Below are 242,088 nucleotides of genomic sequence, written 5' to 3' on the forward strand. Positions count from 1 at the left end.
TCCTTCTAACAACACTCATTAAGCATTTGGGAACTGAGGACACTAACTGTTGAAGCTTTGTAGGTGGAATTCTTTCCCATTCTTGCTTGATGTACAACTTCAGTTGTTCAACAGTCCGGGGTTTCCGTTGTCGTATTTTGTGCTTCATAATGCTCCACACATTTTCAATGGACAACAGGTCTGGACTGCAGGCAGGTCAGTCTAGTACCCGCACTCTTTTACTACGAAGCCACGCTGTTGTAACACAAGTAGAATGTGGCTTGGCGTTGTCTTGCTGAAATAAGCAGGGACGTCGCTGAAAACGACGTTGCTTGGATGGCAGCATGTGTTGTTCCAAAACCTGCATGTACCTTTCATCATTGATGGTGACATCACAGATGTGTAAGTTGCCCGTGCCATGGGCACTAACACACCCCCATACCATCACAGATGCTGGCTTTTGAACTTTGCACTGGTAACACCTGGATGGATTTTTCTTCTTTTGTCCAGAGGACACGACGTCTATGATTTCCTAAAACTATTTGAAATGTGGTCTCATCAGACCACAGCACACTTTTCCACTTTATGTCTGTCCATTTCAAATGAGCTCAGGCCCAGAGAAGGTGGCAGCATTTCTGGATGTTGTTGATGTATGGCTTTCGCTTTGCATGGTAGAGTTTTAACTTGCACTTGTAGATGTAGCGAAGAATTGTGTTAACTGACAATGGCCGAAGTGTTCCTGAGCCCACGCGGTAAGATCCTTTACACAATGATGATGGTTTTAATGCAGTGCCGCCTGAGGAATCGAAGGTGATGGCCATTCAGTGTTGGTTTTTGACCTTGCCACTTACGTGTAGAAAGTTCTCCAGATTCTCTGAATCTTCTGATTATATTGTGGACTGTAGATGATGGAATCCCTAAATTCCTTGCATTTGAACATTGAGAAACATTGTTCTTAAACTGGTGGACTATTTTTTCACGCAGTTGTTCACAAAGTGGTGATCCTCGCCCCATCTTTGCTTGTGAACAGCAGAGCCTTTAGGGGATGCTCATTTTATACCCAATCGTGACACTCACCTGTTTCCAATTAACCTGTTCACCTGTGGAATGTTCCAAAAAAGGTGTCCTTTGAACATTGCTGCCCCTGTCCCAGCTTTTTTGAAATGTGTTGCAGGCATCCATTTCAAAATGAGCAAATATTTGCACAAAACAACAAAGTTTATCAGTTTGAACATTAAATATCTTGTCTTTGTGGTGTATTCAATTGAATATAGGTTGAAGAGGATTTGCAAATCATTGTATTCTGCTTTTATTTACATTTCACACAATGTCTCAACTTCATTGTAATTGGGGGTTGTACAAATGGGAAATTTCAATTTATTTTAATTTATATTGCACCAAATCACAACAAGCTTGCCTCAAGGCACTTCACACAAGTATGGTCTAACCTTACCAACCCCCAGATCAACAGTGGTAAAGAAAAACTCCCTCTGAGGAAGAAACCTCGAGCAGACCAGACTCAAAGGGGTGACCCTCTGCTTAGGCCATGCTAGAGACACAAATTACAAAACAATTCACAAAACAAACATACAGGAAATGTTGCCAGTGTACAGGAAGGTTTCTGGAACAGATACCACACCCATCTCTGGATGGAGCCCCACCTCAAACAGAGAGAAAAGAAAAAAAAAATAATTAAAAAAGAGTAAAAAGCATAGAAACATACTATGCCAGAATGCTTGCCATACGAAAGGGAAAATAAGTGTGTCTTAAGTTTGGACTTGAAAGTCTCTACAGAATCTGACTGTTTTCTTGACGCAGGGAGATCATTCCACAGAACAGGGGCATGATAACAGAGAGCTCTGTGACCCACAGACTTTTTATTCACCCTAGGGACTCTAAGTAGACCTGCACCCTGAGAACGCAAAGCCCGGGCCGGTACGTAGGGTTTAATTAGGTCAGCTAGGTAGGGAGGTGCCAGTCCGTTAACAATTTTATAGGCTAGTAGCAGACCCTTAAAATCTGATCTCACTGGGACAGGAAGCCAGTGAAGGGATGCCAAAATGGGTGTAATGTGGTCAAACTTTCTGCTTCGTGTCAAAACTATGGCAGCAGCATTTTGAACCAATTAGAGACCCCTAATGCTGGACTGCGGTAAACCAGAAAACAGAATATTGCAGTAGCCCAATCTACGTAGAAGAGACAAACTCATAAATCAGGGTCTCAGCATCAGCCATGTACAGGATGAGACGAATCTTCACTATATTTCGCAGGTGGCAGAAAGCAGTCCTCATCTCTAATGTGGAGGTCAAAGGACAACGTAAGATCAAAAATTACCCCAAGGTTCCTCACTTTGTCAGTGTGATGTATGACACACGAGCCTAAGCTAAGTGTTAACTGGTCAAATTGATGCCGATGTCTCACTGGAAATGTCGGGAAGAACTTGTCATCAAAACTATGTAACCAGTCCAAAGATCAGTGTTCTGGGGCAATGATGCACTGTGCTGTGTACTGCAGCAAATATGTTCCTGGTCTCAGCCCACACTTTTCCTCAAGTCAACAACTTTCAGCATTCATTAGTATAAATATATGTTTTAAGGCCCATACTTTTAATCACATTTTCTGAAAATCTTCTCATTCATTTTTGTTAGCTCCTGCTAACTTCTAACATGCTAATCAGCTGTAATGGGAAAACTAACCTCATTGCTAGCATTAATAAAAGTTATTTATGCTTCTTTGCTTCTTCCTCATGCTACATTTCTCATTAACACTCCAAAACATGACAGTTTATGTCTAAGAACAGCGAACACATTAATGGCTACATGCTGCTAACAGCCGCGTGTAGTACTGCTGCAGTACACAGTTTAACATCAGGTGTCTGTTAGTAGGAATCAATGAAGAGGAGTTTAACACAACACCTTCCTTAAGTTTCAAGTAAAGTGAAAATTCAGACACCAACACAATCACCACTTTGTGGACAGACCTCCTGGGTTCTGTTAGCATGCATGTTAACGCGCCGCTAATACTGCTGGCACAATTTCAATGTCGGTTTGTTGAAGAAGCACAAACACATCGTTGTTTAGGGCTGCAAAGCACACATAATGGAATTATTTAACTGAAGGTGGGAGTGACTTCATTCATGCAGAGCCATAAATAGCAACCAAAGATGCCTAGTTGATCAACTGCCATATTACAATGTGAAATAAAGTAGACTTTATTAAAGGCTGGAACAAATGTCAAGATTTATTTTTCATTAACAATGAAGTGAGTGAATGTTATTTTACCGGGAAGCGGAACAGTTCCAGGAAGCCTATTTTGTTGTTTTTCCTCTGTGTGCCAAGTTAATTACCAGGAAAGATAAACCGTTACAGCTTCGAGGGAAGAATCGTTTATTTCCGGTAGTTGGTGTAAGGAGGGTTTATCTATGGCATTACTCAAAAGGTTTTTTCCCTGTTTTCATCAACCTTGGTATAGAAGTGTCATACAGGCCGTGAAAGAACCCCGATACAGATTCTTTTTATGAATGTTAATGTGAATTCAGTGTTGGGATGAATGACGAAACATTGCAACTGTGCGTACTAACCCAACTACTGGTAACGGAAGGTTGAATCTGCACAGGAAATGTTGGAAAGTAAAATAGACTCTGTTGGGAGTAGGGGAAACCAGGTCACGGTGAATCACAGGGCACAGTGAATCAGTAGCTATATCTGCAAAGCTACATATATATTTGCAGCAGTTATGCCATATTTTTATGCATAAAGACATTCCCCTTATAAATTAGTGTTGTTTTTTTTGTTGTTGTTGTTTTGGATACATTAAGGGTAAAACTAAGTGGCAAGTGAAGTCAGTTTTTTTTTCCTATCAAAAGTAAATTTTGTGGATGTCAGTGTCTTTGTATTTATTTCTCACAACAGAGGAAAGGTGGCCCAAAAAAATGTTATTAGTTAGAAGACTACCCCGTCCAACTGATGGGCATGTGTTATGTCTTCTCCAGACTATCAGCTATTTGATAACATGACTCATGTGTGTCACATGCACCCGGGGCACAGTGAATCGGGGCAGAGTGAATCAGTCTAGAAAGTGATTTACTAAGCCCCAGTATCAAGTGGATGACAAATAATACTTGTTGAAGCTTATACATTTATTTTTCCATGAATTATTTCTACAATTTGTGTATATAAACAACTGTTTTCACGTTTGAACAGAAATTATGACAGTTGTATTTATAATAGTTTCTAAAGGACTTATATCACTATATAAGACACTCATACATTACATAGCCGGTTTGCTGGATTATAGTTTGTATATGCATCATCATATATTTAATAATTTTGAAAAAATCTTAATAATCATGTGTTTTTTTATTATATTCTAAGTTGATTCACTGTGCCCCAGACACTGATTCACTGTGCCCCATGAATTAGTGTCCAGGGCACAGTGAATCAAAAATTTTCAAATTGATTTTAAACACCTGTAAATTACACTTGGGGAGACATAAATAGCACAGCCTTATAAACAATAACTTGCTGTATTAAGTCCACAATAGAATGACCTAAACCTATACATAATGTGTTTATGTTACCACAAAACAACATTTCTGATCCACTGTGCCCGGGTTTCCCCTACATAAGGTCCCACTGCAAATAGTGTTAAGTCAACTCCATTCATTTTCTATATTCTGATTCCAATTAACGGTCAAAGGGTGAATGAGGGCACTGGGGCCCATCCCACCAGTCACTGGGTGAGAGGTGGGGTACACCCTGGACAGGCCCAGTCTCTCAGGGCTGACACACATGCACGCACACACCTATGCCCAATTTAAAGTTTCCAGTTCATCTAACCTGCATGTCCTTGGAAGTGGGGAGGAAGGTGGAGCACCTGGAGGCAACCCATGCAAGCATGAAGAGAACGTGTAAATTCCACACAGAAAAGACCAGGTGAGAAGCGAACATGGGACCTTCCCACTGTGTGGTAACAGCGCTAACCACGAAGCCACCGTGCTGCCCGATAAGTCAACTCCGTCTTACTATAAATGAAGCAGAAATTGAAAAAAAAAATATTACAGACTTGAAATGTATTTCACTTGTGTCTTGTCTTTCTGTACTTCCGCTGACGTATTTCACAAGAACCACTTGTCAGTTGACAGTCTGTTTTTGTTTTAATCAATCTACTTGCAGGATATAAGTTTCTATCAGTTCTGGGCTTTTAAACAGACAAGTTCGCAAACAATAAAATATCTCAACTAATTTACATAACATTTGCCATTTTCCTATATATTAGCATTGACTCAAAGTCTACCTTGGCCTCTGACCTTGATCATTGACCAATCCTAACCCAAATCAAATCACATCTTCCCATTCCATAGGCCCAGTGGACTTGACAACTTAGATCTTGAACATTGCTATTCAAGCTATTGAAGTTAATGCAATTGATGATCACCCTATGTCACCTTGGCAGAGGTACGTGCGCTCTCCTGAGTGACCCTCTAATGACACTTTGGCATTCTGAGTTGAGCTTAGGTTATGAAGCCTGAACTACTTTGACGGGTTTGTTTGTTTGTCAAGTATAGCAACAGGAGTGCCAGTGAAAACACCAGGTCGAGGGTGGAACTGTCAGGTAGGTCTGTTGCCAGGTGTAACAGAGAGTCACATGCACGATACTAGACTGAGACTGATACCACTCAGTCGATGAGTCAGAGTGTTTTTTCCAAAACAACGCGTCACTAATTGTCGGCTCTCCTGCAGCACATATTTTTGGGCAATCCTACCAAATCCAGGCGCCACTCTGCTGATGCAGGTTCATGCCACTTACATAACACAGGGTGTATGAATTGTTTTCGTTACTCTGTTTTCTTTGGTATGCTAACATCACATCCCGCGCAAAAAAGGCAAGACGTTTTCAATCCCGACTGTGTTGTTTGTTGTTAAATGCATAGTTGGTAACACTGGCGGAGGTGTACACTCTTGAGGCCACCTTGGTGTTGATATGTATGTTAGCAAGATATCTTAAGAACGACTAATCTGATTTTGATCAAACATGGCAGGTACTTTCGGCCTATGGATGGGAAGACCTGATGTCTGTCTGCATGTTTGCAATCCAGGTCCCAAGGTGGTTTTGGGGTGTTGTGGATGTGGGAAAGCATGCTCCCAGACTTGACGCGATGGGAAGAAGTGGTTTGATTTTGGTTGGGATGAGTCAGTGATCAAAGTTACAAATTAAAGTCAGATTTCCCATGCTAATATATAACAAAATGGCTAATTTTATGCAAATTACCTCTGTTATTAACTTGACTCTACATTTCTGATACCTGGAAATGAGGATGTAGCATATTTAGAGCTAGTGTTACGATTGTTCTACTTGTAAGTTTTCCCAAATGTTCCTCATTTGTATTTGTATCCTGTCAGAGATTGGCTGAGAATTTTTTTCAACAGCTATAGTTAATTCCAGCTGTAGCTTATTGTATGTGTGAACTAACAACATGTATGCAGTTGGCACTGAAAATTTCCTTTAAAATTCATATTTGAAAATTTCCTACAAATTAAGTTGCTCCAGTACTAAATAATCAATCCACCAAGGAAAAAAAAAAAACACTAGAGCCGCCACTGTGTGTCACATGCTTATTCTATTGGGGAAACTGCAGTTTTTAAGTTTTCATGAAACAATAACTCTGGCGTCGTTCTTTCCTCGGTTCTCCCATTTGTACTCATCGGCGTTGACCGGAACAGGGGCTGTTTTACGGTAAAACGGGGGCCTGCTGCTGCTTTGACAGAGGTAGTAAATTGATAGCAGGTCCAGTGGAGCTGAGTCAACAAGCAGCGTGGAGGAGGGGAGATGTGGTGCTGCTCCTCCGGGCTGCTGGGAAACTCAGAGGAAATCTGAGCGGCTATAATCCTTACTGGAAGATTGTTGTCGTGATCTCACATCTGTCGGGTCAAAGCGAGAGGAACCAGATGAAATGTAGCTCCCAGATGGCATGATGATGTTTGGTGTATGTTGGGGGGGGGGTTCAGAGCAGAGGCCTCCTGTACTGATGTCATATACATGACAGTGAATGTTTAGGAAGGAAGCAGGCGGACGTAAGGATGGAAAACAAGAACGTGAGTCACTCCAGATTGTGTGCACAAGCACAATGAAGTTTGACTTCACTATCTCTTTCTCCTTTTGCCCCCCCATGCACTTCCACCACCGTCTTCCTCTCCACCTTCCAAAACTATTCGTCTTCCCCCTCCCCTTCCTTGCTCTTGTGTTCTCTCTTATATGTCAGTGTGTTGCCTGATAAAACCGGTTTGCTCGGTCCTACAAAAGGACGCTGGCTGGCAGACACACAAAGGAAGAGATTTTTTTTTTAAAAACAAGGGGCCATAGAGAAACTAAAGGAGGTTATTGTTGGGACGTGGCAAGCTTCTGCATGACATCATGTGCACTTAAAAATGCATGAGACACGTCCATAACTGTTGCGTGGATTGTTGTCGCACACAAACTCATACGGGCTCACAGAGACGGTGAGGGTCTGATTTTGAAGGATATTCCTCCCTTCTCGTAAGGTTGGAAGTTTTTTTTCCTCTGCATCACTTCCTGCAAAGATTTTTGGGCATATTTTCTGGTGTGCTCTCCAGCTGACAAAACTGCCAAGTCTTGATCAGTTTGAGTGTCAATAAATGACTCAAATTGACTTGGGACTTGACTCTTACTTAGAAGTCACTTTGAAATTGTGAAAACTCTAAAGCCCGAAATCATCTCATACCAATTATCAGCTAGGCTGATCAAGGGGCCATTAATCGGCCGATCAAAGGCCCGATAATCGGCCGATCAAAGGCCCGATAATCGGCCGATCAAAGGCCCGATAATCGGCCGATCAAGGGGCCAATCAAGGGGCCGATAATCGGCCGATCAAGGGGCCGATCAAGGGGCCGATAATCGGTCAATCAAGGGGCTGATCTGCCAATGGGATAGACCAATTATTGGCCCAGCTGATTATTAGTTAGATATATTACATATAGGTATATTAGATTATCCCTTCGTACAATCATACATGACTTGGGACTTGTAGTGCAAATCAATAGCAAGTCTTGAAATTGCAACTCAGAAGTACCAAGTCTAACTTTGGTTGTACAGTGCGAGGCACTCTCAAGGGCTAATAATCCAAGTCACAAGTCATCACCCAATACACGACTCCACCTAACCTTGGACTTAATTTGGAATTTGCATTTCAAGTCACTCAAGTTTTGACAATACTGGAAACAAGTTAGAATCAGCCTGACTTTGGAATTGCAGTGCAAATCGCTCTCAACTGTTGGTACTTCAAGTCGCAAGTCACCTAGTACATGATAATCCAGCTAAATTCGAACTTGATTTGGGGCTTGCAAAGCAAGTCATTCTCAAGTCTTGAGATTGCAGGTCACAAGTACCAAGTCTTCTCTTAATACACAACAGTCGAGTTGACTGTAGACTTGCAGTGCAAGTCGATCTCAACTCCAAAACCACCTTCTCATGCAAAGAGTCACTCTGATTTTGGATGTACACTGCAGGTCATTCTCTACGTCTGATAATCCAAGTCACAAATCATCACTCAATACATGAATCCACCTAACCTTGGACTTGATTTGGGATTTGCATGACGAGTCACGCTCATGTTTTAATAATGCATGTAACAGGTTCTCTCCTAAGAGTTTGGAATTACAGTGCAAGTCATTCTCAACTGTTGATACCACAAGTCATCTCCCAGTACATGATAATCCAACTCATTTTGGACTAGATATAGGGCTTGTAAGTCACTCTCAGGTCTTAAAACTGCAGGTCACAAGTACCAATTCTTCTCTTAATACAGTCAAGTCTTGACTGACTTGCACTACAAGTCTACAGTCAAGATGACTGTAGACTTGTAGTGCAAGTCACTCTCAAGTCTCAAACCACCTTCTCATACAAACAGTCACCCTGACTTTGACTGTCGAATGAATGCCATTCTCTCAGACTGATCATCCAAGTCACAAGTCATCACCCACTACATGACTCCACCTAAACTTGGACTTGATTTGGGATTTGCAGTGAAATTCACTCTCAGTGTATCACTGCTTCCTCCCGGGATAAAGTTCACTGATATGCCTCTTTTCTTTGAGATGACAATGCAAGACATGCTGGAGCCGTGTTCTGTGCACTACTGCAGGTTTTTTTTATTTTATTTTATTTTTAAACCTCTGCCAAGGAGGTGATGTTTTCAGTGCTGTTTGTTTGTTAGCAGGATTATGCACAAACAACTGAACTGGATTTTATGAAACATACTTGAAGGATGGGGTATGAGCCAAGGAGGAAACAATTAACTTTTGGAGCAGATCCGATTAAGAAGTGTAATTTAAACATTTTTGTGAATTTCTCAAGAAATAATGTGTTGATCTTTTTTGAAAAAAAAAAATGGTAGAGATCTGGATAATAATCCAGATTTTTTTTTAACCTTAGATTGTTGTAACAGCACTTTGCATGTCTTTTTCCTCCCAGAAAAAAACTCTATGCATTATGTACTGAGAAATTCACAAAAATGTTGAAAGGGCCCTATCTTGCACTGTTAAAGAAATTTAAAAAATTGCTAATATTTACAAAGATATATAAAGAGGAATTTGAAGCAGATCCAAATAGTTGGCTGGATCTTGGATTTTTTTTTTTCTCAACTTTAAAAAAATTGCATAAGAGAATGGGTACCTGTGTTAGAGTACTTCAAGCAGGAACTTCCCACTAGTCCTAGGGTCCACTAGTCCTAGTATTCAGGAGAGCATGATGAAGTTATTTTTACATTTATGGTAGACTACATGTTGCACTAAAGCAAGTTAAGTAATGTTACAAAAGTGTGACAATAAATAAACCCCATTTAATTCTGGTGAATGACCATTATTTGTTGATTTTCATTTCAACAGATTTGTAGACAACAGTACAATTGAAGGTGATCATGATTTTTTCATGCTCCCGTCACGAACTCAGTCACTTTTTTTGTGATGCAGTGTTGTTTATTTTACTATTTCTAACCCTACCCCTTCCCCTAACCTTATCATAGCCCCCACAGACTCCCCCGCGTCACCCTGCATTTTGTGATATTGTCACAACATGAATTCGTGCTCCCGTTACGAAAATGTGGTGCTTTTTCATGACAGTATCACGAACCAATAGAATACTGTACTTTTCGTAATGCCATCATGAACTGCCATGAGACTGGAAAGCAACAGAATCATATCTTTTATTTTTGTAAATTGAACAAAACTGGGCCTGATTTGTTAGCTATTTGAAAGTATTACCTTTATTTGTGAACTTTAAAATCAGTTTAAGGTTGTATATACATCATCAAATAATGTAAAGAAGTTAGGACCAGTGGACCCTAGGAACAGAAGACTCTAGGACCAGTGGACCCCAGGACTAGTGGACTCTAGGAACAGTGAGCTCTAGGACCAGTGGACCCTAGGACTAGTGGACCCTAGGAACAGTGGACTCTAGGACCAGTGGACCCTAGGAACAGTGGACTGTAGGACCAGTGGACCCTAGGAACAGTGGACTCTAGGAACAGTGGACCCTAGGACTAGTGGACCCTAGGAACAGTTAGCTCTAGGACCAGTGGACCCTAGGAACAGTGGACTCTAGGACCAGTGGACCCTAGGAGTAGTGGACCCTAGGAACAGTGGACTCTAGGACCAGTGGACCCTAGGACTAGTGGACCCTAGGAACAGTGGACCCTAGGAACAGTGAGCTCTAGGACCAGTGGACCCAAGGAACAGTGGACTCTAGGACTAGTGGACCCTAGGAACAGTGGACTCTAGGACCAGTGGACCCTAGGACTAGTGGACCCTAGGAACAGTGGGCTCTAGGACCAGTGGACCCTAGGACTAGTGGACCCTAGGAACAGTGAGCTCTAGGACCAGTGGACCCTGGGACTAGTGGACCCTAGGAACAGTGGACTCTAGGACCAGTGGACCCTAGGACTAGTGGATCCTAGGAACAGTGGACTGTAGGACCAGTGGACCCTAGGAACAGTGGACTCTAGGAACAGTGGACCCTAGGACTAGTGGACCCTAGGAACAGTTAGCTCTAGGACCAGTGGACCCTAGGAACAGTGGACTCTAGGACCAGTGGACCCTAGGACTAGTGGAACCTAGGAACAGTGAGTTCTAGGACCAGTGGACCCCAGGACTAGTGGACCCTAGGAACAGTGGACTCTAGGACCAGTGGACCCTAGGAACAGTGGACTCTAGGACCAGTGGACCCTCCCCCTTCAAGCACTGGCAGAGGCATTCTATGATTTTGTTTTCTGTTTTTCAGATGTACTCTCAAGCCATACTTTAAGTTTCTTTATGTTCTTTTGACAAATGCTTTTCTGTTTATAACAGCAACATTATTGCATGAGTACATATGACTTTTTCAGGTGTTCTTCCTGACATTTCTCTTTTTTATTAAAAAAAAAAAAATTCCTGCCTCCTGTGATTATTTCAGAAGGTCATGACAGACACTTCTGAGAATTCTTCCATCAGTATCTTTACATTAAAGTAGAAAGTTCCGAGTTCGTGACTGGAGTGTCCTGCACAAGAAGCTGTCGTCCTTTCTGTCACTGCAGCTGCTAATTATCATTTGAATTACTCACATTTTATATGTGGAAGTGTGGTTCTTTTACATTTTTGACAAGCATTCAGAATTATTGAATAAAACACCCTCTTTTATGAATGACATATATTTGGTAACAGTACAGTGCAGCTACTGCCCAGGTTCTGTCATCCGTGGAGAACCATTTAAACAGTCATGGGGGAAAAAACCCAAAGAACATGGGATATCTTGATCCAAAGCATTTTACGACAGATCGTGTCCTCTTCATAAACTCTGATACATTCTAAAGTGGAAACGTGGACCACAAAGTTGGAAACAAATTAGGAAACTTGACATTCTTCAACATTCCGTTCTCGTTTTCTTTCTTTCTTTGTCCAAAAAATAACAGAGTTATCTAAATGTGGACTCTAAGTGAAAGCCACACTGAGGACAGACTATGAAGAAACAGTGATTTTAAGTGTTGATGAGGGGAGGTGATGGTCTAGTGGTTAAGGTGTTGGGCCTGAGTCCAGAAGATCATGGGTTCAAATCCGCGTCTGGCTGGAAAAATCACTAAGGGCCCTTGGGCAAGGCCTTTAATCTCCTATTGCTCCCGGTGTGTAGTGAGCGCCTTGTATGGCAGCACCCTGACATTGGGGTGAATGTGAGGCATAATTGTAAAGCGCTTTGAGCATTGGAAAAGCGCTATATAAATGCAGTCCATTTACCGTTTACCATTTGATGACTTTAAAGCTACAGTGTGTAGGAGTTAGTGTCATCTAGTGGTGATGTTGCAAATTGCATTATGCCCTCTTTGGGCTCTTCATTATGCCTTCTCTTGTCATATGTAATATGTTTGATCCTCCATTTGACAAAAAGAATTACTTGTTAGCCTGCACTAGCAGTCAGTAGACAGCGTATCTCTGTGCAACGGCCATCTTTTTCTTCAGTCTTCCTGCCATGCTGCAAAATGTGAATTTCAAAGTAAATATGTCTCTTTTGGGCTACTGTATCAATATGGAGCTGCAACATGGGGGCCTCCATGAGGGGGAACCGCTCCCGTGTAGATATGACGGGCTCATTCTAAGCTTATAAAAACATCTTGATTCATTGTTGCTGTACAGATGGTTATGATTCAGTCTTATTTCCGATCATAAACACTCTGAAATCCCACATATTGTAGCTTTAAGGAGTTTTATGGTGACTGCAAAACGAACCACTGTCATTTTACTGCTGTTCACTAATTAATTAGTTACCATAAATTAAATTCCATTGCTTGTTTTGATATAACGATACAATTATATTATAATTATAAGCGTAAGTTTAACTTACAGTGTTTCTGAATTGCTTTTGAATTGCTTACAGATTGTGTCGCAGACACCTGCCTATAGGTACAAGTGTGCCATAAACGCTGAGATATTTCAGACACCAAACATGAGTGAATTTGAGGTGGGGCTCAAATTTCATGCATTCATTCATTTTCTATACCTGTCACAGGTATAGAAATAGGGGGTGAATCATTTTTAAACTTTATCGTAATCAGAATCAGAATATCCTTTATTCATCAGGTTTCTACAAGAATACAAGGAATATGACTCCAGTTTGAACTGTACTCTGTCTATACAAGCATGTATAGATATGCACTAAACACTAAATAATTCACACTAAAAATGTGCAAAAAAAACATGCAATAAAAATGTGTGCAAAGGAGAAACATGAACTTCAATTTCTTACAAAATTGAAAAGCAAAGATGTTTTTAATTTTTTTTTTTTTTTTACTGACCTCCCATGGCCCACCTGCAGCTCTTCTACTGACCACCAGGGGGGCTGTAACCCACAATTTGGGAATCACTGCTCCAGACTCTACCGTCACCTCCCCAAGTATTTTAACCCACATGGGTCAAAATCCTAAATCCTGACATATTTCCACACAAAACGAATTTTAATCACATTGCCAATATAACATTTTTGAAACCTTGATTTGAATTCTATCCAAGAAAATTATGGCAGCGCCAAAGAAAATTTTTGCTGTGACTTCAATATTTAAATGGTAAAACAATTTTGAGGTGAGGTGTGTGTGTTTGTGTGTGTGTACTCCTGAGGAGCTGACAGGGAAGATAATAGTTTATTGCAATGTTCTTTTTTTTAGTATCATGTATAGAAGTGAGACTGCCGTGTGCCCGTAAAGCTGTGGGCCTTCACTGGCCCCTGGGCTAACAGTTTAAGATGAATCTTAACATTTACATTTGGAGTTGCCTCCCACCACACTGACACTCTACTTCACATCAGCTATTGAAATTCCTCCTTTTAGTTTGGTCCGTGAATGAGGCATTCTGCGTATCCATGGCAACCATACCGCGCGCTCAGCGTTTCCCCCTCCCCTCTCTCAAACATGCCCACGTGACGCTGATGTTGGAGTTTACCCCCTCCTTCGCTGCTGAGGCGCACCTCCACGCGCGCACACTCGGTTGAGTCGAGTCTAAACTCGGCAAAGATTTATTTCTTTATATTTTTTTGGGGGAGGGGGGGGGTTGTCAGGCTGGACACTTGCCGGGAGGAAAAACACGCTGCTTCCACACAGAAGAGGAGTAAACTTGTCGGTCTTCTTCAGATGGGAGTCCCACGCGCGCGGAAAACTTGGGCTCACTTCTCTTCTCGGTGATTATCGGAACTTTTTGCGCTCCAAACATGCCGGAGCGAATCAGCGTTTCGGAGTTTGTGGTGCTGACAAACGAGGATTTGTCTTCGCCGGGGACGTCGAGTTTTCAGTCGAAAATGAGCGACTGTCGGAGCACAGTTTCAGCCGTGGAGGAGGTGAGGAGGGCGCGCGCGCCCCTTTTGTCTGTTTACCTGTCTGAAGATCACTGCGCGCGCGCGCGTGACCGTCAGGGAGCGATTTCAAAGTTGATCTTTAATTTGTTGTTCAAAAGAAGGTGCAGCTGTGCATAAGAGAAAAAGTGACAAAAAAGGGGGAAAATATTTTGTACCTTGGTGACTTTTAATTTGGGGAGACGTGGTAAAGATGATATGAGGGCAAAAAAAAGTTCTGGAGTTGTGTTGCTCTTCTTCACGTTTTTCATCCACAACAATCACATCTGATTTGCGTGTCAGTCAGTGAAATTTCCTGCTGAGGTGACTGGTTGGAATCCCTGAATGGTTTTTATTGCAACCAGTCATCTCAGCCTGCACATTGTCATTACATTTCATATCATTTGGAACAACAATCTTGCAGGCTGACTGGTTGGAAGGAAAACATGCAGGCTCGGATTATCAATTGAAATGATCATATGCAGGCTGGGAGGGCTGGTTGGAAGAAGAATATGCAGACTGAGATTATCAATTGGAATGACAGTGTGCAGGCTGGAATGATTGGTTGGAAGGAGACCATGCAGGCTCAGATTATTAATTGGAATGATCATCTGCAGGCTGAGAGGACTGATTGGAAGGAGAACATACAGGCTGGGATTATCAATTGAAATGACAGTGTGCAGGCTGGGATTATCAATTGAAATGACAGTGCAGGCTGGGATGATTGGTTGGAAGGAGAACATGCAGGCTGGGATTATCAATTGAAATTACAGTGTGCAGGCTGGGATTATCAATTGGAATGACAGTGTGCAGGCTGGGATTATCAATTGGAATGACAGTGTGCAGGCTGGGATTATCAATTGGAATGATCCTCTGCAGGTTGAGATGACTGGTTGGAAGGAGAACATGCAGGCTGGGATTATCAATTGAAATGACAGTGTGCCGGCTGGGATTATTAATTGGAATGATCCTGTGCAGGTTGAGACGACTGGTTGGAAGGAGAACATGCAGGCAGGGATTATCAATTGAAATGGCAGTGTGCAGGCTGGTATTATCAATTGGAATGATCCTCTGCAGGTTGAGACGACTGGTTGGAAGGAGAACATGCAGGCTCAGATTATTAATTGGAATGATCCTTTGCAGGCTGAGAGGACTGGTTGGAAGGAAAACATGTTGACCTTTGGCCTGAGGTGTAAATATTCAGCGCAGTTTGCAAAGTAGATCCTTCTGAAATTGGACCTGGACCAGATTAGATTACCAGATGTGTGCAAAGCTGTTGCATAGATCCAGAAGTATTGTTTAAACTGTCAGATATTATATGTGTTCCACCTGCTTTGCAAAGATGAACAAACTCAGAAAATTTTATGCTTCTGAAACTGACTCCAATTTTTGGATGGGATGATTTGTGTTGCACTTTCATAATGAGGCTGTGAGTAGATGCATTAGGTCAGAAGTAGCAATCTTGCATATTATTTTCTCGTAAAGAGTTTGGCGTGAGAGGGTTTGGTTTTTGTGATAGAATTTATGGTTAGAAATTTCTGTGTAATCCATAAAATGATGGGAAATAGAAAAAAATACTCTTGGATCTGGATAATGGTATGTGCACCTGCAGATTTTTGGTTAGTGCAGTCGTGCTAAACATGGAAGAGCCACGTGTCCTTCAAGGTAGAAGGTTCAAAGTGAGAGAATATTAATGAATGGGCTTAAACATTTGTGTGTGGTGCTAACCGAGCCAAACCTTTCGTGCCCCACCACACTGCACGGGGTGTATACAAGTAGGAGTGTTTTTTTAAACTGTGTTTTTAGGTCATGCTGCTGGTTGCTGCATTGTATTGTCAGCAGAGGCCAGAGGTCAGCTGTATGACACAGGCTTTCTTGACTCAGCAGAAAAATAATTTAAACTTTACCTGAGCCAGCGAGGTGTACTGAGCTGTGGTTAGCGAGTCTTATTAGAATGTGAGTGTGTCCTCCTCTCACAGTGTGTTGTGTGTCAGCGTGTTTGTCTTTTGGGTCTCTGAAGGCCACGTGTGAATTTTGTCAATTTCACCCAGTACTTTGGATCAAGGCCTGTTTGACTCCTTTCTGTGTGCGCTTTGTGTTTGTTTGACATCTTTTCTATCAAAGGAGGAAACACGGGGTGGCATCCATGAACTCTGTCTTAAAGCAAATAATCTTAGTGTGCACACAAGTAGAGCTTTCCTCATCTGTCTCCACTGTGGTAAAACACTATGACTGCGAGATAGACTTTTTTTCAGGTGGCGCATTGATTTTTATTTTTTTTTTTACGTTATAGTTTGGATGAGAATCAAGATGACACGAAAAAGTTATTGCATGTCTATAAAGCTTTTTGACAGCAGTATTTAAAGCTGCAGTGGTTATGATTTAGGGGTGTTTAGCAGAAGTCGACTATAACCATCTGTTTGTGGCTGTATAAATACCTGCAGTAAGGAATAATGTGTTTTCTTTAGCTTAGAATGACCTGTTCATATTTACAGGGGAGCAGGCCCCCTCATGTTGATACAGTAGCCGACATACTTATTTTGTCTTTTGCATTTTACAGTGAAGCCAGGAGACTGAAGAAAGAAGAAGCCGCTTACCATGAGCCCTTCCTATCTTAAACTTAAAATTGGCCTTCGTATCTTTAACTTAGCATGAGCCTTTCGTATCTTTAACTTAGCATGAGCCCTTCATATCTTTAACTTAGCATGAGCCCATCGTATCTTTAACTTAGCAGGAGCCCTTCGTATCTTTAACTTAACATGAGCCCAATGTATCTTAATCTAAGCATGAGCCCTTCATATCTTAAACTTAAAATTGGCCTTCGTATCTTTAACTTAGCATGAGCTCTTCCTATCTTAAATGTAGCATACTCTTCACATGTCAGATTTGAGGACGCGTGCTGATACTGTGCTTGCGTTAGATTTGTTTTGGGTTCTGACTGGCGACCACCCAGGCAGAGTTGACATCCATCTTTATCTCCTGAGACTTCATGCAGATTGGTGTTCTTGTTGTTAGTCAGATTTGAGGGTGTGTTCTGATCCTGTGCCTGTCTTGGAATTGTTTTGAGTTCTGACTGGTGACCACTCAGGCAGACTTGACATCCATCTTTATTTCCTGAAAGTAGGCAAGTGTCTGGTGAAACATGGGCACCCTTTTGGCTTGGTACGTCTGCGGGGCTCCTCTGTAAGAAAGCGCCTCTGTAGTGGATCATGTTTGGGGAAAATGCACAGCATTAGGTGCATTATGGTAGCACACAAGAATTCTCTTGAGAAATACTGAAAACAGCCAGTTGTTAGTGCTCATTTAGAGGATCATTTTTGCCTTGGCAGAGGTGCGTCCTCTTTTAGTGCTTTTCAAGTTTCCAGAAACTACGAGGTGGAATCTCCTTCCCCTTGGTGCCGGAATACTAATATATAGCATGTTAGAGATGAACACAGTACATTCAGACTTTCCTGGCATGAAGCTCTGTCTGCAGAGCAGCAATGGCGATAGCAGAGTCCAGGGCTTGTAAAGGGAACAGCTGTCTGATGTATTTATCTTCAGCTGATGTCCTTATTTATGGTGTTGAAAGACTGAGAAATGCATGACTGAAATAGCTGTTAGGGAGGGACCTGTTGGAATCTAATGCAACAGTGCATTTATAGATTGATGTAGTTATGTTTAATCTGTCATGCGTGGAAGAGCTGCAGTAATGATTGTGTGGGCACATACCCCGCTGCTTCCAAATTATGACTGATTAGAGACAGCGATAAAGAGAAAAGAAGGGGATAAGTAGGGGTTTCCTTTCCTTTCCTGTTAATTTGGGAAATAGTATGCAGTACCAGTCATTTGGACACATTTTCCCATTCAGTTGAATATTTTTATTACATGTTAGAAACTGTAGTTTAACTTAAACTATACAACTAATAAACACCACGACGGGTTATGATGAACCCTTCCAAAACACACCAGTTTACTGACATATTCACCATCAAAGTCCACAAAAAACACAGATTTCCAGCTGCAAAAAAAATCTGGTTTTCTCATTCGTTTCATTATCTCCGAGGGGATGATGCCTTACATGATGTCACCAGAGTCAGCTTTTCTGACAGGTTCACATGTCTGAGCGTTTATCAGCTACAGATGAAATCAAGCTGATTTCCCTACGTTCATGACTTAATTTTTCAGGGCATATGGCACCAAAAATAAAGTACAGTACATCAATATGTTCATAAATATACCACCAGCGAAGTTGGAGGAGGTTATGTTTTCAGCCGTGTTTGTTTGTGAACAGCCTGGAGCCCACAATTTTTTTCTATATCGTTATGAAATGTTTGCTGAAGATTCCTATCTTGGTAGGCAAGAACTGATTAAATTTTAAAGGTCATAGGTCAAAGGGCAAGGTCAGGAAAAATCTTGGAAAATTGGAAAAATCCCCATCTTTAACATTGGATGAATTTTCCAAAATTCATAACTCTGACAAAAAAGATCAAATTTCTTTTATATTTGATAGCTTTATGTAGGATGGCATCCTTTATCGCCTGACAAAGTTTGATCTGGATCTGATCCAGATTACAGATTTTGTGACCTTTTTAAATGTTACATTGAAAACCCCCATTTAATGTATATTTTACATTATAGCTTAATGAAACGTGTTCCAATAATTCTCATATTTAAAAGTGAGGTGCAGACTGGCACTCACTATCACCTGACAAAGTTTGATCCAGATCTGATCCAGATTGTGAATTTTGTGGACGTTTGAATTTAATATTGAAAATCCCATATGGTGTAAATTTTGCATTATATCTCAATCAAAAGTGCCAAAAGTGACAGATATACTGCTTGAACACAGTGTACGTACCTCTGTGAAAGTTGGACTATCAATATGCTGTATAGACTGGGGATTGATTCCAAGGCTGTGCTTCAAGCTCCCTGTCGGTGTCCTTGGACAAGACACTAAATCATCCAGGTCCACCCAGCTGAACATGGGTGCCAGCCCTGGCTAGGGAATTAACCTGTGGTGGACTGGCGGCCCTTCCTTGGGAAATTGTACACTCATTTATTTCACGCTACTGTATCTGAGGATGACCTCCATCCTGGTGGGCCTCGAATTAGGGTTAGGGTTGACTTTCATCTATCATCTTAACTACTTAGTGCCATCATGCTTTGTTAATGAGGTGAATAAAAACACCATATACGTATCAGTTTGACTTGAACTATAAAACTCTTTTGCCCTCCATTTATCTCTTTTGTTGCTGAGAACAACATGACATTGTTGTTTCTCAACATTAATCTACTTATCCAAAAAAGGAACTGTGTGCGTGTGTTCTTCTGCATGTTTGACGGTTTGTCAGCAGACGTGTGGGTTGTCTGTCTGGGTTCACATGCCTTCATTAAAAAAAAGAAAAAAATTCAACAAACCCAGCCTGTTTTGTTGACCTGCACCAGCTTGTTTCCATTGCATTTTTGTGCCAAGCAGTCGAAACAACTCTGCACAGCAGCAGGGAGCACCTCCCATCGTGAATTCTCCCATTCATTGTGTGCAGTCTCATTACCCAACAGTGGCGCAGCCTTTTAATTCAAAGCTTTAAGAGTGGACTTGACTGGGAAGGAGTGGGGTGTGTAAACGACAACAGCTAACAAGGCAGGGCCTGTCAAGTCTAGATTACTGCCTCATTAAACCTATTTCTGGTAGCATGTAGGTGGGGTGCCACGTGTCTGAAGATGTGGTCTTTAAGATGCCAACGTGGAGGAGGAGGATGATTTTCCAAACATACTGAGGCAAAGTGACCATCGGCATAATAGCCTCGCTCGTCGTCTGCATTGAGCACTGCTCTAATGCTAACGTGCTAATGCCAGAAAGTGCTGAAACCTGAAGAGTGACAAATGGATGGCTGAGGTTACATCATTCAAGAATGTAGATGACAACACAGAAGAGATGGTTGTCTTGCTGACTCACCTGCTTACCTTAGTCACACAACGTGGGAAATTAACTTGGGCATACAACTTTTGGCCAGTATATATATATATATATATATATATATATATATATATATATATATATATATATATATATATATATATATATATATACACACTCAACAAAAATATAAACGCAACACTTTTGGTTTTGCTCCCATTTTGTATGAGATGAACTCAAAGATCTAAAACTTTGTCCACATACACAATATCACCATTTCCCTCAAATATTGTTCACAAACCAGTCTAAATCTGTGATAGTGAGCACTTCTCCTTTGCTGAGATAATCCATCCCACCTCACAGGTGTGTCATATCAAGATGCTGATTAGACACCATGATTAGTGCACAGGTGTGCCTTAGACTGTCCACAATAAAAGGCCACTCTGAAAGGTGCAGTTTTGTTTTATTGGGGGGGATACCAGTCAGTATCTGGTGTGACCACCATTTGCCTCATGCAGTGCAACACATCTCCTTCGCATAGAGTTGATCAGGTTGTCAATTGTGGCCTGTGGAATGTTGGTCCACTCCTCTTCAATGGCTGTGCGAAGTTGCTGGATATTGGCAGGAACTGGTACACGCTGTCGTATACGCCGGTCCAGAGCATCCCAAACATGCTCAATGGGTGACATGTCCGGTGAGTATGCCGGCCATGCAAGAACTGGGACATTTTCAGCTTCCAAGAATTGTGTACAGATCCTTGCAACATGGGGCCGTGCATTATCCTGCTGCAACATGAGGTGATGTTCTTGGATGTATGGCACAACAATGGGCCTCAGGATCTCGTCACGGTATCTCTGTGCATTCAAAATGCCATCAATAAAATGCACCTGTGTTCTTCGTCCATAACAGACGCCTGCCCATACCATAACCCCACCGCCACCATGGGCCACTTGATCCACAACATTGACATCAGAAAACCGCTCACCCACACGAGGCCACACACGCTGTCTGCCATCTGCCCTGAACAGTGTGAACCGGGATTCATCCGTGAAGAGAACACCTCTCCAACGTGCCAAATGCCAGCGAATGTGAGCATTTGCCCACTCAAGTCGGTTACGACGACGAACTGGAGTCAGGTCGAGACCCCGATGAGGACGACGAGCATGCAGATGAGCTTCCCTGAGACGGTTTCTGACAGTTTGTGCAGAAATTCTTTGGTTATGCAAACCGATTGTTTCAGCAGCTGTCCAAGTGGCTGGTCTCAGACGATGTTGGAGGTGAACATGCTGGATGTGGAGGTCCTGGGCTGGTGTGGTTACACGTGGTCTGCGGTTGTGAGGCTGGTTGGATGTACTGCCAAGTTCTCTGAAACGCCTTTGGAGATGGCTTATGGTAGAGAAATGAACATTCAATACACGAGCAACAGCTCTGGTTGACATTCCTGCTGTCAGCATGCCAATTGCATGCTCCCTCAAATCTTGCGACATCTGTGGCATTGTGCTGTGTGATAAAACTGCACCTTTCAGAGTGGCCTTTTATTGTGGACAGTCTAAGGCACACCTTTGCAATAATCATGGTGTCTAACCAGCATCTTGATATGGCACACCTGTGAGGTGGGATGGATTATCTCAGCAAAGGAGAAGTGCTCACTATCACAGATTTAGACTGGTTTGTGAACAATATTTGAGGGAAATGGTGATATTGTGTATGTGGAAAAAGTTTTAGATCTTTGAGTTCATCTCATACAAAATGGGAGTAAAACCAAAAGTGTTGCGTTTATATTTTTGTTGAGTGTATATATATATATATATATATATATAGCTTTTTAAAGATTTTAAACATCTTGGTCAATGTGTCCCCACTGATATGTCTAATTTTGCAAGCATGTAACTGGATTCAACCAAAACATTTCCAGATTTTACACAAGGTGTAGCATCATCATGTCTGACTTTCTGTACAGATCTAGTTTTATTATTATTATTTATCTTTTTTAATGAATTCGATCTCCATATGCCTAATCAATCAATAAAATGAGAGGGGATATTCTCTCACCAGTTGTACAGCGGTCAAGTCTTGGAGCATGCACCACGTCCATTGCACCAAGGAACTGCCTCAGGTCCTGGATGGCAGCAACATAGACAAACAAACAGTCCAACCCCTTCTCTAGAAAGTAATCCCTATATGGCATAGTCAGGCATCCCATTGGCCCTTGTTTACAAATGTACATAAAATTGCTTGGATGGTTTTGTAAGATGTAAATCCTATATAGGATCTGCAGCCCATCAGTGTCCGGATGTATTTCTGGATTCCATTGTGTGAAGTGGCTGAGAGTCTATGACTACCCCTTGATGGGACCGCAGTCCAGCACAGTTTACTTCCCATTCAAGGCCGGTTCCCATTTGCAGCTGAATGGACTGAGACACAACAGATGAACTTGTCCAAGGACACAGGCAGGTAGTGTGGCCAGGAATCAAACCCAGATCTATATATTGGTAGCCCAACTGTTTATCCCACTGAGAGTCCTGCTGTTATCACTCAGAAACAAAGAATTCATTTGGATGAATCCGTGTCCAACAGGTAAGGCACAGGTGTTGCACTGCAATTGTCCTTTCTTTATTTTTGCTGTTATTGTCTGTGAATTATTGTGGTCAGTATTTGGGTCATGCAGCTGTTAGCCGATAATGGCAGTAGTCTTAGCTGCAGCCCAAAAAGGATTCACACTGACTTTGTCTGCAGAACTTCATAATTTTATAGTGTCACCAAAGCGTCTTTCTCTCACTGTCTCATTGTAGTCCCTGGAGGCGGACCACACAACTCTACAGAGGATGAAGAAGACGATCAAAGCTATACACACATCTGGACTGTGTAAGTATCAGTGGAAGACAGCTGCTGGCTGGTCAGCGGTGACAGTACAGCTGGAACGGTCTCCACAGTTATGTTTTATGTCTGTTCTTTAGCCAGTTGTTAAACAAACGTCCACTGCTCGTGCAGCAAGATGAGCTGTCTGTTCAGTGGGAGGCCTTTTTCTAACTCATTGTACAAGCTCAGCGCGGATGACATCATCAGGCTCATGTGGGCAGTGTTGATTATGAGTGAAGCCTCTTGTTATGGGTCTACAGTGAGTAGGATGGCAGCTGATCAAGTTTACATCCATACACACCATGTGTATTTATGTGGTAAATTATGTGGGTGGTTTCAGCAACAATGAGCTGCTCAGTGTTCACACGGTGACCTGGCTGTGCCACGGGGGTCACTGAGTGAATATTTTGAGTGCGAGTCACGCCGGAGGACGTCAGTGTCACTCGTCATCACCTGCGAACACAGTGGGCACTGACCTCAAAAATGCGCGGGAGAAACAGCAGAACTAAAGCTGTTTTTCTGTGCTCGCTTACCCGCCTGGATCTCATTTGAAGTCTAAAAGTCGTAGGTTTGAGTAAAACTGAGTCAGTGAACCAGTTGGCCAGGATTGGGCAATGAGATACCGTCACAGTTATTCTAAATATTCAGCTTCTCAGTTTCCTCCTCTGTAAGTAGAATCATATGAGCTAGTTCCAGTAATCAGAAGCCCCCCTCGCTCATTATGATGTTGTACCCCTTAATCAGGTGTGGTGACACAGGCGTGCGTGTGCTGCCGGATAGCTGACCCACCAAGATGTCAGCCTGACTGCTCACTACATGTGCAAAAATACACACCATAGGAGAGTCTCCTCTTTCATCCTGCCAACACACCATGGTGTTACACTGTGTGTGTTCTGGCAGAGGAGAAGAGTCATTTTGGTGGTTAAACATTTGCTGAAAAATCGTTTTCTGTAACTCAGCTGTTGATTGAGTATAATAACGCTGCATTTATAATGTGACATGCTCATGGTTACTTTCGGTCCTCAGTTGTTCTTGAGTTTCCTTCCTCTCGCAAAACATTCACTTTCTTCCCTTGCACTCTGTTATGTCATAGTCTGTTAAATTTTTATACTTTTTGGCTGGTTCATTTATCCAGCTACAGTTTACCACATTGTACAGTATTTGTGCAAACCAGATTATTTTTGTTTGCATTTCTGTGAAGTCTGCTTAGTATCAGACTTGAATGTTCTTTTACTACTCAGTACGCAACTACTAGCAAATGATTCTGGGTTCCAAGCAAGGCATTTTGCACTATAGTGCCTTTGAATGAAGTTAACAAAAAAATGTGTTTCAACTGACTTATTTTGGCAAACCAAGTAAAAATGTTGTAATTGGCACGAAAGCTAGTATTGACAGCTGACACGGAAGACCTGTGTGACTTTTCTCTTTGTATAGCAGATAGCCAGCAAAACTTCCATATTCAGATTTTGTCTGGTGTTTTCCTAATTGTATTTCTGATGACTATGTTTATTAGTTGTGTTCGTCACTGTCATTCTGCATTTGAAGGTTTGCCACATTTCGTTGGGTCCATGAAGCTAACACTAGAGTATATCAATCAATCAATCAATCAACTTTTTTCTTATATAGTGCCAAATCACAACAAACAGTTGCCCCAAGGCGCTCCATATTGCAAGGCAAGGCCATACAATAACCATGAAAAACCCCAACGGTCAAAACGACCCCCTATGAGCAAGCACTTGGCCACAGTGGGAAGGAAAAACTCCCTTTTAACAGGAAGAAACCTCCAGCAGAACCAGGCTCAGGGAGGGGCAGTCTTCTGCTGAGACTGGTTGGGGCTGAGGGAAAGAACCAGGAAAAAGACATGCCAAGAAGGGGGGCAGAGATCGATCACTAATGATTAAATGCAGAGTGATGCATACGGAGCAAAAAAAAAAGAAACAGTGCATCATGGGAACCCCCCCACAGTCTACGTCTAAAGCAATATAACCAAGGGATGGTCCAGGGTCACCCGATCCAGCCCTAACTATAAGCCTTAGCGAAAAGGAAAGTTTTAAGCCTAATCTTAAAAGTAGAGAGGGTATCTGTCTCCCTGATCCGAATTGGGAGCTGGTTCCACAGGAGAGGAGCCTGAAAGCTGAAGGCTCTGCCTCCCATTCTACTCTTACAAACCCTAGGAACTACAAGTAAGCCCGCAGTCTGAGAGCGAAGCGCTCTAATGGGGTAATATGGTACTACGAGGTCCCTAAGATAAGATGGGACCTGATTATTCAAAACCTTATAAGTAAGAAGAAGAATTTTAAATTCTATTCTAGAATTAACAGGAAGCCAATGAAGAGAGGCCAACACGGGTGAGATATGCTCTCTCCTGCTAGTCCCCGTCAGTACTCTAGCTGCAGCATTCTGAACCAACTGAAGGCTTTTTAGGGAACTTTTAGGACAACCTGATAATAATGAATTACAATAGTCCAGCCTAGAGGAAATAAATGCATGAATTAGTTTTTCAGCATCACTCTGAGACAAGACCTTTCTGATTTTAGAGATATTGCGTAAATGAAAAAAGGCAGTCCTACATATTTGTTTAATATGCGCTTTGAATGACATATCCTGATCAAAAATAACTCCAAGATTTCTCACAGTATTACCAGAGATCAGGGAAATGCCATCCAGAGTAACGATCTGGTTAGACACCATGCTTCTAAGATTTGTGGGGCCAAGTACAATAACTTCAGTTTTATCTGAGTTTAAATGCAGGAAATTAGAGGTCATCCATGTCTTTATGTCTGTAAGACAATCCTGCAGTTTAGCTAATTGGTGTGTATCCTCTGGCTTCATGGATAGATAAAGCTGGGTATCATCTGCGTAACAATGAAAATTTAAGCAATACCGTCTAATAATACTGCCCAAGGGAAGCATGTATAAAGTGAATAAAATTGGTCCTAGCACAGAACCTTGTGGAACTCCATAATTAACTTTAGTCTGTGAAGAAGATTCCCCATTTACATGAACAAACTGTAATCTATTAGACAAATATGATTCAAACCACCGCAGCGCAGTGCCTTTAATACCTATGACATGCTCTAATCTCTGTAATAAAATTTTATGGTCAACAGTATCAAAAGCAGCACTGAGGTCCAACAGATAAGTCCACTGTCCGAAGCCATAAGAAGATCATTTGTAACCTTCACTAATGCTGTTTCTGTACTATGATGAATTCTAAAACCTGACTGAAACTCTTCAAATAGACCATTCCTCTGCAGGTGATCAGTTAGCTGTTTTACAACTACCCTCTCAAGAATCTTTGAGAGAAAAGGAAGGTTGGAGATTGGCCTATAATTAGCTAAGATAGCTGGGTCAAGTGATGGCTTTTTAAGTAATGGTTTAATTACTGCCACCTTAAAGGCCTGTGGTACATAACCAACTAACAAAGATAGATTGATCATATTTAAGATTGAAGCATTAAATAATGGTAGGACTTCCTTGAGCAGCCTGGCAGGAATGGGGTCTAATAAGCATGTTGATGGTTTGGATGAAGTAACTAATGAAAATAACTCAGACAGAACAATCGGAGAGAAAGAGTCTAACCAAATACTGGCATCACTGAAAGCAGCCAAAGATAACGATACATCTTTGGGATGGTTATGAGTAATTTTTTCTCTAATAGTCAAAATTTTGTTAGCAAAGAAAGTCATGAAGTCATCACTAGTTAAAGTTAATGGAATACTCAGCTCAATAGAGCTCTGACTCTTTGTCAGCCTGGCTACAGTGCTGAAAAGAAACCTGGGGTTGTTCTTATTTTCTTCAATTAGTGATGAGTAGAAAGATGTCCTAGCTTCACGGAGGGCTTTCTTATAGAGCAACAAACTCTTTTTCCAGGCTAAGTGAAGATCTTCTAAATTAGTGAGACGCCATTTCCTCTCCAACTTACGGGTTATCTGCTTTAAGCTACGAGTTTGTGAGTTATACTACGGAGTCAGACACTTCTGATTTAAAGCTCTCTTTTTCAGAGGAGCTACAGCATCCAAAGTTGTCTTCAATGAGGATGTAAAACTATTGACGAGATACTCTAGCTCCCTTACAGAGTTTAGGTAGCTACTCTGCTCTGTGTTGGTATATGACATTAGAGAACATAAAGAAGGAATCATATCCTTAAACCTAGTTACAACGCTTTCTGAAAGACTTCTAGTGTAATGAAACTTATTCCCCACTGCAGGGTAGTCCATCAGGGTAAATGTAAATGTTATTAAAAAATGATCAGACAGAAGGGAGTTTTCAGGGAATACTGTTAAGTCTTCTATTTCCATACCATAAGTCAGAACAAGATCTAAAATATGATTAAAGTGGTGGGTGGACTCATTTACTTTTTGAGCAAAGCCGATAGAGTCTAATAATAGATTAAATGCAGTGTTGAGGCTGTCATTCTCAGCATCTGTGTGGATGTTAAAATCGCCCACTATAATTATCTTATCTGAGCTAAGCACTAAGTCAGACAAAAGGTCTGAAAATTCACAGAGAAACTCACAGTAACGACCAGGTGGACGATAGATAATAACAAATAAAACTGGTTTTTGGGACTTCCAATTTGGATGGACAAGACTAAGAGACAAGCTTTCAAATGAATTAAAGCTCTGTCTAGGTTTTTGATTAATTAATAAGCTGGAATGGAAGATTGCTGCTAATCCTCCGCCCCGGCCCGTGCTACGAGCATTCTGACAGTTAGTGTGACTCGGGGGTGTTGACTCATTTAAACTAACATATTCATCCTGCTGTAACCAAGTTTCTGTTAGGCAGAATAAATCAATACGTTGATCAATTATTATATCATTTACCAACAGGGACTTAGAAGAAAGAGACCTAATGTTTAATAGACCACATTTAACTGTTTTAGTCTGTGGTGCAATTGAAGGTGCTATATTATTTTTTCTTTTTGAATTTTTATGCTTAAATAGATTTTTGCTAGTTATTGGTGGTCTGGGAACAGGCACCGTCTCTACGGGGATGGGGTAATAAGGGGATGGCAAGGGGAGAGAAGCTGCAGAGAGGTGTATAAGACCACAGCTCTGCCTCCTGGTCCCAACGCTAGACAGTCACAGTTTGGAGGATCCAAAAAAATTGGCCAGATTTCTAGAAATGAGAGCTGCTCCCTCTAAAGTGGGATGGATGCCGTCTCTCCTAACAAGACCAGGTTTTCCCCAGAAGCTTTGCCAATTATCAATGAAGCCCACCTCATTTTTTGGACACCACTCAGACAGCCAGCAATTCAAGGAGAACATGCGGCTAAACATGTCACTCCCGGTCTGATTGGGGAGGGGCCCAGAGAAAACAACAGAGTCCGACATTGTTTTTGCAAAGTTACACACTGATTTAATGTTAATTTTAGTGACCTCCGATTGGCGTAACCGAGTGTCATTACTGCCGACGTGAATTACAATCTTACCAAATTTACGCTTACACAGGGCTTCTGTTTAGGGCTACGCTTCCTCCTCACAGTCACCCAGTCAGCCTGCTTTCCCGACTGCACGGGATCTGCCAGGGGGGAACTAACGGCGGCTAAGCTACCTTGGTCCGCACCGACTACAGGGGCCTGGCTAGCTGTAGAATTTTCCACGGTGCGGAGCCGAGCCTCCACTTCGCCCAGCCTGGCCTCCAAAGCTACGAATAAGCTGCACTTATTATAAGTACCGTTACTGCTAAAGGAGGCCGAGGAATAACTAAACATTTCACACCCAGAGCAGAAAAGTGCGGGAGAGACAGGAGAAGCCGCCATGCTAATCGGCTAAGAGCTAGTAGCTACGCTAAGCTAGCGGATTCCCAAAGCATATATACTCAACAAAAATATAAATGCAACACTTTTGGTTTTGCTCCCATTTTGTATGAGATGAACTCAAAGATCTAAAACTTTTTCCACATACACAATATCACCATTTCCCTCAAATATTGTTCACAAACCAGTCTAAATCTGTGATAGTGAGCACTTCTCCTTTGCTGAGATAATCCATCCCACCTCACAGGTGTGCCATATCAAGATGCTGATTAGACACCATGATTAGTGCACAGGTGTGCCTTAGACTGCCCACAATAAAAGGCCACTCTGAAAGGTGCAGTTTTATCACACAGCACAATGCCACAGATGTCGCAAGATTTGAGGGAGCGTGCAATTGGCATGCTGACAGCAGGAATGTCAACCAGAGCTGTTGCTCGTGTATTGAATGTTCATGTCTCTACCATAAGCCGTCTCCAAAGGCGTTTCAGAGAATTTGGCAGTACATCCAACCAGCCTCACAACCGCAGACCACGTGTAACCACACCAGCCCAGGACCTCCACCTCCAGCATGTTCACCTCCAAGATCGTCTGAGACCAGCCACTCGGACAGCTGCTGAAACAATCGGTTTGCATAACCAAAGAATTTCTGCACAAACTGTCAGAAACCGTCTCAGGGAAGCTCGTCTGCATGCTCGTCGTCCTCATCTGGGTCTCGACCTGACTCCAGTTCGTCGTCGTAACCGACTTGAGTGGGCAAATGCTCACATTCGCTGGCGTTTGGCACGTTGGAGAGGTGTTCTCTTCAACTTTATGCGAAAGAGATGTGTTGCACTGCATGAGGCAAATGGTGGTCACACCAGATACTGACTGGTATCCCCCCCAATAAAACAAAACTGCACCTTTCAGAGTGGCCTTTTATTGTGGACAGTCTAAGGCACACCTGTGCACTAATCATGGTGTCTAATCAGCATCTTGATATGGCACACCTGTGAGGTGGGATGGATTATCTCAGCAAAGGAGAAGTGCTCACTATCACAGATTTAGACTGGTTTGTGAACAATATTTGAGGGAAATGGTGATATTGTGTATGTGAAAAAAGTTTTAGATCTTTGAGTTCATCTCATACAAAATGGGAGCAAAACCAAAAGTGTTGCATTTATATTTTTGTTGAGTGTATATAGTATATATATAGCATATATAGCAAGTATATATAGCATAGTGGTGCCTTTTGAGTTTCGAAAGGCATGTAGGAAGCTAAGTTTCCCAGTGTGTAATATCCAGCATGTGCTACCCAACTATTACCGTAGTATATACTAGAAGTACGCAAGTAAACAGTAGGGGATGCAAGCTGGATGTACTGCTCTGCCACCGTTTTAGCTGTCCTTTGATCTCATGTTTACTCAAAGCACATACGAGGTCTGTCCAAAAAGTAACGGACCTTTTTATTTTTTTCAAAAACTATATGGATTTGAATCACGTGTGATTGCATCAGCCAAGCTTGAACCTTCGTGCGCATGCGTGAGTTTTTCCACGCCTGTCGGTTGCGTCATTCGCCTGTGGGCAGGCTTTGAGTGAGTACTGGTCCACCCCTCCCGTCGGATTTCTTTTGTCTGAGAACTTGCTGAGAGACTGCCGCTTTGCTCCATGAAATTTTTTTCAGAAACTGTTAGAGACAGGCAGTTGGAAACCATTCGAAAGATTCAGTTGGATATCGGTGAAGATTCTGTCGGTGTCACGTGGATTATGGACTGTTAAAACCTTTTTAAAGACGGCCCACAGCAGCGGATGGAGCGCAGCGCGCCAAGCGGCCATTCGACAGGCTGGATCGACCAGATCATTTCTAAACTGAACGCTGTGTTGATCCGGGACATCATGTGACTACCACAGAAATGGCAACAGAGCTGGACATAGCACTTTTGCGGCACATTCCACTGTTACAGGAGATTTTGTAATGAAAGACGTGCGGAGGATTTCGCACATCGGCACGGAGCAGCTCAGGACGTGCAGCAAAAAAAAACACCTCCGTGTTGGAAACCATTCAGAAGATTCAGACGGCTTTCGATGGCTTTCAGTCGAGTGAGTATCCGAGAAATTGTGTCACAGCTGGACATGCCCCAACATGTCCTGTGAGACTTCCAAGACGGAGGTGTTTTTTGCTGGGCGTCCTAAGCTGCTTCGTGCTGACGCGCGAAATCCTCCGCACATCTTTCATTACAAAATCTCCTGTAACAGTGGAATGTGCCGCAAAAGTGCTATGTCCAGCTCTGTTGCCATTTCTGTGGTAGTCACATGATGTCCCGGATCAACACAGCATTCAGTTTAGAAATGATCTGGTCGATCCAGCCTGTCGAATGGCCGCTCGGCGCGCCGCGCGCCCTCCGCCGCTGTGGGCTGTCTTTAAAAAGGTTTTAACAGTCCATAATCCGTGTGACGCCATCAGAATCTTTACCGATATCCAACTGAATCTTTCGAATGGTTTCCAACTGCCTGTCTCTAACAGTTTCTGAAAAAAATTTCATGGAGCAAAGCAGCAGCCTCTCAGCAAGTTCTCAGACAAAAGAAATCCGACGGGAGGGGTGGACCAGTGCTCACTCAAAGCACGAAAGTTCAAGCTTGGCTGATGTAATCACACGTGATTCAAATCCATATAGTTTTTGAAAAAAAATAAAAAGGTACGATACTTTTTGGACAGACCTCGTATGTGCATACCCAAGTACACCATGCAAATTTAAATTTTGCAATGACAGACTTTTTAATGGTTCTTTATGTGTACTGGTACAGCGCTATGGCTCCTTGGACAGTGCTACAATTTTCATAGAATTGCATTGTGGTCTTGAAATTTTTTAGAGATGTTCTTCTTTGGTTACCATGCCCCAGTTGCATCATTGAATAGTGTCGTGTAGACCATTTGCACACTATAGAGAAAGAGCATTATCTGGGTACCGTTCGTCTATGAGTAAATGCCTACCGAGTTTTTAGACACTCTACAGATTGTGCATGTTGCTTTTTCTCTGCTATACAGTGTGCTAGTATCTCTATTTGGATGTAGTCATACTGTAGTATCTTGTTAAAATTTGTAACACATGATTCAAAAGTCAAGGTTTTTTAACAGAAAATACAAATTTTGATCTTATTGGTGATGTAAGATTTTAGTTGATAAGGGCATCCTGTGTAAATCGTGTCAAATCCCAAAGCGAATCTGTATTTAATCTACTCAGCAGTCAAAGGAAGCAGAACAACAATATTGGTGATATAAGACTGCAAATCCTTTATTGTAAAAGTTATGGAACACAATTATAGTGGTGACAAAGAATAGAATATCTTTTTCAAAATTCAAAAGGATTACAAGTTTAAAAAAAATAGCCAACAGTGCATTGGAATGCAGTGGTTTGTAGTCGCTTCTAGAATGGATGCACAAACACCAAAGTCTGAGCCGCTATGAGCGAGAAAGCCCACAACGTTCAGGTAAGGTCTAGAATTCATAGTGCTGTGTAGGCCTATTTTTACTTAATCTGATGAGCGAATGTATGTTGTAAAATTAAGCAGAGTTGTTGCCTTTGTGAGCAGGATGCCATTGTTTGGGGAAAAAAGTGGTCCATACAACAACTGTGCCATTCTTATGTGTTGATTAGCCAGGTGTTTGGCAGTGGGAGTACCCCCCCCCCCCCCCCGCCTTTTTAAAAAATCTGTTTGTGTTGCACTTTTATTCACACATATTCTTCCACAAATTAATAAAAGACAATAACAGTGAAAGATATAAGGATGATTTATTCTACCTCCGGGTGTGGGCTGTCAAAACAAGTAAACATTGGAAAGCTTTTCCAATGTGGATCTACAGTGGTTGATGAGCTTCCTCTGAAATTTGGCATGCCATTTAGTCTAAACAAAAGAAAATGTTACTATAAAAACCTTCAAATAATTTTTGTCCTTGGCTTGGGCTGAATAAGGAAATGTTTCATAATTAAAAATGCAATCTTGGTATTTACGTCAGAAGTGCCACAGTTTTAATTGGTGTTTTATATTTTTGTTATGAGCAGTATTCCAGTCAGCAATAAGTCGTAAAGCCCAATTTATGCTACTCCGTATCCACAACTCTGTAGTCATGTAGAGGGCTCTCCTCCAAACCCTCTCTGTAGCCTGATGTGCACTTCCCAAAAATTGTAACTACACGTCGAGACGATGGGGAACACAGGCTTTGATCGGTCTGCTAACTACATCATTTCCAGAATCTCACTTTTCCCGTTTTGCAGTCAACAACTTTCATGAAATATTAGGGCGGTCTTCATCTATTTGAAGAGTTTCAGTCAGGTTTCAGAATTCATCGTAGTACAGAAACAGCATTAGTGAAGGTTACAAATGATCTTCTTATGGCCTCAGACAGTGGACTCATTTCTGTGCGCGTCCTGTTAGACCTTTAGCTTTTGATACTGTTGACCACAAAATTTTATTACAGAGATTAGAGCATGCCATAGGTATCAAAGGCACTGCGCTGCAGTGGTTTGAATCATATTTATCTAATAGATTACAATTTGTTCATGTAAATGGGGAATCTTCTTCACAGACTAAGGTTAATTATGGAGTTCCACAAGGTTCTGTGCTAGAACCGATTTTATTCACTTTATACATGCTTCCCTTAGGCAGTATTATTAAAAAGCATTGCTTAAATTTTAATTGTTACGCAGATGATACCCAGCTTTATCTATCCATGAAGCCAGAGGACACACACCAATTAGTTAAACTGCAGGAATGTCTTACAGACATAAAGACATGGATGACCTCTAATTTCCTGCTTTTAAATTCAGATAAAACTGAAGTTATTGTACTTGGCCCCACAAATCTTAGAAACATGGTGTCTAACCAGATCCTTACTCTGGATGGCATTACCCTGACCTCTAGTAATACTGTGAGAAATCTTGGAGTCATTTTTGATCAGGATATGTCCTTCAATGCGCATATTAAGCAAATATGTAGGACTGCTTTTTTGCATTTGCGCAATATCTCTAAAATCAGAAAGGTCTTGTCTCAGAGTGATGCTGAAAAGCTAATTCATGTATTTATTTCTTCTAGGCTGGACTGTTGTAATTCATTATTATCAGGTTGTCCTAAAAGTTCCCTGAAAAGCCTTCAGTTAATTCAAAATGCTGCAGCTAGAGTACTGACAGGGACTAGAAGGAGAGAGCATATTTCACCCATATTGGCCTCTCTTCATTGGCTCCCTGTTAATTCCAGAATAGAATTTAAAATTCTTCTTCTTATTTATAAGGTTTTGAATAATCAGGTCCCATCTTATCTTAGGGACCTCGTAGTACCATATCACCCCAATAGAGCGCTTTGCTCTCAGACTGCAGGCTTACTTGTAGTTCCTAGGGTTTGTAAGAGTAGAATGGGAGGTAGAGCCTTCAGCTTTCAGGCTCCTCTCCTGTGGAACCAGCTCCCAATTTGGATTAGGGAGACAGACACCCTCTCTACTTTTAAGATTAAGCTTAAAACTTTCCTTTTTGCTAAAGCTTATAGTTAAGGCTGGATCAGGTGACCCTGAACCATCCCTTAGTTTTGCTGCTATAGACTTAGACTGCTGGGGGGTTCCCATGATGCACTGAGTGTTTCTTTCTCTTTTTGCTCTGTATGCACCACTCTGCATTTAATCATTAGTGATTGATCTCTGCTCTCTTCCACAGCATGTCTTTTTCCTGATTCTCTCCCCTCAGCCCCAACCAGTCCCAGCAGAAGACTGCCCCTCCCTGAGCCTGGCTCTGCTGGAGGTTTCTTCCTGTTAAAAGGGAGTTTTTCCTTCCCACTGTCGCCAAGTGCTTGCTCATAGGGGGTCGTTGTGACCGTTGGGGTTTTTCTGTAATTATTGTATGGCTTTTGCCTTACAATATAAAGCGCCTTGGGGCAACTGTTTGTTGTGATTTGGCGCTGTATAAATAAAATTGATTTGATTTGATTTGATTCATCAAAAACATTGATGGCCCCTACTGGTCTGGCAGTGAATTGCATTGAGACACTCACCAAACCCAGTGGTGGACTTTGCAAGGTTAACAACTGCATTGGAGTGATTGCGTAGCCATGGAGTTACAGAGTAGTAGAAGCATAAAAAGGCTATAATGCTGTGCCTGTGCACTGCAGGTTGAGTTATTCCTTTGCAGCCAAAGATACTTTCACTGAGAAACACTTTAGGTCATTATTTTGATTATGAAAAGTGAACCCGCTGAGGTCATGGTCCTTGGGAAAGTTACCTTTAAGCTGTTGGAAAATATGGGGTCTCTAAAGCCTGCCTGTGTCCTGAACCAGGATAAGTGGGGAAAACTGGTCCTAATTTATCCCACATGCATCTCTTGTTAAAATTCTCTTCCGGCATAAGCTCAATCCAGTCTGTTGTTTTTCTCATTTTCTGTAAATGTGAACTGAGTCACCTTTTATTGTCTGTATCTGTATTCACTTTGATTGTGTTATTTTTCAGCCCATGTGGAAAATAAGGAACAGTACATCGAGCTGCTGGAGAATTTGGGGAATAGTCACCTGAGCCAGGACAGCAACAAGGTGTCCACAGGTTTCCTCAACCTGGCTGTGTTTACCAGAGAGGTCACAGCACTCTTCAAAAATCTGGTGAGGTCACACAGTTTAAACCAGGAATATTAGTTGATCCACAGAATAATCAGCTGTTTGATAATTGATTTAAGTTATTTATCACCAATAAAAAGATCTGTTAATTTTCCAAGTGATAAAACTGGAAAGCAGATAAACCATGACTACAGAATTCTTACAGGATAACAAACCTGGTAATTATGAGGGGAGAAATAAATCAGTGAGTTTATAATATATATGTAAAAGAAAAATAATCAGCACAATCATAAATGTGCTGTGTGTGTGTGTGTGTGTGTGTGTGTGCGCACACGCGCGTGCGTGCATGAATGTGTGAAGAGAAAAACAATATTTAACACCTGCATGCTCTCCCCTGCTGACTGTCCTATGCAGCCCAGATGCCTCCTACCGATGGTTTCTATGGTGATGATAATTGGTCTCAGACCTGAATATGTAAATCAGCACACACACACACACACACACACACACAGTGTCACACAGGGTTCACCATGTGAAGCAGGCGTAAGGTGCCTTGACACTTGCACTAATTTGATTCCCGCACTGACATGTAATCTTGCGTGTCACTGAGTAAACACACCATAAAGTGTTGTAACATGAACTGTGCCAGTGCACAAAGAACATTTTTAAATGTTCAAAACTTCTGGCATGGATTAATTTCGTAAACTAATTGTGAACGTTGTACAACCTATTTGAAAGCGCTGTGTGTCACTGCGTGCAGCGCATCTGAATGATTATGACGAGATGTTGCATCTATAATAAACATAATTTTACAGATACATTATCTAACTCACAAGAAGGAGTGAAAATGTAACTGTTTTACCAATCCATTATAATATAAATATTGTAAATAATTACCTTTGAATCAAGATTTCAAATGCGTTCTCCACGGCACGATGCGCACGAGCCAACCTGTAGCTGTAGATCATTTCTCTATGATTCTGGGAGCAATAAGAGATGGTTTCATCAGCCAAATTCTGAGAGGAAATGCGTCATCGGCTACAAAATGATTATTTAATATAGCACATCATCCAGCAGGACAAAGCACGGCGTGCAGTGGGACAAAGCGGGTCACATTGCCACGATGAATTGCACAGCAGTGCGGGGATCAAGTTTGTGCAAGTGTAAAGGAGGCTTTACACATGATTTAGGCTCAGAGATGATGATTTAAGGAGTCTTCCCACAAAATTAACTTAAGAGTGTTCCTTAAGAGTGTTCCTTAATAGCATATACATGTGGCATGTGCATGTATCAGTGTGTATGCAGCCATGCATGATTTCATTCATGACACTTGTGTATCCACAATATATTGAAAGATCGATAGTATATATTTTTTTTAAAAAGTTACAATTTTTGGTAATTTTGTCTGTTTGATCTGTTTTCTTATATGAAAAGTGTCTGTAATTCCTAAAGGATTAATAACATATTTCTGTTAAACCCCTTGAGTTAAAGCTGAAAGTCTACAATACAAGTACATCTTGATTGTTTCATTTCAGCTCCATCACAGTGGTGTACAGAGGCACCAAAAAAAAAACAATTGTGTCAATGTCCAAGTACTTATGGACCTGAGTGTTATCTTTTAGCTACCTCAGCTTTGGGACACTGTTCAAACAGCATTTGTGTAAATATGTAAAGGTGAACTTAGCTGGCTGAACACACAAGTGGTTAGACAATATTGACCACCAAGGTGCAGCTTGGTTAATCCACCAGGACCAGCGGGGAAAAAAGCTCAAACACTGAAAAGTCTTAAAACATAAACAGCTGATTGGAGAATTGATCATCAGATAATGGATGAATATACTGTGGTGCGCAAACAATTTGATTCATCAAGTAGTACAACTGTTGAAAAGCAACCATTTAATTTGATATTCAATTAGTTGTGTGAAAGGATAATTTTGTATTCAGTTTCAGCAAGCTAAAGTAGGGCACCAGTGTTTGGAAAAACAAATACTAAAATTTTTAGCGTGTGTGTGTGTGTGTGTGTGTGTGTGTGTGTGTGTGTGTGTGTGTGTGTGTGTGTGTGTGTGTGTGTGTGTGTGTGTGTGTGTGTGTGTGTGTGTGAAGCATTATGAGGCCTCACTGAAACAACCTGTTTTGTGCCAGTTATGTTAAATGGAAATGAGCTGCTGTTTGTCATGTCACCTCATCTTTCAGAGAGCGCTTCTCTGTTTTTCACCCACAGCCCATGTGGGCTAAGTGGGCGTGTCTAATGAAGGAAGCAGATTTGTCGATATGGACTTGTGTGACCAGCCCAGTCTCGTTTTTTTTTCATGCCCCCAACATGAAAAGCGCCCTGTTTTTGTGACACGTTTTTTTATTTTGCTATTTATAATCTTCCCTTTTTCCTAACTGTAACCATAGTGTAAGCGTCTACCGTCCATCACCCCACATTTCATGGCGCTGTCACAATTTGTGCCCCATCACGAAAGCGCCCCATTTTCATGCCCCCGGCACAAACCCATAGATTAATGTGCGTTTCATAATGCTGCCACGAATTTCCGTGAGACTGGGTTGTGTGTGACACAAATCTGTTTCAGGATGAAGTTTTTCCTTATAGCTAGGGAGTTTCTACATGCAGAGACATACAGGGGTGTTGGAATTATTTCCTGGAAACACTGTCATACCTGGACATTTTTGTAGTCGCACCTGTGGGAAAGAAGACAAAGACTACAGAAATCTGACATTTGATCCCAGTGACCTTGACCTTCACACAAATGATCGACCTTTAGTTGACCTTGGCAGGGCAACACTACATTTAGTCTAAATTGGGTTGAAAATCAAATTTGTTGACCTTGATGTTTTAGTTTGGTAGAAATCATCAACAGGACCTGGGAGGAGTAGGACAACAAACAGGCAGGCATGAACATGGACCCTCCATATATTGTGCCACGTTTGATGCAAATCATAATGTAAGAACTTCAGTTTTTACCTTTGACCTCAGTGATTGACCTTTGGTAAATTTGATCTCACCTGGAAAATTCCAGTAGTAGAGTAGTGTTGCTCTGCCTAGGTCAGCCAGAGGTCAATCATGTTTAGTGGACATTTGAGTGAACATCAAACCTTTGACCTTTGACCCGTGACCTTGACCTTTACTGAAACCAGCCCTTTTAGGGACGTTCTGGGGTTGACTTTCATCCGCATACCCAAGTTTGGTGGAAATCGTACAAAGGACATGGGAGCAGTAGGAGAAGGCACAGACAAAAACAGCTGAGATTATAGTGTGATGTTATTCTGATGGTACAGAACTGGTTTATTTGCTTTCATTTCTGAACATATTTTCAGATTCTGAATTCTTGAGTGGCAGTAATGCAAACTGGGAGTGTGCATGAGATGGCTAAGCTGTATTTATGAAGATGTTGTGGTTATTATGTATTACGTACTGTAAAGATTGACATGTTATGGTTGTGATTCATTCATGTTCAGATTCACTACAGACTCACATCCTGTTATTGCCATCCAAACCTCAAATTACTCTCAGCTTTCACTTTACAGAACAGAAACAGCTCATAAATATCATTACATCGTATTCCCATAAGACTCAACAAAGTTGATTTGCAGATTGTTGTCCTGTGTTTACTTTTGATGAGTCACTGGTTCAGAATTACTGAATCACCGCGTTTTTAGTGAATTCTACTCTCAGCCCTGGAAATGTTACTCTTCAGAGAGATAAGAGGAATGTGCAGTTTGCATGTACTTTGTTTACAGGTGATGAGAGCAATTTTATTGAATGATAATTTATTATATATGTGGTTTCACTCTTCATGTCACAGGTGCAAAACCTCAACAACATCATGTCCTTCCCTTTGGAAAATGTTCTCAAGTCAGAGCTCCGGGACAGCAGACTTGTGAGTGAAGGTTTTACAACAAACTGAATAAAATGCACAGTTATATAAATGATATTCTCATGTGTCATATCATTTCCTAACTAGAAGGGTGTTGGTTTGATTCTGACTTGGAGTTTTGACGGTGTTGCAATTGCATGCACAATTGGGAAAGCATCCAGATTTGGGTAATGGGTGACTCAGTGTCAAGGAGAATAGTTGTATGTGGTAACCCTGCAACAGACAGGTGACCAGGGTGTGTTGTGACCCTCCATGGTGTAGGAGAAACCAAATCTGCCTTAAAAGGAACATTCGCCTTGTGAATCGCATAGAAATTTATTTCAGGGATGAATACAGGGGCTGGAAGAAAAGTTGTATGTAAAGTTTTGCAAACGATCATCAGTAAAATGGTTTTCATTGTCAAGTGTCACTTCATTTAATAACTGTAATACCCTCACTCCACCCTGCAGGAGAGTAATCAATATGGTAACTGGAGATAATCTGCCAAATGACCTCTGAGGATTTGGGGAACAAGTACACAGATAGTATGAAGCGCTATGAATTGCTCGGTTCTACAAAAAAAGGGTTCAGCACCATTCTTGATTTTACATGTTTCTTTCTCCCCCCACTGGCAGCTAATAAATCCATCATTAAAACAAACCACTGCACATATAACTTCTGTCTTTTGAAGGCAGACGTCTGTCAACAATTACATGGGTTTAATAAGATATATAATGCAATACACTTTAGACGGATGAATAGAATCAGTCCATTTGTTTTTAATTTGTCATGCTGGCAGACTGTTGACTCATAACTTTCAAAAGCTTCCGTATGCTCCTGTCAGTTCCTGCCTATGAAACAGCTGACTTGATGGCTGAACATTGCTTCACTGTAGGCACAAAAGAAGGTAAAGTTCTTCTCTAATCCTGTTCAGCCTTAAAGCAGACGAGAAAACAGGTTTTGAGTAATGGTATCTCCATGAGCTAACTGTCTGCTTCTCCCTAGACCTGTCTAGATTAAATAAATATAATGTCATACTGTAAAAATACTGATTCATCTGACTGTCTGTCTGTGGACGCCCGTTCTGCAATTAACATTAATAGTTGTTTGTTTTCCCATTATATGAAAGTCTTTTTTTAAAGTAATGTCGCTAAAGTAAGTTATTTCGGCTTCTTCCCTTCTATTTTGATTTTGGCGCAGGTTTTATGCCGGATGCCATTCTGGATGTAACTTCACATTACACAGAGAATGGCCATGAACTGGGAAACTTCTGTTTTCAAAGAGTGTACTCACCACTTGGCCACTCTGCTGCCCCTTCTTAAGTAATGTGACTAATATACAACCCCTGGCAAAAATTATGGAATCACCGGCCTCGGAAGATGTTCATTCAGTTGTTTAATTTTGTAGAAAAAAAAAGCAGATCACAGACATGACACAAAACTAAAGTCATTTCAAATAGCAACTTTCTGGCTTTAAGAAACACTATAAGAAATCAGGAAAAAAAATTGTGGCAGTCAGTAACGGTTACTTTTTTAGACCAAGCAGAGGGAAAAAAATATGGAATCACTCAATTCTGAGGAAAAAATTATGGAATCATGAAAAACAAAAGAACGCTCCAACACATCACTAGTATTTTGTTGCACCACCTCTGGCTTTTATAACAGCTTGCAGTCTCTGGGGCATGGACTTAATGAGTGACAAACAGTACTCTTCATCAGTCTGGCTCCAACTTTCTCTGATTGCTGTTGCCAGATCAGCTTTGCAGGTTGGAGCCTTGTCATGGACCATTTTCTTCAACTTCCACCAAAGATTTTCAGTTGGATTAAGATCCGGACTATTTGCAGGCCATGACATTGACCCTATGTGTCTTTTTGCAAGGAATGTTTTCACAGTTTTTGCTCTATGGCGAGATGCATTATCATCTTGAAAAATGATTTCATCATCCCCAAACATCCTTTCAATTGATGGGATAAGAAAAGTGTCCAAAATATCAATGTAAACTTGTGCATTTCAATCAATCAATCAAATTTTTTTTTATATAGCGCCAAATCACAACAAACAGTTGCCCCAAGGTGCTTTATATTGTAAGGCAAGGCCATACAATAATTATGTAAAACCCCAACGGTCAAAACGACCCCCTGTGAGCAAGCACTTGGCTACAGTGGGAAGGAAAAACTCCCTTTTAACAGGAAGAAACCTCCAGCAGAACCAGGCTCAGGGAGGGGCAGTCTTCTGCTGGGACTGGTTGGGGCTGAGGGAGAGAACCAGGTAAAAGACATGCTGTGGAGGGGAGCAGAGATCGATCACTAATGATTAAATGCAGAGTGGTGCATACAGAGCAAAAAGAGAAAGAAACAGTGCATCATGGGAACCCCCCAGCAGTCTACGTCTATAGCAGCATAACTAAGGGATGGTTCAGGGTAACCTGATCCAACCCTAACTATAAGCTTTAGCAAAAAGGAAAGTTTTAAGCCCAATCTTAAAAGTAGAGAGGGTGTCTGTCTCCCTGATCTGAATTGGGAGCTGGTTCCACAGGAGAGGAGCCTGAAAGCTGAAGGCTCTGCCTCCCATTCTACTCTTACAAACCCTAGGAACTACAAGTAAGCCTGCAGTCTGAGAGCAAAGCGCTCTATTGGGGTGATATGGTACTACGAGGTCCCTAAGATAAGATGGGACCTGATTATTCAAAACCTTATAAGTAAGAAGAAGAATTTTAAATTCTATTCTAGAATTAACAGGAAGCCAATGAAGAGAGGCCAATATGGGTGAGATATGCTCTCTCCTTCTAGTCCCCGTCAGTACTCTAGCTGCAGCATTTTGAATTAACTGAAGGCATTTATTGATGATGTAATGACAGCCATCTCCCCACTGCCTTTACCTGACATGCAGGCCCATATCATCAATGACTGTGGAAATTTACATGTTCTCTTCAGGCAGTCATCTTTATAAATCTCATTGGAACGGCACCAAACAAAAGTTCCAGCATCATCACCTTGCCCAATGCAGATTCGAGATTCATCACTGAATATGACTTTCATCCACAGTCCACGATTGCTTTTCCTTAGCCCATTGTAACCTTGTTTTTTTCTGTTTAGGTGTTAGGGATGGCTTTCGTTTAGCTTTTCTGTATGTAAATCCCATTTCCTTTAGGCGGTTTCTTACAGTTCGGTCACAGACGTTGACTCCAGTTTCCTCCCATTCATTCCTCATTTGTTTTGTTGTGCATTTTCGATTTTTGAGACATATTGCTTTAAGTTTTCTGTCTTGACGCTTTGATGTCTTCCTTGGTCTACCAGTATGTTTGCCTTTAACAACCTTCCCATGTTGTTTGTATTTGGTCCAGAGTTTAGACACAGCTGACTGTGAACAACCAACATCTTTTGCAACATTGTGTGATGATTTACACTTTTTTTTAAGAGTTTGATTACCCTCTCCTTTGTTTCAATTGACATCTCTCGTGTTGGAGCCATGATTCATGTCAGTCCACTTGGTGCAACAGCTCTCCAAGGTGTGATCACTCCTTTTTAGATGCAGACTAACGAGCAGATCTGATTTGATGCAGGTGTTAGTTTTGGGGATGAAAATTTACAGGGTGATTCCATAATTTTTTCCTCAGAATTGAGTGAGTCCATATTTTTTTTCCCTCTGCTTGGTCAAAAAAGTAACTGTTACTGACTTCCACAATTATTTTTCCTGATTTCTTATAGTGTTTCTTAAAGCCAGAAAGTTGCCATTTGAAATGACTTTAGTTTTGTGTCATGTCTGTGATCTGCTTTTTTTCTACAAAATTAAACAACTGAATGAACATCCTCCGAGGCCGGTGATTCCATAATTTTTGCCAGGGGTTGTATGTGCAGCTGTCTTTGACTTATTGTGATTTGGGGCTGTATAAATAAAGTGAAATTAATATTGTACTTAAAATATAAATGCTTTAAAAAGATTAAACTTTGATTTTCTTCTCTGCAGGAACTGAAGAAGCAGATGGAGAAGAGTTGGAAAGAATATGACATTAAAATGCAAGTATAACCATATTGTTGTAACAAAGCATTATAGAGTTCTCATCTTTGAGCATCATTATTTTTACTAAACACAAAACAACAAAAAAGCTGGTCTATAATATGTAGCATGTTGGACTATATTTCGTACCCTGCACAAAGTACAAAGCCCAGCACAAGTGTCACTGTTATGGCCCAGTCACATGGCACACGACGATTCCTGAACGAAGGGAAAAAGTAAAAAAAAAAAAAAGTCACAATTCGTTGAGAAAAGGTGGACGAAAGAGCTTTTATTACCGAACAGCCTGCGAAGCAAGAGCACAAAAGGGATGAAAGAGGAAATTAACAAAACTGAAGTTAACGATCTCAACGCTTTAAATGAAAAGCGCCTGGAGCCACAGCTGGAGCAGTGTGTGTCTGCATCTCTGTGTTCCAGGACTCGGCGCTGGGACGGAGCTCATAGCACCTGAGGGTGAGGGTTGTCTCAGAAACCTGAATGCATTTGTGGAAAAAGAAACCTCTTGCAAGGTTAATAATAACTGCAGTGAGAGTTAATTAGTTGGAAATCAGAAAATTGCAATGTGTTATTTTGCATGTGAATGAATGTTTTTGTTTTTTCTTGTCTGTGTTTCTGCACTCAGAGGGAAGTTAGAGAAGGAGAGGAAGGAGAAGAGCAGGCAGCTGGGACTGATCAAAACCGAGGGATCAGACAGCGGGGAGGACATGGAGAGAGAAAGGAGGACTTTTCAGCTGCAAATGTGTGAGGTGGGCCATTAGATTGAGTTGAGCAAAAACAAAAAAAAAAAACAAAAAAAAACAAAAAAAAAAAAACCCTGATTGAGGCACCTCTCGCATACCTGAGATGGGTTTGATTTTAATCACATGGGTGGTCTTCCTGGTGAATTCCATATGGATGGATGCCTGTCCAGCACTTCCTATAATGAAAAAAATGTGTTGCATGATTCTAAATGGGACTTTGTGCAGAGTTGCCATGGAGATGGGTTATACATGTGGATTGGAAAATGTAGCTGAAAGGGAAAACTGCTTAATGACCCACAGCTAAACTGATTGATGGGAAAATCCTGTGAAATTCACTGGCAAAATAAATAAATATATAAATCTGTAGTTCTGACAGAACAGCTCGGTGGGTGAAGAGGAGAAGCAGGGAAAATGTAGTTTCCACTTTTGGAAACCACTCCACTCCTCTGCGTCTCTCTTCTTCCCCCTTGCACACATACAAATGCTCCCTTTTTCACTGAGACGCCATAACTCGCCTCCTTACAAACTGACAAAATTGACGTAAACACCACAGAAGAGAAACACCTGTCTCAGCTTCTTTGCCTCAGCTATACAGGCAACAGATTCAGACTTCTGTTTTAGTGGAATGGAAAAACAGTCATTACCTCCACGGAACTTACTAAATTATACTCCAAAGGCTTTTTGCCATCTTCTTAAATATGAATTTTTCTGGTGTCATGTACAATGATAATAATAATAAATTCTATTCTATTCTATTCTAATTTGCATTTCAAACTGGATGGAAATCCTTCACAAAAAGTCTTCACAGTTATGTTTTCCATTCGCTGACGTTCACTGAACGAACGACCAGAGTGATCCTCCATCCAGTATGGCGCAGTGTCCCAGAGATGCAAACGTAAGAGGTGAAACTTAGAATAGGCCCTAAATGCTGCCATCCTGCACGTTATGGAGATGTTTTAATTAAGCGGCAACATCCGGTGCCAAATCCTGCAGTTGTTGGTCTCTTAAGCTAGTTTCCTCATTCATGACAACTGTACATGTGGTGAATTTGTGTACAGCAGTTTAGTAGTTAGCACTTTTGCCGCAGAGCACGAAGGTTTCCTCTGGGTGCTCAAGTTTCCTTCCACATTTAAACACATGCAGGTTAGGTCAATTGGAAACTTTATAATTGCCCAGGTCTCCCTTGCAGAAGAGATCTCTGTCTCAGTGGCACTAACCTGGTTAAATAAAGGTTAAATTAAAATTAAATGAAGTTATGTACGGTCGTTTTGAGTGCTAACTAGTGTGGTGGGTTGAGTGCCCCAAAAGCAGAGGCTGCTGGCTGCGGTGGACTTTCTGAGCATTTTATTCCAAATATCTGAGTTAATAGGGATTTATCTGTCTTAATTGAACTAACAAACGTCTAATAAGTTGGTGCCTCAGTATTTTCATTGAGTTAAATTATAGTATGATGTAATTTGTATCTTACCATCATTAGGAATAATTAGCAGGTATCCTTAGCTCAGTGATGTTTGCTCCACTGTTACTTCACGGTCACTGAGGCAATATGGCAGTCATAGTATTTATGAAAACCACCACCCAGATATCCAATCCAAATATCAGTTAATCATGCTTAGCATGTTAGCTTTTGCGTGTTAGGAAAATATGCTTGGGTGAGGCAGGGGGCGGGGGCATGTTTGGGCTTCCTTCATTATGTTGGTCTTTCCCATGCACCACCTATTTACCCAAAGAGTTTTTGGCCAGGAGTTGGAGGGAGTCCGGCACTGCCAAGAAGGTGACACATGTAACCGCCTTGTTTGAGCTTCAGAACTGCTCTTCAGAAACCCTGCAAGTGATGGAGGCTTTGTCCAGTCTATATATACAGCCCGTGGTTTTAGCAGTAGATCTGTGTTTATGTTCTCAGTACCTTCTAAAGATCCAGGAGCTGAAGGTGCGTCAAGGTCCTGATCTCCTCCAGAGTCTCATCAAATACTTCCAGGCACAGCTCAGGTCAGTCACGCGTTTCCTTTTAAATATGAACATGAAATGTGACTTTGAACAGTTGGATTTGGATTTTCACCAAGCATTCTGTGAGATTTTGTCTAAAAGTTGAGATTATTTGGTTTGGACTACCTTTACAAACTGTTATGACTGTTAGCAATTTACAATTTTAATCCAAAAGTGTTTTCTTTTGGAGCAGAGCTGCTGCAGCATCTCATGTTTTAATATAAGTGAATGAGGATGTTTGCGCTGATATGTTCGTTCTCTGGTATCAGTTTCTTTCAGGACGGGCTGAAAGCTGCAGAGAATCTCTCTCCCTTCATAGAGAAGCTCGCTACCTCTGTGCACACGGTAAAAAAAAAAAGTCTTGCTACTGCAGCAAACGCAACTGGCATGACTGTGAATTTAGCAGAGTGGCTGTCACGGCAGGTCAAAGGTTGCAGTTTGTTGTAGCCGGCGTTATCGCTAAACGCACACGCACAGATGCATGCATTCTTATCCATTTACAGCCTTTTACTCAAATTGCATCTGGTAAAACTTTGACTGTAAAGCTGCCACTGTAAATCACATGATAGTTTAGTGCTATTATACTCTTAACTGCAGCCAAAACCTCTGGAACGCACCCCCACCCTGAACCCACAAGCAGTGACAATTACTGGAGTCCATTCCCAGAAATGCCTTCCTTGTTTTCAAAAGGTGAAACTGAAAGCATCCTTGATTTCTTGCTCAGGGACGACAGTGTAACCTCTTGCACACGTTGGGTGAAGCGGTTTAAAGCTCTTCATTCAATTTTGCTGTTGTTTACTGTTGTTTGTACAAAGTCTTTGTCAATGCATTTTACAACCCCAAAACAGAAAAAAACAGGGACTCAGTGGGATAGTACAGAAAATGATAATTAACACCCCCCCCCCCCCCCCCCCCCCCCCACGGCAGCCTCCCCCAATAAAGCGATGATTCTTATTTGAAATATTCTTATTATAAATATTCTTATTTGCTTGATCAGTCAGTTTGATCCAAAGATATTTCATGTTTTTGTGGGTAACTTCATTTAATTTTTTAATCTACATCCATCCCCCCATTTCAGGCCTGCAACACATTCCAGAAAATTTAGGATGGGAGCAATTTCGAGCTAGTAATGAGTCTTTGAGGAGCAATGATGGGAAGATGATCTCCAGTTTGTCAACAGATGTGAGAAAATGATTGAAATGTTAAAAAAAAAAATTAAGTTGCTCCAATTTCAGTAAAAAAAATTATGCAAATTATTATTTGGGTTAATAGGGTTCTAATAAGGAATAGTTTGTATCATCTGTCATGCTTTGTTTTCATGTTACAGGGTATCATATGTCACATGTCATAGAATCCAATGGATGTTGACCTTGTGTGACCTTTACTTTGGAGACCAAACATTCAACACAGTCAAAACTATTCAATTTATTAATCCTTTTATTTGAACCAATAATTTGCATAATTCTTTTACTGAAATTGGTGCAACTTTAACTTTTGGCCCCTGTACAAACTGAAATTGATCTTTGTTACCATTTTTGCCATTTTTACCCCATAACTCCAGAACATTCCGTCATAGATAGTCCATGCTATACCTTTTTGGAATCATTATGATCAGACAAGGAATGTGATACAGTTTTCAACATGATTGGAACATTTTTAAAGTTTTACCCCTGTGTAATTCTTCATTGACCCCTACCTGGGTACAGCTACCACCCTGGGGTGGCTATCATACATTTTTGTGTAAGCCGTGATACACTGAGGCTGGATTCTAAGTGTTGTTTCTTCCCTTTAAGTGGTACCGATTAGGTCAAAATTGATGTCTGGCTCATGGACTAATTGAGAATTTAGAGCAACATATGCTGTCTTCAAGATGACATCTTTCCCAGGGACATCAGTGCATTTATCAGCAACACAACACAAAACCACATTCTGCACACATTACAAAGGCATGGCTGCAGAAGAAGAGGACATGTGTATTGGAGTGGCCTGTCTATAATCCTCATCTGTCCACAATTGGGAATATACCTAGAAATCTGGGGGGTGGGGGGATGCAATGATGACCCCATACTGTTGCATAGTTAAGACTTGTAGGAAGAATGGGACAAAATAACACCTGAAACTTTTCATCTCTCAATATGCTCAATACCAAAATGTCTTTAAAGTGTTGAGAGAAGGAATGGTACCATTATCAAGTTATAAACACTTTAGTGTCCCAACATTTTTTGGAATGCTTTGTTGGCCTTATGCAGCAATGGATATACAATGCTAAAAAAATATTACAGCAGTATTTGAGCAGTATGAAATAAAAAACAAAGTAGGTAAGAATCACTACAGCTTTTGTTGTGGGGCTCTCTAAATGAAGCATGATTTTAGATACAGGATTTGTAACATGTGAAATGATTACAGAAATGCTATGTAAGAATAACTTGTGCATTAATTTGGTTGTCTTGAATACAATGTATCCATTTTGCTGCTGCTTCTTAAATTCCAGTGTGCAGAAAATTTACAGTCTTTATTGGAAGCAGTGGCATAATTGTGTCACAGAGAACGTTAGATGTTTTTCTGGTTCTGCGAAGTAGAACAGATACTTGCTCAGACATGCAGGACCTCAGCTTTGTAGAGGAAATGCAGTCAAACTCTGCATTAGTTTACATTAAAAAAATAGTTATTTTATGCAGAACAGACAGATCTGTTCAATGAGTTGCTTTCATGCAAAAAGCACAGCCTCTCAGGGGTTCCACACCCAAGTCCTGAACTCTGTTCTGGATTAGTTAGGTTGTTACACAAAGCTCTGATGTATTGTCATTCCACACCCTCTTCTAAGAAGCACGTCAGGAAAACATAGCATATGAGCCAATGAATATGAGAGATTGAAGACATGCTGTACTTTAATTCATTTTTATGGTTGCAGCTGAATGTGACATTTACAGTGTGTGTCTGTGTGTTGCAGGTGCGCCTGGACCAAGACGAGGAGGTGAAACAGCTCACTCAGTTGAGGGATTCTCTCCGATTGCTACTGCAAGTGGAGGGGAAAGAAGTATGTTTAATCGCCGTTAAAGTCTGTGTTTCCGCTATAGTACTACAGGCCTGGCAGGCCACCAGGCCAATGATAGGTGTCAACGAAATGATGAAAAATAATGCCAGATATTCATTCATTTGTAAATCAATAATCATTTTGCCACATTCTCAGCACTTTGCTACTGAAGCTATAGGAATTGTAACTCTGTGTATCTCTACTAAAATACAAACGATATATCTGCAGCAATGAAAAATACCCAAATATTGTTACTTTAATGATGTTTGTCATTTCAGCTTTATAAATTGAAAATTCTGTCAGCAGTTTATTCTGAAGAGTGGGTCCCACACCTTTTGTCTTCCAGGAGTACATGAATAGGAAGAACTCTGGCAATGGCTACAGCATCCACCAACCTCAGGGCAACAAGAAGTACGGGACGGAGAAATCTGGATTCCTGCTCAAGAAGAGTGACGGGTGTGTAAACAAACATTTGTTACAGGGTCCAGCTCTGGTCACAGGTTTGAAGCAGCTGTATTAATGAAAATTTCATCAGTGTGTGCAGCAAAGAGATGAGATCCAACTTTATAGAAATCATCTAGCAATGTAGTGTGTGGTAGCTCATTATCATGCATGCTAGCTGTAGGGAAGTGTGATGTGTTGTAGGCCCTGCTAGACTCATACATCTGTATGATCAGTTAATATGTCTGCAGATGGTTCAGCATACAGCTGCTCCAGTTTTAACTAAAACCAGGAGATTTGATGGCTTTTTACTTATCTGGTTTCTCTTCACGAGCCTCCTGTGACTGTACAAGCAGAGTTCAAGGTCTTGTTACTGACATATAAGGCTCTACATGGTTGTGAAACCCACCTGTTCCCCTTAATTTATTAACCCGTACGTGCCTTCTCGTCCCCTGCGGTTGCAGGATGTGGGCTTACTGTGTCCCACCAGGGTTAAAAATAAGTAAGCAGGCTGTAGAGCCTTTACCTGCCGTGCTCCTACTTTGTGTAACAGTTGTCCTGTTGCTGCTGTTTGTCATTACGTTTATATTTTTGTCTTATTTTACAGTAATGACCTGCTGTCTATATGTTTTTTTGTGTTGAGCACTTTAATTTTTCTACTTAAAATGCTGTCTAATAAATTCTGCTTCCTTTTTTCTTTTTTTCTTTTTCTTCCTTCTTTCTTCCATTTTCTTTCTTTTTCTTCTTCTTGAAATTGTAGTCACTCGCTTATCGGTATAAAATAACTTCAAAATGGTTGAGCAGATTTTCACCAAACTTTGTAGTTATATTTCTTGGGTGAGTTTGTCTCTAGTCAAAGGTCATGGTTGTGTGCGTGTGTTTGGGGGGGGGGGGGGGGGGATTTCCACAACTAATGCAACTAATAGTTCTAGAGATGTGATCCAAAGCTTATCTCGATCAGCTGCTATAGAAGTGATGTCATCATGAACTTTGGAATAAACTGCATTTATATTGTGCTTTTTTTATGGTTAAAGCGCTTTACAGTGATGCCTCATATTGAGCCATTCACACACCGATGTCTGGGCACTGTCATGCTAGGCACTCACTACACACCAACAGCAACTTGGGCCTGGTTTCATAAAACAGTCTTATCTTGTTTAGTCAATTAAACTTACTTAGTTGACTAATTTTTTGATGTTAGTCATTGCACAAAGTGCTTAGTCAGCTGAAGTTTCACGTTACCCGACTACAGTTTTTAGCCTTGTACAGATGAGGCTAATCTTATTTTAGTCAACAAAACGTCAGTGTCTTACCTCAAAAAATGGTATCATGTACCATTTTGTACCAATATCATGTACCACCATTTGATGGAACACTCGTGAGCACCCCTACATCGCTCCTATTCCTCCAAAAGGAGCGCTTCCTCCGCTTTTGCCCATGGTTGTAGCAGATGATGACTGTCATGATGTGTTTGTGACAGTTCTGACATTAGCTACCGGGCATTACTGTTACACTGAGCAGAGTTGTGTGCACAAAAAGGCTTAATGGAAGTGTAGAAGAAGAAACTGGAGAGTGAAACTACTAGGCTAAGAGCTAAGCACATCATTCTGCAGTTCGTATGGGTCCGTAAATGTTAACAAAACCAGTTAACGAAACAAAGGCTGAATAGTTCATGACAATGACAAACCTGGAATTAAACAAAACTGTCGGGCATTGGAGCCGTCTCTTGGCAACAGCACGCACAAGGCTGTTATGCCCCTGAAAACCGTTGACTAACGTAAAACGGCTAATCTACAAGTTTAGCCATCGATGTGAAATGGAGATTAGATGAATAACGTTGGATGACTAACTATAGTCGATTAAGTAAATTTAGTAGACTGAAAGATTAGGCCGCTTGATGAAACCGGACTTTGGGAATTCAGGACTTTGCCCATGGCCAAGTGATTTTCCTGGTTTGAACCAAGGATCCTCTGGTCACAAGCCCACCACTTTAACCACTTGACCATCACCTGGTCATAACTGATACTGAAGTGATAACTACAGTTGAAATAGCACATTTATTTTGTGCGTCCCTCCGATGCTTTTCAGTAAAATATTTGGCAGCTCATATTTGTATATATAGAAAGTATTTGGTAAATTTTCTCACTGCCACTGTGGAGGACCATGAGCACATCCTGGTGAGGTCGAAGCAAAGAATCGCAACTCAGCTTTTCTTCACCACAGCTGGTCTTCATTACTGTGAGCTGAAGATTTGGTGGGGTGGGGGGGAGGCCCCTCTTCTGGAAGTTACTGGCAGAACGACTCACTCAGCGGATCCAGCGTTTGCATCATCGGCAGACAGCTCACAGACAGCTAGATTTTGGTTTAAAGAAGGAGAGAGGAAGCGGTTCTGTTTGCCAGTTTGGAGATGGCAGGAGAGTGAACTTTGCACCAGGCCACAGACACAAAACGCAATGTGTTATCTGACATTTTGCCTGATTTAATCATGAATGAAAAGAAGCATGTCATCATTCACTGAGCAGGAATAAATAGGGTTCAGTCCATGTGTTTCCACTTTTCCCTCAGCTCCCTGTGCCAAAGTGATCCATGTCAGGATTGTTATGAATACTGTCATGCATAGCCATCTGTAATCTATTCACCTCCATTTGTGTATTTCTGCTTTGTTGTGCAGGATCAGGAAAGTGTGGCAGAAGAGAAAGTGTGGTGTCAAATTTGGCTGCCTGACCATTTCCCACAGTACGGTCAGTCCGCTGAACACAGTTCATCCCACATGGGCGTAAACTGTTTCCCAGAAGAAAACAAAACATAAAAAGCACACAGAATAAAGAGCCTCTGGCGAGTCCTTAAAGTGACAAAACTGCACGTGTCTCTCTTCCAGATCAATCGACCACCAGCCAAGTTGAACCTACTGACCTGTCAGGTGCGGCCAAACCCAGACGACAGGAAGATTTTTGACCTGGTCACTCGTACGTTCACAACAGACACTTGACCTCTACCCTTTGGTGTGCATCTGTTCCCCACATTAATGCACATTCAAATTTTTGAACTCGAGAGACATCTTTAGATTTAATCTACATTGCTTTGAAAGTTTTTGTAATCTACATTGCTTTGAAATCAAATGGGCGCAGTTCTGCACTTGTAAAACCTCTTCATTCCGTCTGATATGGTTTAGCTTCTATCTTAAAATTGGTTGAGAATGTGCAATCTTCTTCTTCTTCTTCTGTCTTGGTTGTAGGTAATAGGACATACCACTTCCAGGCAGAAGACGAGCAGGAATGTGTGATGTAAGTATGGGAAGGACTGTGGACTCTGTCCATGTACAGTAGTGTTCAGAATAATAGTAGTGCTATGTGACTAAAAAGATTAATCCAGGTTTTGAGTATATTTCTTACTGTTACATGGGAAACAAGGTACCAGTAGATTCAGTAGATTCTCACAAATCCAACAAGACCAAGCATTCATGATATGCACACTCTTAAGGCTATGAAATTGGGCTATTAGTAAAAAAAAAGTAGAAAAGGGGGTGTTCACAATAATAGTAGCATCTGCTGTTGACGCTACAAACTCAAACCTATTATGTTCAAACTGCTTTTTTTAGCAATCCTGTGAATCACTAAACTAGTATTTAGTTGTATAACCACAGTTTTTCATGATTTCTTCACATCTGCGAGGCATTAATTTTGTTGGTTTGGAACCAAGATTTTGCTCGTTTACTAGTGTGCTTGGGGTCATTGTCTTGTTGAAACACCAATTTCAAGGGCATGTCTTCTTCAGCATAAGGCAACATGACCTCTTCAAGTATTTTGACATATCCAAACTGATCCATGATACCTGGTATGCGATATATAGGCCCAACACCATAGTAGGAGAAACATGCCCATATCATGATGCTTGCACCACCATGCTTCACTGTCTTCACTGTGACCTGTGGCTTGAATTCAGAATTTGGGGGTCGTCTCACAAACTGTCTGCGGCCCTTGGACCCAAAAAGAACAGTTTTACTCTCATCAGTCCACAAAATATTCCTCCATTTCTCTTTAGGCCAGTTGATGTGTTCTTTGGCAAATTGTAACCTCTTCTGCACATGTCTTTTATTTAACAGAGGGACTTTGCGGATGATTCTTGCAAATAAATTAGCTTCACACAGGCGTCTTCTAACTGTCACAGCACTTACAGGTAACTCCAGACTGTCTTTGATCATCCTGGAGCTGATCAATGGGTGAGCCTTTGCAATTTTGGTTATTCTTCTATCCATTTTGATGGTTGTTTTCCGTTTTCTTCCATGCGTCTCTGTTTTTTTGTCCATTTTAAAGCATTAGAGATCATTGTAGATGAACAGCCTATAATGTTTTGCACCTGCATATAGGTTTTCCCCTCTCCAATCAACTTTTTAATCAAACCACGCTGTTCTTCTGAACAATGTCTTGAACATCCCATTTTCCTCAGGCTTTCAAAGAGAAAAGCATGTTCAACAGGTGCTGGCTTCATCCTTAAATAGGGGACACCTGATTCACACCTGTTTGTTCCACAAAATTGACAAACTCACTGACTGAATGCCACACTACTATTATTGTGAACACCCCCTTTTCTACTTTATTTACTAATAGCCCAATTTCATAGCCTTAAGAGTGTGCATATCATGAATGCTTGGTCTTGTTGGATTTGTGAGAATCTACTGAATCTACTGGTACCTTGTTTCCCATGTAACAATAAGAAATATACTCAAAACCTGGATTAATCTTTTTAGTCACATAGCACTACTATTGTTCTGAACACTACTGTAGCTTCTTGCACGTCTTAAACTTTTATTTGGAAAAAAGCTGTTTCACGTTAATTATGCAGCATTGACTATTGCAGCTATAAAGAAGTTTGCTGTGAGAGATTTGATACATGTCAGTGTTTTTAGTAAAATCTGATGTATTTAGCGAAAAGAATAAGAATTTGAAACTGAGAATGGACAAAGAAGAGAGAAAGTCAAATACATTCTATCCTCCAGGAGCTGCTTTATTCAGCTGGTTTTGGGTGGAACTCCTTTTTTCAGCCACACATGGACTATTTGTGATGTGGGGTAGGAGGTGATGCGTGGCGGGTTCTGTAGTGCAGTCTGTCATATACTCTGCTCTTATGTGTGAGGCCTCAGACAGAGTCTTTGAAGGACTGTGCTGTGACTGAGGGTAATGGACACCAGAGAAATGAAAGATGTAGTTCATTGTACCTCCTTTCAGAGGTGCACTTTGTGCCATCAGTTTGCCCACAGTGTGACCGTATTTGCAAACAGTTAACATTTTTGTTAACATTGCATATTTAATTGTAGTGTTAGGTGAGCACATAAATAGTGCTGTAATATTCCAGACATAAGTGGCAGGTTTTTTTTTTTTTTTTTTTGCTAGTTTGGGAGGTCCTGCAACTTATACAAAAAAAAACAACACAGTTGTTCTTAATAATAATAACAAATATTTACGTATATAGGGATTTCCCAGAAATCAATGCACGAAACAAAAGAAACTCCAATAACAATCATCTTAGGCCCAAATCTGTACGTCTGTGTTAGTTAGGTAAGTAGGTACTCTGTCCGGCAAAAAAGTCAAATATAACACAAGGGTAAAATACCCTCGGCCATATGAACATTGTGTTCTTTATAATTTGCAGTTGTTTAATTGGTATCCCAGTGTAAAGTGTGTGTTTGTTTATATATATATATATATATATATATATATATATATATATATATATATAATTTCTTATTACATTAATTATTAAGATCCTATTGTGTTGCGTACAATTTGTACATGTTCAATAAAGCATCTCAATCCGTCAATCGGAAACAATATTTACATTTTAACGGCGTCTGCAGGACGGTGTGCATGTGTGCATACATGAGCTTGTGACAAAAGCGGAAGTTAACTTTGAGTTAGCGGAAGTTAGCGTGCACGCTGACGACCGCGAAATGTCTTGTAAATGACTCCAGAGATGTCATTAGGTTACAAAACGGCGTTTTCTGTTTTGGAAGTGTTTATTTCTTGCTAGTTTTTACATAATATGTGACAGAGAGGTTATATTTACTCACAAACGAAACAGAGTTTGCAGCTAGCTAGACCAGCCACTGATGTCACGGCGCCCCTTTACTCTGATTGGCTGTCACCCCCACCCCTCAAAAAAAAAAAAGAACAGAATGAAACAGAATGCGACTTTTTAACCTCTTATAATAGGTCAAGGTTAGCCATCTTTGAACCTGTCCAAGGTCTCTGTCACAAGAATGTTCCCTGTGAATTTGAAGACTCTGGCAGTAATAGGACTGACTTATGCTGAGCACAGACAGGCGGACGAACGCAAAGTTTTTGCAATACCCAATGGCCATATTTGATGGCCTCGAGTAAAAATCACATACAGGTTAGATTTCCCCCCCCACCCCCCCCCCCCCCCCCCTTTTTTTTTTCAAGCAACATGTACAATTATCTGAAGCTGTGCAGTGACATTTTCTAAGCAAAATTGTAACTCTTACCATTTTTTAAAGCGTATTATCAGTCCCTTTGCTCACAATAGAGGCACATATTACATTAACCACTTGCATCACACAATGTCATCTTTGCAGGTGTTCATGATAAACATAGCCAATTAACATAATGTTATGTGATGCTAACAAGTTCAATGCAAACTAGAGCCTCTTGCAAACATTAGCTCATTAGCATCGCATTGGCATTGCTAATGGGCTAACATTAGCATGGATTGGTGAATGCATTTTATGAATCTCATTGCTGACAATGGAGGCAGCCTGTTAGCAACTAACATTAACCCATTAGTATTTTGTTAACATTGCGTTAGCTTGGCTAACAGGCTAACATTAGCATATATGTATGTAAGTATGGAATTTTTTTGCACATTATAAATCCTGTTGCTCACAGTGGAGACACTCAGCTCATGTTAATGCTAAAGGTGCTAGTTGCCAGTTATATGAAATATTATATAAAACTGTTCACCAATCATGAACTGCAACTGGATAAAATATAGATAATTTTGAAGGCCCTTGGAAAATGTTTCAGTATTTTCCCAAGAAAAGGCAAGACTTATGATTCAACAGATTATAGCCAAATGTATTGGCTGTGATCATAATAAAGTATAATTTAGTAATGGCACATGCTAGGGTGTGCATATATACCACACTGAGCTCCTGTCCGTTGTTAAAGTAGACCTGCATTGAAATAAATGCAGTCAGATCTTTGGACCAAAAAATGACTTATATTTACACATAAGATCCTTCTGAATGTAGTAAAGTAAATCTGCAAGCCCAGATCTGTCATTCAACGGAGAAATCTTCATTTGAAAATTACAAATTTACAGCTAGCATTTAGCCCTCCGCAAATTGTCCCTCTCATCATGGACGCTGCCGAGACGTCAGGGACAAGACCCTCTCCCAGCATGCATTGCGCGCGCCAACTGTAATTTGTGGATTTACGTCAGTTTGCATATGCACCTTTTTCTTGTCTTATACGGAAGGATCTACTTTTTAAAACTTCATATTGTCTTGCAGTACGCTTGGTGAGTACACATTTCTTTTATTTGTGCTTGAAAATTATTTTTGTGGACTTTTTCATACGCCCGTTTGATTGAGTGGTGTTGCATTGAAAATCTACTGTCTTAGGCAGTATTATTAGACGGTATTGCTTAAATTTTCATTGTTACGCAGATGATACCCAGCTTTATCTATCCATGAAGCCAGAGGACACACACCAATTAGCTAAACTGCAGGATTGTCTTACAGACATAAAGACATGGATGACCTCTAACTTCCTGCTTTTAAACTCAGATAAAACTGAAGTTATTGTACTTGGCCCCACAAATCTTAGAAACATGGTGTCTAACCAGATCCTTACTCTGGATGGCATTACCCTGACCTCTAGTAATACTGTGAGAAATCTTGGAGTCATTTTTGATCAGGATATGTCATTCAAAGCGCATATTAAACAAATATGTAGGACTGCTTTTTTGCATTTACGCAATATCTCTAAAATCAGAAAGGTCTTGTCTCAGAGTGATGCTGAAAAACTAATTCATGCATTTATTTCCTCTAGGCTGGACTATTGTAATTCATTATTATCAGGTTGTCCTAAAAGTTCCCTAAAAAGCCTTCAGTTAATTCAAAATGCTGCAGCTAGAGTACTGACAGGGACTAGAAGGAGAGAGCATATCTCACCCATATTGGCCTCTCTTCATTGGCTTCCTGTTAATTCTAGAATAGAATTTAAAATTCTTCTTCTTACTTATAAGGTTTTGAATAATCAGGTCCCATCTTATCTTAGGGACCTCGTAGTACCATATCACCCCAATAGAGCGCTTCGCTCTCAGACTGCAGGCTTACTTGTAGTTCCTAGGGTTTGTAAGAGTAGAATGGGAGGCAGAACCTTCAGCTTTCAGGCTCCTCTCCTGTGGAACCAGCTCCCAATTCAGATCAGGGAGACAGACACCCTCTCTACTTTTAAGATTAGGCTTAAAACTTTCCTTTTTGCTAAAGCTTATAGTTAGGGCTGGATCAGGTGACCCTGAACCATCCCTTAGTTATGCTGCTATAGACGTAAACTGCTGGGGGGTTCCCATGATGCACTGTTTCTTTCTCTTTTTGCTCTGTATGCACCACTCCGCATTTAATCATTGGTGATCGATCTCTGCTCCCCTCCACAGCATGTCTTTTTCCTGGTTCTCTCCCTCGGCCCCAACCAGTCCCAGCAGAAGACTGCCCCTCCCTGAGCCTGGTTCTGCTGGAGGTTTCTTCCTGTTAAAAGGGAGTTTTTCCTTCCCACTGTAGCCAAGTGCTTGCTCACAGGGGGTCGTTTTGACCGTTGGGGTTTTACATAATTATTGTATGGCCTTGCCTTACAATATAAAGCGCCTTGGGGCAACTGTTTGTTGTGATTTGGCGCTATATAAAAAAATTGATTGATTGATTGATTTCACCTCCGGTGTACCGTCGCGGGCTACGGAGGCGAGACCCGCAAAGAATTCAAGTCATTAAAAATATATAATCCTCTCTCAGCGGCCACGGAGCTCTGCGGCTCCGATTATTGAGACGTGCGGCGCTGCGGATTTTGCAGCAAGAAGTCTGTCCTTGCGAGCAACAGGTGTCACCGCGCGCACTGCATTAAAACGGCGAGCGTAGTCTCTGGACTTGTGCCAAGTTGGCTGCAACTCCATTCAGTAGACAGAGAGGTGGTGCCGGCTGCACAGCAGACACGGGGGTGTGAGTGCTGCAGCGGCATTTAACGAGCGCATGCACTCGGTAAGCGTATTGGGGGCAGTGAGAGCGAAGCGTCAGGGAATAATGTCGCCCGCTGTCGATGCCGCCACTGATCTGATCCCTGGATCTGAGCAAGCAGAGCTGTATCTCACATTCATTGCAGCTTACTTTTGGATGTTGAAACCAGGATGTGTATAACAGTAACATTACTAAGAGATAAAATCAATTTCAATGCAGGATCGGACTGAAGGCGGGAACGCGTCGTCTTGTCACCGACGTCATGGAAATGATCCGGATGTACAAACTGTTTTCACAGAGGGCTAAATGTTAGCTGCAAATTTGTCATTTTTAAACGAATATTTCTCCGCTGAATTACAAATTTGGGCTTACAGAGTTACTTTACTGCATTCACAAGGGTCTTATAAATACATATCAGCTATTTATTTTCTGAAATCTGACCACATTTATTTCAATGCAGGTCTCCTTTAAGCTTGCCTCAAATGTGTTAAAAAGGAAGTTCTACATGCAGAACAAAGGTGCGACTTATACCCCAGTGCAACATAAATGTGTGTTTGTTTTATCCTTTTCTTTTTTTCTGACTGGTGAAACCAATACTCCAGAAAATACGGTAGCTTTCAGGGTGCTGTTTGTTTTTGTTATGTAAAAATCTGCATTTTATCTTGACGGTGAAGGATGTTGTATATGCAAAAGTCCATTCTGTTTAACACTAAAGTGATACATGCTGTCTAAACCACATCAACATAAATATGCAGAAGAACGCTTGGACTTGAAGCTGATAATGTTAAAGTGTTGACAACTTGTAACTGTGTGTGTAATTAAAATACATGTGGTGGACTAAATATGATCTTTCAGTGAAAAGAGAGAAATGATCGATCATGTATGTTCACTTGGTGCCATAGTGTTCTGTGGCCATTCCTCCTATCATTTGTGCCATTACAAAATGCTTTAATGTGAAATTGAAAACAAGCACCGACTGTATCCTACCTGTTCCTGAAGTCCATTCTCTTTATGTCTGCTTTAGCTGGGTATCAGTACTGCAGAATAGTAAAGAGGAGGCTCTCAATACAGCATTAGGAGGCGACCAGCTCCACCTCCAGGACAGTGGACTCCAGGAACTATCCCGAGCCATTATCACTGAGCTCCGACAAATGCCTGGCAACGAAGCCTGTGCCGACTGTGGAGCTGCAGGTCAGCCAGAATTAAATGTGAAGATTAAAAAGAAAGGAGTTCAAAAGTAATTTCGGCTCACGAGTGTTAATGTTGACATATTTGAAAAACCTGTCTGATTTATTTTGTGCATCTCAGATCCAACATGGCTTTCCACCAATCTCGGCATCCTGACCTGTATAGAATGTTCTGGCATCCATCGAGAGCTGGGTGTCCACTACTCCAGGATCCAATCTCTCACTCTGGACTTCCTTAGCACTTCTGAGCTACTGGTACACAACCAACAGGATCTGATGGATTTTGTATAGTTATGTCTTCCTAATTACAGACATTATGTACTTTTGCTAATAATCTAACCGCCTGTGTGTCACAGTTGGCTGTAAGTATTGGCAACAGCAGATTCAATGATATTATGGAGGCAGGTCTTCCAAATGACTCTGTCAAGCCACTGCCACAAAGTGACATGTAAGAACCAAATGTCTTTCAAACACAATCTGAATAGTCAAAGACAGTTTGACTTTATTTTTGTATTTTTCCTTTTAGTTTTTTTTATTATTAAAATATTTCTTTTGCAATCAGGAATGCCCGAAAAGAGTACATTGTGGCGAAGTACGCTGAGCGTCGATATGTCCTACGAAGGGAAGAAGTGGATCCTTGCCGACTGTATGATGCCGTGAAGAGTCGTGACCTCAGTTCCCTTCTACAGCTTTATGCTGAGGGAGCGGACCTAGCAAAACCACTCGCATTACCTGAAAGACAGGTGAGGACAACTTGTAGAATTAGCTAATTTAGACACCAGCATTGCTACTTGGAATCAGTGTCCTGGACTCAGCCTCCAGAATTGTATCTGTATGCAGTGAAAATGCTGAACTTGTACAGACTTTCACTTACCTCTGCAGTCACATTTCATGTCCCTGAGTCCTCTGCCTTTGAGATCAGGAGATACCCGGGAAACTCCTGTGGAACCGTGAAGTTGCTCGACAGAAGTGTTGGGTGATGCCAATATCTTTGCAAGAGAATGAAGGTCCAAGTCTTTATGGTTCTGGTGTTTCTTGTCTTACTGTATGGTTGTGACACTTGGACCTTAACTCACACAGAAAGCAAATCTTTGCAAGTTGATATAAATTCAAATATCAAAGCCAAGACAATGGGTTGCATAAGTAATGGGTCCCTTGCTATAACCCACGTAAATCAGCAGTTTTATTGCCAGTTTTCTTTAGATAAGTCGGGACAGATACATGAACATTTCCAAGTTACTGAATGTGTTTTGGATGTTATTTACATAAATTATGAAGAAATATAAACAGTATGGTACTCTATGGTAAATCTGTGTGGAGTAGATAATTCTCAAAAACCGGAGTGACAGTGTAAGAATGAGACTAGTGAGGAAAGACACCCAGATAACCCAGTAGAAGTTATAAGCTTCTGTGGCTGCCATTTGGCTGCAAGTTTTGCATTTTGCATCACTGCTCGTAGCAGTCATGAAATACTCCAGAAGATAACCTATTGGCACGACTGCTTACAGCAAGAAAATCCTCTTTCTCACTTTCACAGATTTACAGGTCTAAGTTTAAAACCTTGTCCATACCTTGGAAAACTTTAGAGGATGTCCGTGATGAACCGGAATACTCTGTCATTGTGTTGTGGTCTTGCTTTAACCATGGCGGGATTTTCACAATTCTGGGAAGTTTTATTTGTCACGTTGTGAACTCTGACGTACTGTGATAATCCCTTGCATGTTTGTGGAGGCAGTAACATGCTATGACCTCACTGGGAGGTTATTTTGAAACACCAAGGTTGTGCTGAAGTTATATTATGGACGTGCTCAGTTGCTTCTGCACAAGTCACATAGTACAAGTCCAGTGCACTCGATCACATTTGTGTGCAGCTGTGATCTTTGCACACCAGTTTGTCGCGGTTATAGATTGCCATCGACTCGGCTGCATATCTGTTAATGTTTTAAGGCTTTAATGATGTGTAAATTGTGCTCTTTTTGTACACGGTGCATATGGGTAGGGCCGCGAGAGCCATTTTTCCAAACATTCTCACTACTTTTCCGGCCTCTTCAGATGTTCTCTCAGCCTGTACTGTCTCTCAGAATCTTGAGTGCCTTGCTGTTTTCTCTTTAATCACATTCTGCCCTCCTGTCAGACACTTCCTGCTGTGAAAATGTGTGTGTGTTGGGGTGGGGGGATACTGTATATGTGTGTTTTATGTTGTTTGGCCCTTGTTTATTGTTTCATCTTTGAGGTCAAAGCTCATGTCTCTTGAGAAAAGTAAGACAAGCTCATTGAATTACAAATGCACTTTTCACTCTCTTCCGCCTCAGTTTTTCCACTTCAGAAAGCACAAAGTTGAACCTTGAACTTATTCCATAATTTGTAACTTCTCATGCTGGATTGGCTCTAGCGGTTTTCAGACTTGGATAGGACAGGCTTCTATGTATACTGGTGTGTTGAAAATTGCAGTAATGTTTTGTACAGATGGAAAATCCCTTTAATGTAAAACATTCAGATTCTGTAGAGACCTTCAAGTCCAGACTGAAGACGCATCTATTCTCCCTCTCATATGGTTAGCATACTGGCATAATATGGAACTATGCTTTCTATCCCTTTAACTCATCTTATTAGCAATGGAGCCAGTTTCGTCCTCACTTCATCTAAATTCTGGGTCTGTTAGTGAAGCTCAGGGCTAGCTGCTGGCAATCACCTTAGTGTTCTCTCTATTTCCCTGTCAATTTACTGCTGGTAAACTCGTCCCTTAGGTGTAGTTATTTCTGGCCAACTGATTCTGCTCTTTTTCTGTCTGTCTGAGGCACTGGTGCCATCTTGCAAGGCTGATGGCCGTGCAGCACAGGACACTGGGTTGACCAGGAGATGATGCCCTGGCTGAACATGACGCAGCACACTGCAGTCTGCTTTTGGAATGTACTTCCTATATGATGACGTGATGGATGGGTGCTGATCCCGCATCTCAGGGTGCCGGATGACCCCCTGCCAATGGCTGCATGCCCATCTCAATAATGCACTTTGTTTTGATGCTATTTTGGTTTTTCTCTTTCCTGTTTCTTCAGCTTGATTAAAAACTCTGTAAAAACCTTGTAACTGTTAGTTTGGCCTAAGCAGTGGGTCACCCCTTTGAGTCTGATCTGCTTGAGGTTTCTTCCTTAACATCATCTGGGGGAGTTTTTCCTTACCACTGTCACCTGTGTGCTTGCTCTAGGGGTTGGTAAGGTTCGACTGTACTCGTGTGAAGCACCTTGAGGCAGCTTTGTTGTGATTTAGTGCTGTATAAATGGAAATAAATTGAAATGAATGTGAGTGTATATTCCACATTCTTCTTCTCTTTCAAGGGTATCAAAGAGACGGCGCTCCATCTGGCAGTCCGTCTAGAAGAGAAGACTTCTCTGGCACTGGTGGATTTCCTCTGCCAGAACAGGTCAGGCACACACTGGGCTTGTGTGTGACTTACACACACTTTGTATTTACACCTTGGGTAGCATTTCAGTTTGAAGTTTGGTCCAGTGCTGCTTGATTAAGGCAAAAATCATAACCAAAATTTTTATGCTTATTTATTTTTTGTTATTGGTCAAAATTGAAACCACGATTAACAGAATTATTTGTTGGCTTTTGAACATTTTAACTATGGAATTTCTTTAAATATAACTTCAGTTTTATATATCATTGAACCAAAAAGCAATAAAAAATAAAAATTAAATTATAACCTCCTGCCAACTCATAAATGGGTAAAGAGGTGGAGCATGGACAAGACTGTGATTTGGGTGTGATGAATGAAACTCAGATATTCTCCTTTCTTGGAGTTACACAGCTAGCTTAGGCTAACAAGCCAACCTTTGTTGAGGTGTTTTTTTAACACATATTTTTGCAGACTGAGCGTAATGAGCCATAATGATGGCTCAGTTGCATGTGTTAAAAGTTATGATGAGCACATTGCATCAGTATCTATGGAAACATCAATGCAGCTAACCCAACCAAGCTATTGAGACCTGCTAATTAGTACAAACAGGGCTAGCATACAAATTAAATAATAATAAAATTTCAGTCATTGGAAATAACTGGAGTACTGCGTTTTGAGATGGTCCTTTATACATTTAACAACATAGAAAGCCAAATTATCTCAGATATTTCTAATAAAGAAGAACAAATAAGAAAAGAAAGAAAGAATAAAGAAAGGACAAACACAGAACCTCAGCAGCTAGCAGAAAATGTTCCCAACTTTGGCCATGTGGTACACACACACTGGAAGTTGCTGCTTGGATTCGTCACCCATGTTAAAAGGAGAAAATCATAGCAAAACAGAATGCAGAAAAATAGTTATCACAGGAAGCCAAAATCGTAATTGAAATCAAAATTTGATCATTTGCCCAACTCTAGTTTGAACTGTAGACTTCCTCAATGCTGACACGATTGTAATTTTAATTCTTTCTGCAGCAACTGTTTGGAGAAGAAAACTGCTGAAGGAAACACGGCTCTCCACTACAGCATCCTGCATCACAAACCAGAGTCACTCAAGCTCCTGCTAAAAGCAAAGGCAGCTTTAAACACAGGTACCTCTCAATGTACGCATTCACCATCAGCACAGTGTGATCCATAAATACTTAAACCGTTTACATCTGTGCCCTCTAGTGAACACAGCAGGAGAGACAGCTCTTGATCTCTCCAGGCGGCTGCAACACAAGCAGTGTGTGGACCTGGTGAGGCTCTGTTTCTTTTCATTTAACTTCAAGTTTAAAATAAAAAAGCACACATAGTCAGGAGGTTTAACTGAGGGGTCGTGTTACAATATTAAAACGGCAACGTGAAGGTCTATTTCAGAAATGAACCACAGCTGGAAATACTACCTTCAGACAACTCCCTCTGCAGGAAACCTGAGCTACAAGCCAACTCCCAATGCAAGGAATCTGTTCCTCAAGTCCCAATGTGCATTATTTAGAAATGAGAGTCCTATTTTCTTAACAAGCATCTGTCTTTCTGTGAATCAGATTGGATACTGAAACACCCTGTTTAATTGTCTACTTTGTGGTGTAGAAATGAAAATCAGAAATGGTTAAATCACTGCTTTCTCTATTGCTCAACTTACCTGAGTGGACTGGCCGTACCAATTTACAAAAACTTAGTTGACCTGAAACAGCACTTTCTCAATCTTTGGATTGACTATCTCCTTTTCCTGTATGGATATTTTAGTTGGAACTGGCACAGAGCGGGAAGTTTAACTCTCAGATCCATGTGGAGTTCACGTGGGAGACTCAGTCTCAGGAGCTATACGACAGTGAAGATGACTTGGACGAAAGGGTAAACTGTTCACAACACTCATCCTGCTCAGCCAGCTCATGTATGTGTATGTACAGTAGTGTTCAGAATAATAGTAGTGCTATGTGACTAAAAAGATTAATCCAGGTTTTGAGTATATTTCTTATTGTTACATGGGAAACAAGGTACCAGTAGATTCGGTAGATTCTCACAAATCCAACAAGACCAAGCATTCATGATATGCACACTCTTAAGGCTATGAAATTGGGCTATTAGTAAAAAAAAAAAGTAGAAAAGGGGGTGTTCACAATAATAGTAGTGTGGCACTCAGTCAGTGAGTTCATCAATTTTGTGGAACAAACAGGTGTGAATCAGGTGTCCCCTATTTAAGGATGAAGCCAGCACCTGTTGAACATGCTTTTCTCTTTGAAAGCCTGAGGAAAATGGGACGTTCAAGACATTGTTCAGAAGAACAGTGTAGTTTGATTAAAAAGTTGATTGGAGAGGGGAAAACTTATACGCAGGTGCAAAAAATTATAGGCTGGTTATCTACAATGATCTCCAATGCTTTAAAATGGACCAAAAAAAAAAAAAAAAACAGAGATGCGTGGAAGAAAACGGAAAACAACCATCAAAATGGATAGAAGAATAACCAGAATGGCAAAGGCTCACCCATTGATCAGCTCCAGGATGATCAAAGACAGTCTGGAGTTACCTGTAAGTGCTGTGACAGTTAGAAGACACCTGTGTGAAGCTAATTTATTTGCAAGAATCCCCCGCAAAGTCCCTCTGTTAAATAAACGACGTGCAGAAGAGGATACAATTCGCCAAAGAACACATCAACTGGCCTAAAGAGAAATGGAGGAATATTTTGTGGACTGATGAGAGTAAAATTGTTCTTTTTGGGTCCAAGGGCCACAGACAGTTTGTGAAACGACCCCTAAACTCTGAATTCAAGCCACAGTTCACAGTGAAGACAGTGAAGCATGGTGGTGCAAGCATCATGATATGGGCATGTTTCTCCTACTGTGGTGTTGCGCCTATATATCGCATACCAGGTATCATGGATCAGTTTGGATATGTCAAAATACTTGAAGAGGTCATGTTGCCTTATGCTGAAGAGGACATGCCCTTGAAATGGGTGTTTCAACAAGACAATGACCCCAAGCACACTAGTAAATATGTAAAATCTTGGTTCCAAACCAACAAAATTAATGCCTTGCAGATGTGAAGAAATCATGAAAAACTGTGGTTATACTAGTTTAGTGATTCACAGGATTGCTAAAAAAAAAAAAAGCAGTTTGAACATAATAGTTTTGAGTTTGTAGCGTCAACAGCAGATGCTACTATTATTGTGAACACCCCCTTTTCTACTTTTTTTTTTTTTTTTTTTACTAATGGCCCAATTTCATAGCCTTAAGAGTGTGCATATCATGAATGCTTGGTCTTGTTGGATTTGTGAGAATCTACTGAATCTACTGGTACCTTGTTTCCCATGTAACAATAAGAAATATACTCAAAACCTGGATTAATCTTTTTAGTCACATAGCACTACTATTATTCTGAACACTACTGTACGTTGTGTGTGTGTGTGTGTGTGTGTGCGTGTGTGTGTATATATATATATATATATATATATATATATATAATTTTTAGATATTTGCAAATTTATTACCAATAAAAAACTAAGAAATCCCATGTACATAAGTATTCACAGCCTTTGCCTTGAAGCTCAAAATTGAAGGTTCCACAGTTGACAGTGCATGTCAGAGTACAAACGAAGCATGATGTCGCAGGAATCGTCTGTAGACCTCTGAGACAGGATTGTCTCGAGGCACAAGACTGGGGAAGGGTACAGAAACATTTGTGCTGCTTTGAAGGTCCCAGTGAGCACAGCGGCCTCCATTGTCCATAAATGAAAGAACTTCGGATCCACCCGGACTCTTCCTAGAGCTGGCCGCCCGTCTAAACTGAGTGATTGGGAGAGAAGGGCCTTAGTCATGGAGGTGACCAAGAACCCGATGGTCAGTCTGTCAGAGCTGCAGCATTCCTGTGTGGAGAGAGAACCTTCCAGAAGCACAACCATCTCTGCAGCAATCCACCAATCATGCCTGTATGGTAGAGTGGCCAGACAGAAGCCACTCCTTAGAAAAGGCACATGACAGCCCACCTGGAGTTTGCCAACAGGCACCTGAAGGAGTCTCAGGCCATGAGAAACAAAATTATCTGGTCTGATAAGACAAAGAATGAACTCTTTGGCATGAATACGAGGCGTCATGTTTGGAGGAAACCATGGCGGTGGCAGCATCATGCCCTGGAGATGTTTTTCAGTGGCAGGAACTGGGAGACTAGTCAGGATTGAGGGAAAGATGAATGGTGCAACATCCAGAGACATCCTGGATGAAAACCTGCTCCAGAGCGCTCTTTGCCTCAGACTGGGGTGATGGTTCATGTGTCAGCGAGACAATGACCCTAAACACACAGCCAAGATATCAAAGGAGTGGCTTCACGACAACTCTGTGAATGTCCTTGAGTGACCCAGCTAAGGACAACTCTGTGAATGTCCTTGAGTGACCCAGCTAGAGCCCAGACCTGAATCCGATCGGACATCTCTGGAAAGCTCTGAAAATGGCTGTACACCGACGGTCCCCATCCAACCTGATGGAGTTTGAGAGGTGCTGCAAAGAGGAATGGACAAATCTGTCCAATGATAGGTGCACCAAGCTTGTGACATCATATTCAAGAGGCTGTAATTACTGCCAAAGGTGCTTCAAGAAAGTAAGGGTGTGAATACTGATATACACGTGATGTCTTTGTTTTTTTTAATTTGACAAAATTTCTAAAAAAAAAAAAAAAAAAAAAAAAAACTTTTGTCATGTTATCATTATGGGGTGTTTTGAGCAGAGGTTTAAGGGGGAAAAATAAATTTACTCCATTTTGGAATACGGCTGTAACATAACAAAATGTGGAAAAAGTGAATACTTTCTTGATGCTGTGTGTGTGTGTGTGTGTGTGTGTGTGTGTGTGTGTGTGTGTGTGTGTGTGTGTGTGTGTGTGTATCGTCGACTGTATTGAGGGGGCTTCTCCACATGTCTCCCAGGCAAGCCCATTATCCAAAAACCGTGCAACACCTCCCACAAATGGAGGTTCTGGAGCTTCCTTCACCAGTTGGAGTGTGGATAATGGTGCCATTGCAGCCACAGCCAACAGGCCTTGTCAGACCTATGAGAACCTGGACTTCTTGTACAAAAATCCCCCAACTAACAGCGCCCCCACAGGAGCACCTTTGCCGCCACCACTCCCAGCAAAATCGATCCAAAGAGGTGAGCTGCTAAGTAGCCAAAAACCTGCACTTACCCAACCTGTATTCCTTTACCCTGTCTAAAAAAAAAAAAAAAAAAATTACAAGGGTCATGAAATGTGTTATGCAGAAATCATACAGTATGACAAAAATACAACCCCTGTACTACAGAGGTTGTAGTCAGACAACTTCTCTTCTGAACTCATTCAATTGTGTGAACTGTTTCATGATAAAATGCCTAAATCTTTATTTATCATATACTGAGAAGTAATCAGTACAAATCTCAGTGCCGTCAAATCAGAACTGGGAGCATGTGCATGTGCTGCGTGTCACCACATCCGCCACACTACAGAACCACCCTGGGTCCTGGATGGAAACCACCCAGGCAAACAATCGCTCAGTCTGCACCTCTCTATCATCTATCTGCTGCAGCCATGAGAAACATAGGTGGCACTTTGAGCTTCTCCAACCTCTTGTGTCCTCAACACTGAGGCACCTGTGTGCTGGATCAAGTACAGAGAAACGTACCAGATGGCCAAAATATCGTAACTGGTGTTATCTCACAATGCAAGTAGCCTCAGCCTTGTCTTTCTACGTAACTGTTCATTTGATACAAAGTCCTTTGAGCAGTACCCAAGGACGAGACCTAGTACCAAAGACATCTAATCATCACTTTAGGTCACGGGACAGGAAGTACCAGGATCCTAAAGACACGGACCTTTATTCTCCTGCAAAGATATCTGCATCAGCAAACACTTCTGTCTGGTATCTTTCACTCTGCAGGGAGGCATCACAATGCAAGTGATAATCATCTGACAGAAAGTGCCTGGGATTATGATTATCCTGGATCAAGACTAAGATCCCATCATACCGTAACTTCCTGGACTCAGCCATTAGAAGTGTATCTATGTGGTGAAAATGTTGAACTTGGAGAGATGTTCGCTTAACTTTGCAGTGACGTTCATCTCTCTGGGTCCTGTGCCTTTAAAATCAGGAGACGTCTGGGAAGAGCTTATGGAGACGTGAGGTCACCGGACAGAAGTGTTTAGTGAAGCCGATACCTCTGCAGGAGAATGAAGGGTTCTGGTGCTTCCTGTTTTACAATATGGTTTGAGACTTGGATGTTAACCAGTAACCTAAGGCAAAGGCTAAAACTGTGCAACCACATACGAGGTCTATTAGAAAAGTATCCGACCTTATTATTTTTTTTCAAAAACCATAATCTCTCATCAGCCCTTAAAATTTTCACCAAAAACCGTCTGAATTTCTCGACTGGTGTCCACTTGGATGTGCCTTACAGTTTCTGAAAAAATTTTGATCAAGCAAAGCACCAGTCTCTCAGGAAGTTCTCAGACAAAGGAATTTCGACGGGAGGGGTGGACCAGTGCTCACTCAAAGCCTGCCCACAGGCGAATGACGCAACTGACAGGCGTGAAAAACTCATGCATGCGCACGAGGGTTCAAGCTTGTCTGATGTAATCGCATGTGATTCAAATCCATATAGTTTTTGAAAAAATAAAAAAAAGTCGGTTTCTTTTCTAATAGACCTCGTATTCGTCTATCAAAGTGAAGATACTCACTTTAACTAAAAATTTGGTTAAAGCATTTATACGGGGGTCAAGTTGCTCATTGGCACAATAACCCTGATTGTATGACTGTCCACTGATTGTTTTAAAATGCAGCACCCTTCGTGAACCCATTTCTTATTTTAATGTAACAAATTGAAACTGTTGAGTGATTTATAACATGTACTGGCTTTAATCTGCCTCTTCCATTCACTTATTTGACTTATATTCTGTCTGTGCAGGTCGCTCAGATCCTCAGATATCACTCACCACCCATGAAGGCAGCCACCTTTTAAGACACTGCTCATACCCAGCCTCTCACTCTTGCAGTCCCCAAATGCAGGCAAAACATGACCCCCCTCCTGCTAGCACAGAAAACCAAGGCCAAGGGGGAAAACCGCCTAAATCTTCCTTTGGCCAGGGAGGTCTGCTGAAGTCACAAAGGCTGACGTGGGAAGGTGCACCTGGTGCTAACTCTGGGTCTCATAACAGTGTGTCACCAACATCTTCTCAGACCCACACAGGACCTGTTAGGTGAGCTAGAACCAGTAATTTCTCTAAATCCATACTTATGTGCTCATAAAACAAGCTTGTGAAGCCCATTTTAACCAAAAAACTGATTATCTGCACCGAAAACCATTCATCTACTCAGCAGTGGTAGAGATCTGACATTTCCACATGGAACTTTATAACTCAGGGTCCTCTACAATTATGTCAATGTGAAGGGAATTTATTTACACCGGAGTCACTAGCTGTGCTGTGAAAAAGCACCTCTGTCACGGCAAAGCGCATTTGAAGATCTTCTAAATCTGAAAGTTTGGGAGGGATTTCCACAGTTCTGAATCAGGGTTTATGACACACATCTCACACTTCCTGTGAAATAGCTGACAAACCATTTTCAAGGCACATTCATTTTTGATTTGGTAAATAGTCATGAAACATTTTTCGCTTAAAATGTGTATTTACCTTATGTGTATACCTACAAGTGGCTGATTGGGATCAGAGAACTCCAACAGAAACTGGTGATGCCAGCCAGACATAGTGTTTGTTGCTTTTGACTTAATTCATGTGCATATGAAATACATTGTGCAGCAGATAAGAGAATATTTAGAGCAGAATCCTGCAAATGGTGATAAAAGCGTCAAATTCGGCAGAAATACTCCTCAGACAATCCTCTTTTGAAAAAAATGATTGGCCACTTGAATTTTCAGTTGGCATTCAGGTAGGGGTCAATTGAAGAATTACACAGGAGTCAAAATTAAAAGATGCTCCAATCATATTGAAAAATATTCCACATTATTTGCCTGATCATAAAGATTCCAAAAAGGTATAGTTTGGACTATCTGTGACTGAATTCTATGGAGTTATGGGATAAAAACAGCAAGAATGGTGACAAAGGTCAGTGTCGGTTTGTACAGGGGTCAAAAGTTAAAGTTGCTCCAATTTTGGTAAAAAGTGATGCAAATTACTAGTTGAGTTAACATGGTTTTAAAAAGGAATAGTTTGGACCATGTATCATCCTTACTTATCATGTTATGGGGTAACATATGTCACGTCAGAGAATCCAATAGACGTTGACCTTGTTTGACCTTTACTTTGGAGACCAAGCATTCAACACTGTCAAAACTATTCCATTTATTAATTCTATTAGCTCAATCAATAATTTGCATCATTTTTTACCAAAATTGGAGCAACTTTAACTTTTGACCCCTGTACAAAATGAAACTGACCTTTGTCACCATTCTTGCTATTTTTATCCCATAACTCCATAGAATTCAGTCACAGATTGTCCAAACTATATCTTTTTGGAATCTTTATGATCAGGTAAATAATGTGGAATATTTTTCAATATGATTGGAGCATCTTTTAATTTTGACCTCTGTGTAATTCTTCAATTGACCCCTACCTAACCACCGATTGAAAAGTCAAGTGGCCAGTCGTTTTTTTTTTTTCAAAAGAGGAGTGTCTACGGAGTATTTCTGTCGAATTTATTGTTTTTATCACCATTTGCATGATTGTTTCACTTATCTGCTGCACTAACAGGGATTTTGCAACACCAGAACAAAATATTTCAAGAGGATGATTTTGTTTCATCTGGACTGGAAAAAGGGTTTTAAAACTGAGGTGCTGTTAATCACCATTATTTCATGTCTTCTGTGACCTTCACCAGTTCACAGAAGACCACATCGTACCGTCGAACCATCTACGGAAGTGGTGTCCAAGGGAAGTGCAGCGTGTTGTCTCCCACCTCTCAGGGCAGCCAGGAGGAGCTGTACTGCAGTTTGGTGGGGAATAATTTATGTCTTGGTTCGTGTGCTGCTTCATCCACAGCATCATCACCGACCATGCCTTCAGTTGCCCCACGATCCCGCAAGAACGCTATGGTACAAACACACACAAAGTTCTAAATTTATACTGTGCATCCGGAAAGTATTCACAGCTCTTCACTTTTTCCACATTTTGTTACGTTACAGCTTTATTCCAAAATGAATTAAGTTAATTTTTTTTCATTCAAAATTCTATTCACAACACCCCATAATGACAACATGAAAAAGTTTTTTCTTTTTTTGCAACTTTAGTAAAAAAAAAAACCAAGAAAGAAATCACGTGTACATACAGTAGTGTTCAGAATAATAGTAGTGCTATGTGACTAAAAAGATTAATCCAGGTTTTGAGTATATTTCTTATTGTTACATGGGAAACAAGGTACCAGTGGATTCAGTAGATTCTCACAAATCCAACAAGACCAAGCATTCATGACATGCACACTCTTAAGGCTATGAAATTGGGCTATTAGTAAAAAAAAAAAGTAGAAAAGGGGGTTCACAATAATAGTAGCATCTGCTGTTGATGCTACAAACTCAAAACTATTATATTCAAACTGCTTTTTTAGCAATCCTGTGAATCACTAAATTAGTATTTAGTTGTATAACCACAGTTTTTCATGATTTCTTCCCATCTGCGAGGCATTAATTTTGTTGGTTTGGAACCAAGATTTTACTCATTTACTCGTGTGCTTGGGGTCATTGTCTTGTTGAAACACCCATTTCAAGAGCATGCCCTCTTCAGCATAAGGCAACATGACCTCTTCAAGTATTTTGACATATCCAAACTGATCCATGATACCTGGTATGCGATATATAGGCCCAACACCATAGTAGGAGAAACATGCCCATATCATGATGCTTGCACCACCATGCTTCACTGTCTTCACTGTGAACTGTGGCTTGAATTCAGAATTTGGGGGTCGTCTCACAAACTGTCTGTGGCCCTTGGACCCAAAAAGAACAATTTTACTCTCATCAGTCCACAAAATATTCCTCCATTTCTCTTTAGGCCAGTTGATGTGTTCTTTGGCGAATTGTTCTTTGGCTTCACACAGGCGTCTTCTAACTGTCACAGCACTTACAGGTAACTCCAGACTGTCTTTGATCATCCTGGAGCTGATCAGTGGGTGAGGCTTTGCCATTCTGGTTATTCTTCTATCCATTTTGATGGTTGTTTTCTGTTTTCTTCCACGCGTCTCTGGTTTTTTTTTTGTCCATTTTAAAGCATTGGAGATCATTGTAGATGAACAGCCTATAATTTTTTGTACCTGTGTATAAGTTTTCCCCTCTCCAATCAACTTTTTAATCAAACCACGCTGTTCTTCTGAACAATGTCTTGAACGTCCCATTTTCCTCAGGCTTTCAAAGTGAAAAGCATGTTCAACAGGTGCTGGCTTCATCCTTAAATAGGGGACACCTGATTCACACCTGTTTGTTCCACAAAATTGACGAACTCACTGACTGAATGCCACACTACTATTATTGTGAACACCCCCTTTTCTACTTTTTTTTTTAACTAATAGCCCAATTTCATACCATTAAGAGTGTGCATATCATGAATGCTTGGTCTTGTTGGATTTGTGAGAATCGACTGAATCTACTGGTACCTTGTTTCCCATGTAACAATAAGAAATATACTCAAAACCTGGATTAATCTTTTTAGTCACATAGCACTACTATTATTCTGAACGCTACTGTAAGTATTCACACCCGTTGCTCAATACGTTGTTGATGCACCTTTGGCAGCAATTACATCTGAACTCTTCTTGAATGTGATGCTACAAGCTTGGTGCACCTATCTTTTGGCAGGCTATAATTTTTTTATGCAAACTAAAACAATAATTTGTCATGTCATCAGTGCTGGATAAGTTTTCCCCCACAAGAGTCAGGAAAAAAATTCAATCCTGGTATAAATTTCCAATGATGGAGAAATTGATTATGTGTCTGCAGGTTTCTGTCAGCAGGCCCCATCATAAACGTGTCAAGGCGTTAGTGGACTACAGAGCAGTCAGTTCTGAGCACCTTGACTTTTTTAAAGATGAGATAATTGTGGTCACAGCCACAAATGACTCCCACTGGTGGGTAAGTGTAACTGCAGTATTTTGATTTCAGTTGTATTGTGAACCATTGCTTTTTTTTTTTTGTTTTGTTTTTTAGAGTTTTTTTTCCTGTCAAGTGTGTTTGGAAAGCAATGTAAAAGGTTTCACATTAAGTTCAACTGTGAAATACAGAGAAGTGACTGCATGTTGTACTTATTTGACAGGTCGGTCATATAGAGGGGGAGCCTTCCAGAAAGGGGATCTTTCCTGTCAACTATGTGCACAAGCTGACAGACTGAAGGCACGTCGGGATGTCAGAGTCTTGTTTGAGGAAAAACCCAACCAGCACAGGATGCTTACTGAAACCCTATCTTCCTCACACTGTGGGATTTATCTACGAGAGTAGACCAGTGGATCAAAAATGTACTCAAACAAGGATTTTAGGAAACAGTAAGAGGATATATGGTATAATCCAAGTGGTACATGTGGATAATAACAGACTCGTCTTTGGATTTATACCCTCACCTGGAACCGACTGCTTTTGCTTTTGTACCTTCCAACATAATTCCACAGGTCTGTGTTGTTTTAAAGCTGTATAATTGCTTTTGAGAAGTACAAATGCATTTGCAGTGGAGCACAAACTCTTCTGATGTTCTATCATATATTTGAGCATTAATATTACACTTGCACTGCAGAAGATTGAGTCGTCCGTAGTGATCTTTGCTCTGCGTTTCGAGGCACCGCTTACCGACAAAGACAAAATCCATTCAAGGCACTTTAAAAATCAACAGGAAATTCCTCCGAGAGGTGGCCGAAGTGTAAATGTGTGTCCGGCTGTACGGTGATGGAGCTGCTTTTATTTCTGAACGGAAATTCTAGTTCGTTCGCCGCCTTCCCTGGAACTCTGAAACTTGTTCTGTACCTGCCAGTCTGTCTCCAGCAAAATGCCAGACAAGTGAGACGTCCAAGGAGAGACATGAAACTTTACCCTGCCCATCTTTGCTAAAGGCACGACTGGCTGGACCCTGGCCGCAAAGGATCCGTTTTCCTCTGGCTCCGTACATCCCTCTCTGGAGAATAAGAAAGATTTATTAAGTGGGGGGAAAAAAGGCTTATTTTGAAGTGGCATTTTGATGTTGCAGGTGATTTGTTCACATACTTACCTGTCAGAACAGATAAAAACAATCACACCTGCAGAGTTGGATCCCAACATTTACAAGAACAAAAGGCCAGCACAGGTCAAGCAGCCCACCTTCACAGTTCCCCTTCCAACCTGTGCTTCAGTGATTTGTGTCTATCACAGAACCTCATGTGTTACAGTCTCGGGTGTCTGAGTTTCTGTAAATGCAAGAACGGATGCAGTAATGACCTGATCACTTGTGTTCAATGAGGATTTTGAACAGGATACAATCCGCTGGCTTGAACAGGTTCAGGCATACGGCAAACTCCGGCACTGAAATATGAAGCAAACATGGAAGTGGAAAATCTTGCAGTTCCTTCAATGGCCTCTTAGTTCCAGAAGCCTCTTAGTTCCCTGTTAATATCCCCAAATTTACAGCAGAAAGAATCACATTTACAAGTTGGTACAAAAAGGCTTTTGGTCTTTATAGCTCGTTTCTGCATTCATGACAACTTTTTTTTTTTTTTATGTAATTGATCAGTTTAAACTTTTAAGCCATAAAGATATGAATAATTAGGGCTGGGCTTTTTGTAACACATGGATGAGTCATTGCTCCATGAGCAGAGGCTGCTAGCTACTGTGGACTCGACCTGGTTGAGTTGACCGTTTGTTCTTTCTTTAGCTGAGGTAATATGTACGGAAGCTCTGAGCTGCCAAGCCTTAATATATATTTGGCTCAGTATCATGTAATTATGTGAAAAGTTTCATGTTATAACGTGATATTTATCATGTTATAACGTGATACTTATCACGTTATTTCGTGATATGAAATTATCATGTTATTTCATGATGCGGTATTTTCACGTTATAACGAGAAATTATCACGTTATAACAAGAAATTATCACGTTATTTTGTGATATGAAATTATCACGTTATTCCGAGATATGCAACTATCACGTTATTCTGAGATAAATTATCACGTTATTCCGAGATATGCAACTATCACGTTATTCTGAGATAAGAAATTATCACGTTATTCCGAGATATGCAACTGTCACATTATTCTGAGATAAGAAATTATCACGTTATTCTGAGATATGCAACTGTCACATTATTTCGTGTTAAGCATTTATCATGTTATTTCATGATATGTAGTCTATTCAGCGCTTCAACACTTCCCAGGTTCAGTCAAGGAACATGGCTCATCTGTGATGTTGGGGGATTTAAGGATCAATAAAAAGCATGAGCCAATACTTTTGCTATTTGTTTTCACTTGAATTAGAGTTTTAAAAAAGCAAACAGCCTTAGATAAGTAGCGCCCTTTACTGGTATTCTAGCGCCCTCTAGTGGCAGAATAGCAGAACAGGTATATTGGCTGTGTATCAAAGTAAAACTATATTGATGTTTTCATGTTATAACGTAAAAATACCATGAAATAACGTGATAAATGTTTATCACAAAATAACATAATTTCATAATTTGAAATAACGTGATAATTTCATATTATGAAATAATGTGATACATTCATATCTCTGAATAACGTGATAATTTCTTATCACAAAATATCATTTCACGATAAAATTACGTTATTACATGTTACTGAGTCAAATTATATTTATATGGCTGGCTGCTCCACGTCGCCGTAAATATGGCCTGTTGTGCTGTTAATTGTACGAACATAACATCAAAGAAGTCTGCGCTCTAGTATTTCCATTGGATGAAATCTAATTTATATATTAGCACTCATTAGCAGGTAGCTTGGTGACGTAAGACTTTGGTCATACATTTAATACCTGCATGCAAGCCACTCATTATGAAAACCACAAGCTAGTGTCCAAAAACACTTTAATCAAACACCTGAACCAACGTTTCAGGTTCACTTGTTTGGGAAATGGAAGATGGGAGTTTGTTCATTTGTCACTCCAGTCTTGCCCATGTGTTTAACTCCAGTTAGCTGGAGTTAAACACCACCAAGATGACATTTGAAGCCATCCCATTTGAGCTTCAGAACCGCTCTTCGGAAAACTTATGGGTAAAAATCACTGAGGGTTTGTCCAATACACACACACATACATACATATATATATATTCAGATTATACCAGACCACATCTCTACACGAAAGGGAAATGTGGAAAGTAAAGTCGAGTCAAAAAATACTTTATTCTCAGAAAAAATGCCAAACTGCAACACTTGACAGTAATTAAAAGATGTGATTTATCTGTACATAACTTCTGTCTCCTGATGTATACATTTTTTTACATATATGTATCGTGTCTTTATAGATATTGTTCCTGTATGTTACGTTTAATGCCTTTTCTGTTTCATTATTTGTCAAAGTAGCTCTCAGAGAGCATGGAATAAATGACAAAATTAGTGTTCAGAGTTCATTGCTGTATTTTCTGTCCAATTTCATCCAAATCTATCAAAACACAGTGGGACAAATTATGACCCCACGCATGCTATGAAGGTAAAAAAAAAAAAAATCCAATGTTCAAGTCAAATATTGAACTTCAATCCAATAGACTGTGGGCCCTATCTTGACAGATCGAGTACATGGTCAAAAGCATATTCGCTGTTTTGCGGTTGTGATTCTTGCGCCGTCTCGCAGTCCGTGACCCACGCGAGAGGTCGGTTTCACCAGAGTTCCGGTTCAGGCCACAATGTAAACACACATCGTGAAGTATGGACAACAAGACAATATCAGAGCGTGGCAGAAGTTCATCACAGGTGCTGCACCTCTTCTAGTTAATCCTCTCTATGTTGGAGAACATGTCATCATCATAATCTCTCATGAACTTGCTGAATCGGCGCCATCCACATCCTCACTAGTCATTGTTTGCGTGGCTTTGAAACACTGGAACTCTGCTGACACCATGGTGCATTCCGGGAAGTACAGGGGGATTATGGGAAACAGTACCGAATAGGGCAAGTGGATTTTTGGCATGTCCAACTCCGTTTTTCAATTTATATGTCATGCATTGCGTAGTGCTGGACTGACTGTGATGAGATGTAGATGAGGAGTATCACTTGCATTGTGAGTGAACATCAGCTATGGAATTTTGAACGTGGCGCATTTCTGTGTGCATGAGCTAGCACGCGGGTTCCTCTGTTGAGGAATGCAGCAGCTAGGAATGTCCAAGGGGATGGGTACTTTTGGGAGCTGGGGATGTACCTCTTGGCTGCCTGGGTGGCTGCCATCTGCGACCTACAGTGATCCCATAGTGTGACAGTGCAGAGCGCGGAATTAGCATTTGCCCCCTGATCTGACAGAATCTGAGCACAAAGTACGATTTCCATCATCCATCATGCTTGGCTTTATTTTAGCCTGCAGGTCTCCATCCTTAAAGCCTCATTTTGACCCTTCTGGATGCAGGAACAACGATTAAATTCCAACGTGTCACTTACATAAGAGGTCATCTCACTGACAGCCGGGCTAATGATGCTGCATGCTATTCTGGAGGCCTATTCTGGTCCCAGCTGAGTGGTGCGCTTGTTCTGTAGTAGTGCAGTTATTTTCTATTTGACGAGTAAAAATTAACATTACTATTAACTGTGGAATATAAACCACGCAAGGGTTTGACATCTGTCTGAATTTTAATGCAGCAGATAACAGAATATTTACAGAGGAATCCTTCAAATGGTGATACAAGCACCAAATTTGGTGAAAGTACACCCTAGATATTACTCTTGAAAAAAACTGACGGGTCACTTGAATTTTCAATAGGCAGCCAAAGAGGGGTCAAAATATAAAAATGCTCCAGTCATATTGAAACTTATACCACATTATTTGTCTGATTGTAAAGATTCCAAAAAGGTATAGTTTGGACTATCTATGACTGAATTCTATAGAGTTATGGGGTAAAAACAAGAAGAATGGTGACAAAGTTCAGTTTCAGTTTGTACTGGGGTCAAAAGTTAGAGTTGCTCCAATTTTGTTCAAAGGTGATGCAAATTATTGGTTGAGTTAATAGGGTTTCAAAAAGGAATAGTTTGCACCATGTATCATCCTTAGTTATCACGTTACGGGGTAACATATGTCACATGTCATAGAATTCAATGGACGTCAACATTTGACCTTTACTTTAGAGACCAAACATTCAACACAGTCAAAACTATTCCAATTTGCACCATTTTTTACTAAAACTGGAGCAACTTTAACTTTTGACCCCTATACAAACTGAAATTGACCTTTGTCACTATTTTCAAGGTTTTTACCCCATAACATTCAGTCTTAGATAGTCCAAACTATACCTTTTTGGAATCTTTATGATCAGACAAATAATGTGGTGTAGTTTTCAATATGATTGGAGCATTTCTATATTTTAACCCCTGTGTAATTCTTCAATTGCCCTCTACATGGCCGCCTATTGAAAATTCAAGTGGCCCGTTGTTTTGTTGCTTTTTTTTTTTGGTTTTTTTTTAAAAGAGCAATGTCTAAGGAGAATTTGTGCTGGATCACTATGTGAAGTATCGTTTCAGTTATTCGCTGCACTTTTTTTGTTACTTTTCCTGGTGTTACTGGAGACTTGTGGAGATGAACAGTGGGCTTTCAAAACACGACTAGTACTACGCGAGAAATCTAGCGACTTTTCCTGCTGTTACTGGAGACTTTTGAAGATCAATCAATCAATCAATTTTTTTTTATATAGCGCCAAATCACAACAAAAACAGTTGCCCCAAGGCGCTTTATATTGTAAGGCAAGGCCATGCAATAATTATGTAAAACCCCAACGGTCAAAACGACCCCCTGTGAGCAAGCACTTGGCTACAGTGGGAAGGAAAAACTCCCTTTTAACAGGAAGAAACCTCCAGCAGAACCAGGCTCAGGGAGGGGCAGTCTTCTGCTGGGACTGGTTGGGGCTGAGGGAGAGAATCAGGAAAAAGACATGCTGTGGAGGGGAGCAGAGATCGATCACTAATGATTAAATGCAGAGTGGTGCATACAGAGCAAAAAGAGAAAGAAACAGTGCATCATGGGAACCCCCCAGCAGTCTAAGTCTATAGCAGCATAACTAAGGGATGGTTCAGGGTCACCTGATCCAGCCCTAACTATAAGCTTTAGCAAAAAGGAAAGTTTTAAGCCTAATATTAAAAGTAGAGAGGGTGTCTGTCTCCCTGATCTGAATTGGGAGCTGGTTCCACAGGAGAGGAGCCTGAAAGCTGAAGGCTCTGCCTCCCATTCTACTCTTACAAACCCTAGGAACTACAATTAAGCCTGCAGTCTGAGAGCGAAGCGCTCTATTGGGGTGATATGGTACTATGAGGTCCCTAAGATAAGATGGGACCTGATTATTCAAAACCTTATATAAGTAAGAAGAAGAATTTTAAATTCTATTCTAGAATTAACAGGAAGCCAATGAAGAGAGGCCAATATGGGTGAGATATGCTCTCTCCTTCTAGTCTAAGATGTCTAAGAAGGAACAGCAGTCTTTTAAAAAACAAGTAGTACTACACGAGAAATCGAGTGGCTTTTCCTGCTGTTACTGGATACTTGGAGATGAACGGTGGTCTTTTAAAAAAGCGACTAGTACTACGCAAGAAATCTAGGGACTTTTTCTGGTGTTACTGGAGACTTGTGGAGATGAACAGTGGGCTTTCAAAACACGACTAGTACTAAGCAAGAAATCTAGCGACTTTTCTTTTCCTGCTGTTACTGGAGACTTTTGAAGAAGAACAGCAGTCTTTAAAAAAAAAAACAACTAGTACTACGCGAGAAATTGAGTGGCTTTTCCTGCTGTTACTGGAGACTTTTGAAGATGAACAGCAGTCTTTTAAAAAAACAACTAGTACTACGCAAGAAATCTAGCGACTTTTCCTGCTGTTACTGGAGACTTTTGAAGAAGAACGGCAGTCTTTAAAAAACAACTAGTAGTAGGCGAGAAATTGAGTGGCTTTTCCTGCTGTTACTGGATACTTGGAGATGAACGGTGGTCTTTTAAAAAAGCGACTAGTACTACGCAAAAAATCTAGCGACTTTTCCTGCTGTTACTGGAGACTTTTGAAGAAGAACAGCAGTCTTTAAAAAAAAAACAACTAGTACTACGCGATATATTGAGTGGCTTTTCCTGCTGTTACTGGAGACTTTTGAAGATGAACGGCAGTCTTTTAAAAAAACAACTAGTACTACGCAAGAAATCTAGCGACTTTTCCTGCTGTTACTGGAGACTTTTGAAGAAGAACGGCAGTCTTTAAAAAAACAACTAGTAGTAGGCGAGAAATTGAGTGGCTTTTCCTGCTGTTACTGGATACTTGGAGATGAACGGTGGTCTTTTAAAAAAGCGACTAGTACTACGCAAAAAATCTAGCGACTTTTCCTGGTGTTATTGGAGACTTGGAGCTGAATGGTGGTTTTTCAAAAAAGTGACTAGTACTATGTGAGACATCTAGTGACTTTTCCTGGTGTTACTGGAGACTTTTGGAGATGAACGGTGGTCTTTCAAAAAGCAACTAGTACTACGCAAGAAATCTAGTGACTTTTCCTGCTGTTACTGGAAACCTTTGAAGAAGAAAGCAGTCTTTAAAAAAAAAAACAACTAGTACTACGCGAGAAATTGAGTGGCTTTTCCTGCTGTTACTGGAGACTTTTGAAGATGAACGGCAGTCTTTTAAAAAAACAACTAGTACTACGCAAGAAATCTAGCGACTTTTCCTGCTGTTACTGGAGACTTTTGAAGAAGAACGGCAGTCTTTAAAAAAATAACTAGTAGTAGGCGAGAAATTGAGTGGCTTTTCCTGTTGTTACTGGATACTTGGAGATGAACGGTGGTCTTTTAAAAAAGCGACTAGTACTAGGCAAAAAATCTAGCAACTTTTCCTGGTGTTATTGGAGACTTGGAGCTGAATGGTGGTTTTTCAAAAAAGTGACTAGTACTACGCGAGAAATCTAGTGACTTTTCCTGGTGTTACTGGAGACCTTTGGAGATGAACGGTGGTCTTTCAAAAGCAACTAGTACTACGCGAGAAATCTAGTGACTTTTCCTGGTGTTACTGGAGACCTTTGGAGATGAACGGTGGTCTTTCAAAAAGCAACTAGTACTACGTGAGAAATCTAGCGACTTTTCCTGGTGTTACTGGAGACCTTTGGAGATGAACAGTGGTCTTTCAAAAAGCAACTAGTACTACGTGAGAAATCTAGCGACTTTTCCTGGTGTTACTGGAGACTTTTGGAGATGGAACAGTGGCTGGCCCCTCCCCCATCGCTATCTTAATTTACATTTGGATGAACTGGGGCAATGTAGATGAAGTGTCTTTTCCAAGAACAGAAGCTAGTAGTGCGACCATGAATCAAACCAAAGTAGTTCAACTCCTCCTACCAGTGGTTTCTTTTTATGAGCTGCATCATAATGTTGTGTCACAGAACAGATTTCTGCTGATCAGCTGCTCCTGGGCTGCTTCAGGGTGACCCACATACTCCTGTTCCCACCAATACAGCTGGTGGGAACATTTCCAGATCCCACCTGAGATCCAAGAACATTGAGTTCTAAATTGGCCAAGAAAAAAACGTTCTCTGCAATTAGTCACCGAGTCCATTTATTGTATTGTAATCTGACATTTAATATACTCTGTTACAGTTCGTCTCTGTGCTCACGTAAATGATAGCATCAAGAAAATAAGTGTCAGCAATCTGGAGCATAAAACAGCAGGACATTCTTTTAACTGCAGGAAAATTACATTTCAGAAAAAGTGTGTAAATCAGAGGTTTGGAGACAACTAACAATCTGCTCCAAATTTTTTATGTAATTTGGAAATTAAATGAGAGTCAGACATTATTTGGAATTAAGGCTTTGTAATTATGCAAATAGAGTATTACATCAATATTTTTGGGAAGTGAAAGCAAATTGGCTCCAAACCTTCCTGAAACATTTTCTGAGTGCAAGTTGCCAATGAAAATTCCACAATGACGTCAGACAGGAAGCATAAATTACAATCAACAAAAACTGTAAAAAAAAAAAAAAAAAAAGGAAAAAAAAAAAAAAGAAACGTAATGAACACCTGAAAGGTCTGTGCTTATTCCACTAGAACATATGAGCATATACGTACCATAACCACACATCACATATTAAAATATTCAGAGGGAAACTAAAGCGCTTTTCCAACAGATGGTAAATCTCGGCTCCACTCTTAGTGGAGCAGATAAGTATGGTTTTTGGCCAGAATTGTTCACTTGGTGATACAAGCATCAGATTTGGCATGAATGTTCTTCAGAAATCAGTGTTTGAGAATAAAGTGCTGACCACTTGAAAATCCAATATGGCGGCCAGGTAGGGGTCAATGAAGAATTACACAGGGGTCAAAGTTTTAAAATGCTCCAATCATATTCAAAAGTATGACATATTATTTCTCTGATCATAAATATTCCAAAAAGGTATAGTTTGGACTATCTATGACTTAATTTTATGGAGTTATGGGGTAAAAACAGCAAAAATGGTGTCAAAAGTTAGTTTCAGTTTGTACAGGGGTCAAAAGTTAAAGTTGCTACAGTTTTTGTAAAATGTGATGTAAATTACTGGTTGAGTTAATATGGTTTTAAAAAGGAATAGTTTGCACCATGTGTCATGCTCAGTTGTCACATTACAGGGTAACATGTCACATGCCATAGAATCCAATGGACGTCGATAATGTTTGACATTTATTTTGCATTCTAAGCATTCAACACAATCAAAACTATTCCATTTATTAATCCTATTAGTTCAACCAATAATTTGCACCACATTTTACCAAAATTGGGGGAACTTTAACTTTTTACTCCTGTACATACTCAAATTGACCTTTTTCCACTATTCTTGATGTTTTTACCCCATAACTCCAGAACATTCAGTCATCGATCATCCAAACTATACCTTTTTGGAATCTATGTGACCAAACACATAATGTGGTATAGCTTTCAATATGATTGGAGCCTTTTTAAATTTTGACCCCTGTGCAATTCTTCATTGGCCCCTACCTGGCCGCCATATTGGATTTTCAAGTGGATCGCACTTTTCTCAAACATTGATTTCTGAAGAACATTCATGCCAAATCTGATGCTTGTATCACCAAGTGAAGGAATGTTTCAGTTATCTGCTGCACTATCTGCTCGGTGTTGGTACCAGGTATGTCCTTTTCCACTGCCGACTGTCGTACCCCCAACATGAAATAGTAACCCACCTAAAAGTGCAACCCAGGACTAGGGCCCAGGTTTGGGTAAAGGAAAACTGAGAAAGGCAGGAAGAGTTGAGTCAAGCAGGTACCATGAAGTTGGAAAAGCACCATTTGTGTCTGGAACATTATTTTGGACCTGTGGTTGGTGTGCATTTGTCTCAGTAAAGGGCTGAAAGTTTCCCTGATGTTAGCCCAGTTCTCTGTGATCTTTTAAGAACAGTTTTGTTGGTTATGAACATTGTATCAAAGATAAATGGCTCCTGCATGTAATTCCAAGGGACAATGAATGTTTACAAGTGCTTTAACAGTATCACAAACCACAGATTCAAACAAGATAGATTGTAGCACTATTCAGAAACAAAGACAGTTACATTCATTCTGCAAGTGGGCCCAGACATCTTTGGGAAACAGTTTTCTTGTTCGATACTAGAAAAACACAAAACGTGAGGCCCTGTAACAGTGAAGTGATTTGTCCGGTTAATGGCATTTCTAGATGTGTTTTATGATAGCTATGATTTTGCCAGTATTCCATGACCTGTATCACTACCAATGCAACAACGTTACATAAGGCATATGAAATGGTGTTATAGGCTAACTATGTTTAGCAGCGACTCTGGCTATGCACCCAGGGCCACAACTAGATATTTAAGGCCTGCTAGACCCATTTACTGTACAAGCATTCTGCCAGAAACTATATCAGCTGACTACTGTTTGTGCGCTAGTTCCATTGGCTGTGTGGAATGGTTGTGTAGTTTTTCAACATTCAATAACAACATCATTATGGCTAAGATAAATTAAGAAATTGAGAATATTTACATCAAGCTTCAACTTCACTTGTGCGCATTATGTGAATCAGCAGCGCCCCCCCCCCCCCCCAAAAAAAAAACAAAAAACAAAAGAAAACAAAGATGAAATCGTACTGTTCCTTTGAGGTGGGTGGAAGATGGCGCCTGAAGAATCACAGCATTGCATTTATTGGATTTTCAAAGATTCCTTAAAGCTACAGTGTGTAGAATTTAGTGTCATCTAGTGGTGAGGTTGCAGATTGCATTATACTGTCACTGGTAACAATTTTGTTTCTCTTTGCCTTTTTGCTTCTTTGATAAAAGGGGATTCATACTCCCTTGTCTTCTCTAGTGAGCATTATATATGATACTGCATTTCACAAAATGAGGTTTGTGAGACTTGTTAGCTTGCATTAGCAACTGCATATTCCTCTTTTTTCCACCCAGTCTTCGGCCTGTGCTACAAACTGCAAAAGGCGTTGTAAGTATGTCCTTTTTGGGCTCCTGTATCAACATGATAGTGCAACATGGTGGCCTTCAGAGGGGGCCCGGACCCATATAGACATAAAAGGCTCGTTCTAGACTTGTGAAAATGTATTGATTTTTTTGTATATTCTATTTATTGTGTAGTTTATTGCAGCTAATTATATACTAATAAAGAGATTATTATGAATACTTCATTCCATTTCTGCTAATAAACACCCCTAAATTCTACACACTGTAGCTTTAACTGATACAGTGAGTTGTCCTGCACTACTTTGTAAGTGGAAAGCAATTAAAATCGCGGTTGCAACATTTGAATGGCAACTTCATATAAACTGGATGATACAGCCAGCACGTGTTATAAACAGCCTTGTGTTTCTGTTATTCAGTAAAGTCATTCATCAGATCAAAGCACCATCAAGGATTCTGTGCTTGCTATAATTTCTTCATCGGACTGCAGCATATAACAGCAAACTTTTCTTTCCCCCACGAGTGTGCCAGTAATGAATTTCTTGCGCCACCAAAACCTTCATTTGCCAAAACTAGTCATCCTTGTGTATTGGCTGTGCTTTTCACACACATACAAAAAAAAAAAAAAGTAGAAACTAGGCCATCTACAGTACTATACTGTCTTCATATGAAGCATTGAATTAATGATTAATTTGTAACAGATAACGGTTCAACCGCCAATATGGAAGGAGTATATGATTCTACTTCTTCAAAACCCCTGAAATTGTGTCTGCTTTGACATAAAAACCCTGAATGACAATGCAAAGTCATTGACATTATATTATTGTGCACTATACTATGTCATTGTCAGGTTAAATAGCATTGACACACTTAAAGATACACTACAGTGGCGGGAACAGCTAACTAAAAAATTTGCTTCGATCACGGCAAATCTCCAACTGTGACGATGCTAAACAGATAAACTGCTAATGACTTTTGCTGAAGCTGCAGCTGCTAAATTTTGTTGTATGAATTTAATTATGTGGAAAAGTATACTCGTATCCATAATCAAACGAATGTGAGGACAATGTGAGCAAGTGACCTTGTGTATAAACCAGTTAGCATATCATACAGCCAACAATCACTATTAAACGTCAGTTTAATAGTTACAATGAGATATTTGACGACAACATTCTGTCAGAACCAGTCAGACCACCAGGGTCCTCGTCTGATTTCTGTTCATTCGGAAAGCGAGTTAGGAGGCGCATCGAGAGGAAGCAAAGGCTGCTAATGCTAATGATAGCTTATCTAACAGAAAAGCCAACACAAGACTTTACTCCAAGTCTTTTGAGCTCATTGGCCAAAAAAATGGAACAGCAGAAAAAAAACATAAAGCAATGCTGCGTCATGACAATTAAGAATTACTCAACCCTATGATGCTGGGAGAGGCTAACAACAGGCTAGCGCTGCATGACATGCAGCTAACCGCTAACAGCGCTTAACAACCGGATAGCAGGGAAAGACTCTGCTAACACCAGAGGATGACTTTATATACATACACAAAAATAATGGGTGGACAAATGTAATCAATACTGTTCTGTGAAATGGTAATATTTAGCAATAAAATGCCCCCTTTGGTGTTAGGTTAAATGACCTATAAGCTCCAACAGGAACAAACATATAATTATAAGATTTATAAACATTTTTCAGCCTTAAACTTTGTTTTAAAAAATGTTAGCACACTTGAAATTACCACAACTAAATTTAGGGGAATTGGTCTGCTCGATTTTTCAAAGTTAGCTGAAAAGGTAATCAACTAATAAAAACGCTATCTTCGCTAATTAGTGGTTAGCGGATCTTTGTCCATGTGGCAGTCGGCGATGTCCTAAATTAGCTTTCCTTGGGTGAACTGTGCAAGACTTATCCTAACTGCAACCTCTAATAGGGCAGTGCAGTCTCGTTTAAACCTCTATGTGATTTTGCGGGATTTGACCATATCTGGGGACAGCCAGCATAAACACGGCAGAGAATCCTAGCACAGTGTGGTTTCAGCACAACCCATTCAGCTCGGCTCGGTTAACTTAAAAGCATACTCCCTGTCACCTCCAAATGGTTTGTGCTGACACGCCCACACTCTGCCCGGGGATTAGTCTCTTCACACAAACAGCGTCAATTACAATGGGAAATTGGTGAAAAATGCAGGGGTTTTTTGGTTCCCAGTGGAGAAGGAAAGACGAGGCAAATGTGAGAGGTTGTGTTGGAAAGCCTACACAGCTAACGAGAGTAGCTGCGTTCTCTCACCTGCATTGACGCCTTTATGGTGTCAAATCTTGCGCGTAATCACATTCTCACTGGGGAGGTTGAGATTTTGTTGTCAGTGTAAACAAGTTTTTGCGGCAACTTGTTTGCAACATTGCGTCATTATGGAGGTGAGTTCAACCAGAATTTGTATTTAGGTGTTTAATTAAGATAATCATGAATCTTTAATGTGAGTTTTATATATAAAAAAAAAAGTGTTGCTGTTAGGGTTGTGTGTCAGGAACTGGTTCTTTTCGGGTATCTTTAAAAAATGATTCAATCCATGGACATCAATAGCCTTTTTGCTTAACGATTCCTTTATCAGGCCTTCAGAGTGGCCGTTGTTTTTGAGGGTGTTTGTCAGGAAAATGATTGTTTCTCTACATTGATTATAAACCCTGCAGCAGGTCTGTAATCAAACATTTCTGCAGCGCAGCTTTGCGTTGAACCTTGAACCAATGAAGCAGTGCTTCGATCTTCGACCTGCTTTGTTTTATTTCGCTTTATCTTAATTTTTCCCTGCTAAAACGCTAAAGAGCATATGTTTGTGAGTAATATTTACCTTTTTTATATTAAACTGACCTGTTATGGTCTTCTGAAACAGTTAATAGATGTATTTTATAACTTAAAACCAGGACCGATGCTAACGCGTTAGCATGTCTATGGCATTTTTAATGTTAAAGTTAGCATTAAGCGTAGCCATTATCAAGCCTCCCTCCCCAAAGGATTCTGGGATACTCTGAAACTGCCAATAACTGTCTCGACACATTTGAGTGCAGGGTCATAAATAAACCGCAACGCATGTCCACTGTCCACCACATCGTCACTTTTTCCTTGCGTTTTCACTTTGTTTGCGTGTAATTGGCCCAAAAGCTCAGAGAAAGTGCTGCGTTCCTGAGAAATTATGTCATATGCATCATATTTTACCCCTTTATCGCCCGCCCTCAAACGAGACCGCACTGCCCAATTTCCCCCCAAAAAGAGCCAGTTACATGTTTATATCTGTATTAATTTTTCACGTTTCAGTTTTATACAAGTGAAAGTAACTGCAGCAGAAACACCGGTTGGTAATCTTCTTGAACATACGTGGAACTAGCAGAGTTGTAGTTACAGTGCTCTGCTGGATACATTCAGTAGGTTTGTGGGAGCCGATTGAGGATGGAGAGAGGAGCGGTTGCTAGGTGACTGGATAAAAAGAGACCATAGGTGGAATTGTCCTAACATGGACTCCGTTCCTTCTCTCTTGCTTTTCCTTGTATATCTTGCCAAAAAACGGGGGTAGTCGAAGTGGACGACCGGTCTCTGAGAGGCCAAGGCACACCGACTATGTGTGTCACACCCACTTGAATTCCACTTTGTGGATCATCTCCTGTTGAAACCTTTGCAGTCTCTTGCCCTTTGTCTGCATCCTTGGTCCTTATGTAACAGTGCAGGGAGCCCTATCAAAGCCTCGCCTCTTAAATGCTTTACTCTTTAATCTCTATGGCTTTCTCACTTAGCTCGCGCCTCCTCTGAAAAAGTCGCTTTGCATGAGATCCTCAGTAGCTCTTTTATAACTGCTGCATATAATTTTGGAGATGCACAGCAGAGCTTGGTACTTCCCAGGCGAGCTGATACCCCTCACTGACTCATCAAGAAACCGTGAATCACAAATCAATCTTGAGGTGCACAGATGTTCTACACCACACCACGAATGCAAGCAGCAACATATAAAAAAAATGTACCAAAGACAATTACATCGCGTACATACCGCACTGCTTTGATCAGTTTGCTATCCAAAGAATTTCCTGAGAGATGCAGGAAGCTCCTTACTAGCGTAGTGTTTTGTAGGCACGGTAAGGACCTGGAGGACCAGCCTCAGGATACCACAGCAAGCATCGAAAAACTGTCGAGAAGCTGTGCCAATGAACGTCGACTAAAGAATCTTGTTTATGTAAAGCACTTTTTTTTAAAGCGATGGTCAGAAAGCCACTGTGAAAAGTCGAGAATCTTTTATCCTATTTGAGCTTCACGGGCCAGGGAAGGCACGTGCGGAGGCCAAGCATCGAAGAGAAGACAATGGTGGGTCGATGTTTCTTGAACTTGAGGCCTTTCTTAAGCCGTTGGCTGTTCTCTGCCACGCACAGCTCCCCCTGCTGGGCTGCAGTAGATATCCGTGACACCAGCTCCCCATGAACCACCACTTCCTGCTCCGAGCGAACAAACACTTCCCTCAGCTCCTCCAGTCGCCGCTCCATCTCCCTGATGACACGTTGACGCTCCTCCACCTCCAGAAGGCGCCTCCGCGCGGCCTCAAACTCCATGCTGGAGCTGGGAGTGACGAGTTTGGACGAAGGCGCTGTGGCCGAGGTCAGTGGGGTTCAGAACCGGATAACAAGGCCCCAGTCACCCTCCGAAAGTCCCCCATGGAAATGGAGCGCCTGGTGGCTGGAGAGGCCAGTGCCAGTAGAGCAGACGCCGATGAAGATGGGACCATGGCTAACTGCGGAAAAGAGGAAGTAGGTGATGATGAAGAAGATGACTCAAGCTGCAGGTCTGTGTTTTTAGTAGCCGCCACGTCCTCAGTACTGTCCTCTTCCCGAGCAACTGTTTGTCTCTGTTGTCCTTTCATGGCTAACGTTTCTTCTGCTGGACTCCCTGTGGTGTTGTCGTATTGTTGTCTCCGGTTGTTGATGTTTTTCCTTTTCTCCTGGCGTCAGAGCGGAGCGGAGCACTGATGCAGCCTGGGAAACGCTCCATTCATTAATAAGAGATCGGAGACAGGCTTCTACTCCTTCTACGTCTGAGTGCTTGCGCCGGGGAGGAGCTTTCTCGACGCTCATTGGAGGATGAAATTGTGGGCAGGTCAGCAGATGATTGGGCAGCCGGACTCTCTGCTGTTGATGCTGTTATGCTTCATCGTCATCTTTCTCTCTGCTTTGATCGAACTGAGATGCAGCAGTATCAGGTCTTTGTTTGCCTCAGTTTGCTTCCTTCCTTCCTCTGCCAAGCTTTTCTCAATATTTTCCACATTTGGACTTTTTCTTGCTCGGGTGGTTGCCCCTAGCAACGCTGTCTCGACATCAGATGGCAAGCCAAGAGGGAGGGGTGATGCTCCAGTTTCTCGCTGCCTTCATGGCCTGCTTGTTCACATTTCCTGTTTTCCATCTCTCCTTCATTCACTCCACCGATTGACTGATTTGAAAATTCTGTCTCTGCAAATTATATTGATCCATTTAATAGAGCTACACATTTGATGGCTTCAGTTTTGTTGTTGCATGCATAATCGTAACAGATAATGCACACACGGCCATCTACGTGGCAATAAACTTAAGAAGTCAATTAATCAAAAAAAATTTTAAGGCGGCCATAAATTACACGATAATATGATGCAATACTGCTGTATCATCAGCATATTAATGTAACTCAGAAGAACCGGAGAATAACTGTGTAGATGTTACGGTGTTTGCCCAGGTAGTCTGCTCTCTTGTTGTCTAATTTGTGGACCCTCCAGAGCCATGAACTGACAGACACCGGAAAAAAATGGTCAGAATGCCAGTGTTTCTGCACAAGATTTGTTCACACAATCTGATTCAATAGTTTCCACATTTCATTTGTTTCTGCACTTTACTGTTGCATGCATAATCATGACAGATAATGCACACATGCCCCTCTGGGTGGTAGTAAACCAAAGATGCCAATTAATCAAAACATTTTAAGGCAACCATAAACTACACAATGATATGATGCAATACTGCTGTATCATCAGCATATTAATGTAACGCCAAAGAACCGCAGAATAACAGTGTACATGTTACGTTGTTTGCCCATGTAGTCTGCTCTCTTGTGGTCTAACTTGTGGACCATCCAGAGCCATGGATTGATAGACACTGGGAAAAAAATGGTCAGAATGCTAATGTTTCTGCACAAGATTTGTTCACACAATCTGATTCAATAGTTCCCTCATTTCATTAGTTTCTCTTCTGTTCCAACTGGAGTGTGCACAAAGCACCGTAAACTAATAGTGACTTTCATTCCTATTGTGTGTTTGTGTAGATAGTACAAACACAGAAGTACATTTATTGAGCACAGAACAGATTTTGTCTGATGCGTGCAGATGTGGAATGACCATCTTGGCCATATGCGCTGCCAGAATGACTTACGTATTTATCTATGTTGTGTGCTTAACTGTGAAAACAAACTAGGACGTTGACCCGTGGGGAACCACGGGTTCTAGTTGTGGTCATTTGTGCTATATACAGAGGAAAGCTGACTTTTGGGAAAATCTGTTTACAGTTATGCTACTTTTTTTTTTAAGTATTGACATATTAAAATTTTTTTGTGAATAATGATATTCATTATTTTACAAATTATATGTTATATGTTATGGATGATAACTATTACTGTTGAAATATTTCATTTGGTATGTTATTCACAGTACGTTTGGATATACAATGCTGTCGGAACCTCAATTTCCCTGAGGGAGTTTTTCCCAAGAGATTAATAAAGTTCTATTTGGTCTAATCTAATCTAATCTAAATCTTAATCTGTTTTCATTTGTCTTGAATTTTCTAAAATGAATTTTAGTTATCAATAAGCTTTTCTGAAGATGCTTAACCAGTACAATATTTTATGTAAAGAAATTATGAATAACTGAAGTTTTGTATTTGCACTGTGACAGTGTTCACAATAGATAAAATTTCTCTCCCACCCCCACCTTTTTAATTTAATTTATTTATTTTTTTTAAGCCTGTTTTGTCCAGAGTGTGAATACGTTCATTCTGGTTTTGGGGTCACATGCAAACAGAAAGTGTCCAGATCTGAATATTCTGTCTCGGATGTTAGAGGATAGACAGACTTATGAATTCTGTCAGGTCTACAGCAACCTCACAGGCTTTTATTTTGAAATACGCACTGCGAATTTTGCAGAGTAAAATGTACTCTACAGGGGCAACAATGGATCCCACACCAAAAAGAGTTAAATAAACTCTATTACAGTGAGAAATCAGCTCTATTGTCTTGTTAAAAAAATGTTTTTCAGCTGCAATAAGAGTCATTCACAGCATAATAGAGTTGATTTAACACTGTGATAGAGTCTATTTAACTCTATTTGGAGAGGGACAAAATGTAGTTCCGGCAGAGTTTAGCGTGCTCTGCAAAATTTACTGTGCAGGCTCTTATTATGGAAGTTCCAAATAAATAGGCTTGTTGTTTTCAAAAATGACTGATTTCGCAAAAAATATTGGTCCGATCACCCTGCTGTTTTCATGTCTTGAATCCTCATGAAAAAAATCCTAGTTATGCCAAAGGATGAAAGTCAGCTCTCTCTGGATTTCAGACAGTGCTCCGGATACACAAACAGATGGAGGCCACTTCCTTTTTATTATATGGATCATCTGTCATGCACATGCAGTAGCATTTCTAGCTTTACAAGGGTTTTTAAATTTTCCCCATTTTGTCCTCTCTATGGCCACTCCATGGCTTCAGTAGGTATGGAAACCTGACAGTGTGCACTCAGGAAGCAGAGTCCTTTCAAGGCGTGCAGATTTTTTCCTTCTTTCAGCTCCGCTCATTCAGCAACATATATTCCCACTCACACAAAGTCTTCACAGAACTCAGATGGACTTTGCCAAGGATGAATATGTCATTAAATCTGTATCACATGCATGTGTGCACCTCTCTGCCTGCAATAACATGTATGCACAGCCATGCAATACACGCCATGATGTCATTGTTGCATTGCAGAAGCTTTGAACAGACTCAGATTGCTGCTATGGAGTCTCATCTCAGCAACACACACTGTATACACACTGTAATACTGTGTGTACATCTCTGCAATGTATCAGAAAGCAGCAAAACACCTCATTTGGATCTTTTCAACATAATGCAAATCATTCAGTCATTAGTCTGAGTTCTTCTATAATATGCATTTATCCGTAAACTGATAGCTTTGACCTTAGCTCCCTCTTCACCGTGACATTTTAAAGCAAAGCACACATTACTGCTGATGCTGCAGGAATATGTCCCGTCCATTTTCAAGCGCGGATACCAGTCAGTATCTGGTGTGACCACTATTTACCTCATGCAGTGCAACACATCTCCTTCGCATCATCTGTGAAGAGAACACCTCTCCAACGTGCCAAACGCCAGTGAATGTGAGCATTTGCCCACTCAAGTCGGTTACGACGACAAACTGGAGTCAGGTCGAGACCCCGATGAGGACGACGAGCATGCAGATGAGCTTCCCTGAGACGGTTTCTGACAGTTTGTGCAGAAATTCTTTGGTTATGCAAACCAATTGTTTCAGCAGCTGTCCGAGTGGCTGGTCTCAGACGATCTTGGAGGTGAACATGCTGGATGTGGAGGTCCTGGGCTGGTGTGGTTACACGTGGTCTGCGGTTGTGAGGCTGGTTGGATGTACTGCCAAATTCTCTGAAACGCCTTTGGAGACGGCTTATGGTAGAGAAATGAACATTCAATACACGAGCAACAGCTCTGGTTGACATTCCTGCTGTCAGCATGCCAATTGCACGCTCCCTCAAATCTTGCGACATCTGTGGCATTGTGCTGTGTGATAAAACTGCACCTTTCAGAGTGGCCTTTTATTGTGGGCAGTCTAAGGCACACCTGTGCACTAATCATGGTGTCTAATCAGCATCCTGATATGGCACACCTGTGAGGTGGGATGGATTATCTGAGCAAAGGAGAAGTGCTCACTATCACAGATTTAGACTGGTTTGTGAACAATATTTGAGGGAAATGGTGATATTGTGTATGTGGAAAAAGTTTTAGATCTTTGAGTTCATCTCATACAAAATGGGAGCAAAACCAAAAGTGTTGCGTTTATATTTTTGTTGAGTGTATATATGAAATTTTACATTATGGTTATCCCCTCACTTTGTGAGTTGATCTACAAACCCACTGTTTTAACTCCATTTTATAACAGATACATTCTATGGCAAGTTATATACACAATGCATTCTTAAAAGTAGTGTAGCAGATAATGGGGAAGCTTTCAAATTGTGGTACAACCTCCAAACTTGACAAAAAATATTACTGAGACATTACTTTTGTGAGAAAACCAAAGTGCCACTTAAATTTTCAAAATGGCAACAATTTTCAAGATGACTTTGTATGGAAATTACACAGGTCAACACAGTTTTTCTTGCGTGGAGTTTTTCAGTGGATTTTGGGTAATTTGGGGCGCTGAATCCAAATCTGGTATTAGTTTTTGCGTTTTCGAGATCTGAAAACATATTTCCTGTATCAAGAATTGAAGCAAAAGCTGCAGTCTCACACACCTCTTCTGTGCCATAAACGATATTGTTCACATTTCATGAACCTGTTTTATAAACGATGCTTTTGAAGCTGCTTTTGTGTATGATTAGTGGCATCAAACCTGTGAGTGAATGAGCAACTTTTGTGTAATCCATCAATACGGACCATGCAGATTGCAAAAAGCCGTGATGTGATAAAGGAAATCTGAGCTCAGATTCGGATTCAACACCCCAAAAGGATCTTAAATCAGTTCTCAAAGTCCATCCAAGAAAATGTATATATATATTTATTGACCAGTGTCGATGGTGTGATAAATATGCACCGAGTTGCCCAATATTTAGTGCAGCAGATAACTGAAACAATCTTTCACTTGGTGATACAAGCATCAGATTTGACATGAATATTCTTCATAAATCAGTGTTTGAGAAAAAAGTGCGGGCCACTTGAAAATCCAATATGGCGGCCAGGTAGGGGTCAAAATCTAAAAATGTTCCAATCATATTGAAAGCTATACCACATTATGTGTCTGGTCACAAAGATATAAGGTATAGTGTGGACTATCTATGACTGAATGTTCTGAAGTTATGGGGTAAAAACAGCAAGAATGGTGACAAAAGTCAGTTTCAGTTTGTACAGGGGTCAAAAGTTAAAGCTGCCCCAGTTTTGGTAAAACGTGGTGCAGATTATTGATTGAACTAATAGGATTAATAAATGGAATAGTTTTGCATGTGTTGCATGCTTGGTTTGCAAATAACCGTCAAACAATGTCGGCATCCATTGGATTCTATGGCATGTCAATCAATCAATCAATTTTTTTTATATTGCGCCAAATCACAACAAACAGTTGCCCCAAGGCGCTTTATATTGTAAGGCAAGGCCATACAATAATTATGTAAAACCCCAACGGTCAAAACGACCCCCTGTGAGCAAGCACTTGGCTACAGTGGGAAGGAAAAACTCCCTTTTAACAGGAAGAAACCTCCAGCAGAACCAGGCTCAGGGAGGGGCAGTCTTCTGCTGGGACTGGTTGGGGCTGAGGGAGAGAACCAGGAAAAAGACATGCTGTGGAGGGGAGCAGAGATCGATCACTAATGATTAAATGCAGAGTGGTGCATACAGAGCAAAAAGAGAAAGAAACAGTGCATCATGGGAACCCCCCAGCAGTCTACGTCTATAGCAGCATAACTAAGGGATGGTTCAGGGTCACCTGATCCAGCCCTAACTATAAGCTTTAGCAAAAAGGAAAGTTTTAAGCCTAATCTTAAAAGTAGAGAGGGTATCTGTCTCCCTGATCTGAATTGGGAGCTGGTTCCACAGGAGAGGAGCCTGAAAGCTGAAGGCTCTGCCTCCAATTCTACTCTTACAAACCCTAGGAACTACAAGTAAGCCTGCAGTCTGAGAGCGAAGCGCTCTATTGGGGTGATATGGTACTACGAGGTCCCTAAGATAAGATGGGACCTGATTATTCAAAACCTTATAAGTAAGAAGAAGACTTTTAAATTCTATTCTAGAATTAACAGGAAGCCAATGAAGAGAGGCCAATATGGGTGAGATATACTCTCTCCTTCTAGTCCCCGTCAGTACTCTAGCTGCAGCATTTTGAATTAACTGAAGGCTTTTTAGGGAACTTTTAGGACAACCTGATAATAATGAATTACAATAGTCCAGCCTAGAGGAAATAAATGCATGAATTAGTTTTTCAGCATCACTCTGAGACAAGACCTTTCTGATTTTAGAGATATTGCGTAAATGCGTGACACATGTTACCCTGTAACGTGACAACTGAGCATGACACATGGTGCAAACTATTCCTTTTTGAAACCCTGTTAACTCAACCAATAATTTGCACCACGTTTTACCAAAACTGGGGTAACTTTAACTTTTGACCCCTGTACAAACTGAAACTGACCTTTGTCACCATTCTTGCTGTTTTTACCCCATAACTTCATAACATTCAGTCACAGATAGTCCACACTATACCTTTTTGCAATCTTTGTGACCAGACACATAATGTGGTATAGTTTTCAATATGATTGGAGCATTTTAAACTTTGACCCCTGTGTAATTCTTCATTGACCCCTACCTGGCCGCCATATTGGATTTTCAAGTGGCCAGCACTTTTTTCTCAAACACTGATTTATGAAGAACATTCATGTCAAATCTGATGCTTGCATCATCAAGTGAACAATTCTGGCAAGAAATCATACTTATCTGCTTCACTAATTGACGTTGTTTGCATGCAGAGTGTTCGCGTCCCAGTCCTGTCTGTGTCCCTGGACAAGACACTTCATCTGCATCATCGCGGTTCAACCAGCTCCAAAAGGTGCCAGACGTAGCTGGGAAAGTAACCTGTGATGGACTTAATGGTGTCCCAGTCGTGTAATTCATACTATGATTACATTAGATTAGATTCAAATAGATACAACTTTATTAATCCCTTGGAAAGTCATCCTCAGGAAAACTGAGGTTCCAGCAGCACTGTATAGCAGCACACAGGGTAAGAAGCACACAGAGTATAAAAAGTGAAAGTAAAAAACAATTTGCAAATACAAATACACAAATATAAATTGCAGAAATACTGTTCACTTCTGGTTCACTGGCTACCATAGCTCTTCTCCTTCCTGTCGTCTGTCTTCCTGTTACTCTTCCTGCCCCTGAGTGAGGAGTTGTACAGTCAGACGGTGTGCAGAGGGTGACTGATGTCGATACATGGGGATAGGAACCAGCACAATGGGCTTCAGAGGTAGTACTGGAATTACTACATCATAGTCAAAAACGTACTCTTAGACAGCAAGATCATCCAAAATGGTCCATGTGGTGGTGGTGGTGGGGGGGGGGAGAGATTCTGTGTGATTCAATATACCAGAATGGCGGCCATGTGCCAAGTGTTTCTTTCATCTTGAAAATTTGAGTGGCCTCTGAGCTTTTTCAAAAGAGTAACGACTAAAGACAATATTTTATATGTATTTTAAATTATTTCACTTACTGGCTGCACTCGAGTGCCAGATGTGCAGCTCTATTTGAATCAGCATTAAACTGAAAATAAATAAATAAATAAATCCCCACTCAGCTTCCTGTGATCCTGTCAGCACCTCACTCCAATTTAATTGCAGTGTTTATAATCCTGATTCCAATTAGTTTGTCCCAGAATTAATGTGCACTTGACCGTGACCTCATGCTGTTACAGGATTAAAAGAAGAAATCTGGTTCACATTTTTAAAAAGAAACTACAAGAATAATGCTCAAGTCAGCGTAGGGCTTGAGCCAGTCATCAGTTTTGACCTCATCGGTACCACGTAAGGTGACGAAATGACACCTAGAATCCAGCCTCAGTGTAGCACAGCCTATGCAAAAATGTATAACCATCCCAGGGTGGTATTCGTAGCCAGCTAGGGGTCAATGAAGAACAGAAGTCAAAATGCAAAAATGCTTCAATCATGTTGAAAACTATACCACATTATTTGTTTGATCATAATGATTCCAAAAAGGTATAGTTTGGACTATCTATGACTGAATGATCTTGAGTTATGGGGTAAAAATGGCAAAAATTTCAGTTTGTACAGGGGTCAAAAGTTCAAGTTGCTTCAATTTCAGTAAAAAAATTATGCAAATTATTGGTTGAAATAAAAGGATTAATGAATGAAATTTTGATTGTGTTGAATGTTTGGTGTTCCAAACATTCAACACAATCAAATGTTCCCCCTCTAGCTGCCACCTTATCGTGGTGGGGGAGTTTGCATACCCAGATGATCCTAGGAGCTATGTTGTCGGGGGCTTTGTGCTCCCTGTAGGGTCTCCCAAGGCAAACAGGTCCTAGGTGACGGGTCAGACTAAGGGCAGTTCAGAACCTCCATGACCAGTAAAAGATCAAGGACCGTGACTTCGCCCGGTATGGCGGAGCCGGGGTCCCACCCTGGAGCCAGGCCTGGGGTTGGGGCTCGCGCGCGAGCGCCTGGTGGTTGGGCCTTAGCCCATGGGGCCCGGCCAGGCTCAGCCCGAAAGAGTGACGTGGGCCCGCCCTCCTGTGGGTTCACCACCTGCAGAGGGGGCCATGGGGGTCGGGTGCAGAGAGGATTGGGTGGCGGTGGCCCGGTCCATGCTCACAGCCCCTGGCTGTTGGGACATGGAATGTCACCTCGCTAGGGGGGAAGGAGCCTGAGCTTGTGCGGGAGGTTGAGAGATACCGACTAGAGATAGTCGGGCTCACCTCCACGCACAGCTTTGGCTCTGGTACCCAACTCCTGGATAGGGGCTGGGCGCTTCATTTTTCTGGCGTCGCCCATGGGGAGAGGCGGAGAGCTGGGGTCGCATTGCTTATTGCTCCCCAGCTCAGTCGCCAAGTGTTGGAGTTCACTCCGGTGAACAAGAGGGTCACATCCCTACGCCTTCGGGTCGGGGACAGGTCTCTCACCGTTGTCTCGGCCTACGGGCCGAGTGGCAGTGCAGAGTACCCGACCTTCCAGGAATCCCTGGGAGGGGTACTATATAGCACTCCGACTGGGGACTCCATTGTTCTCCTGGGGGATTTCAACGCCCACGTGGGCAGCAACAGTGAGACCTGGAGTGGGGTGATCGGGAAGCACGGCCTCCCCGATCTGAACCCAAGTGGTGTTCAGTTGTTGGACTTCTGTGCTAGTCACAGTTTGTCCATCACGAACACCATGTTCGAGCACAAGGGTGTCCATAAGTGCACGTGGCACCAGGACACCCTGAGCCGGAGGTCGATGATCGACTTTGTAGTCGTATCATCTGACCTTCGGCCACGTGTCTCGGACACTCGGGTGAAGAGGGGGCAGAGCTGTCGACTGATCACCACCTGGTGGTGAGTTGGATCCGCTAGGAGGGTAGGAAGCTGGTAAGACCTGGCAGGCCCAAACGTATCGTGAGGGTCTGCTGGGAACGACTGGTGGAACCCTCTGTCAGCGAGGTCTTCAACTTCCACCTCCGGGAGAGCTTCTCCCAGATCCCGGGGGAGGTTGGAGACATGGAGTCTGAGTGGACCATGTTCTCCACCTCCATTGTCAATGTGGCTGCTCGTAGATGTGGTCGCAAGGTCTCTGGTGCCTGTCGCGGCGGCAATCCCCGAACCCAGTGGTGGACACCGGAAGTAAGGGATGCCATCAAGCTGAAGAAGGAGTCCGACTTATCTTTGTTGGTAGGTGGGACCCCAGAGGCAGCTGACAGGTACCGGCAGGCCAAGTGTGCCGCAGCCTGTGCGGTTGCAGAGGCAAAATCTGATCTGGGAGGAGTTCGGGGAGGCTATGGAGGAGGACTATTGGTTGGCCTCGAAGAGATTCTGGCAAACCGTCCAACGCCTCAGGAGGCGGAAGCAGCTCTCCACCCGCACTGTTTACGGTGCGGGTGGGGAGCTGTTGACCCTGACTGGGGATGTTGTCGGGCGGTGGAAGGAGTACTTCGAGGATCTCCTCAATCCCATTGTCACGTCTTCCGAAGAGGAAGCAGAGACTGGGGACTTGGAGGCGGACTCATCCATTAACCAGGCCGAAGTCACCGAGGTGGTTAGAAAGCTGCTCGGTGGCAAGGCTCCTGGGGTGGATGAAATCCGTCCTGAGTACCTTAAGTCTCTGGATGTTGTGGGGCTGTCTTGGCTGACACGCCTCTGCAACATTGCGTGGCGATCGGGGACAGTGCCTCTGGATTGGCAGACCGGGGTGGTGGTCCGTCTGTTTAAGAAGGGGGATCGGAGGGTGTGTTCCAACTATAGGGGGATCACACTCCTCAGCCTCCCCGGTAAGGTCTATTCCAGAGTACTGGAGAGGAGACTTTGACCGATGGTCGAACCTTGGATTCAGGAGGAGCAGTGTGGTTTTCGTCCTGGTCGCGGCACACTGGACCAGCTCTACACGCTCCATCGGGTGCTCGAGGGTTCATGGGAGTTTGCCCAACCAGTCCACGTGTTTTGTGGATCTGGAGAAGGCATTCGACCGTGTCCCTCGGCGCACCCTGTGGGGAGTGCTCCGGGAGTACGGGGTCCGGGGTCCTTTGCTAAGGGCTATCCGGTCCCTGTACAACCGCAGCAGGAGCTTGGTTTGCATTGCTGGTAGTAAGTCAAACCTGTTTCCAGTGCACGTTGGCCTCCGCCAGGGCTGCCCTTTGTCACTGGTTCTGTTCATTATTTTTATGGACAGAATTTCTAGGTGCAGCCGGGGTGTAGAGGGGGTCTGGTTTGGGAACCACAGAATCTCGTCTCTGCTGTTTGCGGACGATGTGGTTCTGTTGGCTTCGTCAAATCAGGACCTTCAGCGTGCACTGGGGCGGTTTGCAGCCGAGTGTGAAGCGTCCGGGATGAAGATCAGCACCTCCAAATCCGAGGCCATGGTTCTTGACCGGAAAAAGGTGCTTTGCCCTCTTCAGGTCAGTGGAGTGTCCTTGCCTCAAGTGGAGGAGTTTAAGTATCTCGGGGTCTTGTTCACGAGTGAGGGACGGATGGAGCGTGAGATCGATAGACGGATCGGTGCAGCATCTGCAGTGATGCGGTCGCTGTATCGGACCATCGTGGTGAAGAGAGAGCTGAGTAGGGGGACAAAGCTCTCGATTTACCGATCGATCTACGTTCTGATCCTCACCTATGGTCATGAGATTTGGCTCATGACCGAAAGAACGAGATTGCGAGTACAAGTGGCCGAGATGAGTTTCCTCCGCAGGGTGGCTGGGCGCTCCCTTAGAGATAGGGTGAGGAGCTTGGTCACTCGGAGGAGCTCGGAGTCGAGCTGCTGCTCCTCCACGTCAAAAGGAGTCAGTTGAGGTGGCTCGGGCATCTTTTCTGGATGCCCCCTGGATGCCTCGCTGGAGAGGTGTTCCGGGCACGTCCCACTGAGAGGAGGCCCGGGGAAGACCCAGGACACGCTGGAGGGACTACATCTCTCAGCTGGCTTGGGAATGCCTTGGGGTTCCCCCGGAGGAGCTGGAGGAGGTGTGTGTGGATCGGGAGGTCTGGGCGGCTTTGCTTGAGCTGCTGCCCCCGCGACCCAACTCCAGATAAAGCGGAAGAAAATGGATGGATGGATGGATGGATGGATGTTTGGTCTCTAAAGTAAAGGTCAAACAAAGTCAGTGTCCATTGGATTCTATGACTTGTGACGCTTGTTACCCTGTAACATGATAACTAAGCATGACAGATGGTGCAAACTATTCCTTTTTAGAACCCTATTAACCCAAACAATAATTTGCATAATTTTTTACTGAAATTGAAGGAAACTTTAAGTTTAGACCCCTGTACAAACTGAAACTGACCTTTGTCACCATTTGTGTTGTTTTTACCCCATAACTCCAGAACATTCAGTCATAGATAGTCCAAACTATACCTTTTTGGAATCATTACGATCAGACAAATAATGTTTTCAACATGACTGAAGCATTTTTACATTTTGACCTCTGTGTAATTCTTCATTGAGCCCTAGCTGCCCTGTGATGGTTATCATACATTTTTGTGTAGGCTGTGGGACACTGAGGCTGGATTCTAAGTGTCATTTCGTCACCTTAAGTGGTACCGAAAACCTGCTTGGCCCATGGGCTAATACCATCATAATAACAGCCAGCAACAGGACACGAAAACGTCTTGATTTTTCATTTGCTTCCTATAACATTCATTGATTAGTTAACTTTACCCTCTGTGTCTAGACAGGTATTGATTGGATTTGCCTCAGCACTGCATTAGTGATGCGGTCAGAGAGGTGAGACACAAAATAAGTTCACAGGGATCCAGTCCATCCTGCACGTGCAACACAAATCAAATGTGTCTGCAGCAACAAGAAGTCCTGTTTTAAATAACCTGCTTTCAGCTCAAGTGCATCAAAGTGCACGGTTTTAGGAGGTCAGCGGCCCGACTGTCTCTGTGTGTGAGTGTGTGTGTGTGTTTGAGATTTCACTTAGCTCTTTGCTTTTATCTCTGGATTGGAATTGCATTAGCAACACGGGCCGCTCTCCTCATGCTTTCAGCTTCACTGATCCCCTGAGAAGAGAGAGGCAGAAGAACGAAAAGAGAGAAGAATAAAGAAGATGGAGGAGGAATAAGTGTACAAATAGGAAGGAAATACTGTATGTGGTGAAGGTCATTTTTGCAGCTATTCAAAACAAAAGAGAAAGGCTTCTTTTAAAAGATATGGGAACATAAAGACGGCTGTGAAGCAGAGTAAAATACAAAAGCGACAAAAGCTTCCCCTGGAAAATAGACGTCTGAAGCCACAGAGGTGATAACATGAAGAAACCAAGTGGTGTATTATGATGGAGTCTTAATCATGATGGGGGAAAAATCCTCCTGTTTCCTTCATGTTTCTTCAGTTGTGCAGCAAACCTGGTTTTTGTTGTATGTGATGATTCAAGATATCAAAACAAGATTCCTCAGTAGGGTTATATTTTTAACATAATACTCATTTTTGGAAGATTCTGTTGGTTGCGTAACAGCCCGGTTTCAGCAAATCCTCTCAGGATGCCTGCAGATGATGATCGTCATCTTTCTGCCAAATGTGGCGCAGCAGGTGTCAGTCAGTCTGCAAACACAATGATCCCTGCAACAGAAAGACTGATATAAAGTCAAACACATGCACTTGGATACACACATTCAGCAGACATGCACACACGCACACTCAAGACCACTGTTTAGTTACAACCATGCCTCCAATCGATGTGTTACAGTATACTAACGCCACAATGCCAATCACCCTCTGCCCATCATGATTTGATATGTATCACAATGCCCAATGAAAGGCAATCCCAAAATGGTGAAGTATGTAGCACCCCTTGGGCATATACTGTGGCGTTTGGGATTGCCTTTCAGTGCTATGCTGATGATACTCAGTTGTACATGCCGATAACTGCTGGTAATCTCATTCATATAAAATCCCTAGAGGATTGCCTTGCTTCCATGAGAAGTTGGACGTCTAGTAATTTCCTGCTTTTGAACTCTGAGAAGACTGAAATGATGGTTCTTGGTCCAGTGAAACATCGGCATCAATTTGACCACCTAGTGCTTCGTTTATGTCCGTGTGTTATATGTCATACGGACAAATTGGCGAACCTTGGGGTAATTTTTGATCCTATGTTGTCCTTTGACTTCTACATTAAAGGACTGCTTTCTTCCATCCATGAAGTTATTGTACTTGGCCCCACAAATTTTAGAAACATGGTGTCTAACCAGATCCTTACTCTGGATGGCATTACCCTGACCTCTAGTAATACTGTGAGAAATCTTGGAGTCATTTTTGATCAGGATATGTCCTTCAATGTGCATATTAAGCAAATATGTAGGACTGCTTTTTTGCATTTGCGCAATATCTCTAAAATTAGAAAGGTCTTGTCTCAGAGTGATGCTGAAAAACTAATTCATGCATTTATTTCCACTAGGCTGGACTATTGTAATTCATTATTATCAGGTTGTCCTAAAAGTTCCCTGAAAAGCCTTCAGTTAATTCAAAATGTTGCAGCTAGAGTACTGACGGGGACTAGAAGGAGAGAGCATATCTCACCCATATTGGCCTCTCTTCATTGGCTTCCTGTTAATTCTAGAATAGAATTTAAAATTCTTCTTCTTACTTATAAGGTTTTGAATAATCAGGTCCCATCTTATCTTAGGGACCTCATAGTACCATATCACCCCAATAGAACACTTCGCTCTCAGACTGGAGGCTTACTTGTAGTTCCTAGGGTTTGTAAGAGTAGAATGGGAGGCAGAGCCTTCAGCTTTCAGGCTCCTCTCCTGTGGAACCAGCTCCCAATTCGGATCAGGGAGACAGACACCCTCTCTACTTTTAAGATTAGGCGTAAAACTTTCCTTTTTGCTAAAGCTTATAGTTAGGGCTGGATCAGGTGACCCTGAACCATCCCTTAGTTATGCTGCTATAGACTTAGACTGCTGGGGGGTTCCCATGATGCACTGAGTGTTTCTTTCTCTTTTTGCTCTGTATGCACCACTCTGCATTTAATCATTAGTGATTGATCTCTGCTCTCTTCCATGGCATGTCTTTTTCCTGATTCTCTCCCCTCAGCCCCAACCAGTCCCAGCAGAAGACTGCCCCTCCCTGAGCCTGGTTCTGCTGGAGGTTTCTTCCTGTTAAAAGGGAGTTTTTCCTTCCCACTGTCGCCAAGTGCTTGCTCACATGGGGTCGTTTTGACCATTGGGGTTTTTCTGTAATTATTGTATGGCTTTTGCCTTGCAATATAAAGCGCCTTGGGGCAACTGTTTGTTGTGATTTGGCGCAATATAAATAAAATTGATTTGATCTGCAAAATATAGCGAAGATCGGTCCTATCCTGTCTATGGCTGACACTGAGACCCTGAAACATGCATTTGTTTTCTCTAGATTGGATTATTGCAATGTTTATTTTCTGGGTTGCCGCAGTCCAGAATCAGGGGTCTTCAGTTGGTTCAAAAGGTTGCTGCCAGACTCTTGACACGAAGCAGAAGGTTTGACCACATTACTCCCATTTTGGCATCTCTTTACTGGCCTGTTTCTGTGAGATCAGATTTTAAGGTCCTGCTACTGTCCTATAAAGTTGTTCATGGACTGGTACCACCCTACTTGGCTGATCTACTTAAGCCCTATGTACCGGCCTGGGCTCTGTGCTCACAGGACGCAGGATTGCTCTGTGTCCCTAGGATGAAGAAGTCATCTGTGGGACAGGCACCCCAGACCCCCCTAATTACAGCCCGCCTAACCCTCTGCCACGTTAAGCATTTTTTTTAAATGTAGATGTAAATTAGTATTCAAAGTTTTCAGCTAGTTGACAGTAGGGCTGTACAATATGGATAAATTATCGTATCTCAATATTGTCATATCAATGATATACGATATGACTGTGACTTCACATGTGCAACAACAGTGACAATTAAACATTCTGAAACAAAACAGTAATAATACCACACACTCATTTTGTACTCATCATAAGGTTATGATACTGTGCCCCCCAAAAGTATTGGAACACTTGGAATTTCACACGTTATATATTCGATGTGGCAGCACGGTGGCTTAGTGGTTAGCACTGTTGCCTCACAGCGAGAAGGTCGTGGGTTCAATTCCCGTGTCCTTTCTGTGTGGAGTTTGCATGTTCTCCCCGTGGGTGCTCCGGTTTCCTGCCACATCCAAAGACATGCGGGTTAGGTGAATTGGAATCTTTAAATTGTCCGTGTGTGTCTGTGTTTGTTTGTGGCCCTGCGACAGACTGACGTCCTGTCCTGGGTGTACCCCGCCTTGCGCTCTATAACTGCTGGGATAGGCTCCAGCCCCCCGCGACCCTTAATTGGACTAAGCGGTAGATGAATGAATGAATGAATATATTCAATGTCGCTGACATTAATGACATTAATTTATATAACATCAAACAATTTCAAAATTGAATAAATTTTGCAGAACCTACCATTAGTTTGCAGCTTTTTACTACAATGCTGTCTGGTTTGTGGATTTTTTAACGGCTTCTTACGACAATATTGTTCGGTTTGTGATGTTTTCCCCACTGGGCAGTATTTCCGCTTTGCTCGTATTACCGTATGTTGTTATGCCTGTAGTCTGTAATAGTCTCCTATTCTGGATTTAACACATTGTTTTGTGTGTGTTCCACTTTGAATATTCTGCAGATATCGTGATGGTTTTTGCGTTTATTTTGGTTTTGTTATGTGGTGTCACATGCTTCTGAAGCGTCCTTATTATGAATCTTATTCAGTTAAAAACCAAACAGCCTCCACTTGAATTTAGGTACTCAAAATGACAGCTGAAATAGATTGAGAAAATCAGCCCTGATGGAGGATTGGTCCAGAGTGACGGGCACGAGGAAGATGTTGCTGCTTTTCTGTAACCAGAATCAGCAGTCTGACCCTGACCCTGACCCTGATGCTGCAGCTCCGGGAGCTGGCAGGTGTTAGAAAACAAGCATGTTGGAGATCCACAGCAAACCTTTATATCAATGAGTGTTTGTCACATAAACATGTTCATATAGTCAACGGCTTCAGACAAAACAATCTGTCTTATGGTTTTTATTACAGCACACATGGCATTTGTGTTTTGGGATGAAAGAGAACTTTGATCAACACATCATCCACACTGTGACACGCACAGATGAATGTCATGAACAATACTGAAAGTGCCCACTCTGCTCTATGAATGAATGAATTCAGTGCTGCGTTTCATCTCCCTCTAGTGGCAAAGTGCAGAAACACAAAGCTTTCAGCTGCACCTGGGAAAAAAAAGTGAATAATAAAAATTAAATTCTGCAAATGTTTCCAGACAGTCACAGGGCATGAGGTGGGGTGCACCCCGGACAGGACACCAGTGTGTCGCACGGCCACATACACACAAACAAACACATTCACACCAACACACACCTACAGACAACTTAAAGTTTCCAGTCTACCTCACCTGCATGTCTTTGGATGTGGGAGGAAACCAGAGCACCCGGAGAGAACCCACACCAACACGGGGAGAACATACAAACTCCACACAGAAAGGCCACAGGTGGAAATCGAGCCCACAACCTTCTTGCTGTGAAGCAACAGTGCTAACCACTTAAGCCACCGTGGTGCCCATTTATTAATTTATTTCCATATATGCCATTTATTAAATTAGCATTAATTATATTAGACATTTTTAGTAATTAAACTGTTCTATGATATATATATATACCCAAATCCACACACACACACACACACACACACACACACACACACACACACACACACACACACACACACACACACACACACACACACACACACACACACACACATTCTTCTCCATGTTAAAAACCAAGTGGTCTCTGTGTACGAGTATACGTGCATGTATGAGTTTGATCACAGAGAAACTGGGGAGAGCCGGCATTTGTTTGGTATGCTTATATATTTTGGTTCAAGGATGAACACCGCCAACACGCAGCGTTGACAGTAGTAATATTTTTTGGATTAATTCCAAATATTACGTGACAGTGAACAATGTACATTGATAATTAATTTCTGGACTTGCACGCTGTTCCAAATCATTCTAGAAACTTTGCATAATTTATTACCACCCTTGAAAAATGACACATACCTGTTTTTTTAAACACTGCCCAACCTAGAGGCCATGGATCCCCACGGGCAACACGCTAGTGTATACATACATATATTATATATGTATATAGATAGATAGATATTACAAAATAATGGATTACAAGTATACACACCCCTTAATTTAACAACTAAACGTAATTTTTCCACTTTGCTTTAATCAAGACTATTGGTAATATTGGATGCAAGAGTATTTCCTTAATGTTCAGCTAAATAACTACAAACAAAACGCATACAAATTTGATTTGCATTGGAAGTACTTTATTAAATGGGACCAGTGAAATTTTGGGGGTTATAGTAGGTTAGATTAGATAGAACTTTATTAATCCCTTGGGAAGACTCCCTCAGGGGAACTGAGGTTCCAGGAGCAAAGCACAGCAGCACACAGGGTAGGAAGCACACAGAGTATCAAAAGTGAAAGAAAAACACAATTTACAATTATAAATATACAAATATAAATACCAGAAATACTGCTTGCTACTGGGGTCTACTGTTCCTCTCCTTCCAGTCCTCTGTCTTCGTGTTACTCCTCCTCCTCCTGAGTGAGGAGTTATACAGTCTGATGGCCTAAGAGACAAAGGAGTTGTAGTCAAACATGTGCTGGACACAGGAATAACTAACACAAAGATAAAGACACCATATGATATTATAGTGTCTAATTAATTACATACCATTTTATTGTTTGTCTCATACATATCATGTGAACACCAGATGTATTAATCAAGGCTGCTTAAACATAATAAATATTACTAGTTGTCAAAGATTTAATGTACATCCTGCACATCATATTTTATTATTTAGAAGTAGTGTCATCCATTCTTTGAATCATAGCTTTAGACAAAAGTTGGTCAACATCCTAAATGACAATAAATAAATAAATAAATCTGCAAGCTGCTATGATTCTGTGTGTGTACATCACAGAACATAACGAATTACAGATGCAAAAATATCTGATAAAGTTCGAATGCAATTGCAAGAAGATATCAAATTATATGATCAGTTTCTTTAGTGCAGGTTAATCAGTTTAGAACCCTCATTTTTGTGAAGTGGGGTATCATACATATTGCTTATTACAAGAGAAGGTAAGGACACACAAATTCTTGTCATCAAAGAAGTGAGAATATGAAGGCAAGCAAAAACATGGCCAGTTATAGCATAGTGCAGTCTGCAGCCTCACCACTAGGTGACACTACATCCCGAACACTGTAGCTTTAGAAGTACACAACGTTTATGTCTGGAGGTTTTTTTTGGGTGGGGGGGGGGCTGCTGTTTTGATTAAATGATTGTATGAAACCACTGTGACTTGATTTACAAGACAGATGCCTCAAAAAGATGAACTTGAAAAGTGCAATCTAATCAAAAAAACACAACATGAGCCAGTATGTTGTAGCAACTCAATGTTTAATATTTGTAAGATATAAAAATCTTCATCTTTATGATACAATAAACATCTTGCCATAAATTTAATGAAAGGAGGGAGCGCTCTGACACCAAAAACAAGAATGATACAAGTTTTGATCCCTTCTGAGGTAAGACAGCTGGTTGGTGCAGTTTTCATCCTCGCGGGTTTTCTTTCCCTTTTCCCTCTCCTGGCTGTGTTTGGTTTAAGACATTCTGCCTCAGCAGGAGATCCAGGCGCCAACGTAAAGGAGGACCTACCCTGTGAGGCTGCAGATTCCAGCCTCTGCTGTCAATAAAATTAATGCACAAGTCAGATAATCAGAGAATAAGCAGGATAAAGGATAAATACCACTGCCTGTAGGGGGCGTGGCTTTAACAACCAGTGACGTGACACATTTTAAAGGGAGAGACTGCTTCATAAAGACAAAGGTCAGTCCCGCCTCCACAAACACAGGGAGGGGCTTGCACGGCCATGTGATTTCCTGCAATGCCCTCGGCGTATCTGTTTGTTTTTTTACAATTACCACTTTCTCCGAACAAAATGAAACAACATCAAAAGCGGCAAACACACAAAAACGGCATTCAATATTCAAGAAACACGTAGAAAAGATCAGAAAAAGAAGCAATTTATCATGCTGCATTGTTTCCGTGTGCACGTTCCTTTCACAGAAAGCCACCGATTTTACGAGTTTTTGTAGTAAACACAAAAAAACAGACATCGCAAGTGGTCGACCGAGCGCACACACACACAGAGAGAGAGAGAGAGAGAGAGAGAGAGAGAGAGAGAGAGAGAGAGAGAGAGAGAGAGAGAGAGAGGACTCGGCAGCGTGTCATGATGCAAACACCCAGACATACACACAGATACACACAGACGCACAATTCAAGTCATGCAACTGATGCGCACACGCACACACACACAACAAACAAGCACAGATCAACAGGAACTAAACCGTCAGCAATCAACATTCCCCAGAATCCAAGTGTTATGGATATACCAAAGCCGAACAGGCATTTATGGTTAAAAAAAAAAAAAAAAAATCAGGTTTACGGTAATAATGCTCCTTCAAAAAACATTTCACAGCAGTTCGACAGCACTGTGGTTTCCGTGCTGTGGGCACAGCTTTTTTGGCAGCACTATATAAAGCTTGTCAACTTTACAAAAGAAGACAGACGACAAAACAGGCGGACAGACGTGCAGCGAGCCGAATGACAACCGATAACAGCAGTGAGGAGGAAGGAAAACGTTCATCGTTACAATCAAAGGCGTGGCTGCAGTGACGCTGTTGCAGGTCACGCATCACTCGCACGCACTCAAGTACATACGGCACAAACAAGTCAACCGAAAACCCGTCCCTCCCTTTTTGTTTTAAGCCCTAAGTGCCCCCGCTCCACCTTTCATGATCTTTTGCACGCCCATGGGAAAAAAAAAACAACTCAGAGCCAAAGAAGATGACAGCAAGAGCAGGACGTTTGACTCCAAAAGACAGGGCAGGACCACAGTCAGTGTTCCTAGGCTGGTTGTAGCGGGTGAACATCATTCCCCGAGCGAGCTGACTGGGTGGTTAAAGCCAGGAGGTGCGGATTTGGTCAGTCTCCAGTCAGCTGACTGGCTGGTTTCAAGTCCCTACAGGGAGGTGGAGGGGAGCTTCTTAACGCGCCTCTGGGCCAGGAAGGAGCTCTCGATGGGCTTGAGCTCTGGAGTGGGCTGAGAGTTCTTCAGAGCGGAGTAGGTGGCCGCCATCGCACCCTGTAAACAAACGGCAGCAAGCAGAACATAATGTCAGAGCAAACTGTGGGATAATTCATTAAGTATGGTGAGGATGTTTCAGCGAAGGTCAAGGTCATTGCGTCAAACCTCCAAATTTGGATATTCCCCCCCAACTCCAATTTGCACCACACTTGGCACATATTATGGTGAGTCCCTGAATTTGCATGGTAAGGTCAAATTTGCCAAAGGTCAGTCTTTGGGGTTAAGGTCAAGGTCATGTCTGCCTGTTTGTTTGTTGTCCTGCTCCGCTAGACTAGGATCAAACTTTCACCCCATGTATGAAGTAGGTCTGTAACTTAAAGTTATCGTCATCATTGATTAAGCAATTGATTATTTCCTCAATTAACCGATTAGCTGTTTGGTCCATAAAATGTCAGAAAATTCTGAAAAATATTTATCAATATTTTCCATAAACTAAGATGATGCCTTCAAATGTCTTGTTCTGTCCAAAACCCAGAGATATTCTGTTTACTGCTAGATAGACATTAAGAAACTAGATGAGCCACAAGTAAATCCTCTGGAGTGAAGGCCAAGGTCACTGGGGTCAAAGGATAGATTTCCACTGGGCAATGAATTGTTCCGTTTATTGAGAAATTCCATCCTAAATGCAGTGTCCACATACTTATTAATACTATACCTCACCTACCCAACTCCTAGAGTGACTTCATGCACGCGGGTAATACCACCTTGTTCAGTACAAGACCAATCATTCAACATAGCCTTTTATTTTTATTCAAATTCAACAAGTTTTCCAATCAATTTTTGGCAACTTTTTATCCGAGAACATTCCTAAGTTAAGAGGGTTTTGGTGATTAATGGTATATTGATAGACTGCACTTTGCCATGTTACCTTGACCAGTTTGGGGTCCTGGTGTGGCAGCTGGCTATTGGATAGTTTGTCTCGCTGGACAATCCAGGGGTGTCTAAGGACCTGCTTAGCAGTCAGTCTCTGATGGGGATCCACATGAAGCATCTTGGAAACAAGCTCCTAGAAGAAAAACATAAAATATGAAGCTATCAGTGGGACAGAAGACCAGATCTGTCTCTCTGGAACAAGATTCTGCATTCAGTAAAGACGATTTAATGAGTCAGAACTGGAGGTGTTACCTTGGCAGAGTTGGATACAGTGTCCCAGTTGCCTCCAGACAGGCTGAAATGACCGTTGCCTATCCTGTTCAGAATCTCATTCGGGGTGTCCTCGGGTCCATTGGCAAATGGAGTAAATCTGGTTTAAGCAGTAAGACAGAGGACAGAGTGACTTTGAAGAGCAGTGAAAATGAAAAATCCACATCTTAGTAAAGTTTACATGTAGACGTACCCGGCCAGCATCGTGTACAGCAAGACTCCCAAACTCCAGATGTCACATCCTTCATCATAACCCTGACGCTTCAACACCTACGACGCAACAGAAATAATCCAAAGCACATTTCAGCAACAGCCACCGATACAACTAACTGACAAACTGATCCTGGACTAAAGACGTGAGAGTGAACAGTTAGTTTATTCACCTCAGGCGCAACAAAGTTAGCCGTGTAGCACGGGGTCATCAGTAAGCCATTGTCAGCACGCAGCTGCTTAGCAAAGCCAAAGTCACAGATCCTGATGGACTCTGGATTTCCAGACTCATCAACGTAGAGGATATTGCTGGGCTTCAGGTCTCTGTGGACCACCTGAACAAAGAAAGAACATAATAAAATGTAATGACGATAATAAGAGGAACTGTCGTTAAATCCGGAACCCCCCTCCCAACATTAACTTGTGTTTTGTTGCATTTCTATTTCTGTCAAATCTATATGGATAGCTGGAGTCAGGAAAGAAACTACAGCCCAACCGATATGGGTGTTACGGGGCCGACCAGTGTTGGATAAAGTACCGGAAAATCACACTTAAGTAAAAGTACAGATACCCATTTAAAAAATGACTTTGGTAGAAGTTCAAGTCACTGATTGAAATGCTACTCAAGTAAAAGTCTTAAAGTATCTAGTATTTATTGTACTTAAGTATGACAAGTAATGTACAGCTAAATGTACTGAAGTATTGAAAGTAAAAGTACAAGTAAATGTTAATAATCAAAAACGGACTAATTTTTTTTAAATAAAAGTTTATCTAGGCTTGTAAATGACTGGTAGTATTAGTCAAAATACTGAAAATTGTGCACATCACACAAAAGACTTCAGAAACAAGGTTTCAAAACCTAAACAATAGTAGGCTACTCACTAGGTGTTCACAGGAAACCGTTATTTATTTCTATATGCATTTATTTATTTTCATTGTTACATGGTTTTATCTTTTCAATTTTGTTTTGTTTCATTAGGCTCTTTTTGTCTCTTTCTCTAAAATTGTATTGTAACATAAGTCTATTATTATTGACTATTATTGTCTATTATGTAGACTATTATTGTTGGTGCTATAATATATGAATAAAACTAAATTTAAAAAATGACTATTTGACTCTTTTGACAACAAACGCTGAGCCATTAATTATACAGAAAACAAATCAACACAAACGTGCTGATGCGAACAGCTTAATGCTACCTTTAACATTGAAAACGCCATAGACATGCTAACGCGTTAGCATCGGTCCCGTTTTTAAGTTATACAATACATCTATCAACTGTTTCAGAAGACCATAACAGGTCGGTTTAACATAAAAATATTAAATATTACTCACAGACATATGCTCTTCAGGGTTTTAGCGGGAAAAATTTAGGACAAAGCGAACTAAAATCCACGAATCGTAGATCGAAGCACTGCTTCGACCTGCAAATCACTGCTTCGATTGGTTCAAGGTTCAAAGCAAAGCCACGCTGCAGAAAAGTTGATTATACAGACCTGCTGCAGGTCTGTAATCAATGTAGAATAATGATAATTTTCCTGACAAACACCCCCCAAGTGCACAACTGCAAAAAAGCCTACTGGACATGCCTCATGACAAATCGGCCTGACTTCGTTGCAGTCACTAGTAATCAGTGGTGTCTCTGGGTGAAAACACAACTTTTTTCGTGTGTTTTTTTTTGTAATGAGTAACGGCATGGCGCATAGAAAATGTATCGGAGTAGAAGTATGCAATTAAGGTCAGAAATGTAGTGAAGTAAAAGTGAAAGTAAGCTGAATTACGGTAAAAAAAACTCAAGTACAAAGTCTCCCAAAACGTACTTAAGTACAGTAGTGAAGTATTTTTACTTTGTTACTATACAACACTGGGGCCGACACAGATATTAGATGGTAAAAAAAAACCTTCTGATACGATATACGACATCTGACAATATAGACATAAATAACGCCAAGAACTCCTAACATTCATTATCAAACAGTTCTCATACAAAATGTAAGTGAGGGTGGACGTTTTACACTTTAAACATGAACTTTATTTTAAATAACTATAAATATAACCAACAACCACCTAACCAATATACATCAAGCTGCCTTCACTCGGACTGGCAGCTGCCATGTTTCCTCACTCAGGATTTGCATACTTATAATAAACCACTAGTCTATTTTGGTCCCGCTTAGCTGGCAGTATAGCGACTACTTCTTGTTGCTATAAAATGCTTGCTCTGATTGAAGATTAAGGCTAGCTGATCGCTTTTCTTCTATGTCTTGTAGCTAATGTGACTGAGTAGTGATGGGGGTCCCAGCCATGCTTGACCGCATTGTAAACAATGTCATTGAGCACCCTCTGTGGCCAAACTAAGTAATGACACAATTTCCAACAGCCAAACTGCATTGTTTAGCCAGTAAAATAAAACTTTTCATGTCGGGAAAAATAACCGATGTCGGCCAATATTATCGTCCAACTGCTATATCAATTGAGCTCTAAAAGCAACACGATTAAGGATCCATGCATCCATGCTGTGGATTATTAGTGTAAGGGTTCCTCACCCCCTGTGAATGGAGGTACTCGACAGTCTTAGTGATGGTGTGCAGCACTGTGCTGGCCTCCCGTTCGGAAAAAAACTTCTGTTTGAGGATCCGATCCAGCAGCTCTCCACCACGCATCAGTTCCGTCACCATGAACACCTGCTTACCGTTATCGTACACCTGAGACCAAAACAACGGCACATTAATCTGTCAACTTTCGACCAATTTCGTCAAATTATTATTTTTTTTTAAACCTTTGTGGGGTGTGTTTGTGTGTGCACACTCACATCTTTCAGCGTAATGATGTTGGGGTGCTGACCGTACCGAAGTAGAATCTCAATCTCCTCAGAGGGGTCAGTGCTGGTCTTGTCAATCATCTGCCACATAAAAGAAATTGTTATTATACAGTTTTCATCCCTCAAAATAATGGTTTTGTTTTGTTCTTCGATGGACAAATCAGCCATGTTAAATATATCATTGAGCAACACCGCAGGGTGAGTGCTTAGGTTACGCACACGTGACACTGCAAAAGCCCATGATCTCACCAAGTATGTTTGTCCAATTTAAATTCAAAATATCTAATCTGCATTTAATAGAAGACAAAACCACTTAACAAGTACAATTTCTGTGAGATATAATGACTTTTATTTAAATAATACATCGTGAAAATCTTAAGTGAAAAAGTCATTTGGAGTCATATCTGAGATGAAAAACTTTTTAGACTCAGATTTTGAAGAGGTTGTGTTGTTTAGAAAGATTAGAATGAATTCCAATAATAAGAAGTGCACTTCAAAAATGCACAAAAATGCTAATTTAATGAGCTGATAATACAGAAAAAATGATGAGATTTATAATCCGGTGTATTTTCCTCTTCAATAGGCTTTTTTTTTTTTTTTTTTTTTTTTTGTAATAGGTGATACAGTCCAGCGCAATTTATACTTCGGAAAATACGGCACTAGAAATTAGGCAAATGTGCTTGGTAAGATTTTTGTGTTTTTGCAGTGTGGGCAAACATTTACTGTGTTTTTCACAGTAGAGAAGCTTGAATCTTCGACTGGACTGGGTTGCTTGATGCAAGGACGTTTCGCTTCTAATCGCAGAAGCTTCCTCAGCGAAAATTCTTGCTCTGTTAGTCTGACTTCTGTCTTGACTCTTGTAGAGAAGAATAACAGAAACGAAGATTCAAGCTTCTCTACTATGGAAACCACCTGGACAACTGAGAGCCTATACAGAAACGTGTTTTTCAAACCAATACCTACAACAACACCTGTTTCTTTCAGTTGGTTTGGTTCATAAAGTAAATATGTGAGTGCACAATTGATTAGTTATATGATATATAGAGGATGGAGGATATGGAGGTGCCTCTGACATTGGCATGTTCTCAATTCCAAGACCATTACCATCTGAATCAGGTTACCATCAGAATTCAGGTTTATTTCAGTGCACTTTGCTGCAATTTTATTAGAATAATTATGGTGTTACTACCAGGGGCAACAAATTCCTGTGCAATATACGAAATGAACAACATCACTGTACAAAATGTGTGCAGTTGCAAACAGGAAAAGAGTGTAATACTACCAGGGCAATACTACGCATTTAGTGACAATTGCCTACTTTGATGCAGTGGTGGGCATAGCTAACTTAAAAGATAGCTTTGATAACCGCTAACAGATAAGTTACCTGCGACAGCAATAAACTGGTAATTTACTATAGTGAACTTTATAATTAGCTTTGATATTTGCTAATCTGCTAATACATAAATTATCCGTGACAGCAGTAAACCAGTAAAAAGTTAGCTTAGATAACCGCTAAACCGCTAACAGATAAGTTAACCGTGACAGGACTAAACCAGCAAATCACTAACAGGAAAAGAGTGTAATACTACCAGGGCAATACTACGCATTTAGTGACAATAGCCTACTTTGATGCAGTGGTGGGCATAGCTAACTTAAAAGATAGCTTTGATAACCGCTAACAGATGTTACCTGTGACAGCAATAAACTGGTAATTTACTATAGTGAACTTTAAAGTTAGCTTTGATACCCGGTAATCTGCTAACACATAAGTTATCTGTGACAGCAGTAAACCAGTACAAAGTTAGCTTAGATAACCGCTAAACCACTAACGGATACGTTAACCGTGACAGCACTAAACCAGCAAATCACTAACACATTTAGTTGACGCTACTGCAAACCACTGACTTTTATTATTATATGAATTTAGCTCTAGCTTGGATTGTTTGGGGGGAGGGTATAAAAACTTGAAAAACAGTCCTAAAGAGCTGAAATTTTAATATATTGTAACATAAACAAGGTCTCCAAAAACATTCAGAAGACAGTGATCGATATATATATATATATATATATATATATATATATATATATATATATATAATTAAAGGAAATTTTAACCCCTTAATGCCTGAATTTATATAGCTGTATATAAAAAAATGTTTTGTGTGTTTTTGCCTTTAAGTAGATGGTAAATAATGTTGAGATTATTAATTATACTTTTGCACAAAAAATAAATAGTAATTTTGGTATTTTGGTAATAATTTATGTTATAATGTTATAATAATAATAATGGTATGTTGCAAATTTGCGACAACAGGCATACTGGTCAATTTGGTATGTTGCATATTTGAGTCAAATATTGTAGCATATATGCGACAATAGGCGTTAAGGGGTTAACATCAGTTCCCCCTAAACATGCAGTTTAGTCATGAAGTATTAAACAAATAAGAATGATTAAGAAATAAAAATACACAGGGAAAAATTTATAATTAATGCATTTACTCTATCTTGACGTCCTGCTCCTCAATGTCCTCGAGGTGATTGTGGTTGCCTTTGCGTCTTGAGTTCGCTTATTGGATTAGTGTAAAAATTCCAATCTAACAAGCATGTAACTTAAACCGGAGTTAAAATTAGCAGAAATATATTTAATGGGAGCAAATTGGTCCAAAAATGGTTCTCAATGTTCGCTGAAATTAGCTGATGATTAACTGAATGGTGCCCACCTCTGTTTTGAATAAACTTCTTTTAACATGCCTGGAATTGCAAATCATCTAAAAAATTTTGTTTTCTGTGAAGTGTTTTAATATCTAAGTGTGTGTGGATGTGTTCAGACCTTCACGGCGTACTCCGTGTTGGTGGCTTTGTGGATGCATCGTTTGCAGACTGAGAAGGAGCCCATGCCGATGTCCTCCTTCAGCACGTAGCCGTCGCTGAACAGCAGGTTTTTCCCGTGTAGCTGCTGCAGAGGCAGAGTGGGACATTAAATAAAGAGGGGACGGGTGGAGGAATGACAGTCGTGGAGGGAGAAAGATGCAGAATCTATTTCCAGCAACATTTGTCTTTTCTCCCTGTCTCTGTCTCCAGCTGCCACACGCAGCTAATTACTGCTCCAGCAAAGCAGGAAAAATGAGCTGAAGGTCTTTAGAGCAGATTTCTTTACCACGGTCAAGATATTCGCCATCTTTCTTCCTGCCTGGATTACATGCATTTTTCATATATCTAGCTTTCTTTTTGTCCAACTTTAGAGCAAAAAGGAACATTTACCGCCTGGCAATGACAATTGTTTGTGGTATTTTAGCCCCCACCTCCTTAAAAACATTTAAAGACACAAATTTATGCATAATTGGGGGCGTGGTCACTTTGAGTGACACCTAGTTTGTGCCGCTACGCAGAACTCAGAGCTGCGCTAGCACAGAGGCTGCTAGCTGCTGTGGAGGACCGTGTTTGTCCTTTCTGATCATTTTCTTACAAATGTCTGTAATAATATGTCTTTTTCTGTGGTTACTTGTCATAACAGATCATTTAAGATGTTTCAGAATTTCCATTAAATCGAATTTTTGTCTAGTTTTATTTTGAATTTTAATGGCATTAGCACTTTTAGCTGCTATTAGTGCCTTGATAACATAATTAATCCATAATTACTAAGGAAATAAGCAGATAATCATTTTTTAAAGCCCACACCAAAGCAAACGATGATGAAAAACGCTAGTCAGACCTCAAAAATACAGTTTAATTGGGCAGCGCAGTCTCTTTTGAGGCCCGGCGCTAAAGGGTTAAAATATGACGCATATGACGCAATAATCCTACATCCGGGGACAGCCCTCTCTGAGTTTCTGGGCAAATTACACGGCAAACAAAGTGAAAATGCAAAGAAAAAGTGACGATGCGATGGAAAGTGGACGTGTTGCAGTTTGTTTATGACCCAGAGCTCAAACGTATTGAGGCGGTTGTGGAGCTGACAGAACACAACCACTCTAGCTAGCTGTGTAGGCTAACACTTACTGACACATCCTCTCCCATTTGCCTGTGTGACGTTATGCTGTGTTTGTATTGCACATCGGGAGGCTGTCCCCAGAAGTGGTCAAATCCCGCAATATCACAGAGGGGTTCAAATGAGACTGCACTGTCCTATAAACAGCAGAACCAAGACTAGCCTGTTAGCTTAGCTCGCTCAATAACAGGAAAATTGGGGGGGGCATGTTTGGGTTTCATTTGCTATGTCCAGGTCAAGAACGGTCTTGCCCATTCTCCACCTATTTAGCCATTTATTTAACATGGCAACACCTGTTTCAGCAATTTCTGGGCTTCAAAACGTTTCTTCTGGATTTTGAGTTTCAAGGTTGTAGGGTTTGTCCACTATATGTTTATACAATCTATGACTTCTACAAATATTTCTTTGTGGAGGTGCTTTTGACTCCACAGTGGATGAACGGCATCTCCGTTAATGAGTGACAGCTGACCTGGACCACAGGGTGAGGGGGCTGGACCGGCTCCATTAAACCTTCTTCCTCCAAAAGATTTGATGCAATGAAGCTGAAGCCTCTGAACAGCTGGTGGGCTCCAGCGCTGGGGGGCACGCCGGGGGAGTCTGAAAGGAAATGACCAAAACACATCCTGTATTGATTTACAGCTGAGGAATAAAACAGAGCACCATGTGGGGCAACAGTTTTACACTCTGACCTTTAGGAGTGCGGGAGGTGAACTCAGAGTCAAAGTAGAATGTGTCATCAGGTCGAGCGACTGCAGGTCTGAATGGAGGCTTTACTTCTTTCCGGAAGAGTTTCTACAAGAAAACAAAAGGAAAGTCATACTATAACTAGTCTGTTCCACTAAACGTGATATGTGGATGACTGTCAACCCCAGAATTGTCCTTAAAATGTGTGTTTTGGCAAAGGTCAAGATCAATAAAGGTAATAGTCCAAATTTTGATTTTTGACTTCAATGTCCACCAAATGTGGCGGGTTCTAGATCTGTCCAGGCGAGATCCAGTTTCCTAAAGGGCAATCACTGGGGTCAATTTACATTTTCATTATACATATGGTGGTAGGTTCTAGAATTGCCAAGACAAGGTTAAATTTGCCAAATGTCAATCGTTGTGGTCTAGGTCATTGGGGTAAAAGGTAAAAATGTATGGTTTTCCACTCTGATTTGCAGTAAATGTGGCACATGTGTAGAGGTGGTTTCTGGAGTCAGTCAATAGGAAGTTCCTTCGGCTACTCCCTTGTTTTCCACTCAGGGTCGCCACAGCAAATCCAAGGTGGATCTGCATGTTGAATTAGCACAAGTTTTATGCCCTTCCTGACGCAAGTCCACATTACATGGAGAAATGTGGCAAGGGTGGGATTCGAACCGGGAACCTTCCGCACTGAAACCAAGTGCATTAACCACTTTGCCAAAGGTCAATCATTGAGGCCGAGGTTATGTCTACCTCCTGGCCTGTTGCTCCCAAGCCCTTTTGCAGATTTCTACTAAACTTGGTATGTCAGTCAAGGTTGACCCCAAAACTGCCTTTAAAGCAGTGATTTTGCCAAAGATGAAGGTCTGGGAATTTGATTTTCAACCTGATCTGGACGTGGTACACACACTTAGGTGGAGTCCAGACTTGGCCTGGGCAAGGTCAGCCAGACATCAACATCTGACTTCAAATGTCAGCTTGCCATAGCCCTTCCTGTCTTCATGGCCATGGGTACTATCACCTAGTACATGTAATATTTTCTCCTTGACAGACATGAACGACTGCTTCAAAGTACTGTACAGTGACACTCACATTCCAGTCTATAGTAGAGAAGAAGCAGTGCCGTTTGATCTCTTCTGCACCATCTGGACCAGAACCTGCAAACACAAGGTGAAGAACCCGCAATAAGAATCTCAATGTGGCGCCAATAAAACACATGGTTTTCATAAATATGACAAAGAACTTTTCATAGCGATGACACTAACCCAGCCTGTTGGCGGGGTTCCTCTTGAACAAAGCCCTGAGTAGAGACTGAGCTTCTAGACTGAGAAACTGAGGCATTCCCAGGCGCGCCCTGCAGGGAGAGACAGATCACACCCGGCCCAAACTATTACACCTGATATGACTTCAGCCAGAAGCCACTGCATACTAGGCAGTGGCTTCTGGCCGCTGCCTAGTATGCAGTGGCCAGATTGGTTTAATCAATACGAATCGGTATCTAGATACAAATGAGCGCGATGTGAGTGTATTGATTCATTCATTGTGCATCAACTGACGGGCGAAATCATGATGCATTGCTCGCTATGTGCTTGGCACATTCGAGGCACACTGAAGACAACGTCGCTGCTTCGTGTTGTATTTTGAACACGGACGGAAGCCTGAAAACACATTTCTACCACAACAAACATGGAGGTCCGCGAGCGGTTAGAGATTTTTTTGACGCACCTAAAACATTTAAATCAGATGTTTGGAGATACTTTGGCTTTTTAAAAAAAGATGGGAAACTTGAGAAGAAGCAGGTCATCTGTAAAGAATACCGTGGTGCTAAACCATACGGCCGCTGTTGCTCCACTGGGATTCCTCAGATTGTAAACTGAGCTCCAACAAAACTGCTGACAAAAATATAAATATCTCAAATTACTTTGAGAATTACTTTGCCAAGGTGGTACTCTGTCAATGAGAGACTCACTTTAAGTCACTCATTGTGAGTGATGTTGTCTTACTGTTTACTGTTTTAAGTCCTGACAGTGTAATGAAAAGGGTTCCACATATGAGGGAACAGATTCTTGTTCCTTAATGTTGAATCTGGTAAATTTGCTGCTTATAAGGAGTAAAACAAGTCGTCTGCATCTAGTAGTATCAGAAGAAGAAGAAGAAGAATACCACAGTGCCATACTAAATTGCAGCTTCTTATTTTCTATTTAAATTTCTGGTATAATTACTTTGCATCATGTTGAATCGCATTGTATCGCACCAAATCACATATATTGCATTGTGACAATTGAATCGCCATCAAATACATATCAAATTGCATTGAATTGGGAACAGGGTGAATTGTATTGCATCGCATCGTCAGTAATGTCATGCTTCCTGTCACAGTGAGATCAGATTTTAAGGTTCTGCTACTAACATATAAAATTCTTCATGGGCTGGCACCTCCCTACCTAGCTCACCTAATTAAACCCTACATACCAGCCCGGGCTTTGCGTTCTCAAGGTGCAGGACTACTTAGTATCCCTAGAGTGAATAAAAAGTCTGCGGGTCATAGCGCTTTCTCTTATCGTGCCCCTGTTCTGTGGAATGATCTCCCTGCGTCAATAAAAGTCAGATTCTGCATAGACTTTGAAATCTAGACTCAAGACACACTTATTTTCCCTTTCGTATGGCTAGCATACTGGCATAGTATGGTACTACGCTTTTTACTCTTTTAATTCATTTTATTAGTAAACAGAGCGGACAGCGGCCTCAACTTTATCTAAATTCTGGGTCTTTCAGTGAAACGTAGGGCTAGTGGTCGGCGATCACCTTAGTATTGCTTCTGTTTTTCTTGTTGCCCAATGCTGACAAATTACACTATATTTGTTGTGTTTCTGATGCTTGATTCTGCTTTTTTCTTTTCTCTCTGTTTGAGGTGGGGCTCCATATGGATGTGGTGTCTCTTCCAGAAACTGTCCTGTGCACTGGCAACATTTCCGGTATGTTCATTTTGTAAACTGCTTTGTCATTTATGTCTGTAGCATGGCCCAAGCAGAGGGTCACCTCTTTGAGTCTGGTCTGCTTGAGCTTTCTTCCTCAGAGGGAGTTTTTCCTTACCACTGCTGCTCTGGGGGTTGGTAAGGTTAGACCTTACTTGTGTGAAGCACCTTGAGGCAACCTTATTGTGATTTGGCGCTATATAAATGAAAATAAACTGAGCTGAAATTGTATTGCTATATGTACTGTATCGCTGGTAGTGTATCGAAGTGCGTATCGAATGGTTGTCAGTGATGAGATTTACAAGCCACAAGCCATGTGTCCAGAAGGTAACTCACTTCAGAATCAGGTTCATAGTGTCTTTACGGTCTTTCCCTTGGAATGGCAGCGCTCCTGTCAACATCTCAAACTAAGAGAGGAAAAATACAGTCACCTCTACTGGTGCAATACAAGGTTGACTTTCCAGAGCTTTAAATGCTGTAAACGGTGAGTTGCATATTACTTTTCATGAGTGTGAAATTAATGTAAATATTTTTTCCTGTTGTGAGTACATTGTATGGCAGCACCCTCACATCGGGGTGAATGTGAGGCATTATTGTAAAGTGCTTTGAGCGTCTGATGCAGATGAAAAAGCATTTACCATTTACATATTTTCCTCTCCACACCCCTTACCATCAGTACTCCAAATGACCACCAGTCAGCGCTGTGGATGTGTCCCTGCCTGTTCACAACTTCTGGCGCCATGTACTCCACTGTACCACAGAAGGAATACGCTTTCTTCTCATGGTCAATGGCTTCTTTGCACAAACCAAAATCTGGAAGAAGAAAAAACAAAACAAAACACAGTCAATACAACTGAACAGACACACAGTTACAGGCTCCAATGTGCTGTGCTGCTCCTATTGCTCCCTAAAAGAGATATATTTTTAGCATATTCTCCTTTTCAGTTTTCTGTAAAGCACTTTGTAATACTGGAAATAAGCCATTTAATATGTATATGTCGCGGACATAACGAGCAAAACTCTTCGGCATCTCACTATGTCATTTAGGTCATTCAGACTTTTTTTTTTTTGAGTAAATGCTTCAGTGGAGCATGAGCATGGCTAAAACCTTTCAGCTATTATGTCAGAAAGATTAAAAAGAAAATAAGATTATAAACTCAAATGGCTTGGGGTGGAAAAACACGAACACCAAGCAGCCACCTGAGGGAGAGAGAGGTCTGTGCAGCCTTCCCTGGGAAATTTTTGCAAAATTCAATGCTCTTTAGATGCCTTTAGAAGGATAAAACATTGTTTTATGAGGACACTTTCATACAAGCACAATCAAGATAAACAGTCTGGGAGAACAAAGAACCGGTGACATTCTAACATTTTGACCAGTTAAACTGAACTCAACATCATCGTAGGAATGGCAGCTCTTGTGACTTGTGTATTTGTGTACTTTGGTTGTTTAAAAGTGAAACACTTGCTGAATTTTGCCGCCACAAACGAGAAAGTCTGGCGCATCCGGCGTGACTCACTCAACACTTTTGTGATCAGAGATGAGAAAAGTGTACCAGTCGCGTTCACATTTTTGACCAATCAGAATGCAGCTTCATCACAAGAGAGAAATAAAAATTAATTTACAAACGGAAATCATATATTTACAAGAGTTTATATGTTTCATGAGATGGACATGACAGAGATGTCTATATAAATTGACAATGATGTTTCATTTTCAAACATTTTCAAGCACTCTTCGAGGATTTCAAGCACCCACATGAAACTTGTAAAACCTACACACTGTAGCTTTAAACCTGGCATTTATTCTCTTGTACCGTCACCACTGTGACTTGTTTTTTTTTGCTGACCAACTGTCAAACATCTTCTGAGGTCACCTTTGGTTCAAATGCAAGAACTGGCTGCGATTATGGATGATGATAAGATAAAGAGCAATAAAGAATGTGAGAAAAATGCACCGGCCCATGGAGTCGTTAGATAAGGCTGCCAGCACACTGTGAGTAATGAAGGTCAACAGAGCAGAAGGCAAGAAAGTGCACGGCTGTGTGGAACAGAGCGTGCATGAAGGAGACGAGGACTCACCTGTGAGTTTGATGTGTCCCTCCTCATCCAGGAGGATGCTGCAAGACAACATTGTTAAATGTCAGCACCATAAAAGTCTGCAGCGTCTGGAATTCTACAACTATCACATTTATGGAATCCTCTGCAATCTGCAATCACTGTGTCGATTTTGACCACTAGAGGCAGTAAAAGCAACATTTTCAAGAGTAGGTCCCTGTACTGTTGCATGCACACTGCTGCTAATATCAGTGTGTGGATGAGAGCTGAAATATAGTTAATCCAGAAAAATATCCCTCAAATGTTTGTAAGTGCAAGACTTTGCAGCGAAAATTCAGATATGTGGGTGAGTGAGTCCATCCCAGCCAGCTTCTGTAGACCATAACTCAAACAAATATAACGCAATGCTAAAACACCCTCGGCCATATAAACATTGTCTTCTTTATAATTTGCGACTGTTTAATTGGTATCCCAGTGCAAACTATATATATATATATATATATGTGTGTGTTTGTGTGTGTGTGTGTAAAATTAATTACATATTTATTATAATTTACATTAATTAAGATCCTATTGTCTTATGTACAATTTGCACACGTTCAATCATCACCTCTATCAATCCTCTATATGTTTATATTGATGTTGCAGAATAAACTCAATCAATCAATCCTAAACAATATTTGATTTACCTTTTAATGGCGTCTGCAGGAGGGTGTGCTTATACGCATACATGAGCTTTTGACAAGAGCAGACGTTAGCTTTGAGTTAGCGGAAGATAGAGTGCACGCTGACGTCCGCAAGATGTCTTGTAAATCACTCCAGAGGTGTTATCAGGTTTCAATAACAGCATTTTCAGTTTTAGAAGTGTTTATTTGTGGATAGCTTTTACATAATATATGAGAGATGCTATATTTACACACAAACAAAATGGAGTTAGCAGCTAGCTAGGCCAGCCTGTGAAGTCACCACGCTAACATTTGTGAAATGTCTTGCAAATCACTCCAGAGGTGTTATCAGGTAACAAATACAGCGTTTTCAGTTTTAGAAGTGTTTATTTGTTGCTAGCTTTTACATAATATATGAGAGATGTTATATTTACACACAAACGAAATGGAGTTAGCAGCTAGCTAGACTAGCCTGTGACATCACCACGCTAACATCTACGAAATGTCTTGCAAATCACTCCAGAGGTGTTATCAGGTTACAAATACAGCGTTTTCAGTTTTAGAAGTGTTTATTTGTTGCTAGCTTTTACATAATATATGAGAGATGTTATATTTACACACAAACGAAATGGAGTTAGCAGCTAGCTAGACCAGCCTGTGACGTCACCATGGTAACATTTGCGAAATGTCTTGTAAATCACTCCAGAGGTGCTATCAGGTTTCAAAAAAATGTTTTCAGTTTTAGAAGTGTTTATTTCTCACTAGTCTTTACATAATATATGAGAAACACGTTATATAAACCCATAAATGAATCAGTTTTAGAACGCCAGAGAGAGACCAGCCAGTGACATCACGCTCCACACTACTCTGATTGGCTGTCACCCCTGCCTCTAAAAAACAAACAAACAAAAAAAGCAGATTTGCATGATTCATAGCATAAAAATATGAACCAGAGTGTGAGTTTTTAACTTCTTAAAATAGGTCAAGGTTAGCCGTCTTTGAAACTGTCCAAGGTCTGTGTCCCAAGAATGTTCCCTGTGAATTTGAAGCCTCTGGCAGAAATAGGACTGGACTTATGCTGAGCACAGACAGATGGACAGACAGATGGACAGACACAAAGCCTTCGCAATACCCGACGGCCATATTTTGATGGCCTCAGTTAATGATAAATGCTACCATCTTGTAACTCACCAGAATAAAAGAACATGTATTGAGGACAAAGATGACTGCATCTGGTGAACTTTAATGCACCATGTCTACAGGTGCAGTTAAAGGGCATTAACAACTGAATCATTCTCATGGGATGGAAAATTTTGATTTTAACTCCAGCTAAGAAAGAAAGTCCATCTGTGTTTGCTTGAGGCGGAAGCATCACTTAGACTGCTTGAAATAACGGCGTCTTCAGAGTGAACGAGCGCTTCCCCAGTGTATAATTCAGAAGATCATTCCACACGACACCTCGTGTCCATTTGTTTTTGTGACATTTAGCTTCTCAAACTTTTAATTGCACTAACTTTGAGAAGCTTTCTGAGATCTGCCACATGCTGCAATGTTATTTCTGAACATTATTGCAAGATGTTGTTCATCCCTCGACTCGTGTTCCTGTTTTAACTGTGTGTCTTTGAACTTACTTTTCAGGTTTGAGGTCTCTGTAGATAATCCCCAGGCTGTGGAGGTGGTCCAGTCCTAGCGCCAGCTCCGCCAGATAAAACTTCACGTCTTCTTCAGTGAACATCACCTGAGTTACAGAAACGCAAAAACACAAAGGAACAGTGTTGTCAAGAACTGTTAAAAGTGAGATAACCAGGTGAAGAAAAGAGAACCTGACGTCAGGTCAGCAGAGCAGACAAACGGTCTGACCTCTTTAGAGAGTCTGGTGAAGAGATCGCCTCCTCTGAGGAAGTCCAGGATCAGGTACAGCTTCCCTTCAGTCTGAAATGCTACAAATGTGCACACAAACATATTAATACTCATCTGATTTAACATTAATGAGGCAACACGAGCACCTACACAATGTCAGGACCAGTGATGCCAATCTGACTGCTTTTTTCAGTCCTGAGTAATCTAACGTTTTAATCTTTCCATATCAGTAATCAGATTAAAGTTACTTCAAGTCACTGTGTGTTCCTATTATTTTGTATCGAGGGTCGATTGCAGCATTAAATCTGGCCTGTGAGCAGGGGGAGGTCGGCATTTAGTTGAACTGCCTACTTCGTCCACTTTTAGCGAGCTGTGAGCACAGAGCCTATCCGGTGTGCAGTAGCTCCGAGTTGAAAAAAGTTGTCTCTCAAAGCGCAGGGTGATGCTCAAAGCTATGCTTTTAGAAAGACATTTTTACGTTTTTTTTTTTTTTTTAAACTTTGTGCCGCTGTGTGTGTCCTCGCTAAAAACAGCTGATCCGAGATGCACAAATACTAACACTTTTTTTTCTGACCCAAATGCACCGAAAGTCTCTTTCTGAGGACAACATGATATAAAAAACACTGATAAAACTTTATTACCTGCCAATCTGATCATGTTTTGTGCATAAATAAACGTTATCCATTCTTCTGCTCAAACAAGCCAGGGGCACATCCATGTGGGACGAGGGCGTAGATGGAGGGGGGAGACATGGCTCCCCACAACAGGCCTTGATTAAAGGTCCACTTTTGAAGACATTTTTTCATAGTATTACTACTACTGATACTACTTATAATAATAATAATAATAATAATTTCAACAATAAAATGTTTAGAAAGAATTTAAATGTTAGAAAATGAAAGAATTTAATAGTTACATTTATAAACAATGTTGGTTAGAAATTTAGAAGTTAGAATTAGAAGTTTTACCGTTACGATGCTGTCAACAGTTACATATGAGGTCAAGAAAGATGTCTTTATTTTATTTTTTTATAAAAAAAAGTATTTATGTTCACTAAAGTAAAGAAAGGGTGACTATAAAGTGAGTATTGGCAAAAAAGGTTATCATTTTCATGTTGAGTTGGCGGGGGGCTGTTGTCGGCAGCTGCTGAAAGTAACTAATAAAGCAACTAGTAATCTAACTTAGCTACTTTTAAAATGGAGTAATCAGTAAAGTAACTAAGTTACTTTTTTAAAGGAGTAATCAGTAATTGGATTACATTTTCAAAGTAACTGTGGCAACACTGGTCAGGACACACCAGAATGGTCAAGTGTCAGAATTAAAGATGCACTGAGCTTCACGCTGACTGACCGTAGTGCAGTTTGACAACAAATGGATGGTTGACATCTGCCAGGATGTTTCTCTCCATCTTGGTCCTCACTCGGTCCCTCACTGTAAACCATGAAAAACAAAAGAAAAAAGGGGAAACAAGTCTTAGATACTTTACAATGCAGATGTGGACAGTTCTGAATTGATTCAAACCCCAACCCTAATCCTACACAACTTTACTGCATTAGTGCCAGCTCAGACAGTACCTCGTTCAGATTAGTATATACAACCCCAATTCCAATGAAGTTGGGACATTGTGTAAAATGTAAATAAAAACAATACAATGATTTGCAAATCGTCTTCAACCTATATACAATTGAATACACCACAAAGACAAGATATTTAATGTTCAAACTGATAAACTTTATTGTTTTTGTGCAAATATTTGCTCATTTTGAAATGGATGCCTGCAACACGTTTCAAACAAGTTGGGACAGTGGTATGTTTCCCACTGTGTTACATCACCTTTCCTTCTAACAACACTCAATAAGCATTTGGGAACTGAGGACACTGTATGTGGAATTCTTTCCCATTTTTGCTTAATGTACGACTTCAGTTGTTCAACAGTTCGGGGTCTTCGTTGTCGTATTTTGCGCTTCATAATGCACCACACATTTTCAATGGACGACAGGTCTGGACGGCAGGCAGGCCAGTCTAGCACCCGCACTCTTTAACTACGAAGCCATGTTGTTGTAACACGTGCAGAATGTGGCTTGGCATTGTCTTGCTGAAATAAGCAGGGATGTCCCTGAAAAAGACATTGCTTGGATGGCAGCATGTGTTGCTCCAAAACCTGGATGTACCTTTCAGCACTGATGGAGCCATCACAGATGTGTAAGTTGTCCATGCCATGGGCACTAACACACCCCCATACCATCACAGATGCTGGCTTTTGAACTTTGCGCTGGTAACAATCTGGATGGTCTTTTCCCTCTTTTGTCTAGAGGACACGACGTCTATGATTTCCAAAAACACTTTAAAATATGGACTCATCAGACCACAGACCAAATGAGCAAATATTTGCACAAAAACAATGAAGTTTATCAATTTGAACATTAAATATCTTGTCTTTGTGGTGTATTAAATTGAATATAGGTTGAACAGAATTTGCAAATCACTTTATTCTGTTTTTATTTACATTTTACATAATTCCCCAACTTCATTGGAATTGGAGTCGTAGGAGCAGCCTTTCATGAGTGTGTAGACCGGGGTGGCCAGTCTTTCATTGGATTCAGGTGTGTTGGAGCAAGGAGACAACTAAGAGTGTCAGGAATGTGGCTCTCGAGGACCGAACTTGGCCACCCCTGGTGTAGACACTGCCATCCTGTGGCCGTAGATGATAGTGAAGTATATTTTTGACATACAAGTTACTTTGAAATATAAGTCGCAGGACCAGCCAAACAAGTTAACAAAAAAAAATGCAACTTATAGTGTGGAAATCGTGGTAAATATAACTGGACATTCAAGTGTGTCTTTCAAGTTGTTTGTTCTTGATTAAAAATACAAGTCCCATCAGTCACATAACTGTGTATGTAAACTCACTGAAACCTAAACAGAGCAGCTGCAAATAGCTCTCACGCACCCGTGAGGGGTTCAAAGGTTAGATACCATTTCTCATCTTTTAATATCGTCCAACTACAGGCCGATTAAGAAGTTTTGAGTCTGAACCAAACAAAGCAGTGTGTGGTTCTCTGTCTTTTGCATTCTGAGAATTCCACATCTTAACATTGCACCCAGTGAGTCAAAACTTCACACATTCCCGAGAAATGTGAGATCTCTTAGAATGCAAAAGCTGGAGAACAACCCCCTACTTTCTCTGGGTCAGGCTCAAAACCTTTCAATCGGCCCTCATATGACAACATCATTCAAGCCCACCACAGACTACTACACCTTTGAGTGTTGCCTTCTTAAGAACTTTCATGGCGTAGAGTTGGTTTGCATCAGGAGGGGTCACCTTTCGCACCAGGAACACCTGCGACAAGAACACCCCGCAAAAAAGCAAAGACAATCCAAAATCAGGGCGAGAACTTGGGGGAAACTAGACTGATATGTGTGAGTATTTCTGATACCTTTCCAAATGATCCCTGTCCTAAAACTTTGAGCAGTTCAAAGTGGGAGGCATCAGCCTTTTCTGAGCCCTCCTTCACCACATGGGTAATGTTGATCTCCTTGAAGTCTCCATCTTCCTGAAGAGGGAAAGACACAAGGGAACAAGTGCAATCAACCAATTGGTAACACAAGACATAACTGATGGGCAGAATTTGCTTTCATAGATTAGACAATGTTGACTGTGCAGTGGAGCTGAAACAATTAGCAGGTCATCAGGGGAATCACTGGTAACTGATACAGAGAGACTATCAGGAGTGTGTCGCAACCAACAAATCAAGACAAGGGTTAAGGCAAGACCAGCAATAACGTACAGTAGTGTTCAGAATAATAGTAGTGATATGTGACTAAAAGATTAATCCAGGTTTTGAGTATATTTCTTATTGTTACATGGGAAACAAGGTACCACTAGATTCAGTAGATTCTCACAAATCCAACAAGACCAAGCATTCATGATATTCACACTCTTAAGGCTATGAAATTGGGCTATTAGTAAAAACAAAAGTAGAAAAGGGGGTATTCACAATAACAGTAGTGTGGCATTCAGTCAGTGAGTTTGTCAATTTTGTGGAACAAACAGGTGTGAATCAGGTGTCCCCTATTTAAGGATGAAGCCAGCACCTGTTGAACATGCTTTTCTCTTTGAAAGCCTGAGGAATATGGGATGTTCAAGACATTGTTCAGAAGAACAGCATAGTTTGATTAAAAAGTTGATTGGAGAGGGGAAAACTAATATGAAGGTTCAAAAAATGATAGGCTGTTCATCTACAATGATCTCTGATGCTTTGAAACGGACAAAAAAACAGAGACACGTGGAAGAAAATGGAAAACAACCATCAAAATGGATAGAAGAATAACCAGAATGGCAAAGGCTCACCCATTGATCAGCTCCAGGATGATCAAAGACAGTCTGGAGTTACCTGTAAGTGCTGTGACAGTTAGAAGATGCCTGTGTGAAGCTAATTTATTTGCAAGAATCCCCCGCAAAGTCCCTCTGTTATATAAAAGACATGTGCAGAAGAGGTCACAATTTGCCAAAGAACACATCAACTGGCCTAAAGAGAAATGGAGGAATATTTTGTGGACTGATGAGAGTAAAATTGTTCTTTTTGGGTCCAAGGGCCGCAGACAGTTTGTGAGACAACCCCCAAACTCTGAATTCAAGCCACAGTTCACAGTGAAGACAGTGAAGCATGGTGGTGCAAGCATCATGATATGGGCATGTTTCTCCTACAATGGTGTTGGGCCTATATATCGCATACCAGGTATCATGGATCAGTTTGCATATGTCAAAATACTTGAAGAGATCATGTTGCCTTATACTGAAGAGGACATGCCCTTGAAATGGGTGTTTCAACAAGACAATGACCCCAAGCACACTAGTAAACAAGCAAAATCCTGGTTCCAAACCAACAAAATTAATGCCTCGTAGATGTGAAGAAATCATGAAAAACTGTGGTTATACAACTAAATACTAGTTTAGTGATTCACAGGATTGCTAAAAAAGCAGTTAGAACATAATTGTTTTGAGTTTGTAGCGTCAACAGCAGATGCTACTATTATTGTGAACACCCCCTTTTCTACTTTTTTTTTTTACTAATAGCCCAATTTCATAGCCTTAAGAGTGTGCATATCATGAATGCTTGGTCTTGTTGGATTTGTGAGAATCTACTGAATCTACTGGTACCTTGTTTCCCATGTAACAATAAGAAATATACTCAAAACCTGGATTAATGTTTTCAGTCACATCAGAATCAGAATCAGACATAGTAGTAACATAGCACTACTATTATTCTGAACACTACTGTATAGGCCAGGAAGTGGGCAATGAAAAGACTGCAAGAGAACGACCGAATAGAAAGTGTTGGATGGATGGATGGATGTGTGGAATTACACAGATGGAAGTAACAGAAATTTAAAGATACAACAAAACCAGGAAAAATATCAAAGAAAGTGCAAGAATGCAGGTTGAGCTGGTTTGGACATGTGATGAGAAGAGACGATGTCGATAAAACTTTGGAGTTGAAATAAACCCAAGATGTGCTTTTATTGTACATTATCAGATTTAATTCAAGGTATTATACAACAATATCATCATAAACATTTAGGAACTATAGCTATTTTTAAACACAGTCCCTTCAGTTGCAGAGCACTTATTAGCTCTCTGGGCTAGGAGCTCCAATGTACCACTGTCCAACATACAGAACAGGGTTCAGTTCCACTGGGGATAGCCAATGGCCCCATGGGCCTCGAGGCCAATATAGGATTAACTTGTTTTTCCTCCATTTTCAGAGGCCATAAATACCTCAGCCATATTGGGTGTACAAGCCACTGCATTCAGAATGATTGTCCCAAGTCTACATAAATGAGTAGGGTTGTGTCAGGAAGGGCATCCGGCGTAAATTTTGCCAAACCAAACATGTACATCACAAATCAAATTTGTATACAGGATCGGTTGAGGCCAGGGTTAACAATGACCGCCACCACTGCTGTTGTCCAACAGGGTGCCAGCAGAAACTGGGCTACAATAGGGCATGGAAGAGGCATGTCCAAAGGCAGCGGGAGAGGAGGAATGTTAGAACAGTGGAAGTAAAACTTTGGACTTTGACTGTTGGCAATATGACTGGTAAAGGGAGAGCACAGGCTGATAAGATGGAGAGGAGACAGATCAACATACTGTGTGTACAAGAGACCAAGGAATGTAAGGCCAGGAGCATCAGAGGTATGTTGCATCATGGTGTGTTTGGTGGTGTTGGGGTTATTCTAAAGCAGGGGTATTCAAATGATTCCAGAAAGGGCCAAGGAGGTGCAGGTTTTCTTTGAAATCACCTGGTCCACCATGAGATTTCACTGATGAACTGATTCCATCTGCTCAAAGTGATGTTAATCAAAGAAAACCTGCACCCTCTCGGCCCTTTCTGGAATCAGTTGAATACCCCTGTTCTAAAGGAAGAGTATATGTTCAAGGTTAAGCGAGTGTCTGACACGGTGATAAGTGTGAAGTTGGAAACTGAAGGGGTGATGATTAATATCATCAGTGCATATGCCCCACAGGTAGGGTGTGAGATGAAAGAAAAAGACAATTTCTGGAGTGAGTTAGATGAGGTGGTTAAGAGTGTACCCAAGTATGAAAGAGTGAGATGATCTGCACAGACTTCAATGGGCATGTTGGTGAAGGGAACAGAGGTGATGAGGAATTACACCAACTCACTGGCTCAGATATGCAGACGAGACATGGGTCAAATTCAAAACCCAGGAAGTGCAAGCAACACCAAGTTCACATGAGTGTATATGTAGAATAACAGTTTGGCTTTTCTTCACTGTGATGTTCACAAAGTGATGACAGGAACTTGCATATTGTGGTCTACAGAGGAAGCCCCCTCCCCTCCTCCCAAACACACACACCTTCTTTTTGATTAACCATCACCCACTGGAACACAAACTGGAGGTTATCATAACAGTTTAACAGTTTGTTTAGTGCATAATAATAAACATCTCAATGCACTTACAATAAAAATAAATAAAAATAAAATTAAAACCCTGCAACATTAGGCAAAAAGCATCCCAACAAGTGCCTAGGCCGAAGAAAAGATTAGGCAAAAAGCATCCCAAGTGCCTAGGCCCAAGAAAAGATTAGGCAAAACGCATCCCAACAAATACCTAGGCCCAAGAAAAGATTAGGCAAAAAGCATCCCAACAAGTGCCTAGGCCCAAGAAAACATTAGGCAAAAAGCATCCCAACAAGTGCCTAGGCCCAAGAAAAGATTAGGCAAAAAGCATCCCAACAAGTGCCTAGGCCCAAGAAAACATTAGGCAAAAAGCATCCCAACAAGTGCCTAGGCCCAAGAAAACATTAGGCAAAAAGCATCCCAACAAGTGCCTAGGCCCAAGAAAACATTAGGCAAAAAGCATCCTAACAAGTACCTAGGCCCAAGAAAAGATTAGGCAAAAAGCATCCCAACAAGTGCCTAGGCCCAAGAAAACATTAGGCAAAAAGCATCCCAACAAGTGCCTAGGCCCAAGAAAACATTAGGCAAAAAGCATCCCAACAAGTGCCTAGGCCCAAGAAAACATTAGGCAAAAAGCATCCTAACAAGTACCTAGGCCCAAGAAAAGATTAGGCAAAAAGCATCCCAACAAGTGCATAGGCCCAAGAAAACATTAGGCAAAAAGCATCCCAACAAGTGCCTAGGCCCAAGAAAAGATTAGGCAAAAAGCATCCCAACAAGTACCTAGACCCAAGAACAGATCAGGCAAAAAGCATCCCAACAAGTGCCTAGGCCCAAGAAAAGCAATACAAGTATCTGAAAGAGGCACTGACTGTTTTTAGATCTCCCAACTGGAGCTTTGTGAAAACAACCAATGTTAAAATTTGGTGAGATTCAGACAACTGACACACACACACACACACACACACACACACACACACACACACACACACACACACACACACACACACACACACACACACACACACACACACACACACACAAAGATCCATAGTGTGCAATTTTATATTCCCGCTGGGGGATAGAACAAGATTAAATCTACACCGGATTCTCCCATGTGCCTTCTGACATCTCTGTTCCACTCTATCTTGATGTTGTATAACTGGTGATGTAACGGTCAAAGGTTGCACCATGAAGTCACATCTGCAATAATGTACCCACCACAGAAACCTAGACCTCCTCCTAAGCTGTATAGAGGCAAAATTGTGAAAAGCGTGTAACTGTCCAAATACATATGGACCTGATCGCACAATACATATATGCAAATTATTTAATGACTACGTGACTATTTGCAATGAGAATTAGTTTATAGATGGTGAAATAACTTTTCAGGAAACTCACTTGACTTCTGCCATTTACAGTAATGCAAAAGAAAGAGGAAGAACAACAGCGAAAACACCTGTGTTTTTTTAAATGCATGAAATGTGACAGTGTCAATGTTAAAATACTATATGACCGTAACCCAGTGCACGTGCCACAATATATACCATGTCTTCATATGACCCACCAGTACAGTTTTGCAGGTGTGTTTGACAACCTCAAGTTGACCTTTTTTTTTTAATTTTAGAGACGTTCAAGACAAAAGCTTCCCAGGGTGGAGCGCCATCAGCGCTGACAACCACACAATTGCTTACTGCAGGCCTGGTGTCGACCTCATCGACGTGGTAACACCCTGAACACTTTGATCACGTATTTTTATTTTTTTGTCAAAGCATCACCAAGTTTCAACAACAGTGCTTTTCTTCTGAGACAGAGTTTCTCCTTTCTCAGGACCCAGAAACCATGTGCTCCCAGTCTGCAGATTTTCATTCACACCAAACTCCTCTGCAAGATTTACTGCTAAGTGGAGTGGATGGAATGAAAACCTGCAGACTGTAGTCCACCCAAGAGACATAATTACTCATTCTTACATCATAATTTTAGGAGAATGATGAGCAGGAAGTTTCTGATGTGCAGCTTATGTGATACAACTAAGCGGGAAGCTTCGATAGTGTCAGATGACGCCCTACTGGAAGAAGAAAATGTTCCTTGACCGGCCGCTTGAGGCTGGTTCCAAAAGAGAATACATTCCCATAGGAGTCCATGTTAAAATGTCCAACTTTAGAGCAGAAATAAACATGTTTACAGCCTGGTTCCAAAACAGTTTTGGTCTCTACTGATAGTTTCCTCCTTTGTGAGAACTGTACAGGGGGTGTATATTTTTTCTAACTTCTTAGTTTATGACATTTTAAGCCATAAATGTCAGTATATTTAGGGGTGTGGTCACTTTGAGTGACAGCAAACAGCTAGCGGATGCTACCTGTTGTGGAGACTGTGTCTGTTTCATTTGGAGTGTTTTTTATAAACACACGGAATAATCTGGCTTGTTGTGTGGTGAAACATCCTAACGGATCTTCTAAGATGTCCGTGCTGCAATATTTGCGCTGAGTGAAAACTTCTTGTAGTATTTAATCTTGTCTGCTAATAGCGTTAGTACATTTAGCAGCTATTGGTAGCCTGATCCGAAAAGCCCTGTTAATGCAGGATTACCGAGAAAATAAGCAGCTCGTATCTTTCAATGTCCACACCAATGCAGATCATTACAACCACCATGCAATCCCCAAAAATATGATTTAATAAACACCAAACAGAGGTTAGCCTGCTAGCTTAGGTGGTCGGACATGAAGAATGGGGCATGTTCTGTGCTGATTAAATTTTGTGGGGACCGTAGGTCAAGGGATGGGTCTTTATCTTTGATCCTCATCATGCTTTTAATCCTGGTCAAAGGGCAGAGCCTGTCTTTGATCCTTGATCCCAATTCATTCCTTTAACTCTGATCATGTCTTTGATCTTTGATCCTGACACACACAGACAGTGACAAAAACAAAACCTCTTTAGCTGGGTTCAATAATTAGTTGATGATCATGATCAAAGGTCAGCAGTTTGAATGAAGGGTCAAAATCAAAGATTGTTATCAAATGTCAGGAGTCAGAATAAAGGACCAAGATTAAGGATCTGGATCAAACGGCAGCAACCAGAATCAAATGTTGGTGACGGCAGTCAGAAAAAAGGGTCAACATCAAGGATCAAGATCAAATGTCAGCAGTCAGAATAAAATGCCAAGAGTGATCAGGATCAAAAGTGACATTTTCAGAATCAAGATCTGTTCCTTGTCAGTGGTGGTCTGGTGGAGGTCTGTGCTCTCTGAGTTCCCTTCTAGTTATGTGTCTCAAACTATCAACAATTGTGTCTGACAACAGGAAATCAGAGTCGGCTGACTTTCAGCTGAACCTCGACGTTCAACGCCTGGCCTGCCAATGAGCGTCAGTCGACACTTTGTGAACTTCATGTTCTCTGCTTTTTAAATGATAAATGAAGCTGCTTTAATAGCGCCTTTTCCGCTGACTGCTCAAAGTGTGTAAAGGTCTTTACCGTCCACTGGTTGCCTCCTTCAGGTAAAGCCTCGGTACCCGTCACATCTGCTGTCCTGCAGGCGGTAAAGTGGGTGGCGCTGTTTGCCAAATTTTTGTTTTGCTGCTTTTTAAACTGGTAAACAGTCAGCAAGCGGCTGAACTTGAACCTCCACTTGTTTTTCTCCATCTCAGCATTGTCCAGTCTTCTGCTCGACCATCCCACCCACCCTCATCTCCCCACGAGTGGCCTGCAGAAGCATCTGTGCACCCGCGCCTGCTGCAAGTATGACCATTTTCTTTATTAGCTCTTCATCTCATGGTGCCCTCTGTCATCTCTGCTGCTGTCTGCTGAGTGAGTGACTGAATGAGTGCACATGAAGTTAACTGGAACTGATGTGCACAGGAAGGAAGAGCTCACTCTTATTCTCACAGACCTGCACACCACAAGACAAAACATCTACAGCTGAGAAAGTTTGAAAGAATGACAAAAAAAAAAAAAAAAAAGGTATGAAACCGAAATTAAGAAAAATGGTGGTGGTGATGAGGAAAAAAAACCCTCCAAATAGATCTGTGCCCTCTGGTTGTGAATTACTAAATAACTGCAGCATAAACGCACACAGTTCAACACAGTTAAAAGCAAAGAGATGTTTCGCTGCAAGAAGTGCTGCACATCATCTCGTGGCCCCTCACTTCATCTTTTCTCTGCCTCTCACTTTATTGCTGCTAATACATCAATTATTTTATTTGCCTGTTTAATGCGCCGAACCACACCTGTCCAAATATAACGCAGTGGCTTCAGCAAACCGCTGCATCACGGCACAGCCGTCAGATTGACCTTGCTCAAACATCTAACCAAGCTGGTTCAAAGCGAAGAAAATGCAGCATATGAGGTTCATAGTGAGCCTATACTGTAAGCACAGCTTCCCCAAATCCTATATTGTTCAGCCACACTGCACTGTTTTTCTAAAATGCTGCAGGTGCAAATTTCAAGACAAATGTATTGGAATTTGTACTTGTCCCTAATATTGCATTTTTAATCAAAAAAATATTGGAGAAAGTGATGTTGGGGCATCTCTTAACATATCTGTCACAGAATAATCTTTTTGAGCTGTTGCAGCTAGCATTTAGGGTGCGCCATGAATAACGTCATCAAGATTCTCTGCTGCGAAAGTATGGGTTTCCTCAGGGAATGGTTCTTGGCCCATTGCTATAAACTGTTATTCAGAGCTATGGAATAATCTGTTTGAGTCTTTGCAGTCAGCATTTTTGGTGTACTATTCACTGGAAACTGCACTCAAAGTTTTTTTTTTTGGCCTTTTCATAGATTCAGATACTGCATCTGTACTATTGTTGCTAGATCTCAGTACAGTGTTTGATACCATCAAGCACAGTATTCTGCTAGATAGACTTGAAAACCTTTTTATATTTCTGATGCAGCAGTTCTGTGGTTGAGGTGTTAGTTGGGGGAGGTTTGCAATGTGTTGTTTACAGTAACATGTCATCAGGATTATCTGCTGTTAAAGTATGGGGTTCCTGGGGTTGGCCATCGGGTACTGCGAAGGCTTTGCGTCCGTCCGTCTGTGCTCAGCATAAATCCAGTCCTATTAATGCCACAGTGTTAAAATTAACAGGGAAATTTCTTGGGACATACAACTTGGACAAGTTCAAAGATGGCTAACCTTTACCTATTTGAAGAGGTATTTTAAGAGGTTAAAAAGTGACATTCTGTTTCAATCGGGTCCGTTTACTATTTGAATGACGTGACAACCAATCAGAGTAGGGCTCCACTGTGACATCACAGTTTGGTTGCTAGCTGCAAACTCTGTTTCATTTGTGTGTAAATATAACCTCTTTGTCATACATTACGTAAAAGCTAGCGAGAAATAAACACTTCGAAAACTGAAAATGCTATTTTTGGAACCAATACACCTCTGAAATGATTTAAAATACATTTAGGCACACTAACATCTGCTAACTCAAAGCTAACTTCTGCTCTTCAAAAGCTCATGTTCATATATTATTTGAAAGCTAGCTCCAAATAAACACTTCTAAAACTGAAAATGATGTATTTGTAACGTGGTAACACCTATTTTAACACACACACACACACACACACACATATGAGGTCTATCAATAAAGTATCGGTTTTATTTTTTTCAAAAACTATATGGATTTGAATCACGTGTGATTACATCAGACAAGCTTGAACCCTCGTGGGCATGCAAGAGTTTTTTCACGCCTGTCGGATATGTCATTCGCCTGTGGGCAGGCTTTGAGTGAGGAGTGCTCCACCCCTCCCGTCGGAATCTCTTTGTCTGAGAACTTCCTGAGAGACTGACGCTTTGCTTGATCAAAATTTTTTCAAAAACTGTGAGGCACATCAAAGTGGACATCATTCGAGAAATTCAGCTGGTTTTCTGTGAAAATTTTAACGGCTGATGAGAGATTATGGACTGTTGCTGTCACTTTAAGGACTGCCCACGGAGCGAGATGTCGCGACGCGCCCTGAGCCGCCGCTGTTTGTCTGTTTCGAGCTGAAAGCTTCCAAATTTATGCCTCTGTTGACCCAGGACGTCGTGAGAGAACAGAGAACTTTCAGAAGAGGTCGAGATCAGCAGTTTATCCGGACATTCCACTGTTAAAGGAGATTTTGTAATGAAAGAAAGTGCAGACGGGTCCGCGCATCGGGACACAGCCGGCGATGCGCGGCGGCACAGGAAAAACACCTCCGTTGGAAGCCTTAAGGACAACTTGGAACATGTCCAGCTGTTAAACAATTTCTCAGATACTCACTCAACTGAAAGCCATCAAAAGCCACCTGGATTTTACAAATGGTTATCAACACGGAGGTGTTTTTCCTGTGCCGCCGCACCATCTTTCATTACAAAATCTCCTTTAACAGTGGAATGTCCGGATAAACTGCTGATACCGACCTCTCCTGAAAGTTCTCTGTTCTCTCACGACGTCCTGGATCAACAGAGGCTTAAATTTGGAGGTTTTCAGCTCGAAACAGGCAGACAGCGGCGGCTCAGGGCGCGTCGCGACGTCCCGCTCCATGGGCAGTCCTTAAAGCGACAGCATCACGCCATAATCTCTCATCAGCCGTTAAAATTTTCACCGAAAACCAGTTGAATTTCTCGAATGGTGTCCACTTCGATATGCCTCTCAGTTTTTGAAAAAATTTTGATCAAGCAAAACGCCAGTCTCTCAGGAAGTTCTCAGACAAAGAGATTCCGACGGGAGGGGTGGAGCACTCGTCACTCAAGGCCTGCCCACAGGCGAATGACGTAATCGACAGGCGTGAAAAAAACCCACGCATGCGCACGAGGGTTCAAGGTTGGCTGATGTAATCGCACGTGATTCAAATCCATATAGTTTTTGAAAAAAATAAAAAGGTACGTTACTTTATTGACAGACCTCATATATATATATACACATATATATATATATATACACACACACACACACACACACACACAAGGTCTGTGATGAAAAAAGCGGTCCTTTTTATTTTTTTCAAAACATAAATGGATTTGATTCATATGTTTTTACGTCAGACAAGCTTGAACCCTCGTGTGCATGCATGAGTTTTTTCACGCCTGTCGGTGACGTCATTCGCCTGTGGGCAGGCCTTGAGTGAGGAATGCTCCACCCCGCCCGTCAGAATCTCTTTGTCTGAATAGCCGCTGCGGACGGCGCGCGTTGCTTTATCAACATTTTTTCTGGACCTGTGAGGAATATCCGAGTGGACACTATTCGAGAAATTAAGCTGGTTTTCGGTGAAAAGTTTAACGGCTGATGAGAGATTATGGGGTGTTTCTGTCGCTGTAAGGACTTCCCACGGAGCGGGATGTCGTGCAGCGCTTCCAGGCGCCGTCGTCGGCCTGTTTCGACCCGAAAACATCCTAATTTAAGGCTTAATTCACCCAGGACGTCATGAGAGAACAGAGAAGATTCAGAAGAGGCCGGCATGAGGACTTTATGCGGACATTCCACTGTTTAAGGACATTTTGTAATGAAAGACGTGCACACAAATTCGTCGAGTCGTTTCCGTGACGACTCGGCGAATCTGTGTGCGCCACGACAGGAAAAACACCTCCGTGTTGAAAACCATATGTAAAATTCAGGTGGCTTTTGATGGCTTTCAACAAGTGAGTAACTGAGAAATTGTTTAACATCTTGGGCATGTTCCAACTTGTCCGTTAAGTTTTCCAACGGAGGTGTTTTTCCTGTCGTGACTCCCCGTGGTCGGGTCCGGCCCGACATGCGACTCTGCCCGCACGTTCTTTCATTACAAAATGTCCGTTAACAATGGAATGTCCGAATAAACTCCTCATGCCGACTTCTTCTGAAAGTTCTCTGTTCTCTGACGACTTACTGGGTCGACAGAGCCTGAAATGTGGAAGTTTTCAACTTGAAACAGCGAGACGCTGCCGCCTCGAAGCGCAGATCGCCGTCAAGGGGCCGTGGGCTGTCCTTAAAGCGACACTACCAGACCAAAATCTCTCATCAGCCGTTAAAATGTTTACCGAAAACCAGCTGAATTTATCGAATGGTGTCCACTCAGTTGTGCCTTACAGTTTTTGAAAAAATTTTGATTAAACAAAGCAGCAGTCTCTGAGTCATTCCTAAACAATGAAAAAAAAATCGACAAGAGGGTGGGCAACTCCTCACTCAAAGACTGCCCACAGGCGAATGACGTAACCGACAGGCGTGAAAAAACTCTCGCATGCCCACGAGGGTTCAAGCATGTCTGATAATAAGGTCCGTTACTTTTATCACAGACCTCGTATATATATATATATATATATATATATATATATATATATAGAGAGAGAGAGAGAGAGAGAGAGAGAGAGAGAGAGAGAGAGAGAGAGAGAGAGAGAGAGAGAGAGAGAGAGAGAGAGAGATAAAGAAACAGAGATAGAGACAGAAATAGATAAACAGGTAAATATAGTTATAGAAATAGATAGAGAAATACAGACAGAGATAGAGCTAGAGATAGATATAGAAAGACAGAGATAGATAGAGAGATAGAGATATAGAGATAGATAGAGAGAGATGGAAATAGATAGAGTGATAGAGATAGAAAGACAAAGATAGAGAGATAGAGATAGAGATTGATAGAAAGATAAACATAGATAGATAGATAGATAGATAGATAGATAGATAGATAGATAGATATAGAGACAGATACAGACAGATAGAGATGGATAGAGATAGAGATAGAGAGATAAAGAGATAGCTATAGAAATAGATAGATAGGCAGATAGATAGAGATAGAGTGAGAGTGATAGATAGATAGATAGATAGATAGATAGATAGAGAGATAGACAGAGAGAGATAAAAATATAAGGATACAGATATAGAGATAGGGACAGATAGAGATACAGATAGAGATGGATAGAGATACAGAGATAGAGAGATAAAGAGATAGCTATAGAAATAGATAGATAGGCAGATAGATAGAGATAGAGTGAGAGTGATAGATAGAAAGATAGATAGAGAGATAGACAGAGAGAGATAAAAATATAGGGATACAGATATAGAGATAGGGACAGATAGAGATACAGATGGAGATGGATAGAGATAGAGAGATAGAGAAATAGGCAGGGATATATAGAGATAGAGTGATAGAGATAGCCAGTGATAGATAGAAAGATAGAGAGAGAAACAGATAGAGAGATGGAGATAGAGAGATAGAGAAATAGATATAGATAGAGAGATAGTGATAGATAGAAAGATAGATATAGAGAGATAGGGAGATAGAGAGATAAAAATAGAGATAGAGAGATATAGATAAAGAGACAGAGATAAAGATAGATGATTGTGTGATAGAGACAGAAAAATAAAGATAGAGAGATAGAGATACAGAGATAGATAGAGATTGATAGAGAGATATGTAGAGATGGATAGATATAGAGACAGATATAGACAGATAGAGATGGATAGAGATAGGTAGAGAGATAAAAAGATAGGCAGAAATAGAGATAAAGAGTGACAGAGATAGACAGTGATAGAAAGATAGATGGAGAGATTGATAGAGATAGAGACAGAGATAAAAATAGAGATAGATAAAAATAGAGATATATATATAGAGAGATAGGCAGATAGAGAGATAGAGACAGATAGAGATTGACAGAAATAGGTAGAGAGATAGAGAGATAAATATAGCGATAGAGAGATAGGCAGAGATAGAGATAGAGTGATAGAGATAGCTAGTGATAGAAAGATAGCGAGAGAAACAGAGAGAGAGAGAGATGGCAATAGATAGAGAGATAGAGAAATAGAGACATATAGATGGAGAGATGGCGTTAGAGAGATAGAGAGATAGATAGGGAGATAGAGAGATAAAAATAGAGATAGAGAGATAGAGGCAGATAAAGAGAGACAGCGACAGACAGAGATAGAGATAGATAGAGAGATAGAGAGATAAAAATAGAGATAGAGAGATAGAGGCAGATAAAGAGAGACAGCGACAGACAGAGATAGAGATAGATAGAGAGATAAAAATAGAGATAGAGAGATAGAGATACAGGCAGATAAAGAGAGACAGCGATAGACAGAGATAGAGACAGATATAAAGATAGATGATAGAGTGATAAAGATAGAAAGATAAAGATAGAGATACAGAGATAGAGGCAGATAAAGAGAGACAGCGACAGACAGAGATAGAGATAGATAGAGAGATAGATAGAGAGATAAAAATAGAGATAGAGAGATAGAGATACAGGCAGATAAAGAGAGACAGCGATAGACAGAGATAGAGACAGATATAAAGATAGATGATAGAGTGATAAAGATAGAAAGATAAAGATAGAGATACAGAGATAGATAGAGATTGATAGAGAGATATGTAGAGATCGATAGCAAGGTAGACAGATATAGAGACAGATATAGACAGAGATGGATAGAGATAGGCAGAGAGATAGATAGATAGCTATAGATAGATAGAGATAGCCAGAGATAGGGATAGATAGACAAAGATAAAGACATAGATTGAGTAGAGAGACAGAGATAGAAAGATAAAGATAGAGAGATAGTGATATAGACATAGATAGAGATTGATAGAGAGATATGTAGAGACAGATATAGAGACAGATATAGACAGACAGAGATGGAGATAGGTAGAGAGATAAAGAAATAGCTATAGACACAGATAGAGATAGGCAGAGATAGATAGAGATAGAGAGTGATAGAGATAGATAGCGATAGAAAGATAGAGAGATAGAGATAGATGACAATAGAGAGATAAAAACAGAGATGTAGATATAGAGATAGGCAGATAGAGATTGAGACAGAGATACAGATAAAGATGGATAGAGATAGATATAGAGAGATAGTTTTTTCATTTCATTATATTTGATGTTGGCAACACTTTATATGTCCCACAAGTGCTTTATAAATAAACTATAATGAGGATGAAAAATGCAATTTGCGGGCGCTGTTTTGCATTTAAACAATTATGACTGAATCCTGCAGCCAAAGCTACAATAAGCTGGAGCGTGTTTGCGTGGCGAGGCGTTCGAGACAACACAAAGCAGCTGCACACGCCGTCACAGCTTACCTGGGCTCTAATATTGGCCGAGTCCTTTTCAATCCAGGTGATATGAGATGTCTTCTAAAAGAGGAGGATGGTGGTTATGTTCACACAAAAGGGTCATGGCTTCAGCGTTTGCAAATTTGTGGACAACCGAAATACAAGGCAACATGTTCTGGATATGCATGATCCTTAAAGGGACGATCGTACCCGATTTACCGCACACGCGCGCGCACACACACACACACACACACCAGGCAGAGGTGGTGACAGGAAGCCTTTCTTCCCTCACGGTTCTCAGTTCCTCTTTTGTTGACCCGATCTCGCGTCCTTCCTGCCTGATAGCGCAGTGGTTCTCAGAACAACTGCTTCTTAAAATCTTTATGAAATTTGCAATAAGTGATTGCAGACACAAATCAGCGAGTCTGGTTAACGCAGTCACTTCGGTTAATTATGTTGTTTTCAGTGTGGACGCTGTACACTGAAAAGGAAAACAAAAACAAAAATGTCGTACAAAATGCAGACCTGAAGTGACAGATTTATACATTTTGTTTTGGGGTGGTGGTGTTATACGTTTCGGTAATAAAGTATATTTCCATATATTCTGTCTGAGGTATGTGTATTTAAAGTATGTCTCAGCAGATAACTTTTAAAGCTTTATTTTGCTGCAAAAAGGTGTTAAAGCAGCAAGAAAAAAAAACTAAAAACAAATGCTATGCATATGGCATATCTACCAAATACTTGAAATACAGCCAGAAAACAACACAAAGTTAACATTATAAACATACCAACTTTTCATGTACTACACAAGGTTAATTTAATGTGCCTAAAATGCCACATAATACTTTTATTAATATTTATAAATAATTATAAATAAGTAGAACCACTTATTCTTTAAAGCTACAGTGTGTATGATTTAGCATCATCTGGTGGTGAGGTTGGAGATTACATTATGCCGTCACCATTAAAGACATTATTTCTTTTCATATTTCCAGAATTTCTTCGGGGATGATTTTGTGATAAATAAGATTCATGATGCTTCATTTGACAAAAATGAGGGTTCTCAAATTCATTAACCTGCACCAGCAACCAGTACACGGTGTACAGGGGAGCAACCATGGGCTGCTTATCATTTATTTTCAATCTTCTGTGCTGCTTCATTCTAGACTAATGAAAACACAGCAATACGTTGTTGTCGGTAATTATACACTAATAAACATGGCTATGAATGAATGATTGAATTAAATTTTCCTTAAATCATACACAGTGTAGCTTTAAGAAAAAAATACATATACACTACTAAAAATGAAAAACTAAGAAATCACGTATACATAAGTATTCACAGCCTTTGCTCAATATTTTGTTGATGCACCTTTTAGCAGCAATTACAGCCTCAAGCCACAAGCTTGGTGCACCTATCTTTGGGCAGTTTTGCCCATTCCTCTTTGCAGCACCTCTCAAGCTCCATCAGATAGGATGGGGAGCGTCGTTGCCATTTTCAGATCTCTCCAGAGATCTTCAACTGGATTCAGGCCTGGGCACTGGCTGGTCCACTCAAGGACATTCACAGAATTGTCCTGAAGCCACTCCTTTGATATCTTCACTGTGTATTTACGGTCATTGTCCTGCTGAAAGATGAACCGTTGCCCCAGTCTGAGGCCAAGAGCGCTCTGGAGCAGGTTTACATCCAGGATGTCTCTGTACATTGCTGCATTCATCTTTCCCTCAATCCTGACTAGTCTCCCATTTCCTGCTGCAGAAGAACATCCCCACAGCATGATGCTGCCACCACAATGCTTCACTGTGAGGATGGCACTGGTTAGGTGATGAGCGGTGCCTGGTTTCCTCCAAACCAGGATGCCTGGCATCCCACCAAAGAGTTCCTTTTACTAAGGAGTGGCTTCCGTCTGGCCACTGTACCATACAGGTCCTTCTCCCCTGATCACGCATTTCAGTGGTAGGGTCAGCTCTAGGAGTCCTGGTGGATCAACACTTCTTGCATTTATAGAGGATGGAGGTCACTGTGCTCATTGGGACCTTCAAAGCAGCAGAAATGTTTCTGTACCCTTCTCCAGATTTGTGCCTCGTGACAATCCTGTCTCGGAGGTCTACAGACAATTCCTTTGACTTCATGCTTGGTTTGTGCTCTGACATGCACTGTCAACTGTGGGACCTTATATATAGACAGGTATGTGCCTTTTCAAATCATGTCCAGTCAACTGAATTTACCCCAGGTGGACTCAATTAAGCTGTAGAAACATCTCAAGGATGATCAGTGGAAACAGGATGCACCTGAGCTCAATTTTGTGCTTCATGGCAAATGCTGAGAATACTTATGTACACATGATTTCTTAGATTTTTTTTTTAAATAAATTAGCAAAAAAAAAAAAAAAAAAAAACTTTTTTCACATTGTCATTATGGGGTATTGTATGTAGAATTTTGAGGAAATAAATGAATTTCATTCATTTTGGAATAAGGCTGTAACAAAAAAAATGTGGAAAAAGTGAAGTGCTGTGAATATTTTATGGATGCACTATATTTGAAAATGTACTTAAAAAAAGCAACAATGCTCCCCGTAAAGTAGCAGAAAATCAGGTCAAAATCACAAGAGTGACTGAGTTTGAATTGTGGCCCGACTGACGTAAAGATGCTAAAATGCGAGCAACACAAAAAGTACAGTTTAAAATATAGAACGTGGGGCGTCAAAGGAGCTCACAATAACACACCAGGATGAACTCAATTCATAGCTATCGGCCTCATCATGTAGTGTTTTTATTTGTGTGTGGAGCTGCGGCATGAAGACGACTAATCTAATCAGCATGCTCACACTCCGATTAATTTTTCACACCTCAGAAGACGCCAGCATAGTCTCCACCCTGGTGGAAGTCGTCCGTTCCACTGCAGCTTCCCGGTTTACCTCGACACATCCATCACCCCAGTCACGCCCATAACCGGTACCTCAGTGACAAACAAAAACGAACAAAAAAAAGCACGCATAAAAAGAAAAAGTGGCGACTTGCCTCTCGTATGCGAGTTTTGGTGCGGAACATGAGCTTCCACTTGTCCATGTCCAGATATTTCCATGTCACTGACGCTGCCTCACTGTCTGCGACTCTCAACAAATAAAAAAAAAAAAAAGTGTTCTCACTATTAGCCAACACCTCCTCTGTGCAACACACAACGCTCACGGTGATGCAACCGGAACGCACAGGCGCACTAAAATGAGATGTGAAGTTTATAAATGGAAACGAGCTGCAGACTGAGGTGGTGGAGGAAGTGGCTTTAGAGTAACAGGAAGCATAACGACACAAAGTGACGGGCGACCATGCGGTGCATTGCGACAAACTTTTGGATTTCCGATAAGAAATGAGAAAGAAGATAGCGAGTGTGTAATATGAGCCCGGCAGACAAACACACACATTTGCAACAGATGGCTGCAGATTCTACTTCTCCTTTCGAGTCGGCGCTTCCAGTTCAATGTGAACAGGTGCAATGTCCTCTAGTAAACACCAGGGGTCAGTGCAGGTCCAGAGGCAGCCCGGTGTCCAGCAGGGATCCAGATTACAGGAGCTTTAAACAAGTAAGAGCACGTTAACATCATATCGGAAGTGCCAGCGGAAAGGCTCGTGAGCTAGACAGGAAAAGCCCAGAGAGGATCGTCTCTGCAGCAGCTGTGTGTGTCATGTCAAAGAGTCATGAGACGATGTTGTCCAGAGAGGTGCAAAACGCCAGAAAGTCCACATCGCTGTGGACGCTTGTGTTCGCCTTCCGGGTAAGGCTGCAGCAGCATCTACACCGCCTCACACACGTGACAGGAGCCAACAGGAGAAAAGAACAACGTTCCAAAGTGGGAATGTCATCCAGTCTCATCACCATTAGAACAAGTGTGTGTGTCACCAGTGTGTGTGTGTTTGAGTGAGTCCCGCATCAACACAAACTGCTACTTTAAATCATTCCGGTGCTCTGCATTTCTACTTTAAATAAAACCCCAACTATGCCAGCATGCCACGTTTTTGACACCCCGGAATGATGGGGGGGATTCCAAGCTTGTAAACCAGCATCGCAGACCGAACGGTCCCCCCTCCCGAAAACTCGGTCCACCTGCCTTCACAGCGCATGTGTCGTTTGGGACCACAGCAGCTCGTCTAAGACAGAGTCTCTTCACCCAAAGCAATCAAAGGGATTCATGTGATTATTAACCATCAGATGATAAAGGTAAACCACCTTAAACCATTCTAAAGTCAGTTTAAGCAGAAACAAGGCGAAACTCCATGACGCTTTGAAATGACCAACGCGCAGTGAGCGCATCAACTAGCAGCTCGTGCAGCCGCGGCGCTCTGATCACTTTCTGTGGAAATGATTGTTGTACAAAAGCTTCAGATATCTGTTGCTGAGACAGATAATGACTGCAGTGCAGTTTAAACACGGCGCTAATCAGTGAACCGCGGCTAATAACGCAGGTGCAGTGAAGGCAGGACGGACCAATTTTTAGAGGGGACCATTCGGTCTGCGACACTGGCACACAAATTAGCACACAGATTTGCGACAGTATATATGAGGCATTCTTAATTTCAGCAGTTCCATTGATTTATGCAAATTAGTAATCCAGTGATCATATTTGTTAGATTTGTGTCTGTAATATGCACACATTGTAAATATAACATTTACGGACATGAACCACACAATGAACTCCAATCAGGTCGTCTGCTCCTCAGGAGCTACGTATGGTGTTGGTATCAAGTGTGCAGCATGTATTTTTTAGGGTGCTATCATATTCCACACAGAAATCAATTCACCATCATTCATATGATCAGAAATTATATGATATATATTTTTAGATGATTATATTTAGTGATGTGGGAATGGACTGGTTGTCTGCCTCAGTGGTTGTCATCCAGGACCTGGGGCAGTTCCATGGTATTATGGTTGGGGCAAAGGGCAGCACCAGGGCATGCTCTCACACTTGACTTGATACAGGACGCGTGAAACAACCCTAAAATCTAATGCTGTCACATCTCATCATCTCCTATTCTGTCTGATCTTATCTCGTATCATATTTCATCTCATATCTCCTACATAATCACACACACACACACACACACACACACACACACACACCACACACACACACACACACACACACACACACACACACACACACACACACACACACACACACACCACACACACACACACACACACACACACACACACACACACACACACACACACACACAAATGTAAGCATCAAACAACCTTAAAATATAATCAGTTCATCAACTCCTAAAGCAGTATCTATGGAGTCAGTATCAAGTGTCCACCCTGTATTGTTAATGAGTCATCCTATTAATAGGAACAATCACTTTATTGTCATTTACATGTTAAAGTGTAAACCAAACTATCTTGAACTCTAATCAGCTCATCTATTCTCCAAGAACTACCTACAGCGTAAGTGTCAAGTGCTTAAATGGGAAATGGACTGCACTTATACAGGGCGTTTCTGTCTGATGCAGACCATCAAAGCGCTTTACTATGATGCCTCTCATTCACTCAATGTACCACCAACACTGACAACAAAAATGACTTTGCCATAATTAATATGCAAATATAGACATCAAACAACCTTCAAACCTAATCAATTCATCAAGCAGTACCTATAGTGCAGGTATTAAGTGTCCAACCTGTATTGATCATGAATTAACAAATCAAATCAGCTCATCTATTCTCCAGGGAGTACCTATGTGTAAGTGTCAAGTCTGTTGTGCAGTGAGGACTTCTGGCTAAAATAACAGTATTTTATAAATACCTACATAACGGTGGGGCATAAAAATGATGTGACAATATGGAAATATAGTTGTGACGATCTGGACAATATTTTTCCAGTTATCTACTTTCCTTATAAATAGGATGACGCCATTTCTTGCTTCCATTTCTCCTCTCATCCAAAACGTGCCGTCACACTTTGGAGTGCACGAATGACTCATTCATCATCTTTGTTCATCATCATTCATTTGCTCTAATGAATGGACGGCCCTGAGGTGCACACTCGTCCTTAAACCCACTCACGTCTTCACTCTGGTCAGCTTCATTTTGGCCACGTTCTCTCTCAGTTATTCCTTCATTACATCTCCTTTGTACTTCCACACCTGTGAGCCTCGGCTGACAGACGGTGATGAGGAAAGGAGGAGAGTTAGAGCAGGTGAGGCGACAAACGGCTATAAATCCTAAATGCTTATAATTAATTAATCTGTTCTTATCTGTCTGTCCATTAGTAGATATCTCAAAAACTAATTGAGGAATTTTAACCAAATTCTGTACATTAGTTACACCCCAACCAAGGATGAATGCCTCAACGTTTAAGAATCAGGGGTCAAAAGCCAAAGTCACAGTGCAAGGTCAAAAATTTGCCTAACAAAAACATAGATTTGGAGAAAGTTTTTTTGGGTTTGTAACTCATGAATCAGAGGTGACAGATGCATGTTTACTGTTAGAAATATGGACTTTCAAAATGTACCACCGCATTTCACGTTGAGTAACCTTGAAGGTCCCAGTGAAGGTCGCTCAAGCTTTGGTGGTTTATAGCGAGTAAACGTGCCAGATTTGCCCCAGTGACACATGAATAGTAAGTCATGTGTGGGCTTTCAAAATACACCATTGCATTTGACCTTGAGGGTCCAATCAAGGTCATTCAGATACGATTGATTATGGTGGATGAATGGTGGCGGATACGTCGAGGGTTGCTAAAGACATGACGTCATTTGTGGGCTTTAGAAAAATACCACTGCATTTCACTTTGAATGACCTTGAAGGTCACAATCGAGGTCAATCATCTCTTTATTTTTTATAGTGCCTTTATATTGGCTGGGACGTCTCTAGCTGAAGTAGAACCGCTCGACAAATTTCTGTCGGAACCAGACAGCAGTCTGTACACAAACAAATTTTGGATTGGGTTGTGTTTGAACTATCTGACTGTTTTTGCAAGTTGAGTAAGAACAATTTTGTATTGGATTGTTATTGAACGATTGTGTTGAACTGTCTGGAACCTCTTGACCTCAAAAGACAAGTGACGCACACCAAAACGTAAGCCCTTTTTTCTCTTGTTTATAAATTAATTAAATAACAAATGGCAAGGATCTACAACCCCAGTTCCAATGAAGTTGGGACGTTGTGTGAAATGTAAATAAAAACAGAATACAATGATTTGCAAATCCTCTTCAACCTATATTCAAATGAATAGACCACAAAGACAAGATATTTAATGTTCAAACTGATAAACTTTGTTGTTTTTGTGCAAATATTTGCTCATTTTTAAATGGATGACTGCAACATGTTTCAAAACAGTTGGGACAGTGGTATGTTTACCACTGTGTTACATCACCTTTCCTTCTAACAACACTCAATAAGCATTTGGGAACTGAGGACACTAATTGTTGAAGGTTTGTAGGTAGAATTCTTTCCCATTCTTGCTTGATGTACAACTTCAGTTGTTCAACAGTTCGGGGTCTCCGTTGTCGTATTTTGTGCTTCATAATGCACCACACATTTTCAATGGGTGACAGGTCTGGATTGCAGGCAGGCCAGTCTAGTACCCGCACTCTTTTACTATGAAGCCACGCTGTTGTAACACGTGCAGAATGTGGCTTGGCATTGTCTTGCTGAAATAATCAGGGATGTCCCTGAAAAAGACGTTGCTTGGATGGCAGCATGTGTTGCTTCAAAATCTGGATGTACCTTTCAGCATTGATGGTGCCATCACAGATGTGTAAGCTGCCCATGCCATGGGCACTAACACACCCCCATACCATCACTGATGTTGGCTTTTGAACTTTGCACTGATAACAATCTGGACGGTCTTATTCTTCTTTTGTCTAGAGGACACGACGTCCATGATTTCCTAAAACAATATGAAATGTGGACTCAGACAACAGCACACTTTTCCACTTTGCGTCTGTCCATTTCAAATGAGCTCAGGCCCAGAGAAGGCAGCTGTGTTTCTGGATGTTGTTGATGTATGGCTTTTGCTTTGCATGGAAGAGTTTTAACTTGCACTTGTAGATGTAGCGGTGAACTGTGTTAACTGACAATGGTTTTCTGAAGTGTTCCTGAGCCCACACGGTAATAACCTTTAAACAATGATCTTGGTTTTTAATGCAGTACCACCTGTGGGATCGAAGGTCACGGGCAATCATTGTTGATTTTTAGCCTTGCTGCTTACATGTAGAAAGTTCTCCAAATTCTGTGAATCGTCTGATTATATTATGGACTGTAGATGATGGAATCCCTAAATTCCTTGCAATTGAACATTAAGAAACATTGTTCTTAAACTGTTGGACTATTTTTTTATGCAGTTGTTCACAAAGTGGTGATCCTCGCCCCATCTTTGCTTGTGAACGTCTGAGCCTTTTGGGGATGCTCCTTTAATATGCAATCATGACACTCACCTATTTCCCATTAAGTGTTCTTTGAGCATTCATCAACTTTCCCAGTCTTTTGTTGCCCCGTCCCAACTCTTTTGAAATGTGTCGCAGGCATCCATTTCAAAATGAGCAAATATTTGCACAAAGTTTATCAGTTTGAACATTAAATATCTTGTTTTTGTGCTGTATTCAGTTGAATATAGGTTGAAGAGGATTTGCAAATCATTGTATTCTGTTTTTATTTACATTTCACACAACGTCCCAACTTCATGGGAACTGGGGTTGTATTTTAGGTGTTATATAAAACAAATAATGAATGTTCTTTCATTTGTGCAATGGAAAGAATATTTCATCAGGTGAAAGATGAAATGTATCATTCAACGAGGTTGTGCTGTGATCCGGATATGGATTCTGGATCAAGATTTCACTTTATATAGGCTTTGATGGATTACGTAAAAAAACAAAAAACAAAAAAAAAACAACCTTCATGGATTCTTAGCAAATTTGCACCACAGATAGATATTAGGGCTCCACTGACTTTTGAAGGTGATCTGGATCCGGATTGGCCGACGTCAGAAACCTCTGATTGCTCTTCTTATTTGTGTAATAACGCAACAGGAAGACAGTGTCGTGTGGGCCGCCAGAAGAGGAGGTACTGCTGGCCCACCACCAGAGGGCGCCCTGCCTGAAGTGCGGGCTTCAGGCACGAGAGGGCGCTGCCGCCTCACAGGAACAGCCAAGGTGACAGCTGTCTCTCATCAACTATGACAGCTGTCACCGATCATCTGCACTTCATCCCGGATAAAAGCAGGATGACACCTCCACCACGTCGCCAAGATATCGTTCTTCTACGGAGGTAATACTCTCAGCCTGAATAATCCGATATTGATTCCAGTTGATACATCGTTGCAGCTGTCTCCCCGGAGGACCGGCGTGGGCCGCGACTGCTTCGCTCTGCTTTTCGCCAGATAAGTGAATAGACAGACGCTGCACGAGTGTGTGTTAGAGGTGGAGGTGGAATTCCCACCGTTGTTGTTACTGGGTGTACACACACCCACACTTGACTGTCTTTGCTCTTCGCCAGCAGTACCAGATCCGACACGCAGAGACGGTGGCCACCTGAGGGACTCGGGACCTGGCGGCTCCAGTATCCTTCGGGTTCGGTGGCGGAGGAAATCGTGTGGTTCCGGTTCTTCTCTAGACGGACGTCTCCTATCGTCGAGCCTGCCCACACGACACCTTTATTCATTGACTTTGTATTTATTCTATAATCTGCTGTGTGTGGTTGTGGCATTCACAACAGTAACATGTTCAAATTTAACTCCTTCTATTGTCCGTTCATTTACGCCCCCTGTTGTGGGTCCGTGTCACTACACTTTCGTAACAGACAGAGCCAAAAATATGAAAAGTGAGATCAATATGTCTGATAACATTAGAGTTGGACATAAGAATTTTATGCAATCAGTTCCAAAGCACATGAATGTAGAAATCACTGGGTTTACTGGGAATTTAAGATATTGACAGCAGGTTGTCTGTCATTGTTGAAAGGCAACATACTGCCACCACTGACCTCTCTGTGTAGCAGTGTATTGGGGTTAATACCCATCCTGTAGCACTGGGTGCCATCTGTTCCATTGACTCATTCAATTAGATTTACGACACACACACACACACACACACACACACACACATATATGAGTGCTATTGTCAACAACCTCACAGGAGCTCGAAGACTATGACTCCTATACCCACCAGTGCCAGAAGAATCACTGAATCCAAATCATTTAAGGCAGATCAGTAGATATTAGCACAAGGTCAAGATGCCACGAGAACCGATACTTTGGAACAAGTTCATGTCAAAATTCTGAAATTGTAACTGTACTTGTTTTCCCCAGTACCACAGGTACAGAAGACGCATTTCTCCGAAAAAAGCTGTTAAACACAGAGCACTTAAACACGACGACACGAAGGCAGCGACAACTGCAGCTGCAGCCGTCACTGCTGTGCCGTTGGAGGCAGATGACCAAGGAGTAAGAACTGATTTGTAAAAGCCAACATGCAAACGGCGGCATCGCATGTTTCAGACCAAAGGACACCTCAAATTTAGCAACACACCGAACACATTTCAGAGTGAGTGAGTTTCTATTCATGTTCATGATGCAAGTGTAGCTCTGTGGTTAAGTAGACATCGCTTTTAGTAGTAGTAGTAGTAGTAGTAATAATAGCACTACTACCATGCTGTGTCCATTAGGAGAACACAGAATGATCATAAACATAAAATATAATGCAATGCTAAAATACCCTCGGCCACATGAGCATAACATTGGGCAACAGAATGTGACCTTTTGACCTCTTAAAATAAGTCACTGTTAACCATCTTTGAACTTGTCCAAGGTCTGTGTCCCAAGAATGCTCCCTGTGAATTTGAAGACCCTGACAGTATTAGGACTGGAGTTATGCTGAGCACAGACAGACAGACAGACGCAAAGACTTCGCAATACCCGATGGCTATATTTTGGCCTCTGGTAAAAACATAATACAAATACAGCAGGGTATGTACATTTTAAATAAATATTCCTGGTTTGCAAGTGAGGTTGCACAACAAATCAAATGAAACCCGAATGTCCATCAACATCCATCTGAAACACTGTACTATGTTTGAATCTTGCACTTGTGTGACCCAAGTCAATCAATCAATCAATTTTTTTTTATATAGCGCCAAATCACAACAAACAGTTGCCCCAAGGCGCTTTATATTGTAAGGCAAGGCCATACAATAATTATGTAAAACCCCAACGGTCAAAACGACCCCCTGTGAGCAAGCACTTGGCTACAGTGGGAAGGAAAAACTCCCTTTTAACAGGAAGAAACCTCCAGCAGAACCAGGCTCAGGGAGGGGCAGTCTTCTGCTGGGACTGGTTGGGGCTGAGGGAGAGAACCAGGAAAAAGACATGCTGTGGAGGGGAGCAGAGATCGATCACTAATAATTAAATGCAGAGTGGTGCATACAGAGCAAAAAGAGAAAGAAACAGTGCATCATGGGAACCCCCCAGCAGTCTAAGTCTATAGCAGCATAACTAAGGGATGGTTAAAAACACCTGTTAAAAATCGTGTGTGCGGTATGTGCTTCTGAGCGAATCAATGGTCAATATGGCACCTTTCCTGATGTGGCTGTAAAAGTGTTGATTTGCTTATAAAACAAAACAAATAAAAAATAAAAACAATCTGAGGGCTGCATATATATAATATATGCAAATGCTGCAGGCGATGTAGCAGAGGTTGCATAGGATTAGCGTAAATGCTACAGGAGAGGTAGCACAGGATTAGCGTAAATGCTACAGGAGAGGTAGCACAGGATTAGCACATATGCTACAGGAGAGGTAGCACAGGATTAGCACAGATGCTACAGGAGATGCGGCAGAGGTAGCACAGGGTTAGCATAAATGCTACAGGAGAGGTAACACAGGATTAGCGCAGATGCTATAGGAGATGTAGCAGAGGTAGCACTGGATTAGCGCAAATGCTACAGGAGATGTAGCAGAGGTAGCACTGGATTAGCGCAAATGCTACAGGAGATGTAGCAGAGGTAGCACAGGATTAGCGCAGATGCTACAAGAGATGTGGCAGAGGTAGCACAGGATTAGCGTAAATGCTACAGGAGAGGTAGCACAGGATTTGCGCAGATGCTACAGGAGATGTGACAGAGGCAGCACAGGCTTAGCGGAAATGCTACAAGAGAAGTAGCACAGGATTAGCGGAGATGCTACAGAGGTAGCATGGGATTATCAGAAATGCTACAGGAGAGGTAGCACAGGAGTAGCGGAGATGCTACAGAACATGTAGCAGAGGTAGTGCAGAATTAGCGCAGATGCTACAGGAGATGTAGCAGAGGTAGCACGATTATCGGAAATGCTACAGGAGATGTGTCACAGGATTAGATGAGACAAGGAAAGAAAAAAGAATATGGTGATAATACAAGCACTGAGGTCATCAGAGTTTAAGATGAGATGGCTGGGTGCAGTGCAGAGAATAAGGAACATAGCCCGATTATAAAAAGTCCAAAAACAATTACAACACCTCTCCAATGTCTTTCTTCCATGTAACCATTCCAAACCTCACACACAAAATCCATATCTCAATCAATACTTCCTGCTTACGCCATCCCATTCAGGGCTGCAACAACTAATAGACAAAATCAATACATTTGACAATGAAATATAGCTGGCAAGAAATTTCATTATGAATCGGCTGCATCTGTTCATGTTGCATCGTTACGGCGGAAAGAATATTCCACATGACAGAACCTTGGAGGAAAACAGACCAGCACAGCTGGTCTCACTGCAGTCTTGTAAACGTTCCCTTTCACTCTTGCAGATATCCTTCTGTCACAAATCACTCCTGCCAACTCTCCATTACTATGGATAGTTGTCCCCCAGTATTTAAACTCATCTATCTTCCACCTCTACTCCTTGTAATCTCATTATTTTACCATGCTTCCCCACATACACACTTGTACTCAGTCTTACTCCAAATGACTTTCATTCCCCTTCTCTCCAGAGCCTATCTCCACCTCGCCAGGTGAGTCTCACCCTGCTGTCTACTCTTACTACAGATCACACTGTTATCTGCAAACATCACAGTCCATGATGGATACTCCTGTTTGAGCTCATCCATCAACCTGACCATCACTACCACAAAACTGAAAAGGCCCAGAATAGATTCTTGATGTTATACACCGCCACCTTCAACATTTGTATTTCTTACTGGTCGATGTACATGAAGGTAATGCATATTTAGTGACTTGAAAATGTTCACGTAAACGTGATGAGTTGCACCAACAATAATCCTCAGTGGTGGGCACTGTTCCACTAATCCATTAACTGCTAAGTAGCGAAGCTAACGTTTTCATTAGCGGATTAGCTTTTCAGCTAACTGTGAAAACCATCCGCTAACTTTCAGTCTGCTAACTTTTTTTTTTTTTGCTGGTAAAGTGGGTCAATTTAACAGTCAAAAACGTTTGTAAATCCTAAAATTAGACATGCTAGTTGCTGTTTATGAACACAGAGAGCTAGCTAACACTTCCGATTCACAGGTCAAAGCACGCAAGCACTGGTAAGAAGACAAAAAGTTACACTGTGGACAAAAACGGTATGTAAACAGCTCAAAAAGTCAGTATTTTTATGTATTTATTTTTTGTGCATTTGTTTTGTGTTTGTGAATGCAATACGGGTGAGCCGTAGCTCTGTTAACAGTTTAGAAATATATAATATAAACTGTGACTTTTAATACTGCGATTTACTGCTTTTGAAGAAGATGATGACAGTTTGGTTTTTTAAATTTAGTTATTTATTTTTCGTGTGTTCATTTTGTGTTTGTGATCACCTTTGAATTTACCCAGCAGCCCCTGCGGTGCTTAAACTTGAAACTGGCTTATCAGTAGCTGACAGTGTAATCTAATGTGGCCGCGACTGAGTCAATACTAAAAGTTAGCGGTTAGCGGTAACGTCCGCTAAATTTTTTTTTGTGGTTTATCGTTTTAGCGTTATAAAAGCTAGCTTTTCAGTTAGTGGCTTAATGGTTATTGAAGCTAACTTTACAGTTAGCTGTGCACACCACTGATTATCCTCAGATTGACTTTGTGCAATTACTTATGATCTCCAAAAACGGAGGGATTGTGCATAAAAATGGCTGTAATTCTGAAATGGTTAATGGGAGAACTTTAAAATTACAAGTCCATACTACAAACACGTTTATTATTCTATTTAAACTCCACAGCAGTCCTGTACAAAGGAAAAATGACAAAAACTGTGCCACTGTTCAGATGGACTTGACTGAATATAAAATAAACTAAATGCCAAACTGAATAAAAACTTAAAATCTAAACTCCAGTCTAGTGATTGAAAAGAACAAAAACAAAACAACCCCTTTCCACCCGTTTTTGTGGAATTTGCCAGAATGGCCAAAGGGAAGGGGAGTAAACAGTGAATGAAGAGAACTTTTCTATTTTTCAGAGCAGCTGGAAAAATAACAGATGGAGCCAATTTAAGCAACAATTTGCCAGAATGTTTGTTGGAGTGCTCCCAGCGGCCAATGTTAGACAAACTGTCACCTCTTCACCAATTTTTGCATGAAGGTTTCAATTCCGCTAGGTTTGACACACACTTTTGGTGGCACTCACACAAAGAGTGAATAAATTATTAAAAACTGAGCATTTCATCCAGAAATTAAAATAATAAAACAAACACAAACTGAGAGACAAGTGTATGGTTACATCAAGTGCCCAATCCCATCGGGGGCTTCATCACAGTGGGGTGAAAAAAGGGGCAGTCAAAGAAAATTCACATTTTCCCTACTGCATAGGTTGCTGCAACCATGGCAACCAAGGTCAGGGGTTACTTGCTGAAGGGAATGTGAAAAGGGAATAAAAAAAAAAATAGAGAAAAAAACCCTCAAACACAGGAAGCATCTACAAAAGTAGTATGAACTTTAAGCATCGCACTTGTAGAGCGCAAACCTCCACCAACAGTGGTTTCCAATTCCACAAATTTTCACCTTAGAAAAAAATTTCAAAGTCAAAAACCTGTTAGAACTTAGTCCATTTCATAAGCTAAATTAGATGTGATCAAATCTCAGGGGTATGTATTTAGTTCATGCACTTGAATCTGTTTTTCTGTGGCGTTGTCAGTTTTTTTCCCCAGCTTTCTCGGTTTCTGAATTCTTTTTGCAATAATTTTCACAGAACATTGGTTATCTCTGCTATGCATAATTTGTCATGGCTTTTTGGCACTTTTTTTACGACTGGTGACTGGAAGACAAACAGGCATAACATTAGAACCTCCATCCAATTTTGTTGGTGTAGGTAAATCTATAAAAATGAGAGTGACTGAGTGATTGAGCTCTAATGCAAAATGTACACCAAATGGGCTTTTCAATATTAAATTCAAAAATCCACAATCCTAATCAGATCTGGATCAAACTTTGCCAGGCAATAGTGAGTGCCAGTCTGCACCTCACTTTCAAATATGAGGGTGATTGGGGCACATTTGATTCAGATATAATGTAAAATATATATTAAATGGGGTTTTCAATGTTAAATTTAAATAACCACAAAATCTGTAATCTAGATCAGATCTGGATCAAACTTTGTCAGTTGATAAAGAATACCAACCAACATAACGCTCTCAAATACGGAAGAAAATTTTTCTTTTATAACAGAGTTATGACTTTCTGAAAATTCGTGCAATGGTAAAGGATAAAGATTTTTCCAATTTTCCAGGATTTTCCTGACTTTGACCTTTGACCTTGAAAATTAAATCAGTTCTTGCCTATCAGGATATGAATCACTGTAAAAATGTAATAATGTTCACCAACACACAAACAAACAAACAAACAAACAAACAAGGGCCAAAAACACAGTAAACCATGAATTAAATTACACAGAAAAGAAAGCAGAAAATACGGCATCAACAGCCATATTAATGAGACCAGTAAAAGAATGAGGGGGAACTGGTTTGCAGATATTCCTTAAATCACCCCTGAGAGTATGAAGCGTGAAACTATGGCAACTGTGCATTCTCCGTCTCCCATTTCCCAGCATCCTCTTTGTAAGAAGAGTTGATAAAAGCATCAAGGCCATGCAAACACAGGAAACATGCTCCGCGCGATGCTTCCAGATTAAACAGCCTCTGCACTGCACTTCAATTTAAAAAATTCTTTCCATCCCGCATGTGAATTAATTCACCTCCAGTAACTCCAACAGCAATAATGGCAGCCTTTAAAAGTTGGCTGTTAGAGCTTTTAATTGTCATAGAGCGCTTTCAGAATGATTTATCTGCAAAACGATGCACGTGCACAGCGGATGATTATTAATGGCCAGTCTCAACCCATTTGTGTGCATGTGTGCGCGCAAGAGAGATGCTCAGTGCGCGAGTGTGCAAACTGATGAATTGACAAAAATCCCTGAGTGCATCTGTCGGGATTTATGAAAATGAGCAATCGAGCCTGTGCACGCAGGCACATCCATGCACTCACACACATTAATAAACATAAACCAGTGCACCCCCCCCCAGTGGCCAAGTTGCAATCGGGGCTTAGCGACGCTGAGGACATGGTAACCATGACAACTAGGCCAACAGCAGTGATGAATGTCACGACAGAGGAGGGGGTGAGCTGAATAGATGGATGCTGAGGCGGGTGGGCATCTGAGTCAGGTCTCAAGTTTTTAAAAATCGCTTCTGAAACGATGAAACACACCAATATCGCCCATTTTCATTTCATGCTGCAGCCATTCATCGGATTTGGCTGCATCCTGTGCTTTCTCATTCATACGGTTCAAGTCTGATTCGTAATGGTCCTGAAATACCTGAATGAACTGAATTTGAAAGACTCTCGCTGGCAAAGTGAGATTTGTTTTACAGTGCGTCACACAAGCAGCGGCGAACACTACATGGAGGCTTCATGAATCTAAAACACAAATCATTTCAAGATACATGTAACTTAAACCGCACCTGCTCCTACGCATGTAATACTATTTACTGCAACAAGTCTAGGTATGCCCAACAGGAGGCAGGCAAGTAACAAGTATGGTCAACCGCACCTCCTCCTAATTTCCCACCCATGCATGTAATACTATTTACTGCAACAAGTCTAGGTATGCCCAACAAGGGGCAGGCAATTAACATGTATGGTCAACCGCACCTGCTCCTAATTTCTGTCATGCATGATGACAAGACAACTCCCTGCAACAAACCCAGACATGCAAAATCAGCCACACCTCCTCTTAATTTCCAGCATCCACAAACCCCCCAGCAGATGGCAGTGGTCAGCAGGTGGAAAGCAGGTCTATAGGATAACATATAAGTGAAAACAGTGCATTAAAGTCACGTTATTCTGACTGTATGCTGTTTTAATGCCGCGTTCCATTGTACGCCAAACATGGACAACAACAACAAAAATCTTCAACTCAGCAAAGTGCAATGGAGCAGCCATTCCAAGTCCGTGTAGACCAAGTTCCTTCTACTACGGTTGCCCATGTTCCAAAAAAGTGCAAAAACGGGATGAAAGTGCTTAATCCATCTTGCCTCCTAACATGTAAGTAAGTCCCTTCGGCTGCTCCCTTGTTTGCACTCGGGGTCGCCACAGCAAATCCAAGGTGGATCTGCATGTTGAATTGGCACAGGTTTTACGCCGGATGCCCTTCCTGACGCAACTCCACATTACATGGAGAAATGTGGCAGGGGTGGGATTTGAACCCAGAACCTTCCGAACTGAAACCAAGCGCATTAACCACTTGGCCACCACCAAAATGCTTCAAATGGTGATGCAAGCACCAAATTTGGCACACATACTCCTTAGACATTACTCTTTTAAAAATGCTGGGTACCCACGTGAACTTTCAATAGGCGGCCAAGAAGGGGTCAATTGAAGTATTACACAGGGTTCAAAATTTTAAAATGCTCCAATCATATTGAAAGGTATTCCATATTATTTGTCTGATCATAAAGATTCCAAAAAGGTATAGTTTGGACTATCTGTGAATGAATGGTCTGGAGTTATGGGGTAAAAACTGGAGGGAGGTGGGTGGGGAGGGGGGAGGTGATGGTCTAGTGGTTAAGGTGTTGGGCTTGAGACCAGAAGATCCTGGGTTCAAATCCCCGTCTGACTGGAAAATCACTAAGGGCCCTTGGGCAAGGTCTTTAATCCCCTATTGCTCCCGGTGTGTAGTGAGCGCCTTGTATGGCAGCACCCTGACATTGGGGTGAATGTGAGGCATAATTGTAAAGCGCTTTGAGCGTCTGATGCAGATGGAAAAGCGCTATATAAATGCAGTCCATTTACCATTTACCAAAAACAGCAAGAACACTGAGAAAGGTCAATTTCAGTTTGTACAGGGGTCAAAAGTTAAAGTTGCTCCAATTTTGGTAAAAAGTGGTGCAAATTACTGGTTGAGCTAATAGGATTAATAAATGGAATAGTTTTGACTGTGTTGCGTGCTTGGTTTGCAAAGTAAAGGTTAAACAATATCAGCGTCCATTGGATTCTATGACATGTGACATATGGTACCCTGTAACATGATAACTAAGCATGATACATGATGCAAACTATTCCTTTTTAAAACCGTATTCACCCAACTAATAATTTGCGTCACTTTTTACCAAAATTGGAGCAACTTTAACTTTTGACCCCTGTACAAACTGAAATTGACCTTTGTCACTGTTCTTGCTGTTTTTACCCCATAACTCCGGAACATTCATTCACAGATAGTCCAAACTATACCTTTTTAGAATCTTTATGATCAGACAAATAATATGGAATACCTTTCAATATGATTGGAGCATTTTTAAATTTTGACCTCTGTGCAATACTTCAATTGACTCCTTCTTGGCCGTCTATTGAAAGTTCACGTGGGTACCCGGCATTTTTAAAAGAGTAATGTCTAAGGAGTATGTGTGCCAAATTTGGTGCTTGCGTCACCATTTGAAGGATCCCTCAGTAAATATTCACTTATCTGCTGCACTAAAACTGGAGGGGATGGATTCCTTCAACCGGCAATGCAGTGTACATTGCACACTTTTGCAAATGATGGCAAACACGCTCGGACAAACTAAGTAGGCAAGAAAGTAGGAGAGCAGCAGAAGTTAGCTTCTATGCTGTAGTGTGCTGGGACAGCAGGCTGAAGGCAGCTGACACAAACAGACTCAATAAGTTCATCAGGAGAGCTGGCTCTGTCCTGGGGGTTGATCTGGAGTCTGTGGTGGAGGTGTCAGAGAGGAGGATGCTGAGGAAACTGCTCAGCATCCTGGACAACACCTCCCACCCCCGCTTGCCACACCGACATCCTATCAGAGCACCTTCAGGCATAGACCGAGACCAATAAGGGCTCTTGCTCAAGGTCTTTAATCCCCTATTGCTCCCGGTGTGTTGTGAGCACCTTGTATGGCAGCAGCCTCACATCAGGGTGAATGTGAGGCATAATTGTAAAGCATTTTGAGCGTCTGATGCAGATGGAAAAGCGCTATATAAATGCAGTCCATTTATTGTTCACGGTTTACTCTTTCGAGACTCTGGCAAAAAATAATTTCCTTTGAGATAAATAAAGTTGATCTTATCTTATTATCTTATTAGCGCAAAACAAAAGTCAAAGACTTAGAGGACAAGGACAGACTGGGTACTTGAACAGGGTAATTACGTGTTACCAAAACTACACTGGGGAGGTGATGATCTTGTGGTTAAGCGTTGGGCTTGAGACCAGAGAATCCTCGGCTCAACACCCTGTGTGGCCAGAAAATCACTAAGGACCCTTGGGCAAGGTCCTTAATCCCCAAGTTGCTCCCGGTGTGGAGTGAGCGTCTTGCATGGCAGCACCCTGACATCGGGGTGTGAATGGTGAATGTGAGGCATCAATGTAAAGTGCTTTGTGCTTCTGATATAGACAGAAAAAGCGCTATGTAAATGCATTCTGTTCTCCATTTACCATAAACTGCTGCAGCAGTCTGCACAGAAACATGACTAACAATCACAGAGAAACTTCTGAAGCGCACCGCTTGCTTGTGCCCCTCCAGGGACTGGCAAGGCAATTATAACGGCGCCTCTTATTAGCACAAACAACAAGGAGCCATTTTAATTTGTGTTAATACCTTCTGGTGAGGGTCAATTAACTTGCAGCACGAAAGCACCACAATGACTCACACTTGATAAGACGGGAAGGATGACGGGCGCGCAACTGTCTGCATGTGCGTGCGTGCGGATGGGCCAAGGTAAATGGGTTTTTTTCTTTTCTAAGTCTACTCAATGTGTGTGTGTTAGAGTAAAGTCAGTCTTTGCAGACGTCAAACATTATTCTTGACTTTTAAACTGCAAATTTCAATTCAGGTTCTCACAACGACAAACGGACTGAAGGCTGCGCTCTCTTCTTGACAAAAATGAATCCAGAAACTTTGCAAGGACAAACGTGAGTGCGATGAATCACGGCAGGCAATCAAGGACGCCTGCACCACCAAGTCATTAACTAACCTGGCTTTATCTGAGCGGACGGACATGATGATTCATTTGATTTTAACGTGCAGTGCAGCAAAGGAGTGATGCAGAGACCAAATGGAAATAAAGAAAAAGACGGCAGCAGAGCCAAAAGGTTGTTGGTACAGTATTTATCAATAATACATACATCCTGAATCAGCTAAAACAAAACAAAAAACATCAGTATAGATGTGTCAAGATTCAAAAATGAAGTGTGATGCGCTTTCATTCACATGCTCACCAGAGACTGAGGTGGAGTTGGTTCTAGGTTTGGAATCATTGGTTGAGACCTTACATGTTTATAGATCTTTGACGTAACTTATGGTGTAATTTGGCGACGTGTAATCAACTGAAATCACGTGAATTAGCTTCTTTTTCCCCACAGAGTGGACCTATAGTGTCAGTATCAGGTGCGTATATGGTATTCACAAGACAAATCTCTTCATACTCATTATAAGTGTGGTGCACATATTTGTAAATATATGCACCAAATAGCCCTAAAATGTAACTGGCTCATCTGCTGCCCGGCAGGTACCTCAGGTGCAAGTATCAAGAGTTTACCATGCACTGTGAACACATGGACAGAGTGGGCTCTGAGCATGACATTACACGCTGCGTACTATGCACACAGTAGTGCGCCATACAAACAGGCGTGCTAGTGTGTGTGTGTGTGTGTGTGTGTGTGTGCACCTAAAGATGATTTCTTTCTTGTTGCCAACCAATAGCCGATGCGCCCCGAAGCGGTTTACATTTGTTGTAACCGCTGTGATTTTTTAAAAATCCTTCATTAATTCAATCACTGGCAGGTCTGATTGCTAACTGTCAGGCTGCTTAACACAAATAATCCAATGAACCAAATCGGCCCCTGCAGTCCCGAAAATGATGGAACATATAACCCAGTTATGATGAATTATTAGAAAGATAGAGATAGACAGTAACCCCACAACAGGCCGACATCAGGACAAAGGACAGAGGCACAGTGGACACATTCAGGCCAAGTGTCCACTCCCACAACAGTGACCTTTTAAATGCCAAGTCTTCTCTAATATACACCTGAAGCAACAGATTTAACCCTGTATGATTTTCTGAATAATAATTAATCAGGGCTGCTGCTCAGTACATTCAGAAGATTTATAGCGCTGATCTTGAGTTGTTGTATTATTCATACGAGTGGTGAAGGAAAGCCCACAGATTGGTCTGGTGATGATGATATACATTTTTTTAATCAGTCGTTTACCGTTTAAGTTATTCATTACAAAAAACAGACTAATACACACAATACTAAACACAGTATTTGATATGTCCTTATATAAAAGGAATGAAAGAAGTCAATGGGTAATCATGACTCAACTGCGGATTAGATTAGATAGAAATTTACTGAACCCTTGGGAAGTCTCCCTCAAAGAAATTGAGGTTCCAGCAGCACTGTAGAGCAGCACACAGGGTAAGAAGCACACAGAACATCAAAAGTGAAAGTAAAAAAAAAGAAGAAAGTAGCTATGTAGCTATGTGGACTGCTCTGTGTTCAATGTTGAACCCCAGTCTGTAGGTTGGTAGACTAACTTCTAACTCAACCGTTCAAAAGAACTTCAAGGCCCACAATGAAATCCCAAAATTGTTTCGGGGCTCAGTCAAAGCCCTTTAACCACAGTTTTGATTGAGGTATGTAGCTAAGATGAAGTAGTTAAAGTGTGTATCACTAGTAAATTAAATATCAAATGAGCTGACTATTAAATGAAGAATTATGAAATTTACTGATGTATTTTGTTTTATTTTTGGTGCCATATGCCCTGAGAAATTGTCATAAACATGAGGAAATTAGCTTGATTTCACCTGTTGCTGATAAACGCTCAGAAACCTCCAGCTGTCAGGAATCTGAACTTTGCCGACATCATCTCAGGCCACGCCTCTCAAGATGATCGACTGAAATGAATGGGCAAAATTTTTTAATTTTTATAGTGTGAAATCAGTGGTTTTTTTTGTGGACTTCAGTGTTTGTGTTATTGCCGTAGCCGAGCTAAACTCGTAGCTACGTTAGGCGCTACCTAGGATGGCCATACAATCAACTTTAGGTTGGACAGTCTGTTTTAAAAAAAGCCCTGTCCACCTACCAGCGCAGCCTTGAGCCAGACGCTCTTTTGTCTTCTTTTTGAGATAATCACTATTTTGTATTTCATCTAATTGTATATAATCAAAAAGTAAATCAGCCTAAATAAAAATGAATCAATTAAAAAAAAAAAATAGGCTACATGCAATTACACATCGCCTTTAGACATTTGTACTAAACAGATTATTGGATGAAAGTAGTGCCAAATAAATACATGTTATTTTATTGGTCAACTGCTGAACGTACCCAAATTAGCCATGTGGTTAACGTCAGGTCACGCCAGGCCAAGTGAACACACCCAGAGAGCTGGGCCTTAGAGAATTAGCGTATAGATTAAACATCTGAAAACAAAACCACTGACCTCTCACGACCCACCTGCAGTACCTTCAAAGCCCACCAAGGGGCCACAGCCCACACCTTTGGTATCACTGTCCTAACCCCTAATGTCATCTGCTGTACCCATTGTAGTCAAACACCAAAAATATGAAAACTAAAAAGCGACACACACACACACACACACACACACACACACACACACACACACACACACACACACACACACACACACACACACACACACACACACACACACACACACACACACAGCAAGAGTTTGAATGATTCATTTTCAATCCACACGAAACAAACACAACCTCAAGACTGAATGATGTCATCAAGAAAACACGATTTCAACCACAACGGTGTTATCAGATGTTTTTCCATCATTAGTATTTTTTTATTCCTGCAGGTAATTCCGAGTTCTATACTATGAGCAGAATTCACAAAATAACACTCTGCAGTGACTGTGGGAAAAATAAAAATGAAAATAAATAAATGAATAAATAAATAATCCCAAAAGAATATACAGGCAGATCAAGACAAAGTTGTTGTAACCCCCCCACCCCACCCCAATAAAAATGCAAAAACACCATTTTAGGAATAATATTAAGGATCGAGTCAAAAATTTAACCAGCGCAATGCAGAATTAAAGAGAAAAAAAAAATCCAACACACAATTATACAATGACTTCAACTGATTTCTTCCTCTGTGATGAAAATGCTGCATGCACACGTCTACACTGAGGCTTGACGCTGCACCAATCTCAGATTTAATACTTGGACACAACTAACACTTGCTGAAAAGCAGAGTGGGCTCCATGTTGAAGGCACTGAAATGAGGTTTACAATGAAAAGCTGCTGCGCAACGACGAAAACATTCAATTTTCCCCCCGTGCACTTCAGAACATTAAACACAGAGCTTCGATCTGAATGAAGCAGACGAATAAAGATGTGCACTTTATTTCAAACTCCTTATGTTTGCATTTACTCCGTCTGTTTTCTCTTGTAAAGGCTACCTGCTTTGAAAAAGGAGACACTTAAGTGGTCAAATGCGCAAGTGGCCATCATGTCCGGTCACAGGAAGAGGAAGGTCACATCCAGGTCCGGAAATGAAAAATCTGGAATCGTCCGCAGTGATGAAGGCCTCATCGCTGAAGTGCAGCAGCCCAAGAAGCAAGGAGGAGAACCCAAACCCACTCCAGATGAAGAAATCATCACCATCCAGGAAGGAATCAGGCTTCAAATTGTCGAAATTATCGTAATATGGCAAGGTAAGCTGATTTTGTTTTGTTTTTTTGGTCATTTTATTAATTCGCACTTTCAGCTAAGTCGTGGGTTGAATTTGTAAACCCCAATCTGCGCAAGTTAATGGGGTTTACCTGTATGTTTATTAACATTAATTAATTGATTGATTTTTCCTTTGGCCAAGTGTAACAAGAGATTCACTACGTAAATTCAGTTCAGATTGACGATGTGTCCACTGCATGAATCTGTGCATGTTTTTAAGATTTAAGGAGTAACAGGAAGACAGAGTTCAGGAATGAGAGGAACAGTCAATAACTGTTCCATAACTGATCAATATGCCTGGTATTTATATTTTCAAACTGTTTTTCTTTTTTACTTTCACTTTTGATACTCTGTGTGCTTCTTACCCTGTGTGCTTCCATACAATGCTGCTGGAACCTCAATTTCTCTGAGGGAGTCTTCCCAAGGGAATAATAAAGTTCTATCCAATCTAATCTCTAACCACATCTCACAAAAAACAAACAAACAAACAAACAAACAAACAAAAAAAAAAACCCCAGCAGAACTAAAGATCTGACAGGAAGGTTTCTCCTTGTCAGAAGCTTTTTAAAAGCTCCACCATTTCTTTGGTGAGGCAAAAGGTTTCCATGGAGCCTTTTATAAGTGTTAAACCACAGCTCTTCTCACTGCAGCTTACATTCGCCTCATCTTCGCCCTCCCAGAAGCTGACGTTAAGACTGACTTCAAAGGATCTGGGAAGTGATCATGAAGAAGACAAAGGGTGCACAACTCCATTTGAGCTTCTTAGCACACACAGTTCCTCTGAATGGCTTAAATTCTGGATTATTTTCTATTAAACGCAGGAGTTGACAGAACATTGTAGCTCATGATAATAACCAGCATTAATGTTGCAGGCAGGACGTCAGCGTGCACGCTTACACGTGCTCAGCTTTTCACCAAGCGGCGCACGGCAGGAACACAAAAATGCAGTTCAGTCCTTTGTAATATTCTAAAATACTACCTGCATATATACAACATGACTCAGCTCTGCTCCAACACTAAGAACTGATCAATAACACGATAATTTCAGAAGCATAAATTTAATCAAAATATTCAGACGTGTCAACTTATTTGGTGGAACACGGATTTTCATAAAAAAAAAAACTAATTTTAGCCAAAATGTCACATCTTTTTAAGGAAATCCTTCTCTACTCTACTCCACCGTGAAGCTGTGTAACTGGCAACACAAAAAACTAAAGTTGCTCCAATCACAGCCTTTCTTACTGTGTATAATAAATATGTGTGTAACCGCTAAGCGGTAGAGGTGTAACAACAGATAAAAATGAACGCAATACTAAAATACTCTCGGCCGTATCAGCGTTGTGTTCTTTATCATTTGCAGTTCTTTAACTGGTATTATATAAAATTAATTATACATTTATTGTTATTTACATGAATTATTAAGATGCTGTCTTGTAAATCCCTCCAGAGGTGTTATCAGGTTACAAAAACAGCATTTCCAGTTTTAGAAGTGTTCATTTCGCGCTAGCTTTTACATAATATATGATAAAGGCGTTATATTTACCCAAAAATGAAGCGAAATTAGCAGCTAGCAACACCAGGAAGTGACGTGACCACACTAATGTCCACTAGAAGTCTTGTAAATCACTGCACAGGTGTTATCAGGTTACAAAAACAGCATTTCCAGTTTTAGAAGTGTTTATTTCTCACTAGCTTTTATATAATACATGACAAAGAGGTTACATTTACACACATAGGAAGCAGTTAGCAGCTAGCTAGACCAGGAAGTGATGTTAACAAGTTAATGTCTGCTGGATGTCTTGTAAATCACTGGACAGGTGTTATCAGGTTACAAAAACAGCGTTTCCAGTTTTAGAAGTGTTTATTTCTCGCTAGCTTTTAAACATAATATAAGACAAAGAGCCTATATTAACACACAAACAAAGCTGTTAGCAGCGAGCTAGACCAGGAAGTGATGTCACCGTGCTTATTTCTCACTAGCTTTTACATAATATATGATAAGGTGTTATATTTAGCCAAAAATTAAGTGACGTTACCAGCTAGTGACACCAGGAAGTGACGTCCCCACGCGAACATCCGCGAAATCATACCATAGAAATAGGAACAAAACGTGACTTTTTAACCTTTTAAAATACCTCAAAAAGATAAAGGTTAGTTATCTTTGAACTTGTCCAGGGTCTGTGTCCCAAGAATGTTCCCTGTAAATTTGAAGATGCTGGCAGTAATAGGACTGGACTTATGCTGAGCACAGACAGACAGACAGACACCAAGTCTTCGCAATACCTGATAGCATGGGGTAAAGATCTAAATAGATTTTAAAATAATACATATGGCTATATTGACCCCTGAATCAGTCAAAATGTACTAAGGATAGGTTTTAACATTGTAAAGTGGTTGAGTTAAACTGTCAAGCTGTTACTTCCATGTCTTCAATCTCTTGCTAAAGTGCAAAGGTCAGTGTCACAGAAACATTAACTTTACGAGGTAAAAGCAAAATCAACACACCCGACAGGTTGTAGGCGGTTTAATGGCTAAATGCACCTGTTTAAATTTTAGCTTCATAATTTATTAATACTGTCATACTGATTCACAGTGGGGATATATTGGTGGTGAGGAGTTAGCAAACAAAAGGTGTGTAGGGAGAGTTCCCATGGGATAGAAAAAGCTTTTCAACCTACCATCCCTGGTTCCCAAGACCAGGCACCTAAGTGGCTCTACTCTTCTTTTTTTAGATATTTAGATATACCTTAGTATACACTAGTAGAGTTCTACCTTCGATTTGGAATGTATAATAGAAGATATACCTTACTGAATTTTCATATAGCCTACCATAAATGTAAAAACAACTTCATGCTTTCCTTAATACTAGGTCTAGGACTAGTGGACCCTAAGACTAGTGGACCCTAGGAATAGTGGGAAGTTCTAACTCATTCATCTGCTGCATGTAGTGCTGCCCCCAGTGGACGTGGTTGGTTAATGGGACAGTTTTTGTTTAAAAATCCCTTTAAGTCTGACAGTTTCCTTTCAGGTCCATTTTGAGTGTCTATCGAGGCAAAATTACAAAAACTGTGTGACTGTCCAAATGCTTACCTGACCATACATGTGATGAATGAGGTGTGTAAGTACAAAGAGTACTGGCTACTGTGCTGCAACAAAAGGCGCAACAAAACAGACAGGGGGAAAAAAAAGCCAATCTGGGATGCTTCAAGGAACAATATGCTTTGTCAACTCTGACTGGCACAATAAATAACAGTCATTTCAGAGACTTGTTGACTGTGTGAGTCATGTCAGAGAGGGAAATCAGTGCCGAGCGAGAAAGCATGAGTTGTCCAACAGAAAAGAGGATTAAATATTCTTTCTGAAAAGCACACAAACTGTTTATTCTAGAGTTACAAAGCACTTTACAGAAAGGACGAGTGGGGCTGCAGTTGCCTGTCACATTGTCTGCTACAACATGATGCTTTTTATGCTGCTGAGTTATAACTGAGCCATCAGCAAACAATGATTAAAAAAAAACACACACACACACATCCTCGAGCTGATCTCTGCTGGATGTCAAGGATGTAGCATGCGCTGGAGACACATCTGTGATGGGCACATCCAATGTCACCTCTGTGCCACACTGGTGCCTTCAGCAATTCCCCCCATTAAAATGTAAAATGTGACATTTTTATTTCCACTGTTGCTTCACTGTTCAATAAATGTCAGAATGTTTGGACATGTGCGTGGGCGCAAATTGCACTAACACACACATAGAGAGAGAGAGAGAAAGGTGCAGAGTTTAATCTGGTCAAAGGGCAGAAATAAACACATCTGCAACCGTTTAATATTTATTGGAACAAAGGAGCACAGTGTGAAGATGAAGAAATCACACATGCGTATAGAGGTTACAGCAAAAGTGGATGAGTCTAGGACTCCCCCAAGTCCGATGCAGGTTTTTCACCCGTCAAGACTGGTATACATATACAGTGACTGGATCCGCGAGCCACCTTCACCCCGGGCTCTACCAAACTGACACCAGTGGTACACCGCGATGAACTATGGGCAGGTACGGCACTGTACCATTAAACACTGTAACCACCAAACTTTAGATGTGACAGCGCTTATTACGCCAAAAGAACGTCTTTTCACTCAAGACAAAAAGTATTCTAGTTGATGCAGTATTTATTTAGAATGCAGCTACATTTATGGGCTAATAGCTACATAATGTAATTGTATAGCGCAAACGAAAACACCCTTTCCTGTCGTAAGCAGAAGTTCCCCCGCCCCCCACACCTCCCACAATCAAAAACCAACTTGTAATGACTCTGTGAAGGGCAGTGCTGCCAGATGTCCAGGAGGCTAAGGTAAGCAGGTAACTGTTAAAAAAAAAAAATTGGTTGTTTTAAAAACATTCTTTACATTTAATGAGGTAAACGTAAGCTTTTACCTCTGGAGTGACCTTCTCCAGGCTACTGATGGGCTACGTGCTATTGCTAACAAAGTCTATTTTACCAGGGAGATAGGCTACGTGTTACTGCTAACAGAGGTGGTTTGACCATGACTTCACCCTGTCTGGATACATAAGGTTTGACCTCTTTTCAATCAAAATCCAGACTCATTAATATGTAATTAATATTCTGAGCTGCAACACACCTGTGGCAAACATAACATAATACTAAAAAGACCATGATCACTGAAAACTTTCTGAACTCAAGCGAATGAATACAACATTTACAGAACTAATCCTGACTGAACTGTAATGAAGGACCCTCACCTCAGAGTCCGAACTGAAAACACTTCAAACTGTGAATATTTCTCTAAGAAAAAACAAGAAAAACAAGAATTTGACTGACAAAATAAAAACTCTCCAACTTACCTGAAGGTTCTCTTCCTGCTTTTCATGTTTTCATATGGATTTAACGACTACATAATGACGGGACAGGTTTACTTTTATGTTCCATCCTTGACCTCCAACCTCAAACCAGTTCCGGTTATGCACATTAGCACATGGCGATAGGTGTATAACATCACGTTTGGCCCATGGCAGTGTGTAGGATCAAAAAATCATAGCTGCAATGATGAAAATAGCTTTTGTCCTGAAAGAAATGATGAACCCAAAAACATCTAAAAATAGAGCCCTATGGGAAACATGCTGGAGTTCATCTTTAATATGTTATTTAATTCCACAGCAACCCAGAAAGACAAGCGCTTGGTCTCCAAACCTCTAATGACTAGATAATACATGAATAAGCATTCCATATTCCAGTCAGTCATGGACAACCCTGTTCGCCATCCACCAAAGCCTTCTCTCCCGCTTAAAAGCAGTGGAATGTGAAGTATTTAAGTGTGTAGTGCAATGAGGCGTGTCCCAATCTTGTTATTACAGGCCTCTGCTCAGCGGAGATCGTAGCCAAACAGATGCCGGTAAGATGCATTACTCCTCTGGCTGGATTTTATACTCTGTTTATGTTTGACTCTTCTGGTTTAAGAATGTTTAATACTACTGCCAAGTTGAAGAGGTTGGGTTTACAAAACCGTTTACTCATATTAACTCTTTACTAACTTTTAACACATCATCAGATGCTTCTGGTCTACCAGAAATATTCTTTTTGGGTTTGCAAGGAGCTGTAGCGCAAACAAGAGGTAGGACCTGAGGCAAAAAGAATGCTACAAAAATTCTTTGGGTTGTTCCTTGAATTTGTCAAATGAGAACTTCAGTGTTGGTTTTCCCATAGAAGTTCTTGAATCTCATCATTTCTCCAGCTCGACATTGGTGTTTTCATCTTCATGTAAACGGACCTTTTTGTTCGACATTGAATGATTATTGCCTTGAGGTCACGTTTTGGTGTATCAATTTGGCTTCTACATTATTCGGTCTATAGTGTTATCCTCCGCATGTTATGCAGCCAGTTCTCCTTTGTGGAACATATTCTGTTGGCCTTTTATTTTGAGGTTTCATTTAATTTTGCTTAACCTCCTGTTCCTGGCCTTCCACTTTCACGTGTCTCACGTGTTTGGTTGATTATTTAACCAATGTTAGAGCCTCGTCTCACTGCCAGATTGTATAAGTTCGTCTTGCTTTCTCGCGTTATATTCCCAGTGCCATTTTCAGTTTTTGCCTCTCTGTTGCAGAACTTTATGGCTGTTCCATGTTCCTGGAATTTTGCCTGATATCTTGGATTTCTTGTTAGGTATGAGAACTCTGTATAGATTGGCATTTTGCCTATATATTGTATAACCCTTTGCTGCTCTCACAGAAAGAGTCTTGTTCATTGGCCTGATCTCTTGTGTGCCTGACTTCTGCCTGTCTTTCACAAAGCCTGTTGCCAGCATTGTGAGTTATTTCTGTACATAATAAAGCAGTTTTTACCTACCCTCTGTTATGGTTCTTTGCGTTGGGGTCCACTGCCAAACCATTACAGTTTGTAATCTTATGGTTTTGCACCACTCATGTAATCAAAAAGTCAACACCTGCTCACTGTCAAGCCTCCAAAAACCTACTCTATTCACTGATCTCCATTTGATATTGCACAGATTTTGTACTAGTCCATTTAATGTCTTCTCTAACAGAGTTGGATGTGTACATTCTCAGAGAGAGCTCCTCCGGGTAACGTCTAGGCAAATTCAAGGTTACAGTATATGTATATTAGAGGCTCACGTGTAAGTATGGGTACAGTTTACTATAACTTAACTAAATCATTACTTTAACAGTTAGTTTTCTTTAGACAAGTCAGGAGATGGATACATGTACATTTCCAAGTAAAGGAATACGTCTTGGACTTCATTTGCGTCAATCATTAAGAACTAACTACAAAGAGTACTACAGTACTATAGGGTAACTTTATCTGAAGGAAGCAGTTCTCAAAGAGTGAGTGGCCATGCAAGAAGGAGACTAGTGAGGGGAGCCTAGAAGATACCCAGACAACACTGAAGGAATTATAGGCTTCTGTGCCTGTGATTTGAGAGACTTTCCACAGTGCAACTTTTATCTGATGTATCAACAATCATAAAGTTTCACGAAGTGGAACAGAGAAAGATTTGCTTTTAAAAGCCAATAGTAGAGAAGCTTGAATCTTCGACTGGACTGGGTTGCTTGACGCGAGGACGTTTCGCTTCAAATCGCAGAAGCTTCCTCAGCTAAAATTCTTGCTCTGGTAGTCTGACTTCTGTCTTGACTCTTGTAGAGAAGAAGCCACAAAAGCTGGAGTTTTAAACCTAACCAGTCCCCTCCTACCGAGAGGCCGACTGCTATAGGCTGGTGACTAAACAATAGCTCTAATTAGCACCTATTGTGCTCTAGTAAGCACCCTCCTAATGACAGGGCAGCTGTCCCTCCTAATGATGGGACGGAAGCCGCTCCTGATGGCTCCCTTGACGACTCTCCTGATGACGTGAATGACTCATTACCATGAACAAAAGACTGAAACTGCTTTGACCTGAGTACCCCATTGTAAACAGGGGACAAAGCGTGTCTCAGACCCCCTCCCCGGTTAAGGCTGGGTTTCAACTGTTTTACAAAGAATGCCTCCTTGACCCCTCTCTCAAACCATTTCTTCTCTCTGGCTAAGATTTTAACTTCCTTGTCCTCAAACGTGTGGTTAGTGTCTTTAAGGTGGAGATGAACTGCAGACTGAGGTCCATGTGCGCCCTCTCTGCAGTGCTGGTATAGTCTTTTGTGCAAAGGTTGCTTAGTCTCACCTATGTAGCGTTCATTACAGTTTTCCTGACATCTGATAGAATACACTACATTGCTCTGTTTGTAACTAGGGATCCTGTCCTTAGGGTGAACTAATTTCTGTCTCAAGGTGTTAACCGGTTTAAAGTACCAGTACCAGTTTAAAAGCCAATGCAAAATTCCAGCTAAAGTTTGCCAAAAGGCCCAAGGGAGACTCGAATCAAGATTTGATTAAATTTTCTTGAAACAATGTCCTTCTCTGTTCCAGTCCAGTATGAAGCTGAGACTGGAGATAGAACAGAAAAATGTTGCACTGCGCTGCTGGCTGCGTGTTCAGTCATGACTTCAGTCCTGCAGCCTCTAATTTAGCTAAGTATCTGTGTTTTGCATCATTGTCCTACCACCTACGCCAGTGGCTCAACCTGAAGTCGTCTCACCTTTGGATGCATCACATCTATTGATGTATCTGAGTGCAAGCAGCTGGGGAGTGACTGCGCGTAACTCTCTGAATCTAGGTTTGGCACTCTCATCACTGTCTGCATTGAAAGTATTAAGAATTTTGAAGAGGTAGGAAATGACCTCATGATTATTTCATCCATAAGCAGTTGGCATCCTCCAACGATATCAGTGGAGTGGAGTCTGCACTGGAACTTTTGGGAAGTCATGTTGCTGGATTATGGGACATTTTGGGTGGGGGTTGAAGGTACATCTTGGATGGAGTGAGCTCTGCATCATTGATCTGGCATCAATACAATCACTGATTTTGACGTAGTAATCACTGAAATTACTGAGCATAGTCCTATTCCAATGTGATTAACTTTATATAAGGAGGGAAAGCAATGAAATAGTTATTATGACTGAATAGCACAGGATATGATGTGCAATATAAATGAGATGGGCGTGGCTACTCAATAGACAGGCCCCGTGCACAACCTTCACAAAAGAAAGGAAGGAAAATTGCCAGGCTTCTGCAGATGCTTTCTTTATTCTCAGCTTTGAAAAAACATTAATCTCTACAGTCACCTTTTATGACCTAGCTTCAAGTTATTTATTGGCTAATTTGCTTATGTAGTTATTTAATAATTGGCCGTATATACTCTGTAGAGATAACCAGCAATGTGCTGTCCTTATGCAGAGCAGGCGGTCTATACACCTCTCATACTGGCACAAACAGACATGTCCTGTCCCACTCGCTACTTATTTTTTATCTGCATGCAGAGCGCGGACTTCACATTGTATTATGCACAGGACAAAGCAGGTGATCCAAAGACGTACCGTATTTTATACATGCGTCTTTATACACACCCATGCTTGAGCTAAATAGCGGAAAACTCCTTTTACGCAGACACGTGTTCATACAAGAGTAACATAAGGTAACTTCTATGGCCAAAGGCGCCGAAATGCTGGGATGGATGTGCACAGTCCATATGACACATTTGGGTCTGGCAAAATACTGACAATTTCTGGTAATAATTACTTCACCCCACCTCCACATATAAAACATGCCATGTCCGAATACATTATGCAATGAATGATTTGTCGTTTAATCATACTACATGCATGACAAGAGTTTTATGGATGTAGGAGATGATGAGTAAATATTTTGCTTCTTTGCTCACTGACCATGATTCATGCTCATCAATAAGGTAAGAAACCAGATCAATTTTTAACTCAAATGTTTGGCCAAGGAGGTTGGCAGATTGATTTGGTGGGGTTCCGAGATTTTAAAAAGTAAATAAACTAGAGTGCAAACCTCTTCCAACACTAGTTTCCAATTCCATAACTTTTTTTACCTTGGAAAAAAAAAATTCAAGGTCAAAGTCTCTTTAGAAGTGGCTTTTCATAAGCTAGACTATAATACAAAATATAGATCAAAAGGGCTTTTCAATGTTAAAGTCAAATAGCTGCTAAATCTCCAGTAAAGATTAGATGCAGACCAAACTTAGTCTATTCACTGAGAGTGCCAGTTTGCACCTCATTGTCACAAATGAGAATGATTGGGCACATTTGATTAAGATATAATGTCAAATGTACATCAAATCGGCTTTTCAATATTAAATTCATACGTCCACAAAATCCACAATCCGGCTCAGATCCGGATCAAACTTTGTCAGGCGATAGTGAGTGTCAGTCTGCACCCCACTTTCAAATATGAGAGTGATTGGGGCACGTTTGATTAAGATATAATGTCAAATGTATATCAAATGGGCTTTTCAATATTAAATTCAAACGTCCACAAAATCCACAATCCGGATCAGATCCGGATCAAACTTTGTCAGGCGATAGTGAGTGTCAGTCTGCACCCCACTTTCAAATATGAGAGTGATTGGGGCACATTTGATTAAGATATAATGTCAAATGTACATCAAATGGGCTTTTCAATATTAAATTCAAATGTCCACAAAATCCACAATCCGGATCAGATCTGGATCAAACTTTGTCAGGCGATAGTGAGTGTCAGTCTGCACCCCACTTTCAAATATGAGAGTGATTGGGGCACATTTGATTAAGATATAATGTCAAATGTACATCAAATGGGCTTTTCAATATTAAATTCAAACATCCACAAAATCCACAATCCGGATCAGATCCGGATCAAACTTTGTCAAGCGATAGTGAGTGTCAGTCTGCACCCCACTTTCAAATATGAGAGTGATTGGGGCACGTTTGATTAAGATATAATGTCAAATGTACATCAAATGGGCTTTTCAATATTAAATTCAAACGTCCACAAAATCCACAATCCGGATCAGATCCGGATCAAACTTTGTCAAGCGATAGTGAGTGTCAGTCTGCACCCCACTTTCAAATATGAGAGTGATTGGGGCATGTTTGATTAAGATATAATGTCAAATGTACATTAAATGGGGTTTTCAATGTTAAATTTAAATGATCACAAAATCTGTAATCTGGATCAGATTTGGATCACACTTTGTCAGATGATAAAGGATACCATCCTACATAATGCTCTCAAATATGATCGTCTGTACACTTGCTAATAATTCTTAGAATGTGCTGGAAATTGAGAGGAGAGCCAGTTGGCTGAGGAGAAACATATTCAGTGTCATGTGATTAATTAAATACAGATCGCTGATTCCTGTGCTCTGTGTTACTACGAACTTCGGTACGAATTGTTGCAGTACAACACTACTTGACCCCGGTGTGCATCTGAACTTCAGATCAAAAACAAATCCAACTCCTCGGCTTCAAACGTGTCATGATGTGTCCATGCTTGGTTTCTTCCCACACATCTTACTCACACTGACTGAGTAAATGCCAAGAGAGAAACAAAATGAAACGGTGTCAAATAATAAGATGCATGTTGTCAAGATGCTGCAGGCAGTCAGTCCCTGCAGTGATTCCAAACAAATGAAAGAGAGATGAAAAGTACAGAAAATAATAATGAAGAAAATAAGGATTTTGAATTTCTTTGGCCTCTTTTTCTTTCTGCCCCCTGGGAACTCTGAAGAACCTGTTTGGAGAATTTACCATCTTGAAAGCCCTCAGTAGAGAAAGACCTGCATTCTTTGTGTTTGGGCATCAGGCACACACACACACAAATTCCTTTGAGGCAGCCTGTTCAAGGCACAAATGCTGTGCTGTTATTGCATCTTGCCATTAGGTTCTGGATTGCTGATGGTGGACCAACATCAAGATGTGAAGCCACAATTGTGATGCCATCAAATCCCCATCCTGCTAGATGCACATTAATTCCATCATCCCTGCTATAACGTAAATACAGTATACGAGGTCTGTTAGAAAAGTATCGGACCTTTTTATTTTTTTCAAAAACCTGATTGATTTGAATCACGTGTGCTTGCATGAGCCAACCTTGAACCTTCGTGCGCATGCGTGAATTTTTTCATGCCTGTCGGTTGCGTCATTTGCTTGTAAGCAGCCTTTGTGTGAGGATGGGTGGAGTCTCTCGTCGTTTTTTCTTTGCAAGGAAATGGCGGAATGACTGGAGCAGCGCGACTGCATCAAATCTTGCCAGAAACTGGGTGACAGCCTGGTGGAAACCATTTGGATTATTCAGACGGCTTTCGGTGACGATCCTCTGGGCATCACACAGATTAAGGAGCGGTACAACCGGTTTAAAGACGTCCGCACAATGGAGGAGAGCGCGCCGCGCTCCGGTCGGTCATCAACATGCTGAAATGACCAGATCATTTCCAAAGTGAATGCTGTAGTGATGTGGGACCGTCGTGTGACTATCCGAGAAATTGTGGAAGAGGTGGACATCAGCACTTTTTTGGCACATTCCACTGTGACAGAAGATTTGGCCATGAAAAGAGTTGCAGTGAAATTCATTGGCACAAAGCTGATAGCAGAACAAAAGCGCCACCTGGTTGAAGTCTCACAGGACATGTTGTGACATGCTCACCTCTTCCACCATTTCTTGGATAGTCACACGACTGAAAAACCATCGAAAGCCATCTGAATCTTCTGAATGGTGGAAGAGGTGGGCATGTCACAACATGTCCTGTGAGACTTCAACACGGTGACGCTTTTGTTCCGCCATCAGCTTTGTGCCAATGAATTTCACTGCAACTCTTTTATGGCAAAATCTTCTGTCACAGTGGAATGTGCCAAAAAAGTGCTGATGTCCACCTCTTCCACAATTTCTCGGATAGTCACACGACGGTCCCACATCACCACAGCGTTCACTTTGGAAATGATCTGGTCATTTCAGCATGTTGATGGCTGCCCGGAGTGTGGCGCGCTCTCCTCCGTTGTGCGGACATCTTTAAACTGGTTGTACAGCTCCTTAATCTGTGTGATGCCCACAGGATCATTACCGAAAGCCGTCTGAATAATCCGAATGGTTTCCACCTGGCTGTCGCACAGTTTCTGGCAAAATTTGATGCAGTCGCGCTGCTCCAGTCATTCCACCATTTTCCTTGCAGAAAAAGCGGCGAGAGACTCCACCCATCCTCACACAAAGGCTGCTTACAAGCAAATGACGCAATCGACGGGCGTGAAAAAATTCACGCATGGACACGAAGGTTCAAGGTTGGCTCATGCAAGCACACGTGATTCAAATCCATCAGGTTTTTGAAAAAAATAAAAAAAGGTTGGATACTTTTCTAACAGACCTCGTGTATTTGTTTGTGCCAGGGATTTCCCCAGAGATCAAATTCAACACTGGTTGGCTCAGAGAGGCCCAGTGGCCGCTGTGGCATGATGCAACACAATGTTGGGTTTTAAAATCATCACAGATATTATGAAGAGTTTGTCTGCCTGGTGTGTATGCAAGAACTCGGACCAAATAACTTCTCCAAATTTTTGCCAAATGGTAGGACTTGGCTGCTGGTTAGGCGACAACTGTTTGGGAAAAATCAGCTGAGGATCGCCACCACATCCATTATGGTAAATTAGCAAAGGTATATAAATAAATAGTACAACCCCAATTCCAATGAAGTTGGGACGTTGTGTGAAATGTAAATAAAAACAGAATACAATGATTTGCAAATCCTCTTCAACCTATATTCAAATGAATAGACCACAAAGACAAGATATTTAATGTTCAAACTGATAAACTTTGTTGTTTTTGTGCAAATATTTGCTCATTTTTAAATGGATGCCTGCAACACGTTTAAAAAAAGCTGGGACAGTGCTATGTTTACCACTGTGTTACATCACCTTTCCTTCTAACAACACTCAATAAGCGTTTGGGAACTGAGGACACTGTTGAAGCTTTGTAGGTAGAATTCTTTCCCATTCTTGCTTGATGTAAGACTTCAGTTGTTCAACAGTTCGGGGTCTCTGTTGTTGTATTTTGTGCTTCATAATGTGCCACACATTTTCAATGGGCGACAGGTCTGGACTGCAGGCAGGCCAGTCTAGTACCCGCACTCTTTTACTATGAAGCCACGCTGTTGTAACACAAGTAGAATGTGGCTTGGCATTGTCTTGCTGAAATAAGCAGAGATGTCCCTGAAAAAGACGTTGCTTGGATGGCAGCATGTGTTGCTCCAAAACCTGGATGTACCTTTCAGCATTGATGGTGCCATCACAGATGTGTAAGTTGTTGATAAGTCTGTATGGTCTTTTTCCTCTTTTGTCTGGAGAACACGACGTCCATGATTTCCAAAAACAATCTGAAATGTGGACTCATCAGACCAAAGCACACTTTTCCACTTTGCGTCTGTCCATTTCAAATGAGCTCAGGCCCAGAGAAGGCAGCTGTGTTTCTGGATGTTGTTGATGTCTGGCTTTCACTTTGAATGGTAGAGTTTTAACTTGCACTTGTAGATGTTGTGATGAACTGTGTTAACTAATGGTTTTCTGAAGTGTTCCTGAGCCCACGCGGTAAAATCCTTTACACAATGATGTCAGTTTTTAATGCAGTGCCATCTGAGGGATCGAAGGTCATGGCATTCAATGTTGCTTTTTGGCCTTTCTGCTTACATGTAGAAAGTTCTCCAGATTCTCTGAATGTTCTGATTACATTATGGACTGTAGATGATGGAATCCCTAAATTCCTTGCAATTGAATGTTGAGAAACATTGTTCTTAAACTGTTGGACTGTTGGAGGAAAGGTGATGTAACAGTGGTAAACATACCACTGTCCCAGCTTTTTTGAAACGTGTTGCAGGCATCCATTTCAAAATGAGCAAATATTTGCACAAAAACAATAAAGTTTATCAGTTTGAACATTAAATATCTTGTCTTTGTGGTCTATTCAATTGAATATAGGTTGAAGAGGATTTGCAAATCATTGTAATCTTTTTTTATTTACATTTCACACAACGTCCCAACTTCATTGGAATTGGGGTTGTACATATATTTCCCAGCTGGCCTGGGAATGCCTTGGGATGCCCAAAAAGTATTAGAACACCTTCTGGTCTATTTTACGAGATCACAAATGGGATTCTTTTGCGAAATAGCTGCATTTCTAAAAGTAAATGTTAAATGTTATGACCAAGTTGATTGTATTTTATTAATCACAAGTTCTCACATTGATGTTAAACTGTCCTTTATCTCAATCTCTCAATCTCAATTTACTGTATTTATAAAGCGTTTTAAAATCAATACCAATGACCAAAGTGCTGTACACAAATAAGAACAGGCAAGTTAAAATACATAAAAATAAATAAACCACAGTAAAACAAGAAACAATAAACAACATGCCAAGCTGAGTTAAACGCCAAAGAGAAGAAATGTGTTTTAAGAGAAGATTTAAAAGCAGTGAGAGAATCAGCCTGCCTAATGTGCAAAGAAAGATCATTCCACAGTTTTGGGGCAGCGACTGAAAAAGCACGGTCACGTCTACGCTTCCTCTTTGACCTTGGGATAACTAACATTGACAGATCGGCTGACCTGAGTGAGTGTGAAGGGACATATAAATGGTAAATGGACTGCATTTATATAGCGCTTTTCCATCTGCATCAGACACTCAAAGCGCTTTACAATTATGCCTCACATTCACCCCGATGTCAGGGTGCTGCCGCAATAGGGGATTAAAGGCCTTGCCCAAGGGCCCTTAGTGATTTTCCAGTCAGGCTGGGATTTGAACCCATGATCCTCTGGACTCAAGTCCAACACCTTAACCACTAGACCATCACCTCCCCTAAATGGAGCAGCTCAGACAGATATAGTGGGGCAGAGCCAGGAAGACTATTAAAAACAAAAGAATTTTAAAATCAATTCTAAAGTGAACTGGGAGCCAGTGAAGTGAGGCCAAAACTGGTATAATGTGTTCGCATTTTTTAACACAAGCTAAAAGTCGAGCAGCAGCATTTTGCACTATCTGTAATTGGGTAAGCAGTGTCTGATTCAGCCCAGTATAAAGTGCATTGCAGTAGTCCAGGTGATTAGTGACAAACGCATGGATTTTGACGTACGCTGCTCCCTTTCTTGGCCAGGTCATCCTTGTAAAACAGGTTTCGATCTCAATGGAATTCTACCTGGTTAAATAAAGGTTATTATTATTAATATTACAGAGGACTTGGCCAAGGACAATGAAGTGTAGGATGAGTTGCTTGGACTACTGCCACTGTGAATCGGACCTGGATAAGTGACAGAAAAATTAATAAATTAAGTGGTAAATCTTGCAGTTGCTTAAATGGCCACTTGAAGCTGGCTCTGCAAGTGACTCACTCCCCATAGACCCCCATGTTAAAATGTCCAACAGCAGAAATAAACATGTCTGCAGCCTGGATTAAAAATGAAAAAAAAGCAAAAAAGAGATTTGTTATTTTTGATTTGTAATTTGTAAGATATTTTAAGACATGAAGATTAGCAGTGGGCGTGGTCACTTTGAGCAACAGCTGTGTGGTGGAGTCAGGGTCCCGCTAGCAGTTAGCCACTTGCTGCTGTGGACTCGACCACAGCAATACCAGTGATGGTGCAACGGCAATATGGAAGAAAGGAAACATGATGGTAATAATACCCATAACTAACCACAGTCCATTCCACCAAACATATGTAGGAATCAAACACCAAACCAAAGTTCACCATTCCTTCACCTGTTTGGGAACTTGACCTGGGGTGGAGGTGGGTGTGTCTTACCAGTCTTGCTCATGTTCTATCTCTGTACCCATTTATGGGTTGGCCCCTCCTGCTGCGGCCTTCACCCACTTTACCTCAATTTGAGGTAACTGGAGTGTAAACGTAATTGCTCCTTTAGGGATCAATAAAGTTATCCAAAATATAAGTGACACTGAGATATTTGGAAACTCCAAATTTCAGCTTCAAAGCTGCTCTTAAGAAAGTCTATGGATGATAATATGGACAGTTTATTCAGTATATATACAGAGTTGTGACGTTGTCTTGGTGGCTTTCTTTACTAGTCTGCTTCTTACGCTCCGTTTCTGAGAACTGCCTGCTCCAGACAGATTTACCAACAACGCCATTTACCAAACAACGTTTGTATTTCTTAATAACTGGTCAATATTCAAGGACTTGATGTCATGTATCCGTCCCCTGACTTGTCTGATGGTACAAAATTAGTTCAGTCACATTAATATCCAAAGATATTTTAAATCGTGTAGGTAAAATTTAGGAGCAGCCAATATTCTGACTAGGACTTTATTACCTGGATAGAAATGGGGCGGTTTAATTCCTGACCAGCGTGACTTCATAAGTGTCATTTTAAAGCTGGCCTAAGGACAATACAATCCAAAACATACCTTGTCATGCAGAAATGGTGCAGCAGAGTGTCGTCTTAACTATCTTGTGCATCCAATCCGTTCAGGATTTGGAGATTATGCACCAACTGACAGCCCAGAGGGCCGCGCCTGAAGCAAACCTTGAAGGATTCATGTCTAAGTCATGTTGCATAAATACAGCATGAGGTTCGGTTTGCAGAAGAAACAGAAAGCGGTTGCTATGCCTACAACATGCATGTGCACGCACAGGCTTACGGCTGCAAAAACGCGGCTGTGCAGCCTTGACTTTGCCCATCTGCTGATTTGCCAGCGCTGCGGTGCTCCGTGGAGGCCGAGAGGTCAAAAGGCGCATCGTGTAAGCGGCAATCGCTGCCTACGAACTCTCTGTGCTGGTAAATATTTAATCACTCCTGGTTACATGCAACACCAATAAGCACGTCTGATTATTGCATCTTAACAGAGACGGGCGGTTAAAAACTTGCATGTGTGCAAACCCACACTTTAAACATAGAGGGTAGCGATCTGAAGATAGCGAGATATTAGCCGGAGAGGCTTCAGAGCATCGTGCTGTGAAGAGCTTCAAACATGTCACTCCCAACAGACAGAGTTTGAAATGCTAAATTATTCTTTTTATGTCAAAAAGCTCAGAAATTCACAACAGTGTCTGTGTCCACAACTGTTCGCCTATACAGGCACGGCCTTCTGTTTCCTCTCTGCTCGCCTCACCTCTCCATTCCCTCTGCTCTCGCCCTCTTAACAATTTCTTCGCTTGTATCTCCAGTCAAGTATCGCTCTTATCTCTCAGTCACTCAAGTGTAAATATCACCTGCTCAACACCTACTGCCGGGAAAAAGCTATTATCAACATTAAACATTACTCCTGCCACCAAAGAAAATGTCGCAGTTCAAGGCGTTACCTCTCAATTTCCAGCCCTCAGGCTCAGAAGATGGAAGTTCAGGTTTAATTATTTTCAAGAACCAATAGAAGCGAGAACCGTTGAGTTCGGGGTACTTCCGCCAGTACTTCAATAATGCACGTTATGTGGTAGAATGATTGTTAGCAATGTAATACAATCAAATTAAAAGTATATTCAACATAATTCAATTTATCTGTGATTTAATGCAGATTCGACTTAAACAGGAAGAGCAGGTGGCTCAGTGGATTAAGGATTTGGATTAAGGATCATCAAACCACACCCCGAGACAGGTATACCGCCATGTTGAGTGGAAAACAACAGAAAGAAAACAACAGCTGAACGCTTGGAAATTCCACAACCTGACGGCAAAATCCTTCTCTGTAGCGAAGTAAGTGAAGGACCCTCTGCACACTGTCATCAGCAACCAGGAAGACAGAGGACGGGAAGGAGGGGAACAGTAGTAGCCAGTAAACCAGTAAGTGATCAGTATGTCTGGTATTTATATTTGCATTTATTTATTTATTTATTTTTTTGGCAAACTTTTTTTTTTTTACACATTTACTTTTGATACTTTGTGTGCTTCTTACCCTGTGTGCTGCTATACAATGCTGCTGGAACCTCAATTTCCCTGAGGGAGTCTTCCCAAGGGATTAAAAAAAATTCTATCTAATCTAATATGGTGAAGATTGTGTGGACTGGATTTCAAGATCCGTATTTATTGCAAATGTTTTCGGAGCTGCTGTTATGCAAATCCGTCCCTGATATCCAGTAACTGGGCATCTACAACCCCTGGCAATAATTATGGAATCACCGGCCTCGGAGGATGTTCATTCAGTTGTTTAATTTTGTAGAAAAAAAGCAGATCACTGACATGACACAAAACTAAAGTCATTTCAAATGGCAACTTTCTGGCTTTAAGAAACACTATAAGAAATCAGGGAAAAAATTGTGGCAGTCAGTAACGGTTACTTTTTTAGACCAAGCAGAGGGGAAAAAAATATGGACTCACTCAATTCTGAGGAATAAATTATGGAATCACCCTGTAAATGTTCATCCCCAAAACTAACACCTGCATCATATCAGATCTGCTTGTTAGTCTGCATCTAAAAAGGAGTGATCACACCTTGGAGAGCTGTTGCACCAATTGGACTGACATGAATCATGGCTCCAACACGAGAGATGTCAATTGAAACAAAGGAGAGGATTATCAAACTCTTAAAAGAGGGTAAATCATCACGCAGTGTTGCAAAAGATGTTGGTTGTTCACAGTCAGCTGTGTCTAAACTCTGGACCAAATACAAACAACATGGGAAGGTTGTTAAAGGCAAACATACTGGTAGACCAAGGAAGACATCAAAGCGTCAAGACAGAAAACTTAAAGCAATATGTCTCAAAAATCGAAAATGCACAACAAAACAAATGAGGAATGAATGGGAGGAAACTGGAGTCAACGTCTGTGACCGAACTGTAAGAAACCGCCTAAAGGAAATGGGATTTACATACAGAAAAGCTAAACGAAAGCCATCATTAACACCTAAAGAGAAAAAAAAAACAAGGTTACAATGGGCTAAGGAAAAGCAATTGTGGACTGTGGATGACTGGATGAAAGTCATATTCAGTGATGAATCTCGAATCCGCATTGGGCAAGGTGATGATGCTGGAACTTTTGTTTGGTGCAGTTCCAATGAGATTTATAAAGATGACTGCTTGAAGAGAACATGTAAATTTCCACAGTCATTGATGATATGGGGCTGCATGTCAGGTAAAGGCACTGGGGAGATGGCTGTCATTACATCATCAATAAATGCACAAGTTTATGTTGATATTTTGGACACTTTTCTTATCCCATCAATTGAAAGGATGTTTGGGGATGATGAAATCATTTTTCAAGATGATAATGCATCTTGCCATAGAGCAAAAACTGTGAAAACATTCCTTGCAAAAAGACACATAGGGTCAATGTCATGGCCTGCGAATAGTCCGGATCTTAATCCAACTGAAAATCTTTGGTGGAAGTTGAAGAAAATGGTCCATGACAAGGCTCCAACCTGCAAAGCTGATCTGGCAACAGCAATCAGAGAAAGTTGGAGCCAGATTGATGAAGAGTACTGTTTGTCACTCATTAAGTCCATGACTCAGAGACTGCAAGCTGTTATAAAAGCCAGAGGTGGTGCAACAAAATACTAGTGATGTGTTGGAGCGTTCTTTTGTTTTTCATGATTCCATAATTTATTCCTCAGAATTGAGTGAGTCCACATTTTTTTCCCTCTGCTTGGTCTAAAAAAGTAACCGTTACTGACTGCCACAATTTTTTTTCCTGATTTCTTATAGTGTTTCTTAAAGCCAGAAAGTTGCCATTTGAAATGACTTTAGTTTTGTGTCATGTCTGTGATCTGGTTTTTTTCTACAAAATTAAACAACTGAATGAACATCCTCCGAGGCCGGTGATTCCATAATTTTTGCCAGGGATTGTACAACTATCTCATCAGGCATGCAAATAATTTGTTGCAGGGTCCGTCAACAAGATCATCACAAGAAGATCTCAGATCATCATCCCATCATTGGAAAGGTGAGTTGCTTTGTGTACCATTTTGTTTTTTTTTTGTTTTTAAACAGCGGCAAGGAAAACCACACTACTGGTGCATCCACAGTGCACAGGTTAGTTTATGTTGTTCCTCCTGCTTAGCGAGATATGCAGGTAAAGTACGTTAGGTACACAATTACTCTGTCCATTACGGTAAATTAGTAACAGTAAATAAATAAAGAGTAATAGCAGCAGTGATTGTAATAGAGACCCTCGGTTCTTCTTCAACTCTGATATGATGCAATTTGACACTGACAGGTAACAAAATGAGATGTGTGGAAAAGCCTGTTCCTTAACTAAAGTTAAACTAATTATTTGTTCAGTGTTCTCTCCGTGGGCTTCATTCATTCTTAATTGAAGCACTAGTAAGAGATAGGTCACTGTTCCATTTAAATGTGGTATTTTTAATGGCACATGATGGCTGAATATCTCTGTTAAAAAAGTCATTGTGTAAAATAATTTTAACTCTATTCAGTCGGATTCATTTTAAAAGGTTGAGGCTGAGTAATGCAATTTCTCAACAGGACATTTGTAATATTTGTGGCAGATGATAAAGCTCAGTATAAGTGGCAGGGAATGTAGTGGTTATTCATTAACGAAGCGTGAGGCACGGCCGTCACTCCCCACAAAACGAACAAAAGAAAACGGAATGGATTTGCCTCTATGGTCACTTTCTTTCATCTAGCTTCTGTTTATCGATCTGTCAACGTCATGTTTTGATTTTTCTTCTGTTTTTGAGTTGGGTGCTGAGAGGAGCAGCACACACTTAGTACGCCAAAGCAGGTGGTCTGAACAACTCTCAAACAAACACAAAACAAATGTGTCCTCTTCCCCTTTCTATTTAAAGGATATGTCACACTGAAATCATAACAATTTAGATTGAGGCTGTTAGTGGCCATCCGATGATCCACCGGGATTACTTTGTGCACTTCCATGACCGGTCTCAAAGTATACAGTGTTCGCAGCAAGTACTCGTGTGTTTCTGAAAGGTGACGTCGTTACTACAACCCCTGGCAAAAATTATGGAATCACCGGCCTCGGAGGATGTTCATTCAGTTGTTTAATTTTGTAGAAAAAAAGCAGATCACAGACATGACACAAAACTAAAGTCATTTCAAATGGCAACTTTCTGGCTTTAAGAAACACTATAAGAAATCAGGAAAAATAATTGTGGCAGTCAGTAACGATTACTTTTTTAGACCAAGCAGAGGGAAAAAAATATGGAATCACTCAATTCTGAGGAATAAATTATGGAATCATGAAAAAACAAAAGAACGCTCCAACACATCACTAGTATTTTGTTGCACCACCTCTGGCTTTTATAACAGCTTGCAGTCTCTGAGTCATGGACTTAATGAGTGACAAACAGTACTCTTCATCAATCTGGCTCCAACTTTCTCTGATTGCTGTTGCCAGATCAGCTTTGCAGGTTGGAGCCTTGTCATGGACCATTTTCTTCAACTTCCACCAAAGATTTTCAATTGGATTAAGAGCCGGACTATTTGTAGGCCATGACATTGACACTATGTGTCTTTTTGCAAGGAATGTTTTCACAGTTTTTGCTCTATGGCAAGATGCATTATCATCTTGAAAAATGATATCATCCCCAAACATCCTTTCAACTGATGGGATAAGAAAAGTGTCCAAAATATCAACGTAAACGTGTGCATTTATTGATGATGTAATGACAGCCATCTCCCCAGTGCCTTTACCTGACATGCAGCCCCATATCATCAATGACTGTGGAAATTTACATGTTCTCTTCAGGCAGTTATCTTTATAAATCTCATTGGAACAGCACCAAACAAAAGTTCCAGCATCATCACCTTGCCCAATGCAGATTCAAGATTCATCACTGAATATGACTTTCATCCAGTCATCCACAGTCCACAATTGCTTTTCCTTAGCCCATTGTAACCTTGTTTTTTTCTGTTTAGGTGTTAATGATGGTTTCAGTTTAGCTTTTCTGTATGTAAATCCCATTTCCTTTAAGCGGTTTCTTACAGTTCGGTCACAGACGCTGACTCCAGTTTCCTCCCATTCATTCCTCATTTGTTTTGTTGTGCATTTTCGATTTTTGAAACATATTGCTTTAAGTTTTCTGTCTTGACGCTTTGATGTCTTCCTTGGTCTACCAGTATGTTTGCCTTTAACAACCTTCCCATGTTGTTTGTATTTGGTCCAGAGTTTAGACACAGCTGACTGTGAACAACCAACATCTTTTGCAACATTGCGTGATGATTTACCCTCTTTTAAGAGTTTGATAATCCTCTCCTTTGTTTCAATTGACATCTCTCGTGTTGGAGCCATGATTCATGTCAGTCCACTTGGTGCAACAGCTCTCCAAGGTGTGATCACTCCTTTTTAGATGCAGACTAACGAGCAGATCTTATTTGATGCAGGTGTTAGTTTTGGGGATGGAAATTTACAGGGTGATTCCATAATTTATTCCTCAGAATTGAGCGATTCCATATTTTTTCCCTCGGCTTGGTCTAAAAAAGTAACCGTTACTGACTGCCACAATTATTTTTCCTGATTTCTTATAGTGTTTCTTAAAGCCAGAAAGTTGCGATTTGAAATTACTTTAGTTTTGTGTCATGTCTGTGATCTGCTTTTTTTCTACAAAATTAAAAAACTGAATGAACATCCTCCGAGGCCGGTGATTCCATAATTATTACCAGGGGTTGTAGAAGCGTCCCAGCGTGCGCTTCAATGGAATGTAACTGTTAACGTTAAGAACTGAGGCACAGATTAATTCCAAAGTTTACATAAGTGTGATGTTGTGTTATGATGACTCATTTTTAAGTGATAACTGTTCTTTTTGATGCATCCACTGTAAAAGGAGCAACTGTGAGAAGGTTTTTTGCACCTGCGGCAATTAGTCATAATGCAGCCTGTTAAAACCGCTGGTAAGTGTTGTATAACTGTGAAAAATCTAATAAATATATATATATAATCTGTCATCATGTTGCCTGTACAAATGTCACGGAGGCATTCCACATCCATTAAGTGGCAATAAGCAGCTGACATGCAGGTTAAAACAGCTGTTTTAACCTGCATGTCAGCTGTTTTATTAAGGGATTATTCAACATTAATTCTCTTTTAAAAGTTCCTTATAGAGATTGACAGTTTTATGACATTTGAGAGTCTACAACCTAAAGACTGATTATATATTGTTCAAATTCAGCCAGACGTCTGTTTAAATTGGGGGTTAAAACAGCTGACACACACACACACACACACACACACACACACACACACACAGTAAAAAAAAAGTACTTTCACTGAAAGAGCACAAAGCTAAAGATGAAAAAATAACATTCCACTCAACCCAGTGTAAAGGTTTCCAAATAAGTCCACAACAAAAACAAGCCTTCATGCTCGTGCGTGATCGCAATTGTGATCCCAAGCCATGGAACAGTCCACTCATCCTCAGTCACTTGGATCCACAGCCAGAGAGCCATTTTCAAGTTCCACTCGGCCAGAGAATAATGTCCAGATCCGCTTACTCTCAGGTTCTGATCGGACACATGCACCCGCGCCCCACCAAGAGAGTCCATTATATCCTGAAAATAGCGTCTTCTGAGTTTTTCCAATACATGACATACATCTGCGTGTTCAGGCATGTCTGCAGCAGTAAACTACCAGCTGTGACAAGCAGCAGCGTCACCCCACTTTAAGTTCCAAAATCCGACAGACTCTGAAAAAGTTAACAGTTTTGGACAAAGTGTATCGTCTCCTCTGTAAATCCGAGCCGCCACTTTTAAAGAAAAGCTCCGAAGCTTTGTTATCGGAGATAAGCACATTCATTTTTTCCTATCTGTCTCTGTCTGGGATGTTTCTGTTATGCTTCTGTTAACTATGTCACGTGCAGAGAAATGCAGAGAATTGCAGAGAATTGCAGAGTGAGACATTTTCCAGAAATGCACCTGTTTCTTTGCTTCGGGAGAGAAATAAAAAACACCAGAAACCACTAATTATGAGCACACATGCGCAGACAGACTTACAATCATGAGTACTTTGATGCTGTACTGCTAACTGGGATGTTAAAACACATGCGACATGTCCTTTAATGCGTGATTTTATTTATTATTAAGACACTGTGTCCGTGATCAGCATAACTCCAGTTCTATTACTGCCAGAGTCTTCAAATTCACAGGGGAGATTCTTGGGACACAGACCTTGGACAAGTTCAAAGATGGTTAACCTTGACATATTTTAAGAGGCATTTTAAGAGGTTAAAATGTCACATTCTGTTTCAATCTGTTCTGTTTTTTGTTTTGAGTGGTGGAGGTGACAGCCAATCAGAGTAGAGTGGCACCATGACATCAGTGGCAGTTCTCTCTAAAAATGCTTCATTTATGTGTTTATATAACACCTTTATCATATATTCTGTAAAAGCTAGCAAGAAATAAACAATTCTAAAACTGCAAATGCTGTTTTTGGAACCCAATAACACCTCTGAAGTCATTTACAAGACATTAAGTAGACATTAGCGTGGTGACGTCACAGGCTGGTAGCTAGCTGCAAACTCTTTCGTTTGTGTGTAATTATAACGTTGTTTAATATATGTAATATATGTAAAAGCTAGCGAGAAATGAACACTTCTAAAAGTGAAAATACTGTTTTTGCAATCTGGTAACACCTCTAGACTGATTTACAAGAGATTTCATGGATGTTAGCGTGCATTCTAACTTTTGCTAACTCAAAGCTAATTTCCGCTTTTCAAAAGCTCATAAACTTAAATATTGCTTATGCTTGATTGATTGAAGGCCTTTATTGAACATGTACAGATTGTAAGTAAGTCGATAGGATCTTAATAATTAATGCAAATAACAGTAAATGTAGAATTTATATATATATATATATATATATATATATATATATATATATATATATATATATATATATATATATATATATATATATATATATATATATATATATTAGGGTGGTTCAAAAAAATAAAAGTTGGAAATTCATTACTCTCACCCCTTCATTTTATGATGCTTTGGGAAAAAAGAAAGCCTGCCAAATATTTTTGTCATACATTAATATTTAGAGGTAGCACATCATAGCTGAAGGTTGTAAATATATCAATTATCGCTGCCCGAGTGTAACTAAAGTATAATTTTATGTTCAATTTAAAACTATACCTGGGTTTAAATATTTCTCACAAACAACATACTTTCAAAAATGTTATTTTAGGCTACAAGCTGAAAATTTTGCTTCAATTCACAGCTTCTTTTCTTTCAGATCTTTGGTGATGGTGAATCTAACATGAGATAAATGTAAAAAGAGACACTTGCTGACTTAACATGCTTAACCATTAACTGGAAACTTCAGTAAAACATGTCAGCTACTAGAAGTAGAACATTTGTATACCTTATTGGTTCCTCCGACTGAAATAAAGGGAAACAAATTGCCCTCAAATGGGCAAATACTCAAGGTATTTTTCTTTAAACACACTGATTTGAAGAAAACTGTCCATGATGCTGCTGTGACCTCTGTAGACATGGCAATTCCTTTTTGGGAGAGAGCTAGAATCCCACTGAGGGCAAAGCAGCATCTGATCACAAAGTTAGAAAAGGTGTTCGGAAAATGGAAAACATTGAAAAGACCAAGAATTGCAATACAGACAAGCAGAAAAAAGATGAAACAGTGTTTTGTGAATCTTTGGAGGACTTGTTTGACATGGCACATCAGGATGTCCTAACAATGATAACGTTTGAAGATGACAGACAGTTCCTACTTGCTCAGCGAGAGAAAGGTAGAGGATGCATGACAGGCATAGATAAAATACAAACTGCCAAAGAAGAAAGAGCAGAAAAAAGGAAAGCTGCAGAAGCAAAATACAAAGAGAAACTGGAGGAGCCTGGACCATCTAATGTCTCACTACCTGACACTGTCTCCAGCCAGAGTGAAGAGAACACAGAAAGTCTAGATGAAGAATTTGTTATGCCAGTGCCACAAAAAGCCAATAAAATTAAAGCTGTTGTAACACCAGGACTTGCAGCAGCATTGGATAGGACCAAAACAACAGACAGAAGTGCCGCCTATATTCTGACTGAAACGGCAGCAAGTCTTGGTCATGATGCAAGCAACTTAAATATCATTATCATGTAAAGGATGTTCTCTTATGTTACACAGCTGTATAATTGGTTCTTGTGCTGATTCATACATTTTTGAATATTAAGTACTGCAAGGCATAAAGAATATTATTGTTTGGAGCTAGATCAAAATATATGTGGAAATATATAAAGCATAGACTTATTTAAATTTATCAATAATGAAACAGTATTTCATCAATAAAATGAAAATGCAATGTTTGATTGTTACAAAATCTTCGCTACCCCAGTATGTAGGTATTGTAGGAGCATGATACATGTACGAGAAGAACTGCATCTCACAATTCATGTTTTAGTGTTAACTATTTTATGGGATATGAAAAGATTTGATTTTCCAATGTATTGCCATAATTTCTGTCCTGACATATCAATATTAAACTGACAAATAACTTGGAAATATCTGGAAATGACCATACTATATGACAAAGTTATTGCCAGCAAAATCTTTAAGGGCTGTGTGCTACCAGTAAAAATTATTAGAGTTTTATGAAATTGTACATGATGTGTTTTTATGTTAGGTACAACAAATTTAGAGGGTGAGACTTGAAGTTTTTTGAAAAAAAAATTTTGACCATTTTTATGGACCACCCTAATATATATATATATATATATACGAGGGCTGTCCGTAAAGTATAGGTCCTTTTTATTTTTTTCAAAAACTATATGGATTTCATTCATATGTTTTTACGTCAGACATGCTTGAACCCTCGTGCGCATGCGTGAGTTTTCCCACGCCTGTCGGTGACGTCATTCGCCTGTGAGCACTCCTTGTGGGAGGAGTCGTCCAGCCCCTCGTCGGAATTCCTTTGTCTGAGAAGTTACTGAGATACTGGCGCTTTGTTTGATCAAAATTTTTTCTAAACCTGTGAGACACATCGAAGTGGACATGGTTCGAAAAATTAAGCTGGTTTTCAGTGAAAATTTTAACAGCTGATGAGAGATTTTGAGGTGATTCTGTCGCTTTAAGGACTTTTCACGGTGCGAGACGTCGTGCAGTGCTCTCAGGCACCATCATCAGCCTGTTTCAAGCTTAAAACCTCCACATTTCAGGCTCTGTTGATCCAGGACGTCGTGAGAGAACAGAGACGTTTCAGAAGAAGTCGGTTTCAGCATTTTATCTGGATATTCCACTGTTAAAGGAGATTTTTTTAATGAAAGACGTGCAGACGGGTCCGCGCGTCGGGACGCAGCCGACGCGACGCGGCGCGGCGGCACAGGAAAAACACCTCCGTGTTGATAACCATTTGTTAAAATCCAGTTGGCTTTTGATGGCTTTCAGTGGAGTGAGTATATGAGAAGTTGTTTATCAGCTGGAGATGCTCCAACTTGTCCTTAAGGCTTCCAACAGAGGTGTTTTTCCTGTGACGGAGCGTCGCGGCGGCTGCGAGCCGACGCTGCAATCCGTCTGCACGTCTTTCATTAAAAAAATCTCCTTTAACAGTGGAATATCCAGATAAAATGCTGAAACCGACTTCTTCTGAAACGTCTCTGTTCTCTCACGACGTCCTGGATCAGAGCCTGAAATGTGGAGGTTTTAAGCTTGAAACAGGCTGACGACGCTGCCTGAGAGCGCTGCACAACGTCTTGCACCATGGGAAGTCCTTAAAGCGACAGTATCACCTCAAAATCTCTCATCAGCCGTTAAAATTTTCACTGAAAACCAGCTTAATTTTTTGAACCGTGTCCACTTCGATGTGTCTCACAGGTTTAGAAACAATTTTGATCAAACAAAGCGCCAGTCTCTCAGCAACTTCTCAGACAAAGAAATTCCGATGAGGGGCTGGACGACTCCTCCCACATGGAGTGCTCACAGGCGAATGACGTCACCGACAGGCGTGGAAAAACTCACGCATGCGCACGAGGGTTCAAGCATGTCTGACGTAAAAACATATGAATGAAATCCATATAGTTTTTGAAAAAAATAAAAAGGACCTATACTTTACGGACAGACCTCGTATATATATATATATATATATGCATACATACTTTGCACTGGGATACCAATTAAACTACTGCAAATTATAAAGAAGACAATGCTCGTATGACAGAGGGTATTTTAGCATTGTGTTATATTTTTAGTTTGTACGCAGAGATGCGCAGCCTGTCACTGTGCGCTCTGTTTCAAAGCAGAACAGATGCCCCAAGACACAACGTGAGGAAACACAATGATGTGACTATGATCACATGATTTCCTCACTGTGATGAGTCAGCAAATTGATACAGAAATTCTACTGAAATAACACTCAAGTGTTAATGTTGCTGGTGCTGTGATCATCTTCCAAATGGCTCCTTAAAGCGCATCCATACTTGACATAAGCGGCAGAAAACTAATTTTTCCAGACAATATTCCTGGCATCTCAATTTGTACAGGATTATTATAACCGGAGGTCATTTCAACAACCCATTTTTCAGAAAGTAAAAGGCGCCAGATTCTTCACTGAGACAGGAGCGCACAGTCAAAATGACTAAAACTGTGAATTCGGACTGGAAAAGTATCCCAGAGGAACTCTGCCTTTAACTACCTGACCCCACCTCCCCATATGTTAATCTAATCCCATCCGGATAGGGCTTTGAACAGTTAAAGCTGAACTAAATTTTAAAATTTCACAAAACTGACAAAATTTAGCTTCTACCAAAATCCAAACATTATAATGTCAAATGATTTTTGTCATGTGTTCCAAAATTACAGCTCATTTAATGAACATATTTACAGTGCCTTGAAAAAGTATTCAACCCCTTGCTGTTTCACATATTTTAATTTATTTAAATGCAATTTCAAATGCAAAAATTAAATCAGGCTTCTCAACATAAAAATTTCTAAAATTATCTTCCTTGAACTCAAACTCAAAGCAAATCTCTACAACTTGATATAAATTAATTAAAAATAGAAAAGCCAAGTTAATGGGTTGTATAAGTAATGGAATGCTTTGGTAAAATACCTGTACATAATCAGTTTTATTGCCAGTTTTTTTCATACAAGTCAGGGGATGGATACATGAATATTTCAAAGTCACTAAATATGTCTTGGACTTTATTTACATCAGTTATGAAGAAAGACGTAACTGATGGCACTCTATGGTAAATCTGTGTAGACAGTTCTTAAAAACTGAGTGAATGCGTAATAAGGAGAAGAGTGAGGAAAGCCACCAAGACACCCAGACAACCCAGAAGAAGTTATAGGCTTCTGTGGCTGTGATTGGAGGAATTGTGCACAGTGCATGTTTTGCATTCTTAAAAAGACCTGAAAGATCAGCTACAATTTGCCAGAAGGTACATCTGAGATGCAAGCTTAGATTTGATGTACTGGTGAAAGAAATTCCATAGCGAATATTTTGTTTTCCCTCTAACGGCATCGTGCAGGAGGAAGTGCAGGTGTGAGGTTTTGATGTGCGTTCCCGGGGCGTACACGCCAACATCCGTAAGATGTCTTGCAAACCATTTCAGAGGTTTCAAAAACAGAACTTTTAGATTTAGAAGTGTTTATTTATCACCAAATTGCCAACAAACAAAATAAGCGAGAAACATTTTTTGATTTACCCAGAAATAAGCTGTTTCGGAGCATTTTCCGCCATCTTGGTTTATTTTGTTCGATCGAGCAGCCAGCTGATGTGATGCTGCCTTTCTTTACTGTGATTGACAGTTGCATTGTTCTTTCCAGCCCCCACGTGATCTGACGTTCACAATCAAATGTAGGTCATAGAATCTGACTGCTTGACTTCCTACCCTTCAGCGGGAAAAATTAAAAATTGTTTCCAAACAGGGCAAATTGTGATCAAATTCATATTATGAATCCTTTATTTAAATACTAAGGAATTCAATTATAGTGGTGCCAAATAAAATAATTTTTGACTTGAATATTAAAAACCCAGAGGCCGTACAGCTTAACATATGGTTTGGGTTCCACATGAAATCAATCAATCAATCAAAATCGAAACCTCCCTAAATTTAAGCAAAATGTGGACCCGATATGAATCAATACCCAAGGCCATCAAATATGGCCATCAGGTATTGCGAAGGCTTTTCGTCCATCCGTCTGTCCATCTGTCCATACTCAGCATAACTCCAGTTCAAGTTCAAAGTTGGCTAACCTTGAGTTATTTTAAGAGGTTAAAAAGTCACATTCTGTTTCAATCTGATCCGTTTTGTTTTTGAGTGACACAGGTGACAGCCAATCAGAGTCGAGCTCCACCATGATGTCAGTCACTGGTCTCTTCAAAACCACTTTGTTTTGTGTGTTTATATACATGATACCAGATAACATCTGTCCAGTGATTTACAAGACCTCTAGTGGACATTAGCGTGGTGGCATCACTTACTGGTGTTACTATCTGCTAACTTCGCTTTACTTTTGGCTAAATATAATACCTTTATCATATATTATGTAAAAGCTAGCGAGAAATAAACACTTCTAAATCTGATAACACTGTGTTTGGAGCCTAATAACACCTCTGAACTTATTTACAAGACATTTCGCTGAGGTTAGCATGGTGACAAGACATTTCGCTAAGGTTAGCATGGTGACATTACTTCCTGGTGTAGCTACTTGCTAACAGCTTTGTTTCTGGTATATTATGTAAAAGCTAGCGAGAAATAAACACTTCTAAAAGTAAAAACACTGTTTTTGTAACCTGATAACATCTATGGAGTCATTTACAAGACATTTTGCGGATGTTAGCTTGCACGCTAACTTGCTATGGAGCTAAATTTGTCTCATCAGTAACTGCAAATGCACAGAGGGTGATCTATAAATATTCCTTGATTTGCACAACATGAACAAATGATGATTTGATCTGAACATGTACAAACTGTATGTAAGACAATAGGAGCTTAATAATTAATTAAACAACTACAAATGATAAAGAACACAAAGCTCATACGGTCCAGGGTATTTTTGCATTGCATAGCATATATTTTTAGACGTTTGTGACATAAATCGACAAACTGTTGGATACAACTGTGTGGGAATTTTTGCACAATAGATCCAACTTCCATACTAGTGTGCAATCACAGCGTCACAGTACATCTGCATTGCTGCAGCCAACAGAAAAGTGGCAGGTAACATCATCCCCCTGCGACGGCACAGATCGGTGGAGTACGCTCTCAGGTGACCGCTAATTATCCCAGTAAAGCAGAGCACCATTTGCTGCTAACGACTCGTATCAAACTACAATCTGCTACACCCCAGCAAAAGACTCGCTTTAAAGATTCATCCATTAAAGTGAGGAGATAATGAAGCCACGAGGATAAATGGACAAAGTCAATACCTAACTTACTGCTCGTCTGTTTTTATATACGGCCTGTCCTGAGAGGACGCTCAGGCCACAAGGCCTGTACGTTCCTAATGTGTTTCATTTTTACAGTATTATTTAAAGACAGAAAAAAATGGAGCGGCGTGAGAGGGAAAATCCATGAGACAGATGATGGGTCATTAAAACTGTGGCTCTTGTTTTCAGGGGTGCAGGACTGATACTCGCTTCCAGAAAATGTGTTAGTGATGCATTTTCTGGAAGCGAGTATTCAAGCCCATTTGGAACAGCAAGGTTTCTCTCTTTTAATCTGTCTCTTTCCTCACCTCTATCCCCTCCTCCCTGGGTCCCTAGGTCCACTGGAGCCGGGTAAGTCCCCTGGCCAGAGGAGATAACAACAGCCATTATCAGATTCCCAGCTTAAACCAGCCTGGCATTGATCGTTGGAGCGCCTGGATGCAACTGGCATGCCTGCATAACAAGCCTGGATACAACATTCTACCCAATCTCCACAGAGGACAGCCTGACATCTATTTTTTACGAGGCTATTTAAAGAATCAGATTTTTTTTTTTAATCGAATTTAAAAGAAAATCTATCACAAGCCATCTTACGTAAATGCAGCCAATTCCAAGCCTGCAAAGTGCCTGTTCGGAGAGCATCCCAACGAGCAAGATTACATAAATGATCTGATTACCAACATACTCACAATCAATTAGCATCACGTTACATGGATAATCAGCACACAGCTTGAGCGCATCCATGGAATTTTATAGTGTTCAGAAAGTGTATTTTTTACTGCAAACCTGGCAGATGAGATCCTCTCTGTTGTTGTCAAATTATACACCATTTGAAGCAGAGGGCAGGGACGGGTATAGAGAACCCACTTCTTATTGTTTGAATCTATCGGCTCCGTATGCCTCAGATGTCAACAATCCCTCTTATCAATGTCGGCGTTCCTGACAGTTCTGCATTTCAAAAACTCACAAGTCACGGCATCAGACATGATGTCATGACATCACACTCTGTATGTTGCGACAATGAAAAAGCGGCACACGGACAAGTGATTGGGGGTCGATAAATAGGCAGACTTAATAACGGAATCAACAGCAATAAATTATCAATTCCCATCCAGGGGTGGATCTTGGCTTCTTAGAGGGGTGGGTTGACTAGGGAAATGCAGGGCATGCCCCACCCCCAGGAAAATTTTTTAGTTAAAGTAGACCTGCATTGAAATAAATGCAGTCAGACCTTTGGACCAAAAAATTACATATTTACACATAAGATCCTTCTGAATGTCGTAAAGTAAATCTGCAAGTCCAGATCTGTCATTCAACTGAGAAATCTTCATTTAAAAATGACAAATTTACAGCTAAAATTTAGCCCTCCGCAAAATTGTCATCACATCCGGGACGCTGCCGAGACATCAGGGAAAAGACCCTCTCCCAGCATGCATTGCGTGCGCCAACTGTAATTTGTGGATTTACATCAGTTTGCATCTGCACCTTTTTCTTGTCTTATACGGAAGGATCTACTTTTTTTAAAACTTCATACTGTCTTGCAGCACGTTTGGTGAGTACACATTTCTTTTATTTGTGCTTGAAAATTATTTTTGTGGACTTTTTCATACGCCCGTTTGACTGAGTGGTGTCGCATTGAAAATCTACTGTCTTTCGCCTCCGGGGTTACCGTCGCGGGGTACGGAGGCGAGACCCGCAAAGAATCCAAGTCATTAAAAAGATATAAACCTCTCTCAGCGGCCACGGAGCTCTGCGGCTCCGATTACCGAGACGTGCGGCGCTGTGGAAAGTCTGTCCTTGCAGCTACAGGTGTCACCGGCCGCTCCGCATCAAAACAGCGAGCGTAGTCTCTGGACTTTTGCCAAGTTGGCCGCACCTCCATTCAGTAGACAGGGACATGGTGCTGGCTGCACAGCAGACACAGGGGCAATGTGAGTGGCCCGCTTCAGCGTTTACCGAGCACGCAGACTCGGTAAGCGCAGCGGAGGCAGAGAGCGAGGCATCAGGGAAGAAGGTCGCCTGCTTTCGATGTCGCCGCTGATCTGAGCATGCAGAGCTGTAACTCGCATTCATTGCAGCTTACTTTTGGATGCTGAAACCAGGATGTGTATAACAGTAACATTACTAACAGATAAAATCAATTTCAATGCAGGATCGGACTGAAGGCGGGAGCGCTCCGTCTTCTGCAGGATGTCACTGCAATGACCCAGATGTACAAACAGTTTTCGCTGAGGGACAAATTTTAGCTGCAAATTTGTCTTTTTTAAACAAAGATTTCTCCGCTGAATTGCAAATTTGGGCTTGCAGATTTACTTTACTGCATCATAAGGGTCTTATAAATACATATCAGCTATTTCTGACCACAGTTATTTCAATGCAGGTCTAGTTTTAAGGGTGCATTTTCCTGCAATCTCAGGAAATTCAAGCATGTATTTTGGATATTTAGAACATGTAATTCCTATAATTTCATCAACAAGTTGTGGATGACACATAAAAAAAAATGTATTTAGTTTCCCACTTAATTTAGTTTCCCATTTCATTTCCTGCTTTTTAATGTAAATAGTTGTATATAACTTTGTTGTTTGCTACATTCGTACATACATTTTTGAAATTTACAATTTTTATTTACACTTTAAGTTATAAAAATGGTTTGTTAAACATGTTTGTGGTTTTCACAGTAAAAAAAAAAAATAAAAACTTTTTTTTTCTATTTAGATTTTATGTTTTGTGTGAATTTAGGTTCATTGTGTTAACACAGTAAGCCAGAATGAAAGAAAAACTGTAAAGTCACACAGGTGAGGTTGTGTTGAAATAATGACACCTTTTTTAAAAACAGCTTTTTAAGGTAAATTATGAAGGTAAAACCACAAGTAGTCAAAAACAGTTAACAGTTAACAATTATACCCTGGATCACAGAGGCTTAAGCTGCTGGCTGGCACGCTGTAACATAGCCATTTCATTTTTGGCACAGCTGGGGGGGGGGGGGGGGGGGGGGTGTTGTTGTCATGAGCACAGTCAAAACATCACTAACATTTAAAAAAAAAATCCAAAAGTGAATGTGATTAATGAAGAAAGTCCCCAAGGTTATGCAACTGAAATGATTGAAGTAATTATCATTCTGCACAGACAGCTGTTTCACATCACTCACTCACAGTAATAGCAACATACCACTTAAATAAACTGACTAAACCAACTGAACTACAAAAACACAATAAGTCAATAATGCTAACAACACTATTAAACTAACAATGACCCACAATAAGAACATTTTTAAAATCTCTAAACCCCGAACTCCCATGGTGCATTGCATTGGGTTGTGGACTAAAACAAACCATCTGAGGACATCATCCTGAGATTTGGACAACAATAAAATGTCAAATACAATGACAACAAATTAAAATGGCAGGCTGGCACACACACAGACACACACACAAAATGTCATATTTTGGTCATTTTTGTGTGACCAACAGTGACCTTGGTAATTTTGGTGACTCAAGCTTGAAGACCATCTGAACAGATCATCATCACAGCTAATACAAAGTGCCCGATCCTTCAGGAAAAGAATGGCTCTTAAAGTTGGAGATCAGACATGAACATCTAAAACATGCCAGTTTTGCTTATAGCAGGAATTTGTACATGCACAGAGTTTGAATTGTTACATGTAAAATAAAATGCACAAGATGACGCCTTTAATGTCTTTGACTTGCTCGGCTCCTGTGTTCTGCACTGAGCTCCTCTTCAGCCACTGCTTACCACTCAGAACAGAAAGAAACCACGCTCAGACCGACAAGATCTTCAGACTTTCTCTCAAGAGAAAAATAATAAAGGCAGTGTGAGGAGGAGCATTTCTTTGTTCTCTGTTTTATAGCTGGAAGTCAGAGTCTGCAAGAGGAAGCAGGATCCCATTTCAGGGCTGGACAATAAAGCATGGACGCGAGCCGGGAGTCGGGAAAAGGCCGACTCAGCACTTCTGCGTGTGGAACGTGTTAAACGTAGAAGAGGACAGAAGAAAACGTGCACATGTATTATTCTAGCACAGATATGTCAACTCAGACCGTCAGTGTACGCTGTACCATTTCTGCCGTAAACCATCTGGAGGCATGTGCAGTATTCACTGGGACGTCTGTAGGTTTAGTACAAGCGCTGTAGGATGAAAAACTCTAAAACTTTCTGTCGTGATTTTTAAATGGACTGAGGAAAGCACACAGCAATCTGTACACAAAGACGTCAGTGCATGACATCAGCGATGGACAACATCGTCAGGATTGTTTTTGAACTATATGACTGTTTTTGCAAGCTGACTGACAACAATTTTGGATTGGATTGCTATTTATTTAAAGTTTGTGTTGGACTGATTGGAACCTCTTGACCTCAAAGGACCAGTGACACATACCAAAATGTAAGAGCCTTTTCTCTTGTTTATAAATTAATGAAATATCAAATGACAAAGATTGATTTTAGGTGTTATATAAAACAAATAATGGATGTTTTTCATAATGGAAAGAATATTTAATTAAGTGAAAGATGGAATGTTCCATTCAACTCTGCTCCACCTCATTGAATGGAACATTCCAATTTTCAACTCATGAAATATTCATTGCACTCGTAAACATTCACTATTTGTATTATATCTATATATCTATATATATATATATATATATATATATATATATATATATATATATATATATATATATATATATATATATATATATATATATTAAATCTCACGGACCACCTAGCTCCCCAAATATTCAAAAACAACCAGTATGATTAGCACTCCAACAGTATATTACTATCTATTAGACTATGAAGTCATTTTTACCAGAGGCCAAAATATGGCCATCAGGAAGTCCATCCACTGTGCTCAGCATAACTCCAGTGCTATTACCTCCACGGTCTTCAAATTCACAGGGAGCATTCCTGGGACACAGACCTTGGACAAGTTCAAAGATGGCTAACCTTGACTTATTCTAAGGGGTCAAAAGGTCACATTCATTCTACACACACTGTCACTGATTACATGCTCATGCGGCCAAGGGTACTTTAGCATTGCATTCTATGTTTGAGTTTTGGAAGCACTTTTAAGTTAGAATGTGGTATTAATTTAAAATGTGATATTTTACCAATATACAAGGTTTATTAGAAAACTAACCGGCAGTTTTATAAAAAAAAAAAATTATATGGATTTGAATCACGTGCGATTACGCCAGACATGCTTGAACCCTCGTGCACATGCCTGAGTTTTTTCATGCGTGTCGGTGACGTCATCAGCCTGTGGGCAGGCTTTGAGTGAGCACTGGTCCCGCCCTCTCGGCCGAAATCCTTTGTCTGAGACGGCGCGCGTTGCTTTATCAAAATTTTTTCAGGACCGGTGAGGGATATCCGAGTGGACACTATTCGAGAAATTCAGCTGGTTCTCGGTGAAAAGTTTAACGGCTGATGAGAGATTGTGGAGTTTCTTTCGCTTTAAGGACAGCTCACAAAGCAGATTGGCGCGGCGCGGTCGGAGGTGGCGTCCGTCTGGCTGTTTCAACCTGAAAACATCCTAATTTAAGGCTCTGTTCACCCAGGTCGTCGTCACAGAACAGAGAAGTTTCAGAAGAGGCCGGCATGAGGAGTTTATGCGGACATTCCACTGTTAAAGGAGATTTTGTAATGAAAGAACGTGCGGGCAAATCCGCAGAGTCGGTTCTGTGACGACGACGCAAATCCGTCTGCACCGCGACAGGAAAAACACCTCCGTGTTGAAAACCATTTGTAAAATTCAGGCGGCTTTTGATGGCTTTCAACAAGTGAGTATCTGGGAAATTGTTTAACAGCTTGGGCATGTTCCAACTTGCCCGTTAAGGTTTGCAACGGAGGTGTTTTTCCTGTCGCGACCCCCCGCGGTCGGGTCTGGCCCGACATGCGACTCTGCCCACACGTTCTTTCATTACAAAATCTCCTTTAACAGTGGAATGTCTGGATAAACTCCTCATGCCGACTTCTTCTGAAACTTCTCTGTTCTCTGACGACTTACTGGGTGAACAGAGCCTGAAATTTGGAAGTTTTCAGCATGAAACAGCGAGACGACGACGCCTTGGAGCGCAGATCGCCATCAGGCGCCGTGGGCCGTCCTTAAAGCGACACTTACACACCAAAATCTCTCATCAGCCGTTAAAATTTTTACCGAAAACCAGTTGAATTTATCGAATGGTGTCCACTCAGTTGTGCCTTACAGTTTTTGAAAAAATTTTGATCAAACAAAGCAGCAGTCTCTGAGCCATTCCTAAACAATGAAAAAAAAAAAAAAAAAAAAAAAAAAAAAAAAAATCGACGAGAGGGTGGGTGACTCCTCACTCAAAGACTGCCCACAGGCGAATGACGTAACCGACAGGCGTGAAAAAACTCTCGCATGCCCACGAGGGTTCAAGCATGTCTGATGTAATCACACGTGATTCAAATCCATATGGTTTTTGAAAAAAATAATAAGGTCGGATACTTTTCTAATAGACCTCGTACTCACTATAGTGGAGCAGATAACTGTAACAATTGTTCATTTCTGGAAACAAGCACCAAAATTGGCTCACATACACCTTAGACATTGCTCTTTTGTAAAAGCACATTAGCCACATTAGTCAATTTCAGTTTGAACAGGGGTCAAAGGTTAAAGTTGCTCCAATTCTGGTAAAAAGTGGTGCAAATTATTGGTTACGTTGATAGGATTAACAAATTGAATAGTTTTGACTTTGTTGAATGCTTGGTCTGTAAGGTAAAGGTCAAACAATGTTGACGTCCATTGGATTCTATGGCATGTGACATATGTTACCCCGTAATATGACAACTAAGCATGACACATGGTGCAAACTATTCCTTTTTAAAATCCTATTAACTCAACCAATCATTTGCATCATGTTTTGCAATAATTGGAGCAACTTTAACTGACCTTTGTCACCATTCTTGCTGTTTTTACCCCATAACATTCAGTCATAGATAGTCCAAACTATACCTTTTTGGAATAGTTATGATCAGAAACATAATGTGGTGTAGCTTTCAATATGATTGGAACATTCTTTACTTTTGACCCCTGTGCAATTCTTCATTGACCCCTATTTGGCTCCCGATTGAAAATTCAAATGGCTAATGTTATTTGTCTAAAATATATCCCAAAAGGTATACACAGTCAAATTTTGGTGTTTGTAACCAGATTTGAACAATTCCTCTGCAAATATTCTGTTATCTGCTGCACTACTAGGGGTCCACACAGCACTCTTTGAGAAAGGCTGGAATATAACAAACACTTTGTTTCTCCCATGTCTCTCATTGGTTCTTTTATTTATTCATTTTTAGAAATTAAGTGCAATAACAACACTTGAAATAGATTCTGGACCACTTACCTGCTTCTTTGTACCTTAAATATTGAGGGAGTAGCACACCGCTCGCCAAACAATAAATAAATAAATATTTTTTTAAAAATTCAAGCTTAAAGTCTTTCAACTCAATATACTCTGCCAAACAGCTTAAAAATAATTTTAAAAATAAACTCCGTAGAGATAAATATGCATAAAATATTCATGGAGGCAATTGAATGAGCAAAGACGGCAGGACGTCCACTACTCCTCCTCCACAAAAAAATGTTAAAAAAATAATTAAATTGGCCCTTGAAATAGAATTTTGCCTGCTGTTGCTGCTTGTTTTCTTACAAGACAACCACAGGAGACACGGATGCTCTTTGGCACTTGTTTCCGAGTCCCTGACGTGATTTATTGAATGCTGAGCTGCGTCAAACATTCAGCTGCATCTGTGCACGTTTGTGACATGTACCTTGACAGCAGGCGTGACCCCGTCCTCGGCAGTGCTCTGCCCATTCTGCAAAGAAAGCACACAGGAGAAACAGTCAGTGCATGTGACAGTGCAATGGCGAGAGAGAGAGAGAGAGAGAGAGAGAGAGACGCAGGCCTGTATGGGTGGCACCAGTCCACATTCTGCAACACTTTGCACAGACTAATCTAATACTGACACACACAAATGCACATCTCTCATCTCCTCCCAAGTCAGTAAGACCTTCTGAAAAGACTCATCACTGGTGTTTGGAAAAGAAAGAAGCCGATTTAGAAAATCAACACGTGGTCCATGGAGCAAAAGTGGACGGGTACCTTTGAATATACTGTATGAAAATTCAGTAAGGTATATCTTATATATTATATTCTAATTCTAAGGTGGAACTATGCCAGTAAACAAAGGTATATCTAAATATCTAAAAAGGAAGAGTAAAATAGGAGAGTAGAAAAGAGTAGAGTAGAGCCACTTAGGTGCCTGGTCTTGAGAACCAGGGATGTATGTACGTTATATACACATTACTGTGCAAAAAATGGGAACTGTTTGCATCTATAGAGCACTTTTTCCAGTTAAAGTGTTTTATTTCTCATTCACTCTCACACACTGATGTCAGAGTGTTGCCAAGCAAGGTGCTCGTATGCACACCAAAAACACTCACACATTAACTACTTTGCTCAAATACACCAATACTCTGAAACCAAGTTGACTCCAAAATTTTGATAACATGATGATACATATTTTTCTACTACAGTAGTGTTCAGAATAATAGTAGTGCTATGTGACTAAAAAGATGAATCCAGGTTTTGAGTAAATTTCTTATTGTTACATGGGAAACAAGGAACCAGTAGATTCAGTAGATTCTCACAAATCCAACAAGACCAAGCATTCATGATATGCACACTCTTAAGGCTATGAAATTGGGCTATTAGTAAAAAAAAAAGTAGAAAAGGGGGTGTTCATAATAATAGTAGTGTGGCATTCAGTCAGCGAGTTCGTCAATTTTGTGGAACAAACAGGTGTGAATCAGGTGTCCCCTATTTAAGGATGAAGCCAGCACCTGTTGAACATGCTTTTCTCTTTGAAAGCCTGAGGAAAATGGGACATTCAAGACATTGTTCAGAAGAACAGCGTAGTTTGATTAAAAAGTTGATTGGAGAGGGGAAAACTTATACACAGGTGCAAAAAATTATAGGCTGTTCATCTACAATGATCTCCAATGCTTTAAAATGGACAAAAAAAACAGAGACGTGTGGAAGAAAACGGAAAACAATCATCAAAATGGATAGAAGAATAACCAGAATGGCAAAGGCTCACCCATTGATCAGCTCCAGGATGATCAAAGACAGTCTGGAGTTACCTGTAAGTGCTGTGACAGTTAGAAGATGCCTGTGTGAAGCTAATTTATTTGCAAGAATCCCCCGCAAAGTTAAATAAAAGACATGTGCAGAAGAGGTTACAATTTGCCAAAGAACACATCAACTGGCCTAAAGAGAAATGGAGGAATATTTTGTGGACTGATGACAGTAAAATTGTTCTTTTTGGGTCCAAGGGCCACAGACAGTTTGTGAGACGACCCCCAGACTCTGAATTCAAGCCACAGGTCACAGTGAAGACAGTGAAGCATGGTGGTGCAAGCATCATGATATGGGCATGTTTCTCCTACTATGGTGTTGGGCCTATATATCGCATACCAGGTATCATGGATCAGTTTGGATATGTCAGAATACTTGAAGAGGTCATGTTGCCTTATGCTGAAGAGGGCATGCTCTTGAAATGGGTGTTTCAACAAGACAATGACCCCAAGCACACTAGTAAATGAGCAAAATCTTGGTTCCAAACCAACAAAATTAATGACTCGCAGATGTGAAGAAATCATGAAAAACTGTGGTTATACAACTAAATACTAGTTTAGTGATTCACAGGATTGCTAAAAAAGCAGTTTGAACATAATAGTTTTGAGTTTGTAGCCTCAACAGCAGATGCTACTATTATTGTGAACACCCCCTTTTCTACTTTTTTTTAATAATAGCCCAATTTCATAGCCTTAAGAGTGTGCATATCATGAATGCTTGGTGTTGTTGGATTTGTGAGAATTTGTGTACCTTGTTTCCCATGTAACAATAAGAAATATACTCAAAACCTGGATTAATCTTTTTAATCACATAGCACTACTATTATTCTGAACATGAAAATGTTATGCACAAAAATGAGGTGGGCTTCATAGATAATTGGCAAAGCTTCTGGGGAAAACCTGGTCTTGTTAGGAGAGACGGCATCCATCCCACTTTGGATGGAGCAGCTCTCATTTCTAGAAATCTGGCCAATTTTCTTAAATCCTCCAAACCGTGACTATCCAGGGTTGGGACCAGGAAGCAGAGTTGTAGTCTTACACACCTCTCTGCAGCTTCTCTCCCCCTGCCATCCCCTCATTACCCCATCCCCGTAGAGACGGTGCCTGCTCCCAGACCACCAACAACCAGCAAAAATCTATTTAAGCATAAAAATTCAAAAAGAAAAAATAATATAGCACCTTCAACTGCACCACAGACTAAAACAGTTAAATGTGGTCTATTAAACATTAGGTCTCTCTCTTCTAAGTCCCTGTTGGTAAATGATATAATAATTGATCAACATATTGATTTATTCTGCCTAACAGAAACCTGGTTACAGCAGGATGAATATGTTAGTTTAAATGAGTCAACACCCCCGAGTCACACTAACTGTCAGAATGCTCGTAGCACGGGCCGAGGAGGAGGATTAGCAGCAATCTTCCATTCCATCTTATTAATTAATCAAAAACCCAGACAGAGCTTTAATTCATTTGAAAGCTTGTCTCTTAGTCTTGTCCATCCAAATTGGAAGTCCCAAAAACCAGTTTATTTGTTATTATCTATCGTCCACCTGGTCGTTACTGTGAGTTTCTCTGTGAATTTTCAGACCTTTTGTCTGACTTAGTGCTTAGCTCAGATAAGATAATTATAGTGGGCGATTTTAACATCCACACAGATGCTGAGAATGACAGCCTCAACACTGCATTTAATCTATTATTAGACTCTATTGGCTTTGCTCAAAAGTAAATGAGTCCACCCACCACTTTAATCATATCTTAGATCTTGTTCTGACTTATGGTATGGAAATAGAAGACTTAACAGTATTCCCTGAAAACTCCCTTCTGTCTGATCATTTCTTAATAACATTTACATTTACTCTGATGGACTACCCAGCAGTGGGGAATAAGTTTCATTACACTAGAAGTCTTTCAGAAAGCACTGTAACTAGGTTTAAGGATATGATTCCTTCTTTATGTTCTCTAATGCCATATACCAACACAGTGCAGAGTAGCTACCTAAACTCTGTAAGGGAGATAGAGTATCTCGTCAATAGTTTTACATCCTCATTGAAGACAACTTTGGATGCTGTAGCTCCTCTGAAAAAGAGAGCTTTAAATCAGAAGTGCCTGACTCCGTGGTATAACTCACAAACTCGCAGCTTAAAGCAGATAACCCGTAAGTTGGAGAGGAAATGGCGTCTCACTAATTTAGAAGATCTTCACTTAGCCTGGAAAAAGAGTCTGTTGCTCTATAAAAAAGCCCTCCGTAAAGCTAGGACATCTTTCTACTCATCACTAATTGAAGAAAATAAGAACAACCCCAGGTTTCTTTTCAGCACTGTAGCCAGGCTGACAAAGAGTCAGAGCTCTATTGAGCTGAGTATTCCATTAACTTTAACTAGTAATGACTTCATGACTTTCTTTGCTAACAAAATTTTAACTATTAGAGAAAAAATTACTCATAACCATCCCAAAGACATATCGTTATCTTTGGCTGCTTTCAGTGATGCCGGTATTTGGTTAGACTCTTTCTCTCCGATTGTTCTGTCTGAGTTATTTTCATTAGTTACTTCATCCAAACCATCAACATGTTTATTAGACCCCATTCCTACCAGGCTGCTCAAGGAAGCCCTACCATTATTTAATGCTTCAATCTTAAATATGATCTATCTTTGTTAGTTGGCTATGTACCACAGGCTTTTAAGGTGGCAGTAATTAAACCATTACTTAAAAAGCCATCACTTGACCCAGCTATCTTAGCTAATTATAGGCCAATCTCCAACCTTCCTTTTCTCTCAAAAATTCTTGAAAGGGTAGTTGTAAAACAGCTAACTGATCATCTGCAGAGGAATGGTTTATTTGAAGAGTTTCACTCAGGTTTTAGAATTCATCATAGTACAGAAACAGCATTAGTGAAGGTTACAAATGATCTTCTTATGGCCTCGGACAGTGGACTCGTCTCTGTGCTTGTTCTGTTGGACCTCAGTGCTGCTTTTGATACTGTTGACCATAAAATTTTATTACAGAGATTAGAGCATGCCATAGGTATTAAAGGCACTGCGCTGCGGTGGTTTGAATCATATTTGTCTAATAGATTACAATTTGTTCATGTAAATGGGGAATCTTCTTCACAGACTAAAGTTAATTATGGAGTTCCACAAGGTTCTGTGCTAGGACCAATTTTATTCACTTTATACATGCTTCCCTTAGGCAGTATTATTAGACATTATTGCTTAAATTTTCATTGTTACGCAGATGATACCCAGCTTTATCTATCCATGAAGCCAGAGGACACACACCAATTAGCTAAACTGCAGGATTGTCTTACAGACATAAAGACATGGATGACCTCTAATTTCCTGCTTTTAAACTCAGATAAAACTGAAGTTATTGTACTTGGCCCCACAAATCTTAGAAACATGGTGTCTAACCATATCCTTACTCTGGATGGCATTACCCTGACCTCTAGTAATACTGTGAGAAATCTTGGAGTCATTTTTGATCAGGATATGTCATTCAAAGCGCATATTAAACAAATATGTAGGACTGCTTTTTTGCATTTACGCAATATCTCTAAAATCAGAAAGGTCTTGTCTCAGAGTGATGCTGAAAAACTAATTCATGCATTTATTTCCTCTAGGCTGGACTATTGTAGTTCATTGTTATCAGGTTGTCCTAAAAGTTCCCTAAAAACCCTTCAGTTAATTCAAAATGCTGCAGCTAGAGTACTGACGGGGACTAGAGGGAGAGAGCATATCTCACCCATATTGGCCTCTCTTCATTGGCTTCCTGTTAATTCTAGAATAGAATTTAAAATTCTTCTTCTTACTTATAAGGTTTTGAATAATCAGGTCCCATCTTATCTTAGGGACCTCGTAGTACCATATCACCCCAATAGAGCGCTTCGCTCTCAGACTGCAGGCTTACTTGTAGTTCCTAGGGTTTGTAAGAGTAGAATGGGAGGCAGAGCCTTCAGCTTTCAGGCTCCTCTCCTGTGGAACCAGCTCCCAATTCAGATCAGGGAGACAGACACCCTCTCTACTTTTAAGATTAGGCTTAAAACTTTCCTTTTTGCTAAAGCTTATAGTTAGGGCTGGATCAGGTGACCCTGAACCATCCCTTAGTTATGCTGCTATAGACGTAAACTGCTGGGGGGTTCCCATGATGCACTGTTTCTTTCTCTTTTTGCTCTGTATGCACCACTCTGCATTTAATCATTAGTGATCGATCTCTGCTCCCCTCCACAGCATGCCTTTTTCCTGGTTCTCTCCCTCAGCCCCAACCAGTCCCAGCAGAAGACTGCCCCTCCCTGAGCCTGGTTCTGCTGGAGGTTTCTTCCTGTTAAAAGGGAGTTTTTCCTTCCCACTGTAGCCAAGTGCTTGCTCACAGAGGGTCGTTTTGACCGTTGGGGTTTTACAGAATTATTGTATGGCCTTGCCTTACAATATAAAGCGCCTTGGGGCAACTGTTTGTTGTGATTTGGCGCTATATAAAAAAATTGATTGATTGATTGAACATTACTGTATGTCTGTAATGCAGGTTTTTTCCTCCCACAATTATCATGAAATTCCAAGCATTAAAATGCTCATGTATGTTCATAGTCATTTGAATTCATAAACACCCTCAATCGACCAAATATGCCAACAAACTACCCGTTTGTTGCTTGTGTTCATTGCAATAACGGGACAAGACAGCAAAGAAAAGAAATCAACTTTTGTGAAACAGACATCGAGGTGCTATTTTGAGGGCACGGCACTGAAATGACAAAATTAACTGCTGTGAGTGGTAACACTAGGTGGTGACAACGGGTCCACTCGTAGTTTTGAACACAACCATTTGCAACAACCAATATGGCATTCGTGGTGATGCACATCGCTTCTTAATTTAGACGTAATAATCACTCATGGACACAAGCCTTAAAGGTGTACCGCCACTGGGTTTTTAAGATTTGAGTAATAAAAAGAATTTTCTTTGGCACCACTAAAATTTTATTCCCTAGCTTTTGGGATTCATAATATGACTCAGCCACATGGGGTGTGCAGCCAGTACATTCTGAGTGCTGGTCCCAAGCCTGGATAAATGAGTAGGATGTGTCAGGAAGGCAATCCGGCATAAAACAAGCCAAAATAAAGATGCAGAGTACAAATCTAATTTCCATCCCGGATCGGTCGAGCCCCGGTGGGACAGACCGAACGGTCCGCTCCTAAAAATCGGTCTGCCCTGCCTCCACTGCGCATGCCTCATTTCTGCACTCTGCCACTCGTCTGAGACAGAGTCTCTTCACCCAAAGCGATCAAATGGCTTAAAGTGGTTATTAACCATCAGACGACAAGGTAAAACCTCTTAAATAATTCTAAAGTCAGTTTTAAGCAGAAACGAGGCGAAACTCTGTGATGCTTTGAAATGACCGACACGCAGTGAACGCATCAGCTAGCAGCTCATGTAGCCGCGGCACTCTGATCACTTTCTCCATCTTTTATGATGAAATAATGCTGAATTTATGTGGAAATGATTGTTGTACAAAAGCTTTGGATATCTCTCGCTAAGATAGATGATGACTGGAGTGAAGTTTGAAGCAGAAACGAGGTGATAACCCGTGAGCCGCGGCTAATGAGGCATGCGCAGTGAAGGCAGGGTGGACCGATTTTTAGGGGGGCCATATGATCTGCAACACCGGGTTAATAATGATTGCCACTGGTGCCCTTGCTCAACAGGGAGCTAGCGGAAATTGGGCTACTGCTGGGTGAAAATGAAGAAGGAGGAGGACAACATGTCCAGAGATAGCGGGAGAAGAGGAAAACTCTAAGGAGGGAAGTGAGAGTCGGGACTTTGACTGCTGGCAGTATGACTAGTAAAGGGAGAGAGCTGACATAATGAAAAGGAGAAAGGTAGACAGAATGTGTGTGCAAGAAACCAAGTGGAAGGGAAGTAAGGCCAAGAGCATAGGTGGTGGGTTCAAGTTGTTGTATCATGATGTGGATAGGAAGAGAAATGGTGATGGGGTCATTTTAAAGGAAGAGTGTGTTAAGAGTGTGTTGGAGGTTAAGTGAGTGTCTGACAGGGTGGTGAGTGTGAAGTTAGAAATTGAAGGGGTGATTATGAATATCATCAGTGCATATGCCCCACAGGTAAGCTGTGAGACGAAGGAGAAAGAAGATTTCTGGAGTGAGTTAGATGAGGTGGTGAAGAGTGTGTCCAAGCATGAAAGAGTGGTGACTTCAATGGACATGTTGGTGAAGGGAACAGAGGTAACGAGGAAGTAACGGGTGGATATGGTATCAAGCACAAGAATGGGGAAGGACAGATGGTAGTTGATTTTGCAAAAAGGATGGAAATGGCTGTGGTGAAAACCTAGTTTAAGAAAAGGGAGGAGCACAGGGTGATATACAAGACAGGAGGAAGGTGCACACAGGTGGACTACATTCTGTGTAGGAGATGCAAACTAAAAGAAAGTGGAGACTGTAAGATGGTGGCAGGAGAGAGTGTTGGTAGACAGCATAGGATGGTGGTTTGTAGGATGATTTTAGAGCAGAAAAAGAGCAAGAGACTCAGAGCTCAACAAAGGATCAGATGGTGGAAGCTGAAGGAGGAAGACTGTTGTGTGAAATTCAGTGAGCAGGTGAGAGAAGCACTGGATGTAGGGGAAGCAATTTTGGCCAACTGGAAAAGTACTGGGGTGGTGAAGGAGACAACTAGGAAGGTACTGGGTGTGAGATCTGGACAGCGGAAGGAAAACAAGGAGACTTGGTGGTGGAGCAAAGATGTCAAGAAAGCATAAGGAGAAAGAGATTGGTGAAAAAGAATTGGGATAGTTGGAGAGATGAAGAAAGTAGACAGGAGTACAAGGAGATGCCCAGTGGTTTATGTCTGGACTCTGTGGAGAAGGTGGTAGAGCAGAGGATGCTCTCCAAGATCAGGACGATCCTGTCCAATGTGAGCTACCCTCCTCAACTCAGTCTTCTCCCTCCAGAGGAGCTCTGTGAGCTCCAGGTTCCTCTCACTGAGGTGCTCCACTGAGAGACTGAATAACTCTTTTGTCCCTCGTGCCATCAGGCTGTATAATGCAGCCTGATGGCTTCTCAAATATTTTGTAAAGGTTATCAAGAAATAAACACTCCCAAATCTAAAAACTCTGTTTTTGAAACCAGATAACACCTTTGAAGTGATTTACAAGCCAGATGGTACAGATGGTATCATACGTACCTAGGGAACATGCATCATGCAAGGTCAAAAGTAATCTCTTGCTATGGAATTCCAGGTAAATATCTTCTCTTCATCAAAGTGAGCTGTAATTTTACATCACGTTACAAAAATAAACCTACATTATAATGCTGGGATTTCAGTAGAACCTAAATTTTGTCAGCTTTGGGAAATTTGAAAGACTGTATAGTTTTAACAAGCTCACCACAAGAATCAGTATAAAGCTTTCCGATTCATAGAGTAAGTATCCAATTACTTATTGTTACAGTTGTCCCAGAATCCTTTTTTTTTGTGTAATCTTGCTTAAAGTCAGCCAAACAGCACACAAAACAGACATTACCTCCTTGGCAGAGATAAACATCATTGCTTACATTTTTGTAAAGCCTGCCTAAAAATGTGTGTTGACAATAAATTCACACCTAAATCCACGTAGTCACCTAATCCAAGTAGCAATTGTAGGTCAAGAGTCAAGTTCGCAGGCCAAATGTGACACAACCATAAATAACGCTGCCCTCTTTAGTCTGTTGGGGCTTTGTTTTTCTGTCATTGAGGGGCGACCCTGAAGTGATTCACTTCCTTTTCTGACACCTCTTCCTTTGCTGGGCATAAAATATGACAGGCGGCCTTAATAATCCGGCTATAAAGAGAAAAAGCCACAGAGTGCAAAATGTGGAAAGAGGCACAGAGAGCAGCAGAGAAAGAAGCTTTGCAATAAAGGAACAAAAAGACTTTCTGAACTGTGACTCGAATTGACTGCATAACTAATTGTTTCCAATACATTCCGCTCAGCGCGGACAAACTAGATTCATTTAGCAATGAATGAACCTCTGTGTTTGTAATTTCACTTTAATTGTAGCCATTACCTACAACTATCGAGGCTCTACAACCCAGGGCATTTTTACAGACCAACAGTTGAACTGGGTGGACTTTAATCGAAGTCCCCAGGGATGGTAGTATTTTTTTTTTTACCAAGACTATTTCAGTCATAAAAGCTCCAAGAGCAGTAAAGCGAGGTGACAGGAGAGAAATGGGAGCAATTAAGTTGCTAAACACAGTTTGAGGTCACCACAGCTCTGTTTTAAGAGTGATTACTCAGACAAAAACTGCACATTAATGCAACTTTTATTTTCAACTGTTTTCTTCTTTCTCAAAGAGACAAAATCAAGTGGGGAGGGGAAAAAAAAAAAACCTTCTCCGTCCGACACATGCAAAATATGTGCTGCTTTCAAATATAAATAAATGCATTCAAATTTGCACAAGTGAATATTTGCTCTTACAATTTCAAACACCCAATTTCTAAAAAATAAATAAATAAAAAAATTTGGCCTGCGAGCTTCTACAACATGGAATTGCCATTATGGCGTACCGTGTTTTAGCGGTATTAACAGATGCCAAATCGAAATCTGCTGTTTGTCAATACCAAAAAATGTTGAAAATTATTCTAAATTGAGAAATCCATGATGGCTAACACGATGCTAAAATGTATTTATTAGAGTATTTACTACCAGTCAAAATTCTGGACACACTTTCGCATTCAATTTAGTGGGAAAGTGTGTCCAAACTTTTGACTATTACTGTACATTTGTACTTTTTAACTTAACAAGGTGCAATCTTGAATTAAATAAGCTCCCTCCCCAGTTTTTATATATGGGGAATCCATTGCGAAACACTGTTCTTGGATTAAATGTGACAAAAATGCCTGATGTTTGTGTTGTGAGCACTGCCATCTTTAATGATGACTAGTTTGTCAAGCAAATAAAATCCAAAAGCAGGTTGATTGCAAATGTCCAGGAATATTTATTTTTTTGTGTACTTGGGGCCAATGAAATGTGACTGAAGCACAGATCAGTGTTTTTTATTTATTGATTGTGAAGTTGACTTCCTTGAACTCACGTTGGAATTCTGGTCTGGGAACTGACATCTCATCCAGACTCACAGTATCCGGTGTACTTTATATGGTCACAGCTGATACCTTACATTGATTCTGAAGTGAAAAAAAATATGGAAAAATGATACAGAGATCAAAGAATTGAAATTTTGATGGTGAAGATAGATCTCATTCAAAACCTCTGCATTGAAAGATAGGTGTTCCTCTGACATTTCATTTTCTTATTTAACAATCTTACTTCATGATGTCACAAAAAAATTACTTACATACCGTACATAGGGGTTCCCCTGTTTTATCATTTCTTGACTTGAGACACACTTCTACTTAAGAGTTAAACATCAAACTAAACGCCGTGTTTCCTTATGACATCACAAAGATCTGCCTTTCCTTTGAAATATCAAAGGAAAGCCATCTCAGAATTAAAAAAAGTTGATTAAAGCAATTTTTTTAACGTTCAATGAGTGATGAAAGGACAATCTAAAATTTGTGCCTCATGACATGAACATATTTGCTTTTCCTCTATTTTTTGTTATGATGTGTTCCACTGATCTCCTATTGTCTAGAGAACAAGGGCAAACCTTTCTTACTTGATAATCACACAAAAATTCCTGTGTGTTCCCAACTGTAGAAGGTGATGGTCTAGTTGTTAAGGTGTTGGGCTTGAGACCAGAAGATCATGGGTTCAAATCCCCGTCTGACTGGAAAATCACTAAGGGCCCTTGGGCAAGGTCCTTAATCCTCTATTGCTCCCGGTGTGTAGTGGGCACCTTGTATGGCAGCACCCTGACATCGGGGTGAATGTGAGGCATTATTGTAAAGTGCTTTGAGCGTCTGATGCAGATGGAAAAGCGCTATATAAATGCAGTCCATTTACCATTTGTAGAATTCTCCTAAAACTCTAGAATTTGTGAATTCTTAGTGGGGGAGGAAAAAGTCTTATTTCTTAATGTTAAAGAAAGGGCAACTTCTCCACAAAATTTGAAAAATCTGTATATTATTCTTTGATGCATCAGTGTGTAAAAAACAAAACAAAAAACAAAACAAAAAAAAGGGGGTATTTTTGTGCAAAACCCAATCCTGTCAGGACGTGATGAATGTTTATATTCATGTGGAAATTACCATCAACAGCGCTATAAAACAGGGAGAGCTAGATTTTAGTGTTACGGTGTGACACAGCATCACTATATGTCAGGGTTATTTAGGCAGTGCTGAGTCATCAAGCAGACTCAGTGTACAGCTGGAGGCTAATTTTTACATTCTGGAAAACATCGGGTGGTTGGGTTGGGGGGCGGGGGGTTAAGTACCAAATATAAATAGAGAATCTCCAGCCATATTCCAGGAAAGTGTCTATAGTACATCACAATATGCTGTTTATCTTCACCAGCAACTGTTTTTTTTAAACTTTCATATTAGAAATTCTCAAACATCTCAACAATAACAATCTGAAATACAACCCCAATTCCAATGAAGTTGGGACGTTGTGTAAAATGTGAATAAAAACAGAATACAATAATTTGTAAATCCTCTTCAACCTATATTCAATTGAATACACCACAAATACAAGATATTTCATGTTAAAACTGATTAACTTTATTGTTTTTGTGCAAATATTTGCTCATTTTGAAATGGATGTCTGCAACACGTTTCAAAAAAGCTGGGACAGCGGTATGTTTACCACTGTGTTACATCACCTTTCCTTCTAACAACACTCAATAAGCATTTGAGAACTGAGGACACTCATAATTGGGTATAAAAGGAGCATCCCTAAAAGGCTAAGCCGTTCACAAGCAAAGATGGGGCAAGGATCACCACTTTGTGAACAACTGCATGAAAAAATAGTCCATCAGTTTCTGAACAATGTTTCTCAATGTTCAATTGCAAGGAATTTAGGGATTCCATCATCTACAGTCCATAATATAATCAGAAGATTCAGAGAATCTGGAGAACTTTCTACACATAAGCGACAAAGCCAAAAACCAACATTGAATGCCCGTTACCTTCGATCCCTCAGTCTGCACTGCATTAAAAACCGACATCATTGTGTAAAGGATCTTACCGCGTGGGCTCAGGAACACTTCAGAAAACCATTGTCAGTTAACACAGTTTGTCGCTACATCTACAAGTGCAAGTTAAAACTCTACCATGCAAAGTGAAAGCCATACATCAACAACATCCAGAAACACAGCTGTATTCTCTGGGCCTGAGCTCATTTGAAATGGACAGACGCAAAGTGGAAAAGTGTGCTTTGGTCTGATGAGTCCACATTTCAAATTGTTTTTGGAAATCATGGAGATCGTGTCCTCTGGACAAAAGAGGAAAAAGACCACCTAGATTGTTACCAGCGCAAAGTTCAAAAGCCAGCATCTGTGATGGTATGGGGGTGTGTTAGTGCCCATGGCACGGGCAACTTACACATCTGTGATGGCACCATCAATGCTGAAAGGTACATCCAGGTTTTGGAGCAACACATGCTGCCATCCAAGCAACGTCTTTTTCAGGGACGTCCCTGATTATTTCAGCAAGACAATGCCAAGCCACATTCTGCACGCGTTACAACAGCGTGGCTTCGTAGTAAAAGAGTGCGGGTACTAGACTGGCCTGCCTGCAGTCCAGACCTGTCGCCCACTGAAAATGTGTGGAGCATTATGAAGCGCAGAACACGACAACAGAGACCCCAAACTGTTGAACAACTGAAGTTGTACATCAAGCAAGAATGGGAAAGAATTCCACCTACAAAGCTTCAACAATTAGTGTCCTCAGTTCCCAAAAGCTTATTGAGTGTTGTTAGAAGGAAAGGTGATGTAACACAGTGGTAAACATACCACTGTCCCAGCTTTTTTTTAAACGTGTTGCAGGCATCCATTTAAAAATGAGCAAATATTTGCACAAAAACAATAAAGTTTATCAGTTTGAACATTAAATATCTTGTCTTTGTGGTGTATTAAATTGAATATAGTTTGAAGAGGATTTGAAAATCATTGTATTCTGTTTTCATTTACATTTTACACAACGTCCCAACTTCATTGGAATTGGGGTTGTAGAAATTCTCAAATATCTGTGCTTTGTTCCTTTTGTATTTGTTGTTATGAGTATGACTTATTTGACACACACACACTCAACAAAAATATAAACGCAACACTTTTGGTTTTGCTCCCATTTTGTATGAGATGAACTCAAAGATCTAAAACCTTGTCCACATACACAATATCACCATTTCCCTCAAATATTGTTCACAAACCAGTCTAAATCTGTGATAGTGAGCACTTCTCCTTTGCTGAGATAATCCATCCCACCTCACAGGTGTGCCATATCAAGATGCTGATTAGACACCATGATTAGTGCACAGGTGTGCCTTAGACTGCCCACAATAAAAGGCCACTCTGAAAGGTGCAGTTTTATCACACAGCACAATGCCACAGATGTCGCAAGATTTGAGGGAGCGTGCAATTGGCATGCTGACAGCAGGAATGTCAACCAGAGCTGTTGCTCGTGTATTGAATGTTCATTTCTCTACCATAAGCTGTCTCCAAAGGCATTTCAGAGAATTTGGCAGTACATCCAACCAGCCTCACAACCGCAGACCACGTGTAACCACACCAGCCCAGGACCTCCACATCCAGCATGTTCACCTCCAAGATCGTCTGAGACCAGCCACTCGGACAGCTGCTGAAACAATCGGTTTGCATAACCAAAGAATTTCTGCACAAACTGTCAGAAACCATCTCAGGGAAGCTCATCTGCATGCTCATAGTCCTCATCGGGGTCTCGACCTGACTCCAGTTCGTTGTCGTAACCGACTTGAGTGGGCAAATGCTCACATTCGCTGGCGTTTGGCATGTTGGAGAGGTGTTCTCTTCACGGATGATGCGAAGGAGATGTGTTGCACTGCATGAGGCAAATGGTGGTCACACCAGATACTGACTGGTATCCCCCCCAATAAAACAAAACTGCACCTTTCAGAGTGGCCTTTTATTGTGGGCAGTCTAAGGCACACCTGTGCACTAATCATGGTGTCTAATCAGCATCTTGATATGGCACACCTGTGAGGTGGGATGGATTATCTCAGCAAAGGAGAAGTGCTCACTATCACAGATTTAGACTGGTTTGTGAACAATATTTGAGGGAAATGGTGATATTGTGTATGTGGAAAAAGTTTTAGATCTTTGAGTTCATCTCATACAAAATGGGAGCAAAACCAAAAGTGTTGCGTTTATATTTTTGTTGAGTATATATATATATATATATATATATATATATATATATATATATATATATATAGAGAGAGAGAGAGAGAGAGAGAGAGAGAGAGAGAGAGAGAGAGAGAGAGAGAGAGAGAGAGAGAGAGAGAGAGAGAGAGAGAGAGAAGTCATACAGACAGACAGATAGAGGGGTGGGTGTTTCCAAGCTTTTGCTTCTGTCTACACCCTTTCGATCAGATGTGCTACTGTAAAATCTTTTTTTTTTTTTTGATGAGTTTTGTGTGCCAAATAAATCTTGCATTCATTCTGTCCTCAGTGAAGTAGACCTGATTGTTTTTTTTTTTGTCCATCTGACTAAAAAATAAAAAAGACTCAGTGCGTCAGCGCAACTATAATTTTGCATGTGTGGTCAAGACTAGATTCTCCACGTCGCTGCTCAACACATTTCAGCCTCTTTAGCTCTGCATGGCTGATCCAAATGGCCCAGTTAACTGCGCCTCCCCTCCCTTGGGGCTTCCTTAGTGAGCGCACCGGCACGCACGCACACACAAACAGCCACATCAATACGTGCAAAATCGGACTAGAACGATTTTTAAAAAAAGAAAAGAAATTCAAATTAACAGGAAGAAGAATGTGGATGAGAGCGTGCAACTGCAGAAATATGGAGAATAAACTGACGGGCACCAAACAAATCTAATGCGGTATTAGGACAGAGGTAAAGATTTTATTCCTCACAACAATCCTGTATGATCAAAGTGAACAGCCGTCACATTAACCTATACACCTATAACAAAGTGAATAGAACCCGCCCTGTAACTAGGCAACAAAAAACATAATCATCACTCTTGCTGACGGCGGTTATCAGTTCGGAATAAATCTCTTGATAGTGCCAGCAAATAATGGCAGGACTTGTCCCTGTCTGCCAGACGTCAGACTGATATACGTCTGCGGGACTGTGCAAAACGCTCACGTCCTTCTGAGGTAATTCCATCCTTTAGAAATACAAACTCTGAGGCTTAGAAAATTAATTATTATCCCAAGTATGTTACAGAACAATATCAGCTTTTGTAAAAACCTCACGGATGGTAGCTGGGTGATTTTTTAACTACGGGCACTATTGGCCTTGTAAATGTAATTTCCACCACACCATTGCCTTACAATATAAAGCGCCTTGGGGCAACTGTTTGTTGTGATTTGGCACTATATACATGTGCTCTGATGTCACTGTTTATCTCCATAGAAACTACCCAAACAATCTTTCATACAAACTGTTTAAAGGGACATTACAGTGTTGTGGTGGAAATTACGGCAATAGTGTGGGACATCTACATTTTGTTTAAAAAAAAAATCACAACAGTTGTATGACATTGAATACCCCAATTATGTTTTGATTATTTTACTGATATTTTATTCAGAGATATTTTAAAACATTAGAAAAAACGTTTCTTTACCATTCATTTTTATCACTGAAGATCAAAAGTCTGGGTGTGGGACAAGCACAAAACGGCAATATTTGCATATAATGATGCTGAAAAAAGGTGAAAAAGTCATCATAGACTACTAGAACAAATTTCTTAACACACTTTCATTGTAAAGATAACTATAAAAGTGTGAAATTTCCCCTTTTTTCTGTTTTTCATACAATATGATCAAAGGACATAAGTGCCCGTAGTCTAAGAATCACCCAGCTATTAAACCCACTGTGATGAGGGTGTGAAAGGCCAAGACGGTGCAGGTTTTCAGAGGAACTGTTCGTCCCAGCAGGTGGTTTTAATGAGGAGCGCCTTCCCTCAACTTAAAGTGCTGATCTTGTGTGAAATCGCCCGCTGAGGTGATCCGTAACAAGGAAACGCCTGTCTGAAATCAAATAAACTCCATCTACTCCCCAAGACATTGCTTTGCTGCAAGTATGAAGGGTCTACCATGACATCTACAAGGAAAATAAATCAATCCTCACTAATATGTACCATAAAAAATGCCTCTTGAAGAGGAAAAACCCACATACAGGTTGCACCGCAGTTTTGGTCGCACCTGTTAAAAAAATGCCTCGAAGGAGAATAACCCATATATAGGTCGCATCAGAGTATTAGTCGCACTGGACTGTAGGTTGCACCTTTTTTCTATATTATCAGCTGTTTAATTTGGGGTTTTTGTGCATTGTTGCACTGTACTTTTTATATTGGCATTTATTCTTAAGAGTTTATTTTGTTTAGTGCTTTGATTCTTAGAAAAGTGACAAAATAAATTCATTATTAAAAACAAAATGTGTGGGTTTATTTATTTTTTTGCACGTTGCACCAGAGTGTAATTTGCAGGATGTCCCAAACTAGTAAATAAAACTAGATATATACATATATATTGTCACACTAATCCCCATGGGGTATCTATAGTGTAGGTATCAAGTGTCTACCTTATATTGCTCTTGAGTTATCACTGTAAGCATCAACATATTTAAATTTATATTGATAAGATGGGGGAGGTGATGGTCTAGTGGTTAAGATGTTGGGCTTGAGACCAGAAGGTCCTCGGTTCAAATCCCTGCCTGACTGGAAAATCACTAAGGGCCCTTGGGCAAGGTCCTTAATCCCCTATTGCTCTCGGTGTGCAGTGAGCGGCTTGTATGGCAGCACCCTGACATCGGGGTGAATATGAGGCATAATTGTAAAGTGCTTTGAGCGTCTGATGCAGATGGAAAAGTGCTATATAAATGCAGTCCATTTACCATAAGAAAGTAACAAATCAAATCAAACTTTTTTTTTTCTTTTTTTTTTGCAAATTTGTCCAAGCAGTGTTCCAGATGTAATTATACACCTCGGCCTAACTGGCAGATCAACTTTCAACTCTAAAAGCGTAAAAGGAACAAGGTTTTAGTGTCTCAGCACCTCTGCCAGGTGACAGGTTACTGCATGTCTCAGCGTAATCACTCGCCAAAATGCACTCCGCTGCACGGCCCCACTTCAGGCGCTGCACAGGTCACACCCAGATTAGCTCACGCTAAGCCAGTGTGCGCACATGTGTTAGCAGAACCCGTGCACACACCGAAACATGCACTGACACGTCTTTGAGTGCACACTGCTGACAGGTCCTGGCTAACGAACTCGGCACACATTCCATTCAGTCACACTGTGCTTCGCCACTCGACTGAGCATTTGGTTTCTCTCCTCTGTCTCTTTTATAAAAACAGAAGAGATGCTTTGGACAATTTCCATCAACCTTAATATGTGGATGATGGTCAACCCAAGAACTGTCCCAAAGGTCAAAGTAAATGATAAATGGACTGCATTTATATAGCGCTGTTCCATCTGCATCAGATGCTCAATGATGCCTCACATTCACCCATTCACATAAACACACTCACACACCGATGTCAGGGTGGTGTCATATGGGGCCTTCACTACACACCGGGAGCAACTTGAGGATTAAGGACCTTACCCAAGAGCCCTTAGTGTTTTTTTGTGGTCAGGCTGGGATCTGAACCGAGGATCCTCTGGTCTCAAGCCACTCAACACTTAACCACAAGACCATCACCTCCTCAAAGTCATTCAGGTCAATGGTCAAAATTTAGATTCTCACTGTGATGGCTACCAAACCTGGTGAACATAGGTAGGTAGGTTCGGAAATGAAGGTCAATCATTTGGGTCAAGATCGTTGAGGTCAAAATTTAAAGTTTTCACTAGATTTGCACCAAACTTGCCATACATATGCAGGTGTATTCCTGAACTGCCCAGCATCATTCAACTTTGCCAAAAGTCAGTTATTGAGGCCAAGGCCTGTTTGTTGCCCAACTCCTCCCTGGTCCTTTTGCTAATTTCTATTCAAAAATGTGTCTTTTAAATACAGCAGTCCCTCGCTATAACGCGGTTCACCTTTCATGGCCTCGCAGTTTTGCGGATTTTTTTAGTCCAATTTTACATGCGTTTTTTTTTTTTTTTTTTTTTTTACAGTGCATTGTGTTCTGTGTCCTCATCAAGTAGCCGGTCGCAGCACCGCGAAGGGAGAGTACGCGCATTGTGTTCTGCGTGTCTATTTATAAGAATCTTCTCGCCCAGAAGAAAAAAGAGCACCAACAACTACCCATAACTTCACTCGGAAAAAGACACCTGCACCGGGTGTGACTCAGTGGAAAAAGGCGCGACAGCAGCGCGGCACAAGGACAAAGAGGTGTGATCAGAGGAACTGTGAAATACTGGTCAGTCACTATTAATCATTTCTTATGTGTCCAACCTCGTAGGTTGATTGTTAAAATTAAATTTGTTAGTTCTAAAAGCCATCATAATTATTTATAGGAAAATGTTCTATTTTTATTTCTCAAACAAATGTTTGGGCCTGAAAACAGGTTGGTCTTATTTTTCTACTCAGGTTTGAACTTTGAGAGTGTTTACACACGAGAGAAAAGTGAGAAAATGTTAATGCCTGTTTGAGAAAAGTGTATAAAGTGTGTAGTGAGGGGTTTTACAGCCTTAAAACATCTATAATAATTGTAAAAAATAACGCCGACTACTTCGCGGATTTCGCCTATTGCGGGCTATTTTTAGAACGGAACTCCCGCGATAAACGAGGGACCACTGTAATTAACTTTGGTTAAAGTCAAGGAACTTTATTTTCAGCTCATTTGGACAAAATGAAGCACACACATAGTTGGATTCAAGACTTGCCCTGGGCAAGAGGTCAATCATGTGGGTGCAGGTCAAGATCATTGGTGTTAAATATCACACTGCAGTAGACATTTTGCCCTCATGCCCAGTGGCACGACCCATACATCCATTTCCTCATTGTACTTATTTCAGTCAGTTAAGGATCAGCCTATCCCTGCAGTCATTGGTTGAGAGGTGTTGTACACCATGAACAGGTCGCCAGTCTATTGTAGGGCCGACACAGAGACAAACAAACTCACTCACACTCCGACTCCAACCTACGGTCAATTTAGAGTTTTCCAATTCATCTACCCTGCATGTGTTTGGAAGCAGGAGGAAGCCGGACCACCAGGAGGGAACCCACACAAACACAGGGAGAACAGGCAAACCCTACACAGACAGGACCAGGGTGGAAGCAAAGCTGGAACCTTCTCACTGTGAGGCAGCAGCGCTACTCACTAAACCACTGTTCCACCATGGCCAAGGGTACTACTGTGGATTACATTTTAATCTGGCAGACCTGGATCCAGATTCAGACCAATTTACAGTTTCAGCACAATACAAACTCAAAGTCAAAGAATTAAAAAAATGCTGTGAAAGTTGTGGGCGACCTGACAAAAACAGTGTGTGTAGCTTTCACTGTGACCTCATCTGGAAGTGAAATGTATTAGAGCGTGTACCCTGCAGCTATTTTCTACCTTATTGTTGCATTTCTCTCTACTGTGTTGCAAGTTCAAGCTTACTCATGCTCAACTATTACACACACGCACACGTCAATCCATTGATGAAAATTTTACAGACATGACTACATCACTGGAGGTGTAGCATACTGATATTTGTATCAGACATGGTTATGAAAAGATGGTGATTTTGGCTCTTAACTAGAAAACTTTTATGCTATTGTGACCACAAACTGACAGTAACTATCATTATATAACATCTAAGTGGATCCTTGTCATTTGATTGGTGGGTTGTATGTCACGTGACAAGGATTATTCATAATATTTGCCGTTGTTTTTCTTTGACCGTGCAATAGTTCTTTTTTAGCATGCAATTTTGTGCTATTTAAAATGCGCTATTGCACGCCCCGACCACCGCGCGCTCACACTACCGGGGGCGGCATTTAGCTAAACATGACGGTGTTTGTTTTGCTGACAGACGACAATTTGAAGGAGCTAGTTGACACTGCTAATTCACAAAAAAAAAAAAGCAAAAACAAATCCACTATGGTGTAAGGCTTCTTGAGGCATGAAGAGCTGTTAGGATGAAAAGCTGATGCGATTTTTCGCTGGACTAAGGAACTACATGAAGTTGTTTTTTGTTTGTTTTGGTTTTTTTTTTTTTGTTTGTTTTTAAGTACACGAAGTCAGTGGACGGCATCAAGGACTACATCCTCGCAATTTTGAACTCCAATTTAAAGTTCACGTTGGACTGTTAAGCACCAGTGGAACACCAAAATGTAAGTCCCTTTTCTGTTGTTTATAAATTAATAAAATATAAATTTTAGCCATTATATAAAACAAATAATGAATGTTTTTCATTCTTTCAATGGAATATTCCATCTTTCACCTCATGAAATATTCATACCATTGAACTCATAAACATTCATTATTTGTATACTAACTGAGGATAACGCCAAACGCAGGCAGCGGTAATCACTGCCGTTGCTAACACCACCCACAGATAGCTTTCTGTTTTTTAGGGCATCACATTATTAGCTTAGATATGTAAACACATCATTTAGAAGAGGGCAACGCAACTGTTCTAGACTAATATGACGCCAATGAACAACTTGAGATATGTGCCAAAATCTCTATCCTGAAAATGACCCAAGTGTTACTTCAAATATAGCTGTATTTTCTACAACTGCTGTATTTTGTACGAGTGCTAGGACAGGTCTGCACAATCATAACTGTTTAAACTTTTAAAAACACATATTTAAAAAATTCAACAAAATTTGCACCGTGTGACCCCCAACCAAGGCAGATGCGGCTCACCTTAATGTGTATGTTTGTGTTTTTTTTAATCAAATTAGCCCTCTGCACAAAACTTCTTTGAAATGCATTTATTACTTTTTGAGATTCGCAGACAGACAGGGGTGATGTCCTTCTCCTGTCAGCTGCCTAAGAAATTGGCGAACAGAAGCTTTACTTTATAACTGCGCGCTATGTCTGTGTTCCCTTTACAGCGATACAGCCTCCCTTTGGACTTGCTCGACATATTTCCTGGCATGTTTTTCTGTTCTCGCTCTCTCTCTCTCTCTCTCTCACTTTTCTTAAGAAGCCGATCTCTCTCGTGTGCCACCAGGAGCCAAAGTGTGCAGCTGGCTGCTCAATTGGCAGTAGCGGCGAACGGCACCGATCCAGCTCTGACTGCCGCTGCCAATTTTGACATTTGGGGTAAAAAAAAATTATTTCTCATTAACAAACATTGGGTGATGAATCCATATGGTCACCCATGAGTTCAGCACAGATTTCTGCAAGTTACTTAACACAGTAGTGGAAAAGATCCGACTCTAAACAAGCCCTGACCTCCGGTGCTGAAACATTCAGTGCCTAAACTTGCAGTTCCTCAAATGACCACTTGAGGATGGCACCAAAAGCAAATCAATCTCCATAGATCCTCATGTATATGTCCAAATTTACAGCAGAAATAAGCATGGCAGCGTGGTACAAGATGACAAAAAACTCATCTGTTTAACATATTTTAAACCATAAAACTATGAACACTTAGGGGCAAGGCCGCTTTGAGTGACATTTTAGCGTGCAAGGTCTAGCCCCTAGCAGAGGCTGCTAGCAGTAGCCACTAGCTTGACCATATTTGTCTTTTTCTTTTTTTTTTAGTTAAAATATCTGCAATAATATAGCTTGCTGTCCAGTTAATTGTACTAATGGATCATGTACAAAATCTGTACTCAAGTATTTGGGTTGAGTATAAACGTATGTTAGCATTACTTAGCTGGAAGTGATAACTTGGTGACGATAGCTACTATCAGGACGCAATCACTACTGAGGCAGTATGCTGGTCATAGTTTTTAATAGCGACACCCATCACAGGTCATGAAAACCGTCAACCAATAGGCAAACATCTGCGCTAATCAAACACCCAAAACAAGCTACATAGCCAGTTAGCCTTGCTAACGTTATAACTACGTGATGGGTGGTCTTCACTAAAAATGTGGTGACATTTACAACATCCCCATTTAAACTTCAAAACCACTCTTAACAAAAACTACGGGTGATGTTATGGAGAGTTTGTGCAGTGTATATGCAGCCTGTGATTCTAAAGTGTGGGTTTTTATTTTAAACTGACAGTGTTAAATTTAGTACTTTTCACAGGCTGCATATCACCATCTGTTCAGCTGTGATTTTCTACTCAGGCAACACACAATCAGCAGAGTGTTGTAAATAGTAAAGCCTGCTGAACAACCCAACCCGCGGCACCACCACACAATTTCACAAACTGCATTTATTAGCATATACAGGGTAACACACGGATACGCGTCTATTCTAAAACTAATTCTTCTTGAGTGGTCCTCTACAGGGATTTGTGGCTAAATGAGTACCCAAAACTGCTTCACATGAGTCTCCAAAACCCATCTACAGTACTATCTTTGCCAAAATGACATCTATTTACCATTAGCTTGACAGCCTCTGAAGCGGTTTGAGTACAACATGTCAGTGTACACTGAACTATTTATCAGTGATTAGAAAACTATTACCAAATATCCACTTAACCTGCTTAATTTAATTGACTACTTGACCAGAAACACTTCTTTCAGTTGGCTACTGGGCAGCGTGTCTCATTTGAGGGTGGGCGCTAAAGGGGTAAAATATGACGCATATGAAGTAATTTCTCTACTTCTGGGGACAAAAACACAGCATTTTCTCTGAGGTTTTGGGCAAATTACACGCAAACAAAGTGAAAATGCAAAGAAAAAGTGACGATGCAGTGAGAAAGTGGACATGTGTTGCGGTTTGTTTATGACCCAACGTTCAAACATGTCAAAGGGGTTTTGCAGGCAAGACAACATAGCTTCTCTGGTTAGCTCTGTAGGCTAACACTTACCGACACCACCTCTCCCATTTGCCTCGTCTTCCCTTCTCCACTGGGAACCAAAAAACAAAACAAAACATGTTTTGCGACTGCTTCAGTGATTGTAGCCAAAAACAAAACAGTACACCATTTTTCCATGTGAAGTTACGCACAACAGGACTGGCTGTCCCCATAAGTGGTCAAATCCCGCAATATCACGCAGGGTTCAAATGAGACTACGCTGCCCTGTTCCTGCAGTTATCATGTTACGTTCTGAATAAATGTGGTTTATTCCATTGTGCATGTTCTCGGGTTTGAAAGTACTCAGTCCACTAAACAGGCGTTTAAAAATGTTTATGAATGAAGAAAACTTGTGGTCAAGCATCCTTAGCCAGTATAAGTGAGCCTAGAGGTTAAATGACACCAAATTTTTGTGCCTGCTTACAAAGGCGTCCTGAGACCACAAACCAAGTTTGGTTTTGATTCATCAAATCTTTGCTGAGATATGACCTTTTTGAGTTCTACACATGTGGTGATACCTGTTTTTTTTTTTTTTTTTTTTTTTGGGGTGTTCTATCAAATCCAACGTGGTGGAAAATCTGGTATGGCAGAAATGGAGGTCACTGAACTGTTTGATCCAAGGAGTCTGACAATGCCTGATTTTTCTGAAATCTGAAATGAACGGCTACGTAAAATTTTTCCCTTTTGGTACAAATCACATACTTGTGTTTCATAGACAGCAAAACTTATGGGGAACCCTGAATACCCTGTAAAGTAAGGTTTTGAATAATCAGGTCCCATCTTATCTTAGGGACCTCATAGTACCATATCACCCCAATAGAGCGCTTCGCTCTCAGACTGCAGGCTTACTTGTAGTTCCTAGGGTTTGTAAGAGTAGAATGGGAGGCAGAGCCTTCAGCTTTCAGGCTCCTCTCCCAATTCGGATCAGGGAGACAGACACCCTCTCTACTTTTAAGATTAGGCTTAAAACTTTCCTTTTTGCTAAAGCTTATAGTTAGGGCTGGATCAGGTGACCCTGAACCATCCCTTAGTTATGCTGCTATAGACGTAAACTGCTGGGGGGTTCCCATGATGCACTGTTTCTTTCTCTTTTTGCTCTGTATGCACCACTCTGCATTTAATCATTAGTGATTGATCTCTGCTCCCCTCCACAACATGTCTTTTTCCTGGTTCTCTCCCTCAGCCCCAACCAGTCCCAGCAGAAGACTGCCCCTCCCTGAGCCTGGTTCTGCTGGAGGTTTCTTCCTGTTAAAAGGGAGTTTTTCCTTCCCACTGTCGCCAAGTGCTTGCTCACAGGGGGTCGTTTTGACCGTTGGGTTTTTTCTGTAATTATTGTATGGCCTTGGGGCAACTGTTTGTTGTGATTTGGCGGAATATAAATAAAATAAAATTGATTTGATTTAAAGTCAAAGGGGTGCCAAATATTAATAAAATTGGGGGCTCCAGAAAATGCAAAAACTGCATTAAATGAGAGTTACGGACGCAGCCGCCATTCGAATAGGGTCGGCCTTTTGCCACCAGAGTCCTGCCATGCGAATAGTGAAATGAGAGTTATGGACACGGCCGAATAAAAAAAAAAAAAATCATCAAAATTGAAAAATATTAAATATACTGCGTTACATACTGCATTCAAGATGTCTTAAACATCTTGAATGAAGTATGTTTGTTTATACAAGTAGTTCCAAGTTTTGCCACCAGAGTTTTGCCATACAAATAGTGAAATGTGGACACAGCCGGATTAAAAAAACAAAACAAACATCGAAATCGAAAAATATTAAAGGAGTTACGACATCTTGAATGCAGCATGTTTGTTTATACAAGTAGCTCCAAGTTTTACCACCAGAGTCTTGCCGTGTGAATAGCTAAATGAGAGTTATGGACACGGCCGCCGTGCGAATAGCCACGGCCTTTCAAAAATAACAAAATATGTTTCCATGAAACACATGTTTGAAAAGTTTAGAAAATTCCAAAATTCCAGACAATGATTTTGCACACTTCTGCAAGTCTTCCTCAATAGGAGAACTCTAATGCCATTCTAGTGTTTTTCATATTTGCATAGTTATAATGAGATTGTGAATGTTGGCATGTGCTCACTTGTCACATTTGATCTGAAACTTTTTTTTTTTTTTTTTTTTTAAGTTTAAGCGGCTAAAGAAAACTGAAGATATTTCTGCACCTCACCTCTGTTTCCAGCTGCACTAGTTCCATGGTGGGCCATGGCTCTGCGATCTGTGCCAGAGGCATGGTGGCTGCTTTTCTGCCCTTTCAGCTCCCGTCCCCGGATTTGTGAGTGCCGCCCCTGTCAAGTGCAGTAAGAAGATCCTCCTCAGAGTCCAGCAGGTAGAGATTCACCAGCACTTTGTTCTCTCCTCATAGAACACACATGCAGTTTGTAGGATCTGTTGTAATCCTCAGATTGTCCGCAGCTCACCTGTAAGGAGCGCAAAAAACCGCGGAGATCTTCCAGGTTACGCGGGGCGGCTCCTCAGGATTTTTTTGGTTTTTCAATCCCCAACAGTGTGATCCGAGCTTCCAAAAGACGTGCTCTGCAGAAACCTAAAGCCACCGAAGAGCAAACGTGCTTGGAGAAGTGCTCCGTCTGCGTGCGGATCCCTGGAGCGCGACAGGCGCAGGGAGCTCACTTTGGCTCCGTAGTACGAGCGGAATCCAACTCGAGCCGGGATTGGCAGAGTCCTGCCCCCTCTCTTTTTTTGACATGTCCCGCCCAGGTCTACGCCTGCCCCCGCGTGGCTGATGGTTGGAACTGCAACTACGTAATGCGCTGTCAGCTTGTGTGACGTTTTGATGCAGCAGGTGCGCGCAAACAAAATGATGATCAAAGCACGAAGGCACCGCTTTTTCCATTTTTGAATTCTTTTTCACACCATTTTCACAGAACATTGGTTATCTCTGCTATGCACAATTTGTCATTACTTTGTGGCACTTTGATTTCCGACTGATAACTGGAAGACAAACAGGCATGAAATTGGAACCTGCATCCAATTTTGGTGGTGTAGGTAAATCCATAGCAGAAAAATAAGAGTGATTGAGGCATTTTTGATTGAGATATAATGCAAAATGTGCACCAAATGGGCTTTTTGATATTAAATTCAAATCTCCACAAAATCCACAATTTGATCAGATCCAGATCAAACTTTGTCAGGTGATAGTGAGTGCCAGTCTGTACCTCACTTTCAAATATGAGAGTGATCGGGGCGCATTTGATTAAGATATAATGTAAAATATACATTAAATGGAGGTTTCAATGTTAAATTTAAATGGCCACAAAATCCACAATCCAGATCAGACACAGATCAAACTTTGTCAGGTGATAGTGAGTGTCAGTCTGCACCTCACTTTCAAATATGAGAGTGATCGGGGCACATTTGATTAAGATATAATGTAAAATATACATTAAATGGAGGTTTCAATGTTAAATTTAAATGGCCACAAAATCCACAATCCAGATCAGACACAGATCAAACTTTGTCAGGTGATAGTGAGTGTCAGTCTGCACCTCACTTTCAAATATGAGAGTGATCGGGGCACATTTGATTAAGATATAATGTAAAATATACATTAAATGGAGGTTTCAATCTTAAATTTAAATGTCCACAAAAAACACTTTCAAATATGAATGAATTTTTATCTTTTTTGACAGCGTTATGAATTTTTGAAAATGTGTTCAGTGTTAAAGGTTGGGATTTTTCCAAATTCCCAAGATTCTTCCTGATTTTAACATTTGACCTATGACCTTGAAAATTGAATCAGTTCTCACCTATCAGGATATGAATTTTCAGTAAAAGTTTCATGCTATATGAAGAATTGTGGGTTCCAGGCTGTTCACAAACAGAAAAAAAAAACAGACAAGCAAGCAAACTGAAGAGAAAACATAACCTCGTCCAACTTTGTTTACGGAGATTAAAAAAAAAGGAATTCTAGGAGAGATGGGCAAAATTATATGGCCCTTCTCTGGCATGTCCTTCTCCAACATCTTTCCCCTAATGTTCAAACGGAAAATAGCAGCTGTCATTTTGCAAATTATGGGGGCTTTGTGAAGTAAAACTGCTCAGAAAAAAATGACATAAATTTTAAAAAAAATTTGAAATCGAAATTTTATATCTAAATCTTACCATATTAAATGTAGCACATGTATATATGCAGTAACCCCCTCCCACACACACACACACACACACACACACACACACAAACCAGCGGGTGGCAGTCATATCTACGGAGGGTCACACAGGCCAAACAAAGTTGCTTTTTTCATTGATATGGTGCATCAAAGTTCAGTAAAATCTCTAGGATTTGTCCTCATTTTATGTTCATTTAATTTAGTACATTATAAGCTGATAGCATTTATTGTTTTGAGTAAATGAAGAAGAAACAGAGCATCATGGGGTTCCCATGATGCACTGTTTCTTTCTCTTTTTGCTCTGTATGCACCACTCTGCATTTAATCATTAGTGATCGATCTCTGCTCCCCTCCACAGCATGTCTTTTTCCTGGTTCTCTCCCTCAGCCCCAACCAGTCCCAGCAGAGGACTGCCCCTCCCTGAGCCTGGTTCTGCTGGAGGTTTCTTCCTGTTAAAAGGGAGTTTTTCCTTCTCACTGTAGCCAAGTGCTTGCTCACAGGGGGTCGTTTGACCGTTGGGGTTTTACATAATTATTGTATGGCTTTGCCTTACAATATAAAGCGCCTTGGGGCAACTGTTTGTTGTGATTTGGCGCTGTATAAAAAACTGATTGATTGATTGATTGATAAATGTCTGCATAAGCGGGTTGGAATGGACTCACTCACCCACTCATCTACAGTTTTTGCAGCTGAAGCCCTACACTGTTACCAGTGTGAGGAATGTTAAACAGTTTGCCGTAGCTGTGTACGCCATGACCCCTTTAAGGTTTGAAATAACAATATGTCATTGAATACGTTAGATAAAGAATTACGCAGTGAATTAAAATGACTCGAATAGAATCAAATAGAATGGAATCGAATTGTGACCTGTTGGGTTTGATTATTTCTGGATAAACACGCTGGTGTTTTCATTCATAGCGGCTCTTGTAACAGTCCTTGTAATCTTCAGTGATATAATACACCCCTCCACACTTTTCTACTTCATTCACTGCTGAGTGGATTTCACTCTTGGCCAGCTTTGGTTGCTATTGGCAACTAGACAGCATCTATAACCTCCTCGCTGTCGAACACTTCTGGTACACAATAAGATGCACGTTGTTCCATCAATGCAAAACCGACAAAATAGAGTTGATGTTTCAGTGCGCTTCTTTTGATAACTGCGTTGTATAATTGCTGTTAGATGCAAAATGCTGCATGCTTATCATGCAAACCTGTCTGTGTCACAAGTGGAGAATGACACATCTGTCATCTGTAGACAAGACATCTACTGCTTCCATATCTTTGTATCTGAGATGATATGTGTCAGATTTATGGTTGGAATTTGAATTTGCAGTATGCGCTTCTATACAGATGATACGATTGTTTATTGTGACCCAGATATCGTGGTGCATACTGACATGAAATGTCTGTCTTCCTAATGTTGTCTGCACATCAGGCAGACTAAAATACTAACATATGCACAAGAAAAGATAAGATAAGATGAGATAAGATAAGATAAGATAAGCTTTATTGATCTCACAGAGGAGAAATTCACATGTTATGTCAGCTCTTAAGAAAACACAGGAAAATGTTCATCAAACAGCGTGTGCAAGGATAAGCAATAATAATAATACTTGTAACAGTACAAGACATAAGAAATGAGGTAGAAATAGAATATGTATGTATATAGATAGATGGATAGAGAAATACTTTATTAATCCCGAGGGAAATTGTGTAGCGTCTGTCACTCTCAATCATACATACATACATACATACATACATATATATATATATATATATATATATATATACATACACAAAGGTTAACAACCCAACACAGAGCAAGAGAAGTCAAGAAATATAAGTCGATGCTCTTTTCATGGGTTTTAGAGTCTTTTACCAGCTGTTTTGTGAAAGATCTCCATATAGGATGGTTATCCATCACTCACATGACACTCAGAGTCAGCCCCGTCTCCAAAGCTCTTATTAATTCATCATCAATTTATCTTTCTGATGGAGAACAAAAAACTCATGGCACCTTGTAATGCTGCTGCGTTTTTGTTATTAACGTGACAGACCATCATTTGTCTTTCTTCTCTGCTTCTCTTTGACCAGTATGAAGAATGATAACAGCTGCTGTTTCCTGTCTCTCCAAGGAAATCAACAGATTGGTGGCCATAATTTCTCAGTTTATGGCTCCTGTTGGATGATGCAATAAATTATGTGGTGAACGAGGCTATTAGTTATGTAATACAAACTGTTTACATTGAAAAAATTAATAGTAGCTGCTCGTCCAGCTGTGTGAAAACCAAAGAGACCCAATTTTCCAAAAATGAATATCCTATTATTATTTTAATTATTGTGTATGTGTCATTATTGTGAATTGTAATCATTGTTGTACAGCAGGATGTGAGATTTATGTTGAAGATAACCCTTAATTGGAGTAAGCGGGTACAGAAAATGGATGGATGTCTTAAGTCCTACAATTTTGTGACTTGACATCTGGTCCAGAGCCAGGATTTCATTTTCATGGTGACCCTCCATCCACTAGGTGCTGCTGTGTCTGCCACGATGAACACTGTACATTGGGCAGGATGGCTTGTAAATGTTAACACCCAGGAGATAAGTTTACATCAGTTTGTCAGTTTGTTTGTTAACAGTATATCTCGAAGGGCCTTGAAAGGATTTTAATGGAATTTGGTGGAGAAATTGGGTGTGGATCCAGATCAAGAGGACATTTTGCCTTTGAAGTTTGTTCAAAGGCAAGTAACTTCAAAGTAACATAAATTGATCAACTTTACTGGAAGTAACAGTAGAAATAACAAGGTAAATGTAGCTTAGGGTAGTATACTCCGCTAGCGTGGATAACTCACACCCACAACAATTTCTTAATAATTTTTTAAAAGCCTAAGCATGTCCTCAAGACATCCTCAATGGAAACTTCCCACTAGTCCTAGGGTCCACTCGTCCTACTGTCCACTAGTCTTAGTCCTACTCCTAGTCCTAGGGTCCACTAGTTCTAGGGTCCACTTGTCCTAGGGTCAACTAGTCCTAGTCCTAGGGTCCACTAGTCCTAGGGTCCACTAGTCCTAGTCCTTGGGTCCTCTAGTCCTGGTTAGGGGTAGGGGTTAGGGTGAACTTTAAAATCAGTTCGGGGTTGTAATACACATCATCAAGTAATATAAGAGTTTAGGACTGGTGGGCCCTAGGACCAGTGGACCCTAGGACTAGTGGACCCTACTGATTTTTAGCTGGTAACAGTGAAATAACCCATTCTCAGTAGAAGTCTTCATACAATGTTTGATCATAAAACCAGAATATTTCACTACATCACAAACTGCAATTAGTCCAAATAATTCCCATATTCTCAAAGTGCCTGCATGTCTACCAAACACCTCCAACTGGACTTTATGGGTGTCAAATGAAGGCTGTGTGCCTCATTTGAATATTGAAATAAATCATTAAAACAACTGCACAATATCTCGTCTTGTGCATATATATATATATATATATATATATATATATATATATATATATATATATATATATATATATATATATATATATATATATATATATATATATATACAGTATATATGCACATAAAGCAGTGTATAAATGCTGTACATTTACCATTAAAGTGACCTAGTTGTTTTCAGTTGAGTTGGAGGAGAGGGATGTTGAATATGCAAAAAGACACAAATAATGTAGTTCCCTGCTCTGCAAGCGCACAGCGATAAACAATGATATTAAAATGCAAATACATTCATTCTTCAGCTGTGAAGTGGCAACACATTGTTGAAACAGCATCTCAGAATTCAATGGTTTATTTGATTTTCTGAATTGATTATTTCCTTTGTTGCCACGTTGATTTGTGACCCCAATACTGTTGAGTGTACCCAAGGTTTAATGGCTTTAAAAAATAATTAGTGTTTTAGAGGACATAAACTAAAATCTGCCAAAACAAACAAAGAGTGGTTTTGTATCAAACATTAGAGGAACTAGAAGGGCACTCAGCTGTATACTTTCACCAAGGGCCAACAGTTTGGTTTACATGGTGTCTGGCATATCTTCCTTTCTATACTTACTACATACTTATTGCTGACTTTGACCATGATTGAGTGTGAACATCAAATCTGACCTTTGACATTGAACAGGGCATTTGGTGAAGAACCACCTGAGGAACACTATGAACAAATTTGATCTAAATAAGACCATAATAATGTAGGAGAAGTAATGATTTTTTTCTCAAAATTCACAAAGAAGCCATAGACGCTAACCTTCAACATGACCTTGAGCACACATTTGATGAAGGAGCATCTGAGGAACATTATGTGCAAGTCTGATCTAAATCAGACCTTAGTAATGTTGGAGGAGAAGGAATTTTGTGACATTTATGACATGGCCATAGTCTCTGACCATTGATCATTAACATGGATCTTGAGCACACCTTTGGTGGAGGACCACCTGAGGAACATTGCATACATGTTTAACATAAATCAGACCATAATCATGTTAGAGGAGGAATGATTGAGAAATTTATGAAGTGGATATACAATCTGATCTTGAACCTCTTGAATGTTGACCTTGAACATGACCTTGAGCACACATTTGATAATGTGCCACCTGATGAACATCATGTGCAAGTCTGACCTAAATCAGACCATAAAAATATAAGAGAGTAGGACATTTTGTGACATTCATAAAGTGGCCATAGACTCTGATCATTAACAATTAATATGGTCTTGAGTAGACCTTTGCATGGAGGACCACCTGAGAAACACTGTGTGCAAATATGATCAAAATTAGACCATAGTAATGTAGGAGGAGTATATTTGTGAAATTCACGAAGTAGTCATATACACTGACCTTTTATTTTGGACATGACCTTGAGCACACCTTTGATGAACAACTATCTGAGGAACATTATGTGAAAATTTAATCCAACTCAGACCATAAAAATGTATGAGGAGGAGGGATGTTTGTGATATTTATGAAGTGGACGTAGAATCTGACCGTGAACATGACCTTGAGCAAACCATTCATGA

The 242,088-nt window shown here is 40.8% G+C and overlaps 2 protein-coding genes across 7 annotated transcripts; one reads left to right on the forward strand and one right to left on the reverse strand.

Moving 5' to 3' along the window:
* The first annotated feature begins 13,981 nt into the window (after positions 1-13,981).
* Positions 13,982-75,506, forward strand: asap3 (ArfGAP with SH3 domain, ankyrin repeat and PH domain 3). Of its 2 annotated transcripts, XM_034195289.1 has the most exons (26): positions 13,982-14,343; positions 23,029-23,101; positions 35,320-35,465; positions 39,230-39,304; positions 43,247-43,296; positions 43,917-44,040; positions 45,938-46,023; positions 46,290-46,365; positions 48,971-49,057; positions 49,401-49,510; positions 52,167-52,236; positions 52,374-52,461; positions 52,731-52,779; positions 59,767-59,933; positions 60,051-60,184; positions 60,286-60,377; positions 60,492-60,672; positions 63,265-63,350; positions 64,364-64,479; positions 64,559-64,626; positions 65,117-65,224; positions 68,283-68,505; positions 70,291-70,582; positions 72,219-72,432; positions 74,326-74,457; positions 74,639-75,506. In XM_034195289.1, the coding sequence occupies exons 1-26, from the start codon at positions 14,218-14,220 to the stop codon at positions 74,711-74,713; spliced, it is 3,048 nt and encodes a 1,015-aa protein (XP_034051180.1). In that variant the 5' UTR covers positions 13,982-14,217; the 3' UTR covers positions 74,714-75,506. The 2 variants fall into 2 exon arrangements, with proteins under 2 accessions (XP_034051180.1, XP_034051181.1); XM_034195290.1 differs by lacking the exons at positions 13,982-14,343; positions 23,029-23,101; positions 35,320-35,465; positions 39,230-39,304; positions 43,247-43,296 and adding an exon at positions 43,721-43,803.
* Positions 75,507-110,410: 34,904 nt separating this feature from the next.
* Positions 110,411-235,467, reverse strand: rps6ka1 (ribosomal protein S6 kinase a, polypeptide 1). Of its 5 annotated transcripts, none has more exons than XM_034195190.1 (22): positions 235,105-235,467; positions 209,602-209,646; positions 131,491-131,607; positions 131,312-131,393; positions 129,404-129,484; positions 128,054-128,133; positions 127,825-127,931; positions 125,553-125,590; positions 124,144-124,286; positions 123,810-123,880; positions 121,764-121,852; positions 121,591-121,655; positions 120,504-120,606; positions 120,284-120,411; positions 118,657-118,782; positions 115,818-115,907; positions 115,552-115,710; positions 113,178-113,339; positions 112,988-113,064; positions 112,777-112,894; positions 112,520-112,657; positions 110,411-111,648 (listed from the first exon to the last, which is right to left on the reverse strand). In XM_034195190.1, exons 1-22 carry the CDS (start codon positions 235,165-235,167, stop codon positions 111,526-111,528), a joined length of 2,205 nt encoding a protein of 734 aa, XP_034051081.1. In that variant the 5' UTR covers positions 235,168-235,467; the 3' UTR covers positions 110,411-111,525. The 5 variants fall into 5 exon arrangements, with proteins under 5 accessions (XP_034051081.1, XP_034051083.1, XP_034051084.1 ...); XM_034195192.1 differs by lacking the exons at positions 209,602-209,646; positions 235,105-235,467 and adding exons at positions 145,996-146,049; positions 148,990-149,107; XM_034195193.1 differs by lacking the exons at positions 209,602-209,646; positions 235,105-235,467 and adding exons at positions 145,996-146,049; positions 148,818-148,850.
* Between the last annotated feature and the right edge of the window lie 6,621 nt (positions 235,468-242,088).

Source organism: Thalassophryne amazonica, chromosome 19 (genome assembly GCF_902500255.1).
Source record: "Thalassophryne amazonica chromosome 19, fThaAma1.1, whole genome shotgun sequence".
NCBI classification, from domain to species: domain Eukaryota; kingdom Metazoa; phylum Chordata; class Actinopteri; order Batrachoidiformes; family Batrachoididae; genus Thalassophryne; species Thalassophryne amazonica.

Coding starts and splice junctions, on each gene's coding strand:
- asap3 (XM_034195289.1), top strand. CDS start 14,218: ATGCCGGAGCGAATCAGCGTTTCGGAGTTTGTGGTGCTGACAAACGAG. Junction 39,305..43,246: donor AGCTCCGGGACAGCAGACTT/GTGAGTGAAGGT, acceptor TCTTCTCTGCAG/GAACTGAAGAAGCAGATGGA. Junction 60,185..60,285: donor TTAGCACTTCTGAGCTACTG/GTACACAACCAA, acceptor TGTGTGTCACAG/TTGGCTGTAAGTATTGGCAA.
- rps6ka1 (XM_034195189.1), bottom strand. CDS start 138,615: ATGGAGAAAAACAAGTGGAGGTTCAAGTTCAGCCGCTTGCTGACTGTT. Junction 131,394..131,490: donor GACAGGGATCATTTGGAAAG/GTATCAGAAATA, acceptor TTCTTGTCGCAG/GTGTTCCTGGTGCGAAAGGT. Junction 115,711..115,817: donor ACATCATTACGCTGAAAGAT/GTGAGTGTGCAC, acceptor TTTTGGTCTCAG/GTGTACGATAACGGTAAGCA.